Below are 288358 nucleotides of genomic sequence, written 5' to 3'. Positions count from 1 at the left end.
ATTTTAAGCCTCTCTATTTTTAACAAGCTTTGGTAAATGCATTAGATTTTGCCTATGTGATTACTAATAGGTTTTTTTGGACGTACATTTTAGCTTGGTGAGCAGCTGTGCCATATAAATTACTGAAACTTCATAAAAGTTATGACTTGTTGATTGAGAAAGGTAGTATGATCGGTAACAGCCTTTTCCACACAATTATGGACTTGCCACATTTATCATATAATCCATGGTCAGATGCATAGTCTGCAGATAAAAAAATACGGTTTATAGCTCAAACGGTTCAAAAGTTCCTGAAAATTCAGTGACGTGGGCATTGGAAATACAGTTAAAACAAAACCGGTGGCGAGTAGACTTCAGTGCAGACGGCTTAGTACTATGATGTATATGAATGGTGAAATGAGTACAATTAAATGTGATGTAATAAAACTGGTTATGTATGTTGCATCGATATGACAGAACTGCGGTTTGTAATGTTAATAGAATTTATGGTGTGCATTGCTGCCTTGGACATGGCCTCCCAGTGCGGAAAAGCTTGACAATAATCCATATCTGTACACAAGCTCAAGCTTGGTATGAAGCGCAATGGAAAACCAGATCATTCTTTTTAGGCCGAGAACACATTTGTTCATGGGAGGTAGACTATGCCACACTTTCAGTAGTGCCATAAATAAAATATTTAAATGCAGAGCACTTATCACCTCTAAGCTTCCTGGCCAAGGGACCAAAGGATCAAAGTATCATAGGATCAGCCAGTAAGTAGAAGAGCTGAGGAGGCTGAGTGTGGAGGGTGTAGTGTCCCTCTGTGTAGAGCAAAGCCCAGCCTCTCCCACGGAGATGGCCCAGCTAGGACTGGGTGCGGTTTATGGGATGCCCAGGTGAGCTCCGCTCAGTCTCAGTTCACCCATTATGCTCACGTGTTGGCCCACTTGTTCTCCACTGTTTTTCTGTTCACCTTCTCACCTGGTCAGTCTCTGTTTCTTTTCCTTGTATTTTTTTTTTGTGCTGTCGCATCAGTTGTTGACCTTTACAGAGACATTTACGGAGCCCCGAGGAGCTCTACAAGGGCATGCCAGCAGCCACTAAACTCCACCTTCGGATCATAACATCGTAGCTACTTGCCACCCCCTCAGCAGTGCCTTGCATTCCCCGCAGTACCACAGCATTTTCCACACACTTGGATTTACTGCTGAACCTGGTGCCACTGCAAAAAAGTCACTGGAGTCATTGGAGGGTGCTGAGGGCTGGTTGGAGCCATGGCATTTTTGTTTTCAAGCCACAAAAGAATATAATTAGCTGGTAATTCCCTCAAAGTGCTTACGCTCAGGGCGATCAATTGCCTCTTTAGGATCACCCGCTGGATCGCCAGGGTCCAGACTAGGGCCAGGTAGTCGCACCTCTGACCACTCTAGTCCTCTCAAGTTACTAAAAACCATCAAGCAAAGGAAACCCCGGGGTCACTTGTTACATCTGAAATCCCATCCCGCAGTGATGTCGATGTTCTCGAAGGGCGCAAAGGGCACAGTGGTACAGGATAAGGTCCCGGGACTGGGATTGGTCTCCAAGGTAGTTTGTGTGGACGAGGTGGGTTTCTGCCCCGGTCTTTCTGAGATGACTGCTACACATTTCCCCAAGTTTTTTAATCAAAATATTGGGGGCGTAACCCCAATACCTTAGTTAATACAGGCCACTGATGAGTGCTCTCTATTATTTGTGGCGGAATATACAGAGATGGGAATGGGCATGCCCGTGGAGAATGTTGAGATTCAGTTGGAAATAAATTCTGTTGAAAAGTCAATGGTTTTCACGGTTGATAAATTTAGTCCTCTGAGCTACGCTGTGCAATCTCCTGGTCATTTTTCCCTTAAAATGTCCCCCCACATGCCACAAACTCTAGACTGCAGCCTTGGACTTGGAGGATTATACAATGCCGGACATTGCCATACTGATGGGAAAAAAAAGTATTGGAGGCCAACTTGATAATGCCAGTCGCTAGGGAGCTGGTACAGACTGTCATCGGATACTCACGCTAGTTGCTCCCATATGCAAACTCTGTACAGTAGCACCTCCTCCAGTGTATCCCATGTGCATTCATCAGATTTGACAAATCTGGAGGCATCATAGGCATCGCCAGATAAAGGTGTACATGAATTTCTTCAGATATTAAACGTAGTAGATAATTGATTGGGGGAGGGGAGTTCTTGCAATATTTTATGTTTTAGAGAGGATTCTCTATTTTATTCTTGTTGGAGGAATCCACCACTAATTCTGATCCTATACTGGATGTTCTTTCACCAATTTTAATGGGGCTTCTGAAGCTTGATTCTGTCAATCCTAGTATAAGGAAGAAAAAGGCATGGAAATTAAATTCTAGGCATGCCAGACACGTATGGGGTGACTGGGCTTCAAATCCAGATTGAGGTTCCAGAAGATACGGGGGTTTCCTCTACCTCACCATTTACAAGTAGTTCCACGGTAAGCTCTGCATCTAAAAAACAATGGACTGGGGATATTTCGTACATTAGTCCCGAAAGCAACACAAATGTAACCGTACCTACGAATCCATTACAGGAGTACCTTATTTTTAAAACAGGGAACCCTAACTTGTCCTGTCCGACCGAATTATTAACCGACCCCCTCCATGTTAAATGCCCCATGGATAGTTTAGATGCGGTTCCCCTTGGGGAGGGTGCCGCTCCGAAAGTAAGTAATGGATTAAAAGGTTGGTGGGAGAAGAAGAACAGGATCCGGGGCATTCCAAGGCATAAGCTCTAATAATTGAGGTTTCCTATGGTAATTGAGGAGTCAGATATTTAAAATCTGCCTCAAAGTAGCAATGATTCTAGACCTCCAGTCTCTTATGACAGCCAAAATTGGAGGTGTTCGGAGATAAATCCCCCCATCCGCACTACCATGGCAGTTGATCCTCCATGGAGGGGCTTAGGGGAGTTGGAAGGGCAGGAAGATAGAGGGATACCCAAATCAAATAAGGGGAATGGGAAATACATGGGAGAGTTTTACAAAACAAATCAACCCGGATGTAGTGCCCCGAGGAATCAGGAAAGACCAAGATTTAGTGAGCTTAACAGCACAAACTTATGCCACTGTGCAAGATTTTGGACAGGATGTGGATAATGTCCCCTCCATCCTTTCTGGCCAGGGTACTCTCCCAGTACGGATTGATCCCGGCCAAGGGAGGTTCTTGGAAGGGGGTCCCGACCTTACTTCCCGTACAAGGCAGATGTCAGTGTTGGAGTCTGATCTAAGGTTAAGCAATAATATATGTGCAGGAAATAATTCTGGGCAAGCAACTAAAATTCTGATCTTTGCGTCCCTGATTGATACAGAATCAGCTCTTATCAACAGAAGCTCTCTGCTGCAGTTGCTATCAGTTATAGAGGACTTAAAATTAGTAATAAGTAAAAATATTGAGCTTATTTTAGTAGTAGTCCCCCAAATACTGGTGTCACATTTAGTTCAGGGATAGTTGCAATGCTAGTGCTGGCTAATGTTGATTATTTTAGGAAAAGAGGGATAGATGTGTTTCCATATGTGGACTCTTTCATGGCCCCTCTCGAATCCCACTGGAAAGGTTACCAGCTTCTAAAACGCCTTTCTACAGAGGGGCAACACGAAAGGGCTGAGGTTTGCAAACCCAGGCTGTTTCTGCACAGCCACAATCTATGAGCAGTTAAACAATTGCAAGCGTTACACAATGCATATTTTTAAAGGGGCAGCAAAAGTGAATGTGTACACATTGTTTCATTTGTACTTAAATTACCACAGCTCCGTTGTGAGCTTGCGCAGACTGAAAGTTTTACATGTCTCTCAAATCTCTTCATAAACTGAGTGTTTGGAGTTACTATTCTGCATTTTTTAAGCTGTTCACATCTTCAGTGGTGTGCACTAGAAATGGGAATATGGAACGAAAATCAATGTACATGGCTGGGAACTGGAACCCATAAGGGGAAAGCAATGAGAAATGCGAGAAAGGAGAACATGGGAGGTCTGGAGCATGAGAAGTGAGGAGTGAGGTGGGAGAGAACATGGGAAATCAACAGCGCTAGACAAGAGGCGAAAGGAAATGCAAAGATCAGAGGAAGGAAAGGAATGGAAGGGCTAAGGTGGAATATATGAGAAGAGAGAAAATTAACGTAGCTCATATATCTCTTTCACCAGTCTGCACACTATTAGAATGAACAGTAATGCTGAATAGCACTACACAGTGTATCATTAGGGTTCCATTAGAATTCCACATTACATAGACGCCAATTAATTTTCTGTACCTACCAAGTCTGACTATGTTGTTTACACAAAAGAAATACACACAGGACCAAAAATGGTTTTCATAAGGATGGCTGTAAAAAGTGCAGATAACAAATGCACAAAGACATTTGGACATGCACAACGTATGTGCACATTTCCTAACTACAGCCACAAAGTTAAAAATACAAATGTACTCTGACAAAAATCGATAAAACAAAGGTTTATGTTGGAGGATGTGGTTAGGCCTGCAGGAGGTTAGAAGGCTGGTATGAAAACACAATTTGGTGTGGTATGATATGAGTATTTATATAACGGTTATTACCCTAACGAGGGGCTGACAGGTAGAATGCTACTCAAAATGGTCAAACATTAGAAATGTTGTCATGCGTGCATATTTAAAGATTGCCAGGAATAGGGATTACAGGTTGTCATTCTGTTTGTGACAATCTATCATGCAGTTTTTCTTGTGTCACTTCTTAAAATATATAGATGTTAGATTTATATCAAACTGATCTAAAGGTATGTTCAAAACATTAGTAACTCTGCCACACACACCGAAGATTTTCAATTGCCATGCTTATGTCACACAGTTGTCATGCCATTTCTGAAAATGTTTAATTAGAGATGTAGGTCTCAAATTAAAATGCCCCCAGGTAATTCATATAGGAGTGGTATTTTCTCGTAAATACAGCACCCCTGCAATTTCCCCATATGCATTTTGGGAGGTCAAATGTCCTATACATACTGGGGCACAAATGGCCAGTAAGTACAGAGCTGTGTGAATGTTTTGGTAATTAAGACTTGCTCTGTCATTATTCAGCATTTTTTTTAAATTGCCAGTCAACCGGGGAAGGGTTTTTCCTCTATTATCTGTGACACACTATTAACGTCACTGCTACACATTACACTGTAACCAGGGCCACTGGAATTGTGTGGCATAAGGGCATCAAATTACGTGTCAGGTTAACTTAATTATGTAGCAAGAAAAGGCATATTATGTGGCATAATGCTGCACGTTTTATGATGGTATTACTTGATTATTTTGTCATTTTTTACCATGTTAGCACTGCCTTAGCAGAGGTTTCACCTCATTACTACCACTTTAATCCCAAATACAGTAAACCCTACTGAAAGATGACCAGTCAACCTCTGCAAATGCCTTCCATTGCGCAGCAACACATCTCTGCTTATTTATCAGTTTGAACTAGAAATATTTTTTTTGTTAAAATCTATCTGTAAATTATGCAGCAAATGATGGAATATGTGGCAAATACAGAAAATCCACAATTATGTGGAAACCGCTGCAGCTGCAGAATCACAGAATTCCGGAGGCGTAAAGTGCAGCACTAATCGTTTGTACTGGATACTTATTAGAGTATGAAGCACAAGTGATTAATGCAGTATATGAGCCTGTTCCAAAACCAGCACCAAGCATTTTACTGCACGGGGCAGCTGGGTTCTACTTCCCCCATCATCTTTAGCACCAGGAGGCGCCCGCACCATCCCCTATGCGGCAGAGGCACATAAAGGCATACTCGGGTTCCCGCGGTGCGGGACACGCGCAGGTGTGCCTGGGCCAAGGGCTGCCCCATCCGTGCCTATCAGTGCCAGGAGGAGGCAGGGCTGGGCCCTACTCTTTCACCTATCAACAACCATGTGACTAAGTGACTGAGGTGACCTGAGGTGAGTGCCCTTTCATACCATCACAAACATAGAATGGACTTTAAGTATCAATCATGGGGAAATGCACAGGGACACGTCTCTGCTGCCTTATATCACTAGCATCAATAGTATGTTAGAAAGGGGTGTTAGTATCGTCTCTAGTGAAATCGAACTAACTAAGCGACGCTTGTCCTTGGGAAGTGAGGCACTACTGAAGAGTTCAACAGTAGAAGGGGCCCCAGCTGATTCTGTTACTCGACCCACAGTCAGTCACATGCCCACAAACTTTCTGGGATTTAGTTTTAACATTATAGCTCTTCCCAGTGGGAGTTCCAAGGGAGTTGACACGACCTAGCCGCAGCTAAATACTCACATACCAGCGCCAGTTGTAGTCCCAGTGGCTAAGCATAAAAGGAAGCCTGAGAAGCCCACCAGTTCTAAAAGGAAACAACCTATCTGTTCTAGTTCATCAGGTACTGTTTTGAGCTCGTGGATCCAGTCTCCATTTAATGTTCATGTCCCAGCGATGGCACCAATTTGTTCAATTAGTACACAGACTGAGGTTGTATCCTTCACACCAGAAAATAGTGGTTCCGGGGATTTGTTTTTTAACACTGTTGTTGATACGGTCTAGTAGTATCAGCACAGCACAGCCTTTCCACCTCTATCAAGAGTGGTCTTAATCGTCTCTGAGACTTCCAGCAGGGCCATATCCGTGCTGACGTTTGCTCTAAATTCTGACTGGCTTGGGTGAAGCACCTGACTTTCCTCAATAAAATCAGTAATGGGGACATTCACATATTTCTCTAATGCCTCAGAGAAATAAGGTAGGAGCGATATAGGTCTATAATTACTGACTATCAGGGATCCGCTGAGGATTTTTTTTAAGCGGGAGAATTTTTCTGTCCTTCCAATTATCCGGCATCACTCCCTCGGACAGGGATAGATTCAATATCCGGTTGACAGCTTGATTCATAACCTCGGCAATAGATTCCAGAGTTTTTGCTGGGCAAGGGTCAGAGGGAGATCCGGATTTCAGGGCCTTCATAAGTATAAGTGAAGTGGCCATAGGCATAGGTGGAAACTCTAAAAGGGTATCCTCAGCAATAGGGCACACGGGTAAAGGCGTATCAATGTCGCTCTCCCTGTCCAGGGGTAGACCACTGAACGAATCCTGAATAGTTTTGATTTTCTTATAAGAGTATTGTGCAATTTGATTTGTCCATTCATAGGTAGGGGCAAAAAGGCTTTTTGTTGTATTCGGGGCAGAGAAGTCCTTGACAATCTTGAACAATTCTTTAGAGCAGTTCTCTGCTATTTCAATTTTTACAGCCAAAAAATGTTTTTTTTCCTCTCGAACTTTGGCGTAGTGGGCCTTCAGTGCTGCCTTATAGGTGAGTTTTTTCATGGGATCAAAGTTTCTCCTCCATAAACGTTCTAGGCCTTTGCACACACTTTTGCTTTTCCTTAAAGACTCAGTAAACCAAGGTCCTGAGGTTCTGCCATGTTTGGCAGCTCGAGTTTTTAACGGGGCCAGCTGCATAGTCCACTCCTGAAGCCAGCCTTCCAGTGAAAGAACGTCATGCTCCAAGTTACCATTGGCTGGTATGGGATGCTGGCTAAGTATGGCAGCTAAAGCCTCCAGTGTTATTTGATCAAAAGGTCGAAAGCGCCTTGTTTGTTGTTTACAGTAGGAGTGAGACTTAGCCGGAAACTTGTCTAACCTAAAGGTTAGCAAAAAGGGGTCAGACCAGATGATTGGCAGGGGAACAACTGGTTCTAACCTAGTTGTTGAAAAGATTTGTTCTAGGATATGACCCTTATCATGCATTGGAAGCGACACATAGGGAGTGAGATTGAGGATACCCAGGGGTTCACATAGTTTGATAGACTCTGGATTGGTCGTTTGGTCAAAATGTATGTTGAAATCCCCAAGAATCAGGCAATGACTATACTTGGATGCAAATGGCGAGATATCATGGCCAAGGGATTCCAAGAACCATCCTGCTTGCCCTGGTGGACAGTATATTACTGCACCCGCAATGGACTGGTGAGCAGAAATCATCAAATGGAAACCGAGTCCCTCTGCCCCATCTAACTCTGTCATAGGTAGTAATAGGCAGGAGAGTGGGGTTTATATATAATCGCCACACCCCAGCCCCTACCGCCGGGTCTGTCCTTCCTAAGTATCTTATACTCTGATGGGAGGGCGTTGGATATGGTCGGGTTTGAGCCCTCGTTGAGCCATGTCTCCGTGGCAAACATAACATCAGGCTGTGTCTCTGTAAGGCGGTCAAAAAGCTGGAGCTCATGCTTTTTAATGGATCTAGTGTTTAGAAGGACGGCTTTTAGCTTATCCCCCATCCCCCGCAGCCCCAGGAAGTGGAATGTCTGTTGCAAGTTCATTCTTACTTAAGTTACCACCTACATCAATTTGTGGATGGGTGCTCCAGTTACACTCCTTACAGATGAGTGGCTTTAAGTCTACTGATAGTGTACATTGGGAGCAGCTACTCACGCCACTACCAAGCATCAATAGTTTTTCTCTGCTATATTTTGGTATGGGGTTATGAGTACCGGTGCTATCTGGAAATAAATCAGCAGCATATCCGTCGCCGGTGGCCTCAGGGTCACGGACGGGCACAGACGGGCTTGCCATATGCGTCCCTATTTTTGTGCTCCAGTACGAAACACTAGACTGCACCCGATCAAAGATGGCGGCTGGGAGTGTCGAGTTAGAGGAAAGAAACTGGGTACAAAAAACCACCTGCCCCCACAGGTTCCCAGAAATTAAAATTCCCAACACTACAGTTATAAACTATTTTTTTTAATTGCCAGAGAAAATTTACGCCACTATCGTATTTAAAAGTCAATGATGTGCAAAAAAAGTGTGACGGCAGGCCTCGGGTACTTCTAGGTTAAGGTGGTTGAGTCGATGCTTGCACGGATCGCAATCAGCTATGCTTCATTGTTGCTCGCTATTCCAGCTCAATGACCCTCTCTGCGGCACAACTCCCTCCAGGCATATAGTGTCTGCAAACAGGGGCCCACGGGGCAACAGCCCTTCAAAGTCAGATCGCTGCACAGGGTGATGGCCTCTTCTGTCACAGTGATGCACCAAGGTGATGGCCCTTAATCATCACTACAGCCGCACCTGGCATATGGGGATCACGAACAGCAGAACATAGGCAGACAGCCCCTCCAGGTGCAAGGGGTGATAAACTAGAGTGGCACAGGAGGAAGGTAGAGTGTGATTCTCAGACCTAGGTGCTACATTCTAAGATGATTCTGAGCTATTTGGTAACATGTTACTGAGAACACTTTGGGGCAGAATTACAAGCCCCTTGCGCCTCTTTTACGCCGATGTTGCATCACTTTTGTGATGCAACGGCGGTGCAAAGCCAGCGCCATGCTGCGGGGTATTTACAACGTGACCCATCTGGGAGATGCGTCACGTTGTAAAGCCCTGCGCCAGAAGTAGGCGTTCCTGCACAGGGGGAGATGTGGGGGGATCGTTCCGGCGCAGGAACGCCTCCTAAAAGTGGCTGAGTGAAATCTACAAGATTTCACTCAGTCACTTTTGAGCCCATGCTGCGTCAAAACCCTTTGTCTGCTTGAAGCAGGCGTAAGGATTGACGCAGCATTTTAAAGATAGGGCACCCCAGAGCCTTGCTGGAGCTGCGTTGCGCTTGTGACGCAACGCATCTGTCCGGTTTTGCCCCATGGTGCGCCGTATTGTAAATGTCGTGCATCCATGGTGGCGGAGCCATGATGCACAATAACTGGTGCATCCCTGCTGATATGCAGGGATGCGCCAGTTATTGTAAATCTGCCCCTTTGTTGTTTCTACATGCAAAAAAAGCCTTTCAGGGGGTTGCAAAAGGCCTGATTCTACAATCACACCTTTTGTGACCAAAAAAGGGCTATAATTGTGGGATTCAGCAGGACAGCCTAATTTCTAGTTAGGGGTTTATTTCACCAAGTGTCGCCTCCTATGAGACTTCTAAACTGAGAGACATGTTGATTACTTATAAAGTTACTAATTTCAAGTGCTTTTTTTAATTGTTTGGATTCCTAGGCTCTTAGCCTTAAATTTGCAATCGAAAAAGTGAAACTTTAAACTGCAGAATATAAAAAATAAATGCAGAATCTTAAAGAGTATAGTTTCTAAGGGCTAATTGTCCTAATTAAAAAGCAGTAGTTTGCTAAAAACCTGCGCCCAGTCATGAAAAAATCACAGGCACCTCAAAAGCTATGTGTGTTTTTCAGAAATATCCTCTTTCCAGTGCAGGTGTTGACACTGTATTATTTAAAAACATATTTGCAGATTTTAAATGAAACCTTTTGCATTTTACTATGGATGTGCTCGTGAATATTTGGGATTAATGTCGGTTTCAAAATGTATTTTCGAGTGAGCATGTTGGTATGTGGAAAGGCCCCTTCTCACAGTCTCTCGTCGCGACAAACCTGTGAGCTCGTCAGCATATTTTCTCCTTTCAAAGAGGAGAGTAAACTTCATCCGCGCCCATCCTCGGTGGCGCCCATCCCCCCTCCTGCAGGTATGCACGACGAGGGCTTCCTTTGTCATGCCTGAGGCCGAGGAGCAGGTGTGAATGGGCGACAGGACAGCCCAGGCTGCCGCGCATGAGAAAGGGCCGAGACCTTGACACTCCCTGCTCCAGGCGAGCCGGTCCCTTTCCTAACATCGCCTAAGAGAGTGTAAGGAAACTGAAGTCACTTTTCAACAAACTGGAGTCATGTCGAAAAAAGAACAGCACACAAGCATAACATCAGGGATTGTTCTACAATGAAAAATAAACATTTTCAGAGCTGTATCCCTTTACACTCCTTATGTAAAATGTAAAACTTGTTTTGCTAGCAGCTGTCCTACAAAAGAATCACATCGCAATAGAAAGAGGAGAGATTTTTTTCCTGAAGCATCTGGCAGTGACTATCAGTGTTCGTGTTTTCAGAGCGGGACCTTTCCAATTAAATGCTTTTATTTTTCATTAAAGATCCCCGTACATCAGCGCTCCACGAACTTTCAGTAAAACACTTTCAGTGCACTGGGCTTTCCAGTTCTTATGCTGTTCTGCCATGAAGTCACTACCTGAGCAATCAGAGCAACTGCAATAATGCCATTTTGTGGCCGCGGCGTTTTTAATATATTTACGGATTTGCCGTATTTGATCTTCAGAAGTTGACCCCCCCCCCCCCCAAAATGGTTTCTATCTCAAACAAATTAAAACTTACTGAAAACTGTGGTGCATGTTGCTACGCAGTGGAAGGCCCTTCACAAAGGTTGAGTGGGCACCTTTATGTTGTTAAATGATGTGTTTGTCTTAAACTGGTGCTAATGAAACTAAACCACTGCCCAGTCAGTATTAACGTGTAAAATTGAGAAAATAATGAATACTTTTACAAAAATGGCGTACAATGCCACATGATTTACCTTTTTCTTGCCACATCAATTAGTCAACCCTGCACCACAATTTGGTCTCCAAGTGTGCATTATTCATGTGGCCTTGTCTATAATTCACTCTAGAGGCTCCCTATAGGAAACCTGTAACGAGACGACTACATGCAGTTACATTTGAGGGCACCTGGTTGCATATGTAACTTGGGATCGTGTTTAGAAATACAAATATTTTAACTTGGAGGAAACTTTATTGCAAGATTTTCAGTAGGATTTCTAATCAAGTGTTGGAATTCTAAAAGGCATAAAAAGAACACAAATGAAATATATCAAACAGGGCATATCTTTTAAATGGTGTTATATTTCTGAAACCGTTACAGTTTTCTGCACTTAAATGACTTAAGTGTTGTGTTCACCATATAGTCATATTGTATGCAACACAATTCCGGGTACAATGTAAAATTATGGCCCTGCCATCTGACTATTGTTCTCAGATATCCATGATTTATATGACTTCTATGGTACGGCATTGGCAACCTTTAAATTCATGTGAAAAACAAGAGTAAAAACCCGTCCCAGCTGACCATAAATCAGGCACATACACTAACCTCCCCGACCAGCCCATCAGGCACTGCTTGATTGCACTATAGGCCAGTCCGACCCAGGTGAGAGATTACTATAGACCTACACATATACATGCCATCATGAGCCAGGGCTGTGTGGTGAATGCTTTCTTATTAAGCTGTATATATATAAATAACCACACTAATAAGGCTGGTTGTTCAAAAGTACCTGCAAAAATGGGTAGTGAGAACATATCCCTGTGTTCTGCTGATGATTTGCTAGAGTAGTCTGCAAAGGGGCCCGAACTTCTGGGCATATCTTCAAGGTGGCGCTATGAAATTATCGCCGCATTTGCGTCTGTTTTCGGGCGAAAAGCAGCGATAATATCATCACCTAATCAGCAAAGACACGCTATCGCATGTTTTGCAGATTTAGCGCCAGTTACAACAACGCCCAGCTTTGTATCTCTAATGAGATGCAAAGTGGGCGTTCCTCTCCGAAATAACTGGAGAAATGTCGCTAACCGACATTTCTCAAATTATCAAGATGCACGCTAACAGGCAGAGCGATAGGAAAAGTAGCGCTAACCAGGGTTATCGCTACTTTTCTTATGCCTGCTTGTAATCTGACTTAGAAAAGGGGGTGGTGATGAACAGAGTGTCTGAATTAAGCAGACCACTCTTACCCAGTCCAAAGATCATGGCTTGATCCATCACCGTTATTTATCTCACTGCACCATCCCAGCTCAGAACCTGGCAATATGCAAATCAGTCTGTCCCTGGCCCAGTGCATCATGGGAACAGGGCAGACTAAACTACCAAGCCAATTCTTCACCAGAAAGGAGACAAGCTACCGGGGACCGGTTTCTGGCATTTCAGCCTTCTTCGGCCCGGTTTGCTTGAATCCTGATGGTGCAGTGAGAAAGGGACTCATGTCTGAGTATACCCTGCCACACCTATAGTGGCCAAAAACGATTCAGAAAAGGGGGTGGTGATGAACAGAGTGTCTGAATTAAGCAGACCACTCTTACCCAGTCCAAAGATCAGGGCTTGATCCATCACCGTTATTTATCTCACTGCACCATCCCAGCTCAGAACCTGGCTATATGCAAATCAGTCTGTCCCTGGCCCAGTGCATCATGGGAACAGGGCAGACTAAACTACCAAGCCAATTCTTCACCAGAAAGGAGACAAGCTACCGGGGACCGGTTTCTGGCATTTCAGCCTTCTTCGGCCCGGTTTGCTTGAATCCTGATGGTGCAGTGAGAAAGGGACTCATGTCTGAGTATACCCTGCCACACCTATAGTGGCCAAAAACGATCCCCGGTAGCTTGTTTCCTTCCCAGTATAAGAATTGGCTTGGTAGTTTGGTCTGCCCTGTTCCCATGATGCACTGGGCCAGGGTCAGACTAATTTGCATATAGCCAAGTTCTGAGCTGGGATGGTGCAGTGAGCTAAAAAACGGTGATGGATCAAGCCCTGATCTTTGGACTGGGTAAGAGTGGTCTGCTTAATTCAGACACTCTGTTCATCACCACCCCCTTTTCTGAATCATTTTTGTCCACCATAAGCGTGGAAGGGTATACTCAGATGTGAGTCCCTAGCTCATTGCACCATCAGGATTCAAGCAAGCCGGGCCGAAGACGGCTGAAATGCCAGAAACCGGTCCCCGGTAGCTTGTTTCCTTTCCAGTATAAGAATTGGCTTGGTAGTTTGGTCTGCCCTGTTCCCATGATGCACTGGGCCAGGGTCAGACTAATTTGCATTTAGCCAAGTTCTGAGCTGGGATGGTGCAGTGAGCTAAAAAACGGTGATGGATCAAGCCCTGATCTTTGGACTGGGTAAGAGTGGTCTGCTTTATTCAGACACTCTGTTCATCACCACCCCTTTTTCTGAATCATTTTTGGCCACCATACGCGTGGAAGGGTATACTCAGATGTGAGTCCCTAGCTCATTGCACCATCAGGATTCAAGCAAGCCGGGCCGAAGACGGCTGAAATGCCAGAAACCGGTCCCCGGTAGCTTGTTTCCTTCCCAGTATAAGAATTGGCTTGGTAGTTTGGTCTGCCCTGTTCCCATGATGCACTGGGCCAGGGTCAGACTAATTTGCATATAGCCAAGTTCTGAGCTGGGATGGTGCAGTGAGCTAAAAAACGGTGATGGATCAAGCCCTGATCTTTGGACTGGGTAAGAGTGGTCTACTTAATTCAGACACTCTGTTCATCACCACCCCCTTTTCTGAATCATTTTTGTCCACCTTAAGCGTGGAAGGGTATACTCAGATGTGAGTCCCCAGCTCATTGCACAATCAGGATTCAAGCAAGCCGGGCCGAAGACGGCTGAAATGCCAGAAACCGGTCCCCGGTAGCTTGTTTCCTTCCCAGTATAAGAATTGGCTTGGTAGTTTGGTCTGCCCTGTTCCTATGATGCACTGGGCCAGGGTCAGACTAATTTGCATATAGCCAAGTTCTGAGCTGGGATGGTGCAGTGAGCTAAAAAACGGTGATGGATCAAGCCCTGATCTTTGGACTGGGTAAGAGTGGTCTGCTTAATTCAGACACTCTGTTCATCACCACCCCCTTTTCTGAATCATGTAATCGGATTTAGCCAGGTAATCCAATGGAAGGTGGATTACATGGCTAAGAACACCCTGCCCTATCAGAAGGGTATCGCTGATCGCAGTGTGATTATCGCTGGATTTCCAGCAATAATCACACTGTTTTCCAGCTAACGCTTGGATTCCTATCGCACTGAAGATATGCTTTGCTGATATCGCTCTATCTCCGCGATACAAACCATTTATAGCCGGCGATAATTATCCTAGGGCTAAATGCACTTAGCGATAATTATCGTCTGGCCTTGCTGATATGCCCCTTGCTGAGATAAATTACATTAAGTACAGCTTTGATAAAAAAAAGACCTTGAACTTTGTCCATAGTTCTACTAAAGTAAGTTGGGGGCATATCAGCAAGGCCAGGCGATAATTATCGCTAAGCGCACTTAGCGCCAGGATAAATATCGCCGGCTAACGATTGTTCCTATCTCGGAGATAGCGTGCTATGAGCAACACATATCTCCAATGCGATAGGAATCCAGTGATGAAATTATTGCTGCTTTTCACCCGAAAACGGATGCAAAAGCGGCGATAATTTCATAGCGCCGCCTTGAAGATATGCCCCTTGGTTTTTAGGCTCCAACACATTCAGAACCGGCCGTAAAGCTATTTGGGGATAATGTTTGAGCAAAATTCCATTTAGGGCCTAATGTTTAATTGAAAAGGTGTTTATTTAATGTCCTATCATGGGAGTTTCCCTTCAATTATGACTTGGGAAGTATTCAATATTGGCCTTAAGGAACGCATATTTGGCCATGGTTATGCCTACCATTATTTACGAGCCTAAGAATTGGATTCTATATCTGGATTCTCTTAAAGCTACACTTTGATGTAGCGCATTTTGCATATATATCTGTGGCCTTTGAGGCATTCAGTTTTGAAATGTGCCATTGGTTGGCCACAGTAGTGTTTTACACTGCTACATTGCTTGCCCTGATAAGGATGGAACAGTTTGAAAAAAGTTCCAGGATGGATGTTGAAAACTTGCATGAATTCAACTTTATTTAGCCACTTCTTGTATTAGATGAGTTTTCTTTCTTGTCAAACCTTTACCAAATGTCAGGTTAAAGTTTTTGTTATGGTATTGCATTCAACTGTTTGCTATGGAACTTTTTGATGCATCTGCAGTGAAGATGCACCTTAGAGATGTATGTCTCTATCCCTTTAAAGTAGCACAGGCTGAGCCACATCTTATTACAGATATGCGCTCTGAGGTTTGGCTTACATATTGGTTGTTTTACCTAGGTATCTTAACCGTGCTGAAGATCATGTGCCACCCACAGGCTAGCCCCTGGGATAGTCGTTCAAAGCAACTCAAAGCACTGTTTGTGTTACTTTCCAGCACAATAACGTTTTGCACTGGAAAGCAAGTATTTTATCGACTCTTTGTGCAATTTTGGAGCAGCACAAAGTGTTACTAAATCTTCCCTACAGAGTCACAACACCATTGAAGAAATGGGTTCACTTAGTATCTCTCAACAATGACTTATAAAGGTGGCCTTAGTCTGGAACTAGTGCTCTCCCTAAACTTGCAGCTCCATCACCTTGATAACCAGTACTTCCTAGGGTTCAACGCTATTACATTACATACTGCAATTCAATTAAATAGCTAATGTAAAAACTCTATTGTCAAGGCCAACTCTTTCCAATACCGGCGATACCGGCGAGGGCAGGACTACACAGCCCACAATCCCAAGGAGACCGGCATCAGCCCCTCCCCCTTGACACCGGGGGCTATTTCTACGGCTTGCACCTCCCGCTTCGCGGGAGATGCTTCGGAATACCGGCGAGGGCAGGACTACATAGCCCACAATCCCTAAGAGACCGGCAGCAGCAGCAGCCCCTCCCCCTTGAGCAGCCCCTCCTCCACACCTTGCGCCTCCCGCTTCGCAAGAGACGCTTCGGAATATCGGCGAGGGCAGGACTACACAGCTCACAATCCCAAGGAGACCGGCAGCAGCCCCTCTGCCTTAACACCGGAGGCTATTTCCACACCTTGCGCCTCCCGCATTGCGAGAGACGCTTCGGAATACCGGCGATACCGGCGAGGGCAGGACTACACAGCCCACAAGCCCAAGGAGACCGTCGGCAGCAGCAGCCCCTCCCCCTTGACACCGGGGGGATAATACCAGCTGACGCTCCCGTCCCGTGGGACGAGCGCGGGAGTGCGCCAGGTCAAGCCCAGGACAAGGGCGGGACCGTCTGTGGCCGGGCTGGGCCACCCCCTTTACATCTGGCTTACGAACTCATAAGGTACTGTACTTATATGTCCACTGGTAGAGGGGCAGCGTAATAGACCATCGTCCGCACCTGAGTAGTGTGGATGCTCTCTCCCTATTTGCAGGAGTAACTATTCTGTTTGCTTCCATTTTTTCTCATTATATTGCATTTGTGTTGCTCCATTTTTTGGCTACGATGGGGAAAAGGAAAACTTGGGAAGGCGGTGGAATTTTGGCTTCTAAGAAAGGAAAAAAAGCCAAAAAAGTGCCCCACTCAGCAATGAACTGCGTGCTAACAAGAATCGAGGAAATAGTAAATGACTGCGAAGCAGTCTTACGCAATGATAGCCCCACAGCTGACAACAGTCCACAGCTGGAAGTCATTGAGACTCCTCCACTGGCTCAAGGGAAATCCACCCCCTCTATGTTCGCTAATCAAATATCCCGCAAGCGCGAAGTGACCATGGGGAAGCCAACCAGCATCACAATGGAAGAAGGCCCTGATTTATTCCCCGCTATTAATAAGACTCTAGTCGAGGAATCTATTGGGGGGCTGGAAGGGGGTCATGCTTTGCCACCCATGGTACCGTGTTCAAATAGGTTTGCACCCCTGAATGTGGAACCTGATGAGGCTGTTACATCTGCATCGGGGTGCCCTGTTGTGCCTAATAGACATCTAGTGGAGACTCAGGTTATCTGTAATTCGTGCAGGCTCTCCATGCCTGCTTTATTGGTAAGAATTACAGAGTTGGAAAAGTTAGTAGAATCCCTGGGTAATAAGGTGGAGGGCCTACTGAGAGGAGGGACCACTACTTCTCCTACTAATATCGAATCCCTCAATCGAGGGACAATTAATACAGCTCTCCCCAGGCGGACAAGCAACATAGCTAAAAAGACCAGCCCTATTCCTCCGAGGGGCACTTTCCCTAACCCCCCTCCCACTCTAGACCATTCCTTACGGGGCCCCGTAGTGATAAAGACTACACTCCCCTCTGGTACATTATATTCTGACTCCGCAAGACGTCCCCAGGAACAGGCCCCAACATTGGCTAGGAACTTCCCTCTGGTACCCCCTAACAGAGTCCAGAGTGTGTCACTTCTAGTCCTCGATTCTCAAGGTGGCTCATCCCATCATTACAATAGCAGGGCTACCATATATATGCCTAAGGTTCCCAGACTGAACACAGTGGGGGGCTACGAAAGCAGCGAGTCTGTCCATAATAAGGCAATACACTGGCTGAGGTGTAGTGTAGTTCCTATATTCCCAATAGGCTCTGCGCATTGGAATAACAAACGATAGTATAGACGTAGGACTGAGGTCAACTAGGTCTCTATTGAATATGTTAGACTTAATTATGAATGCCAGCTAGCTCAGAGATCACTAGAAACTTTCTCGAATGTACAAGAAGGGGTTAACCTTCCTGAATAGACAAGTAGGGATTAGTTTCTGACAACCGCATAAACATGACAACTTTGCTTCTCCTAGAATGTGGAGGTAATGTCCAGAGTCGCGGAAACAATAGATAGCTATTTTACTCAGTCACTCGTGCATGCTTAGTTTCACCAGAAGTGCAGAGAAACAGGGAGACGGGCATTTTCGATCAAATATGTTATTTATTGAACAGTCTTCTTTCTCATGCAAGAGAAGTTAATTGCTACGATTGCAATACTTGTCATAAAATAGAGTGCGTACAGTAAAAAGAGTTTTATGAAATAATACTGTAAAAGCATGGTATGGTTTCTAAGCCATACGTTACTTAAAACGGATAAAATACATACAATAATAAATAATGACTAAAAGTACTCAACTGGTGCTTCTAAGATATGCCTACCCCAATGTACCTAACCTAAGCCTAGTACGTGGGAAGAAGTATGGGAGGAGCAGCTTTAAGTTAAAATAGTTTCTGCCAAGAATCTAAACCAAGAGTTCTCAAAGGGTCTAATCAGCTCTGTACCTTGTTTAGAATGTGGGAGGTCTTGTATCTCTCCCTCAGGACTCGATCTCCCAGGAACCCGCGAGGGTAGCCGGGAAACACTGGAGCTGGATTTCTGGGCATTAGAAAAGACAGCGTCTCTCTCAGTGCGTCAACAGGGTACGTGTTTGAGGCGATGCCACATCACACCTCAAACAATCGAACATTTTCACTACTCACATGAAGAATGGACCAGCAATCAAATCTCTGGAATTATCCAATTTAATTCAAAGGCAGCATTCCGGAGGACATAAGTTTATACAGATTTTTAAAGAGAGGGAGCCTAGAAAGAGCCCCAATAGCAGGTGTAAGGAATACTTTGAGAGAAAGAAGAGCTTTGTGAGGAGAGGACCATTTCATTCTTGAATTATAATGACAAACATTATAAAGATGTGACAGTTCTTAAATCAATTCATCTATTGTAATCATCCTAAAGTATCAGAACAAATCAGTATGGGGAGTTTATTGCAATCAGAAATACAGTTTTATCTTCTTAACGGAGACTAGAGTAGATAAGATGGGTGCTAGAAAAGAAAATGAGAACTCTGATACTTGGATTTTTAAGGAAGTGTAAACCTTCCTGGATGAATACAGTTTAAATCAGTTAATGCTGCATTTGAAGTGGGATTCTTAGATATGGGACAATTACAGTCTATCTGTAGTGGTGGCTTGAGTCCCACTGTTATCACATCATATTATCTCATGAGCATATATAAAGTGCACATTCACACCTGAGAGTACTTGGTGCTGAATACCATATGTTTTAGTAATCCAAGTAAATAATACTTATTGTATAGACCTTGGAAGGAATAAAGGCTGAGTGGTCGCACCAGGACTCAGACATATGAGAGAGTGGTCAAACATATTTTCCTCAAGTGGATTACTTAATTTAATAAGCCATCAGACTAATACAATCTGTATGGGTTCTTCAACATACCTATCATTGCAAACATCACGATGGGGACTTGAATATGATTGTAATCACACATTATCACTGTGGGTACTTAAACATCACTATAATCGCATAATACCTCTGTGAGGACTTGTACATGACTATAATCACTCACTATAACTGTGTGCTATCTCTATGCATCCAATTATTCACACGCTATCTCTGTGGGGACCTGGGCATGTCTGTAATCACACACATTCTCTTTGGCAACTGTAGTAATACTATAGTCACACACCATCTCTGTGTCGACCTCAACATCTCTATAAACACACACTATCTCTGTGGGGACCTGGGAATGTCTATAATAACACACTATGTCCATGGAGACCTGGGCATGTCTATAATAACACACTATCTCTGTGGGGAACTCGCCATCTCTATAATCACACACTATCTCTGTGGGGACCTGGGAATGTCTATAATAACACACTATGTCCGTGGAGACCTGGGCATGTCTATAATAACACACTATCTCTGTGGGGACCTCGCCATCTCTATAATCACACACTATCTCTGTGGGGACTTGGGCATTTCTATAATTACACACTATCTCTGTGGGGACCTCAACATCTCTATAATCACACACTATCTCTGTGGGGACCTGGGAATGTCTATAATAACACACTATGTCCGTGGAGACCTGGGCATTTCTATAATTACACACTATCTCTGTGGGGACCTCAACATCTCTATAATCACACACTATTTTTGTGGGGACCTGGGGATGTCTATAATCACACACTATCTCTGTGGGGACCTGAGCATGTCTATAATCACACACTATGCCTGTGGGGACCTGGGCATGTCTATGATCACACATTCTCTTTAACAACCATGGTAATACTATAGTCGCAAACAATCTCTGTGGGGACTTGAGCGTTCCTGTATTTACACACAAGCTCTGTTTTGGCTTGATCATCATCAGCTTCGCATTCCCTGTATGGGGCTTTGTGAATACTAATAAGTAGTAAAGTTAGACTTTTGGTCTAAGTTTACATTGTTAAAACTGAAAAGTAGAAAAGTTATATTTTTTGTCTAAGTTTACCATTGTGAATTGGGCCCTATTTTAATGAGGACTTAAACACAATCATCTTCATGAACTATATCTGTGGGGACTTAAACATCGGTATAATAACACACTATCTTTGTGACAGCTTGAAAAAAACTATAATAAAACACTATCTTTGTGTGAACTTGAACATCACTATAAAAACATATCATCTCTGTGGGGACGTGAGCATTCCTGTAACTAAACACAAGCTCTGTTTTGACTTGAAGCACTAGGGGGGCCAGGAGGCACAGGGTTAAGACTGATTTGCATATAGCTGGGTATGAACTGGGGTGACAAAGTGAGCTAAAGAACGATGATGGATTCAACCCAGATCTGTGACTGGGGGTGAGTGACTGAAACATTTCAGCACTCCGTCCATAATCTCCTTGTGTTTGATTTGTTTGTCCTAAGTTGGCAGGGTAGGCCCAGATGTGGGTCCCTTGCTCACTTTGCCACTGGATTCAAGCTAGCCTGGTTGATGAGGGGTGTTACCCTGAAACTGGTCGCAGGATGCTTGTTTCCAGTCTCGGGAAGACCTGGCTTGGCAGTTTGGGTTGGACTGTTCCCAATGAGGCACAGGGTCAACACTGATTTGCATATAGCTGGGTCAGAACTGGGGTGGTGAAGTGAGCTAAAGAACAAGGATGGATTCAACCAAGATCCGTGACTTGGAGTGAGTGACTAAAAAGTTTCAGCACTCCGTCCATCATCTCCTTGTGTTTGCTTCGACTTGATCAGCTTAACATTCTCTGTATGGGGCTTTGTGAATATTGAAAAGTAGTAAAGTTAGACTCTTGGTCTGAATTTACCTTTGTGAATCGGGCCCTATTTTAATGAGGATTTAAACACAATTACCTTCATGCACTATCTCTGTGGGGACTTAAACAACACTAATTACACACTATCTCTGTGGGGACTTAAACATCATAATAATAACACACCATCTCAATGGGGACTTGAACATACCTATGATAACACACCATCTTTGTGGGGACTTGAACAACACTGTAATAACACACTATCTCTGTGGGGACTTGAACAACACTGTAATAAAACACTATCTCTGTGGGGACTTGAACATCACTATAATAACACACCATCTCTATGGGGACTTGAACATCACTATAATAACACACCATCTTTGTGGGGACTTGAACATCTCTATTATAACACACCATCGTTGTGGGGACTTGAACAACACTATAATAACACACTATCACTGCGGGGTCTTGAGCATTCCTATAATTACACACAACCTCTGTGTGGACTTGAACATCATTAGCTTCACACTATTTATAATGGAATTTAAGCTTTGAATGTACACACTATTTCTATGGAGACTTAAACACAATGATCTTCACCTACTATCTCTGTGGGGACTCGAACATCTATTTTGGCAAAAATGTAAGCAGTTAATTAAGCCCTGGGTTCCACTTGACCATATTCCTTAATTCCATATGTTAATTTTTTTGTGTTAGTTCCCTTATCTCCTAAGATTATATGCACTAATAAATATGGTAAATATAGCATTAAGACTCTTTCTTTAAGTATGATATGATATTTTTTGGCACATTAACATACTCGGTCTTAAATGTATACACCTAGTATATATGCAGCAATTCATATATGAATAGAATATAATGTTGCTTGTGTATATTGTTCATAAAATAAACATTTAGCCATCTGCCTTTGACTGTATTCAATCGCAACTAGTGTTACGGACTAGGTCCCCACAAGGATGGTAGCACATGTTCAAGTCCCCACAAGGATGGTGCTGTGCGCACGATTAAAGAACAATATATTTGCAAATTTGAAGCAGGATCCTGTATCCTGAATTTTTTCTTAACATTTTTCTGTTATTAGTGTATTGTAAAAACATTGGGAAAGGTTAGTCCCCACAAGGCTGGTATTCACACATAGTCCCCACAAGGAGAGGTGTGTGTGTCTGTGTGTCTGTGTGTCTGTGTGTGTGTGTGTGTGTGTGTGTGTGTGTGTGTGTGTGTGTGTGTGTGTGTGTGTGTGTGTGTGTGTGTGTGTGTGTGTGTGTGTGTGTGTGTGTGTGTGTGTGTGTGTGTGTGTGTGTGTGTGTGTGTGTGTGTGTGTGTGTGTGTGTGTGTGTGTGTGTGTGTGTGTGTGTGTGTGTGTGTGTGTGTGTGTGTGTGTGTGTGTGTGTGTGTGTGTGTGTGTGTGTGTGTGTGTGTGTGTGTGTGTGTGTGTGTGTGTGTGTGTGTGTGTGTGTGTGTGTGTGTGTGTGTGTGTGTGTGTGTGTGTGTGTGTGTGTGTGTGTGTGTGTGTGTGTGTGTGTGTGTGTGTGTGTGTGTGTGTGTGTGTGTGTGTGTGTGTGTGTGTGTGTGTGTGTGTGTGTGTGTGTGTGTGTGTGTGTGTGTGTGTGTGTGTGTGTGTGTGTGTGTGTGTGTGTGTGTGTGTGTGTGTGTGTGTGTGTGTGTGTGTGTGTGTGTGTGTGTGTGTGTGTGTGTGTGTGTTTGTGTGTTTGTGTTACTATCCTTGTGGGGACTTGGGCATGATAACACACTCACGCTGTGGGGACTTGATTGCACTGTGGGGACCTGAACCCAGGTCCCCACAAGGTAATGTCTTCTAAATGATTAAAAATGACTCCAGGAACATCTGTGTCAATTTTTACAACTTTTGAAAAAATTGCCTTGTGGGGACCTGTGTTTCATAAAGTGTGTTTATATTTTTGCTCGCTCTGTCCCCGTAGGCAGGAGGTGGTACTGCAGTCCTAAACACACTTTGCATTTTAAACACACATTGCTCACAGAAACAAATACTAGCAGCAGAAAGGATGCACATTTTGAAGCGAAAGCTCCATATCCCTTCATTTATCCAAATATTTTGAATGTAAATTAACTTTTTCTCTACATAAAAACTTATTTACATGATGCTGCTATTGAATTTAGTCTTTTTGTGTCTGAAAAGTGTGGTTTTATGAGCATTTTCAAAATCTATTTGAGTTGGAACACTTCACTATTGCCATGTGATCTTTATCTTCAATTAAAGAATGATGGTGCACTGCACTATGATATAAAGTAAATGATTCTGATCATGTTTTGTAAATAACTTAGAGGACTATTCAGGCCCAGTGTTCAGAGCCCTTGTCTTTTGACGCTATTGCAAAGTCAATTCACTCCTAAACTCTGAACATCCTTTGGTGGACTAGCCAGCCAGAGTCCACTTCAGTGCTGGTGGTGCTTGGTGCAACAGTATTTTTTGGTGCACCCCATGACCTCCTTCTGCATTGTTGACCCCACTACAACCCTTCAAATGTGCCCCTTATCTATCATAGCCCCTCTCTCACATGCATTTTTTTTATTGCGCTACTCACACCAGTGTAGGTTGTCAGAGCAGTATACATCATACACATTATACAGAGACAATGAATCATACAACGCTAAATTAGTCTGTAGGTAATGCTACAAAAGACACTAAGGATTACGAGGTGTAGTAATCGCATGTCATCCATTGAATGTTTTTTCTGGAGACGCACAAACTCAGGATTTAAAACATACCACAGTGGTTGGGATACGATTTTCTAATCCAAATGTACTACTATCCAAACAAACAGTTTTTAACAATATTAGGATAATGAAAATCTGGGGGAAAAACATAACATTCTAACCTGTTACTTCTAAACACAGCCCACCCCTGAGCTCAACGCGCCAGGTGCGGCTTCACCAGCTGCACCGCTCTAAAGCCGTCCTGTAGATAGCATTCCACCCTTAGGCTCTTCATCCCAGCATGGGGCTTCTTTCATGTTCAAGTGGTATTATCCAGTCTCCGCAATAGCCTAGGGTTCACTAGACTGTAAGTACATGGCCAACTGTGCTGTGTCTCAAACACATCCTCTGACTTACATCACTTCAGACCATTCTTTTTCTGCATTTTGAAGCCACTCTTGAAATTTCAGGAGCGCTCAAAGCACACCGATCTGTATTTTCTAGCCAGGTTTCTCACTGCATCCATTAGTGTTGAAGGCATCAACAATGGAAAATCACCTAAGAGTACTGTTCCTATTGCCTGCTTTGACTGGAGAAACACAGTAATCCCTGGGTATTTAAGGGTGTTACTGGTGCCCTTCTGTGGAGCACACACCTCTGACATCTCTTCAGAGAACACCACTTCTACACATGATGGGATGCAACATCCACAAACCTCCTGATTCAGGGTAACTGATCCAGGATCATCACCCTTGTTTAAAGCTCAATTGCTCTAGGGTTGCACTCTGCATTGCCACATGGATACTTGGTGGTGCATGGTAAGACACAGCAGACACCATGGAGCTGCGGTGCTGGATGTCAGGCTGGAAAGCTGTTGCATACTTTGTGGCTTCTTGTCCCCTCATCCTTGCATATTACTTACATACACCCTTCACCCTTTGGACAATCAGAAAGACACTAATTTTAAAATCATATCAAGTTAACCTATGGTTTAACCTATTGCCAGGGCTTTAAGTGAGATGAAAAAATGGGGGTTCTCTCAAAAGGGCGTGGTCAATGTAATTAAGGGCGTGGCTTAAAACACGTAAACTAACAATCTGTGTGTGCCGCTCGACTTGTATTTTGCTTTTTCTGTTATTGCATCCAGATATACGATACAACAAGTAACATCATACCTACAACAAGTCAGGACTATTGGCTTTGTCAATGGTTGTTAGTTGCATAAGATAAATAAGCAGCAACTATAGCTTGTATATAATATTCATAAAGTTTCCACTTAAAGCCCTGGGGACACCACAACAATGCTGCTCCTGAGTTTCAAAAAGAGAAGAGAAATCCAGAGAGAAAATGACTCTTTAAAGGATTTCCCTTCCCCTATAACGCATACCTGGCATGACATTATGCCGTAACTTATTCACTAGTGAGAAGTGAGCAGTGTGAGCACACGCACACCGATGTGCCTGCTGTCACTGTGGTTGGAAAAAACGAACCGCCTGTGCCAGGGCACAAGACAGAGCCCGAGAGAGACCCATTTCGAGGCCTCCTTTAAAAAACTGAGCACCGCTGAGAACCGGCCCCCTTAAAGTCCTGCCTATTGCTCTTATTTTAATGTGAATGCAAAACTGAGAGAAAATACTTTTGATTTGTTTCGTTTGCACAGTGCACGAACATGCCACTTTGATAAGAGGCATGCTGCATACTTGTTTCAAAATTGAGAGTATATGTTGTAGACAAAAATATGTTTTTTTATCAGAACTCATAGGCTGGTTTTTGGAGAAAAATGTTTTTAAATCTGATATTCCAGTGATAAATCATGTGGCATTGGGTAGATTTTCTACAAATGTTATCACCTTGGTACCAGAGTTGTTAGTGCTATAACTAATATGTATAAGCCAAATAGAGGCAAACATTCAAGCAAAGCCTTTTATATTACACTTGGCAACCATGCATGATGACCTGAAGTGATTACGGCTGGTCTTTATTTTGCATATGGCTGCTCTTAATGTAATTTTGTCAGATGTGGTCACTTTTACAACACAAATAATAATAAAACCTCTCGATGAGTTTGATTGAACATAAGTAGCTCCTATTAGAATGAGGGTTGGAGGTCCCTGCTCCAGTGCCATTATGCCACTCTTCCAAGACCCTCTATATGCCTCCGCTCTTCTTGTTTCCCCTCCACCCACTTGTATCTTTCACTTTATAAAGAGAGAACAATTATTTTCACCCTACAAATGCCACAACTGTTGGTTTTTTTAAATGTGTTTTTAGTTTACAATAAGCATACGTAACCAATATACATATGGGCTTATTTACAAGCCCTTTGCGCCGCCGGTGCGTCACTTTTAATATGGGGAAAAATGACGCACTGGTGGCGCAAGGGGCTTGTAAATAAGCCCTATGAAGTTTTAATGATGTAGGCACTTCCTTAGTGCTAAAACTTCACGGGAGCAACCATGCACATTCTCTCCTGCTTTTCTACACACTTAGGGGCAGATTTACAATTACTGGCGCATCCCTGCAAATTAGCAGGGATGCGCCAGTAATTGTGCGCCGCTGCTCCTCCACCCATGATGCCCTGCATTTACAATGCGGCGCACCAAGGGGCAAAAACGGCACAGATGCGTCACACATCTGTGCCGTAAAAGCGGCGCATTGCTGGAGTGGTGTCGCAAGCGCGACGCAGCTCAAGCAATGCTTTGGGGAGCCCTATCTGGACAATACTGCGTCAAGCCTTACGCGTGCTTCAAGCAGGCGCAGAGTTTTGACGTAGCATTGGCCTAAAAGTGACTGAGTGAAATCTTGTAGATTTCACTCAGCCACTTTTAGGAGGCGCAGGAACGCCCCCCCCCGCGCGCCGTAACGCCTCCTTATGGCGCAGGGCTTTACAACGTGACGCATCTCCCAGATGAGTCACGTTGTTGATACCCTGCACCATGGTGCATCTTTTGCGCTGCCGCTGCATCACAAAAGTGACGCAACGGCGGCGCAAAAGAGGCGCAAGGGGCTTGTATATCTGCCCCTTATTTTGTAATGGCGGATAGGTGGAAAGTGGCATAGTTTGTGTGCGCACCAACTGTTGGAGTGGGTACATAATAGAGATGTGAGTAGTAACAAATGCACGTGCATGTGTCCATTACTTTAAACTACACAAATATAAACATGTAGGCAAAAAAAACTCAGAACCCCGGAGAAAAGCAATTGCCGAATGTTAGAATGTCGGCTTGTAAATTTATTGTTGCGGTTTAGTACAAAACTTCATGTCAAGGATGTTTGCAGAATAAAGGGCTTGGGACACAAACCGAGCATGTTATTTGCTTAAGATCATGTCAGTTGAATCGGGGAAAACATAAAGACAAAGCATGCCTTTTGCTACCACACGCAGCAGTAAACTAAACCACTCATCCAAAATGTCCTTGTATCGTATGTTAGATTTAATTCTCACTGTTTAAAATGAAGAGCCAGCGCAAGTTGAAGTGTTAAGAAAACAATGCTGCTGAAAGAAATCCCAATGTCCTACTCCCAGCTCCTTCTCCCCTAAAAAGAAAGGAAACACAAACCCGGGCTTCAGCACAGCCATTCAAAGATGTGCAAACGCCGATTCATGCATTACAAAGGGCTCATTAACAAGTCAAGAGGCCTGCAAGTTGGAAACACCTGAGCATGGAGCTTCGCCCAGACTGGGGGATGGGCTGTGCTTCCACGGACACACCTTTGAACGGGTGGCAGGCAGGGCAGTAGTATTGGTAAATACTTTATGCTGCTGAGCTTGAATTCCACAACTGGTAATGTTAAAACAATTTTCTCATATTAAAATACGCCGTTATTTGAATTACTGAGGATAGCTCCAGCCAGAATGTCACTGAGGCCCGTAAACGGAAACTTTCCCTGATTATGCGCCACTTCCAGAAGAGAGCGATTTTATGTAAAAAAAAACTGTCTCATTTCCAGGTGCTTCCAACAACATTTCATAAATCGTGCAGCATAGGGAAAACATTAGGGTGTGTTTTGTTTTCTAATTTAAACAAAAGAGAAAAAAACGATATTTTGACGGAGCTACACTCAGTAATTCAAATAACTGCTTACTGTAACACGAGAAACTTGTTTTAACATTAAAAGTTGTAAAATTCAATCTCAGTGGCATAAAGTATTTGCCAAAACATATCATGAAAACATACAATACATGTGAATGCTATAGAGCGATCACCCTAGGTCTACCGTTTGGAGCCATGAAGTGAAGGATGTAACGGAAAAAAAGGATGCAATTTTAACCAGTTTTGTGAGAATTAGACTAGAAGATATTTTCTTTTATCTTACTTTTATGCTTTCAAAATTAAAAAAAAGATCAGAATGTCCTTCAAAATTCATTCTAGTGCATTGGGCAGGGTAGAGGCGAAATGAGGGAAAGTGTTTCACCGTATCGCAGCTGTAAAGTGAACGATGTACAAGACTATACCGATCCACCTGTTTAAAACCATTGGAATACTGTATTATAATCAGGGTCATTGCAATTATGTGGCAAGGAAGAGGAAATTATGCGGGGTGCTTGACTAAACTATCCTGCGTGATAAGGCACATTTTGTAACAGTTGTCCTTCATTATTTTTGTTTTTTACTCATATAAGCACTGTATGGGTCAAGCTTTCATGTCATTTGTACCAGTTTAACACCCAAATACATATTCCATTTTAGTAACGTTTGATCCTTTTGATCTAGAAACAAAACTGTATGTTATTAAAATCTTTGGATTGTGCAGATGATGAATTATGTAGCATTAGCAGCAAATACCTATTTATGAGAACTACTACAGCTACATAAATACGAACACAAGCTATCTGTGGGACTTCATTAATCCACAACATTCAAAGAGGCCTCGGCAGACACCACTGTCGAAATGCAGGGCTGTCTCATTCAAATGTGGCTTGCTGGGCGCTAGTCGGTACTTTGTGTTCAAGGGTGGGGAGGGTTACTTGGTGTCAGTAGCTTTCCAGCCTTAGGTGTGTCTCCCTACCATGGAAGGCGGAAACAAAGAGATCGATTTGGATTTATTAACATACTGATTGCTCAAGCGTCTGCTTAGAAAGCACTTACATTTGCTATCCCCTCTTCTCTGTCAATTCTAAAAGCATGCTACTATATACTTGTTTTGTCAACAGCTCCTTTGACATTCAGGGGCCCACAAAGTCAAAAGGCTTTTGATGTACTGGGGCGAACATGGCCTACAAGAGTATCTCATTGTTCCTCTGGTGTAGCAGGATTTGGTAAACTAAAAACAGGTTAAAGGCAGAATGAGACAGCTGTACTTGTATTTTATTGTTTTTCTCGACAGGTGCATGAAATGCACTCAGAGCTTGTATATTTAGTGAATTTAATGCCTCAGATGTCCCTCGTTTGTAAGGCCTTCTGACTTTTAGAGCTACATTTGGCAGTTTTTGAGCGTTTTTTACTTTAATTTTTCTTTTTCCAAATGCAGTCTGTTAAATGTTGTTGTCATATTTCGTCAGTTTTCCAGGGAGGGAGAGTTAGTGGTCCTGTGTCAGGTGGAATGTTTATATAGCCATGAGTCCTACTTCCTTATTTAAGAAACCACTTTTATTGTTATTTTCATATTTAAATGTACTAATCAACCTTGTACGCATTACAACCTATGTTCTGCTGAGTACAACTGTTTCCCTAGCTAACCCTCTCTCCCAGATATGTTATTGTGACTGGAGTCTGCTGGAAAAAGTACACCTATGCAGCAGCCTCCTAGGGCTTTGCAGTTATGAAATTGAAGTAGAATCTTAATTTTCATGGCTTAATGCATCTTTTCTGTTTGAACTTGGGCATTTCCAGTGCTTTCTCTGCTGTTCTGGGCTTCGGCACAGCTGGAGCATCATAGGATCATAGGACATTTTGGGTCAGTCACTCTTTGGCACAACTGTGCTTTTTCAGGAAAGTGACACCCAATGTATTCAAGAAGAACATTCATAAAGTGAAATGTTAATATATAACATAATTGGTAAATTATCTTTAGAAACCTGCTCTCTATGGGATCAGGAAAACATTAAACAAGGAATAGGCCAGTAATGTTATGACCACTGATTTTCCAAAACAACCTATATACAATCTGGCTTAACTCATTAATGTCAACAAGGTAAGTCACCAATTGCAACTCACTCCGATTGGGGTCAGCAGACCGCCATGTTTCTAATTGCTTTTCAATAAAGTTAATTTACTATATATAGTTTTTTACATGCAGTCCGTTTTCCCAAAAAGAGATTGTGATGCATTAAAAAAAAACGTTTTTTATTTGTTGTTTGAGAGTTGGCAGTGGCTCTGTGAATTACTACCTGCTCCCAAACAAATGTTTTAATTCATGAAGGGAAGGTATTCTAAAGAGAAGCTTTTCATTTTTGCTAATGGGTTACCTCCCCAACTTGGGGGTGTAAAAACTTCAAAGTTTTGCAGTGAGATTTAGGTCACTAAACACTGCTTCTGATTTGGTCCCCTACAGCATGCTGCCACTCACCAAAACCATAGCCATTCAGAATCCCAAAATGGGATTAGTATATAGCAAACAAAATCTAAATTATCGTAAAATGAGGAATCTGAGCATTTTAGCCTATTAAAATGCTTCCTACATCCATTCCAATGAATACCAATGGAAGCAGCTGCACATCTTCTGTGTGAACAGATCATATCTAGATTTTCTTCTCCTATATAACTGACTGATTAATTTCTGAATATTGTATAGTCAATCAAAGGTTTAAGGAGATAGTTGATGTGGCACTCAATCTCGAATGGGGCACTATGACGAATGACATAAAAATATCAGAGTGCATGCCTTACTTTTTGGATATATGAACCAATTCATCTGGCCAAAAGGAGAATACCATAATATCAATAATGGGAATATCTCAAAACAGGGATGCTCAACACAGGAATAAATGTGCCAGTCACCGCCGCTGAGTATATTATTTGATTCGCTCTGGGCTGTTTCATTATTATTGTCTTGACTGCTGTGATTAGTGTTGTGTCTCTCTTCTGCTTGCTTATTGTTGCCTCTTTACTGCTGAGCTTTCTCCCCGCTTAGTTTCTCCCGCCACTGTGCACCTACGGCCCACCCCCCTCCTTTGCCCATCCCGCCTCCCAGCTGATCGTCCCACCCCCCTCCCCTTAATGGCGGATGCTGCGCAGAGGACGGGAGCAGCAGGTGCGCCTCTGGGGTGCCGAAGGCGCGCCTAAGGCACGCCCGGCTGCGCCCTTCCGTGACCCTACCACGGCCTGTGCCAGGAACCATGGATCTCAGGGACCCCACCGTTACAACTCTGCCGCACTCTACGCACTCCACCCTGGAAGACACACCGACTGCAAAAGATCCTCTCCCCATACCACCCATGGGCAGTTCTCGTGCAGACTCTGCCGCAGATCCTTCACCACCGACCAAACCATCACAACCGCCGACGGCCTGCATGATGCACACACCGCCGAAACTCTGACATGCATTCTCCTCAACGTTTGCTCCCTGCACTGACACGCCATAGAGATCTGGGACCGGATACACACTCTCTCGCCCGACGTCCCCTTCTTCACGGAAACCTGGACCAACGCCACCTCCAGCCCTGACATCGCCACGGCCATACCCGACGGCTACAAGATCCAGAGAAATGACGCCCAGTAGGAGGACTCTCCATCGCACACAAGACTGCCCTCCAACTTTCCACATCCAGCACGAGCGACCCCCACTCCAACACAGAACACCTCCACTTCCAGATCCAGACAAGCCCCAGGACCACACTACGTGGCACCCTCATCTACAGACTGCCGGGACCTCCCACCCACTCCACAACTACCATCGTCTAGCTCGCCACACCCCACACCATCACCTCCATGAGCTACATCCTACTCGGGGACCTGAATTTCCAACTCGACAACAGTGACAACCCCGACTCTACCACTCTCCTCGACAACTTCCCCAACCTCAATCTGAAGCAGCTGGTCAACACGCCCACTCACAAAGCCAGAAACACCCTCGACCCAATATTCGTGGGAGGGACAAACATCCGCTTCAGCCACATCACCTAGCCTCCTTGGACGGACCACCACTGCATCCACTTCACCTTCAGCACCACCAATGCAACCAAGCCCAGCCCGCACCCACCACAAAGGAACTGGAGCAAAGTCACAGAGGAACTCCTCAACACCACCCTCCTCCAAGACCCCCCCAACACCACTACCGACACCAACTCCGCAGCCTTAGAATTTCACCACTGGATCTCCCACTGTGCTGACAAGCTTGCACCCCTCCCCGCCAAACAATGTCCTCTGAAGGCCACCTGATTCACCACAGAACTACAGGAAGCAAGACGCTCCTACAGACACCTAGAGAAAACTTGGCAAAATGATAATACCACGGAAGCACAGAACAACCACAGTTGCGCCCTGAAGGAATACCACCAGCGCATAAGAGACACCAAACGGACCTTCATAGGAGACAAGATCCAGACCAACATGACCAACTCCAAGGAACTGTTAAACGTCATACAGCTGTTCACATAACCCCCCAGCGAAGCCACGGACATCACACCTTCCCAGGAACTCTGCGACGAGCTCAGTGTCTACATCCACCTGAGGATCAAGGTCCTTTACGACTACTTCAGTGAACAAATGCCGGACACCACCCCCCCCCAACTCTGCCGATAAGCTGTCCATCGGGACCTCGAACCCTGCCACCGTCCAACACATCACCACAACCATGAAGAAAACCCACTCAGGAGACCCTACTGACCCCTGTCCACTGCAAATATACCAAAGAGCCGCCGCCGCCGCCATCTGACATGAACTAGGATGGACTGTAAACACCTCCTTCTTGTCCGGCATCTTCCATAGATGACTGGAAGCGGGGGGGGGGGGGGGGGGGGGGGGGAGTTAAACTCCTCCTTAAGAAACCGATGGCAGACCCAACAGACCTGAAAAACTACCGGCCCATCTCTCGCCTCCCCTTCTCGGCCAAAGTCACAGAGAGACACGTAAATGCCCAACTGACCGCCTTCATCAAAGAGAACTCCATCCTGCATGCCTCCCAGTCTGGATACTGCCACAACCACAGTACCGAGACTGCCCTCCTCGCCACCACTGATGACAGCTGCACGCTACTCGACCAGGGACACACTGCGGCCCTCATCCTTCTTGACCTCTCCGCAGCCTTTGAAACCATTTCAGACTGCACGCTCGCAGCCAGACTTCACGACGCAGGGATACAAGGAGCCGCCCTCAAATGGATCCAATCCTTTTTCCTCGGCTGAAACCAGTGGATCTGACTCCCTCCATTCCTCTACGGAACCAATTATATCAACTGCGGAGTACCCCAAGAATCATTGCTCATCCCCACGATCTTCAACATCAATATGACCCCCCCTTGCCACCATCGTAGGACAGCATGGGCTCAGCATTATATCCTACGCCAATGGTAGTCTTGAGGTAGTGGTGACGCAATCAGACCTGACACCATGAGTGGGCAACAATGTATTGATGTTTGGATGCCAAACAAACTATTTTCTTAAGTTATGGTTGATAATGAAATGTAGAAAACACTTTCTATCAGTTTGCATATGAATAGTATGTAGCGCATTGGATGATAAAAAAGACCATTGGATCAGTGCTTCGTTTTCTAGTTATATATGTACAGATATTAGTTCATTCATACATAGAAAAGATTGTAGGAAGTGACTGATGGCTCTGACAAGTGAGCATGCTCAGCTATTAATGAGGACCTAAATATATATTTTGAACACAGGGTGCCACAAAATATGGCTAAAAGTATGTAATCTATGTCGGAATATAAATGATGACGTAGAACATATCATGAATGATGCAATAACACCACTCCCCTCTACAGTATTCCACTCTACGCTACCCCACTCAACACCCCTCCACTGTACGCCACTGCACACTTTGGTATTCCTCTCTACCCCACTCAACTCTACAGTATTCCACTCCCCTCTGTGTCACTGTACTCTGTCACCTCACTTTACAAGCCTCAGCTCTATGCCACTCCACTCCACTCTAAGCTATTCCATTGTATGCCACTTACTCAATGCTATTCAACTCTGTACCACTCAACTCTACAGCACTCTAAGACATTCTACTGTACGCCACTCCACTCTCACAATTCCACTGTATGATATTCCACTCAACACCACTCGGCTGTAAGCCATTACACTCTGTCATGCCACTGTATGTCCCTCCACTGTACACCACACTTTTCCGCTCGATACCCCTCCACTTTACTCTACAATATTCCTCTGTATGAGACTCCACTCTACGCTATTCCACGCCACTCCACTTCACTCTACTCTATTTCAGTCTGCACCACTTGATGCTATGCAATGCCACTTTACGCTTCTGTACAGTACATCATTCCATTCTATGCCTTCCACTCTACAGCACTCTACTCTACGCTATTCCACTCAACGATATTTGTATCTATGCAACTCTATGCCACTCCGCTCTACAGTATTCCACTCTAAACCACTCCACTCTATGCAATTCCACTCTATGCCACTCTACTCTACGTTATTCCAATGTACACCACTTAACTGTATGCCACTCCACTCTAAGCCACCCAACACTGCACCACTCCACTCCATTCTATGACAATCCACTGTATGACAATCCACTGTATGCCACTCAACGCCAATGTAGTCTTTGACAGTCCACTTGACAACATTCCATTCTATGATTTGAAACATGTTTTATTAAACAATATAAACCCCTGAAATTCAATGACATTGAAATTAATAACTTACGCACCACTTTCAAATTATTATAACTTCTGCGCCTCTGTACAAACTGCTGAGAACTCGCTAGCCACAGTACATTAAATAACACTTTCTGTATCCACTGCTTATACCCTTTCATATTGTATCACTTATAGCATGTTAAATCATAGCGTTCTTAACAAGGCTCATAAGATGTCTAATTTAATCAATTCTAAAACACTGTGCTTGATACAGTGGCAAATTATAGTTAATATACTGTGGCTAGCGAGTTGCCAACTGTGTGTACAGCGGAGAAATTTGAAGGTGGTGCATAATTTATATGTTTGTGGTATAAATATAACTTTCGATTTTTTATGTTTGGGAAGTTAAAGTTTGGTTTAACCATTGTTTTATATATATATATGTGTGTGTATGTATATATATACCAACGGTTAAATCAACCTTAACTTCACAAACATAAAAAAAGTTAATGCTGGTGCAAACAAGCACTAAGGATCATGAGGCCTGTGGCCCTAAAACCCTCTTTTGGATCTAAGTTGGGTTTTATTATCAATGATGGGAGTGTTTATCGCAAAATAAAAATCTATAGACAACCTAATTTGCAGAGTTAATGGAATAGGGTCATGGGGAAGTTCTGTAGGTCTTTTTTTTAAACAGGTGATCATGTTCTGTTTGTGGCTAGATTTCAAATCAGAAGGTGGTAAGGTGGTGTAACACTTGGTATTTCTTATTATGATAAGCAATGTAAAATCCTGTGCTTTAGAAGTGTGTGGTCAATGCAAACATTACTTGACTTTGAAGTGAAATACAAAGACAGGATGAACTTCCACCCACTATCTAAAGAACACATTGCAATACTGTGCCAAAGAACCAAATGACTAATTCCTGACTCAGAAGTTCCTTAATGTAGCCTTTCTGGATTTTAAATGTACTGGTTTTCATTAACGCTATTTTGACTTTATTACTCTCCTAGTGGCTAGTTAGTTATGTGTAAAATTCAGACTGATCTCTTTAACTCTGTGGTTTTTGTTCCAAACGGTAAAACATATACCGCCTGTCCAGCTCTATGCTGTCATGTAATTTGCCAGATGAAAGAATGACTCATCTTCTATTCTTTTGTGCAGCATATAAAAAATCCCCGGAGGAAGGGAATAATATGGATTTGCCATTCCATGGGGGTAACACAACAAGCAGAGGCATTAAGGCTATTGAGAAAACAGACTAGGGAAGCCACTTGTATGCAGTCTGTCAAATTATCTCCAAATGGTTTGGTGCAGGCAAGAACCCCTCTGATCCGACTCCTGAGGATCAAGGCTGCTCACACTATTTTTAAAATTACTTTTAAATCCTTAAAACTGTGTGGTGTACAACCCTTAACTGTCTTGCTGCTAAATTGCGACTTTTGCACATCGTTGATTACGAACTGTGGTGTACAGCCCCTAACTGTCTTGCTGCTAAATTGCGACTTTTGCACATCGTTGATTACGAACGTTTTAAAACTGCTGCACTCTGTCACAATTGTTTGCTGCTTACCTGAGCTGTGGTGCCCCCTGTTCCGTCGCGGCTTGTGCCGTTTGCGCGAAGGGGTCTACACCATCTTGGGAGTGCCGCTTTCCCTGGACTCAGCAGGGTCAGCGTTTCAAGCCTCAGCCCCACGCTTGCGGTCCCGCCCACTGGCCCTACATAGCCCAGTGCGCTGAGCGGACGCGCGCAGCGGCGCGCCAGCAGCACGCCAAAGGCAAGCCCGTCTGTGCCCCCGTCCACTCCCGGCCGACTCCAGACGCCAGAAACCCTGCCCGTCTCCCCCCATTTTTGGCCAGCTGCCCATCGCGCACATCATCACGACATGGGCATCATCAGGTACACAAATTCAGAACTACATAGCCTTAACCCACTAAAGCCACCACTCTCTACAGCCCAGCTCTTTAGCACTTAACCAAAACCAACATCTACCAAATTATGAAAATCTCGCTACACCAACCGTGCCTCTAAGCCCCAGCCCAACCTAGTCTGTCTTTACTGCAATGCAAGATCAATGGCTAAGCACTCACTACAAATCTGGGCGCTCCTGGACTCTGTCAAACCAGACGCGCTGTTTGTAACAGAAACCTGGCTACAGGAGTCGTCCGCGCCAGACATCGCAGTAGCTCTACCCCCAGCGTACACAATACATAGACTTGACCTCCCTGGCAATAAAAAAGGGGGTGGAACGGCTATAATCCATAAGTCATCTATAAAAGTCTATATAAATGACTCCTACCTCGAATGTTGGGGTGAGATGCTCATTGCCACTATGACTGTGGACAATAAAGAATCATGGAAGATAGCCCTCATTTATAGACCCCCTGGATCCAAGGCTCACTTCCCTGAGAAATTAGTGGAAGCGATAGCACCCTATGCCCTTGCCACAGAAAACTTTCTTCTACTGTGAGATGTTAAAAACCATATTGAACAAACCATTGATCCTCACACTATAGACCTAATTACCAGCCTGGAGGCTTTACAATTATGCCTACTTCCTACAGGCCCAACCCACGCAGCCGGCCATACTCTTGACCTTGTATGTACCAACTCCCCAAAGGTAACGATCACACAGACCGACCCAGTCTTTTGGACAGACCATTTTATCATAAAATTTGTTATAAATGGTTCTTAGGCCCCGGCAATTCGCTCGGCCAAACTGAAAAAGAGCAGACCATGGAACAAAATCACCATGTCTGCCTTTGCCGCAAATGTTTCCCCTCCCTACCACTTCCCAGTGCACTAACCCTAGCTTAGCCGCCATGGAACTTGAATCAGCTATCACCCGTGCATTAGATGACATAGCGCCCATGCGTGAATCCAAACCTCCAAAAAACAATTCACCCTGGTTCACGCCAGAGTTGAAGCAAACAAAGTACTCTACCAGGATGGCAGAACGGAAATGGCGACACACCAAAAGTGCCCAAGATAGAGAAATATATAAAACTGCACATCAGCAGTATATGAAGGACATTGCTGAGGCAAAAAAAGTCTATCTAGGCAATAGGATTACTCTAGCAGCCAACTCACAAGGGGAACTCTTTAACATTGTTAAGGAATTTACTACTCCATCAGGAACGCAGCAGGCGCCCCCCGATACTAAGGTTTGGGTGGAATCTGTAGCCTCCTACTTTCATGAGAAACTTAATGGCATTCATAAACAGTTCCCTCAGTCAACGACAAAAGATGAAACCACTACCCCTTACGTCAATGGGCAAAACATTCCCGATAATCACTCTGTCACGCTAAAACAGTTCTCACCCTTGTCAGAAAACGAGGTGAAACAAATCGAGCTGAAAATGAAATCTGGAGCACCGGGAGATCCTGCCTCTCCGCAAGTTATATCTAAAATCTCCCCAGTTCTGATCCCCATCCTAACCAATATATTCAATCAATCACTACAACACTGTGATGTCCCTAAACATTGGAAGGAGGCAGTAATCAGGCCTATTTTAAAGAAACCCACGGCCGATCCGGATCAGCCTGTAAACTACCGACCCATTTCCCTTTTACCACTCTTTGTGAAAGTTATGGAGGCTCTAATTTATAAACAGCTCATCGCCCACCTGGAGTCCAATAAACTCCTCGACCCATCCCAATCCGGTTTCAGGGCGTTCCACAGCACTGAAAAGGCCCTGCTAGAGATCGTGGACAATATAAGACTATCTTTGGACTAAAAAAAATCAGCTATACTGATCTTGCTAGACCTATCTGCGGCCTTTGACACCATCTCGCATCGCGTTCTGTTAGAACGTCTTGCAGAGGTTGGTGTCGAAGGCGCCGCACTCCAATGGCTGACTAGCTACCTTGGTAACAGACGGTCCAGGGTCCAATTAGGCTCCCACTCTTCCTTTTTTTACGAAAACGACAAGGGTGTCCCACAGGGATCCATTTTGAGCCCGACCCTTTTTAACATTTATGTTTCCCCCTTGGCGAAGATCATCAGAGAACATGGTTTTGGAACCGTATCCTATGCTGACGATACCCAAATCCTCGTCACTATCAACCAAAACCCTGATGATATAAAAAAGTCGGTTCAAAAACTGCATGATCAGTATACAAGTCTGGATGACCAGAAATTACCTTATGATGAACGCTGGAAAGACTGAGGTCATGCTTTTCGGCAAAGCCGACCAAATTTGGTCATCAGACTGGTGGCCAGTCTCCCTCTGTCCCTGCCCAGTCCCCAAGCCCTTTGTCAGGAATCTTGCAGTAACAATAGACGATAAGTTGACCATGTCTGAACATATCAGGAAAACAGTGGGAAATAGCTATGGCCAGATGCGCAGTCTGAGGAATATCTTTAAATGGATCCCACTCTCAGCACGTATGCCCCTAGTCCAGGGACTCATTGTGAAATGCCCTGTTTTCAGCCATCAACTTAACACTATTGAATCAACTGAAAGTCCTCCAAAACACTGCTGCTAGGCTGGTACTAGATCTACCCCCCCGGACCCTCTCAGCAGCCTGCCTCAAGACTCTGCACTGGCTCCCCATACAAACATGTGTAAAGTTCAAACTTTGCTGCCTAGTCCCTAAAGCTGTAAATGGTCATGGACCTGTCTATCTCGAACACAAGCTCAAGGCCCACGTCCCAAGCAGGACGCTACGTTCTTCCAACAAAGCCCTTCTATCTGTACCCAGAATTCGAACAGTTAGAAACGGAGATAGAGCTTTCAGTAAAACTGCCCCAGAAGCATGGAACTCCCTCCCTATTCAGCTGAGGTTAGAGCACGACCACATGAAATTTCGAAAACAGCTAAAAACCTGGCTCTTCTAGACAGTTGAGTACTCCTACTTCTTGGATCAGTCGGTCATGAGGACCCTTCCTGCCTGCTAGCGCTCTGAGACCTTCGGGTGATTTATGCGCGATACAAATGCAATAAAATGGAAAAATGGAAATGGAAATGAGGAGAAAGATCATTGACAGGTTGGCTGTTCAAGAATCATGTTAAAAACACATTAAAATGGTCCACCAGGTAATGGTAATGGAGACATTTCTGAAATGGGACGATTATCTTAAGTTTATATTTGTTTTATAAGTAGAATGAGAGTTATGAATTTGTAAATTTAAAATTTTCAAGTGAAAAAGAGTGCCTAAATGTTCAAAGCACCAACTGTGGGCATCTCATCGTGGACCACAGTTTGGATACAAGAAGTTGATTGGGCTGCGTCTCCATTTACCTTTGGATTTAGAAGAATTTTTGAAGTTAAAGCTCAGCTGGGCAAGGCAGCCAATGGTGTCCAAAGAGGAGGCGTCGTTTTCGTTGAGCCGTTGGACGAAGTCAGTGTGAAGATTCGTACTTTCAGACTTAGGGTTACATTTACCAAGATTTGACGTAGCGCAAAGCAGCAAGACAACATGCTGCACTACATCAAATGAAGAGGGCAGGAATGGGCCATATTTAGAAGTACTTTGCGCATTACTGCTTTCTCACTGTGCTGGCTACCTGCTTTCCGTTTTTACTGATTTTAACAGATAAATACAAACTGAAAACATTTATTTTCTTGTCTGTATTTATTTTTAAATGTGGATAAAAACAGACATTGTGTTACTTTTTGAGTATTTCTAAATACTGTCTGCCATGACTGCCAGGCGCATAGCTGTGTAGATTGATAGGTAAGGGAGCTATACCCAGTCTATCTAGTCGTAGAACTATTGCGCCAAAATACTCCCCCCTTCTGGTCCTTCAATTGAATGTCAGATCCCTTGTTAAACACCACGCTGAAGTGTACACCCTTCTAACGGATGAAAGCCCAGATATTTTGTTCCTATGCGAAACCTGGCTCCATGACGACCAGACTAGCATCCAGAACCTCACGCTGCCCGAGGGCTTCTCTATGAAAACCATAAATAGAGACTCAAGGGGTGGTGGGATAGCTGTCGTATATCGAACGGTATATAACTGCTCCTTCACGAAGGAAGACATCTGGGGGTGCGAAAACGCACGGTTTAAGATCACTACTAGTCCTCAGTTCGCCCTCTCTGGGCTCTATATCTACCGCTCGCCCGGTCCGACCTCTAGGTTCATTGAAGAACTTTTAGAAGTAGCTCATACTCTTGTAGTGTCCTCTCCCAACTTCACCATATTGGGAGATCTTAACCTCCATTTTGACTCCTTGTCTGACTCCACCATCAAAAACTTGTTGGCGGATCTTACAGCCCTACAGCTAAACTCTCTCATTCATACCCCCACTCATTCTGCCGGGCACTTATTGGATCCCGTCTTTACCAACATCTTAGAGGCCACGGCTGACCTTCCCAAACCCATGGGTTGGACTGGCCATTTCCTTATTAGATTTACCATGATGGTTAGAGAGCCGCTCACTAAAAATACTTCTAGTCCCTGTTATAAGAGGCCATGGCATAAACTTTCACCTGGGGATCTTATCATAAATCTAGGAGATTTCCACTCCAATGCCAAGAACAGAGACATTAACACAGCTTATGCTACTTTCCATGAGTGGATTACCACAGGGCTTGATACCCTAATCCCAGCCAAATGGACCAAAACCCGTAGTTCCCCTTCTAACCCATGGTACAATGAGACTCTTAAAACCATGCGGAAAGAATTTAAAAGAGCTGAACGCTGCTGGAGAAAGGAGTACAAGGACAATGATAAAGCCCTCTACTTGTCAAAGTTAAGGACGTACCATAAGGCGATACGTACTACTCGTGCATCCTTTTATGCTAAGGAAATTAACTTAAGTTCCAACCCCACCAAAACTATTTTTAAATTAGTGCAAAATCTCCAAAACAGCTCTAACCCAGTATCATGTATTACTTCGTCACAACAATGTGAGGACCTCGCTACTTTCTTTATAGAAAAAGTGAGGAAAATTTACAACACTTTTCCACAGGATTTTCCTGAGCTCCTAAACCTTCCTAACCCTTCGGCCGGCAATCCTAGGCTGTCACTTATTCCTAATATAACCCATTACGACCTAGCCAAACTATGCAAACAGGTTAAGTCCGGTTCTCCACCAGATCCTATGAGACCAGCCTAATTTCTAGAATCCCTAGATTTTTTTCTCCCTCCCCTGGCCACCCTGCTTAATCTCTCCTTCTCCTCGGCTGTGGTTCTCACCTGCTGGAAGCAAGCATTGGTCTCCCCTATTATTAAAAAGCCTTCGTTAGACCCCACAAAGCCGTAAAACTTTAGACCTATTTCGCTGCTTCCATGGGCATCTAAATTAGCAGAAGCCCATGTGAATAAAGTATTGTCCCATCACATGGTCCAAAATATTATCCTGGTCCCATCCCAGAATGGCTTCAGGCCAGGATTCAGCACTGAGTCCGCCCTGCTGACTACCATTGAACACCTCCGGAACATACTGGACGCCGGTCAGAGTGCTGCGCTGATTCTACTTGATCTCAGCGCAGCCTTTGATACGGTCTCCCATAATATCCTGCTAAAACGTCTCAAGGCTATAGGGATTTGTGATCTTGCCCTTGAGTGGTTTCGGTCCTTCTTGAAGGATAGGTCCTTCCGGGTTTCAGCCCCCCCCATTTATTTCCCAGCCCCATTCCATCGAACAAGGAGTTCCCCAGGGATCGGCGCTTAGCCCATCCCTTTTTAATCTCTACGTACAGCCTCTCGCAGTAGTGGCAAAAGAGTGGGACCTCACGCTGGTGTCATACGCTGACGACACGCAGCTGGTCATCACTCTGACTGAGGGCCCCTCAATTCCAGCTGCAAAATTTAGCGGCAGTTGCGCAATGGATGGCACGTAACTGCTTACAACTGAACGCTGGGAAAACAGAGGTGCTGCTCCTTGGAAAAAACCCCTGCTACTGGAGCGAACACTGGTGGCCGTCCTTGCTTGGCCCCACCCCATCGCCAAAAACTGTGGTGAAGAATCTGGGTGTCTGGCTGGACTCCTCGCTTAAGTTTCAGACCCACACAAAGAAAGTGGCAGCTACTTGTGTGGGTCTGCTGAGGAGCCTCAGTCCGATACTTGGCTTCTTCGACTCCAAAACGCGCCAACTAATCGGTCAATCCATCATCCTTGCTCGGTTGGATTATGCCAATGTTCTATTCGTAGGCGCCAATAAAGCAGAGATGGCACGGCTGCAACGGGTACAAAACTCAGCAGCAAGGGCAGTGGTGGGTCTTCCCCGTAGGTGCTCGGCTAGAGCTACCATCCGGAAACTACATTGGCTGCCGATTGAGTCTCGAATTCAATACAAGACTCTCACCACTACCTTTAAAATTCCCAGATCAGAATGTCCTGGACTCCTACGCCCACTCCTGGTACCCTACACTCCCCAGCGCGCTCTGCGCTCTTTAGGACAGCACCTTGTGTTTGTCCCTCGAACCAGGCTCAGCAGAATGGGTGGCCGCTCTTTCAAGGTTTTGGGGGCGAAACTTTGGAACTCCCTGCCACTCCACATTCACTCCATGACCAACCTGACGGCCTTTCGCAAGGCAATCATACCTATCTGTTCTCCCTGATCTAAACTTCCTGTAGTTTCACCCTCTCCCCTCAGGTGTCTTTTATGGTTCAGCGCCGGGACGCCCCGTTGTTGGGGCAGCTGTTTTGCGCTATAACAAATTTTTAACATAACATAGCAAAAAAAAGAAAGGAATTTTAGTAAAGAGCCTTTAACAGCAGTAGATATGCACACGGTTGATACTGAAAAGTGCATATTTTCTTAAGTGCATTAATTTCTCTTCTGCAGGTGTTTACAGCACTGAAACCTAGTAGACATTCAAGCATGAGTGCATATTTATAAATATGGATAAATACAGACGGGAAATGTCCAAAAATAAATACCATAAAACCGGGATTATTTTATGTGCTACCTAGCGCCAACGCAAGCGCCTTTGTGCCGTAGTGAAAGGGTGCCTGTGTTGCAGGAAATATTCTTTGCATTGAGGAAGGGACACCTTCCCGCACCAAAGCATTCCTTAGATGCATTTTCCTCTTTCTAAGTGTGCTGTATTCTGAACAAACAAGGAGGAATAAAGATATTTTTCCTTGTTACGCCTCTATCAGGAAGGCATACAATGTTAATGCATCCCCAGGTTTACTTGTTGTGGTACATCTGGGAATGTGCCAGAATATATGGGTGGATGCATGGGAACACCGACACGCCACCCATGAAACACCTTTCTGGCACTGACTAATGCGATCTATATTAATACGATTGGGATGGATTTTTCAACATACCTATCATTACACACATCACTGTGGAGACTTGAATATCACACAATAATCACACATTATCACTGTGGGGACTTAAACGTCACTGTAATATATTTGTCAGGACTTGTACATGACTACAATCATGCACTATCTCTGTGTGCTATCCCTGTGCATCCCATTAATCACACACTATCTCTGTGTGCTATCCCTGTGCATCCCATTAATCACACACTATCTCTGTGGGGACCTGGGCATGCCTGTAATCACACACACTCTCTTTCGAAACTGTGGTAATACTATAGTCACACACTATCTCTGTGGGGACCTGGGCATGTCTATAATCACACACTATCTCTGTGGGGACCTGGGCTTGTCTTTAATCACACACTATCTCTGTGGGGACCTGGGCTTGTCTTTAATCACACACTATCTCTGTGGGGACCTGGGCTTGTCTTTAATCACACACTATCTCTGTGGGGACCTGGGCATGTCTATAATCACACACTATCTCTGTGAGGACCTGGACATGTCTATAATCAAATGCTATCTCTGTGGGGACCTGAGCATGTCTATAATCACACACTATCTCTGTGGGGGCCTGGGTATCTCTATATTCACACACTATCTCTGTGGGGACCTCGGCATGTCTATAACCACACATTATCTCTGTGGGGACCTGGGCATGTCTATAATCACACACATTCTATTTGGTGACCGTGGTAATACTATAGTCACACACCATCTTTGTGGGGGCTTGAACATTCATTTAATTACACACAAGCTCTGTTTTGGCTTGAGCATCACCAGCTTTGCATTCTCTGTATGGGGCTTTTTGAATACTACGTATACGTATATCTCCCTGGAGGATTCATATTGGGCTATTTCTGCCATAAAATCTGGGTCTCCATTCGACCCTTGCCCGCCTATGGTCCTGCGAACCTTGGCTGAGGAGTTAAACCCAACTATTAATAGTATTATCAATTCCTCGTTGGCCACAGCAGCAATCCCAAGTGACTGGAAATGTGCAGCGGTTATGCCACTGCAGAAAAAAGCCCTGCCAGACCCAACTATTCTGTCTAACCTGCGTCCCATTTTCCTACTCCCGGCGGTGTTTAAACTGACGGAGAAATTCGTTAATCATCAACTCACAAGTTTTTTGGAGGAGAATAACATCTTGCACTCCAATCAATCAGGGTTTCGGTCCAAGCATTCAACTGAGTCCGCTCTTTTGTTTTCAGCAGAGACTCTACGAATGGCACTGGACCAAGGGAAGAAGGCAGTCTTGATTTTACTCGACCTATCGGCGGCCTTCGATACGGTCGCACATTGTATCTTGATTGACCGTTTGGAAAACGCAGGCATAGGAGGAATGGTGCTGGCATGGCTCACTAATTTCCTTTCTCAGAGACGTCAGGTAATAGTACTAGGTGACCATAAATCTGAGGAAAAGGTCATCAGCTCAGGGGTCCCACAGGGCGCTAGTTTGAGTCCTGTTCTTTTTATTCTTTATATGGTCCCCTTGATTGAGCTGATTGCGTCCTATCAGATTGAAGTCATTTCGTACGCTGACGATACTCAGCTGATTCTAGTGCTGGATAGGGAGCTGCCTGGGGCTGTAGAAAACTTGATGAATAACAATCACCTCAAATGTAACTCGGAGAAGTCAGAAATATTACCTTTTGGACCCCAAAATCTGTTCTCCCCTAAACAATGGTGGCCCGAGGACGCAGAAGCTCCTCCTAACACTATGGCTTCTGCGCGAAATCTTGGGATTAAATTCGACGACCAACTCTCATTCAAACAGCAGGCGGTAGGCGTAGGCGGCTCATGTTTTCAGATCATCAAATCACTGAGGAAGTTTTTTGATCGCCTTCCTCTGGCAGCCAGAAAGACTGTTGCAGTGGCTCTTATAACATCTAGATTGGACTACTGCAACAGTCTTTATGCAGGCACCAACAAAGCAGTGCTGCACAGGCTGCAGATGGTCCAGCATGCTGCTGCTCTCCTGGTACTTCGCTGGCCGAGAAGGTCATCCGCCTCAGCTGCCCTCAAGATCCTACACTGGCTGCCCATCCACAAGCGCGTTCTATTCAAGGTTCTTGTCATCACCTTTAGAGCCTTTCAGTCTCAAGGTCCTAGATACCTGCTGAATGGCTTTAAACGCTATGTGCCAGCACGCTGCTTGAGATCCGCCATTCAAAATCTTTTGGTGATCCCCTGATTTAGATTGGCCACCAAGAGAGGGAAATCTCTTTTTGTGTTAGGATCAAGAGCTTGGAATAAACTGCCAGCTCAGCTTCAGTGCATAGTCAAGGAGAGTGATTTTAGGAAATCTCTGAAGACATGGATCTTCTCACTCTCAGATGCGGCCTGCAGAGCACTAGTGTAAAGCTTGTATTGCGTGAAACTGCCTTCTGTCCACCTACCTATTTCAGCGGGGTTGGGTGCTGAGCGCCAAGATGCTCCTCGGAGTGATAGTAGCGCTATATAAATGTGTGCTTACATTACATTACATTACATTACATTACATTACAATACTGAAAAGTAGTAAAGTTATACTTTTGGTCTAAGTTTGCATTGTTGAAACTGAAAAGTACAAAAGTTCGATTTTTTTGTTTAAGTTTACCATTGTGAATCGGGCCCTATTTTAATGAGGACTTAAACACAATCATCTTTGTGCACTATCTCTGTGGGGACTTAAACATCACTATAATAACACTCTGTATTTGTATGGGCTTAAAAAAAACTATAATACTTGAACATCACTATAAAAACATACTATCTCTGTGGGGACTTCAAGTAACTAAACACAAGCTCTGTTTCAACTTGAAGCACCAGGGGGTGCCATGAGGCAAAGTTAGACTTTTGGTCAAAATGTAACTTTGTGATTACTGAAAAGTAGTAAAGATAGACTTTTTGTCTACGTTTACCTTTGTGAATCGGGCCCTATTTTAATGAGGACTTAAACACAATCACCTTCATGCACTATCTCTGTGGGGACTAAAACATCGCTATAATAACACACTATCTTTGTGGGGACTTGAACAACACTGTAATACAACACTATCTTTGTGGGGACTTGAACATCACTATAATAACACACCATCTCTGTGGGGACTTGAACATCACTATAATAACACACCATCTCTGTGGGGACTTGAACATCACTATAATAACACACCATCTCTGTGGGGACTTGAACATCTCTATGATAACACACTATCTCTGTGGGGACCTGAGCATTTCTATAATTACACACAACCTCTGTGTGGACTTGAACATCATTAGCTTCACATCCTTTATAATGGGATTCAAGCTTTGAATGTACACACTATTTCAGTATCTCTGTGGGAACTTAAACATCTATTTTGGTAAAAATGTAAGCAGCTACTCAAGCTCTGGATTCCACTTGACCATATTCCTTTGTTCCATATGTTAATTTCTTTATGTGCTAGTTCCCTTATCTCCTAACATTTTAAGCACTGATAAATAGGTTAAATGCAGCTTTAAGTGTCTTTCGTTAAGCATGATATGGTATTTTCTGCACATTAAGATCATCTGCCTTTATTGTATACCCCTATTATATATGCAGCAATTCATATATGAATATATTATAATGTTGTTTGTGTATATTGTTGCTAAAATAAACATTTAGCCATGTGCCTTTGACTGTATTCAATCACAAATAGTGTTATGGACAAGGTCCCCACAAGGATGGTAGCACGTGTTCAAGTCCCCACAAGGATGGTGCTGTGCGCACGATTAAATAACAATATATTTGCAAATATGAAGCAGGATCCTGTATCATGAATTTTTTCTGAACATTTTTCTGTTAGTTGTGTGTTTTAAAAACATTGGGAAAGGTAAGTCCCCACAAGGCAGGTATTCACATATAGTCCCCACAAGGAGGAGGGGGGGGGGGGGGGGGGGGGGGGGTGTGTGTGTGTGTGTGTGTGTGTGTGTGTGTGTGTGTGTGTGTGTGTGTGTGTGTGTGTGTGTGTGTGTGTGTGTGTGTGTGTGTGTGTGTGTGTGTGTGTGTGTGTGTGTGTGTGTGTGTGTGTGTGTGTGTGTGTGTGTGTGTGTGTGTGTGTGTGTGTGTGTGTGTGTGTGTGTGTGTGTGTGTGTGTGTGTGTGTGTGTGTGTGTGTGTGTGTGTGTGTGTGTGTGTGTGTGTGTGTGTGTGTGTGTGTGTGTGTGTGTGTGTGTGTGTGTGTGTGTGTGTGTGTGTGTGTGTGTGTGTGTGTGTGTGTGTGTGTGTGTGTGTGTGTGTGTGTGTGTGTGTGTGTGTGTGTGTGTGTGTGTGTGTGTGTGTGTGTGTGTGTGTGTGTGTGTGTGTGTGTGTGTGTGTGTGTGTGTGTGTGTGTGTGTGTGTGTGTGTGTGTGTGTGTGTGTGTGTGTGTGTGTGTGTGTGTGTGTGTGTGTGTGTGTGTGTGTGTGTGTGTGTGTGTGTGTGTGTGTGTGTGTGTGTGTGTGTGTGTGTGTGTGTGTGTGTGTGTGTGTGTGTGTGTGTGTGTGTGTGTGTGTGTGTGTGTGTGTGTGTGTGTGTGTGTGTGTGTGTGTGTGTGTGTGTGTGTGTGTGTGTGTGTGTGTGTGTGTGTGTGTGTGTGTGTGTGTGTGTGTGTGTGTGTGTGTGTGTGTGTGTGTGTGTGTGTGTGTGTGTGTGTGTGTGTGTGTGTGTGTGTGTGTGTGTGTGTGTGTGTGTGTGTGTGTGTGTGTGTGTGTGTGTGTGTGTGTGTGTGTGTGTGTGTGTGTGTGTGTGTGTGTGTGTGTGTGTGTGTGTGTGTGTGTGTGTGTGTGTGTGTGTGTGTGTGTGTGTGTGTGTGTGTGTGTGTGTGTGTGTGTGTGTGTGTGTGTGTGTGTGTGTGTGTGTGTGTGTGTGTGTGTGTGTGTGTGTGTGTGTGTGTGTGTGTGCTCCTATACAACTTATTTCAGATTGTTCTTTTCTGAAATTCCTGGCAAGCCTGTCCTATGTGCTAACATTTGGGCATGTTTAAGAACATAAGAAATGCACACACTGCTTGTTCTCCAGTTCTAAGTGTTGTGCATCCATTTAGCTTGTTTCTGTGGGACTGTGAAAGAGGCCTATGCAGACGTTTTGTGACATTTTTTTATTTGTTATCATTACTATGGTTTGTACCAGTTCTCACTTACAACGGTTCCAGTGGCTGTTTAATCGCGGTCCGAGTCCGTCAAATATTGGTGATGAGCCTCTCAAAATGTCTAATTTGTTTTATTTCTCATGACGTTGGTAGGTTGTTGATAGATTATTTACAATTCTGCTCAGTTATTTCATAGATGGGTGAAAGGTAAGAGTAATTGTGTTCTCTGTGTATTGTAGCAAGTTCGCTGAGGATATTCTCGACGCACACTTACATTTCATATCAATTTATCTTTCAAAGTGTAATTTCATCAGTGTGCAGTTGTCGGCCTTTTTAGCCCGGTCCTGTAGGTTGTGGCTACTATCAAACCATTTCATAGTTTGATATTTACTGCATATTCTCACTACTATCGGTCAAGGACTCTGGATGCTAGCACTGCAGTGGGTCCATATGAATCTGTGAAACAAGCATGAGTGAAGGAATTTATCAAGGAATGTTCGATAACATTAGAAGAATTGCGTTGGAAACACAATGTACTAGGTTAAGAAATTATTTATGCAGTGCTATGATTTTCTCCAGTGCCATTAACTTCATGATTTGTATTGTGGTTACATATCGCTTCATATCACATCAGAGATACTAATGACTTCGAAATGGATACTGAATAGATTGAGTGTAGGTGATTCAAAATGCTGATTTTAAAAGGGGTTTGGTGATTTAATTCTATAAATGATATTATGATTCATATTTTGAATGACGTGAACTGCATATTTTATAAATGTTTTTTAAACGTTATACAAATACTCCGGCTTCCTTAAATTTTGAGTGATAGATGTAGTTGAGCATGCAAGGCAGAGCCCACGAGTGATGCAACATAACACAATTGAACAAGCATTCGCAATGCAATAGGTCTTGCATTTGTGAAAGTTAGAGCGATTTGTGCTGTAATTAACTTATTTTTAGGTCGAGGACTCCGTCGCACTGCGAAAGCAGTGTGGGTGGAGCCCGAAGATTTAATGTTTCTTAGAGGGGGTTTGGAACCCGCCCCTCTTCTCCATTGGCTGGCTTCCTAAACGGAGTCCCGCCATTGGAGGAGAGGGGTGTCACTTCGTTCAAGCCCCGTGTTTTTCGGATTGAGGGGTGTGTTTTTTCGTTTCTTTCTATTTACTTTCTCTCCTCTTCCTATTGGCTGGAATTTTACCTTCCAGCCAATGGGAAGAGGAGAGAACGAAAACACGGCCCTCAATCCGAAAAATGAACGTGCTTTCTCTGAGGCATTCCTGCTAATGCCTCGGAGAAACATGGTTGGTGTCTGCCCTAGTTGCTGCCACCATTTTGCTTGTTTCTTTTGCCCGCAGGAGAAAGTCAGACGTTCGCTCACAGCATATTTCTACAGGGCGATGCTACAGGGCCCATACCATAATCCAATAGTAAACCAGGAATGGCAACTGTGACTGGTTACATAAACAACCACGGCTTCTGCCAACACCGTAACCCGCAAAAAAATATAATTGCTGAAAAAGTACCGGAAAACAGTTGAGGCAAACAAGTGGAGGAACTAGCAAAAAGAAATACGGGTAGATGCGGGTAGGTAGACACTTCAATATAAACTCACATGCGAGAATAAAAAGAGGAGAAATAAGGAATATGCAAACATGGAAATGCACGTGCAAGTACATGAGATGGAAGCACTCAGGAAACTAAGGCGTACCCTCCACCAAACTCCAGAAGTGGGCCAGCTGTCAAGAGAAGGCAGAGTGTGAGAAAAATTCAGACTGAGTGCATCTAATAAATGATGCCTGGATTCCCCACTCCTCTTGATGACAACCAGCTCTCGGCCCTGCGCCAACAGAGATAGCCTCTCACGGAGAGCGCCGTGTATGAATTGCATCGCCAGCTACGCCGCCTGCCTCCGCGCCATCGCTCTCTGCAGCGTCACATAGCACCTAGCGCAGCGGATGTATAAAATATTTCTATAGTACAATTAATGACGTATTAAAAAATGACCAAACACAAATTAATTGCTGTTCTCTGTCAATCTGTTGTGTGGGAGGGAGGTGGTATAACTAACTTTTTTTGTATCCTGGATAAAATCCAAATGGATGATTTTCACATTGTTAAAATGGGAGAAAATCTGGACCATGTTGGAAAAGTATAGTAACTACGGAATACTGGAGGTTGGAACCTGTCAATCCTGGAGGGGGTACTATGTGGTTACAGTGGGTAAGGAGTGGGAAAGCTCAGCACAGTTATAATGTGTACTGCAATAGAAGTTACCAAGACCAAATCCAGCTCTGAGATTTCTTGATCCAATCATTGGGTTTGGTGAGCTTCAAGTTCCATCTGAGACGTGCACCTGTTTTCTCTAGGTGCTGCGGTTTCAGAAGACGGTCCAGGCGCAATAGACTTGTCTCAGACTGCTGCAACACAGTGCCAGTTTGGTCAGTAGTTTGGTTCCAAGAGAGTGGCTGTCTGACTGAGCCATGTCTGCTGAGGTGGTGAATTCTGGAGCTCGCGGGTGGCTTGCCAGGATCACAAGACTGATGGCCGAGTGTGGGCCGGAGGTGGGACTTCATAATATTTCACGGTAGGGGAGCAAGGTGGCTGTTACGAACGGAGGGGTTGCACTAAGAAAGCACCCCAAGTGCCACCTGAGAAGTGTAAGGGTTAACACGCAGTCTTCTGATGTTGTGGAAGGATGATGTGTAGTTGCTAGGTGCTGCCGTCTTTTGCCCCATCTTGAGGCACATCCACCACCACCACCACATCCCCCACCACCACATCCACCACCACCACATCCACCACCACCATCTCCACCACCACAACCACCACAACCACCACCACCACCACATCTACCACCACATCCACCACCACATCCAACACCACATCCAACACCACCACATCAACCACATCATCCACCACCACATCCAGCGCCACCCCATCCACCACCACCAGCACCACATCCACCACCGTTCAAGCCCCGTCTTTTTGGGATTGAGGGGTGTGTTTTTTCGTTTCTTTCTGTTTACTTTCTCTCCTCTTCCCATTGGCTGGAATTTAACATTCCAGCCAATGGGAAGAGGAGAGAACGAAAACACGCCCCTCAATCCCAAAAATGATGCTGGTTTCCCTGAGGCATTCCTGCTTCGCCTCGGAGAAAGATGGTGGTGAGCATGGCGTCCCCCGAGTCGGTAAGTTTTCTTCCCTAGCTACGCTCGTCTTTTTCTTGCCTTTTTCCCTAGTATGTCTGTATGTGTGGCTCTGTCTGTGTGTGTGGCTCAGTGTGTGTGTGTGTGTGTGTGTGTGTGTGTGTGTGTGTGTGTGTGTGTGTGTGTGTGTGTGTGTGTGTGTGTGTGTGTGTGTGTGTGTGTGTGTGTGTGTGTGTGTGTGTGTGTGTGTGTGTGTGTGTGTGTGTGTGTGTGTGTGTGTGTGTGTGTGTGTGTGTGTGTGTGTGTGTGTGTGTGTGTGTGTGTGTGTGTGTGTGTGTGTGTGTGTGTGTGTGTGTGTGTGTGTGTGTGTGTGTGTGTGTGTGTGTGTGTGTGTGTGTGTGTGTGTGTGTGTGTGTGTGTGTGTGTGTGTGTGTGTGTGTGTGTGTGTGTGTGTGTGTGTGTGTGTGTGTGTGTGTGTGTGTGTGTGTGTGTGTGTGTGTGTGTGTGTGTGTGTGTGTGTGTGTGTGTGTGTGTGTGTGTGTGTGTGTGTGTGTGTGTGTGTGTGTGTGTGTGTGTGTGTGTGTGTGTGTGTGTGTGTGTGTGTGTGTGTGTGTGTGTGTGTGTGTGTGTGTGTGTGTGTGTGTGTGTGTGGCTCTGTGTGTGTGTGTGGCTCCGTGTATGTGTGTGGCTGTGTGTGTGTCTGGCTCTGTGTGTGTGGCTCTGTGTGTGTGGCTCTGTGTGGATAGCTTTTTTTGTAGGTGGCTCTATGTGTGGGTGGCTGTCTATGTGAGGGTGGCTCTGTGTAGGTGGCTCTGTGTGTGGCTCTATGTGAATGACTGTGTGGGTGGCTCTGTATGTATGTGTGTGTGTGTGTGTGTGTGTGTGTGGCTCTGTGTGGGTGTAAATGCAATAGGTCATGCATATGCGAGAGATTAAGCTATTGGCATTGTAAATGACAATGCCATTTATTTAACGATTAAGCTATTGGCAATGTAAATGACAATGCTATTTATTTATGATTTAAAAAAATAGAAAAAATGTCATGAGCAATTCCAATAGCTCTAGCTTTAATAATGCCGAGACCATTGCATTGTAAATACTTGTTTTATTTTATTTTTGCAGTGGAGTTATTATTTAAAGAAAAAAAGTAAATGTTGCCCTGTGGAGTTTATGCAGTGGGACTGTACACTAAATATGGAATGACTGTTTGCTATAGTCTCACCAAAAAAACTATTTATTTACCTTAATTGTTAGCCAATCTGCATCACTCATATTGATTAGGCTGCTAAAACACGTGGTGCCGGAAAAATGTATTACCTCATGTTTTTTTTTAGGAAACATAAATTGAGGGTGGTGGGCGCTGCAGTGAGCGTGGCATCGTTGCACAAATGTCAATAAAACATATATTTGCCTTACCTGATAAAATGGGCAGAGTTTAAAATCCTTAACTGAGAGCTTGCGGCTAAAGTCTTGCAGGAGCAGATACGCCTTGAACTGCTGCTTGCTGCTGCCTTTGGGATTCATTGTGATAGGGACAAGCTACGGAGCGCTTTAGAGAAAGAAAGAGCGACCACCTTGGACGTCCGTCAGATGTAGGCAACTCAAGTAGGAAACGTGAGCACCGGAGCAGGAAGCGGATACGCAAGCCAAAGCCTCAAACAGTGACGCTAATGACCCCAGCTTGAGTTGGAGGACACGTCCCCAGCTGTAAACACTAACAAGCATTGGCGTAGCCAATAGGTCTCGCCTTTGGGACCTTATAAGTATTTAGTTATGCAGCACAATATCCTTGGTGCAACAACATCAACTGTTGCATGGGTAAACACTTATAAGGTCCCAAAGGCAAGACCTATTGGCTATGCCAATGCTTGTTAATAGTTGCGAGTTAAATATTTCCATTCACCAAATGAATACCTTAGCAAGCGGCTTTTCTTAAGTGTTAGACACAAGGTGTAGAATTTGTTCTGTTTTGCTCTATAACACTTTTTTTCTCAAGTGCTTTACTGGGCGCTAGGCATAAAGGGGAAGAGGCACAGGCAGGGAGGGAGCCATACAAAGCTAGAGTGAGAGAAATCATGGCAGGCAGGGGAGGGAGGAGCAAACAGGAAGGTGGGTCATGACAGTAGCAGAAAGGCCAGGAGGAGAGGTGTAAGATACGCCCTCAAGAGGATGTGGGGAGGGGAGTCAGAGTGAGGGCTGAGGGGGTGAGCCAGCAGAGAAGAGAAAGGGAAGGGCATGCTCGTGGGAGGCAGAGGGTGAACACTGTCAGGCACAGAAGCGATAGACAGGGACATAGAGAAGTGCGCACAGAGAGTGAGAGGGAGGATGTTGAGAAAGGCATGTAGTCCTACAAGAGTAAAGAGAGATAGGCTTAAAGTTAAAGAGTGGCACACGTTGCTAGCGAGGGGTTTGTAGACAGGCAGAGTGCGAACAGACAAAGAACAGAGGGAATGCAATACAGGTGGATAGAATGGCAGTGAATGGAGCGAGAAAGTCTAAAAAATGTTTACCCAGTGCAGAACACACCCCGTTCAGTCACCCACTGAACCTAACCCAACATATTCACTCTCCCACCCATGAGAAAGGCCACAGTTTAGATCAAATATGGTCTCACAATCTTTCTCTATCCACTCCTTCTATAACTCCTTGTATCTGGTATGTTCACTTTTTATACATTTCACACTTACTATTGACAGAGGCATGAAACAGCCAATCCGGACGGGTGGAAAAATTAGGAAATGGAAAGGTACCAATACGCCAGATTTTCTGGATACCTTGGCCACTACCCTGCCTTCAATGACCAAAGATATCGATGTCATTGAAGAAACTTTTTCACACTGGATCCAACTGGCAGCTGACATCCATGCACCCTGTGTGAATTTCCCCCGCTCACGCCCTAATGACGCACATAAATGGTTTACTTCACACTTGCAGACCTTAAAACTTGAAGTCCGTCAAAAAGAGAGGAAGTGGAGGACCGAGTATCTACCACAAGACAAAGCTAATTATTGTGTGGCCCGAAAAAAATCTATCTTAAAACAGAAAACCAATTATTTCTCAGAAAAAATTCTGAATTCTCAGAATAAAACAAAAGATGTGTTCAATATAGTGAACGATCTTTGCAACAGTGATAGAACTACCCTTTCGGTTACTCCTACACAAGAGCTCTGTGACTCTTTGAATGCATTCTTTATAAATAAAATCATTACTATAAAACAGAGCATACTTAATTTTCCGGCCCCTGCCTCCCTGGATGATATCTATCCTAATCCTGTCACACTAGACACCTTCCCGTCTATCGATATAAAAACCTTGTCTGATCTCCTTGTTCGTGTCAAGTCTGGATCACCTGACGATATCTGTCCCCCATACATTTTCAGAGAGGTGGGGTCGGCTATTCCACAGGGCGTTCTCTCGCTGTTAAATGAATCTCTTCTACAGGGCAAGGTGCCTAGCAGCTTTAAGAATGCCTTGCTTATCCTACTAATTAAAAAGTTAGGAGCAGACCCACACGATCCAATAAACTATAGGCCAATTTCTCTTCTACCCTATGCATCAAAAACCCTGGAAGCCCATGTCTCTACTTCTGTATCCAAGTTCATTGAAAAACAGAATACCTGGAACCCAACCAGGTTGGCTTCCGCCCCCATCATTCGACGGAAGCCGTGATCCTTGCTGTCCAAAATACTCTAAGATTTAATGCTGACAGAGGCATTCACCAGGCCCTTGTGCTTCTTGACTTGTCAGCCGCGTTCGACACGGTTCATTATACCATCCTTATCAACCGTGTCGAACAAGCCGGCCTCAGGGGCCCTGCCTTAAGTTGGACCACTTCTTTTATTACAGGACGCACGCAATCAGTGAGACTAGGTACCTTCACAGCCCCCAGAACTCCCACTATATGTGGGGTCCCTCCAGGATCATCATTATCACCTTTATTATTTAATCTTAATCTTCGTCCCCTATTATACTCCTTAAGGAATGCTAAAGTTACTATCTATAACTATGATCTCTAACTTGTCTTTCCCCTCAATACTGCAGATTCTGTGATAGATTTTCAGAACACCATGACACACATACAGAGGTGGATGACCCTCAACCATCTAAAACTTAACCCAGGCAAGACAGAACTGATCTTGCCTGGGAAAAACGAACTAAGCTGGGGCCCATGTTTTTGGCCACCTACTATGTGGGTCCGACCCACCAAATCTCCCTCGGTTAAAAGTCTGGGAGTCAGACTCAGCGCAGATCTTTCTTTGAAGGGACAAGTTGGTACAGTAGTCTCCGCTAGTTTTTTTCAACTCAAGAAAATAAAGAAAATAGCCCAGTTCCTTACACACTCTGCACTTACCCAGGTTATTATTGCCCTTGTCCTGTCCCGACTGGATTTTTCAAACCGCCTCTATTTGGGACTCCCAGCTGGCCTGTTAAAAAGACTCCAACTTGTTCAGTACCAAGCTGCCAGGCTCATTCTTAAACAACCGAAATGGCAGTCTATTAGACCTGGGCTAGAACAACTACATTGGCTACCCGTGATACAGAGGATTGCGTTTAAAACAGGTTGTATCATCTTTAAAACCCTACAAAATACGGGTCCAAAATTTATAAAAAAAACTTGTCTCTAGATACAACCCCTCAATAAATCTCCGTTCTGCTCATAAAGCTTTTCTAGCTGTCCCTACTTTTAAGAAAAAACGCCTTGGCGGCTGCTGTTTTGACCATCTGGCAGCCACCTTTTGGAACTCGTTACCACTGCCTTGAAGACTGACTCCTGATCTTCTCACCTTTAGACACTCTCTTAAGACGTGGCTTTTCAAACAGGCTTACTTTTAGAGTATGGTTTGTGTTATGTTCCCTTCCGACAGCGCCTTGAAGCCCACAGGCGTACGAGCGCTTAACAAATAAACTTTAACATAACATAACACTGTAGGGAGGGGATGGGACACATGCAACTCGTTTTCTGTGGGGGGGGGGGGCGCAACACGGAGAAATGCTGATCAAATAAATATGTGATGGTAATGCACAACCATCACATTAATAAATAAGCGAAAAGGGTACTTCTCTAGTAAAGCTGTACTGCAGGGTTCGGACTGGTGTCCACTCACCAGAGGCAACCCCACGGCTCAGGGGAGTCATTGCGTCCTGTCCGAGTGGCTACGAGAATCACAGCCTGTGAGCACGGGGTCACACAGTGAACAGCAGGCGGAGCACTGTGACTGCACCCCTCTAGTCTTCACTGGAGGGACCAGACTAGTGTCTGCTCATCTGGGTCACAGAGCGAACAGCAGGAAGAGCACTGTGACCGCACCCCTGTAGTAAGGTTGTACTGCAGTGATCAGACTGGTATCTGCTCGGAGTACCACAGCTCAGGAGAGTCATTACCTCATGTCCGACGATGCAAGAGTCACAGCCTGTGAGCCAAGTGTCACACAGTAAGCAGCAGGCGGAGCATTATGACGGTGTCCTCTAGTAAGGCTCGAATGAACAGACCGGAGCACCTCAGCTTGTACAATTCAGATTCTGCACTTTAGCGGGAGGTGTGTGTGGGAGGGGGGGGGGGGGGCACCGCGCCACGTAGATAAAAGATAGGGGCACGGCTAAAACATGATGCGAGGCAGACGTAAAGTGGGCACCATGCTGTAACAAGAAGTGCAAGAGAATCACAAGCAAATAAAGATGATGGCGGAGCGAGTGAGTGGCCGGGACGTGTGGGGGAGGAGAGGCGCGCGCGCTTTGGAGAGGAGTCTTCACTTTTCAAGCACTGCACTCGTGCTTGTGGCGGCATCCACCTTGCGGGAGCAAGCACGGCGCTCCACAAGCACGAGTGCAGTGCTTGAAAAAGTGAAGAGCGACGGCTAAAGGCCCTCCTATGCAGCACATACGTGCTGCGTAGGCGAGACCTAAAAAGGACACTTAGATCAAGTAAGCGAGTTGCGCAGAACAGCGCGGCCACTATTGTTGAAGCTGAAGCGTGGCATGACACGCTGCTGAAATGAAAACATAAGATATAGCTTGGCGTGCCACGCTGCTTTAAGCGGAAACACAAGCTAAAGCCTCAAACAGCAGGGATGCTAACCACCCCAGCTCCAGTTGGAGCACAGGTCCCCAGCTGTAAACACTAAAAAAAAGGACACTAAGATCAAGTTGTGCGAGCCGCGCAGAATAATGGCGTTAACGAAATTGTTGAAGGTTAAGTGTGGTGTGCCAAGCTACCGAAATTTAAACATAAGATTATGCGCAGCTGTAATAAAAAGAATTCATAAAATAAAGCGGCGTGCTGCGCTGCTTAAAAAAAAATATATTGGGAGTCACAAGATTGGGTTCAGCGAGCCGCACATAAGGAAGGTGTAGCCGCTATTATTGAATCTCAAGCAAAAAAACATAAGATAAAGCGTGGCGCGACGCACTGGTTAGAAAAATCAAGCAGTTGCGGGAGAGAGTGTCCTGCCTAAAGGTCATTTAAGAAAATTGTGCTCAAAGACTGTAATTAAAACATACAGAGTAACAACACAAGTAACAGGGGCAGTCCTCATGGGAACATACAATAGGAGAAAAGGAAGGACTACTAAACCTAATCCTGATTCAAAAGCCACCGGGAACAAAGGACAGCAACAGGAGCCAACTGAAAAGATGGGTGGAACTTCGAACACAGCATGTCTCAAAGAGACAGCACAAATACTGCTTAGGCAAGACCTAAAAAGGGTCAATATATTGACCAAAATGTTTATTTTCAGTTAAATATGTCTTTGATGTACACTTCAATAGTTGTAACATTTAAAACTAGGAACTACAATGAAAACCAGAAACCTCAAGTCAAATCTTTACTAAAATATGACTGCAAGCAGATTTTGGCACTAAAGCAGGTGCTGTCGTTCTTACAGAAAGGCATAGAACTAATGGAGATATATGTGGTAATCATAATCCATATAGTTCATGATGATCCATTTAGTCGATTCAGTACGCAGGAAAAGCCTAATGTTATTCTGTGGTCTAGCATTACGGAAATATCTGGAGCAGTTCTCAGTATTACTATACTTTACAGGGAATCTCAAAAGGTGGCACCTTGGTAGTGGCAATCTACAATTTTGATGTTTGTGGGCGCCATGAAGTTCACAGTACAGTTCTTTATGCAGCTCCTCCAATACCCTCATAGCATAACCTTGCATTTATGGATATATGCCACTGTTTGGAAATTAGTCATTTCTAGGCATTACTTTGTTTTTTCTATATCAGTCAAGTTTTGATTGAGCATCCTGTGTCTTGATTCGCTCGCTTTTAGTGTCCACTATGAGGCTATTTCATCCCATAGAGTCGTTTCCTTTGGCCGTGGTCAGGATTTTCTATTGCAGCAAGAGACCTGTGGATTCCGGAAACTGAAAGCAAAATGGCTTGGAGCATCTAGAACTAAAGTTATGATGAACAAGTTACTTACCTTCGGTAACGATATATCTGTAAGAAACATTAGTTAGTATTAGATTCCTTACCTTAGAATATCCCCAGGCGTCAGTCTGGATCCGGAAACTTTTGCGTAGCAGTACCCCTGCGCGTCGGTATGCGTCGTCTGCAGGCGTCCCCTGCGGCTCCACGTCCGTCGGCGGCGTCGTGCGCCATGATGACGTCGCTGGAGTATATAGACGCCGCCTCCGCGCGCTGACGTCAGTTCTTTGCACACAGCTTTTCCACGCCAGAACACGCAGAGCCATGTGAGAACCAACACTGGTGCCATTTTGAAAACTAGGGCCCTGAAAGGGATGTCCTTAACCGTAGGTATCAGTTCGCAGAACGGGGAGGAATCTAATACTAACTAATGTTTCTTACAGATATATCGTTACCGAAGGTAAGTAACTTGTTCATCTGAAAGAAACACGTTAGTATTAGATTCCTTACCTTAGAATAGATACCCCAGCAATACCAACCCCGGTGGTGGGTCTGCGAACCAATACATTCCTACACCAGAAAGTCCTGGAGGACAGAACGGCCAAAGAAGCCATCCCTCCGGACTTGACTGTCCAGGCAGTAGTGCCTCGCAAAGGTGTGCAGCGAGGCCCACGTAGCCGCCTGGCAAATGTCCTGCAAGGGGACTCCCCGGCCCAGGGCAGTAGTAGCCGCTGTGGCCCGAGTGGAATGGACCCTCAGCCCAACAGGAGGCTCCTTCCGAGCCAAAGAGTAGCACGCTTTGATGCACAGAACGACCCACCGAGAGATGGTCCGTTTATGTACCGCCCGTCCCTTCTTCGCACCCACGTAGCCAACAAACAGTTGGTCATCCACCCGGAACTGGCGTGTGCGATCCACATAAAATGAAAGCGCACGTTTTGGGTCCAGACGATGGAGCCGCTCTTCATCCTTTGAAGGATGCGGAGGCGGGAAGAAGGAGGGGAGGGTGATGGACTGCCCGATGTGAAAAGCAGAAACTACTTTGGGCAGGAAAGAAGGTCTAGTCCTGAGAACCACCTTGTCAGGATGAATGGACAGGAAAGGAGGTTGGACAGAAAGAGCCTGGAGCTCACTCACCCTCCTGGCAGAGGTGATGGCAACCAGGAAAGCCGTCTTTAAAGTCAGGAGACGGAGAGGACAAGAATGAAGGGGCTCAAAGGGAGCACACATCAAAAAGGTTAGAACCAGGTTCAAGTCCCACTGAGGCATCACAAACGGAACAGGTGGATACATGTGTGTGATGCCCTTCAAAAATCTCGTTACAATTGGGGACTTGAACAAAGAAGGCTGATCAGGAAGCCTTAGAAAGGCTGAAAGGGCCGAAAGGTAGCCCTTGATAGTGCCCAGAGCAGAGCCCTGCTGGGCAAGAGAGAGAAGAAACAGAAGAACCTTGGAAAGAGGGGCAGAAAGAGGATCCACAGCCTTTGCTGTGCACCATGCCACAAATCTGTTCCACCGACAGGCGTATACCGACTTTGTGGAGGGACGCCTGGCTGCCAGAATTACATCACAGACTTCAGGAGGCAAGTCAAATGGCCTCAACTGCCGCCGCTCAATCTCCAAGCATGGAGGTGGAGATTGGACAGGTTCGGGTGGAGGACCGTCCCCTGCTGCTGCGACAGAAGGTCCTCCTGAAGGGGCAGGCGGATCGGGGGACCGACTGACATGCTGAGTAGCTCGGGATACCAGTACCTTCGAGCCCAGTCCGGAGTCACAAGGATAACTTGGGCCCGGTCGCGCCTGATCTTCTTCAGCACTCTGGGCAGAAGTGGTATAGGCGGAAAGGCGTATAACAGACCGCAACTCCACTCGCGCCGAAAGGCGTCGCCGTGCGAGTGCCGTCTTGGAAACTCCAACGCGCAGAACTGATGACATTGCGCGTTCTCTTCTGTGGCGAATAGATCTAACCAAGGCTCTCCCCATTGCAGAAAGAGGCCTTGTGCCACGTCCGAGTTCAGACGCCATTCGTGATCCATCGAGCACCGACGGCTGAGTTCGTCCGCCCTGGCGTTCAGAGAACCCGCCAGGTGTTGAACCGTCAAAGTCACGCCCTGACGTTCCAGCCACTGCCAGAGGCGCAGAGCCTCCTGGCAAAGGGTCCACGACCCCACCCCGCCCTGTTTGTTGCAGTACCACATGGCGGTGGTGTTGTCTGTGAACACCTGCACTACACTCCCGTTGACAAAGGGGAGGAATGCCTTCAGTGCCAGACGAATCGCCCGCAGCTCCAACAGGTTGATATGGAACCGGGACTCCGCCGGAGACCAGATGCCTCTGATCTCTGCCTCTCCCAAGTGGCCACCCCAGCCCTGGAGGGACGCGTCCGTCACGACAACGTGCTCCGGTTGGGGAAGGGAGAGGGATCTGCCTCTGACCCAATCGCGGTCCGTAAGCCACCACTGCAGTTGTCTCGCAGTGCCCTCGAGATCAAGACGTGGTCGGACAAGTTGCCCTGATGCTGGGCCCACTGAAACTTCAGGTCCCACTGCAGAGCCCGCATCCGCCACCGGGCGTGATGCACCAGAAGGATGCAGGAAGCCATCAGCCCCAGCAGCCGCAGCGTCAACCTGACCGAAACCCGGGATAGCGGCTGAAAGATGGGAATCAAAGCCTGTATATCCCGGACCCGCCGTTCCGGAGGATAAACCCGAAACTGCGCCGAGTCCAGAACCGCTCCGATGAAAAGGAGCTTTTGAGAGGGACACAGGTGTGATTTCGGCACATTGATGGAGAACCCCAGGCCGTGCAAGAGGTCTGCCGTCGTCTGAAGGTGGTGGACGACTGTCTGGGGCGAGCCCGCCTTCAACAACCAGTCGTCTAGGTAGGGGAAGACTGAAACCCCTAACCTGCGCAGATGGGCTGCGACCGCCGCCATCACCTTTGTGAACACCCGTGGGGCGCTGGTAAGGCCGAAGGGGAGCACGATAAACTGAAAGTGCTCCTGGCCTACCGTGAACCGCAGGTAACGCCGGTGGGCCGGCAGGACGGGGATGTGAAAATACGCATCCTGCAAGTCCAACGCTACCATCCAGTCTTGCGGGTCTAGAGCAGCCAAGACCTGAGCTAATGTCAACATCTTGAACTTCTCCTTCCGGAGGAAGCCGTTGACGTTCCGTAGATCCAAGATAGGACGCAGGCCCCCTTTGTCCTTCTTGGGCACCAGAAAGTAGTGGGAATAGCAACCACGCCCTACTTCTGGCCCAGGAACGCGCTCGATGGCCCCCTTGGCCAAGAGGGCCGTAACTTCCTCCTGCAGAAGTGTCAAGTGGTCCCCCGACACACGGTGGTTCTGCGGTGGCATGGCTGGAGGAGTGGTCTCGAAGGGGAGGGAGTAGCCCCTTCAGACGAGTTGCAGCACCCACCTGTCCGATGTGATTGTGCGCCAGCGGGCGTGGTGATGGCGAACCCTGCCACCCACTGGCGTCACATGGGCCTGAAAGCACGGACTAGGAGGATTTGGAGGCAGATGCTGCGGGGGGAGGTGTGGCCTGACCCCGCCATTGACCCCGACCGCCTCCACGGCGGTTTCCACGGCCGCCAGCGCGTTGAAAAGATTGTTGCGGCGCGTGGCTGCCAGCACGTGTGGGGACGCAGCTTCCTTGGCCACGAAAGGAGCGAAACGAACCCGTTTGCTGGCGCTGGGTCGAGAGACCCAAGGACTTGGCCGTGACCCTGGAGTCCTTGAAGCGTTCCAGCGCGTGGTCCGCCTTGTCACCAAACAGGCGACAGCCATCGAACGGCATGTCCATCAAGGCATTCTGGACATCTGCCGAAAAGTTGGCGGATCTCAGCCAGGCGTGGCGACGAATCGCCACCGTCGTGGACATCGCTCTGCCTAGCGAGTCGGTCGTATCAAGACCACACCGTATGGAATATTTTGCTGCATCTCGGCCCTCAGCCACAGCCTTGCCGAGTTTTGCCCGCACCTCCATGGGGCATTCTGGCAGCAGTTCCGCGACCGTATCCCACACAGAGTGGGTGTAGCGGCCCAAGAGGCAAGCGGTGTTGCAAGACCGCAGTCCCAAACTCAGGGACGAGAAGACCTTCTTGCCATACTGGTCATACCTCTTAGATTCCCGGTCGGGCGGGGCCGACGGGAATGCGGTCTGGGAGGTTGAGGCCTGGATCACCAGACTCTCAGGGGTGGGATGGGTGGACAGGAACTTGGGGTCGTCCGGACAAGGACAGTGGCGTCTGGCCACGTTCCGATCAACAGGCGAACCTGAAGAGGGCCTGGACCACGTGCCCAACAGAACGTCTGACAAGGCTTCGTTAAACGGCAGCAGTGGCTCCTGTGGGCATGACTGCGGTTTGAAGACCTCAGTGAGGATGTTAGGCCTCACTGCCGCGACAGGGAGCTCAAGGTGTAAGGCCTTGGCAGCCCTCATCAATACCACTGAATAGGCAGCTCCCTCCTCCGATGCCACGGAAGGAGGAGAGACAAAGCCAGGGTTAGGAGAGTCGTCCAGACCACTGGCATCCCCCAAATCACCTGTCCAGTCCACGTCATACTGGCACTCACGTGACAGAGGGTCCTCAGACCCCTCCCAACCTTCCCCGTACTCTTCATCATCTCCATATTCGGAGTCAACGATGTAGACCGGCTCCTCGGGGTTCACAGGCCCCATCGGCGTCGAGCCCGGCGTCGAGCGACGTCGGTTCGACTCTGCGTCCGGATTCGGGGAGGGTATGGGGACAGCGCCGCCCGGAGCCGGCACAGGAGAACCGGCGCCGCGCGGGGACGGCGTCTGGGGTAACCCCGATGGAATCGGCGCCGGAGCGGCCGGCAGACCACCCGGAGTCGACCCCGAAGGGTCTTGCGGCGCCGGGGTCAGAGCAGTCGGCGGCACCGGGGCCGGAGCACCCGATGGCGTTGAGTCAGGGACACCCGAACCGCCAGGGCCCCCAGACGGTAGCACTGGGCCCGAAGGCGCCGTAGGCCCAGTCGGAGAAGTGAGCGCCCTCATGGCCATGAGGAACGCCTCAATCTCCTCAGGCGTCGCACCTTGCCCAGGGACCGGAGGGTATGGAGCAGGCCGCGCCGGCGACTCTCGCGGAGCCGCGGGGTTGGGGTCACCCGAACCCCCGGCCACGTCATGCGAGCGTCGGGGGGAGTCGGGGGTACGATGACGACGCCCGACTTCTTGTGTTTCTTACCTGAAGAGCCCGACGAATGGTGACGACTTCCGGAGCGTCCGGCGCGGCTCCGCGACCGCTCCCTCGAACGCTCCCTGGACCTCCGGCCGGACCGGGACCGCTCCCGACGCGGGGCCGACACCCGGAGCTCGAGTAGCTTGCGGGACCGCTCCCGTCTAGCCTTATTAGTCAGAGCTCGGCAATCGACGCAGGCGTCCACGTCGTGGTCGGGGCCCAGGCACCGGAGGCAGAGTCGGTGATGGTCCGTGACCGACATCGTGCGGTCACAACCGTCACAATTCTTGAAACCGGGCATCCTACAAGGCACCAAAAAGATAGAGAAAGTTGACAAAACTTGGTCAAAAGACCGGAGTACTGCTCTTCGGATCTGCGCTTACTGGCGCGGAAAAAAGAAGAACTGACGTCAGCGCGCGGAGGCGGCGTCTATATACTCCAGCGACGTCATCACGGCGCACGACGGCTGCGACGGACGCGGAGCCGCAGGGGACACCTGCAGACGACGCCTACCGACGCGCAGGGGTACTGCTACGCAAAAGTTTCCGGATCCAGACTGACGCCTGGGGATATTCTAAGGTAAGGAATCTAATACTAACGTGTTTCTTTCAGATAACATGAATGTCTACAAAGCATCAGCCATTTTTCCATGTGAAACCGTGCAGTTCGGATCATTAGCACTGCTAGCATTGCTTACGCAAAACACTATTGTCGTCAAAATCAGTTCCATCCCTTCGCTCAATAGACTCCAAGGCGAGCTTCGGCCCTCACAATCTCCTCTAACCATGAGCCATGCATGTTCAATGAACACGATTCCCCCAACGGACTGAGCATTACATCTGCACTGCAACTTTAGTTTTTTGCCAGTGGACTCTAAATTACTTGTAATTTTTCACCAACCATTAATGACTAAACGTAATATGCTATACAAACCTGTACTTACCACATCTTTGAATCAAATGTACAACCTATCACATAATTGATCTTATGCACCAATTCCCACTTTGGAACCCTCAATACACGTTTCTGCTAAAACGAACTTGCTAAAAATAAATAAAAGGTGGAAGAAGGTAAAGAACAGTCGACTGAAAAGGTGACATGAGCTACTACTGTTGTACCACAGCTCAACGTAGCTGTCACTCACCTAAATCTGGTCTTGCTAGTAATTTACTGGGCCCTAAACAGAGCTTTGTCACTTCATCTCAATCTGTACTGCAGCAGTAACAATGGAACAGGGCAGGTGGACACACACGGCTCTCCTAGCCCGCATGACCCAGAGTCCCTCTCTATCCCAGTACTGACGCCCATAACAGCACTCCCATGGCACCCTGCAGGAGACCCGCAGTTTTGCCTTGTGACATATTAGCACTCACACAGCACCTCGAATGCCACTTAATGAGCAGTGCCAACTTCATTCTCAAGAAACGAGGTCTCATAAAACTTAAGCAGAAGGCCCTCATCTGTAGCCCGCTGCCAGTCCAGCATTGCGTCAGTCCTGGTATGATGTTGCTGGTCCAAGGGCAATGCATACAGACTCCGTATGCTGCACAGATTCGCTCCGGCTGGCAGAGCTCCTATGGGTCACCTCATGATCAGGCTTTCGACAAATTCCTTTCATTCATCAGTTTACTTTCAGTATGAAATCCCTCTGGTATGCATATTCCTGAACACAAAATACATTTAGAAACATTTCAACCAGCACAAGTGAAAGAAAAAGTTGCAGAGCAAAGTGCATGATTTAAAATAGTTTTTTTTAATTTTTGGCTCAGTGTCTATCAAAGTTATATTTTTATATTCAGTTAAAAAACAACAATTGTAAACACATTGAATACTGTGGCGATTGATTGTTATCTTCTCAGAAGACAAAAGTCTGTTCTCTTCACTGAAAACAAGCCCTGGGTTGAGGGCTACTGCAGAGGACGTTAATCAAACCGTGGTCATGTGGGGGGAGATTACTGTGCACTCATCTCTAGGTAGGATGCCTAAACTCTAGGATGCTCGTTCCACTGCCTTTATAAGCTGACTAATGTGTGAAGAAGGGCCAATGCCCTTCACTGGAAGCCTCATGTGATCCACTAACCTTTAAGGTCAACTCATGGCAGAGAATATTTCATCACTCCTCAGTGGTGTTACTGAACTTCATAATGTACAGCTAGCAGGATGGACTGAACTTCCCTCAGAAGTAAGATTCATGGCTGATGCTCCAACTCTGCATGCTAAGTCCAAACCGGAGGGGTTAACAACAAGTGCACATCAAACACAAGCATGACGGGTTGGAATTGACTTGTATTTGCAAACTTAAACCTGAGTTTTTAGCCCTGAATGCCATGTCCAGACCCAAACTTTATTACTTCAGCCAAAACACAAGACTGGTGGGTTAATATCAACTCACATGTGCAGACCAAAACCTGAGGTTTTAGCACGAGGTGCCATGTCCAGATCCAGACTTAATTGGTTTAGTACCGATAGCCATGTCCAATCACATGCCGGATGGGTTAGCATCGACTGCCAAATCGAAATACAAGCCGTATGGGTCAGAACCAGTCACATGTAAAATACAATGAATAGATGTTTGGGTGGAGATTACTGGGTAACACGTGTCGGCTGCCCTTCCATACAGGGGAAACATTAAATAAAACTTTTGCACGTTAAACTTTCAAAGAACGCCTGATTTCTCGTAGGAATTTCTGTTGACAATTGTGAGGGCACAATCCTCTACCTTTTTTTGGCCCTTTTTTTTGTACATGTCAAATACAAGGCTGATGGATTAGTATCGGCTTTCATGTCCAAACAAAATGAATAGCACTGAATGTAATTTCCAGAGCACAAGCCTGATCAGTTGTCATAAACTGCGGTGTCCAAACAAAACCTGATTGTTTGGCACCAAATGCCATTCCCACTCTTAAGTCTAATGAACAGGGCTCCCTATCTTGTGAAGGGAAAATAGCTTAGTCAAGGAACATAGGTCAGAGCCGAAAAGAATGGTACACTAGCACAGGTTAACGTAGCCAACCCTACCTTCCTTGTCAACCCCCAACTCTCATAGGTAAGCGTTCTCTGCCATGTTCAGATCCAAGGTGGGCCACATGCCCTGCTTGTTTTGCCAGAATTCAAGTCACAAAGGCTAGTACCGTCTGCAATATCCAAATCCAACCTTGGGGGGGTTAACACCGATGGCCAAATCTAAAACTTGATGATAAAGTATCACCTCCCTTGTCCAAACGCAAGAAACAAAGGTTGAGACTACAATGTCCTAACGAATGGTTGGTGCACTAGTACGGCCTGTCATGCCCAAACTCAAGTCTAATGGGCCTGTGGTGCCAGGGCAACAAGACACCCTGGTGCCAAGCTCCCTAAAGCGCCACTCAGTATACATGATTATGGCGGGACCCACAAGGATAGCCGAAATTCTTATAGAATTTATATCTCTCAAACCTTTTTAAGAGCCATACACTAGGATAGGGTGACACTGGAAAGGAATGAAACAAATGTCAGAGGCAGCTGCTTATCCCAGCCACCTAGAATTTGCTAATCTGTCTGTGTCTGTGACAGAATCTGAGACCAATATAAACGTTGTTTGTCATGGAGAAGAACAAAAGAATGTGTGATGGATAAAATACTTGGCTAACTTAATTGTTGGGCAAGGTGTGCGAATGATAGTGACTTTTGACTGCCATACAGCGTGCAAGTAAAGGGTCACTTCCTTTCAAGTGCTTAAAAAATCTGCATGACTTTAGTGTCCGCAAAAAGCGAGTATGCGTACGAGTACTTGTGCATGAAGTTGCTGGTGTGTACCAGAAAGTGTATGTGGAAGCAGGTGTTGGTGAATAAATAAGTGAGAGGGTGAGTGCATGGGCCTCGGTTTCTCAAGGTTACCAGGAGTTACCTAAACCTTTTCTAGAAGATTCTTTATAAGACTTTTCAAATTTGTGTTTTCTTCCTACTGAGCACTGCATCAGAGAAATTTCAGCAAAAACAGTCTGCATTAGATTGTGGATCTTTTAACCCTTTGCGTGCTGGTGACGGAACCACTCCGTCACCAGCCACGGACGCACTGTGCTAAGGACGGAGTGGTTCCGTCACGGCCCAGCTGCTGCACCTGCATGGCATCAACTCTGCGCCTGCGCTACGCGTTCTATTGAGCGGGCCGGGCCGTGACGGAACCACTCCGTCACAAGCACAGCGCGCCAGTGGCTCGTAACGGAGTGGTCCCGTCACGAGCATGGCGGTGCTGCACGTCCCTCCTCCCCCCCCCCCCAGCGCAGCGGCGGAATTACCGCCGAAGCCAAGGGGTTAACAGGAAGGAGTGTTAACCCTAACAAAGTACTCTGGAAAGCACATGAATTTGACCACAAGCATAGACTTGTCTTGGAGTTTGTTCACACAATGAACAGTCCAAGATTCTTCTCTCTCTCGTCTCATCGAGGCAGGGGATGAAACATCTCGAACGTTGTTGGAACCCAATAACACAGTTACTGTGTTCAGTTGGCACTGAGCATCTGGAATCTGCCCTTTATTTTATAGGGGAATAAGAAGGGAAGAAAGGCAAAAAGGGCACATCAGGAAATGGAACAATAAAACAATGAATATCAGGTGAATGAACGCTCAACTGTCGCAATCGTGGTGTTGTGTTTTGCAGGGAATATACGGGAAGGGGCAAGGAAGTAGAAATTTCCCGACACATGATTGTAGTTTAAATTAATCTCTGCTCTGAACCACGCCACCTCCATCAATGCGCTTCTTTGAACTCACCGACGAAATAGTATAGGTTGAAGGAAGCGCCCGCCCAATAGGTGCTCGGTGTCACCATGTAAGGCAAGATGGAACCTTAATGCCGCTGCGACATTCTTGTTTACAGACTGCCCGACTGTACACAAACATACGACACAATTCAATTGTTCGTTCCCTCAAACTTCAGACTCTTCAAATGCAAAATGCTGAAACAAAAATAGACGTTAAGTCAGAATTCTTTTTTTTCTAAATAAAGGTTTCCTCATCTAGGCTCAATCTTAATTCTTCAATGAGAAAGACGATGTTTGCTGTGACCAACATTTCAGTCCCAGCGGCGGTTCTTCCGATAAACCTCCCTCCCAAAATGTCCAGGATGTCAGTACTTTCCTCAACCGACCCGGTCACTCTCTTGCCCCACTCAAAAAGAGATATGCCAGTTTTCATTCTCTTTAATAGTAGTTTTCGGCATGCTGTAATTCCCCACCAAACGTTCTGGGCTGGTGCGATCACTTCTTCAAGGCCTTGCAGGGGGAAGTGGAAACCTAGGCAGGACTCCCCAGGAGACGCCTAGCGTTGAATACGTGTCATCATGGAAGGACCTGAAAAGACAGGGCACAGGATAAGTTGGGACCAGCATTCAGTTTGAACATGCTCAATGGTACCTTTCACCAAATGCAAAAGTGCCCTCCTTACACAAATGAAAGGCTGACTGCTTGAGTTACCAAGCTTGTATTCTGGAGTTCATAAACAGTTCCACACACACTCTTTGTATAACCTGGAACATGTTAAAGTCTACATATAACATGGCTGGCACTGATTCAAAATGCTGTGTCACTTTAAATATTAACAAAGGACAAGGTTCACCATTCACACACATTTGCACAAGGAGACAGCTGCACACAAGCATGAGAAAGACGTATTGCATAGCTAAGGATCTGCCTTGAAGTACATGTCCTTCTCAGGAAGATGCCCCAGTCAGCCACCGGGTCAGTGAAGCTGATTCAATCCTAGTTTTTTAAACCTCTGAACTACAAGGAATGTGTGTGATGCTCTATCAACAGGATGGTGCTGTATGTTACCAAGTGCTTACCTCCCTTCCAGATCAGGCGGGGTAATGACCCCTGTAGCCTACAAATATATGACACACCCTCTGATGGAGGGTTGACCTGCCAGACAATGCCACATTCCTGGCTCTGTGCTACGGGATGGCCACCTGACCCTTGCCATTATGGACGCTGGTTCCAGTCCTGACTTTATGTGACAATCTAATGCATTCGGCTTGTTGTAGTATTGGTTAGATTCCACTGGCCCTTCTGCCTTCAGATCATCCGTGTGTGTACATGACTAAGCACAGCAGTCTGCATCTGGCGGCCACTCTCGCTTCCAGATTGGAAGTGAGAAAGTTATGGGAGCAGTGAACTGCTTGGATCCCCACCTAAACTGCATTTCACAGATAGGGAGGGAACTAGTTTCACACTGAATTGTGCTTTCACTTACAGGGGCGGCTCCTCCGTAGTGGCGGAGGAGCGTCGCCCCACTGCCCAGGGCCAGAAGATGATAAATAAAATTATAAAAACATAATATTATTTTTCGCAATAGGTATAGGGCGGAGTAAGGCATGGCAGGAAAGAGGAGTAGTGTGCACTTATAAGTGAACATGTCTGCTTGGCCGTCCGTTTCAGGCTGGTCAAACAGACATGCGCACTTATGTTTCTCCAACCCAACAGTGTTGCACAGCCAGGTTGGAGAAATGCCACAGGCTCCAAGGCACTGTCTGAGCAGCAAGCAAGGTCGCTCAGACCAATCCCGACGCGGCTCTTGTGCTATGAGAGTGGTCTCTGGATTGGGTGGGGAGCCTCTGCCCTGAAGCCCAAGCCCGGACGAGAGAAGCAGCGAGGTGGGCGGAAGCATTAGTGGGAGCAGAGTGGCAGGTAAGTCTTCCTTTTTTTTATATGATCATCCAACCCCCCACCCGCACCCCACCACCCTAGATAGGCGGCAGCCACCACTGTTCACTTATTGAGTCGGCTGTTTGGCCAAATATATGCATCATGGAAAGAGGAACAAAGAGGAACTTACTTTCTATGTGGCAAGAGGTCCTCCACATCAAGATCCGATGGTTTACAGGCTTGTCTCGCAAAGCATTGGTACGGGCAGCACTGGGCCGTACGGAGGTGAATATTCAATGGTCCAATTGCATTCCTCAGGTTCGTCATCTGACTTGGAATCCAGTCTCTATGAACATAATATGGTCTTGACCCACTCGGGGAAGACTACGGTGGTTCATAAGTGGAAGCTTTCGGAGGTTGAAGTTCTGTCAAACTGTGCGTGTCAGCGTTGGGAACGTAGTAGCCCTTGGTCGTTCCACTAAAGCACTTAGGTGTGAAATTAACTGGATATTCTCATCTTTGGCTTTGAAAATCCATAAGCAAGTATAAAATCATTTTAACTAAAAAATAATTAAAAAATAAAAAGACACAGCATTTACTTCGAGTTGCCAAAGATCAGAGGGCCGGACAAGGAGCTGTGCCGAAATTGGCTGCATTTGGGTTGAAGGTGGCACATTTTTGGGTTGAGGGAGGCTCAAACATTAGGCTTCTGCCATTTGTGTTTAATGCGGTGGGAGTCATGGGGCCATGGTTACAAGAGGCGAAGGGAAGGTTGGGTAAAGGCTTCATGTACCAGGGTGAAAGTTCTAATGTGTAGGCTTTCTGTACAACCTCCATCATCTAAAGTGCGACGTCCTCTACCCACAACAAAAAAACATAACATTAAAAAGATCACGATGCGCGCATATTAAAAAAAAAAAAAAAGCAGCAGGTTTCTTCAGTTCCAGAGAAGAATGAGTGTTAGGCTGAGGCACAGAAGTAGATGAAGTCGTGCGTCTAGCGGTAGCTGCCTCATCGATTCACCGGCTGATCTTGTACCATCTGCAAAATTAAGAACAAACAGAAACTAGAGTCACTTTGGGCAATCTAGAGGCAGGCAGCAGATTGAAGGTCCTTTCCCAACCCTACTCATGAACCCCACTAGGGAGGTAGGTCAGGGTAGAGGAAGCTGGTAAAAGAAAAGTAATTTGGGAGGGGCAATAGTACCTAATACTGGCTATCATAACCAGAAATATGTTCTCAGAATTACCAGCCTGGCATTTGGGATCTGGCCTAACAACGTGGAAGTAAGTCTAAATCTAGAACGTATTATCTTACTCGAGAATTATTTACAAGTAAATCATTTATTTCTGAAATAAAAGACATGCTGCAATTCCATGGGCTTAAAATAACTCTTTTACACACTTGGGATCAAAAGGGATCTGTGAGAGTCAGGGGGTACTGACCCCTAGAGGAACTGCCAAGCACACAAGAGCACAACCGGCTCAGTCGAAATAGAAAGGGAATCCTATGAAGATCTAAAAGGGGGGAGAGAATTTCTCAGGACAAGAACCCTCACCCACCGTTAGGTGACATGCTTCATCATTTGGGATCCCTCCACACACTGAAGTGTGGGCTACGACCCCCCTCTGGGAGGAGCGGAGGTGTTTTATCTCCGAAGATAAGCGTAAAGACGTTGTGAGTGAAAGGCAGAGTGCTACAGGGTGCAAAGGGTGTGAATTAAAAATGTTTGTCTGGCCCAGACAGACATTTGTAATCCACACCCTCTTGCACTCTGCCCTTCACTCACGACCTAACAGTGAGAGAGAGTTCTTGTCCTGAGGGATTCTCTCCCTTCCTTTTAGATCTTCATAGGACGCCCTTTCTCCCATCACTTTCGTCCTTTCAACTGAGCCGATTGTACTCTTGTGTGATTGACACTTAAAATAACTCGACATCAGTTTATAAAATCCTACCCTTAACTTTAGTTCAAACAAGCAACTTTTATTTCTCACACAACAGATAGTTTTAAGAGGCAGGCACTTGGATTAGCTTTGCGCACATCAGACGAGTCACTGCAGCGTGCCACTAAAAGGAATCTACTGATTAGAAATATGTGACAGAGGCTCCCACTTGGTACTGGTAATCAACTTTCTTCTCCAGGTTTTCTTATCCAAGTTTAGGAGCAATGATCTGGGTCCCTATAGCCTTGGTCAGATTAGTTCCTATAGCCTTTGTCAGTTTAGTCCTATAGTCTTGCAGCCCCCCAGGCTCAAACAAATCATTAAAAGGCCTTGCAGGGCATTAAGGGGTGCTCCTTTCTTGAAAAAGTAAATAGTAAATGGTCAGCTCTGGCCAACCGCTTATTATTCCTTTATTCTCAGTTTAAAAAAAGAAAAAAAAATTGTTGGCACCTCGGAGACCGACATCTTTCAATTACGTTGAGGCCGCGGAGGGCGACCAGGTGCCCCCGCCACATCCCTGCAAGCGGCCCCATAGGCCATGCAGTAAACTGCAACCCATTATTATTTTATTTTTTAAAACTGGGGTGCCCCAGTGCCCACCCAAAGCATTTTCTATGTTGGGTGCTGCAGAGAGGGCCTAAAGGCCCCCCCGCAGCCCTTCTTGCTCCTCTACCCTCCCGGGTGTGGCGGAACCAGGCAGTGCTCCCACCCCGCGGGAGCAGTTTTCTCTAGCTCTGCAGAGCAGGGGCAATTCCAAGTTTTCCTGCCTGTAAAATCATTATTGGAGAAAGAAAAACTTACCTTTAAATGTAGTTTTCCAAAATTGATGTTTGTCATGGAATCATATGCAACCCACCCTCCTCCACAGCCATGTTACATGGTTCTTCAACATTTGTACTACGTAGCACAAGTGTTGGAGAACACTATACATGTCTGTTGACCCAGGTAGGGAAGATGAAGAGTGTACCATGCGCTGATTGACTGAACTTTGGATCTTTTTAAAATGAGTGACTATGTAAAAGATTTATCTCTATGTTTACCATTGCATTGCGATCTATGTTTAACGTGGGACTCCCATCTCGACGACCGGAATGTTTCAAGTATGTGAATCTATGAAAGATACCAATACTGTAGAACTACAGTTACATATGTAACTTCTTTCTTTGCAAGAAAACAACCACCTGTATTGAGGAAATTCCTGAAGATTATCAGTTCCCAGTGACCTTTAACAGATCATTAGTAATAAAGGGCTCAGTGCTTGAGAATGGCTCGACGGGAAGTACTGCACACTACTCTGTCAAAACAAGGGACAATTAACGTCATACCTGTACATTTGCAATCCGCTACCTCATCCAACAATACCCAAAACCTAAACTTTTATGCTACTCTAGATAATAACTATTATATTTATGCAAAGCAACTGTGTGCAAAAGCTACAACCATTAGAGAAAAATTGAGAAAGCTAATTAAGGAACTTTTAGCATGTGTCCTTTCAACCATTCGTGTAAAACTGTTTTTTAAAATATGGTAGTAATGTAAAGTTTATCATTATTACTATCTAGCAATCGAAAGTCGCAATTATATATGAACTAGGATGGTCACCGAAATAACTCCGGGATTATATGTAGCAGCGGTGACTGACTGGTTGTATTTTTGATGTGTGGATTTATTGTCAAATTTTGTTTAATGCTTAAACAATTGGTTACTATGATTTGGACTGTGAATGTAATTATTTCATAGTATGTATTATTGTTAGTTTAAAGTGCATATTGCTGTTACTTTGTTTTTCTTTTTTTCTCTCGCTTCTTTGTCTATTTTCTTTTTTTTTATATCGATCACGGATTTGAAATAAATGCAATTACTTTGTGTAAAATAAAGTATATATTACAGTTGTATCTGGAACTAAGTTGCTTAGAGTGTCCCGATGCAACGTTGTTGGCTTTAAATAAAATACCAAAGCATTTCTCACAAGCGATGGATCGCGCTAATTTTCCATTCCTAGAGTACCTCAGTTACATACTTCACAATGGCCTACACGTTACATTGACACCGCACTCCTATATAACTCTCCTGTATGCCTCATTCTGCCCTGTAAGTCTCTGCTGTACCTCACTGACAGATACACCTCACTGCACCATATGTCACTATTATAGATCCCACTCTACCAAATACTGCACTGATACACTTCACTACTGAATAACCCGCTTCCCTGTAAACCACAAATCTGCCACACCATTCCCTATAGGATCCTAGGGCTTTGCCTCACATCAATATAACTTTCTGCCTTACATGGTTGGTTAGTTCTACAATAAGTGTCTTATAATTGAACTATAGCACACTTATCTCTATTCTAGACTTTAATGATATACCTTTTTGTGTATTCTACCTCACTTTGTCCTATACCTCGCTCACATACTGTAATTACACCAACACCTTACTACCATACCTTACTCTGCTTGATCAGGCATTAAAATGTCATTTTTTGTGAGCTCACAAATGTACCTCACTAGAATTCCTAGATAGGCATCACCCCAGCCCACTGCCCTTTCTCAGCCTCAGTCTGGCAGCCCCCACCCTACCTCCATTGCTCACTCGATTCTAAGTTGTAAGCAGCAAACACTTACCCTTGGACCTTCCTCCCTCTCCTCTTCCTCCGCCTCCTCCTCCCCCTCCTCCTCTTCCACGAGGCTGAGATTTGGGTATTTGGTCATCAGGCTTTGCTGTTTAAAGAATAGGAAACAGTCAATTTTCTAGAAGATACAAACAAGTAGGCTTGTTCCTGAGGGCAGTTCAAAGTCAAGTGGGCTTGGAGTATAGTTAAGTAAGTGGAGAAGGGAATGCAATAATTTACTGCTCCTCAAATGGGACCAATCCGAAGAAAATCATAAAAAGGCACATCCACTTGTGAGGCACTCATATTTTGACAGAATATACATTCTTTGCACACTGCCAGCCTCCAGGCCTTTCCAACAGACGTTACTCTTTTCACTGTCACTTAAATCTGGTCAACCCACACAGAAGAGAGGTGCTGAGTGTGGAGGGGATCTAGCAAACAAATATCGACATAACTGACAAAGGGAGTCTTTTCTGAAACCTAAAACGACAGGATTTTACCCCTTAACTACTGCTGAGGCCGCCAGCTCTCCCCCAGCCCCTGCCAATCCCACGCCCAGTGCTAAAAAATCCTATTTGGGCTACTTGAGGTACTTTGCGCTTAGGCCTCCATCATAAGGTATCCATGCCAAATTGGCATCCTTTTTGTCAAACATCCCGGGGACTCTAAAGGTACCCAGAGGGTGCAAAAAAGGATCTATTGTTTCCTAAAAACTGTGTCAACAAAAGGTTTGCTGTGCGAACGTCACCTGCTTCCCAGCTTTCAGGAACATGCAGAGCAGAATCAAAAAAAATATTTCTACCACAGTTTCGGCATTTACCAAAGAGGTAGCCCAATTTTCCTATTTTGTGTACTTTCAATCTACTTATTTATTTATTTTAATTTTAAAAGTTTTATATAGCGCGAACAAGATCTTCGCAGATATCAGAGCGCTTTACATAGAAGGGTACATGAGGGAACATAGTCAGACAAGTAAATCAATAGATCACACAGTACAAACAGTACAAATAAGTGACTGCAAAGCCAATCACGTGAGTAATAAGACAACTCAAACAAATAAGTAAAGGGGTCAAACATGCAGTACAGATCGGTGCAGGGTGTGAATAGGGTTAGAGATAGTAGTTCAAGTGTATTTAGCCATGAGGATAGCTTTTACTTCTTTTTTAAAGAGTGTAGTGGAGGAGATAAGCCTGGTTTCGGGAGGGAGTGAGTTCCAAATCCTAGGCGCCATTCCTGAGAAGGAGCGCTTGTATGTTTTTTCCTTCCGGAATCTTCGAGGTTTCAGCAGAAGATTGTTTGTGCCTCTCGTGATTCTAATTCCCCCAGAGATTGTCAATTTCTGAGCAAGGTAGCCGGGTGAGTTTAGGTGTACCGCCTTGTGTGTCATGCAGGCGATTTTCAGATGTATTCTGGCTTCAAAAGGCAGCCAATTCAGGGATTTCAAGTCAGGGGTAATGTGGGAGTGCTTTTTTGACCCAGTGATGAGTCTCGCTGCAGCATTTAGAGAAGCTTTTAGTGGTGCGGTTGTAGTTAGGGGGAGTCCGCAGAGGGCGGTGCTGCCGTATTCAATTCGTGGGATGACTAGTGCTTGTACTGCAGTTTGGAAGTCTTTGGCTGGGAGGTAGGGTTTAAGTTTCCTCAGAGTATTGATCTGGAAGTTCGCTCCCTTTGTTGCCTTGCTGATATGTTGCTGCATGTTGAGATTGGTGTCGAGTGTTATGCCTAAAGATTTTGCTGAGTCCACGATGGTGGGTTGGACATTGAGTGCGGTTAGGAGTTTAAGCCAATGTTGAGTGGTGGATATCTTCGCTGGAGGTGAGATCAGAAGGAACTCTGTTTTCACGGCATTGAGTTTGAGGTGATTGTCGGCAAGCCAGGATTGGGTGCATCTGATCGTTGAGTTCAGGAGCAGGATGTCATTGGGTGATTGTAATTTGAGGTAAAGTTGGGTGTCATCGGCATACATGTGAAAGTGTACATTGGATGCTTGTAGCAAGGTGGTGAGAGGTTCCATGACTAGGTTGAACAAAGTTGGGGATAGAGAGGATCCTTGGGGGACGCCTAGCGTTACAGGTATTGGCGAGGACATCAGGTTGTTGCTCTTGAATTTCTGCGACCTGTTGTGAAGAAAGGAAGTGAACCACTTGAGGACAGTTCCAGATAAGCCCATTCTTGTGTTTAGTAGTTCTAGTAGATTCTCATGTTAATGTTTAACCAGTTTGTGGTGGAAACCAGGGTGAAACCCATGGGTGATCCAGGAAAGTAAAAGATTTATGAAATGTAGGCAACATTCTGAATTCAGCAAGGGGCCAAGTGTGTGGATCCCTCAAGGTTTCCTAAAGAAACATACTGTTGAAGTAAAGAAAATTTTTTAATTCAGTAGGACGCCAATTTGTGACATTTTTCCTGTAACTTTTCATCATGATGGCTGATTTACAAAAGCAATATACCATTACGTCTGCTATACCCTTCTGGTTGCAGAGACAGAGTTTGTAGGTACTCCAAGAAGCAGAAATACCCAGAGGCAACAACTGAGCTGCACCTTACAATGGTTTCTCGTTGTGTACCAAGTATAGACCAATTCATATTATGAAATATGTAGAGCGAAAAATGGGTATCAAGGAAACCTATGTATTACTGAAATGGGCAGCAAATACGGAGTGTACGATCAGTGGTTATTTGTACCTCTGTGAATGTTTGGGCACCCATACTAGCATGTGATTCACAGGGCATATTTTAAAATCTTTTTTTCTTACACACTGGCTTACATTTAGAAGGCTCAAACACAGCATATTCCAGTTGGCAATAACAAATGTTCTACTATTCGATGTTCCCACAACCTCAGTTGTGTGGGTGTAGGCCTAGTTCCTGCAACAGGAAGTGACCTAATATGCAACAGGGATACATCACAATTTTCCACTGAAAACTGATCCTTATTTACAATGTCGATAGTTGTGGGTTTTAGATCCCAGCTCGGCCAACTCCTAGGGAAACCTAGCAGACATGTATATTTTTTTAAAATTAGACACCTAAAGGAATCTGAGGTGAGGTGACTTGTGTGGCTCGAACAAGGCCATTTTACCCAGAAGCTCTTACAAACCTCAAACTGTGGCTAAAATCACACATTTCCTTACATTTCTGTGAGGGAAACTTACAGAATCAGTAGGAATTCACAAAATTCCTACCAACCAGCGAAACCCACTTGTCCGGATGAAAACGTTGACTCCCGTTTGTGGCTGGACCTAGTGCCTGAGACAAGAACGGGTCATGCGAAGGTCAATGGGAGTCCCCTGTGAGGGCTCTCACTGACAGTAGTTTGATCCGTTCTTGTTGCAGGCACTAGGCCCAGCCACACAAGTGGAGGTAGTGTTATCGGGAGAGATGAGGGAATCGCTGGGTGGTAGAAATGCGCTGGATCCCTGTGGATTCTGAAGTTTCCATCACAGAAAGGTAAGGAAAATGTGAGCTTTTAGGCAAAGTTTGAGGTTTACAGGGCATTGTGGGTAAGAAAATGTTGGGGCATGCATGCAAGACATACCACCCATGACTCCCATTGATGTATAGTTTTGCCTGGTAGGAAAGGATAATGGGGCCCAGGGTAGCGGGGAGTGGAGGTCCATGCACCCCCACCCCCCAAAAATAGAATAGCAAACTAGAAAACACTGGTGTCTAGTGGGCTTTCTGCCCTCTGGGGGGTTGTGGGGCAGATTGAGGTTAACATACCTATCCACCCCGCAGGGAGTGCAGAAAAACTAATGTGGTCCCTGGTGGATGGGAGCACAGGCCCATGCCAGGGGAAGCCGATTACACCCCAAACATGTGCTCTAAAAACATTCCTGGTGTCTAATGGTTCGAACCCTTTTTGGGGATCACTCTCTTGTGGCAATCTCCAAGCAAGGATCCACTGGGTAGAGAAACCACTGGAAAGGGGAGACTCTCCCCTTTCCAGTGACACCTCCCCTACCTCAATCAGTGCTCAGGGGGGCTGAGATGTACTCTGAGCACTGAAAACGAGCTCAGTTTACTTTCACTTTAGGGCACACTGATCTTCATTGCCAAAACAAATCCCTCCGGCGCAAAGCACTAGAGGGTCCTTTATACCCTTCCCAGTGTCCCACTGGCTGATGCCTCGTACTCAAGGAGTTACAGACTTCAGGCTGTGACAATCAGAGAAGATTATTTTCACTGAGGGTAATATTAAATTTTTTACTTCTGAAAATATGGAGAATTTGTCTTGATACAAGGCTCTTGCAAAGTGGAACAGCTTATTGCATCAGATGCAGAAGAAAAAGAGGATAAGCAAGCTTTACAATGTGGTACCAACACAGATGTAGGGAGACCTCTGATTTTATGCAACCTGTGTGAAAATCTTGTACTGTGCAATGTACTTGTGTCCCGAATCCTACCCATTCCCAAGCTTTGGATATGCCTGTCACCTACTGTCAGGATAGAAAAGCATTTCCACAGCTGTTTTAATAAAGAGATGTATGTGTCGGTACCGTGTATGGCTGTGGCGCACCCCAGTCCCTGTTCGTATGGTCACCCCTGCCATTTCCTACCATTTAAAATATGCACTAGCAAACCCGGTCGCACTGACCATAAGAAATTTTGGCAGCATCAGAAGAGCAGGTCTAAAAGATTTGTGGGCATGTATTTGGCTTTTTGTGGTCCTGTTTCTTGGCCTGGTTTTTACTGTTGTTTTCCATGATATTACCACAAACATTGCCTGCAGCAAGTACAAAAGAATGCTATCTCCTGTACCTTACAAAATACCTATGTTGCGTGTCTCTAAAAGTTTAAAACTGCCCCAATTTGCAAATGCAGGTTACTATTTTAGCATCTGCAGACCTATTTTATTTTGGTGCCTGGACCTATTTTCTATCCCAGTACTGCCCTGCTGGCAAAGTCAGTGGATCTTGCCTTTGGAATCTATTGGCTTGGACAATGCGTTTTAGCCATGCTGTACAGCATTTCAGGTGTTGTACAGCATGACAAAGGTTTTTTTTTAAAGAAGGCGCACCAACGCTCCTGTGCGGTTGCGTCAATGTATTAGGCGTCCGCATGAACTATTATGCATGCATCCTTACAAAATGACTTGGGGGCCATTTTTTAATTTATTGATCTGAGACCAATCAGTAAATAAAATGGAAATGGAAGAATAAGTAGCTCAAAAGCAGTTTTAAGGTGGATAGGCCGGCAACAATTTGCTGCCTGGTCCTCGGTTGAAAAAAATATTTACATTTGAAAAAGAAAAAAAAGAGCAGGAGGAGGGGATGGGGCAGCAACAGGAAGCAGGAGGGGGCAGCATTATGGAACGTGGCAACAACAGAGGATGGGAGGGTGAAGCAATAAGGGGTAGAAGCATACACGGGCGAGAACAGTAACAAGCACTGGCGTTGCCAATAGGTCTCGCAGTAGGAAAGTTGGAGCTATTACAATTGCAAATAACAATGCCTTTTATTTTTGTTGTTTTCATTTTAAAAACATAAAGTGCTTTGTCATTTACAAAACCAATAGCTCCAACTTTCCTACTGCGAGACCTATTGGCAACGCCAGTGCTTGTCTTCTTTCCTTCCCTGTGGATTACGGATTGTTATTGCGTTATACCAGAAACGTGCTGGGCAGGCCCCCTTTCCCCTCCGTGGCTCTTTGTTTTGATGGTGGTGCAGCCCTGCCATGGGAACCCTAAGCTGTCTGCAGCGGCAGAGCTTGTTTACTACTTTCTACTCCGAATAACATGTCAATCACTTGGTTCCTCCCCTCGCACCTTCCTGTTGGCTGGTTGTGGAATTCCACCTTTATGTCTGTCTGGACCACGGGATTGGTTGTGCTGGCCTGTCTGTCAGCAGGAGCATCCCACAAAGATGCAGTAGTATGTATAGTAGTACCAGCAGCTGCAGATGTGCTGCATGCACAACAGACTTTTTTTTCAGGACCTTAAAAGAGTGTTATTGCTACCGCTTTTAAGTCCTCCCTGTGATAAAGTAAAGCTACTCGTGATTATTTCAGTCAAGAACGGAGAAGGCGACCCAGCCGTGAGCCCCAGGCTCCGCCCCTTTGGAGACCACGCCACACCGCATGCAGACATGGCATGTTTAATTACACATGTCTGCAGTAAAGCTGGAGACTTCTTGCTACGCACACACGTGGCGTGGTTGCGCTACTGTTGTGTGTTTGGGATGATGCGTTATTTTGTATAAGGGGCCGAACAGTTTTGCTCATTTTTGCGTATTTTGTAATTGTTTATTGCATTACAGATGACTCTGCAACATATTGAACCCCTCCTTCTTCAGAATTAATGTAGGAAAAGAGAACACTGAAACACAAAAACACCGCCCGCCGCCATTGTTGGATTGCACCGCCGATGGCGCACTGCATCTTATGCGTTGCACCCCACCTTCCCTCCGGCACAGCCCCGCACCGTAGCCATCCTGTTTTCGCACTGCATTACCAACCCTCTCACATAATCATTTCTCCACCCTAGTCTACGTTTGCAAAGGTCAGTGGCGGTGCAGGGCGCTTTTGAACACTCCTTTAACCAGACTGTTCATTTATGTTGTCGTGTTCGTGGCTGCAGTGAGTTCGTAACAGTTTCTGAGATATACGCAAACACGGATGGAAAATGCTCAGCATTTTAAAGTCCTATCTATCCGCCGTTAAATAACACGCTGTAGTGTTGGACGGCCTCTAGCTCCAAAAAAATCACAAGGGGTTAAATCCATACAGTGAGCTACAATTTCGTCACGCAAACGTGAAGGTGGGCGTGTTAAGTCAGACCCTTAGCATGATCGCCAGGTAGGAGCGCATTCTATATGTGGTTTTATAAGGCGCTTCTCTTTTTGTGATCAATGAGCGCCTTGGCATATCGTTGATGGGTTTGCGTGGATGTTTTGGCCTCGTTCCTGCACTGTGCGGTGTGTGTATGAAATTTGAATCGGGTGTCTCGTTTCCAGCCCCACAACGTGCCTACAAATCCGTGTGATACGCTTGTAGTAGCCATGAATTATTTGATGGCTGATAACAATAGCCGGCCTGGAGTCAGCGCCGCCTCCGGATTGGATGCAAAACGTTTTAGTTTCTGGGTCTTTTTGGGAAGCCGGCGTGTGTGCAAAGGAAGGGAATTTCTTCGGCAGCCGCCGTAAATACCAAAGCGCAGCTATTATATGGCGCGCGATATTGGTCCGTTTCTGAAAACTCCCTAATTTGGCTAGAAGTAACCGAGACACAGGTAACCACTTCGCTCATGCGGTCATTTATGGAGTTTGTTTTCAGGCTCCGTAGGCGACAGCCTTCAAAAGTTTAGATGGCATTGTGAAAAACACATTATACGCATTTTAGAACGTCAGTCTGGAAATTAATGAGAAATATAACCAGTCCTTCGAAATTAGGTACGATATGACCAGGGCCTCAAGAATTATGCGAGAAGAAAAATATACAACAAACAGATGTACTAGTAGGAAGGACGGGAGCACGGGGTAACTGAGTGTGGGCTGGGGTGGGGTTACAAATAAACCAGCCCTTTTATTCGTGGGTGTATGCAAACAAAGATCCCATGTTTGAAATGTGGTTTTAACGGAAAAACATTCCACTGGTCTGCCGGCATCTGAAGTATGCATTTTTCCCTCTCCCCCGAGCTCTGCTATACCGTTGAGTACTGAATGGATAACTTCCCAAGGAAAAACAAGCGCAGGAGGGCGATGTGGGTAAAACCCGGACTAACAAGGCACGAGTAGTTTTGCAGAACAGTATAGAGTGCAGACATGGTGAAAGGAGATGCGTGGAACAGTATAGAGTGCAGGCATGGTGAAAGGAGATGCGTGGAGGGAAGCCGGATGGGGGTAGGAGAGCCTGGTGGGGGGCGGGAATGCCAGCGAGGGGAGGAGAAGTGTGGCAGGCAGATGCGCGGAGGGAAGCCGGATGGGGGCGGGCGTGGGAAATTGAAAGTACGGCCGGCCTGCGGCCGGCCATGAATAATTAGGGGAGGAGAAGCCCTTTGATGTGCTGTGCTGGGCGTGAATGCCCGTGCTTGTTTGCTCACGTGATTCACGTGAACTGCAAGAAAACCGCGGCTGAAAGCCCTTGGTTTGACGAGGATTTTGCCGACTTCAATTCTCGCTCCCTCAATGAGTTTGCGCGCATTGTAGGTCACGAGACCTAAAAAGCAGGGTGAAGGAGAGGTACATTGGTGAGAGAGCAACATGGGTTATGGGACAGGGAGCGAAAAACACGAGGGAGACAGCTGGAAAACAGATGCACTCTCATAGTGTACTTAACCAAGAAGAAACAAGTAGTGCTTGAAAAATAAACAGTGGAATGAGACAAGTATTGAGGATATGCCCCAGGGGAGGGACAAACACAAAAAGAAGGAAAGCTCACAAAAGTTAACAAATAAAAGGGAAGCAAATGACAGGGACCATAAAGCCAACCAAGTGTAAGGAATGGGCGGTTCTAAGCCCCTTGTAAGCTGAAATTAGGTGTTTTTACAAATGAGACAACTTGCACAAAGTCATAAAATGACGCGGATTGCTGGGCGTTTCTATGCAGTGGCAGAGAGGTAGGCGTATATAATGATAAAGGCCCTACGGACTAAAAAGAACTGAGTCTGGGGGCTCCATCACCTCAGCAGCAGAGGGCTCTGCTTGGAACTGGGAGGGACAAAGAGTTAGAGACAGAAAGGCTGCGTCAGTGTGCAAGGCTTGCCTGGAGGCCGGGGCACAGAAGACTCAGAGAATTGGACTGTGGGGTCTAAAAAGGCTGATGGCAGCAAAGAGTGGTAACGTATGCAATGCACACCCTCAGATAAACTTGTATGCAAAAGCTAAATATTTGATGGGCCAGATCATGTTTTCTGGCTCTAACACATCACCCTGTGCCCCTTGCAGCTGGACCCACTGCACTCACATAAGTTACAGTCAAGTTATAAAAGCGCTGGCAGCTATTAGAGTAAGGGGTGACGTGACTTCATCTTAACACTCAAAAAGAAGCTGAAGCAGTTCTCATTCTAGTTAAGATAAAACACTGATGATGACTTGGCACGTGCTGCACTATAAACAAACAATACAACAAATAGCTTCTGTCTAACCTGTCTAATATGTGCTTTTTATAAGGAGCACATTATCCTATTATTTTGCCTCTGTATGCTTTTTAGTGTCTATCCATTCTGCAATTTTCGTTTTCCCCTGGGAGTGTGGGTTGGGGAGTGTTCCATGGGTAGTGTCTGTAGACAATCCTTTCCCAGAAGACTGAGCTTGGTTTGGAATAGGTGTTGGGGTTTCCACAGCTGGTGGGGTCATCTTGTAGTCTGCCTCCACGCCCATGTAGGTTTGGGATGTTTGGGATGTTTCTGGGATCACTCGCAGTGGCGTTGGGATATTCCGACCTTCTGTCTAATCTGGAGGTGCAGTCCATCGCGTTGGATCTTGTTGACTCTCTACTTCACAGTCCGGAGAGCTCCCTTTCCTATGCGTTGGGTGATTGATCGTGAAGGTGTTCAAGTTGGTTTGTAAGTAGTTGGTTGTCCTTGTTGATGTGTTCTTCAGCTGTACATGTCCATAGATGCTGTTGTGTCCATAAACAACAAAATCCAAAGTGGCTTGGATGGCTCACAGGTGGATGAGGCGCTTCGAGCTGGAAGGAGGATAACTTGGTCAGAGACTTTTGAATTTTGAATTTAAATTTGAATTTGAATTTAAAAACATTTGTACAGCGCTCGCATACCCAGCGGTTTCATGGCGCTAGTGGTGATCAGTGGGTGGCAGCAACAGGGAGATTAAGGGTAGGCTTGTGTAGCAGACCTCTGCTATATTTATATATGTACCAATGGTGATCCAGGAACAAGTTACAATCTCAGAAAATTACTTGCTTGAGAAAAATCCTTTCTCTTGTCAGGAATTAAATCTGCCCCAATAGTAGCTCAGTGAGCGAACAAAGTCATAGGGTTCATCAGTAACATGGAGAGCGGATTGTGGTGGAAAAGACTCAATAAATTCTTTCACACCACTACCAAGCAAGTTCTGCTACAAAAAGAAATGTTCACCATCAGTAATACTGCCAGCATTTTAATCTCCTTGCTCATTTGTAAGGAGCAAAGGTACACACTAGTGCCTTTTTTTAAATGCAGGGATAGAACACTCCCCACCCATCCATGATATGAAAAAGCTCGGGTGATTGTAAAAAATGCCTTCTTTTTCACAGCTCACTTTTGGGAACTTGCCCTTCAGATGTATAGCATGCAATAAGGCAGACACGTGAAGATTTTTTAGGAACAAAAAAATGATGTATCTACTTCAGGGTGAGACAAGCAGACAAGCAGAGAGGATTTTTTCTGCTAACATGCTGTTTTTGAAAGTGTAACTCCCATTAAAAGCATAAAACCCAAAGACCGCATTAGCATTGTTGGTTTTCCCTACTTTTTCCAGACTTCCACAAGAGATCAGATCGACCACCCAGATCTAGAGTTTGGGAGGGGGGCTGGGGCAGGTTTATGACGCAATTGTTGATGAAGCTCACAAATGCATGAGCAGTCTTACTTATTTTTAATGAAAACATGCAGGAAAACATTTTGCTTTGCACGACCCCTTTGCAGAAAAATATTCAAGCCTGGTTTAAGGCCTCGAGGTCGGGAGTTCTACTTCCTTTTTCTGCCCGGACACCCAGAGCTGCTCCCTGGGCCACCCCTTCTCCCATGAGCTTTTTGTGGAGTCACTGCTGGCGTTCACTGCACAACAGTTTTTCCCTCTTAAAGGTGGATCTCAGGGCGGAGATCAGATGGTTGGGCCGCCGCCTAAGCCTGTGGCAGGGTACACTCATGGCTGGCACCAAGGCAGGTAGACATCTTGGGGAAACCGCCTTTACAACGCGACCGCTACCACACATTACCATTACAACCAGCTGTTACAACGCAGGTACCGTTACCACGAATAACCATTACCACGCAGGATTTTACAACGTATATGCCTTTACCATTTATGCCTTTACAACAAATTTCATTGTAGAGGCATGAATGAAGGCACATGCGTTTTAAATGCAAATATATAAACACACAAACATTAGGGGAAGTTTTTTTGTTTTTTAAAGGGTTTAATGTGGGCATTTTTAAGGTTTATGGTGGGTATGTGTTCATGGGGGGCAAGGGGTGAGAGAGAGAGAGAGAGAGAGAGAGAGAGAGAGAGAGAGAGAGAGAGAGAGAGAGAGAGAGAGAGAGAGAGAGATTATACTTACCTGTAAAATACTTATATTTACTAATGAAACCTTTACCATGCACATGCCTTCCCCATTCATGCTTTTACAACAAAAATCATTGTAAAGGCATACGCATGGTAAAGGGTATTGTGTTGTAACGGCCGCGCTGTAGCGCATGCATTATAACAGAATGCGTAGTTCTGTCATACATGTGACACCTTGGCATTCGATGTTTCAAAAGTAGGTCAAATTTTGGAGATAGGTCCTGTTTCACTTGGAGAGTGAGTGGTGAACCTCCAGAGATAAAGGGGTCTGGGTTAGGACACTTCATTGACTATCCATAGCTCTTCACAGGCACTCTATAGTATGCCTTGTGAAAGGGGGGGGGGAGGGGGACTCTTGAACTAGGGGACCAAGTTATGACTCGGTCGCCTAGGTACATCTCCCGTATTGGTGCCGGTTCCCTTATTAGGGTTACCACTGCCTTTTCCTTCTCCTTTCTAGCTTTCCTTCCTTTTCAACTTTTCTCTCGCTCGCGTCAATGTCTTAGAAGTGTGAAAATAAGCCCCGGTTCCCAAAAATGCATGTTGGTGCACAACACCTGTAACAAACTGCACAAATGATGCGCTACTTGCACTCTACTCACAAAAAAGGAAGTGACACCAGTTATTTACGGTTTTAGAAATGACAGAGTGGAATATGAAACACCACAGTTATCATTAAATATATACGTTCTGACTGATCTTTGAGAAAGGAGTGTCCATCTGTTTACAAGCTGTTTGCTCATGCACAAACCGTCCTTCTTTAGTCCCTTTGCAGAAAAAAACCCACGAGAATGAGGTTGTAGGTATCTTAGACTGCCAATTCGTAAATAATAATCACAAAACTATTGATTCCACCTAAGTATCCAAACACCTTAACTTACTTCTTAGTCACTACTTTTTCCTACTGCATGTGGCCAGATTCGGTGATTCGGATCCTCTCAGCGATTCTGAAGTTCCCTCTTCAACGTCCTAAAACTTGCTTTTACGATCCATATCTGTTTTTTTCAAGCACGTCAGTAGTCTTCAGTTCCCCACTTTGAGATCTTATAATCTCACTTCATATGCTTAAAACTGTTTCAACCACACACTGGCATCTCAATCCTGAGTCAGGGCATTTTGAGCTGATGTTCTGGATCACATGTGCTCGTTTCATCTTTCCAGTGTTCATATCACCCTTTTTGGCTGTTATCTTTATTGCTTCCTAGACTTATGTCTCTGGTTGCAGTTGTGAGGCCACCAACAGGGATTACAGCTAATTTAGGGCCAGTGGTGACATAGTTTATTGGAAGTTACTCCAGGACATTCTGGTTTCCTCAAACTTCTTTGGTGACATCAGATAGGACCTCATCTTAACCCACAGCCCCATAATTCTCAAATGCAAGGTTCCTAACCGCTTAAAACTGCCCGGGAATGGCGAGATCTACTGAGTGGAAACTTACTCCACCAACTTTAACTTTGTTTTTGATGTAGATTTAGACCTCCTTCCTGAACCTGAAATCACTTTCTGCTCAAGGGCAGCCATGTGCAGCTAAAGGACACATCTGCAGCTGGAGTCCTGTGGCACAGCAAGCTCCCCGCCAGTTCTGTGTATACTCAACTCACCACAGTACCTATGTCAGTCTTAAATGTAGGTCCTCCCTCAACCGCAAGACAAGTTCCACATGCCCTTCCTGTACTACGACTTGTAAATCTATGGAAAGACTCCATCTGAAGTCCTCATGGTCGAAGAGATTACTTTGCAGGAGGCATCCACTTTTACACTATATTTCACAGCAAAACTCACTGCATTGAAAACATTACGATTACTCGTTGGAGCCGCCTTCCACCAACATGGATGTTTACCAACTTGGACTAAACATGCTCCATGCTCTTGGAATAGGAAAACAGTTATGTGGCACTTACTTGTAGAACTGCAGCAGACAGACACACGGAGCTTCAGGCAATCCCCATAACTGTCTTTGTCTGGTACAGCTAGAAAGAGATTAAAAAGAAAAGGAGTACATTAAAAATTTATCCACAAGATTTTTATTTTATAAATCAGGCAAGGAAAAGAAGGCTTTTCAATCACCTACAACTCTCAGCGTCCTCTGGAAGAAAGCTTTGCCCAAAGCAATGACAGTGCATACTGCCCAATCCCACCAAATACCGGCAACAGGGGAAACAAGTTACTTACCTGTCAAAATATTTTGCCAGTGTTCCCTTTTCTTAGATTCATACACTAACAAAAACTGCCGAAATAAAGGATTGTTCTCAAATTGAGAATACAAGATCAGTGACTTTCACGACTAATTTCAGCATGCCGGTCAGTGTGGTTGGTCTCTTCCATTAGGTCAAAAAACTATTGGAACAATGGTTGCGGAGAAGTCTGTTTTTATATACCGGGGATGTCCCAAAAAGTGGGAAAGGGTATGAGGGAGCCGGAACTCCTACTGAGGTGATATCTGCGAGCCACCGCTGCCTGAGAATTACGACTCAGATGAGAGTAACTAAATGGTTTTCTTTTAAATGTTATGTCCACCACGCAAGAGAAGAAGAGGGGGCTCTGGACTAAAACAGCCTGGAGGTGGACCTATGCAATTGAAGGAGTGAATGTATATATGCAAAACAATGTGATCTGAATTTATGTCATGCCAATATTGCTGTATGAAAATTGCTTAATTTCTTTAATAAAAACATTTATCACAAAAAAAACTATTGGAAATGTCCTCGGGATGTAAAGGAAAGGATAGAAACCTCACATTGCCCTAAAATGACATCCCCAAAAAATAAAAATAAAAAAAACTCACCCGCCCACAATGACCTATTAATCGAGCTGTGGCCCGCGCAGGTAAGAGCAGCGGGGCCCGGGTGGGTTTCGAAAGACCACGAAGGAAAATTAATTATTTATTTATTCATCCCTCGTTGTCGTCTGTCCAAATGGCTGAGTGTCTTCCAATTTTGTGTTGTACACTGTTGGGGATATTTTAACACATTTTCCACAGTGGCGGTTACTTCTCTGTAGTTACACGGTTGTTCATAGGTTTAGTAGGAAGAGAGTTTTTTCTTTTTCTAATAACGGTCAGGCTGTTTGACGAATATTAAAAAAAGTTTACAAAAAAACAAAATTCCTGGCATTTCAGGCTGATCTGTGAAGCGGGGAAAGAAAGAAATGACTGTCCCAAAACACGTTTTTCTCTAGAAATTTCCCATAGGATTTTTGGGAAGCAATACTGAAAAACAAGTTGAACAGAAGTACACCAAATTTGGCAGAAAGCTAGATCGTTACTCAGACAGCATGCTTCTGGTGGTTTCATTTAATTATGGCTAGACAGACTTAAAGGTGACCGAGAACCCAGGGCCAAAATATCATTGGATGCCGAAAAGAAGCAGCTGATTTCAGAGAATGGCGATACCTACTTGGGACCCTAAAACTGTTTTGTCTTCGGCCCCAAGTCCTGCACGTGTGTGGCCCTTTCATACAACACTCCCACAGCAGTGGGGAAGATCGACAGGGAGATTTCAAAGACATTTGCTTTGGTGGGGGCACGAGACAGGGGTGTCCACTATCACCCCTTCTATTTCCATTGTGCCTAGAGTCGCTGGGATGTGGGGTGCAGTATAGAGCCAACATAGCGGGTTTCCTCAAGGTGACAAAAGACCCAGAAAAAATAACACTGTGTGCAGATGATTCTCTTGTGTACCTTCCAGACCCAGAGATATTGCTATAAGCAGTGCTGTCAGTATTGTGCAGCTTCGAAGCGGACTCGGGCTACCGTATCAACTAGGAGAAATCAGTTGTATGCCAGACGGGCAACTGGGTGGGCCTCGACAGATCGAAGGGTGCCGCCTTACGAGTGACACAGGTGGGCTTCAGGTAATTAGGAATCAAAATTACAATAAAGAAGAAACAGTTCTGGAATTTAACCTAGACCGGGTCATAGGGGAATTCTGAGAAGTCACAGAGATGTGGTGCAAACTCCCACTAATGTTTATAGACAGAGCTGCTCTTCTTAAAATGCTCACCCTATCAAAACTGTTCTATGTGCTGCAAAACAACCCCTTCCCTATACCGGACAAGTGCTTTGATACAACAGACAAACCACTCTGAACACTGCTCTGGGATGGGGGCGCCTCAAGAATAGCCTCACGTACACATCGGTCAATAAGGGGGCCTGGTGCCCCAGATATGAGAGCACATTACAGGGCTACTCTACTCCAGGTCATCAGTGAGTGGGAATATACCCCACATAATGAGCCAGTGACTAGAATTGAAAGAGCCGATATGATGGCGGCAACACACATACACTGTATACATGGGAAAAGAGACAGGTAGCGTTTGCCCACACCGACCCAGACGCTTTGAAAGCATGGTATGCCCAAACTAAAGCCATGGGCTGGCAAGGGGAAAAACACCCTTATGGAATGGGTTGATACTGAAAGAATTTTTAAAAAGTCACCCGGCTTCATTAATGGAAGCAGATCGGGATATGTAATAGAAGAAGGGGTCAAAAATGGTTGAGGCATCAAAGCAGGTATATACCTTGGTGCCTACCGAGTAGTTTAAATATCTCAATTTGTTGCATGCCCTTGGAGCAGAGGGGCTTCTCAGGCCGGATATCCCAGAACGACCCTGTTAGAAATGGGGTTACCAATTCTCCGGGGTTAGCATGGTACAGAGCGGGCAGGCCAAACTCCTGAGGACATGTGTGAAGCATCCACGCAGTACCCACAGACGACACACCAGGCACAGCACAAAAAGTGACAACACCAGTTGGGAGGAAAAAGAATAACTCTTGTATTGTCTCCAAGCTGCAAAGGCAAACACAGTAATCACAATGCGGCGCCAACTGGCGCCAGGACTATAGATACAAGGGGATTATTTACAGGGGTAAAGGGAAAAAAGAAGAAAAAGGTAAGTCCATTAGTTTCCAGGCTGTAGGGAAAAAAAGGCATACAGCAACCTCGTATGGCATAGAACATCAGTAGGCATATAACGGCAGGCATTCCGCATAAAAATAAACATTAGGCGTAACACACAGTATGGCCTGCATCTGCGTCTCCTGCAAAAAGGAACATTAGGCCCCCAGCATTGACATCAGGCATAGGCCTAAATCACGGGTGTACGGCAGATGAACATGGAGGCATATTCCATTAGCATAACAATAGCCCTCAGGATCTGCATCAGGGGGAAACCATTGCAAGGGGCGCAAAAGCCCATTATGCATGAAAAGGTAACATGGAAACCCTAGGCAGAAAAACATCCGGTTAGGCAGTAATCCGGAGTACAACGCCCGAGCAACAAACACCTCCCCCTGTAATCATGGGCATCCAAAACTCTAGTGAAACACCCTCGGTATTATCAAGGCCACCGGTCCCTTGGGGTGCAACAACAGTTCTTAACTGGGCAGACTCAGGCCCAGTTAAGGAGACCTGTAATAACGTTGCCCTCACACTCTAGGCCTTTGTAGGTTAATCAGGGCCAACCTGGGTCTAAACTACATGAGGTCAAACATGGCCCTTCACTCGGCAGAATTCTTGAGGCACCTCAAGTCTCAACACTGTGGCCCCAATGGTTGTCACTGCCCGCAGTCCAGCGGGGCAGTGGTATCCAGCCCAATTAGTTCGGGGCCTAGGGGGAGCCCCCACAACAAAACCCTGCTCTGTCTCAGCACATGGTGGCGCATCCCCCTTATTTATATGCCCCTCACCTCACCTACCAGGCAGTGCCAGAGCCTTCTAGAATTCTCAGGGGAACTAGTTCTAACTGGCTGAGGGGGAGGAGTAGAAGCACCCTGGGTGCCAGGCTTCCCCTCCAAATGCTGGGGTGGCTGGGTACCGAACAACCAGACCGCTAACCTACTGCAGTCAGGTGGCTCAACACATAGCCATGGCATCGATTTTAAATACAGCATGGTACCAGGGTACATTTACACAATGGGGGGTTAATAAGTGCACACACCATTGGGTGACATTTTCACATTAAACCGGGCATCTCAAACCACACATGGCCTATACAACTTTCTTTACCATGGGGGAGACATCCTAAAATAGGGGGGTGAAAGGCGAAATAATTTGGGGAAAAATGGGCCAAGTCCAACAGAACCCTGCTTGAAAGCCAGGGGCTCGATCACGCAAAAGTCGGTATGCCTGCTCTATTGAACTAGAATTAACAATCCAGACAATCTCAGGAGTCCCCGAGACAGATGGGAAGACTGATCTGGGTCACCTGAAGATATTGACTGGGAGCAGCCCTGATGCACCCCAGAGAGGTCGCAATTAAAGCCAGACTGAGACCGATTCAATTCACATCCTGCACAGGACATACTATATATACACCAGGTCCAGGCTGTTTAAAATAGGAAGAGCGGAGGACCCCTACCATCTCTGATGTGGCACTGAAAAGGGTACGTTACTGCATATATTCTGGAGCCGTCCAAGGGTGAGCGCGTACTGGGGGGGGCCGCATTAGTGAAAGGCAAGCCTTATTGGAAATAAATGTTCCTAAAACACCCCATCTGGTTATACTGGGCATCCCCAATGGCATAGACATCCAGAGGAAACAACTGTTGTGCTGCATGCTGGGCTTTTTCCTGGTAAAAATAGATGTGGCCAGAACGCAGGGGTACAACAAATGCTATGGGGCAGGAGGGTTTGAACAGGTGCGGCTGAGAGGCAGGGATGGCGCAATAGATTCGGTAAAGTAATGGGGGAAATATAGTTCCTACTACGGACTAACCGAAAACAAAACATAGGTGTAGTATATGACAAGTGGGAGCGATGGAACTCCGACAAGTGGGAGCGATGGAACACTAATCAAGGAGGGACTCAGGATTCAAACCAGGTCGCAGTTAGAGTGAGCCGAGGGTGGTGGTTGAGTAGCCTCACTATGGATTCACTTTTATCCTCATGTGATTGTCATGTGTGTGCTGTTTTGTGCCAAAAACAAAAACTAGTAGAAAATGTTAACTCCATCAGTGCGGCGCATTTTCCCGCTGTGCGCTGAAGATTTGAAAATCCCTCAGAGCTCAGCTCGTCATGAACGTACGAGAGGTGTACTTCATGACGAGCTGAGCTCATCATCCGCGTCGAAGGGGTTAAAAAAAAAAAAGACTTCAAACATGATGTTGTACCTACATGGTGTGATCGGTCAAGCTAAAATGGCAGCTTTCAGTACAAATGAAAGGAAGATTTATGCCTCAAGTACCTCCCTCAAGTACCTCCCTCAAGTACCTCCCTGTGTAAGGACTTAATTCCAAGAAACTCTATTAATGTCTTGTCAAATTCACCTACTCTAGACCTCAATGCAAGCAAAGATGCAGAATCATCCTTCGCCTTTTTTTGGGGGGGTTATAATTCATATTAGGAGTATGAGACAGCATAGTAAAGCCTAGCCAATCAATAGAAACTTTAATATCATGCTGAAGCAGTCGAGCAACTCCAAAAGCCCCATCTAGCCTTCCGAGTACTCTACTCAACTCCTCCCAAATCTACAAGGCCACTTCCCAGCTTCAGCTCTAATGATTCTCTTGAACCCTGCATTGGTTCGACTTTTAGGTTGAGATGAGGCTACTGTTACCCACAAAGATACACAGACAGACTGACAGATACCTGAACCAACAAGCACTGGTGTCTCTTTCCCTTATGACAATACCAAGTGTCCCGTAAGGTAAGTGGCAGCCTCCTATAGTCATTGTTCAAAGGCACGCAGCTAAACTAGGGCTGAGCTTGTGGCATGTTACTAGACAGGTTTGCCCCACGACCAAAAGATCCAGTCCTCTCACATTCTCCACTCTGGGAACACATCCTTTGTTTCTTTTCTCAAAAACTAAAGGCAGAGGCTCAGGCAGTCACTGGATTAAAAAACCCAGTACCAAATCAGACATGTGACCAAAACATAGTCAAACCATGCTCCCACTTTGCTGACCACCGACAGACCTTGAACAATCACGGCTTGTCCATGAACATTGAAACGGTGAGTACTGGCAAGGTATTAGGGAGAACAGAAAACAGCTTTTTAATACGAAGGCATGTCAACCAGACAGGCTCTTTAAATCCACACCTTTCTAATAGCAGCAGAATTAAAAGAACGCATTGTTCCAATGCTGGCACGTTTAACAGGATCACAGGCAGGGGGAACAAAGCACTCAGTGCTGACAAAGTTGATCAGCCAAAAATAACCGAGTTTCAATTCTCTCATGAACGCGAAATGCCAAGGCAAATAAATGAAGGCACGGTCCAGCTTAATTTAACGAGCAAGACAAAGTGGCAACTGTGTCAGAGTATCACATCTTATGCCTGGTATATTTTCTAATCTGTGATCATGTTATGTGAAGCTTAGGTTCGTGTTCCTTTGAAGCTATTCTCAAGGTGCACTGAACACATCCACTGTGTTTTATGAATAATATGTCATGCCTGGTGGTGGTAATTAAACAATCTTAAGAATTGAAGGCAGAATTGAAAACACATTTACTTTTTCTAATTTTTATGTATTCTGCTTCATACAAATAAAGTTAAAACTTGAAAGGTCGTAATTTTGTCCTACTATTCCCCTTCACCCTTTTTAGGTCTCGCCTGTTCAGAGACATATTTTTGTTAGCTTATATTAGGCTAAGAGCCCGCCCATTACTTAACATCCGTTGGCTGCACTGTTGCTTTCAATTGCTTGTTTCAGATTCGTTAGAGCACATGGCTTCAATTTCCCTTCTTGGGTTTGTCCCTCCCCTGGAGCAGGAACCCGTTACTTGCGTCCTTCCGTTGCTCTGTTATTCAGGCTTAACTTGTTGTTTCTTTTTAACCCTTTCGCTGCTGATGACGAGCTCAGCTCGTCATCACCCACGGGTGTCGTGTGCTGATGACGAGCTGAGCTCGTCATAGTGCCAGCAAAATTGCAATTTGCAGCACAGCGCAAAAATCACCGCAGCAGCGATGCGGTTAAGCACTGATGTTTTCCTGCGCTTTCCGTTGTGTACGCCTACCTCTCTGCCATACTCGCTTCCCATATGCTTCCCTTCTGCCCTCGTATGCTTATCACACCCCCCTTGTAGTTTTTCCACTCATGTGCTGCCCCGCCCTTGTGTGCTTATCCCACCACTGCAGTGCTTTTCCCCCCTGTTGCTTCCCAATTTTCTAGGTGCTGCCCCGTACACCTTTGTTGCTTCATGCACCCCTGCTGTTTCTCCCCGCCCCACAGTGTTGTCCTCCTGTTTCTCCCCCTTTGTTTTGCTTCCTCACTCCACAGTGTTGTCCTGCTGTTGCTTCTCCCTCTTCCTTGTCGCTTCTCACACCTGCGCTACTTTTTTTCTTTAACCAAACTCTGATAGGTAAACAGAAAAAATAATTTCTATCATTTTGGAGCAGTGTCCATGCCTGCTACGTGTACGTACAAAATGACACGGCCAGCTACATGAGGCTTGGTGTTTTTAAAATCATTCTGCGCAGCATAGGGGATGCTGTACAGCATGGCTAGAACCATTGGAAAAGCAAACAGGTTTTAAAGGTAAGACCTAGAGGCTTTGCCAATGCTTGTTATTCTTAATGACGAGTCAGAGTTGGGGGAAGTGCGTTGCTGTACCTGCAACATCAGCAAAGCCGAAAAAGTGATTAACAAAAGAATGCTTTGAAACAAAATAAAACGTACAGAGCAATGTATATATAAAAGGGGCTGTCCTCATGAGAAGTAACAGAAGAGAGGGAGATACTAAACAGGAAAACGGAGGGACTACAAACAAAATAAACCATTGAAATAGGAATTCCGAAAGACACTGCAAGGAGCCAATAAAATGTATAGGCGGAACATAGGCGGAGCTTAATGCCCATATCATGAATACAGCAGGTCTGGAAGAGACAGAGCAAGTGCTGCCTAGGCAAGACCTAAAACAAGCATTTACAATGCAATGGTTTTGCCTTTGGAAAAATTAGAGCTATTGGCATTGTAAATGACAATTTGTATTTGTGTTGGTTTTGAGAACAGATAAAGAAATGGCATTGTCATTTACATTGCCATTAGCTTAATCTCTGCAGTCACTCTCTACTCTGCGCACTCTCTACTATGCGCACTCACAACTTCACACTCTGGGCACTCACAACTTCACAATCTGCGCACTCACAACTTCACAATCTGCACATTCTGCACTCTGCGCACTCACTACTCTGCGTACTCTCAACTTCACAATCTGCACATTCTGCTCTTCGCACTCACAACTTCACAATCTGCACTCGGCGCATTCTGCGCTCTGCGCACTCATTACTCTGAGCACTCACAACTTCACAATCTGCACACTCACTACTCTGCACACTCACAACTTCACAATCTGCACTCAGCGCATTCTGCACTCTGCGCACTCACTACTCTGCACACTCACAACCTGCACTCGGCGCATTCTGCACTCTGCATCACAGGGAGCCTGTGGTAACAGAGAGCCCCAGATTTAAGCATGTGTCTCTAGTGAGGTGCATGGAGATTGCCCTTTCCCTTGCCATCCTCAGCTGTTTGTGGGATGTACATGGCCCAACTGAAGTAAAAAATAGCCAGTACAGTGTATTGTTCTCTCTGATCTTACACGCTGTGAAAGTTGCGGGAGCGCCGCTATGACCTCACAAACGAAGTAATGCAACGTTTTGTCTGGGTAATACCCAACTGCTGGTACAATACACCACGCACCTCCTCTGACATCTCCAACAGCAATGGAGGGCATTGTTCTAAGCATATGACATCACAAACAGGCGTGGGTATTAAGCGGTCTAAGCTCGTGACATCACAAGCACCAGTTGGAATGGAGCATGTTAAGATCGTGACATCACAAACAAGCATTACAATGAAGCGTTCAAATCTAATGACATCACAAACAGCCGGTGACATGCACCGTTCTAAGCTCATGACATCACAAACAGCTGTTGGAGTGACGCGGTCTAACCTCATGACATCACAAACAATCATTACATTTAAGCGTTCTAACCTGATGACATCACAAGCCGCCAATGGAATGATTAATTCTAAACTCATCAAATCACAAACAGTTGGAAGGGAGCGCTCTAAGCCTAGAACATCACAGCCAGTCGGCGGTACACTGTTAGTCTGACCTCACATAGCCAGTGTAATGCAGGGTTGTAAGCTATGACATCACAAGTCATTGGAATGTAGCATTCTAAGCCTATGACATCAGTCATTAGAATGTAGCGTGCTCAGCCCATTGCATTACAAACGGCCACTGTAACAAGGTATTCTTCGTTTATGACATAACAGCCAGGCTACTAAATGGAACCTGCAGAGCCCGAGGAGTGTAAAAGCCGCCACGTAGTGTATGACTGAGAAAGACAAAAGGGGAGGGTCGTCCTTGAAACGCCTGCGTCTTCCCTAATGACCTCATGCTCACTGGCCATGCCCCTTCTGTAATTTCCGAAGGTAAACCTCTAGCAGGTGATGTTTACACGGAGAGTTGGAGCAGACCGGAGCAGGACGGGTGGAGCGACGCCACTTGCTGTGCAGGGGTGATGCCCAGCAGGTTAACAACCGACGGGGTCCGGACCGGACTGCAGATGATTGTGACGTCGGCAAGGTGAGGTAAGTGAGAAGGTGGCTCGTGGAGGGAAGAGAAACATGGTCCCAGACCTGCAGTGCTGGGGTCTTTGAGAGAGTCACTGGTGTCTATGCCACCAACCCCTCGTGGCTAAGGCGTGAAAAGGGCAGCATGTTTACCCCACAGCCCAGGCTTGTGCAACCCTCCATGTAATCCAGCCAGCGAGGCAGCTCAGTATCACAGTGCACCTGTGGCAGAGATCTTTGATTAATCTGCCAATTAGGTTTACTGCAACCACCTCTGTTCTTCACCCTCATTAGCCGACATTAGAATAAGACTCAATACCTGGTTTTTCGAATGAGCCCTGCAACCCCATGTCTGGATGACTAACGCTATACAAATAATGATCGACTGGGGCGGGAGACTCCCCGTTTAAGCCAAAATACCATCCTCTTGGCTGTTTCCCGCCTGAAATGATCTCCGTTTCAATAGAAGTCAATGTTGGAAATACATTCTCCCGATTATACATATATTTTAATCTCCCACTTTCGTGAGACTGGATGTCTGGGCCACCACGGGGAGAGGCGACCCTGACAAGAGGGAAGGTGTGAGGACACGAGATGAGGAATTCTGCCCTTTTCTAGACCGCACTCATGGTTGCCTCATGTTCAGGAGGATCGTTACCCTGCACGAGTCCCGGCTCATATCCACTAGTGGTTAGGATTGCTAGTTTACAACTATGCCCTTTATACCCCACTCTTCTCTCCAAGGTCAGAACGCTAAACTACAGATGCAAGACCCTCGCGTTTCTTACCCCCTCAAACAAATTTGGGAGTCTCTTCTCGGTGTACTACTAACAGTTGTGAACCTACCATGAATTTAACAATCCCACCGGCCTATCCTACTAACTTCTAGTCCGCTGTAAAACATGAAATCCCCTAGCCCAGTGAGCTCCTAACTATGACCCCCCCCCTTCCCCCCGAAACGTGGGGGCGCTCAGACACATTCATCATCTGCTATCGCCCCCCCCTGACCGCGGAGCGTGCAAACCGGCCGTGTTTTCGGGGGGGGGGGGGAGGGGGGGCGAGAACTGTAGCTGATACATCATTAACACGCACCCACTTTTGCAAGACTTCGATATTGAACGACTGCTCCTCACTACGATTCTTTTTCTTTTCATTAGCAGACGGCGTGCTCCCTCATGCCACTAGGGCTTGCTTCCGCTCCTCACTCCACTCGGGAGCAACAAGGACATGTACGTCTCATTTTCTCCCCCCCCCCCCCATCCCCAATAAAGAAGCCTCGTCACCAGTCTTTCCCTGGTACCACAATCGCCCGCCAACATAAAACTGAGATTCATGATACTTCGTTAATCGAAACACCCCACCCAAGTCGAAAAGAAAACAGTTTTATCCTTGAACTACCAACACCTTCATAGCCTCTGGAAAGCAAATGTAGATGTATACCTGCTGAGCACAATTTGAATCACACTTTAGGAGTTATGCCCCGCACTCAAGAGGTACACCAGGAAATAACCATTCGCCCAAGGTGAAACGTATGCGGGCCTTGACAACCGCCCAGTGGAAAAAGAACATTCCAAATAAAATAACACCCGAGCCCCCTAGATCGGATGTTTATTTTATTTAAAAAAGGATCTTGGTTTCGCAGCGCAACTGTTCTACAGCTAGAATTGTATTTTTCTCACCTGATTTGTTGCGGCGGGGCTCTGAGAGCTAAGTCCGGAGCCGGGAGGCCTGCCGAGTAGCGGAGGCAGCGGGAGGCCAGAGCCGCCGACCGGGACACAGCGCTCAACAGCCACTGGCCCAGAAACGAGGTAAGGACGGGAAGGGCATCGGCAAAGGTCCGGGGGGCACCCACGGAAGCAGAGGGCGCCAGAGGAGGGAAGGCCTGCTGTGCGAGCCGGCGCTCAGCCAGAGAGAGAGGTGAGGGTGCTCGGAGGCCCCGGGGACTGGCCCTGGAAGACGCAACACAGCGTGGTCCGTCCTGCACCGGAGGGACCCACAACGCCTGGTAGTGTCTGGCCCACGTCGGTAGTGCAGAGGGTCGGGGCCTTTGAGAGCGGCCCCGGAGGCACAGAACGAAGGGAGACGCCTGAAGTGACGGGGCTTGACATTGAGACACACACACACAGGAGAAACGGCACTGCGGGAACAGGGCGGCCCAGGCAGCGGTAGGGGGGCGGGAACGGGAGCCGAGGCAGCGGTAGGGGGCGGGAACGGGGCCGGGGAGATACGGAGAGCGGGAGAGGGGGTGGGAACCGGCAAACAAGCATTTAAAAAAGCAAGCACTCACCTGGACTTCTTCCGGGTGCCTTCAATGGCGGACCAGATTCGGGGGCGTTCCCGGCTTTCGCCTGACGTCGCGTGACGTCGGCAAAAGCCAAAGAATCTCGGGAACGCCCCCGTGTCTGGTCCGGCATTGACGGACAGGCCCCTCGTCCAATGGCTAGGCTCCATTTATGGAGCCAGCCAATGAATGACGAGGGCCGACCCAAACCCACACACAATACTCATTAGGTTTTCGCCTGCGCGAAAAAGCTGCGCAGAGCGCAGCTTTCGCTAGGCAAAACCTAAAAAGGGCTTTATTTAGGTGGAGAGAAAAAGGTGTTGATTCCTTCTGAGCATCACGTACATCGATGAGAGCGAATATTGGACGGGACAAACATTCCCAAACAGTTTAAGTTTGTAAGATGGTTAAGGGAGTTAAAAACTTTCATTGTGTATTGTACTTTTATCATTTGCTTTGTCAAATCGAATAAAGTTATTTTGACTTAGTTAAATACCCACTGATGTCATCTGCGGTCATGTAGAGATCACAAGTTTTAAACGTGGCAGGACCAGATCAGGTTCCTGTTCTTCCAGGGCCAATATATTGGGTAACAGGGACACCTCTTTTTTTACTGCACACACAATGAAATGCAAACCTGCGGTAATTAGCACTAGAGAAACAAATACTGTTATAGCTACTAAAACCATAGAAGGGCCCATTGGAGGTACAAAGTGTATGCGGGACACATTGAGCTTCAAAACTAAATATTTGCACTGTTACTCCGATGTGATCCATTCGTTTTATCAAATATTTTTAGGGAAACGTTAGAGATTACGGTGATTAAACAAAACAATCCTAGAGTGTTGTGTGCAATCCTGTTATCAGTAATTGAAACATTTTAAAAAGTCCATAGATTACTCTAACCTATAACCATACATGCTGGTGATTCGCTTGTGTTTGGCCTGAAATTACAAGCAGTGCAAGTGTTCAAAAGTGACTCTGTACAGAGCCCAGGGTAAGGTGCGCCAAGGGATGTCTCAGAAGAGAGGATGCTTTGGCAAATAGAGAACAAGAGGTGTCATTCCGTGTATCCAACTACCCGTGATTGCATCTTTGATAATTTTACTTGTTATAGGACCGTGATCCACACGAAGTATCCCTTTTCCATCTCTGATTAAGTCTCCTATACCAGGTAATCCAGTGCTATGTGCCCATATTGGTCATTACTCTACAGATATGGTTTTTTACTACTCTGACCCGGTGTACGACATCACTGGGCTGTTCTGATTATTTTATCTGTGACAAATGACTCCAGCAAGCTCCACTTTTCCAAATTTCTAAGCAACCTTGTTTGTGGTGAGGTTCTACTAAGCCTGATGTTGCAAGCTTTAGCAACAGTCGACCTCAGAAGACATGGGGCACAACTTACAATATTTTGTCTAATGTATTCCTCCCTGTGATCTCATAAAATGATTGTGTGTTCACAATTTCCCTTCTCGGTCTTTTATTATTTTAGGATTAATAGGGATCATTCGTGACCTTTAATAACATTAATTTATTAATTTTCTATACAGATTCATTGCCCCCTTCTGTGCCCTTTGTCCTGATGAAGACCCTCCAGCAAGGTTTCACCCCGCGCCTGCATCTGTTTTGGTCGAAACGTCGACACTTACTCCTATGTTCAGCCTCTTTCCTGATTTATCATTTGTGATTCTGTTTTGTTTTGAGGCATGAGTTTCTAACTAATTAATTAATTGTACTTTTCAGTGAGTTAATCAATTATTATTTCTGGTTTATTGAGGTCATAGTGACCACTGTTATATTACCCAGTCAGTACCTTCACTATCCCAACACTACCCTTCCCTGTCCATTTCTCTGGGGGCATCTAATGTGATCAATTACGAATGTATTTTATGAAAGATTTTTTATGGTACACGTTGTGAATAAAAACAATGTTGTTATAAATTTCTTGTATTCACTCAATCTACTTAGCCATGTTCTATACGTTCAAGTATCTGGGACCACCTTGTTTGTATCAATTATTCACCCAGGTCCCAGCGACTTTTTGGGTTAACCCGTGTTTTTACAGCATAGATAACAGAGTGGACTTGGCTATCTAAAAAGAGTACCATACCAGGATCTTTACACTATCCAGCTATGGATTGGACGACAACAAATGTTAGAAGATGTTAACCGTGAATGCATTATATGTATCGGCAAATACAATACCACTAGCTCTTGAAAGGCAGATGTCACCTTTTTGGCTTCACCAGTGTTACTTACTGATCCATAAGAAAATTGGCAAAAAATTATGGATAATGGTTGTTGCAGATGCTGAAGAGCATCGACACCCCCCAGGCCCCGCCACTCCCAAAAAAAAACCATATTCGGCCCTATATAATAACGTGTACTTAAGCATGCATACAAATGTGTCACGATACTGCAGAAGCCAATTTTTTTTACTTTGAATTTGCCATTTCCAGATGGCACCAGCCCATCTTGGAGTAGTAATGTATGACAATGTAAAAGTACATAATAAAGGGGTGTCTTTAGCCAATTAGAGTTACAGAGACCTGTGAAAAAGAAATAAAACAGACATTAAAAAGTGATGAGGAAGCAGGGTCGGTGAAGCAACAGATGAGCAGGGTCAGCAACACAAAGCACAGTAGATGAAGAATCTAAAAAGAATATCAATGCACTGGGAGAAAGACACAAAAATCACACATATGCACTCCTTTGGAGTGCTGAAAGAGAAGGAGTGCTGAAAGAGAAAGAAAAAAAAGTATCTCCCTGCTTGTAAGCAGTGGAGAGGTATATCCCACTTAATTAAAAACACTGTAAAACAGCTATTCTCCAAAGGAGGGGCAAACAGAAGACAAGGAAGGAAAGCCATTGAATAAGAAGCAATTAAATAGAATAGACAAGAATGCCACCCAATCGCGATCAAAGGGCTGACCCAAAGCCTACTCTGTATATTGGTATTGTACATAAAAGTATTTTGTCAAGAACACCCAATCTATAGACTGAGTAAAAAAAAAAACACTGCAAATCTAGCCCAATTGCCAACTACAAACTCTTATACATCCTCCCTCACATTTCTAAGATCGCTTGTTTAGGTTAAAGACTTTTACTGCAGAGAGATCAAAGGATGCCAGCAGCTCGGTCATTGGACCTAGGAGCCTCTATGTCACTGTCTATATTAAAGACTTTTGCCGGCAAAAATACAAGCCCGGGTAAATCCACCATGGTCTATGCTCCCGAGGGGATAACATCCATTTTCCCATGATATTTGACCTGTACAGTACAACTCACTTTTTCCTCCTATGCCCCCCTGGCCACACCTAGAGTTCGCCACACTCTTCCACTATGCACCTCATTCTAGAGTATAACCAGCGTTGCTTGTAATATGTTTCTAGAAATTTGATAACGCAAATTCTCTTATAAGTAAATACATCTGGACTGGATCCCAAATTGGATATTGAGAAGTCCCCCGCTTCAGTAATGCTAATGCAGCATAAGCATATTTGCCAAGGCCCATTTTTTCAATTCATAGTCATAGGTTTCAGAGGGGATGGTTCCATATGCATGTATTCATAATTAACTAAATTGGGTCCAATTAGATGAAGGATGCTGGCAGTCCTGTCTCTCTCCCTCTCATGGTTTCACAATTCTGTCACACATGACTAGACTGCCAGGATTTCCACGACAGGCCTTCATGCCTTCAGACAAAGAAATGTAATTGATTTGTTTCCTTCCAGAAATCTGAAACTGGTGGTTTCCCTGTCAATGGCCTGCTGTGTATTCCTTTAGTTAAACAATACTTGAGCCAGAAGTAATATTTGCATTCACAGAGCTTGACTGCAAAGATCACCAGGTACTAAAATGATTTGTTACAGTGTAATGACAGTATGAGTGGTGCCAATATTGGTGTAATGATGTAATGAAATATTGGCACCAATCGCACTATCATAATAAGAAACGACCTCTGGGCGAGCATGTTTAATACGCAGAAACATCAGTCCAAGAGCGGTCTCCACACATCCCACTATAAGCATCAGTGAAAAGAGTGAGGGAACTTTTTCTATGGTTAGACTCCTTCTAAATCACCCGGGTTTAGGAAGAGGAGTGTGCTCAGTCTGTGGCCATCCTGGTTCTTTACAGCTTCAATTAGACGGATAAGGAAGTCAGTCTATGGTTAGCCTGCTTTTGAGTATGCTGAAAGGCCCATTCTACAGACATTTTGCCTGTCAGATGAGTAAATGCGCATTTGGGATAGTTTGTTTCCGCACATTGGGCCATATGTATCAACATTCCGTTTTGCGATTCCTAAATAGCGATTTTTAAGGATTCGCTATTTAGAAATCGCAAAATGGTGTGTATGTAGAAAATCGCTTCTTTTTAGCGATTCCTTAAAATTCCATAACTGCGATTAGCAAATTGCTAATTGCAATTAAGGAATAATTTCCCATTCATTTCTACGGGCTAGGAGGCCCATAGGAATGAAGGGGAAATTGCGAATCGCAATTTGCTAATCGCAAATAATGAATATTTTCAAGGGTGCAGGGGTGTCTCAAGAACACCCTGCTGCACCCCTGAAAATGACATGTGTGCGCATATGGGGCACATACATGCCCTAAGGGCATGTATGTATGTCACATGGCACCTTTTGATTTTAAAAAAAAATGCTTTTTTAAAAGAATTTGCAACTTACCACCAACTAGAAGTTGGTGGTAATTTGCGATTCCTTAATGGCATTTTGGAATGTTTTTTTCCTTGATACATTGCATTTAAGGAATCGCAAAATTTGCAATTCCTTAAATGCAATTGCAAAATAAGGAATGGCAAATTTAGCAATTCCTTATTTTGCATCAAATATGTTTCATACATACCCTTTAGCGAAAATGGGTTCGCAAACGCCGGAATTCTGCAAATTTCGGCGTTTGCGAAGCCATTTTGCCTTGATACATATAAGATATTCCAGTGACAGAATAGACACTCGAGTAAAACATTTAATCTTGCAAACTATACTATTTTGGGATTTGGGTACGGGGTGTTAATCGGTATTTCACTCTCAACTTAAAAATACTAAACAATGCTCTCCTGGCTCAAGAACAGAAGTTTTCAACCATCTCTTTTCGCAGGTACTCTGAAAAAGTCAAAAATTCTTGGTAGTGGTTGTTTTAAGCATCTCATCCCCACCCTGCCTGCCAGCCCTGCCGCATAACACACCACAGGCAGCGGCCCTCGACTACTCCGCTCCCGCACATCCCCAAATCACCTTCTAGCCATGCAGTATCTATGGAGGTCTGATCTTCTCAACCATGTTCACAGCCACCTTGGATGTAATTATTACCGAAGAAAGCTGCAGTGGGAAGCCCGCCCCGCCCCCACAATCATCCTGAAACCTGCCTCAGTCCACCTATGCATGGGGTTTGCACCCACTTTCGTGCCCCCTCCCTGAATAAATGGGCTCCTTTAGGGATAGAACGCAAAGTAGGAAATTATAAGAGAATACTGGTGACGTACGGCGGCCCTCCACTTTCTCAGATAGGCCGCCCCGCCTACATTTAATTTTAAAACCAATGCTTTAAATGTGCTTCTTCTGTAAGGAACAGAGTAGCTGGAATTTCTTCAATTTGAAAGGGAGTAGTACAGCAGTATTCCTAACCAGGAGCCAAATACTTTTAGTTGGAAAATACCAGCTCTTCAGAGATCAGCAGATAGCATTACCCCTTTGGCTTCCGAGAGTGACAATTTTAGTCCCCGGAAGTATGAAAAACATGCAAGCTTCATCATTTGTGACAGGCAACCGAATGGACAAGGGACCAAAAACAGAGGATGCTTGAATAGGAACGCGCTATCACTAGAGAACGGATAGGGACACACGCCTCATTCAAACATGGGGTGCCAAGAGCCAGGTTCAGTAAAGGAACCACTGATTCTAGGACAGGGACCCAATCAAACGAGGACATGGCCTCACGCTGGGGCAGGGCCCTGCCTTGACGCCCCTCGCTTGGATATCTAGAACACTGTGGAGCCGTAATCTCTTCGGATTACTCTCGAACTGCAAATTATTTTATGCACCGGAGCCGGTATTTTTTTGTTATGAGGACAGGGCATAGACACTGACAAATGAGCTAAGGTACCCAAGTCAAATATTCAGCAAACAATCTGAGAAATAACAAAGCGAGCATTCATGTCGGACTCATCTGGGAACTTTGCTGCTAGAGCTCTCCAGGTCTGTCTCTACAAACGCAGGGTCCACGAATTAACCAAGCTGCACGCCATTCGGCCTGGGAGATTTCATTTCGTGGGAACCATCAAATATTCCGACAGGGAGCAAGTACATAGACGGAAACAGGAATGACCCCACGGTGTATGTAAATGCTGGCGTTCCTTCTCTGCACATTCTGAAAAACAATGTGTGCATCACTTAACTAAAGCTAAAAAAAAATCTCAGATTAGAAGCTTGCGTCCTGCAAGACGCTGAAATGCTGTAACAAGAAATCGCACTTGTCACACACATTCCGTCTAACCTCACACCCCCCGAAGCGGGGATTTTGTTTCCTGCTTGTTTAGAGAAGTGTCTGCGAGAGTTAGTCCAAAAAAGAGGGAAGAGAACTGTTTAGTTGTATTCGGTCTTTTACTTGTTGGAATCAACTATTTCCCGGGTTCGGAAACTGTGACTTTTTATAAGACCCCAACCTAATCAAGTATTAAAAAAACGAGTTTTGAAAGACTCACGTACTCTGGCATGGCAGACAGCTTCACACAGCAGAGTAGTCCAAATGCCAGTTCAGGCAGCAGGTACTGAGACAATTTAATAACATAATGGGCACTTTATTAGACTTATAATCGAGCACTGAGAGGCTGTCTTTGAACTCCTCCAGGCGCAGTCTGATGGCGGGTTCCATTTTTGCAGTCATGTAGTATAGAACTAAACCAGAATAGGTTGAACTGGAGGAAGCTGCGAGGTGCTAGCTGGTCACTTCTGGGCAAATACAACATTAACACAAGTGCATGTATTTTGGCTGACCAAGTAACATTTTGTGCCCGCTCCACCACACCCTGAGCTCGGTTTTAGACTTATAAAAACAATACAGTGGCAGCAGTAGGACAGTTACCTTGTCAGGCACCACAGACTACCAAGAGAAGTTGAAAAGCACTTTATGCGTGCTGACAATATAGTAATCCACGAATTCCCAGCACTGCCAAAATCAAACACTTTTTACTCCATGTAAACTATAAAGTCATTATCACTAATCTAAGTAGATCTTATAATCTTCCAAAGTAAGGGTCACGAACATGTCACCGCTTTGAGGATCCTTGTAAAATAAATCAGCTCACCAGCTACAGACCAGAAATTCAGAGGAATCTTGTCCTCAGCAAGGAAGAGCTTTCGATACAAGGACTGCAGTGTGTGCTATGAATGTCAGAACAGGCCCACATTCGAACATTTATAAAAGCAAGTAAGCAGCCAGAAGTGATAAACAATACATATTGGAGAGTTTTGTTGATAGCTTTCTTCTCTACATGCAAACATGCCAATTCCTTTGTGCATTCTCATCAACCCATCTTGTTACTTTCGTATAAAGTGACCTCATTCCCTTTTTCATTCGTCCGCATTTGACTTTATCAGCCAGATTCATGAAGGTAAAATCGGCTAAGGGACAGATTCTGCGAATCCGGCCCTTTGCGAGCGCTTTTATTGCATGTGGGATTCATCATCCCAAAGGCAATATTCGCAAAATCTGAAATCGCTAAATTGCGTTTAAGGAATCTCTATTTGAGATTCCTTAAATGCAATTCATGAACCATTTTAGAATTGCGAATTCGCAATTTTTGGCCGCTATTTACAGCGAAGTCTGACTTCGTGGTAAATAGCGAAAACTTAGAAAAATGCACTTAAGTGCATTTTTCTAAGTTGGATGTTACACACATGTCCTTTGGACATGTGTGTGCGCAACACCAGTGTAAATCACCATTTCAGGGGTGCTACAGGGTGTCCTTTGGACACCCTGGCACCCTTGAAATCGCTTCCTTATTTGCGATTCGCTAATTGCAAATCGCAAATAAGGAATGACTCCCCATTCATCTCTATGGGCCTTTGGCCCATAGGAATGAATGGGGAGTCATTCCTTATTTGCGATTAGCAATTAGCGAATCGCAAATAAGGCAGATGTAGAAATCGCTATTAATTTTGCGATTTCTACATGCATCCCGTTTTGCGAGACTTTAATAGCGATTCCTTAATAATCGCTATTAAGGACTCTCAAAAGAGGAGCATGATGAATCTGGGGTTAAGTTCAGTGTAAAAAAGACATTTACAAAAACTTGCTTTTAGTATTAAAAGTTTTTGGGTTCCTCCTAGACGTATGGAGAGAAATCCATCATTTTTTTTGGGAGACTAACTTTGAATCCAAAGAGTCCTGCCAGGGGCCCGGCTACCAGGAGTGCTGCGGGTGAAATGGTACAGGGTTAGGTGCATGTGTGTGAGTGCGTGTGTGGGGGTGGGGCGGGCTTCAGCACAACAGTGGGCAAATTGGCCCCTTTTTTCTGCAAATGGTAGGGCCCATTGGTACCCTTGCTGCACATGTAATGACTCACCAGCTACTCTCAATCTGCCTAGAGTGAATACATGGACACTTCCCCTTTGGAATCAAATTTTAGAATTTGGGATCCCTCCAGGAACATAGCTGCAGACCGGGATATCACTCCAGGAAGCAGATGTCAAATTACGGCATCCCACTTGAAATTTAAGGCCTGGTCTAGAGTTTAGCGGACGGAGTACAGTCTGTCGGGTTGGAGGAGGAGGACCATCCATCCGCCACCCTGACAGACTACCATCTGCCAAATTCAGAGTTCATCGCCAGCCCACAGTGATCTGTGTACATTATAGGAGCTGCTGTCGTGGCAGTTCCTGCCAAGGTAGAAAATGTTAAGTGAATAGCCACCATCAAGTTTTTGTTTTTTGAAAACAAGCTCCATAAAGTCATAGTTTGTTATTGAAAAACAAATAACGAATGACCCAACGCCCAGGCTGGACCCTAGGACATCGCAGACCGGGTCGCCAACGTTTGCAGCCACAGCACAATAAAATTGTAGCTAAAAAATGTAGAAAAATATTGTGACCCCTTCAGAAAATCTGTACCGCACTGGAAAGAGGGATGTCTGATACTAGAGAGTGCAATTTCAATTTAAAATTTGACTTCTCTCTGGCACCGCCCTGACATGTCTCTTCCGAGCGTGAAATGCATTCTGCTGGATGGAGCTGTTGATGTGGCTTTCTCCACTCTCTTCCCATTTTAGTGGTAATTGATAGGAGAGTGGCGAGGGATTCTTGAGGGCTCCCTTGGCAGGCGGTGGCTAGAAGAGGTGACAGAGGACAGTCAGGAAGAGTAAACTGCACAGGGAGGTGATGCTGGATAAGAAGATGACAGGGAAGTGGTTGGAAAGAGTTAAAAATGCAAAGGAGGGTGGAACGGGAAAATACTACAATGGGAAGGGTGGGCAGAAAGGAGACTGCCAGGGGAAAGGGTGAGGTGTGTAGGGCAAAACAAGTGATAGCGGGAGGAGGAGAAGAGTGGGGGCCAAGAGAAGGTACCGCCAAAAGAGACCAGGCGCTCACCTACCCACTGTGTCCCAGTCTTCAGCACTCTTTCTCCTAGTTGTACTGACCTGGGGGATTGATTTGAGCTTCTTTGAGGCCGGCACTGCCTCCAGGACACAGGAAGTAGTATCACAGGCCACGAAGAGCAGGAGAGAGAATGAAAACACCTTTCTCCAGTCCATCCTCCTTTCACTGAGCCAGCATAGTAGCACAGTGTAAAGAAGGTTTACGAGAGTCATTTTTCAAAAAGATTTTTAAGTCGCTTTTGTAAAAATCACTATTTTTATCTCACAAAAATCCCTATTGCACGATTTTTTCTTTGAAAATCTTGAAATTATAAAATCTTGGAGGGTCTGCCCTACAGTTTTTTCCCCGTGGGTAGGGGGCATTATTTGCTTTTTTCTTTCTGGCCGTCACCGACAGGTTTTGCATGGTCAGGGGAAAACAAGGATATTTAATGGTCCCCCTAAATAGGGCAGGCGCTGTAATGTCCTTCCTCCAAGAGCCACTATGCCATCAGAAAAAGCCTTCCATCAACAGCGCCAGCTGGTGATCGGTTGAAGAAAGCTAGTGGTCCTCTCGACTCTAAATAGGGTTTTCGGTCTGTCGGTTTGGCAGATAGCGTACTTCGTCACTTTTTTTTTTTTTTTTTTTAAGTTTTTTTTTTATTAAACAAGCCGTAGGATAAACATTGGTACATTAAATACTTCATAATTAGACAAAAATTTCCAGACAATATACAAGAGACAAAACTACACAAACTGCAATAACGTACGACTAAACGTTTTTCCTTTCATAAAGTGCTAAAACAAAGACGTAGACAGATTGAAAATATAAAAACTATTGGTATGGAACAAACATCAAGATTGCAATACGGTTGATAAAGTGCTAGTGCAATGTGGTATGAAAGCCGCTAATTTAAAACAGCAAGAATATTATTGTACATTTTTTAAGTGCTAGTGCAGTAACATGTAAAGTTGGCATATATAAAGAGACTAGAGCGTTAAAGTGGGTGGACCGACAATATATATCAGGAGGAGTATTATCATATTTCTTTAAAGTACAAATGCAAAATCGCACAACGTTAACAACTAAATATATATATGATGGGATACACAAACAACTGATATAATATAGCAGATTAAATATATAGTTGAAATTCTTAAAAATGTAGAAGCAATACAATCTAAAAATTTAACTTAAATAAGACTATTAACTTCCTTTTATCGATTCAAGCATCTCAAAATATTTCCAGTTCCTTTCAAACCTAGCAATCGCTCCCACTCTACCTGCATAGGCTCTCTCAAAGTTACATGTTCTTCTCATTTTATTAATCCATTTTAATTGGCATGGGGCTATCATAGATTTCCAATTTTTTAAGATTAAAGATCGTGCTACCGCCGTAGAGATAAAAATAAACACTTCTTCTGATTTGTTAAACCTGTTCCTATCTTTACAGATACCGAAAAGGGCTATCTCTGCCTCTGGTAGTAGAATTTTCCCAATTGCCATCTCCAAGTCTGTAAAAATCCCCTTCCAAAAGGATTCTAACTTAGGACAGGAGAAGAAGATATGATGCCAGCCACCCTGACCCCTAGTTTTACATCTGAAACATTTGTTCTCGTATTCAGGGAATATTCTCTGCAAAGCCTCAGGGGTATAATATAACAACCAACGAGAAAAAAAGGACATACGTTTATAATTAGCTGCTCGGAGTGCTTTGTTTCCTAAATGACATATAACTTCCCAGTCTTTATCTGTAAAAACACACTGAGTCATAAGGCTTATTTTTTCTAAGTGACAAGCAGTTATAGGAGATGGTCCAGAGGGGAAGAGCTTTTTATACCAGAATCCAATACCCGTATGTTTCTCCCCATATAGAGCTGTTAACAAAACATTGGGTGTTGTATCTAGCCCTCCTATTTCTTTTTTTATAAAATTGACCAGTTGTATATATTCGAAGAACCTAATACGTCTAGGATGTGCTCTATCTATTACCGTTTGCCAGCCAATTACAGAATTTTGGATGAGTAGGTGCCTTATTTCCCCAAATCCAGCGGATTCCCATTCTAGCAGGTGATTCAAAGATATCTGAAGACCCATCTTAGCACATTCTATCAGTTTCAAATGAATAGATCCATCTGAACCATATTTTTTAAATAAGAGCCGTAATCTTGATGCATATCCTATCAGTGTCTTATATCTGGTTTTCTTAGGAAGCTTTGCAGTTTTTAAAAAGAAAAAAATTTGAGAGCCTGATTCCTCAAGCATTTTATCCAAAAAAAATTGTCTCTTGTCTGTCTATTCCTTAATAATCCCGCCACTATGTCAAAAAAAGCAGCTTCATAATATGTTTTAAAATGGGGCAGAGCGAGTCCACCTAGGTTTACTGAAAGTTGTACCACCGAGAGCTTGGCTCTTGAGGCCTTTTTATTCCAAATAAATCTTCTCATCATGGATTCAAGTTCATTAAAAAAGGCCATATTAACTTTAATTGGGATATTGCTAAACAAGAATAAAAGCAAAGGCAGTACGTTCATCTTTACCAAAGCCACTCTGCCAATCAAAGACAAAGGCAACAGGTCCCATTGTTCAAGTAAGCTCTTGATTTTGTTCTTCGTTTTTAAATAATTTAAAGGAAAAAGTTCTTGATACTCCCTGGTTACATAGATCCCTAGGTATCTTATTGGATCCCGTTTTTCTGCTTGGGGCTGAAGTTCTAGCGGAAGAAAATCTGAATTTGAGCATAAAACAAGAACTTCTGTTTTTTTCTCATTGATCTTATAACCCCCAATCTTTTCGTATTCCTTAAGATCTTTCATAAGATGAAGAATATTTTCTTTATCGGGAGCCATATATAAGATAATATCGTCTGCGAATAATTTTAGTTTTGACATTCCAACGATTGGGGGAGATATTGCTACATTATTCCTTAATTTTATTACTAGAGGTTCAATAAAAAAAGTAAAAAGCAAGGGGGATAAGGGGCACCCCTGTCTAGTGCCTCGATTTATTTTTATCTTCCCTGCTCGTCACTTTTGTGATGAAGTGTCCTGTCTCCCAAAACGCTTGAGACATCCCTATGAAAGTATCCGAACCACCCCCCCATTCTACCCCCCTAAGAAGAACTTCAACACACATCACGACTGTACCCACTAATATTCCCATCACAGCCTCCCCACTTTCGATAGCGCCAAGATGCTCCTCGGAGTGAACGCCGCGCTCTATAAATGCTTCATTCATTCATTCACTCCAATAAACTATATTAACAGCGAGCAGCGTGATAAATGGGCTTGCATAGAGTAGCTGTATTTCTTTAATTTGAAAGTTATAGTACAGGTGACATTAGTCAGGTCGCCATTCTTTTAATATGGGAGTACAGGCCCTTGTCAGTAGGAGGTCAGTACGTCACGTAAGATTTTTTCATCTCTGCAGAAAACCAACGTCAACCTGCAGTCGCTCCAAGAATTTGATGGCCCACTGTGACATTTCTCCATAAACAAGATGGCAGACGTTGACATCACACGTGGAAAGGAATACCACATTGTGAATTCGCTCAAAAACCAGATGTTGGAACTTTGTCCTTATTCAATGGACACCCCATCAGGGTGTGACTTTACTGCAGGAGTAAAACATATTATTGCAGACTCTGGATAGCGTAGGTTAAAGTGTGACGTCACTAGAGGAACCACATATTCGACTGAATGCACTCCAGAAACTGGCCTCAATCCTTCCCCAGAAATGTAGAACCTGTTCTCAGCGAATCCTCCCCCAGTGAGCCTGAACGTGTTCAGTGCAAGTCTTTGGCTGATAGACCCTGTCCTGTTCAAAACTCGTGATTTATAAAAACAAAATAAAAAGAATAATTGAGCACTGCAGAAAATAAAACTGCAGTAGAGAAAAAAAGGAACGAGCAGAATGTAAAGGAAAGAAATGAGTCTGGACTATCCCAAATTGGATATTTACGTGGTGCTGTGATGAATTTGCGCCCAGATACAGCGCCTCCGAAGGGCTGCTCGCTTTGCCTTTCAGGCGTCCTCTGCCCCGCAGACCGGTGCAGACAGGTAGCTCGGCTCAGGCGTGCCCAGCGTGAGTCAGGCCGCAGGAATGGAGCGCCTCCGCTGATTATAGGATTTACGGGATTCAGTCAGAAAAATAAAAATGCAAATACACCCCTTGGAATGGAAATCGCTCGTTCCTGAACGAAGGCCGCGTCTTTCACCTATCTCCGAGGCGCTAGGCCGCCCCCTGCCTTGTCCAGAGCCGTCTTGGAAAGCTCTGCACGGCCACTTTTCTTGTCCTAGGGCCAGTGGGAGTGTGAACCTGCTGTGGAACGGGCATAATAAATACTTTAATTATGCGGCACACCGGCGCTTATATTGGACAGGGGATGAGAGAAAACAAAAACTGGCTTTGCCATACCTTTGGGTATTATTGAACAAAGTCAACCAAAACTTGGAATAGCCTCTGAAGTTTGGAAAATATTATGCAATGATTTCTACTTTAAAACAAGTTTGTGAAGCCCTGTAAAGAGCAGTTGTTTTATAGGGGTTCATTGGTAGAACAAAGGGCTGTGGCTCAAAACTGCTGGAAATTCCTCCAACTACATGACCAGTCTCCAAAACATATTTGATCTAAAAGTGTGCATCAAACTATTGGAAATGAGCAGGCCGCTTAAGAATCAAACTGGAAAAAGATATACCTATATTGGCGCGTGTTATTGTTCATTAACGCTTCAAGAGCACGCAATCACCAGAAGTTTGGCATGGCCGCGCCTCGCGATAGCCCTGGGTATGACACGCGTTGCCATCGCAGACCAGGGGCTTGGGTGGTCAGACTTTCAATTGCACAGTTAGCGTATACCACATGACGCCCTTGAAAGCTATGGTGGTTAGCCTGTCCACTGATGGGTATGAAGTATGCAGGTTGTAACTTCTTCTTCCATGGTGAGTATTCATGGAGATAGAGATGGAAAGGTTGCAAATGGGCGCTTCACGGTCTAGCAGGGCTGTTAATTATTATAGGAGAAGAGGCATTATCATAATAGTCTTTGGTGAAACTTATGCTGAAAGTGGCCGGCCAACCAGAGACTCCAGCGCAATATTCGTATCAAGAGATGTTTCATCTGATTAGACCAGGGGTATTCAAACTGTGGGGCGCGACCCGCAGGGGGGGCGTGGAGTGATAGGGAGGGGTTCACGCATTCCCTTCACACTTCTGCCCAGGCCCATAGCTTGGGCCCCCCTCCTCACCCGTTGTGTGTCTCAGCCCGGGCTGATGCAGCTGGAGCTGCTGGGGGCTCGGTAGGGCAGTGTCTGGAGTCTTATCTCCGGCACACCCAAGTTCTTCACAGGTCATTAAAAGTATATGTACATACCTTTTGTAAACTGGTTACAGAGGCTTCATGTTGTTTCTAGTTCCAGTACCCCCTGGGCCACCACTCTGCCTATTCCATACATTTGCATTTTACATTTACTGGGGTAGTGCGAGAATGCATTTCATGAAAAGGAATATAAAGTAGAGTTGCCCAAAGAAAATGCCAGCCCTGTGTTGTTTAAAGAGCCCGCAAAGACGTCCTCTTGACACTAAATAGAGTTATAAATAAAAAAATATGTATTAATTTGTTAAGTGACTTTTCTGTCTTTGTTCCCTTTAATTATCAGTCATTGAGGCAGCTCTAGAACACAATTAAAAGTGCTTTCGATTTATATTTGCTGTTCTAAGTATGCACAGATAAGTGCTGAAAATACAGCTTTAGGTGACTGCTTATTTTCGTACCATCTGGGACTTCAAAATAATGAGCTGGCAACCCTAATCATAGGACTGGGTGCGGGACAGCAGTGATGGGGGGAGAAAGGGAGTACTGAGGTGGGTGCTGAGCAGTGATCAATTTGTAATAAAACATGTGTCAGGGCCCTCACCAGTAGCCACTGCAACTTTAACCACCCACCCATTGCCTTGCTTGCCTGGCCAATGACAATACCTATAAGTATGGCATGGGTGTCAGGAGTTTATAATTTCTAATGTATATTGAATTAATAAACAGCTGTTCTGCTCATCTCTAAATTACACAGATTAGGCAGAGCCACCATGTGGCAGACTCTCATAGTGCCAGTGTGCACAATTTGGTGCCAGTGCCAAGCACGGGAAACCACCTGCTCAAATTAGGCACTGGTGCTGAGGTAACAGGGGAGAGGGATGGTTCAAGAAGGTGTGGAAGAACAAAGGTGTGGAAGATGAATGGGGGGACTGAAAAGGTGTAAGATACAAATAGACAAAAATTTGAATAGAGACTTGAGGTGAATACGAAGTGCTGAGGGGCACAGGAGGTGACGGGCCGAGAGGCCATGAGATCAATGCGAGAGACTGTTAGAGATGAGGACAGTAACAAGACAGAATGGCAGAAGGTGGTTAAAGGTGAAGTGAGAGTTTGAATGGGGAGAGATCAGACATTGTAAAAAGGGGTGATAGAAGTGGACTGCAAATTGAGAGAGGGATCCGGGATTAGGAGAGGAGAGGGGGTGAGAGGAAAGCGGCATAGGTAAATTGCTTAACTCTGCACAAGACTGTCAGGGTTTTAAGGGAAACCTGCTGGTCCCGGCCAGGCGAGCTTCTAATGTGGCAGTGCATATTCCTGTGGAGTGGAAGGCCCATCACAATGGTTAAATAGACATCTTTCTGATGTTAATTGCTGTATTTTGGTTATAAACTGGTACTGGCAGGGTGAAAACAGTCAGTCAGTCAGGATTCTTTATTCGATGATTGAAAATCACCATAAAAAGTACAGACATACAATATACACTCCTTTCATTTAAAAAACAATTAAATTGACGTGAATCCCAATGTTGGTACAACATAGTCACAGTATGTTATAAAAACATTATAAGCCTTTAAAAACAATCACAGAAATCTCACAGTTCCCCCCCCCCTCTAGTTGCCCTCAATCGAACCGCTACTTTAATAAAATTAATAATACAGCACAATGTAAGGGGATCAGTCGCCTGTTGTAAAAAGATCAAAGCCTCTTGAGCACATTTTATATTAGATATTTTTAAGATGTCTACCAAAAATCTGCGCCTAGGTTCAGAGAGTAAAATGAACATAACAATACAAAATGAAGGGAATCCTGCGGAGACCTATTGTCGCAGCCGAAGGTTCCCTTCTGCCCAATTTTAGGTGAATACCCTAGTGGTCAACCCAATAAATATGGTAAAAGATTGAGCCTAAAACGGTTCATTAAAAATCTGTCCTGTGCATTATATATCAAATATAGATAAGGTTCCATTCTTTCTGTGGTCTTTACGAGGTTGTGGGCACACACCGTGGTTTTAGCCCTTTCTAGCTCTGTTCTCTGTGTAGCTTTGTGTGCCAAGAACGCTTTTTTAACAATCTTCTTATGCTGAGGAATAATCGCTGCCGGATCGACAAAGATTCCCGAGGCCCAGAGTTTCCAAAACGGATGGCCTAACCTTCACCAAATCTTCAAGGTAGGGTATCCCTAACTCCCTGTGTGCAATTGCTGCAGCTAGACTATGTGGGGCTTTCAGGACGGAGCGTAAATATTTGTTCCCCTCCCGCTGCAGTTGGCAAGTATTCACGAAGCCCCACACCTCTCCCCTATAGGTGACTTTAGAGCAACACATGGAGTTATACAAGTTCAACACCTGTTCAGGGCACCACCCCCCCAACCTTCGGCCATAACCTGCAATTGCTCCGTTAGTGACATTCATCTTGCGGCAGCGTTCCTCCACCATACAGTTAAATTTATAGGGTGAAATCGTTTCTCAGAGTTACTGTGTGCAAAAATAATGTAGCAATGCTAACTCAAAATATGCGGCATCACATAACATTATTTACGTTTCCTTCCCACACAATTTGGTCCAGCCTGTAGTGTAATTTGATCCTCACCTGCCTCATAATTCCAGTAGCCCTGCCTACAGGTTTAGAAATTATTGTCAGGAAGGGGTCCTTATGCCTGAAAATATTGAATGGGGGGTCTCTGCATCCTAAAGTTTGAAGACCGCTGGATTAGACTGTTTTTGCCCCTTGAACCCACCAATCCTGCACCTCACCTTCTGCTTCCTCCCCTCTCCTCCTCCTCCTAACCTTCTCGGCTCCCTGCTGATGCATGCTGATCAGGATGGGCCAAAATAGCTTTCCTCCAGGATTCAATTCTACTCTCCCCTCAGACCTCTGCCACTATGCCAAAGTTCCAAGGGTCAAGCAAACAAAAACTGGAAGCAGATCCTTCTCCCTCCTCCTGGGCCCCAAGCCTGGAACAGCCTGCCTGCTGAGAGACGCCAAGTGGACAATGACTGATCTTTTAGAAAGCAACTTAAGACCTGGCTTTTCACTCTTTAACAGGTCTCCTCATACCCTCCGACTCTTACCTTACATTTACACTCCTAGGAGTAGCCTTGCATTTTGGAAAATCCGACATTCAACCTCATGTTGGCTGGAGTTGCTTGTCTGGCGTGTGAGCAGTGTACCCCAGTTTTGCCTGATAAAGCACTCACAATTTCTAGAACTTCCTCATTTCCACTGCTTCCTGTAAGCTATAGTGAGACGTATGAAAGGCACTTGTCCCTGAGGTTAGTTCCCATTTACACCGCTTCCCCCGTAGCCAGAAAGAGGTTTGTGAAAGCCGTCTATCCTTGGTGCGGTTCTCCATTCCCAGTGGAGGTGTGGCGCCGCAGCCAGGGCAACTGACTCCGGAATCTGGGGATCACAGTTCGAGCCCCGGCACCGGCGACAGATTAGCCCAGCACCATGTGACTCTGGGCAATAGCTTGCTTAATCTTCGACGGCCCCCAGCGCCTAGAGACCCTTACGGGTGATTGTGCGCTTCACAAATTTGGATTATTATTATTACCTGTTCATTGTTTTATCGGTTAAGAGAAGCAAGATCTGCGCATGACCTGTGGATTTATTCTCCATTTCTGCCTGGGCCTTAAGAACCAACATAACCTGGGACATCCTGGTCTTAGGAGACTGAATCCGGCTCTCTGGCAAAACACCAGCCGTTTCTAAGTGCCGATTAAATTAGTGCTTCAATTAATGTGTTCAACTGCTACCAGAGCAGACTGGACGTTTGAAGGTTCACAATGGTTCCTAGATCCTCGAGACAAGGACGCACCATCTCTATACCGGCCTCCACTTCAAGAAAGAATAACCCGAAATGAACCAGTCGTCCAAATAAGGACACAACTGCACCACCTTCAACTGTAAAAAACGAAACAACTGGAGCCAGAACCTTTGTGAGAACTCCCGGGAATGACAAATGTTCGAATAGGACTGCTCTGAACTGGAAGCGATGGTCTTGAATCTAGAACCGGAGGTATTGTTCGTACTCCGCCCTTATTGGAACATAAAAAGGAGTGTCATGCAAATCTGGGGTTGCCAAGAAGTCCTGTTTCACCAGTACTGGAATTACCATCTGTAAAATAAGCACCCTGAAGAGGGTGTATTACACAAACTTGTTTAACAACTACATGTACAAACCAGACTGTATTTGACCCCTGGTTGTGGCTTCAAGAAGATTATAGAATACACACAACACACTCTCTGTGAACCCGGACGTAGCACTAGGAGTCCCTTCTGGATCATCGCTTAGACTCCGTCTGACATTGCTTGCCTCTTGCCTGGGTCGTTTAGAACTGGGGTGGTTTGGAACCTGCGACCTGAAGCCTGGTCTGCGGACTATGTGGAATGCCCATCTCTTGCTGCCTCCAGAACCCATCTGTCTGTTACTATACAAAGCCACTGAGGATAAAAATCCTTTAGTGGGACTCCCACTACCAAGCCCATGTAGTCAGGATTTACTTAGCTACTGATTGTCTGACTGTGGCCGGGATCTAGAAAACAGCACACGCCCGACCTCAGGTCCTGTCTTGAAGGGAATCGTTTTTATCTCTTGCCACGTGACCTGGTTTCTTTTGAAAGAAAGACGTCCTTAATAGAAGAGCCCAAAAAGGAAACAGCATTTTCCTTTTCCACCAATTTCTTTTCGAGTTCATCCATTTGCAAATGACTTTGTCACCAAAAACAGAAGGTGAGGGATCAATGATCTTTGTGCTTGGTCAATTTCCCACAGTTTTGGCCACATCAATCTTCTACCCGCTACTGTCGGCAGGGACGCTGTTGGTGCAGCAAACAAAGAACCAAACACAATATCTGGTAAATACTGTGCCAAACGTTTCATCTTACCTAATATCTTTGTAGGATCTTCGTCCTCATTCAAACCATCAGAGAGTAATTGAAGTCCTTTAATATCACTTGAAAAGCATAAGCAGCAGATGTTTTAGTCTTAAGGCAAAGTGTGAGGCCAAATAACTCCTCTGAAAGGCCCTCTCGCCTTTGTGCTCCGCAGCATCCAGAACAGACGACTCCTCAGAAGCCAAGAATTAAGTGGAAGTCATACTTGCCAAAACCCTATTAGCCATTGGTACTTGAGGAAAATTAATTTCAAGCTGCTCTAAAGGATATCTTCTTGTTAGAAATCTTGGAAAGAAAGACTTCTCCAAGTCCTTCCACTCCTTCAGCACCATGGACTTTCCAATATTATGAAACAGAAGAGCGTCCACCTATGGAGAAGCATATTGAACAAAGAAATACTCTTCATCCGGCTGAAGATTCTCTTGGAGTAGTAGGAGGTCCTTATATGGACTTTCGCCTCCACCAACCGACTCCCTTGAATCCATCCTCCTCAGAGTCCTCCCCAGAGTTGCTTTTCTTGTGGCTCTGCTAATGGGAATTCTTTGCTTGCTTAATGAGAGACTCCAATTCTCCTTTAGCCGCAGAAAACAACTCCACATTCTCTGTTCCACCAGGAGGATCTGGACGATTCTTTTCCTGGGCATTCTTCTTGCACTGGTTTAGATGCGCTCGGAACGCCCCCGGGCAGAATCTGGACGACTCCTTATCAAAGGCCAGATATTAAACAAGCATTTGCAATGCAATAGGTCTCGCAATAGGAAAGTTTGAGCTATTGGTCTTGTAAATGACAAATCTTTTAATTATGTGTTGGTTTTGAAAATAGTGAAATTAATAGCTTTGTCATTTACAATGCGAATACTTTTAACTTTTGCAAATGTGACACCTATAGCATTTGTAACATAACATCTTTTGTATTTATGTGACTTAGATGTATTAATATTACAAATAACAAAGGCTTTTATTTTTTAAAAATAATTAATACTTGAATAAAAGTTATTGTAATTTATAATGGCAATAGCTTAAACTTTAGTAAATAACTTTTGTGAAGATTAAGTTCAGTGTATATTATTGTGGGGGAAAATCGAAGAACAGAAGTGAAATATTAACATATTTTTGTGACATTTGTAATAAAGCTTGAAACATAGGGGTGGGGCGGGGGGAGCGCGTCCTCCAGGAACCAGCATGATGTGGCAGATCTCTCCGGTCTTTGCAGGCATGTCCGGCTAGCACTGAATGGTTATTAAGTGGGATGGTACAGCCTGCATCTGTCTCCTCCCTTTGGCAGCAAGGTTCCACAGGGCCTTTCATACATTAAATGCTTGACTTTTTGGATAGCGAGAGACAGTAGTGAGTTGTTATACATCATATGGTGACAGAGATGCATTCCTTATTGGCACATCCAGGCAATTTGATTTCTTTAAACAGCTATTTTGTAAAATACAAATCAGCCCTCTATTCTAGACAAGCCACACATGGTGGGTGCAGGCAATTGGCAACATTTTCCCGGCAGCGTTGGTGCTGGATAGAGGTGAATGAATCCACGGAAATGGCTGGAGAGTGCAGATTGTCGTGAGGCGATCACTGAGGCAGAGAGCAAGAGAGCAGGTGCGACAGGTATACCATAATGGCAGGTTCAAACTCACAGTCCGGCTCCCACTATCTACACAGAAACTACCTCATGCTGGACAAGTAGACACGAATATACCCAGATAGGTCGGTGACTTGCGCAGATGCGGGCTCCTCTGCCGGTTCCCTACACACGGCATGGTCCATGAAATACTGGCAGCTAGTACTGGCAATACTGACGTACCTGGCGGAGGGATCTTTAAAGCTGTGCTGGATGGGGGTGGTGCCTCGCAGGGAAAGCCTCGAGGTGAGAATGTTTACACTTTGAGTGGTATTGGCAAGGAGACGGGGTGCAACAACCGGGAAGGTGGTCAGGCCCCCCTCTGGCAGTGTGAGGGGCAGCCCTGATGGAGTAGGCACTTACGGGTGAACCGCATATTAAGCAGACCCGAAGGGATGATAAAGTGGGGGAAGATCTGGCGACCGGGGTGAAATTATCGGAAGGGTTCTGGACCCATTACTTGGCGGAATATAATGGCGGAGATTACAGACTGAGCCACCAGATGGACTAGCCCTACCTGTTTGAGGGGAGGAAGGGAAAGAATGATGGGGAGTTCTGGATATAATGCATGTCACTTATATTGCTTGAATAAAAAATGACTAACGTTGTGATGCTGTACTTGTCACTGTTAAAAACCTTAGTAAAAACTTGTTTTTAAAAAGGAATCTCGACCTCTCAGTCTGACCTGATGTCTAGAACTCTCAAGTCCAGTTTCGTGCGCGAGTAGATCATCGCTAGATGAAGAGCGCCCATGAACTTGAGTGATGTTGATGTCTAACATAAGTAGTCACCGGTTCACTGATCTCTAACCAAGATAAGCCCAGTCACAGCTGTAATATCTTCGACTGCTGCCCAACTAACAGCTCAACGGATAGCATGAAACTAAACAAGCCGTCCCACTGAAAAGTAACAGTGGACGCGATCTCGTGCTTAGTCAAACCAGGCTCCCAAATAATATCCTTTTCCCGCGGTTTCTTACATTATATTAGTCTCTCGAGCCTGGTGTGTTACATCTTGCTTACGCAGACTTGCTTTGGCTGGAGCGTCTGGTCACTGCGCATGCGCGTTTGACGAGTATATGCACTTCCGGGTGAAGAGAAGCGAAGTACTTCGTGGTATGGTATGTGGTGATGACCTGAACTGAAGAGGCTCGTGTGAAGGGAACTGGTTGCTCGAAGTGCTGGACAGAGCCTTCTAAATCGGAAGCCCCGCGTGACGGATCCTTTAGCCCGGTGAGTGGGGCGGGTGGGGCTTAGTTGTAGGTGGGGGGTGCGCGTGGGTGTGTATGCAGTGTGTGTGTGTGCGTACGTGCGTGTGTCTGTGTGTGTGCCTGTGTGTGTGTGTGTGTGTGTGTGTGTGTGTGTGTTTTTGCGCACTTCAGGGAATGTGAGGCAGGAGATGTGCACGGTGCCGGCCTGGACGTGCGCGCCCACAGACCCCAATCGCCGCACTTGCCAGACCCCTGTCTCAGATTCCCAGAAAGTGGGCAACAATAGATACTTCGCTGGATGCAATGCTTCGCATTGCTTTTATCAGCTGGACCTAAAAACGAGCTTGTCAATTAACAATTGAACTCTATAAAGATGTCACCATAGGCCCTCCTCTTCCTTTTATTGTTCTTTTAAACAGGCAGAGCACATCCTCTGATGGTGTACCTAAAATTACAGTCAAGTTTAACACCTAAAGGTAAACTGTATCTTAATTTAACTCAGAAAAGTCTTTATCTTGAGAGTTTGGGATGTCGTTTAAAATGACAATTCCCTCTTAATGTACTCATTACTTCCAGCTGTAAAGCAGCAGACCCTATACGAACATATGACCATGAAAACACCAAGAATCGAACACACTAAACTTCACAATGAGAGACTAAGACCTTAACCATTAGGCCACGCATGACTTTTTACCTACCAAGATACCCTTACCCAAAGCGGAGCATGCTCGAAACCACATGCGTGTTAACCGAGTGTGCGCTCCTCTGTGGAGTGCATCTCGTAACCACTCCTCAACCCAAAGAAGTATGAGCAAGTAGCACGACAGGCTCCATAAAGAGAGATTAGCGCAACCATAAAAATAAAATAAGTGGAGCATAAAATAAATACATTACACCTTCCAAACCTCAGTCTCTTTAATAAACGCCATAGGGAAACCTGGCCAACAAGCAGTTGTGCCCCGGGGTAGGGGGGAGGATAAGGTAGTCCTAGAAATGAGGAACTACATGTTTAGGATTCTCTTGTGAGGGTGCTGGCAGAGAGGCATTGCCTCAAGTATTTCCACCTGATGAGGGAGAATGCTAGGCCTAGGTATTAAATACCTCTTCGTCTTAGTACTTGCTATCCTCTCCTAGTCCAGATGCGCAGCTGACCCAAGCCAGAATTCTCCATGGCAGGTACCAAGGAAGTGGGATGGGCATGCCCTTCCCATATAAGCCCTCCCATAAAAAGATCCCATATGGAGGCAAGAAAGTATAAGTGGCACTTTTTTTTATGTTTATAACCATTTGGGGCAACAGAGGGACTGCCTGGGGTGGTGACATCACCTCAAGGAGGAAGTAATGGGACGAGGAAGGAAGAATCGGCATATTGAAGGTTAACGGAAAGTACTTTGCACAAAAATTCGTTTGTTTGCTGTTGTGCTTTATTAAAAAAAAGTCACTCATGTTATGCCCCATTTCTTTTTATAATGGGTCTTTGGAAATAAATGATAAAGCTATACTGTTTTAAGAAGTAAAACCTAAAAAAATAGTAAAGGAGCAACTAAATTATTGCCATCTCAAACGCCATAAAGTGGTCTTTGGCATTCCCCAGCCCCTGCGCCAGCCCGGGTTATTATATTTTACTTTACAAGGAATTTTGAAGGATCATAGATTTTTCTAAGCATTCATTTCTTCAAGATATTTTCAACAAAAACATAGAGCATTACTAGTACATAATCAAAACTTGGGAAGCGAAGACATCACATGGCTGGAACAAAAAACCTCTAAATTCCAGGCTGCAAAGCTTTGCTGGTTATTGTGCGATACCGCATTGTCCCGTGTAACAGGATGCGTCAGCAGTGTATCACAAGTCGACAAAGTTTGACACCGGTCTTCCAGGGCCACACTTTTCAGATTTTCTTTTTTAAAATAACCAATGGCCGCAGGGCTTTAAGTGGGAGGAAAAGTAGGAGGTCACTCAAATGGGCGTGGCCAATGCAATTAAGGGCGTGGCTTAAAACATTTTCGCAAAAAATCTGTTCTTAGCATAGCGTGCCGCCCGACTTGTATTTTGCTGTTTCGGTCATTGCATCCATATGACACAACAAGTAGCATCATACCTTCAACAAGTCAGGACCATTGCCTTTGTTAATGGTTGTTAGTTACCTACCGCCAGTGCCAGGGCACAAAACAGAGCCCGAAAGAGACCTCTTTCGAGGCCTCCTTAAAAAAACTGCCGGTGCTCAGACCCGGTGAGACCCGGCCCACTTAAAGCCCTTGAATGGCCCTAAACATTATCATTTACATTAACTTCTAGTAAAATGCTCATGCATGTTCACTTGGATAGTCCAAACAGCTGAGTTGCTTGTGACGATAAGGGGAAAGGTGGCTTGGATGGGGAGAGGAGAACAGAGCAGAATCCTGGACATCAGGAGGAAGTTGTGGGAGACCACCAAGAGGGCGTGAAGCCCTACAACGCTTTGAGAGCGGTCATTTAAAATGAGTTATGGCCTGCTTTCACAGGGCCCGCTGGAAGCTTCCTCAAGACACCCAGACTGGGATTAGGACAACGTGCTGGAGAGATCAGAGGCTGCGAGCATCAGCCGGCAGGAAGCACCTGTGCTCTCCAGTGGGCCACTTGGCCACTAGCCAGCCTATGAAAAGAGCCCATGCACCCCAACTCCCACCACAGCTGGGGGACACATCAGCACAGGCACTTCATTACAAGGGCTAGATAGGGGGGTGTAAGGAAGAGCGGCTAGGCCAGCCAGGGTGGGAAGATCTGTGAAAAGTTGTTGTAAAGCCAGCACTGCTTATGCAAGATGATCTATTTTTTTGTATTAAGGTTGGATCTAGACTTCCTGGAAACTCTTCCTCCAGGTTTCGAGCAAGAATCTGTTCAACGTAAAGGCAGATCATTGGTTTTGTGTGGTTTCTCAATTTTGCAAAGCACAAGTTCATTTTAAGTGAAGAAAAAGTAAATGCACTACAGGGATGGACTACATCAAACCCATCTTCACATTCTTTGGTCGAGTTAGAGTTATAACTTGGATCTCCTAGTTGTCAACAAATGCATCAACTGAATCACATACCCTCAGTCACTAACAAGAGGTGGAAATGTGACTTCTCACGTGTCCTTTTCATGATCTCGAAGAACAACCATGAAAGACAGATGAGAATAAAATTCTTGTCAACCTTTCTCTAATTTATGCTGCAGTTGCCATTATTTCAAAAATAAACAATTTTCAGTGTACTGTAACATATGAAATGATTTGTTTCCGTTTCTTCATTAGGAACTTCAAGTGGTTCTCCAGAAGAAGGCGTGCAATACGCCGAAATGCAGGTAGAGACTAACATTATAACCACCGTGTTATATTATAGACCAATATTTTAACTCTTGAGTTGTAGAAATTTTATAGCTGAAACCGAATTTCAATACCATATATGTAATGTTTTTATTGTTTCATGTTTTCTATTGTTTGACACATATTGCCATTATTTTTATGATTGCTTATTGTAGTGTGTATATATTTTACATGTATAATTTTTTTATAATAAACGTAACATTTTTGTCCAATCAATTTGTTATCATCTGTTCAGTACACTGTTGCTCATTCTTTCATCTATTGAGTTGCTTGACCTGCCAATCGGCGGGCTCACTTGTTGCCTAGGAATTGTTTATTTTTGAAATATTGTTGCCCTGTCCTAGGAAATTCATCCATTTTCAGGGGGTCCCTTCTTTTTACAGTGCAGTTGCCATTATTCACAGGATGGTTCCAGAACTCCAGCAACATGTATTACTATGAATCGCCATATTTATGGTGTGTTTTATTGTCCCCACAGATATTGTCTAATGACTGAATATTGTGATATGAAGCGGCAGCCCTGAGACTAGTTCTCTACATACAACTGATTGTATCTATTGATAGATATTTGGAATCTATGGAATTGCTTTGAAAAGTTACAGAAGAGATTATATGTAACTGTTTGCGCCCTGACGAAGGATTGGTGAATATCGGTCCTGTTCCGAAACGCGCGTCGGCGCTTTTTCTTTTTCGTCTTGTTTCATTTGTGTATGTTTCTCCTAATGGTGTACATTTTTGTAAAGGGTTTGTACTTTCTGTGTATATTGCTGATTGGTATGACTGATGATGGTTTGTATGGGTGTGATTGGTGGTTACTTTGAAGGTGTGAGAGGGTATGTGCCGCATACATTTTGATATGTAAATAGAATTGTATATACATTTGTGCCTTTATTATTGTATGATTTATAAATGAAAACTTCAGAAAATAATAATAAATAGATATATGTTTTTCAAATAAATACTCTCAGTGTGGGACTACTATTATGTCTGTTTTTGATTACAGTAATTTCCCTGCCTCCTCCCCCTAATACTGATTTTCAGGGACCCTCGTGTGTTTTTGACTGGTTCTAGAACTCCCACTTCCTGGGACAGATCATGTTTTTCGCAAAAGCGAAGCCTTTGCACCTCCGATTCATGAAGAATATTTTCTAGATGTCAGGAGACTGCCCTTGCACCCCTGGAGAAGGTTGCTCGGTTCTGAAGAATGTTTCATAAGTTTGGAAGTTGCCCTTTAATAGTTGCAGACTAATCATAGCCCAGGAAGCTGGAATGTTGGAAGCCTGCCCTTTTTCAATGGATGATTTTTCATGAATCTCCAGAAAATTTCGATTTTAGTTCAGTTTAGAAGGGTGTCCTCGTGTTCCTGGAGCCTGGACACTTTATTGCAATTATTAGGCAGTGTTAATGAGAGATTGGAAAAAATAATAATTGTGAGCAAATCCGTAAACTACACAAAGACAAGCAAGCACAACTCGTGCTCTCCACACTTGTTTCAGTATAAGGAATATTTTTTAATCATAAGCTAGTAAAGAAAGAACATTTAACATCTTGTTTTTCAGCAGCTGATGGGGAAATGAAGTCACAGGGGAGTCATCAACATGTCTCCCTACACCCCACTTACAAGGACCCTCATAGGCACCCTCCAGGACAGCCAAATACATGGCGAGTAACAACATTTATTTATGTGATTTGATTAGTCAAAATATGCCCATTCACAAACACAGTAGCCGAGTAGCGAACAATTGGTGCCACTGTATTGCATTTATTCCTACTACCCTGTGATATCCCTGGTTTGGGAATTTGCACACATGCACGCTTATACTCAACAGCGCGAGACAAAAGTATGAAGACTGGATTGCAGAAGGGGCTGGTGCAGGATCTTGGCTGGGTATGTTTCTGGGTCTGGAATGAGCGGTCAGCAGCTTTGCAGTAAAGTAGGAGTTCCCACGCTAAAACTTTGGAGCTGCTCACACAGGTTTCAATGGTCTAAATTCTTTTCACTTATAAAAAAAAAGCTGCGCATGGAAAGATATTGCTTATATAGGCCTAGACATCTCATAAAGTACATGGAACGTTGCTTTAGAGAACATGGCTGCCAATCTGCCTCATGTTGCGTAGGTTTGCTTTATCCAGGCCTGGTCTTTTAGGGAAGAGAACTAAGGAATCCTGACCTTTAGTTTCATGTTCCCACTGTAAGCTAGGTCTACCGGTCCCAGAATACAGAGCATCATTGGCAAAAAAAAATTACATGCTGAAGGAGACCCTTATTGGCAGACATGCCAGATTTAGAAGAAAAGGGTAGTAAATCCAAGCACCCTCTAAAGACCAAGAAAGTTAAGTGGTGCGTTCTTTGATGTCACATCATTGTGTTAGCCACCCTGGAATCACTCTACGCTCCATTTCCTCAAGTGTGGTGGTCTCAGCCCTTTGGCCATTCCCAGGATGCATCCTACTCTGCTTTCCGTGGGGGCCTTTCCAAAGAGTAGGATTACTCCTGTCCCCACTGCTTGGTCAAGATACGAGCATGCCACTTTTCACTTGCTGGACACTTGGGTCACGTCTGAGCACAAACTCCGCAGTATCCTTAAAACACCCACCCTTCTTGCGTAATGGGTAACAGTACACTTTGCAACTCGTCCAGTTTGGAGTTTCCATGTTTTGATGGAATGCATGCCCATGTTCCTGTCACTGTGGGTCTCCTCCCACAACTCCACTTTCTTGCTGTGTCCCAGCTGAGTTAAGCACCGTTTCTCAGGCCACATTTTATTTATCTACAACAAGGACAGAGTCTCTGAATTAAGCAGAAAGCTCTCACCCAGTCAAGAGATCAGGGCTAGATCCAACACCGTTTTTTAGCTCACTGCACCATCCCAGTTTCAGAACCTGGCTGTATGCAAATTAGTCTGTTCCTGTCCCAGTGCATGATGGGAACAGGGCAAACCAAACTACAAAAGCCAATTCTTACACTGGGAAGGAAACAAGCTCCCGGGGACCGGTTTCTGGCATTACAGCCGTCTTCGGCCCGGTTTGTTTGAATCCTGATGGTGCAATGAGCAAGGGTCTCACATCTGAGAATACCCTTCCACGCTTAGGGTGGACAAAAATATTTACAACAAGGGGTGGTGAGGGACAGAGTCTCTGAATTAAGCAGAAAGCTCTCACCCAGTCAAGAGATCAGGGCTAGATCCAACACCGTTTTTTAGCTCACTGCACCATCCCAGTTTCAGAACCTGGCTGTATGCAAATTAGTCTGTTCCTGTCCCAGTGCATGATGGGAACAGGGCAAACCAAACTACAAAAGCCAATTCTTACACTGGGAAGGAAACAAGCTCCCGGGGACCAGTTTCTGGCATTACAGCCGTCTTCGGCCCGGTTTGCTTGAATCCTGATGGTGAAGAATTGGCTTGGTAGTTTAGTCTGCCCTGTTCCCATGATGCACTGGGCCAGGGACAGACTGATTTGCATATAGCCAGGTTCTGAGCTGGGATGGGGCAGTGAGATAAATAACGGTGATGGATCAAGCCCTGATCTTTGGACTGGGTAAGAGTGGTCTGTTTAACTCAGACTCTCTGTTCATCACCACCCCCTTTTCTAAAACATTTTATTTATCAGCAGCAAGACCAGGCAGTTCCATTAGGTTGCCATATCACGGTCAGTCAGCGAGACGGTTTTGCCATCCCATCTTAGTTTGTTCAAGATTATAGATTCTGATCAAATATCCTAAAATTGTAGTCTTTATTGTCTGTGTTCCGTAGTGTTCTAAGTACACACATTTTACTCTCTAGCATTGTACGTGCAACTTCGGAGTCCCGACGAGGTGTATTTGCCAGATTTACAAATTTACTGCAAGAACAAGCATTATAAGATGTCTGAAATGCTTGAAACTTCTGTGAAGCAGGCCTACAAATATCTCGGTCACCTTTTCCTCTCCTCTTCTGAGCGTTTACTGGTGGATTCCACCAAAGATTTAAGGTGGTCCATGTTGAGGAAAAACCAAAGGTGATGATGGACGGAGCGTTGACAATACAAACACTCACCCCCAGTCAACTGATCTGGGTTTAATCCATCACCGTTCTTTAGCCCACTCAACCACCCTAGTTCAGACATGGCCATATGCAAATTAGTCTGACCCTGTGCCTCATGGGAACAGTCCAACCCGCACTGCCAAGCCATGTCTTCCCTGGACTGGAATCAAGCTTCCCAGGAGCGGTTTCTGGCATTACAGCCTTCTTCAGCCGGGCTTGCTTGACTCCAGTGGCAAAGTGAGCAAGTTTGCTTGATTCCAGTGGCAAAGTGAGCAAGGGACTCACGTCTGAGCATACCCTGCCAACTTACGGCGAACAAAGAAAAACCAAAGGTGATGATGGACGGAGCGTTGACAATACAAACACTCACTCCCAGTCAACTGATCTGGGTTTAATCCATCACCGTTCTTTAGCCCACTCAACCACCCCAGTTCAGACATGGCCATATGCAAATCAGTCCCTGTGCCTCATGGGAACAGTCCAGCCCGAACTGCCAAGCCATGTCTTCCCTGGACTGGAATCAAGCTTCCCAGGACCAGTTTCTGGCATTACAGCCGTCTTCAGCCCGGCTTGCTTGACTCCAGTGGCAAAGTGTGCAAGGGACTCACGTCTGAGCATACCCTGCTAACTTAGGGCGAACAAAGAAAAACCAAAGGTGATGATGGACGGAGCGTTGACAATACAAACACTCACCCCCAGTCAACTGATCTGGGTTTAATCCATCACCGTTCTTTAGCTCACTCCGCCACCCCAGTTCAGACATGGCCATATGCAAATCAGCCTGATCTGGTCCATGCTGAGGTACAGAAAGCAATGCTGGCTTGGGACACCAGTATAAATACCCCAGCCGGTGCTATCCAAGGCCGGGGCGCCGAATACCAAGACAGCGAGGGCTGGATTCCACCTCATGCCTCTAACCACCACCAGACACCCCCTGCCTCTTTTAGTTCAAGATTGCATTTTCCTTTTCATCCCTGCTTTCTCTCTCGTTGCTTTTTCAGTCTCTCTTCCTCCTCGTTTCTACTGTTTCTGTTTTTCTCCCTCTTGCTCTGAAACGAAGTCAAAGGAAAAATATATGTTGGTGGGGCCCATCGGCAAACACCGGCTCAAACTAAGCACTGGCGGAATCCCTTCACATGTTAATTAATGCCTTTGCTTTGGGATTTGTAAGGTAGGATGAGAGGATGCTGTGGGGTCTGAACACTGACAGTATGCTGTTTGGAGCACAGTATTGGTACAGAGTCGAGTCTGTACGGTAATGTAGAAGGAGAACTCAGAAACCAGAACAAGAAGCAATTAGCCGAGTTTTTCAGGCCTAGTGGCCAGAGCCACTGAGCCCCCCTCCCGCCGCCCCGTGCACACCACGTGACCGCCTTCTGACAGCGCCTCAGATCACACCTCGTTAAAGGCTCTGCTGTTTTCACTGTACATTCCGAAATGAAGGCCGCCTTTGCCGCTCCCTCCCAGGTGACCCCTGCAGACGCCGCCTCACGGTGAGGTGTGGAAAGGGCAGGCAGAGGAGGGTTATGAACACAGCCCCTGGGCTCCCGGGGGTAGACACGAGGCAACGGGGCAAGCTTCCATCGGCCTCGCTCAAACAGACGAAGTCCAGACGACATAAACCGCGCTTTCAGTCACAGCCAAGGCAGAGGAGCAGAGAAACACAAGCCCTGTCAGCAGAGCAGCGCCAGGCGCATCCCCTGCCACTGCGCACCCCCTTCAGCTCAGCAGGCCTTATTTGGGCTCCAGGTTCACTGCCGGCTTTCCACAGCTCGGTGTCTCGTCACTGTGCTCAGTCTCAGTGACTTTTTAACAGTTCTCTTACCCGACATGTCCTCCTGCCCATCCTGGTCGACTCTCCCTGCCGCCACCCAAAGGAAATTGCCTCACATTTCACCAAAACAATGCCCCAAAGAGATGGACCGCACGGGGTTGAGTACAGTCCACCCCTGCCGGCCCATCAGCGCCCCACCTGAGCATTCCAGTTTCATAGTGGACGCTAAAGTATTAACAACTCTTAACAAAAAACACTCTTTATTCATGCAAGGGATGGGAGAAAGACAGATAATTCAGGTGGTTTCTGTCCTCTGTAGACCTACATAGGAAGTGGTTTGAAAGTTTTCAGTAATCGTCATACACCCAAAATGGCAAATGCCAGAGCTGACTTCTGCGCTGGTGGCACCCGGTGCGACAATGTTTTTTTGGTGCCCCACCCCCTTCCCCCCCAATGACCTCCACCTCGGATTTCCACGCTGCCACCCTGCAAGAGTACCCCTCATTTCTCCATACATGTAATTTGTTTTAAAGTCCACGTAAAGACTGTCTTTACTAATCCACTCCGCTATCAATACAACAAGCAGATCAGTTCTTTGCAACAGGAACATATACCTCCTGTGCTACTTTATGGCGAGTGAAACAACTCTGATCTCTCTCTCTAGCAGGAACATTAATCACAAGAGTTGTCTTGACATTTTTATTGCTGCCTGAAAGCTGAACGCACAAGGAACTCTGCAGCAGGTGTTTTTAAACCTTAAGTTATTGCTAGCACGGCTCCACCCCCCTGGGTTCAGTGCCTTTTAGGTCAGCGCCCAGTGCGGCCGCACCGATCACGCTGCCCTAAAGACGGCCCTGGGATATGCTGAGAAACATACAAGATACAGGTAATGTAACCTTAGCGCACGCTATCTCTCACTCGCATTTCTGCAGCACACTGGTAAGCACTTCAATCCAAGACACGATAAGAACGCCCTGGTCACGCGCACTCAACACCGCATGCGTCCCATATAGGCTCACAGCAAGTTCAACTCCCTTCCACCCAGGAACTCCTCCCACGTATCTGATTATGCGCTTCAGATCCTCACCATGGGGGTTACGGGGTATGAAGTGCTAAACAAGTGCAGTTATAGTGCGACATTCAACCTGATGGAAATTGTGCACTTTTTGCTACCCCTTTCACGCTTAGATTTTAATTGGACGGTGAATCTGAGGTCCTTTGTCAGTGTAAACCCTGATGCAACTACTCTGACAGCTGCTTTTTTTGCAGGGATCTTCGTGTGTACTTAGATTCCGGAGTGTGTTACCAATCGAGTTTTACAGAGTCCTCCAGATGTGAGCTCCAGACTAGACAAACTCCATATGTTACGTCCAGATATAAACCTAATCCTCCAGGAAGGACCATGGGATGCAGCCTTCAGATCTGTATGGAGTCAGGAAACAGACACAGTAATACAACTGCAACCTGTACAGTGGAACACAGTCCTAAGGACTGAACACCACACTCCAGTTGTGACCTCTGGCACTGGATACGCTGCCCTAGGTAAGACCTCAAGTGCAGGGCCACACTCCTGATTTGAATCCCAGAAGTGCACATCAAAATCCAGGTGTAACTTACGAACTGAACACAGTTCAGTGGCCTGGATTCTAGAGAGGCTGCGAGGTACTGACCAGGTTGGCGGCCCGGTGACTGTGGAGACCGAGTGTCCCAAGTCGTATTTAGTGGCATCTGGGATATTGACTAACGTGAGCTGGATGCGAATTAAAGAGTATACTGACAAGCTGTACAGAAGAAGTGGTTGGCGTCCTGTGAGCTACCTGTGGCTTCCCGCTCTTGAATGGAGTTCTGGGAGTTATTTGTCGCCCTCTCCTGAAGAGGCCAGACTTGTTGGAAGGCCGGAACGCGAACGCAACAACACTTTCCATATGGAGGAGCCCTTATATTTGAAATCATTTTGGAAATTAATGCCATGAGACACACTTTGAAATTTAGGTTCTGTGAGTTTTTGCGTTGAACCAGTTGTGTCCGACTACCTCCTTGTGCACCCCCTATATTGAATAGGAGGGCACTCAGCCTTTGCTGTAATATTGTTTTGTAGGGTGAAGAAGAAAAAAAGTGTTTTTTTGTTACTTTTTTGATTTTTGTAAAAAGTGTATATGTTGTTCATTGTCTGTATTTATTGTACATAGGTGTGTACATAGGTGTGTATAGTGCATAAATTTGCCTTTAAAATCTTTTGTTTGTTTGAAAAAAAGAAAAAAGAAATGAGATGAAAATACTTTGGTTTGATTGCAATAAATAAAATGTGTAATCATGTCCCCTTGTGTCAGTGATGACGTCCATAATGTTTGATTAATTTAGCAGTGGACTTACGCCAGAAAAATAGGAGAATTTATAGTCCCCTATTAGAAAAATAGTATAGATCTGTTCCTCCTTTTTCCACTCCCTTCTGGTTTTTGTAACTGGATTCAAGAGAGGACACATTATTTCCCGACTCATCTACAAGGACTGAACTCTTAGTACTTCATATTGGATCTTCAGAAATGGACACACTGCACAAGACACCCAGATCATGGCAGCATTGATCAGCAGTTCCCCCACTCCACAATTAGATCAAATAGTCCACATGAGACCACGTACCTGGACACGCTTCTCATGATGAGTCCTCAAGAGTAGCAAATCACACTGCAAATGTTTCCAGAATTAGACAGTACTCCATATGTGACTGTTAGAACAGTCAGCCTTAGGGTGGTCTTCCCCACCAACTTTTTGACTTCCTTTTCCATTTTCCTGACCTTCTTTTTGCTGGCCTTAGGACTCGGATTACTTTACCACTAACCAGTGCTAAAGTGTATGTGCTCACTCCTCTAAACACAGTAATCTTGGCTTATACCCAATTGGCATATTTTATTTACTTGCAAGTGCCTACTAAAGTGGTACTATATGTACCCGAAGCCTGTAAATTAAATGCGAATAGTGGGCCTGCGGCATGGATTGTGCCACCCACTTAACTTGCAGTTTAAACATGCCTCAGGTCTGCCACTGCAGAACGGGTGTGTGCAGTTTTAAATGCCATTTTGACTTGGCACCATAAGCCTTTTTGATAGGCCAAACCCTTCCTTTTTAATACATACAAGTCACCCCTAGGTAGGCCCAGGACAGCCCAGAGGGCAGGGTGCAATATTATATTTAAAAAGTTGGCTAAGTTTCACATGTCCAGGTAGTGAAAATCAAACTAATTTTTCACTCCTGCAAGGCCTATATCTCAAGTAGGATAACATTAGAGTTGCCTTATTACATTTTAAAAGTGTCCTTTGCAAATAGGAAGCAATAACTAGTTCGTGTTTGGGGTCGCTGGAATCCCAATTTAAAATCATAACTTAGGGTTAATTTGGATATTAAATTACAATTATGAAAATGTCACTTTTAGAAAGCTGCAAAAACAACAGGTGATGGACAGAATGCAGAACAATGTCATACATTCACCCCAGTACAGAGATCTGGGCTTAAAGCCATCGTTTTTTTGCTCACCATGCCATTCCAGTTTGAACCCAGCCATACACAAATCAGTCTTGACCCTGTGCCCCATGGGAACAGTCCAGCCCGAACTGCCAAGCCAGGTCCTCCCTGGACTGAAAACAAGCATCCTAGGACCGGTTTCGGGCTTTCAGCCCTAATCAGCCAGGATAGCTTGATTCCAGTGGCATGGAGAGCACGGGACTCACGTCTGAGCATACCTGTCCCACTCGGGGTGACAAATGCAAAACAAGCATTGGAAATGCAATAGGTCTCGCAGCATTAGAGTTAGTGCTTTTAGAATTGTTTATGGGTTTTTTTGTAAATCTTTAGCATTTTTGTTTCCTGTAGCCAATGCTAAAGAATTAAAAAAAAAAGCCATAAACATTTCTAAAAGCTCTAACTCAAATGCTCCGAGACCTATTGCACTGTGTGAGGGTGAGGGTGGGTGAGGGTGGGTGAGGGTGGGTGAGGGTGAGTGAGGGGTTGAGGGTGAGTGAGGGTGAGGGGTTGAGGGTGAGTGAGAGTGAGGGTGAGTGAGAGTGAGGGTGAGTGAGAGTGAGAGTGAGGGTGAGTGAGAGTGAGGGTGAGTGAGAGTGAGGGTGAGTGAGAGTGAGAGTGAGGGTGAGTGAGGGTGAGGGTGAGTGAGAGTGAGGGTGAGTGAGGGTGAGTGAGGGTGAGGGGTTGAGGGAGGGTGAGTGTGGGTGAGGGTGAGTGAGGGTGGGTGAGGAGTTGAGGGTGAGTGAGGGTGAGGGTGAGTGAGGGTGAGGGTGGGTGAGGGTGAGGGTGGGTGAGGGTGAGGCTGAGGTGTTGAGGGTGAGTTAGGGTGAGTGAGAGGTTGAGGGTGAAGGGTTGAGGGTGTGAGGGTGAGGGGTTGAGGGTGAGTGAGGGTGGAGGGTGAGGGGGTGAGGGTGAGGGGGTGAGGGGTGAGAGTGAGGGGGTGAGGGTTAGGGGGTGACTGCATAGTCACATCATCTCAAAAAAGCAAATCCCCTTAAGAAATGCAGAATGAAATAGAACGTGAAGCATCCATGTGCCTCAGTTTCTTTCGTTTCAAATGGACTGGTGAGTAGGGAGACAGAAGCAGCGTGTTCGTGTTCCTATTGTGAGCCAACACATAGTGGCAGCTCAACATTTCGAACATGTGCAGCACTGGGACTGCAGGGCCCGGGCCTGTGCATTCAAACCCTTTTCAAATAAGCTGGCGCTCATGTGGCAGTCGTGATCGGGAAAGCCCGTGCTGCTAAAATGGCGGCACCCCGCAGATTGCTCTCCTGAAGCTGGCTGCCTGATGGAGTGGAGAGCGGGCGGGCACGGAACGTGAATCATATAAACTTCAAAGAAAAAGACTCATCAATTACCTAAATAAATGTCAACCGTGTTATTTCGGGAGACTCAAGCCATTTCAGACAGCTACCACGTATCTACAAAGAGAACGCGGTATTGAATGTAAAGTCCCCAAGTGCTCTTCTCACATTGCCAATAAATAAAAAGAGAAAGAAAAGAAGAAACCTCGGGACATGGTGTTCATTATATGTCCATAAGGCCACTATACGTGGTATTAGTTATGCGTCCCCATGTGTACAACTTGCAGTGCAGATTAGAAGAGATTAGTAGCTCGAGAGTGAAACTCAGGGACGCGTTGACACATACACGTTCCCTTTATACGGCTGATAATGCCGACTTAGACCTAGTATCCCGGGACACTGTCTAAATTTACGCGTTCCCGATTCTGTTGATCGCCATATGATAAACAGCGAGACAGCGGGAGACCAAACCGGTGCTTACCCAATTCGTAGTGCGGACGACAGAGGATTTCCCCTTCCTTTCACAGGACTCGCAACTCGCCCAGCAGTCCTAACTTTATTTAGGCGCTCTCGCGTTAGCTCATCCCGAGCAGACACAAATGTAGGACCAACACTGGTCTCATGATAAAAATAAAAGCAGGACTAACATTGATTTTGCAACCAAACATTACGCACTACAGACCGAGAATGGTTATAGCAGAATTCAAAACGTATTAACTGCCTACACCCATTCAGGCTATCTTTTCACGGAAATAATTCTAAACAATTATAAGTAAAATTACGGAGTGGTTTCAAGTCCTATTTAAAGAGCCCACCTCTTTATTTCCATACAACTAGCGATTGGTTAGGTTTCACAGTAGGGGCGAGCGGGCGGGCAGAGAGAGTGAGGGGGCGGAGCGGGGGTGTGGGAGGAGTGCGGGAACAGACGGGAGGGGAGGAGAGTAGGAGGAGGAGTAGATGCTCGTCAATGTTCTAGAAAGCACTTAAGATTATAAATGTAAGGGAGACAAAGGCTTTTCTACAAGATGAGATCAGGATCAGGTTCACATTATTTCATAAAAGAACAGCTTAAAGGATCAGCAGCAAACCTTTTCATATTTATTACAGACTATTCTCGTCATTCTGCTCCCAGAAGCGCCTGCCCGACATGTCGGCGTCTTTTATGGACGAATGAGAGCTTCGCCCAAGGAGGACCAGGCGGTTCTAGTTTCCAGACAGACTTCGCTTCTCGGCGCGGGCTTGGAGCAAAAATAGCCGCTCGTTGGGAAGACGAAAATAGCCCCTCTCCAACTGATTTCAACAGCAAATGAAGCCTTCACTGCTGTGGAGGGGGAGGCAGAGAGGAGGGGGCTTTCCCGGCACGATAGCCCACCGTGGGAGAAACAACAGGACCGGGGCTCTATGCTGCTTTGGGCGTGATCTTCCCTACGGAAGACACAAAAAACGAAATTAATTTTCTAATGCAATAAAAAGCTATCGATTTCAAAAGATGCAGCTGATACTCCCAGTCGAGTGGCTGATGAGCTGTTCAGTGAAAATACTAGACCCGGAGGAAAACAAAAGGGTGTCCGCGTGCGGTGTTCTTTGCTTTTATGAGAATGATTCTCCTGGGCTCCCCATGGCTTCTGTTGTGTCTGTGAGACATGGATCAGCTGTCTGTGAGAGTGATCCCATCGGCTTCACTGTGTGAGAAGGAGACGGATTGTGGGTGCGTGTCCGTGCTGTTTGTGGCAATGATACTCCCGCGGGCTCTCTGTGTACATATCTGTGAGAATGATACACCCGAGCGTCAGAATCAGAACGATGCACTCTCCGGCCCCTTGTATACATCTAACATGATTAGGAGAGCGCGGCTTTAACCCCGCGTTCGTCTTCCCGGTGTGTGAGAACGCGAGACTCGTGTTCCCGGTGTGCCACGATGCGAATGCGACGCTCGGGTGTCCCGCGCGTCTTTAGATTGAGAGAATGAGTTCCCGGGGTTCCCTGCATGCGTCTGGTCTGCAGAGCCCGAGCTCGATCAAGCGCCTGACTTGCCTGCGAGGAGAGAATGAGACGCCCGGTCCTGCGCGAGCCCACCTCTTTATTTCCATACAACTAGCGATTGGTTAGGTTTCACAGTAGGGGCGAGCGGGCGGGCAGAGAGAGTGAGGGGGCGGAGCGGGGGTGTGGGAGGAGTGCGGGAACAGACGGGAGGGGAGGAGAGTAGGAGGAGGAGTAGGGGAGGCACGGCCTAGCGGCCGTGCAATCAAGAAGTGAGGGGGCGGGAGAGTAGGCAAGGCAGGCGGCTGGGGCCATGTGCACGCGCTTTTAAGCTCAATGCGCATGCGCATTGAGCTTAAAAGTCACGGGCACTGCAAGGAATCGCCACGATTCCTTGCAAGTTGGATAAAGAGTCGATGAGCCCCCATAGTCTCGCTTGCTCGATGCGCATGCGCATCGACAGGCGAGACCTAAACAACAGTTGAGGGACAGAATGCATAACACGGTCATACATTCACCCCCATACAGAGATCTGGGCCTAAATCCATCCCCTTTGGTATCACTTTTAGAAAGCTGCCATTTTCTTGCCTTAGCCATTTTGTGCCTGCAGCCTGTCTCAGGTCACATCTCCGGGTGTAGTTGGCAGTTGGGTTTTGTGTTTTCCTCCTAGACAGCCACACACAATGGGAATTTCGGTTTGATTGGATGGCCCATCACTGGCAAGATGGGAGGGGAAGCTGGGCCCAGCCTCACTTGCACCTAAATAGGTTGTTTTCCTGTCTGCACACACAGGGCTTAACGATTCTGTATGGTCACTTAGGCCAACTTGGAGCGAAGGCAGGGGAGGTAGAGAAATCCATGCACTTCAAAGACTATCTAGAAGCCTCTCCCACCTTTAAGAACCAGGGTATAAAACGGAGACCTCGACACCAACCCTCCAGTACACTTCTGGACCTGTGGATACTCTGCCAGGAAAAGGGGCTGCCGTGCTGCTGCAAAGACTGTCACTCTGAAGTAACTGCTGCCCTGCTGGGCTGCCCTACTGCCCTCTTGCCTAGGGAAGAAGAACTGAACATGCAGCCTATCTTGAACCCTGGACCCCAGAGTGACTCAAATGGCTACTCTGCTGGCCGCCTAATATATGAGCCTGAAGGAGATAAAAGGCACCCCAACAGTTCCTAGACCATTCTTCAGCTAGTTCCTGACCCCCCAAGTGGTGGCCCTCAGGTCCTGGACTCACTGGCGTAACGAAAAGTGAGGGGGCCTCCCTGCACGGTACTTAGGGGGGCCCCCTCCGGGCTCAATCAGGAGCTCTTCCGGCCAGAGTTCAGTGCCGAGGGGGCCCCTTGAAGCTAGGGGCCCCCCCACACCGCATGGGCTGCGGGGGCCTGTGTTACGCCCCTGCCTGGACTGATGGTGTGGTAAAGCGGGCTCTTAATTCAAGCTTTTGGGCTCTTCATGAGCGCCAATTAGCACTATACGTCGCGGAACCGCACCGCTTGCACCGAAAATAAGCGCAAGCCGCCCGCCAGCCAGTCTTTTCGCATAGCAGCATTGACAGCCCACAGGGGACAGCCAACGCAAAGCTGTAGCCCGTCCATCGGCGATGCCTGGCTTGCTCTTCTCACCATGCCGACTGCCGCCCGCGACACTCTTTGCAGCGAACAGGACTTTTGGCACAAAACTTGAAAAGGTAAAACTTCAGCGGTTCTAATATAGAACTTTATCCGACCTGCTCTGCATTGCGGTCGGCCTGAACTTTTGACTTTGACCCAGTTTAGCTGGAACAGAAAAACGCGCTTTATGCTTTTTAGGGGCTATACAGCAGTTTATTCTCTAAAAATTCATAATTGCAGTTCTACTGTGGTTTTACTAATTGGATCTTTGTTGTTTTAGTCTTGTTTTATTTATTAACTTTTGCTCTATTTTGCTAACTTGGTGTGGGATTTTTTTGTGTGTGGTGTATTTCACTGTTTAAAGTGTTGCACACATACTTTACACATTGCCTCTGAGTTAAGCCTGACTGCTCTGTGTCAAACTACCAGAGGGTGAGCACAGGTTAATTTGGTGTTTGCTTGTGCCCTACCCTGACTAGGGTTGTGGTTGCTGCTTGACCAGTGCTCACACCCCAGTCAACCAGTAACCCAATTTCAACCAGTGACCCTCAGAACTGGACACAACACTTAAACAAGCTTAACAGCCAGAACTGGACACAACACCACTTCACTTGTCCGAGTTCCAGAAATAGACTACACTCCATATGTAACCTCCTGGACTGGACACAGTACTTGTAGCCCGAATCTCCCACAACAGGTAACAATAGTTAAGATGCAAACTTCAGGACTGGACGTTACCCAGATGTGACCCCGACAACGGAACACATTATTGCAGATGTAGCCCCCACAACTCAACACTCTGCTAAACGAGGCCCATGGAAGTTGTAAAGGCTCCAGATGTGACCTGCAGATTATAAAATGACGTCGCTGCGGCCAGCAACGCAGGCGAAGCCTTTCTACAGAGTTTTCCGTGAGCCATGTTGACAAGTACCACCGTCTCATCTCCCACATCACTCAGTTATGCCTCTTCAGAGCCTCTGGTGCGTTAATCAGCCAAGGCGCCTGCTGCCCAGTGCATTTATACTTTGTATTTAGAAGTGGGTTTTCACAGGGCTCGAGTCGGGGTACCACTCAGGTGGACGGCGTCCCCCACTTATTTTACCGGGGGGGGACGCCATCCCCTCTGCCAAACAGCTGGACTTCACTCTTTGGCCTCTCTGGGACAAGGAGCTCGGCACCTTTCGTGACGTCAGTTCTGGTCGTGACGTCACTTCCGGTGGCAGCGTCCCCCCTACTTCTTTTTTACGACTTGTGCCCTGGGTTTTCAGCAATTAGGTAACGTCACTCTAGAGCTATCGAGCACGGAGGCAGTCTTTCCGATATCTATGGAGGGCATTACGCGCAAACAACCCGGCGATTGGCGCCCAGTCAGTGCATGCAGGGCCGGTCCTAGGCATGGGCGGTATGGGCAGCTGCCGAGGGCCTCGCGCTCAGGGGGCCCACTGCCGGCCAAAATGCGGGAAAAACGCACTCGCGCAGGCAGTAAGGCACTTAGAGGGGCCTCACATCTTCCCTTTCGCCCGGGGCCTCAGAAGGCTTCAGAAGGCCTAGGACCGGCTCTGAGTGCATGAGGTTTTATTTGTAAAAATAAAAGAATACCCAAAACGAAAAAACGCACTGCATCCCTCCTCAGCTCTTCTTTGTCCAACAGAACACCCCGGTGAGTAGATCTCCCGTCCATGCTCGGCCGCTGCAGCCTTCCTGTCTTGCCACCAGAGGGCGCGGTGAGCCCTCCGCCTGCAGGCGTGGGGCTGTTTCTTTGATTTGATACAAAGGCACCATGCAGATATCTGCGCGTGGCTGATGACGGAGCGTGCCAAGCCTCCGCGGCTCACAGTGGCCCGAGTGACCAAAGGTGTCACTGACGCAGGGTCCACTTCCTAAATAGTTCCTGAAAAGTTGGCGCTCCGTGGATCGCGGATTCACGTCCCTGACGTTCTCCCGCATTAACGCTTCTCGTAAATACTTTGTGAATTCTGCAGTTCCAACCTCCGAAGAAAGCTGCACACCTCCAGCAGAGGCGCAACCGACGCACGATGTGATCTGCCAACTTCCCTCATTCGGTCTAGTACGGAAGCATGTGATCGCCACCTTATCACCGCTGCCCTTTCTTCCTCCCAGAGTGAAACAGATGTTGTAAAACATATGCAATGTTTAACAGAGCAGAAACTACGTGTATGCGCTTTTTGGAATAAAAAGGGCGCCTCGTTTAAGCGGCGCACCCTTCTGATGCAACCCTGTCTTCAGTTTACGGTTTGAGTCTCTGCGGAAGCACCTCGCGCCATTAAAAACACAACTCTTAAGAAGAGTAGTATGCAGTTCACATCTGTCACGTGAGTGTCTCACAGAAAGGTACTTTGACCCCTGTTTGGGATTTAAGTCTGAATGTCCTTGGGGCGGCGGATTGCTGCTGGGAGAACAGCAGATGTGGCGAGAACATGAATTTGTTGGAATAGTGAAACAAAATGTCACAGCAAAGAAAAATTATTTCTTAAATGCCGCTTAAGAACTGACTGATTTTTTAAAGAAAAAAGTGGTACTCAAATCAGGCTGTGACAGTGTACATTTGTAGGTCAGAGATCACGTGAGGAGGCTTGGCTGCCTGCCAAGCACAGGCCGAGTTGTGAGGAAGTTCGGATTTAGGACACAGGTAAGGGTGTGAGGATGTTTGGTTACAGGGCACAGGTCAAGTTATGAGGTCAGCTGTACAATTCAGTCAGGCTTTAAGTGGAAGGGGTCCTGTCGGTGCTCAGCACTTGCGCAGAGCTTTGGGTGTAGGGCACAGATCTGGTTTGGTTGTAGTGTGCGCACCTGGCTGTACTCGACCTGGAGTTGTACAGTATTGGGTTTCTGATGCCGCTTGGGGTGGTCTACAGTCGGTGTCTTTGATGCGCTAGCACACAGGCTTCGGTTTCCATGTGCTAAGATTTAAGAATGAATCACTGGGCAGGAAGCTACTGCCCCTCCACACAGTACAGCTGAGCGTCTTTTGTAGTACCATAGACAGCAGGTGCTGCCGTCACTTAAAGTAATGGTTCTCTTGGCAATTTGAGTTATCCGGTTTATTCTGCAGGTGAGGGGGTGGTTCCAGAACTAATGTGGATTGTATTCAGAGTCAAAAGGCAAGGCCAGCTCGATCCAGCCATCACTTCAGGCACAGCATCACGCATCCAGGCCCAGATCACACAAGCCCAGCCACTGGTTAATTTGTAAAATAAAATAAGTGCCAAGACTCGTCAAGAGGCCTCTGCAGCTTGCACCACACACACTTTGCCCCTACCATGCTGCCAATGACAGCAACAACACAAGTACTAACCATCATACTCCTGCAAGTGTGATAATTCAGACTATTCCAGGTCCCCAAACCTATAAGAATGGCTTGGGTGGCAGATGAAAGTCATTTTTACTCTATATTGAATTAATAATTAACTGTTGTTGTGGTCATCTCCAAATTAGCCAGACAGACCACCTTGTAGCAGATTGTCACAAGCGCTGGTGGTGAGCAACGGAAACCACTGGCTCAAATTAAGCACTGCCCGGGACCCTACTCTTCTATTCACTGGTAGAGTAGGCGTGCGAGTGGGAGGCACTATCTCTGTGAGGGAAGCCCCATAGGCATCCGCTCCATTCTGAAAGAGAAGCCCCATAGGCATCCGCTCCATTCTGAAAGAGAAGCAAGTGTGTGTGGTGAGAGCAAGAAACCTCACAATGAGAAAGGAGCCACTGAGCCACAAACTAAAGAGTAAATCAGTGCTTAGTTTGCAAAAGTAGAAGTGTCAGCACCAGAAGTTTGCTCTAGAGCCCGTGGCCCTATCAAACGCCAGGATTCGAATACCAAGACAGCGCGCTCTTGATTCCACCTCATACCCATTTAACCATTTGCAAGACACCCTGCCTCTTTATGTTACGCTTGAGGTTCTTCTTCAGCCCTGCTTTCTCCCATTATCAGTTTTTCCTCTTTCTGTCCCCTCCTCTATCCCCCAATTATGTGTTTAATTTCTCTCTAGCTCTGGACAAAAATCTGTTGAGCAAAATTTAGAGCCAGTTCCTAAAAGTAGTGCTGATTGTTCCCACTTGCAAACACCGGCTCAAAGTAAGCACTGACTAATGCACTTAAGCCAAAAGGAAGACAGATGCACCGGATTTAGGAATTTCACCTCGGTCTGTGGACACTTCGAGTCCATTTCTCATTACCTCTCCACTGCCGCAACTTAAACTGAGAGCTTAAGCTCTCTTCAGCCAGACTCAGTAAATAACTTTTATACTGATGACACTAGAAAGGTGAAGCAAGGCCTGCTCTGGGCCCTAAACCATCTTTCATAGCTTTGAACACCAACCAACACCTCACACAGCCGGAGAACCACGCCTGGCTGTGCAGTGAACTGTGCAAGGAGGGCGTTCAGGTAACCCGGGGGCAGGAGGGCCTGGGAGGCTTCCGGTGCCACAGACAGCCCGCTGTGAGGTGTTGTGGATGTGCTGGTTCTAGTGTCAGGGAGGGACAGGTACGATGTGTTCTCCATTAAGGTAGAGTTAGTGGTACGGAGAGAAAGGTGGGATGTATCTAGATGTGGTGCTCCTATTTCACGGAACGAAAGGCGCGATGTGTTGTGTATGTGCAGTTCTAGCACCATGGAGAGCTGTGGATGATGTGCTTGGTTGTGGCGGTTCTGGTGCAACAGAGGGGCCGCCATGATGTGTTCTGTATGTGCAGTTCTAGCACCATGAAGAACTGTGGGTGATGTGCTTGGTTGTGGCGGTTCTGGTGCAACAGAGGTGCCGGTGTGAACTGTGGGTGATGTGCTTGGTTGTGGCGGTTCTGGTGCAACAGAGGGGCCGGTGTGAATTGTGGGTGATGTGCTTGGTTGTGGCGGTTCTGGTGCAGCAGAGGGGCCGTCATGATGTGTTCTGTAAGTGGCTGTTCTAGCACCATGAAGAACTGTGGGTGATGTGCTTGGTTGTTGTGGCTCTAGTGCCACAGAGGGAGGTCACATGTGCTGGTTCTAGTGTGAAGGAGTCATTTGGGATTCATTCTGGGTGTGGCCATTCTCGTGGAGGGTCATGTGGTGATACTAGTGCCACAGAAGGGCGGTTGTGATGTGTTCTGGATGTGGCAGTTCTAGTACCAGGGAGTGCCAGGTGTGAGGAGTGTTGGCCACCACGGCCCTGACATTTTAGAAGCCTGGGGTGTCTACGGGCCACTAGTTATATATTACTTTTTGCGTCTCTTTAGTTATTTTGTCGTATTTCAGAATTTAAACGCATACTTTTGACCACTGAAGGTCACAGCATCTTGCTATAACAGGAAGCTTGTCTTTTCCTGATACTATGGGGTGTAGGGGGTGGGAGAGGTTCGCAGTGATGGGAGTTTGTGATGTGTACTGTCCTTATCTATGGCAGGTGCATGCGTGCGTGCACACTCAGTAGGTGTGTGTGAAGCACACGTGCGTGCAGGGAGTGGCACGCGCGTGCAGGGAGCGGAGCAGAATCATCAATGGTTTAGAAACGCAGCTCGGCGTGAGTAAGACGAAAGATGCGGAGACATGACCTGCGCTGAAGGAGGCCGGGCTCGAGGTGCAGTATTGATGGCCGCCTCGAGCGTATTTCTCTGTGTCTACCTTGATGTGTATAACCCCAGCCTCCCTTCCCTCTGCGTGCCCCATACCCGAGCCCAGCTTACTCAAGCAGCGGGAGGGGCCAGGCTGGTTCAGGTCCTCACCCGAGGGCCGCCGGACCCCACCTTTATTCCCCACTGGCACCTGCTGGCTCGTTGGTCAGTCTGGGGACGCCCCCTACCGGTTCCCTCCCTGGCGAAGCATCTTTTTACAGCCCTGGTCTCCCCCGCCGTACAAGGAATGTGAGGCGCTCGCACAAGCGAGGGTCCCGGGTGCCCACCCCCTCCGTGGGATCCGGATTCTCGCCCCCAGGCTCACCCCAGGAAGAGGGGGTGAAGCCAATCTCCGGCCCTGATGAGGGGGTTGTATGCCGTGGTCGGAAAGAGACGCAGGGTGCGCCCAGCGCGTGGAGGCCAAAGGCTTCCAGGGCCACCACAGCGCCCTGCTGAAGACGCAAGCAATGCCACAGCTGGGCAGTGGTTTCGGATCTTTATCATACATCTATATAGGGAGGTTCGAGGGTCGGCTTCCAGTCCTAGTGGTTAGGTTACGTTTGAAGGAGATACTCCTTCGGGAGTCGATTCAAGCGCGGTATAAACCTGTAAATAAATAAATAAAAGGAGGGTGACGGATACACGTCCCGACCAGGGCACGAGTCCTAAAAAAAGAAGCGTGAGGACTAACAAAGTTAGGCTGTACGCAAGTGACATCATGGCACGTGACATCACAGTACATGAAATCACGGCCCATGACACCATGTTGCTTGACAGCGCATGCGGCATCACAGGAAGTGGCATTACAAGCCATGATCTCACAGGAAGTGACATCAGATCCTAAGACCTCACACATGTTTAGCAGGTCTATCATGAGTATATTTCTGAGCATTACAATATTTTACACATGAGATTTTGCATTGGGGTTGTGCCAAAAAAAATGAGGCAACCTGACACAAAATCTGGGCCTCAACTTATACATTTACTTTTTAAAAACCTGCCACAAACAAATTGCCAACGGCGAAAGAAACATGGCTGTAAATCTGTCCTGCCAAACTGGTTGCAAAGTCTACATCTTAAAATATATTATGGGGTTAAGGCACCTGCTGCAGAGATCTGTGCGTACCAGCTAAATCTCAGGGAATAGTAATAATAATAATAATGGTAAGATAACTCTCTGGAAGGTAACGTATTTGCTGAAGAGATTTGTGTTTTGTCTAGACCTAGTTTTGAATCAAAGTAGCATAAAGGGACAATCAATCAGGTGGCTTTGAAAGCGCATATTCACCCTTAAGGGTCTCAAGGCACTGGGGGGCTGCTGGTCCGCCGAAGGCGCTATGGTTTAGCCGAAGAGCCAGGTCTTGAGGTCTTTCCTGCATTGAGACAGTGACCAGGATTGCCTGAGGTGGAGAGGCGGGGTGTTCCTGGTCTTTGCTGTGAAGTAGGAGAAGGATCTTTTTCTGGCTGTGGTCTTGTGGATACGTGGGATGGTAGACATGGACTGGTGGACAGAGCGGAGGTCTCTGATGGGTGCGCGCGAGGCGGTGGTTGAGGTACGCAGGTCCTGCATCGTGTAGGACTTTGTAGGGGTGTGTGAGGAGCTTGAAGGCAATTCTTTTGTTGACTGGGAGCCCGTGGAAGACTCTCAGATAGCCGGTGATGTGACTGCATCAGGGATGTTGAGGATGAGTCCGGCGGAGGCGTTCTGAATGTGCTGCAGTTTCCTGTAAAGTTTCTAGGTGATACCGACAGAGTGCCACACCGTAGTCGATTCTGCTGCTGATGAGTGCGCGGGTGACCGTCTTTCTGGACCTGAAGCGGGTCCACTTGAAGATCTTTGAGCAGGCATAAAGTGCGGAAGCAGGATGTTGAGACAGTGTTTATCTGGCGGTTCATGGTGAGACAGGAGTCCAGGATGATGCATAGGTTTTGAGCTTGGTTGTGGTGGGTGGGGGGGATTCCAAGTGCTGCAGGCCACCAGGAGTCGTCCCAGGTGGAGGGGGTGCATGAGGAGGTCTTCGGTCTTCTCAGAGTTGAACTTGAAGCAGCTGTTCCTCATCCAGGTGGCAACAGCCTTCATCCCATCATCGAAGTTGTTCTAGGCGACTGTGCGTTCATTGGTGAGGAAGAGAATCAGCTGGGTGTCGTCGGCGTAGGAACGATGTTTAGTCCGTGGTTCCAGACGATGGCTGTGAGCGGGCCATGTAGAAGTTGAGGAGAGTGGGGCCGAGGGAGGATCCATGAGGCAGTCTGCTGCTGATCTCTTTGGGTTCAGGGTGGAATGGTGGTAGTTTGACACTCTGTATTCGGGTGGTGAGTAACTTGAGATCGCCGTGGAGGATGTAGTCCGTGAAGGTGAGAGCGTGGGGTGCAAGGAAGTCGATGATGGAATCGCTGAAGAGTTGTGTTGGGGTTGGTCGTGACTGGAAGTGGAGGTATTGCAGGTTGGTCGAATGGCTCTGTGCGTATGTGGCGAGGCGGAGGGTGCTTTTGTGTACAAAGTGAAAAAAAGTGGAAAAAGTACAAAAAAAATGAAGGAGGGAAAAACATCAGAAGGCAGAGAGACAGAGGGCAGAGCAGCACAGAGCAGAGCAGAGAAGCTCCCCACTGGACCACCAGGGATGAGGCACAGGCAGATGCCTGTGGGTGGATGAGGGCCTCGAACTCGGACAAGCAAGGGCCAAGGGCAGCACCTAAGTAGGCAGAGCAGTGAGGGAAGGGAAGGGAAGCACTCCACTGACTAAGTGAGTGGGATTTCTCCCTTCACCGTGCAGCGGCCGCCATAAGTAGTGTAAAGGGGAGGACTGGACAGCTGGGAGGCGGGAAAGCAGGAAGTGGCACTGCAGGGGGCAGGCCATGAGGGACTAACAGCGACAGGGACAGGGAGGGAAAAGGCGCAAAAAGAGGAACTGTGCTGTAAGGGAATCAGTTTACTGACAAGGTTAATATGTCTCCTACAAAGCAAATTATGTAACTCGCAGATGACAGATTTTTATTTTATGTAAAGTGGGTTACAGCTTTTAACGGGGATCCATCAATTACTTGCAGGTCATACATTTTCATTGTCTTATGTAGCACACCCTGCACATTGATTTACACAATTGTCAATGTATAATGTGTGTGCGTGATGTAAAGCGTTCCGAAACCCTGCATCGGGACGAGTAGTGCTATAGAAGAAATAAAACAAAACAGTTGCATTTAAATTATTATTCGTGTAAAATCCTGGGCCGACCAACACATCTGACATTCCGACAGTCCTTGCACATCTCTTTAATGAAGGGACTGAACAAAGTCAACTGCATGTCTCTGTTAAGTACCTGTGAAGTGATCAGCCGTGCGCCTTTGTTTCCCCTCCACTGTGTTTAGGTGTGAGGCTCCAGATAACTCCCAGCCAAGAAAAGCTAACAAAAGGAGGCCTTTTGGCCCCTTAACTCCTGCCTTTGTTACAAGCCCGGCTGGAATTTGATAAGCCCCCTCCCCGCCTGCAGGGAAAGAAAGCAGGCACCGTGCAGGGGCTGCTGAATGTGTCCTGGTGTCTGAAAAGGAGGAGTTGAGTATAGTTATGTGGGGTCCAAGCACTTGGCAGGGTAGACGGCGTCCAACCTGTGAAGAGAGTAGGTAGAACCCGTCTACCCTCGCGTACCCCCTGACTCGTGCTGTGCTCCCTGCCACTCTCAGATCCTGTCAATGGGCGGAGCTTTGGTTCAATCATCCAGTAGTACCGAAAGCTGCCAGATGTTGTGGCACTTTACAGCTGGCGTTCGCGCCTTTTGATCTTGCCTCCTGCCAGGTGTTATGCATCCTTTACCTTTCAGGCTGAGCCAGGTGTTGTGCAACACTATCCCAGCGCCACGATGCCCAAGAGTGCCAGGTATTGTGCCCCTCTGCATTAGGATTCCTCACACTCCAGGCCCTGTGCACCTCTCTCACTGCACTCAGTTTCACTTTGCCAGGTATTGAGAAAGTCTAATCCTCACGCCACCAAGTGCAAGTATTGTGCACGTCTAACCATGGATTCCGATTCCTCACACTCCCACTGCAGGTACCGTGCACCCCATTGCTTGGTTCAGATTCCAGTGTCATATACTGACAGGTGTAGTGTGACTCTCTGACCCTGGATTTAGATTCCTCGCACATTGTACAGTGTTTGAGCCAAAAATTGATTTATGTGTCTACCGCAAATTGCATCTGACAGGTAAGAGTGGCCACAGATCGCAGGAGCGCACGTGCGTAGTTAATGAGCACTGGAATGGGGAATAACGAGCCGGCTGTTTTGAAGTCCACACTCCGACTCGGGCGCGAACTGTGCGCTCTCTAATTACCGAATCTCACCTTCGCACTAATGAACAGACGCGCCCTCGCTCCCGCGTCCAGATGCTCGCCTGAGGTGGGATGTCTGCCTCTCATACCACTCCAGCTCAAGTGCTGAGACAAGAGAGGCTGGTTTACTGACGCGATGTGAAGAAGGCCGAGGAGAAAGCACGGAGGTGGAAACACGACTCAAAAGTACCACCCACGCTGTCCTTGGCCAGGGATCCGAGTTCGCGGGCCCCAGTCACCCGCGAACCCCGCAGGGCCCTGTCTGTCTTCCTGGCACGGCCTCCCCTGTCTGAATTAATTTCGCTTGTAACTTATCTCGGGAACAATCGAGGTTCCGCGCGGCGGGACGGATCCGGAGGAGGTATTTCTTGTTTTGATTTTACGACCCGAGTGGAAACGCGATCTGCGGTTTGGCTGCGGCTGGTTGTGCCAGCGGGGGCCTCGGTCCATCGCGGACCCGGGGGGCGCCCGAGCAGAGCTCGGACGGCGGTGAGGATCAGAGACACAAGCGCACCCCCCCCCCCACCCCCCCCCCCCCCCGAGGAGGGAGCATCTTCAGAGGTGCGGAGATGGACATCGCCGCGACCCCCCCGGCCTCGTGTGGCTCTCTCGCCCCCGATGCCGGGCCCTGGGATGGCTGACATGAAGCAAGCCGGCAGGTCTCGCCGCTGCCAGAGGCGCGCCACTTTTAAAGCAGTTCTCTTAAAGCCAACTAGGGAAACTATCTCGAGCCTTGCCAGGCCTGGCTCCGAAATGTTTATGGGCTGTTTTTAGAATAATAAAGAAAAAAACTGTTGGACTGGTAATGAGAAAGGCAAAGTTCCGACACTGCGATCCAAGTTTTTTTCTATGTTAAAGTTGATGGGAGGGCACAGCATTCCTAAACTGAAAACTGAAAGAGTGGAAATACCAGAGCGCACTGGGACCCCCGTGGAACCAACACTCCACAGACAAAAATAACCAAAACGTTTAACCCCTAGCGCCCAGCACTTTAGAGGCAAAGCGCCTACTTGCAAGCCGAGCTCCTCTGAAGGTTGGCAAGGACTGTGAGACGGACACAAAGGAAAGTGTCTTAAAGGCGTTCATGTTTGGAATGGAAATGGAGAACAAACATGGAAATAATTTAAATTGAGAACATTTTTTTGCAAATATTAAGCAAAAGGCACAATGAACCGTACCGCACCAGAGTCACACTAGGAAGCAACATCTAAAGAATGAAATTAATCAATGTGGAAAAAACTAAACCATAACTGAAAACCAATCACTCTATCACCATTCTCATTGTATTACAAAAAAAGTTAACTTTTAAATCTGAAAGTGTGTGCCCCCTTCACAGTACAGTACTTGACTAGGAATGATGCCTCTAGGCGGTTTATCTCGCTGCGCACCGCAGTTTATTCAGCTTACACCGCAGCACACTCTCACATTAATGGTACCCAAGGTTTCAAGTCCTGAGGGCCTGTCGTGTTCCAAAGTCTGACGTCTTAAACAATCCCTCTTGGCCACAAACGTCTCCGAACCCGGTCCTGCTGAACCCCACTGACGCCTTCAGCCCAGCCCAATCCAACATCTCACCAGCACTCCCAACTCCATCATCCAATGAGGCTTTTTCCAGACACTCCTCCAACCGGACTTTAGAAATATCCACTGCCTGGGTCCACAGGCTGCACCACAAAATAAAATGATGGACGGAGTGTTAAGACTTTTCAAACACCCACCCCAGTCACAGATCAGGGTTTCATCCTTCGTTCTTTTGCTCGCCACGTCACCAGTTTCACAGGCAGCCAGCTCCGGAACTTGTCTAACTCTGGAAATAAAACTGCTATACTGTGGGCGGGGCTGCCATCATTCTAGGTCTAATGATCCTTTATTTGGTCGCTTTGCAGAGATGCTATTAAAGCACCATTTCCCCAAATAAAACTCCACCCTACCCACCTTGGATGCAGCCCCCTCTTGAGAATCAAGCTCCAGAAGAAATCCCCAGTGTTAACAAATCTTGGCATCATTTACCAAACTGTTGATTTTGCAGTTTCCTTCTCAACCCTATAAACAATAGTGAGGACCATGTCTCTTTCCACAGGTTCCACTGGACTGGTGGTTCCCTTGTACCTCCACTACCATCATCCCTGTGACGTGCACCTTGTGTACTTCACCATAATCGGAGCTCGTATCTGGCCCTCACACGGCACATACATGTAAAGGCCACATCTGCATTCTCACACCGAGGATTGCTGGTCTCGAAACAAACTCCCAGCTGTGACAGCCTTCTTCTTAAGAACTTCGCATCCATCATACAATGATCCTACTTCATTCAGCTGCGTCCAATCAGCTGTGCCACAGTCCATTTTGTTTCTACACATGTAGCTACTGCATGCATTTTTCACACGGATGAGTTGACTGTCTGTTCTGTAAATAATAGTGAAAGGAGAGAACTGCGCATCACAGTCCAGTTACTGCGGATCTGTCATACATGTTTTGTCAATGAATATGTCCCAGAACAATTCGACCTTGCTGCAAAACAAATGTAACCTCTGCTAGACTGCCTTACATCAACCATTAATATTGGTGGAGTCTCCGGACATGGCCCTCCTAAGCCACAGAAGTCGTACCCGTCTTTCACACACAGGTTATTCCAGATTTATTGTAAAAATTTGATTCCAGCATTGATCCTAGAGTACCTTCACTACTTTCGTATCCCACTCAAAATCTTGCTTAGTAAGTTTTATCATCGAGGTCATGAATGTTAAAAGTATTTAGTGTCCATTTGCAGATTTAATCCCCAATTCCAAGTTGACACAATTTAAAAATTATGTTTTTGTATGATACCATATCAAATGTCTTTGGAGAAGTCCGATCTTACAGCACCACCCTATTTAGTGATCAACATTTTCCTTGACCTCTTGAAGAAAAAACAAGCATCTGCAATGTAAATGTAAATGTAGTAGTACTTGTATAGCGCACGAATCACCCATGAGGCATCTCGGCGCTTGTACGCATACCGCTGTGGAACCCTTCCTGGCTTTTCCCTGTGAAGTGCCCACTCCAGGACACCCCCCAAGGTGAAGCCAGGCATCCTAGCGTTGTTGGGGCCGTTGTGGAGATTAAGCAAGCTATTGCCCAGAGTTGCAGAGTGGGAACCATGAATTAGAATAGGCACCGAGGCGAGAATTATCAGGTCCGAGGAAATTTAGCCCAAGACCCACCGAGGCGGGAATTGAACCCTGGTCGCAGAATAGGCCTCTGCATCAGGGTCTGCCGCTCTAACCATTGAGCCACACTTCTCAACAGGTGTCGCATTTACGAGTTTGAGCTATTGGCATTGTAAATGATAATGCCTTTTATTTATGTGTTGTTTTTAAAACAGATAAATAAAAGGCATTGTCATTTACAATACCAAAAGCTTAAACTCTCACAAATGCGAGACATATTGCATTGCAAATGCGTTCAGCCCCGTGCTATAAAGATTTTGTTTTAAACGTTAGGAGAGCGTGTCTTGAGAAAATAGTCCTAGGAGGCTGTATATAAAGCCTACAGAGTAACAAAACACATAACAGAGGGTGCCGTCATGGGAGGTTACAAAATGAGACAAGGTGGTACTAAGGAGGGACTACTAAGCCTATTGACCAATGAAAAGCCTCAGTTTACAGTGGACAATGACAAAAGCCAATAAAAATATGGGCGGAGAGTGGGCAGAGCTTCCAAGTTCATACCTGAAAACAGCATGCCTCACAGAGCAGGGCATGCGCTGCCCAGGCTCGACCCAAAAACCTCAGTATGCTTGTTTGATAAGAGGTACTACTAGTTCAGCATTCAGGAAGGGTTTGCAAATAACTATTGGCGTTTTTAGATGTTACAGATCTATACCAAATGACTGACTCCCTCACGTTCAGTAAAAAGAGAGAGTAATGATTTTAAGGTGTCAAGCTCTGACTTCACCCTTTCAAGTTATCAGTTAAGTTTCTAACCAAGTTTAATTTCTTATTTTGAAGTTACATGTGGTATGTGCTCTTTTCAGTTATAGGGCACAGTAAGCTGGGCTGAAGACGACTGGAATGCCAGAAACCGGTCCTCGGAAGCTTGTTTCCGGTTCAGGGAAGACATGGCTTGGCAGTTCGGGCTGGACTGTTCCCATGAGGCACAGGGTCAGACTGATTTGCATATAGCCATGTCTGAACTGGGGTGGCAGAGTGGGCTAAAGAACGGTGATGGATTAAACCCAGATCTTTTGACTGGGTGTGAGTGTTTGATTGATTCAGATGCTCCGTCCATCACCACCCCTTTCTGTACCGCTTTTCAGTTATAGGGCACTGTAAGGAGCTGCTGAAAGCATAGTGAAAACCGTGGCACTCAGTGCCACAGAATATGTGCATTTTCGAAGGCAAAAGTTTGGCACTGTCCAGGGGGTAAACCTTTTATTGATCTGTACAGTATCACATTTTTATTGCAAAATAACTACCTCGCCTTCTTTCTTAGATTGCACAGAAGGACGAAATGGGATGTGCTTTTTCCAAAGAAGGTCCTTATCCTACATGACGGAGTAGGTTGCTGCCTACACTGCAGCACCAAAAAGCCTACAATAGGATCACAAATAACTGCTGACTTGGGTTTGGTACAAATTATTGTTAGGGAGGGGCAGGTTCTCTAAATTGTCTGCTACAGCACCAGCCAAATCCAGGCCCAAAAAAACAAGCATTTGCAAAGTCAGTAGGTCTTACCTCTCATACCAGGCGCTAACCTTTTGGCTGAGCCAGGCGGTACCCGAGCATGCACAGGCAAGCACCGGGGTCATCTTGTTGTGGTTTTTCTTATGTTTCCCGAAAAGAATGACAAAATAGCTCCTGCGTATGTGCGCCCGTATTTGGCGGCCATCTTTAAATGTTTTTTCACAAAGCAAAAGGAAAACTTTACAGGACGGGTGCAATACACTCATGCATGCGCGGGGGACAGGGGGGCAGTTTTAAAACCATTCAAAAATAGTTGTCTACCACTATATAACAGTGGGCGGCAGATGGAGCACTCAGGAGTCAGGTCTGCAAGACGACAGTGGGGTGTGATATTTAAATAGAGACCAGGAGCAGGAAGGGTGGGGACAGGCAGCACAAGGAGAGAGGGATGGGGAGAAATGTTCTTACGTGCAGCACTGCAAGGACCGGACATCAGCAATGGAAGGATACAACTCTTCCTATCATAACACTATGCCACCAAAATGTTCCTTGGGCGGAACACACAGAATTGGGAGGAAAGCAATTCAGTCATGAGCAGGGAACAGAAATAGTAAACATTTTTTTCTTTTTAAATCAGATCACGAGGAAGAGGCGGACACAAAATGCACTTCAAGTCCGCATTGGATGCAAAAGTCTCTTGCCAACAGGCGAGACCTGAATACAGGCCATCAACAAGTCAATTTCCTTGGAGATCACCACCCATACCCTACTCCAATTTACAAAAGAACTTAAGACAAACTCCTTTATTTAACACCACATCACAATGAAGTAATATTCCATTGCTGCAATTACAACCCAGCTTTCCCTAGAATCACTCACTGACTGTATCTTTGCCTTTGACCCTGTACTGTGCTGCTCTACCGTTTGATTAGGTTTGTGCTGTACAAATACCACACACATACATACAGGTACCGTAAGAACTCTGTGGCCAGAGAGAAACTGAACACAGAAATAATAACATTACTAAGAGAAGAGTGAAACTAAACAAGGGCAATGTAACATGCCTATCAGCACAGATCAGCTACACTGATAGGCAGAGCAGCCTCTGAAAATTAGAGTACTCTCAGACACTAACACCATCGTGGAGCAAATTGAAGGAAATTGCAAAGGCTGTCAAACCTGAGAGCAGAGTGAAGAAACCCATAAACATCATAACATCTGTGAAGAGTAGGCTGAAGCTACTCACATTAAGTTACAATCTCAGACTGCAGCATGGGGATGCTCACAGGCACAATTTGTATCTGTGAAGGGCAGACTGAATATACTCCAAGTAACTTACATCCTTGGATAGCAGTTTTGGGGGTACTTGCAATGTAGCACCAACTGAGAGTGAAGCTACTCATGGGCACAGTACCATCTACGGAGAGTAAACTACGCAGAAGAAATAGCATCGCTACACAGTGTCGTGAAAATGTAGACAGAAGGACATCCCTCACATACGGAGCGATATTGGCAGACACTGCATCATCATACTTGGATAGAACAATGAAAGTAACCGTGAGAGTCCAATATAAGACAGAACAGAGGAGTTGGCCTAACGCCTACGGCGCTCGACCTCGGAAAACCGGGTTCGAGTCTCGGTAATGTCGCTAAACCTCCTGTGATTCTGGGCAAATCACTTAATCTCCCCGTGCCTAACAAAAATGAATGTTTGTAACGTAACTGGTGCTATGTAAAGCGCTCTGATACCCGGTTCGGGTCTAATTCGCTCTATATAAAACTCTGCAAAAAAAAAAAACAATGCTACTTACATATGTAGTAATAGTCTTCTCCTGGCCTGAATTCAAACCCCAGCGAGAAGGGCGTGAACCGCTGGATCTTCTCTGAAAACTTGATTGGCCCAAAAGGAGCGTAGGGCCTATTGCACTCCCAGCGTTTGTAGGCATCGTGCGTCTCGTAGCAGCCGTTGTAGCCATCAATGTCCACCATGAAAAGCGTGAAGGACTCCGTGAGCTTCGGTGGGACGTGCCCCTCATAGTGCGGACAGTAGATGTCAAGGTAGTCGTTGATGTCCACCTGCACCGCGTAATCATCCTTCAGGAACCTGAGGGAAGAAGGAATGGAACAAATCAGGCTTGATGGATGCAAGGGCCAGTATCAGAAGAATTAAAAAAAAAAGCTAAATGTGCTAGACAACAATGGTGCATATAATGGTCGTTTCAGACGCTGCAGCTGAAGATACAACACAGAACGCCACAACAGCTCAGAGTGCATTTCAACACCTGAAGTGGGGCTGCACATACATGCAAACCCATTGAACAGCTCAGACAGTGCTCTATTTATTGAGGTGAAAAAAACCTAAGTGAAGGGCCCAAAATGTGTTTTCAGAAGCACACTGCCTGTTCTGATGACAGTACGATTACCCTATTCCAAGGTCGCTCAGTCTATATTCCTACTCAATGCCTGTCTTCTATCACCTGACATTTCATCCACTCTTGTGGGTTACTTTTAATCTCTGATCTCTTCTTGCTGCTGTTCATTTGTCCTTTTTCCCTTTTCTGTTTCTTTGTCAGAGTCAAAGTCTTAAGATGAAAACCCCTTGTTCCAATGTCATTGTTTGGCCTATATGGGGTGCTGTCCCTGGACCAGCTTCAACCTGGAAATCACCACTAAAACGTATCCAATGCCCCTGTAGAATTCCTGCCTGCTGCTCATATCAATCTTGGACACATTAGAAAACATATGCTTGCTTCCATGGACTACAGATTTCAGAATGCACTGGCAATTATCCAGACACCCGGAATCCACTGTGCAACACTTTCTATGGGACTTGTCCTGCTGTTCCTTAGCAATGGATTCTCTCTTCCAGGAACTGAGAGATAGGAATTGCACACACACCTTTAACCACTCCAGTGGAGCCTAGTCATGCGACTCCACCCAGGGCTTGCTGTGGCCTGGAACTGCTTATAATCCGCCATTGCCCTAAACCCCCTTGCTTGTGCATTGGTGCTTGAACTCCTGTGTACCGGAACACTTGTTGCCTGGTTTCCAGACCTGTTCTTGCCTAGATTCTGCGACAACGTGTGTCCTGTTCTAGTGCAGCTTGATGCAGATTTCTCCCAGCCCTGCATTGCTTTTTCCTTTACTTTCGTGTCTATGTTTTGTCTGCAGTCATGGGCTGCTCCCTTTATTTGTTCCTATTTTGTTCCGTCTGTTTCTGATATCATTTTCCTGTGCTTATTCCTTTTGTATCCGTCTCTTATATCTGCTTCCCAGCCTACTTTTGTTTGCTTCTTGTTGTAGGTGCCCTTTGTCAGTTTCTCGTGTTGTGTTCTTCAGTGTTATTGCAGTTCGTCTCTTGCTTGCTGGAGTTCCTAGAATCCTTGTACATGCCCTGCCTAGTTTGTTCTCCAGTTCTTCCTCGATTCCTTGCTCTAGTGTCACACTTTTGTCTTGTTAGTCTTATGCATGCATTCCAGTGATCTCTCCCTGTGCGTGCTTGTTTACGTAGACACCTTTTCCCTCGCCTAGTCGTCTTCTACTTCTCTTGGGATCTTTGTGCCCGGTAAGTGCACCATTTTGTCCCCACCCTTTACATAAGTGTTCACCATTTCGACAGGGGTTGGCTTCTGGTTTCCAGTCCTGCCCTATCCTTTGTCACGTGTTACATGTCGTCTTAAGGTCCTTAACTGTGACAATGTGATATTTGTTTTTTCGTACACATCTCTAATGTGTCTCCATCTGGAAGAATAGGGATAAGTCTTGTATAAGTAAAATCCTTGTTTGTGCTCCAGGGAGGCATATGGGCGAGTCTCGTGTATGCAAGTATAACCCTTGTTTGTGCCCAGGGTCCAGATAATCACTTCTGCTGCCTCTTTTCAATGGTTTTGCAGGGTGATTATCTGCAGGACTAATCTGCACAGAGACTTTCCCTATTGCTGTGGGAAGTTCAGTCTCATCTGTGTACAACACTAGTCCTGTTCCTGTCCCTTACCCTGTTCCTGTCTGTTCTTTCCTAGTGTATGCCTTTGCCTGTTCCTCTGTATCGGTATACCAATTTTCAACGTTACGTCCTATGTCCTCAGGGCTTGCTCCCTGCGAGCCTCATATCAGCCCTGATCCCCAGAAGAGTGCCGGTACCCACCACCTTCCCAATTTAATCACTGAGCTCAGAGTACACATTAACAACACCACCGGAGCTGCATAGAGACGTGCATACCTGTCCTGATATAAATTAGCAGCAGTACCCTGGGTAGCACAAAGACCTACAGAATGGGTTCTAGTATGCAGTATCAGCTGCAGCACGATTTACCTGCAAAGCTGAGAAACAGCTCATAGTGTATGCAGACCAGTGCTTAATTTGAGCCGGTGGTTTCTTGTGCTGGGCACCGGCATTTAATTTTCCGAATTGGCACTTATGACAGTCTGCCACATGGTGGTGCTGCCTGGCTACTTCTGGCTAATTTAGAGGAGTACAACAAGTTGTTTAATAATCTTATATACATTAAAAATTACTTCTACCTGCCACCCAAGCCTATCTTATAGCTTTGGGGCCTAGAATAGTATAACAGTGTGTTGGTTAATAGTTATGTAGGTATGTCATTGGCAGCACCGGCAGGAGCAATGGGTGGTGCAAGCTGCAGTGATCTCCTGGCGAGGACCCTGGCAAATTAAGCGCTGACACTAACAGGAGCTTGGACAGCACTCATCTGTACATCCCGTGCAAAATGTAACAAGCAACTCTCCAGGATTTACAGACCTGTAATAGAGTATATATTACCTGCAGCAGATTGGCCAGCCCAAAGACCAAGGTACAGACATCTCCATGAAGTGTTAAAAGTAGCTTAGACTGCACACAGCACTTACTAGGTGTATATGCAAATATCTAAGCATGGAGAATAAATGTGTGAAATAACAGCTGCAGCTTAGTGCACACAGACCTGTGAGCAGCATTATAGTGCAATTATGTATAAACATGATCGAGTATGCGGCAGTAGCCTGGACTGCAGCTTCTTAGGGTTCACAGAGAATCAACAGCTCGTAGTTTACACCTGAACATCTCCTAGTGTGCAGCAGCAGCTCGGGCTGCAGGCAGTGGCAACATTGATTAACAGTTTTAAATATAGATGCATTCAGCAGGAGTAGGTCAGAAATATATTGGGTTTAAAAGACGCAACTCCTATTAGTGAAGTGCAAACATCTGCTACGCCAGATGGCACAGGATTTGGAGCACTCGCATATTAGATACTTCGTTCAGGAACAAGGTTTTTAGGCACTTTGATAGATAATAGTTAGGGAATGCGATGGGAGAAAAGGGAAGGTGTAAAGAGAAAACAATACTGTGATAAAATGCGCTTGCAGAAAGTACCTGGGCGTAAAATGACATTCAGGAAAGAGACCAGGGAAACATGCATATAATGAAAAGGACATGCAAGGAAAACGAACATGTGAGGGCAAAAAATGCAAAGGATTTGAGTTACTGTAACAAAACTTTAGGGGTAAGTGATAAAATTAATGATATGGTCATGGAAAGTCTTTAGAATTAGAGGTGGGTTATTTAATAGGCATGGATTAGGGGTAGGGTAAGGGTTTTGAAAAGAGTCAACTAGTAAATTGGGTAAGGTTGGTAATGTGGTTATGATAGGTTTGGGATAAGGTAAGGAAAACCCTTTGAAGTAGGATTATGGTAAAGGATTATTTGAAGTTTAGGATTAGTGTTAGGGGTACAGGTAGCATTTCGGTTAGGCAGTTGCAAATGTAATATTTAGGTGTTTATTAAAATTAGATTAGTTACTGTTGGAGTTAGGTTTTATGATTTTAATCGCTGCAGTAGAATGTTTTATTGCATAAAACATTTTTCACAGAAAATTCTCGTGTTTTATTTTCCATTCGAAGTATAGATTGCATCACAAAAAAAATTCTCTCAGTTTTCTCACTTTCAATCAAAATTCGTAACAAGACGTGCTAAAAGGCACAGAGGTAAAGTGATAAATGGAGTGAGCAAAGACAAGTAATACAATGTTTGAAACAAAAACACAGTGCAGCACAATCCAATTAGAGGCACCATAACAGTACAAATCCTGCAAGTGAATCAGGAACAAAATGCCATTTAAAAAATAAAATGCCATCTGTAAAAAAAAAGAAAAAAAAAAACCCCAAAGAAAATAGTACGCTATTGAAATTTGAAATAGCGTTTCCCGGGAAGAACCCTACGTTTAACGCTAGCAGTTTACAACTGAGGAGAGATGGTGATATGGGACAGGCCGATCTGCAGTTCGATTTATCCTTATTGGGACAGTGATGTTCGAAATTAGACTGCACCTATCAGGGACACGGAGAGCACAAGTCAGGCAGCCCCCTGCCAGGGAGAGATGGCTTAGGAGTTAAACTGACCCCAAATGAAAGCCAGCATTTTAGACTTCAACTAGAGAAGATAGCTCAGGAGTTAGAATGCATAGATTTATGATGGAGACTACTTCACTCTAACAGAAAGTCCGGGTTTGTGTAAAATGCAGTTTACAGTTTTATATAGCACGAACTTGACCCGACTTGGGTTTCAGAGGGCTTTAATAGCACCAGTTGCATTTCACGAGGACACATTCATTTTTTGTTAGGCATGGGGAGATTCAATAATTTGTCCAGAATCACAGGGTGCTCAACGTCATTGCCGAGACTCGAACCCAGTTCCCCCGATTAGAGGTCGACCGCCCTAGCCGTTAGGCCAACTCCTCTCCTGTTAGTCTTTTCTTATGTAGGAAAAAGAGCCCCAGCGTTGGGCTACTTTTATCTGGGACAGAAGAGGAGAGGATGGGCGAAACACAGGGGGAGAAAGGAGGCACTCGGCTGCAGGCAGGCCGCTACCAGCGAAGAGTAGGAGAGAGAAGCGCGGAGCACGTGTACCTGTGCGTGCCACGGGCCCCTGTGCCCTTTAATAAGCTCCCACCCCCTCCTGCTTCCCGTCCCACCTGGATAGTTCTGCAAATGGTAACATGGTGTCTGCCCTCCAAGCTATAAATCAAACCCATTTAAAACTAACAATTTCTCCCTCGCTGGGGGACATGCGCATCTTTTTAATGATCGCGCCTCGCTGGCTAGCTGCGCTGCCTCATTACTGGGTCGACAGAGCCTCGAGGCGGAGTGAGGGGCCATCTTACTCCCGTCCCTCCCTTGAAAGCGAGATCCGCTATTTCCCAACATTTGGGTTTAATAATCGCAACGATATGGTGTCCAAAAGACAAGGGTAAAGACACCTTTCACTGTAATGCCTAACACCTTTATAAAATGGTTTGGGTAACTCGCATGTTTTAGTTATTGGGTAAAAGGAAATTCAATCTGTGCTATGAAAAGTGTAAATTAGGTTAGCATTTTATACATATACAGATCGTGTCCCTAGGCCGCGTGGGAGTGCACCTCTGGGCTAGGACAACACCCAAGATTGTAAAATCATCTTCAATAATTCTGGGTGCATATTCGTCACCCACTATTCCCATACACAACCCTCTGGTACATAAGAATGTCCTGAAACTTCGCAGTAGGTTATCTGGTTTTCAGAGGCCACCTAGTCTATTGGCAAACACAATGAGTGTCTGAAACGCCTCTTCCTCCAGAATGTCGAGTTGGGCTGTTGGAAGTTGTATGTCCGATGAACCAGTTCCAAAGGTAGTTAGTTAGACGTCAAATGTTTGGGTGGGTTTCAAGGTGTAGAAGTGTGCCACTCAGCACTTAACAATTTTATCGCGAATTCCAGAGTTTCCCCTCAGCAGTGACTAGTAGCCCAGCTCCATGAGAGGCAGGCTACTCATCACGCCAAGAAATGCCTCTCAGCACCCTCGTGAACCCCTCAACCACTTCTGTGTGATGTCAGGGACCTCAAGACTGCCCACATAGTGCTTGCGATGTTCTCTCAGTTTCCCCTGGCGGCTTACTCTCCCTTCCTCCACCAAGACTTCTGATAATTTCAACGAATGCACATGTACCCTTTGTTCCCAATAATACAACGTGCAAGTTATTAATAATGCTTTTAGCAAATCTGAATACGATTTGCTTCTTTCTTTTTTGGCTGGTTAGATATGTGAAACGGATTCCCTCCTCCATGCTCCTGGGGTTAGGATTCTGCAGAGATTCTGTGGAGCTGCTGCATGCCACACAAGTCCCGCTGCCCTGAGACAGGGCAAACCAGACTTAGGTTACACTGCTATTTTGTCCGATTGAAGCCTTTACTAAAGAAGCCTTCTCTACAATACAAAGATCTGAGCAACTACTGCTCATTGCTCTTGAGCCTGACCTGGGTTCAGGCAACTACAATCTTCCTTGGACAAAAACATCATGGGGGGGGGCGTTTTCAGGCTAGCTTCAGAGCAGGCATTGGCATGGAATGAGTCATACTGATGAAATTAGCAATCCCAGCAAACTGGTTGATAAAGACGGTATTGGTCCCTCATTTTATTAGCTCCATCCGCAGCCTTTAACACCACGGAGCATCTCATCTGGATCCTCCTCTTGACCGTCGCAAGTTTTGGCCAGGCTAAACTCCTACAGGAGAGCTTTCAGATGCACATTTATATTTACCATTGCTTTTTAGCTCTAGACATCTAGCAAAGGTGTCCCTTAAGGCTCAATACCCCTTGTTCTTCAGTTTTAGATGTACACTTTTACACCTGCAGAGCGGAATATTGAGGCTATGGTTCACATGTATGTAGAAGACAGTGGATATCAGGCGATTCAAAGCAAACCAGTAGAGCTGTCGGGGGTCATGATCCTGTCATTTTTGCCAACGGCCTAAGCGTCATCCAATGATGGATTATGAAAACTTTTGGAAATAAATCCCACCAAGATGGAGCTTGTTCTGACTAACTGAAAAATAGCCATCTAAGAAAAAAAAATGAGTGCCACAGATTATCCCCCCTCCACTGCCCCCAGCTCCAGCAAGCTCTTTACGTACCTGGGCATGTATCTAGACATAGTGATTCCTAGAGACTCAGATGCCCAAAGTTACCAGCTCCTGTTACATCCAAAAGAAGGCCTCACCCTTCATGGCACCGCACAGGTACGTATTGCAGTTGTCAATGCTTCAGTTCAATCACATCTTGACTGCAGCGCTGCCATATACCTCGCTGGCCCTGTTGAACTGTTACATCTTCTTCAGTTGGTACTGAACAAAGATAGCAACTTTAATTATGTTCTTTCACAAACATGTTGCTCAGGCATTGCACTATGGAGCCCAGGACAAACTCTAAAGCTAGGACCATCGGCCAAATTAAGCAAAGGGTGTCCCAGCACTTAAGCATGTAAATTATAAATGAGTGAAGCTTACTTATTATCCACAAACACAATAAAACAGAAAAGCAAAATATCTCAAGATCTTTCCAATTAAAAGACACTGATAGATTTTGATTTTAGGCGAGTACATTCTTTATTCTTTTTCCATTGACAAATTCCTAGAATTCAAGATCGCCGACATGTTTCGTCCTCATACGGACTTCTTCAGGGCTTTGCTGTAGTCATAAAGCTTTTCTTGACATGAAATGTCTCAAGTGCGATCAGACCAAATAGCAAACCAAGTCAATATGAAACTAATCACACAAATATGTATGTAGGACCATCGGCCATAAGGCAGTCTGTAATAAAACTCCAGAGTTCAGGCAAGCGAATTCAACTCGCATACACAGGCCCAGAGTCTGCCTTCCGCACACTAGGCCTAATTCAAATTACAGAAACGACAGTGACCTGTTGAGATGGTTTTTTTGGGTGACAGCAGCAGAGGTGTGGAACGTTCTCCTTCTTGGTACTTCAGGCAGAGCCGGCCAGGAAAAAATTAAGAAATCTCAAAACTTTCCTTTTAATAAGTGCGCCCTAGGTTTCCTTCAGGGTCAGCATTTTATTATTAATTACACACAGCTACTATTTGGATTTCAGGAATATGTTCACCTCTTATATTTACAGAAGGGTTCTCTTTCATTTAGTATATTATTCCTTAGTGGTTGTGGTTTAAATAGCGACAAGAAGCCTCGTAAAGGTTGCAATGCATGAATACATTTAACATAAAAGAACGTTGCTCATGTGTATAGCGACCTAAGCCACCACAGGTTCACCTTCAAGTGCTGGGTGGTATAGGAGTGCTGAAAAGAAAGAGCCAAGAGTAATAATGTTGAAAAGAAAACTGCAACGCTCTTTGTAAATGGAGTGATGTTCTGCAAAACAACAGTTAGTGGTTCACTGGTGAAACGCGGGATTTAGCTGGTATGTGTGCACTAGTTACCCGCCCAAGAGGAAATAAAAGCATTATCATCGGAGGAATATGATGTGACACTTAGTCCCAGACCTACTGGCCTTGTGACCAGTCAGAAAACATCTCCTCTGTTGGCGTGGAGAGATGCAGCACAATGGATCCATGGTGTGGCCACAGGACTTGCCTTCTGCCTGGTAGAGTCCAGTCCCATAAAACTCGATGTGGCTAAAAGAGCGTGGGGTCAGGATGGACACCACCCCCAACCTTATTGTGGGGTGGTGGTCTTGCTTTGTCTAGCTAAACAAGGCTGTGGGTTTCTCAACCCCCCACCAATGAAAAGAGCCAGCCCTTCGACTATCTGGACAGGTGGCCTTTTGGGGCAAGCAGGCCCCATCAGCAGGAGACTGGGCCGCCGGCTTTGGACCCTAACAGATGGCATTTATGTTTTAACATAAATTAATTTACCATTCCGTGCTTTGCAGAAAGGCTTATTTATAACTGAATTCCTGAGGTTTACGAGCGGACCTCGTGATTTCTAGTTATTCTGGTAGAGGTAAAGTGCGAGTTCCTCACCGGCCGATCTTATCAGCTCCATTCCGGGATTAATCCCACAACAGCCGCTCTGAGGCGCGGCCTCGGCGCACAATGGGGGTCACACACTGCGCCGAGGCCAGGCCCGATGCTATCGCGCTCCGAGGGCAGGCCTGCAGCCCGGCCTCGACGCACATACAGGCCCTTTTGTTCCGCGCGCCGCTAATGGCCAAAGCAGGCCCTCGGCGGTGGTCTGTGGACGTCCCCCCGGAGAGGAGGCCCGAGGCCGGCCTGGAAGTCCTCCTGCGAGGCGGGTCAGCTCCCACTGACAGGCCCGGCCCTAGAGGCACGTCACGTCAGTCAGCGTCGGGCCCGCACGCACGAACGTCAGCGTGAGAACGCGTGCGCACGGCCACGTGTTTTACGCAGAGCACGCGGCCTGCTGCGGAGGCACGCAGGTGGGCACTTGCACATATAGCACGGATCTCAGCTAAAGGGCGAAGGAACCTATGCAAGGGCGACATGTCTGAGGATAAGTGTGCCCAATGGCCAGGACTTTTAGTGGGCAGGTTCCTGCCGGTGCGCCATACCGGCAGTTCTAAAAAGCAGGTGCTGAAACGGGTCACTATAGGGCTCACCATTTTTGCTCTCACCCTCGGTGAAAAACCCCCAGCAGTGCCACCCTGTACGAAGTCTAATGTAACTTCAAAGAGACTCGGTATAGGTTTTTCACAATCTCATCATTTTAGAACTGAAGCATTTTCAATATTATATACAATGAAGCCATAGTTGTTGCTTTTTTTGTATCGTCTGCAACTAACAGCCATTAACAAAGCCAATAGTCTTAGCTTGTTGTGGTTATAACGTGACTTGTATTATATATCTGGATGCAATGACAGAAACAGCAAAACACCAGATTTTTAGCTTGCGGTTAGAGCCACACCCTAATTACATCGGCCATACTTATTTGACAGACACCTTCCCCTTCCCACCCCCACAGTTTTTTCATCCCACTTATAGCCCTGCCAATGGCTAAGTGTGATGTCTGTTTTGGAGAAACCTCCTTCACCCATCCTGAATACCAAATAATTCATCTTCCTAGTTTTATTAATCCTATCCCTTTATTTTTCCCCCATTTTTTTCTCCACTTTTTTTTTTTTGTGTTACATTTCTTAAACGGTCTTGAGGAAAGGGGGTTTTCTTCATTTCGGGAACCACCAAAACAGAGTTTAGGGGACCTGCAGTAGTCTTGACTGGTGTTTTCCATTTTGAATTATCTCTGAAATGAGGTATGACCCTCTGCACAGCAGAAACTACTCAGTTGGTGGGCACCTGTGCTAGGATTAAGGAAAGGTGCTGTTGAAATAGCAAATAGGATGTACTTTAGGTCACATGTGTTAAACAAAAATCTAGAGAACAGCATGTGCAATGCACAGTAATACATTTACAAGAGGTGCAAGGTTCAAGGGAATGGTGCTGGTGAACGTTAGTGCGTTCATTAGGGCACGTAAATGAAACAGATTGCAGTACACTAGTCTGTTCATTGTTAGTTAGCGTGAGGGTATACAACAGGTGCAAGGATACACAATAAACATGCTGCAATTGCAGTACACTAACCTGAAAGTATCAGAGTGCATTTCGGGCCAGATTTATCGCACTGGAACAGAACCAAAACGTATTTGCATAAGGATGACCTCTGTAGAGAGTGGCATCGTGAGCAAACAACAATATACTGGAATGCTTCTAAGTGTGATTATCAGTGGCAGCGGGTGCGCCACTGTTGACCAAAGGCAAGGAGTCTGTGTTAATTTGCACCTTGGTCTGGCCTTGGAGCAGAATGCAACATATCCTAACAAACAGGGTCACTGGAGTTATGCAGCGGCAGGGCTGAGTAAATTATGCAGCATGAAAAGCCAAATTAGGCGGTGTAATGTGGCACATTTTGTAATAGTAATACTTCATTATTTCGTCATTTTAAAAACTTGGTAGCACTGTCTGGGCATTGCTTGACCCCCATTAATACCAATTTATTATGCAAATATAGCAATAAGCAACAGAAACCCGATCAGTTAGGGCCTCTACCGCCCTGGAACACATGTGGATGCATGTTTAGTAACTTTTGAGCCGTCTGAGCTAGAAACAACATTTTTGTTGTAGTTAAAATCTAAACATTATGCAGCAGGTGTGGTGGATTATGTGGCAAATCTATAATTATACAAAAATCACCACGGCCGCAGAGACCTCCACTCCCTATGATACACACTTCAGTGCATCACTCTGCCAGAATAAACCTCCTCTCTCCACCTTTCATTACCTACCACAAGTTAGAGATCCAATTCTTAACTGGAACCCGACTCAAAAAACACTCCGTCCCCAAAATAGCCATTGTAGTACCATCAGTTTACAAAAAACATCATCTAGAATCGTCCACCCCCTCCCCCCATAGTGTGGGGCCATCTCTATGAACCCCTTTTTGATCTGTAGTACATCAAATATCTTCCAGTTATTATAAATCTATCCACTTACTGCTGCAGGTAAATCCTCCTCCTCCTCCTCCTCCTCTACCACCATACTCAGGGTGTTATATTTGCACAACCTAAACTAGCTCACTTTAAAGCCACCCTCCCTTTCCCCTGGGCAGACCACAGACCCGGCTTTTTCCACATTATATTCCCTCTTTCTAAAATAAAATGTCACAGGTCTAATGTTAGCCTTGAGAAGTTGCCTTTCTTATTAACCTCCTCAGTCCTCTTTTTCAACTCTGTTGCCATTTTTTTTATACCAAGGATCCTTTAATAATTGGATTAAACCGTTCTTCACAATTCCTAAGTAACTTTCCAATTCCCACAGCAGTTTTCCTCTGCTCCTAGGTTCGTCTCGAATATCATTGGGGCCAAAAGACCCAGTAATACATATGAGCAATCCTTGCGTACCACCTATTCAACCAAAGGCAAGTCGCTTTGCAAACCGGAGCTTCTTTGCAAGCATTTAAAGCTTTTTGGACGGGCACAAAGCAGTCACTATCATGCACGTATTGAATAGGCCCCTAACCGCACCAGAAAAGATTTCTCCATAGTCAACAGTCTCGTCAATCCGGGAATCACCAAACCCACTATATTACATTCACATCTTCTTGATGATAATCAACATTCAAGTAAAAAATGTATACTGGCAAAGTGGTTCCTGTGCACACGACAATCTCACGAAGTTATCAGGTGAGAACCAAATTTACGTAATCCTTCTAGAAATGATTCTGCAATCCAACCGTGTTGAATGATAGAAAATGTTTACAATGGTTCTGAATCAGTAATCAGTACAAACAAGAGCAAAAGCCGACACGTGTTTCGTCACACCGTGTGCGGGTAATGACTCATCAGGGCTGTGGCTAAAGGCGGCCTTGTGTGAAAGGGCGCAACAAACGTGGAATCGTGATAAAATGGAGGCGATGTGGACAATCCTCGGTGCGGGTAAAAGAAAGGGTGAATGAAGGCACAAATACGTCAAAGGACGGGTGTGTCCTGGTTGGTGTGCTGGAAATCAAGCGTAAACACGGATATGTGCTGTCTGCTAACTCGGCATCCGGGTAGTGGATGAGACTGTCCTCCAGTCCGTCCATCCCTTCGTCCTTGGTCCCTTCTGGCCGGCACTCGTCATCTCAATCTTCTCTTTCCAATCTCAATTACTCCCTTTCTAGTTTTACCTCTATAACCCCCACTCGGATTCTTTTAATCTTCAGCGACCTATTCTCGAGACCTCCGCTAAAGCCATGCCCATAAACTTTTGTCAAATCCATTCCCTGCTACAATTACCCCGCTTTCTTTCTAGAGCTCCTCTGGAAACAAGTCAGGCTCCCCTGGCTAAAAAGAAAAAGCCCATATTTTTTTTTCTTACAAAAAGAACGCCTCTGCTGACCCTAAATTACTCACTACTGTCCAGTCTCCCAACTCCCATTTAACACCAAATCACTGAATGAGTGGTCAATGAAAAACGCACTCTGCTCGCAGAATCCAAAAATGTATACTCCCACCACCAATAAGGTTTGTGTTCTTGCTTGAATACTGAAACAATTTGTATCTCAGATAAGCATACATATTCCTAAGCTTTTAGACGTCATTAATGATGCTGCATTTATTTTATTTGACTTCTCTGCGGCATTCGATACACAGTCTCACTCCATCTTACTAGATGTCTTGCCGGTCTAGGCCCTTAAGAGTCTGTCCTTCTGTGGCTTTCCTTGTTCCTAATTGCTGTTCCCGCGCAATCACACTACCCCCTTTTCAATCATCTCTTAAATCCATTACTGCTCCTCTAGCAGTCTTGGTTCAATCCTTCCATCTCAGCTTTACGCATGTGCATATGACATTCAACTCATGATTGATTACTTTTTATTTGATTTGGTTTAAATCATAAAAAGAGCGGATTAACCGCTAAAAACATGTTAACGCTTGTGACTTAAAATTCGTGAGTAAAATAGACATTAATTAATGACTTCGCATTAAAACCTTTTTAATCAGTGAAATAAAGGAAGCAAAGAAAAACAGCAGTGCAATTAGTCCTTTTAGTCTTATGATAATAGTTCTAGTTTGTGATGACTGTTTCTTATTCTTAAATTGGCTCGAGATGGTTAGCAATCGTTTTTAAGATCAAGTTCAGTCTCTTTCTTTTCTAGTGCTTTTGCCGCCAGGCTTAGGAACTTTAATGATTTGCATGCCAATTGCACTGTTGATCCTCCTAAACATTTTATTACTGCGGATCTGCAGGTCCTTATCTGCTCTTTTTTCATTAACGGCCGCAGCATGACATTCAACTCATCCTACACTACGAGCATCTTCAACGCCATCTTGAAACTCAGTTTAAAGAGTGTATGCAAGCACTTCCCTCCTGGATGCACCACAACATACTCCATCTTAATTCAGAAAAATCAAAGAGAGCATGTTTGGCAGCAGCTCAGTCTGGTCTCAGGCCAGGTGGCCGAAACAACTTGGCTAAGCAACTACTCCAGCTAACTCAGCCAGTAAGCTGGATTTTGTCTTTGACACCCATCCTTCTTTCACCTCGAACAGTTACTAACACCCAAGAACTTGCTTCTTTCTTCCCAAGACCATTCACAAGCTTTTTTATTTTCTTTCCCAGCCAGTCGTCTAGAAGTTGATTATTTTCTGGCCTAATGTAACACCCCTTTCTCAGTCATCTTCCAGTCTGTTCCTTAGCCAAACTTCAACACATTCAGAATGCCGCAGCTCACTTGATCCTTAGCCTAAACTATGGTCTCATGACCCCTCACTTAAAAATCTCTACCAGCTGCCTATTAAAAAGAGATGTATGGTCAAGTTTATGTGCCTCTGCTGCAAAGCTTCACAGCTGCTGTGAACAAGTTAGATTTCTTCCCACTTCACCAAGTACATTCCATCCAAACATTGTGCTCAAGCTCCACCGACCTTCCCCCTCCCCCAGCTCTCCAGATATTGAAAATTTAGCTTTCATCCCTAACTTCAAAGTCCCGGTCTGCCAACGTCCATTCTATCGCCTCTCTGACTACCTTCTGAAAACCTTTTAAACCCAGGTTTTCTCAGAGTATCCTTGTGTATTCCCTCTTAGAATGCAACACTAGAAAACCCTATTCCTGGTTCACCATGCACTTTATAAATATCAGCTCAATCAAATGCGATGGGTATGCCAGACATGGGTCTCATGCTCACTGTGCCATCAGTCTCAAGCTTTACCTTACTAATGAGTAAGGTATAGTAAAATCGCAAACATCAACAGCAACTTCGCACACCATCCCAACCCCAGAGAACTCCTTGCTAACCTACCAACCAAGACGGCCACCTGAACGAATAGACAACCCTCACCAGAAACAACATAGATCCAATTATGCAGGCCATCCATTCAGGGACCCACACGGACCCAGGACCCCACCACTTCTACAAACTAGGAGCATCACCAATTAACACCACCCTGACTCGCATAATCGACACCTCCGTCATGTCTGCCACTTTCCCGGATGAATGGAAACTGGCAGAAATCAACGACCTCCTCAAGAAGGCCACAGCCGACCTGGAGCAACTGAGCAAATTCCAACCCATCTCTCTGCTTTCCTATCCATTCAAAGTGATAGAGAACGCCATAAACAAGCAACTCACAACCCACCTTGAACTTCATCATCTTCCAAACACTCAATCAGGATTCACAGCACCGAAACAGCACTCATCGTGGCCATCAATGACATTTGAATCATCCTGGCCTCAGGAGAAAACAGAGGCCCTCATCCTGTTCAACCCTTGGGCAGTCATCGACACCATCGCCCATAACACCCTCATCAGAAGACTCCAAGGGTTTGGCATACTAGGATCCGCTCTCAAATGGATCTGTTCCTTCCTCATCGGAAGAACCCAAAGGGCCAGGATGCTACCCTTCACATCAGAGACCAAGAAATTGATTTGTGGGGTCCCACATGGATCGGCCCTCTGCTTCACGCTTTTCAACATATACAATACATGGCTCGCCAACATCATCCGATCACAAGATTTCAGGCATCTCCTATGCCGATGACACCAAACTCATCCGTTTTCACTGGCAGACAAAACATTCACCGCCAGAACCAACTTCATGACCGTGGTAGCAGACTGGATGCGAACCAACTGCCCGCAGCTCAGCTCCAGCAAGATGGAAGTACAGTTCTTCTTCAATAAGACCGCCCCAAAGGACTCCACCTGGTGGCCATTGAATCTTGGACTAACGGCAACACCCACACCCACACCCACAGAACATGCAAGAAATCTAGGGCTTATTCAAGAGGACAAGCTCAACATGATGGCTCAAGTCAACTCGGAGTGCACCTGCTGCTTCCACATCCTATGCATGCTGCGAAAAATGTTTAAATTGTTGCCTCAGAACACCAGACAGACTGTCACACAAGCAATTATTACCAGCAGGCTGGACTATGGCAAAACGCTCTATGTCGGAATCTCCAAACCAAACAACTGCTACACAAACTCCAGGCCATCCGGAACACCGCTGTAAGACACATACTCTATCTCCCACACCACACCTCCGGGAGTTTCACAGGCTCCTCAAACACAAGTGCAGCCAACTGAAACCTTTAATGCACACATACAAAGTGCTACAAAACACAGGACCAGCATACTGAACAGCTGCATACACTTTCACCAACCTACCAGACACCTGAGCGCTCTGCCTCACTCTCACTCGTCGTAAACATTCCCAGCACCCGCAAAAGCAAAACTGGAGGTTGTCATTCTCTTACATCACACCAAAGAAATGGATTGACCACCTCAACACATCAGGGGCCATATTACAGAAGTGCCCAGGGGGCGCAACAGACATTTCTGCTCGCTTTTCGCACCCTGGGGCACTTTGGTATTCCCGAAGGGCTTGCAGCACCTTCTGTAATACAGATAGTGCTGGCACACATATAGCACCATCATTATCACCAGAGGGTGTTCCCTCCTTTGCATGGGAGTCCATGCAAATGAGAGAATCCCTTTGTCTTGGTTCCCTCACTGTATTATAGAAGGGGCGCAGAGGTAAATAAGCTGTCAGGAGGCGCACGGAGTGCACCTCCGAAAAGGTGGCACATTGTCAGTGCATCCCCTGATGGCAGCCCTCTAGAGGGGGGTCCTATGGACCCCTCCAGACATCCTCTTGCAGGCAGGTGCAGTCAGTCACTGCACCTGCCTGCAAGGGAATCTCTCCTGCTCTTAAAATTGCAGGCGGGTTGCCGTCTGCACCGTGAAACATGAAGCGGCTACTTCAAAACCGCTCCATATTTCACTTGAATGCACTGCTCCAGGGCAACGCGAGTTTGAGGCTGCCCTGGGAACAGCACATTCAATCTAATAGGCTGCACTTTCCCTGCTTGAGCATGGCGCACCTGTTTTGAGGTGGGCCGTAAAAGTGTTCCCAATCCATAATTCGGCAAGAGAGCCTAGGCCTCACTTCTTGAGTTCTGCAAGAAGCTTAAGACCTGGCGCTTCGTATTTACACCTTTGGGACAACAAACCTACACACCTGCCCAAGCGCCTGAATACCCTCTCGGGTGATTAGTGCGCTATATAAATCAATAGGACACAACTAGGTTTAAGCAGACTGAAACTAGTATGGGTCCCATCCTCACTATGGCTTAGGACTTAAGCTGTTCTGCACTGATGGGACCGTAAGAGGTTGTTTAGGCTTACATCTGGGGGGCACCTGATCTTGCCACTGACTGGACTGTTCTTCTTGGAGCACCACCAAGGCTGACTTACATATGGCTGCTCTCCATTTAGCCTGACATATTGTGAGAGAAACAATAGACTGGAATGCGGCCCTGAGTGATCTCCAGTGGTTGATTGAGCTGTCGTTTGAGGCAGTACAAGAGAGCAAGGCAGAGAAAGCGTGCCTAAGACTTCAATTATCACTAAATGTGGTAGAATGCCATACTTTTTGCAAATCACTGGAGTCCATTCACAAACTGCATTTTGTAGTATGTAAATTAGTACGGTAGTTTTTGTCACATACCACAAATTGCTTTTTTACAAACCTACGGACTGCAGAGCTGCGCCTCAGACTTTCCTTCTTTTTCTGTGTGCGAATCTATGTCAGATTTTCTCACACATGGCTATACATTTCTGTAGTAAATGGGGAGGGACAAGGGCTTTTTTATTAAAAAAATAATTCAAATTAATTAGGCACGTTAACAACATTTACAGCATACTAAACATGTTTGTGAGAATAGGATTTAATTGTTTAGAAAATTATTTGTACATTTTAATATATTTTAATTCATTACTATTAATTCAACTTGAGTTATTATGCTATGTGATTTTACTTTTAGTGCTAGGTTAAAAATAAATGTAAACTTCAGTTACTGTTTTATTTTTAATTAAAATATTTTTTATAATTTTGTTAAATAAATTATAAACTTTAATCATTTTCCCTAAACTTTACCATGGTGGCAGAGAGCTCCATCAATGTATGCAAAGTTGCTAGTAGTAATTTAACACTTGTAAATTCCCTATTGCAGGAGGCCTCATCCTCTGATTTGCAGAGGGTGGTGGTGACATGCAAGTTTATACCAGGGCCACTGGAAATATACGATTGGTCGGGGGAGGGGATTTTCACATATTTATAGATTTGCTACACAATCCATCATCTGCTGCCTAATCTGCTGATTTGAACATGTGTTGCTGCGCAGTGGAAGGCTCTTTGCAAAGCTGGTCTGGTCACCTTTCTGTTGCTTATTGCTATCTTTGGGTGCTAAACTGGTGCAAGCGAGGTGCAACCAATGCCCATACAGTGTTACCAAGTTTGAAAATGTTGAAATAATGAAAATATACTATTACAAAATGACAGCTGCAAAAGAAACAGGCCCTCTTCCAAGGGTGTCTGCTGCCTGAAAGAAATGTAAATGTGCAATATTTGGTTAATGTGCTAATGTAAAGGCTGCTTGGAAGTTGGTATTTGCTTTAATTGATGGGGTCACTTGAAGAGTATTCATTTTGGGAGGTATTATAAGGTGACCTAATGAGCTGTTGAGTGTGTCCTTTCAATACACAGTTATAAGAAAGGTTTGCACTAGGTACAGTTATTTAGATGTATATTATGGAAGCACTTTAACCTCAATCTTTTTGTGCACTTTGTGGCAGCATATCTTGTACTGTGTGTAATGCAAGTTTAAAACAATGACGTACATATTCAAGGTGCTTTCTGTCACAGACTGGTACCTCGTAAAACTAAAAACATACCATACATGCTACAGATTATGGCGAGCCGGTCTGATCGACTCCCCTATATGTTTACGATGCCGGAGCAGTGAAGGCACATTTTTACATACAGTTTGGACATGTATAGCCTTAGATAGGTTCTGGTCCAGAGTACTTGCATGCCTAACAGATATCCTAGGATGGGAACTCCCCAAGTCCGCTAGACTCGCACTGCTCCATATCACTGATGAGATTGGAGGCAAGAGGTATAAAAGTCAACTCCTATGGCTCGGTCTAACCCTCGTTAAACGAGACATTGCTAGGCTATGGAACACCGACAACTCCCCTACTGTCAGGGCATGGAAAAACGGGATAGACTTTTGCATGGGGTTAGAAATACTGGTTTTCCAGGTGCGCGGATGCCCACAGAAACACCCTAAAATCTTACAGAGATGGGCGGATTACCGTGGTCTTGTCTTGCCACAGCAGACCATGATATCAGATGCTATAGACCAGGGATCTCCAAACCGGTCCTGGATCCCCATTGAGATACATGTAGTTATTTTAAAAATCTGGCATGGATCCGGCCCTCCAGGACCGGTTTGGAGACCCCTGCTATAGACTCTGAAATCCAGACATTTGATCCAAGATTATGATACACACTGTGAAACATCTTCACTAGACTATGGACTGTATTTGGATATGTCACATTTTACTGGAATGGATCGAATGCATTGGGGTTGAACTGTTGTAGTTGCATTATTATACTCCGATACAACACTGTTCATGTATACCCCTCAGTAAAGATGTAGTCCGTAGGACAACAAGATAGCAGAAATAAAAGAAAATTTGTTTTGATTTTTTTCTGTTGCTATTTCAAGCCCACTCCCGCTGACTGGCTTCTGGGAAAGGAGGGAATGCAGCCTTCATGGTGTTGTAGGTGCTTTCTTTTCAGTTATTTTGCATCTCTAGTGCCTGCAGTGAGCGCTGGATACAAACTGGTGATAGAAGCAGGGGTGGGTGAAACTTGCGGAGTTACCTAAAAACTCCATGAGATTCCGCGGAGTTCCGCCAACGGATGGAATATATGCATGTCATGCTGCAAATTAGCGCAGGTAGCGCGAGCAGCGCTGAAAAATCAGCACGTACGGCACCAGGCTGTGCACAAGTGGACGTAGCCATTTGTGTTGATTTTGCTGCCGCTCGGGTAGAAAATCTACTTGAGTGGCAGCAAATCTACTCGAGAAGCATCCCTCTGATTGAGACGATCGCGGCCACCCGTGTTAGAAAATCACGCTAGGGGGAAGCCAATCCTCGCTCACCAGCTCGCATTTCCAGTGCTTCGTGGGAAGAAAATTCCAACCGACCGTGCTTGGCGGAATATGTCCAGAATCCCATGTTACAAGAGGAACGCAGAGTCACTAAATTCTGACAATTCCACAGGTGGAATGAAACATTTCGCCCACCCCCGATGATTACATCAACAAGCACTGTGCTTGGCAGCCACAGGTTGCTCTCTGGACAAAACTCGTGTTTGAGCTGACATTTTTACTGGAATAGCCAACACTAAATAGTGGCGTTGCCACTCCCAGCTCTGAAACCCTGTTGCCATAATTCTAGCTTCATCAATTGCCAATGAGTCAACTTGCAGACACCGCCACCATGTTATGCCCCTTTTCTGCCCGGTCGATGAGTCGACCGGCAAAAAGGCGGCAGACAGTAGTTCCGTTCGAGCGGACCCCCCAGCCATACTAATATGGCGGGGGTCTTTTTCTGGTATGGATGGCGGGAGGATCGCCCCCGCCGGGCCAGCGGTGGCTACCGCCGGCCTGGCGGGGGCGGTCCGTCCGCCATCCTAATGGGCCCCTAAGTGTTTCCATCAGTATCAACAGTTCCATGGTGTGCCCTCCTCGGTTGGCATCTATCCCTTGAATCCCAAGAAGCCTCTTGGTTACATCGCTCAGCTCCTTGGTAGATGATGGAATACTCCCAGGACGTTCTCAATCAGCTGCAGGGTGAAGAGAACATGGGGTCCGGGTCCTTCATAAAGGGGAGTAGGCTTGGATCGGCAGTCTCAGTCCTACTTTGTGCTACATCTATGATCGTCAATAGTCCCGGGCTCGCTCAGAACCAGGTTCATCAGAAGTCAAGAGTTGGCCATAGACAGATGGCCTGGTCACCCTAGCTCCACCACAGCAGGGCCCAGTGCACAAGTAAAAGCATCTAGGAGTAGACTCAGCCTTGGGTCTGGTTACCCGAGGATCACGCCCTAGCAACCACTGCAGGGATATCCCTCCCCTCCCCACCATGAACAATATGAAACCTCTGCAAGCACACCGCAAGCCTGGGATCTTGTAGGTAAACCATCACAAAGCCAAACCCTAGGTTCTTTGTAACAAAAAGACTAACAGGATAAACCGATTTGTATTTGCCCTTGATGGTACCCAAGCCATAGACGACACAAGTGCGTATCTGAGGCTCCGATAAACTTATTGGAGGCTGAAGGTGTCTCTCTTACTTTACTAGTAGACATATTGCACCCTTCACACCCTATATTAACTCCACCGCTTCCTCATGTCCTTTGATGCAGTTAGAGAGGGCGAGGTTGGAGGGAGGAATCACAGGATAATGGAGCCTCTGTGGCACGCCCCACAACTACGGATGCGCTGTAACGCCACGTCATCGGTCCACCGAGTTTCCAGTCGTGGGCTTTTCTTTTACACATCCTTGTCATCAGGTGTATCAGCACCATGAAAGGCAACCCAACCTGCATCTTCCAGAACACATTATTCCATCAGAGAAAGACCAAGAATGCAGACCGCATCCTGACGGCGTGAAGAGAGATGGCAGACACGAGTGGAAACATCATGGATAGTTGTGATCATAAGAACTTGTGAAATAAAGATTAAGGTTTGATTTAAAGTACATATATAGCTGTCATTTGAATACACTTACTGAGACACTTTTACCTAAGTTTAGGTAGCATCCTAAATTGAAGTCTATTCTGTTATATTTAATGGAGAATAGCAAAATCGAAATGGACCCGGGGCCTAAACTTGTTCCCCTTCAGCCACCTTCACACAACTCATTGGCTTAATGCCCTAGATTATTTTTTTTGCACTTTTTTTTATATTGCGTGAACTCGACCCAAAGGTATTGGAGCACTTTACACCAGCCCCAGTTACGTTACACACAAGGACACACTCATTTCTTGGTAGGCACAGGGTGATTAAGTGATTTGCCCAGAATCACAGGATGATGAGCCGACGTTGAGACTCGTACCTGGTTCCCCAGTTCGAAAGTCGGCAGCTTTGACCGTTACGCCACATCCTCTCCTCTCTGTATAATTAGATCTGTAGAGCCCACTAAGAGACAAGTTAAATATTTAGTCTGTGGAATTCTGAAATGTGCAGTCTACATTAGACAAATGTGGGATGTGGCATTTTTACAAGGACAAGGTGTTCTACCACAATAAAGAGTTTTAAACATCGTCGTGCCTAAATATTGTAACTGGAATATCGACTACCACAATAACTTGAAGGTAATTATATATAGGTAAGTAGTGTAGATTAAAATTCTTAACTACATATCTATGTACCTTGATATTTATATCGTCTAGGTGTGTGGCGATAAGAACACTACATCTTTACTTACCTTAAGTTAAGTTTGTCAAGGAGTGGACAGTCCCTGAAATGAATGTTAACATGTGTTTTACATCTTTTAACTATGTATATTGTTTTAATTTGTGAATTATTAGAATGGTGTAATTACTGTATACAATCAATAATTGTATACAGCATTTAATATTCTGGATCCAGTGTTATTGCAAGACCATATATTGGCAGTCATTGTGGCATACATCGGTGGTATAATACGTGCCGAATGGGAGTGAAGAAGGGATCAATTATTTATTTCAGAAGGATTGCAGATCACCACATCAGGTTAAACTGGATGTATGACGGTACGACGCGTACCGTCACAACGCGTGCTTTAACAACGCGTTCCTTACAACGCAAGTCGTTACCACGACTTGCGTTGGGGGCGCGGATTGAGAATAGTATAATTTACTATTCTAACACCAGTCCCCGTGGACACTAGGGAAGGTGTTGGAATAGTAAATATACTATTCTTAATCCTCTAGCGCTCTCCAGCGCAAGTCGTGGTTACGACTTGCGTTGTAATGGACGCGTTGTTAAAGCCTTGCGGAGTAAAATCCGCGTGGTAAAGGATGTTTCCCGGTTCAACTCGGCACAAGGCTCTTCAGTGTGCAACCGGATCGGAGGTACAGGTCCCTGAAGGATACTCCTCAATTGTTGGCCACATCGGAGCAGGTCTTCAGTAGAATTCTAGACTTGCGATTTCAGGCTTCGCAAATTGAGGTGAATTAGGTTCCACCATCAGGTTCACAGTGTTAGGGACGATGAGGCTATTGATGCCCAATTAGATGCTTCCACTTTTTTTATCCCGCAGGACCCTGGTTACAGCAACCACAATGTGATGGATGCATGATTACTGGCAAATAAGCTACCGGAGAAGGATGCTGGTACAAACGAATCTGTGGGACACGATTAACGGCTCATAACAGTATGAAGAAGGCATCATCATTACTGACAAAATAATTGCTTATTAAATTTGTTCCTCGCAGCGCACTATTCAAGTGGGCTTAATTACAGGCACCGTACAGTAACTGTCAGATGAGGGTGTGAAGGTGGCAGCAAATGGCCAGGACTACTATACTTGTTATCTGTGTTGTGAGCAATTACCTCTGTAAAGTGCTCTGACTAAGATGCTCTGTGTAGACTTGTTATCTTTGATGTGAACATTTACTGTTATAAAGTGCTCCGATACCTTCTGGTCTAGCTAGCACTAAATAAAACTCTCCAATAAATAAATAAATGATAGGGTCAGTTGGATGTCTCAGTGCTTGCAGAGTGAATATCCGAGGGAGCTGATCGCTGGATCAGGAACTGGTCAATGTGGACATCACCGCTGGCACAACACCAGCCTGATGAAAGCTTGACTACATGCTGGTGTCTGAGAGGGTCGGAGTCAAAGCTCACACTTTATATTGTTAGTAATGGACAGTGCCACTGTAATTATGTGGGTCTGTGCGTGCTTGCTCACTACGCCACTAGAGTCAAGCTATCCTGGCTGAAGACGGCTGATAGCCAGAAACCGGTCCTAGGATGCTTGTTTCCGGTCCAGGAAAGACATGGCTTGGCAGTTCGGGCTGGGCTGTTCCCATGAGGCACAGGGTCAAGGCTGATTTGCATATGGCCATGTCTGAACTGGGGTGGCTTGGTGAGCAAAATAACGATGGATTAAACCCAGATCTGTGACTGGGGGTGAATGTTTTACCATTGTGCAACATTCCGTCCATCTTCTTGTGTGTTTTGCTATTTGTCAACAAAGGCACTTATGACATTACGGCATATGACGGCAATGTTGGTCCAATTTTGAGATGAGCACAACAACAGTTGTTTAAGAATTCAATATACATTAATAATAATCAATACCTGCTGTCCAAGCCATTTTTATAACGTTGGGTGGCCAGGTATGGTCTGGATTGTCACACATGGAGTGCGATCGGTAATAGTTGATTTGGGACCTGGCTCTTATTTCCTTACAAATTAAGCACTGGTTTTGTGGTGTGTGGCACCAGCGTTTTCCTCATAATTATAGATTTGCCATAATTAAGAAACAATCCACCATCTTCTGCATAATTTACACATTTAAATCAAAAGAAAAGCTCATATCGCCAACTGATCGAATATGACTTTATAAAAAATGTACAGATACATGGTTCTACACGGTAGCATACCCCTATGCAAAGGTCAACTTATGACCTTTCAGTTGATTGCTGTAATCAAGTGTTCAGCTGGTACTGCTGAGGTGTGCCTTTGCACAGACAGGCGTTGAAATGACAATATAATGAAATAATACTATTGTCGCGCAATATGCCACACAGTGTGTCTTGTCGTGTCACATAGGTTTTGTCAACCCTGCTGCACAATTAGGCCCTGCATTGCTGCATAAATCCAGAGCCCTGGCAATAACTTGGTTTTACCGCTGTGCCGTCAACACACACACAGAATGAGGATGTTGCCAGATTGATATGTGTTTTCTAAAGTTGATGCCACGTTGAGATTGTGGCTCAAGCCAGATGGAGCCATTTGCGCACCCCCCCTCCCCCCCCCAGATCAATCAGTTCCTAGTGTAACATTAGTCTGATAGGCATTAGGGGCGCCTGTATCCCATCCAAGCCTCTTTTCGTATTGAGAAGAAACTTCGATTTGTTTTCCTAGTTACGTTCTTGAGAACAACAAAAGAGCCTGTAAATGCACCACGGGAAAAAATCCGTTGTTTTGAGGGAAACCGAAAGTTACATAGATCTGATGGTGCAGTTCAGTACTGCAGCAACGACCCGCGCTTCCCAAAACACATCAACACACACTGGTCTACCAGTGTACCCCAAATATGGAACTCCTGCACCCCTACTGCTTAATTACAGGGACACACCCAAAACTGAGTGGACCTCAGTCCTGAAGTGCCCTACTCTCATCTCATACTACAATCCACACAACTCTGCTAAAGTACCAACTTTAATTTGCGGTAATCTGCTACCTCAACTTTACCCTGCGGTAATCTGCTACCTAAACTTTAACCTTTGGTAATCTGCTACCTCAACTTTACCCTGCGGTAATCTGCTACCTAAACTTTACCCTGCGGTAATCTGCTACCTAAACTTTAACCTTTGGTAATCTGCTACCTAAACTTTAACCTTTGGTAATCTGCTACCTAAACTTTAACCTGTGGTAATCTGCTGCCTCAACTTTACCCTGCGGTAATCTGCTACCTAAACTTTACCCTGCGGTAATCTGCTACCTAAACTTTAACCTTTGGTAATCTGTTACCTAAACTTTAACCTTTGGTAATCTGCTACCTAAACTTTACCCTGCGGTAATCTGCTGCCTAAACTTTACCCTGCGGTAATCTGCTACCTAAACTTTAACCTTTGGTAATCTGCTACCTAAACTTTAACCTTTGGTAATCTGCTACCTAAACTTTACCCTGCGGTAATCTGCTACCTAAACTTTACCCTGCGGTTATCTGCTACCTAAACTTTACCCTGCGGTAATCTGCTACCTAAACTTTAACCTTTGGTAATCTGCTACCTAAACTTTAACCTTTGGTAATCTGCTACCTAAACTTTACCCTGCGGTAATCTGCTACCTAAATTTTACCCTGCGGTAATCTGCTACCTAAACTTTAACCTTTGGTAATCTGCTACCTAAACTTTAACCTTTGGTAATCTGCTACCTAAACTTTACCCTGCGGTAATCTGCTGCCTAAACTTTAACCTGCGGTAATCTGCTACCTAAACTTTAACCTGTGGTAATCTGCTACCTAAACTTTACCCTGCGGTAATCTGCTACCTAAACTTTAACCTGTGGTAATCTGCTACCTAAACTTTACCCTGCGGTAATCTGCTACCTAAACTATACCCTGCGGTAATCTGCTACCTAAACTTTAACCTTTGGTAATCTGCTGCCTAAACTTTAACCTGTGGTAATCTGCTGCCTAAACTTTAACCTGTGGTAATCTGCTGCCTAAACTTTAACCCTGGGTAATCTGCTACCTAAACTTTAACCTGTGGGAATCTGCTGCCTAAACTTGAACCTTGGGTAATCTGCTACCTCAACTTTAACCTGTGGTGATCTGGTACCTCAACTTTACCCTGCGGTAAACGGCTACCTAAACTTTAACCTGCTTTAATCTGCTAACTAAACTTTACCCTGCGGTAATCGCTACCTCAACTTTACCCTTGGGTAATCTGCTACCTCAACTTTACCCTGCGGTGATCTGGTACCTCAATTTTACCCTGCGGTAAACTGCTACCTAAACTTTAACCTGCTGTAATCTGCTACCTAAACTTTAACCTGTGGGAATCTGCTGCCTAAACTTTAACCTTGGGTAATCTGCTACCTCAACTTTAACCTGTGGTGATCTGGTACCTCAACTTTACCCTGCGGTAAACGGCTACCTAAACTTTAACCTGCTTTAATCTGCTAACTAAACTTTACCCTGCGGTAATCTGCTACCTGAACTTTACCCTTGGCTAATCTGTTACCTCAACTTTACCCTGCGGTGATCTGGTACCTCAATTTTACCCTGCGGTAATCTACTACCTAAACTTTAACCTGCGATTAACTGATACCTCAACTTTACCCTGCGGTAATCTGGTACCTCAATTTAAACCTTGGGTAATCTGCTACCTCAACTTTAACCTGCAGTGATCTGGTACCTCAACCTTTACCCTGCGGTAATCTGGTATCTCGACTTTAACCTGGGGTACTCTGCTACCTAAACTTTACCCTGAGGTAATCTACTTCCGAAACTTTAACCTGCGAATAACTGATACCTCAACTTTACCCTGCGGTAATCTGCTACCTCAATTTTAACCATGGGTAATCTGCTCCCTCAACTTTAACCTGCAGTGATCTGGTACCTAAACTTTAATCTGCAGTGATCTGGTACCTCAACTTTATGTTGCGGTAATCTGGTACCTCGAATTTAACCTGGGGTAATCTGCTGCCTAAATTTTTACCTGGGGTAATCTGCTGCCTCAATTTTAACCTGGGGTTAATCTGCTGCCTCAACTTCAACCTGGGGTAATCTGCTGCCTCAACATCAACCTGGGGTAATCTGCTGCTTGAATTTGTGGTAATCTGCTGTATTCTGGCATATGAATCCACACACAGGTGCATCTCGGCCTTGAACTGCAACCAGGAGCGTAGCTTTGTCAGTAAGATTTGGGGGGGTGAGCTTCCGATTTCCTAACAATAACGCTGGAACATACAGATCTATTTACCAAATTCTCGCACAGTGCAGCAGCCAAAAATGCTGTGCTGTGTGAGGAGAGAGCAGGGGAGCCCCATATTTACAGAGATATTGCACTTTCCTCACCTCTCCCTAGCACCGGGACACAATCAGGCAGCCGTGTGCCACGCACACACCTTTGCACCATAGTAGGAGAAGGAGTGTGTGTGTGCATTTTTAGTCCGTTTGTGTAAAACTTCCTGGTGAAATTCTATTCCAGCGCCGCAGGCTCACACCTGCCTCAATGCGCATCACTGTGCTTTGCACCACTCACCCGCTGCTATTACAGTACTGGAACCATGTGCACGCAACCCTCCCGACATGATGTACGCGCAGGGCGAGGGCTACACTCGGCTCAGCCAGGGCACCTCAGTCCAGCCACAGTGCCCCACACGTCTTCTCTTATCCTAGCACTGGTCTGTCGGAGGTCTGTGCCCCTTCTCTAATACCACGCACCAGCATTATTCACACGGCAGGATTAGATACACGCACCTCACCGGGCGGACTGGCCTCGCTGCCCCGTCCCCGATGGGCTGCAGGCTCGAGGGCTGCTAGGCGCGGGATGGGCTGCCTTAACCCAAGTATGTCCCCAAAGACCCATTGCTCTGGTAGCCTCCTCGGGGGTCCGCATTTTACTACTAACCCACAAAACCCATTGTTGCAAAACTGGGAGGCGGAGACGGCGCTGTCCGCGTCTGAGACCACTCTTCCCGGATGTCTGCAGCGTGTGCAGGCGCTACACAGCGAGGCCTGGGAGATCCACGTACCTCCATCTCCCAGGCTCGCGAGTGCCTCAATCTCCCCCGCTCGGGAGTGCTTCAATCTACCCGAATTGCATGCCTCAATCTCCCCACCTCAGGAGTGCTTCAATCTACCCGTCTTGCGTAAATCAGTCTCCCCGCTTCAGGAGTGCCTCAATCTCTGAGTACAAAAAGAACAATTGATGGACAGAATGCAGAACAATGTCATACATTCACCCCAGTACAGAGATCTGTGCCTAAATCCATAGTTTTTTTGCTCACCATGCCATTCCAGTTTGTACCCAGCCATTTGCAAATCAGTCTTGACCCTACACCAATTGGAACAGTCCAGCCCGAACTGCCAGGGCAGGTCTTCCCTGGACTGGAAACAAGCATGATATGCAAATCAGTCTTGAATCAAATCCGTCCATCAATTGTGTGTCTTTTGCTTTCTCGCCCTGAGTGCGCCAGGTATGCCCAGACATGGGTCATGGGCTCACTGTAAATGTAAATGTAGATGTAAATGTAAATGTGTGTGTGTAAAGCGCACTGCTACCCGGAGGCATCCTGGCGCTATAGACCGCTGGGGAACCCGTCCTGGCTATCCCTGTGAGATGTTCCCTTCTGGGTATCTCCAAGGTGAAACCAGGCCTCCCCGGCGTTTGTGGGGGGCCGTTGTGGAGATGAGGCAAGCTAATGCCCTGAGTTGTCGAGTGTGATCCTTGGTGAGAGTAGGCACCGAGGTGAGAATTATCGAGTCCGCTGACCCTGGTTCACGACCCTGCCGCGTCGGGAATGGAACCCTGGTCCCGGGCCGTCCTCTGCTTTCGGGTCTGCCGCCTCTAACCAGTGAGCCACACCACTCCACTGTGCCACTGGAATCAGGCTATCCTGGCTGAAGAGGGGTGAAACCCTGAAACCGGTCCTAGGAAGCTTGTTTCCGGTCCAGGGAGGACCTGGCTTGGCAGTTCGGGCTGGACTGTTCCCATGAGGCACAGGGTCAAGACTGCTTTGCATATGGCCAGGTCTGAACTGGGGTGGCATGGTGAGCAAAAGAATGATAGATTTAACCCAGATCTCTTGACTGGGGCTGAATGTTCTGATTTGTTCTGCATTCCGTCCATCAATTGTGTGTCTTTTCCTTTCTCAATCTCCGAGTGTGTCAATCTCCCCGCGAGTTCCCCTCGCCCTGGCTTGTCAATCCTAGCCTCTTCTGTGATGCCAAAAAAAAAGAAACCAGGCGGTTTGCAGACCATGGGAGGTGGGGTTCGGATTGGGCTGTGTATCCCATGTAGTCCTGCAAGCTTAGATGTTAACCTTTAAATAAAAACAAAACACAAAAAATCAAGTGGCAATTTTCATCCTTGGCCCACGTAGTTACAAGCCAGCTCCCCGTGGACAGGATTCCACTCGGAGGGCAGCGCCCCCTGCCTCACCTCTGCCCTCAGTGGCGCCCCCGGGGGACCACATCAGGAAGGGCAGCTTTTCCAATCAGAGCCTGCAGGGTCAGAGGTCAGACAAGGGGAGGAGAGAGAGAAGGCGACCCAGCTCGCCAGGAATCTGTTCAGGGGCATGTACAATCCCATGGACATCTGGAGACGGGGTTGTTGCAGAAAAAGGGGAGGAGAGGGGGTGATTGCCTCGACACGAAGCAGCCAAGACTTCAGATTAGCAGAGGTGCCTTGGTAATGTTACCCACTCCACTTCCTGCGCTAATATAAACAAGGAAGATGAACACGGGCTGATAACCAGTCCTATCAGAAGGGCCCCTGGAATTATGGGGTGCTGAGGCCACGGCATTTACAGCATTATCATTAGAATACCACATTGCCACATCATGCAACATCTGTTACATAATTCGCAGATTTCAACAAAAATAAAATGTTTCTAGCCGAAGATCAAAAGTTAGTTAAAGTGCCACATGGGCAGACCCTTTGTGACGATTACCTGGTCACCTTTCAGTTACTGGTCACTGAATTCCATTGGTAGCTGGTAATCAGGTGACACTTTTGCTCAAACTGTTTCGATGAATGTTAAAATTATATGGTGAAATGATGAGGCATAATGTGCTTGTCACTTGGTTTGTTTTTTCTTGCGCATCATTTAGTCGACGTTGTCCGACTTGGTCCACCGCTGAGGCGTCCTTCCGGGGGCCCTCCCACTATGGTGAGGTTGTGTACTGCCAGTGGCACGTGCGTGGTCGGGTGTGCATGAACCGTTTCTACCCATGCACCTGTGCACAGGTACACTCCCGCATGCTCTGGTGGAAGCGCAGTGCGTCTACATCCATACCGAGGCCTAAAATAAAATAACAATGCATACACGTGCATGGATGACTCCGCTAGAGAAGTGTGAGTCGGTGTGTGTAACCACTGAGGTCAAGCCTGGCTAATCACTGTGTGTCACACAAAGCCTTGAACAACCTCCCTCCGCACCTGTTCTTCACTCAGCCTCTTCAGAAAGAGACTCAAGACCTGGCTCTTCGACTGAGGCCGGCAGCACAGCGCCTGCATACCAACCGGAGTGATAAGCCGCGCTATAGAAATATATATATATATATATATATATATATATCTCTCACCACAAAGGAAGTGCTTCACACACCCACATATATATATATATATATATATATATATATATATATATATATATATATATATATATATATATATATATATATATATATACACACACACACACACACACACGTATACATACACTCAGTGCTTAAAATGGAAAAATAGAAGTGCAGGTACTCTGTACCAGGGTACCGGCTTGTTTCTCAGAAGTGCAGGTGCTCTCCAATTAAAAGTATTACCTCTCTCTTGAGAAGTGCCGGTACTCTCCCTCTCAAAATAGGCAATTCCACATGGTGAAAAATTAGACGAGCTGGAAACCCCTGCGCAGAGACAGTTTCCAGCCCATGGGAGGCTCTGCAGAGTTGATGCCCACAAGGCTTTTTGCAACCTCCCAAGATGAGGGGGGGGGGGGGGGGTCTGCTGTAGAAGTTCTGTTGTGGGTATTGGGCAGGAGGGTCTTCTCAGGTAAGTGTCTGCCTCTAAGCTCAGTGTCCTTCAAGGCTTTTTGCAACCTCCCAAGATGGTGGGGGGGGGGGGGGGGGTAGGGGGGGGGGGTGGTCTGCTGTAGTTCTGTTTTGGGTATTGGGCAGGAGGATCTTCTCAGGTAAGTGGCTGGCTCTAAGCTCAGTGTCCTCCTTCTCGGGGCGCGCTACCTCTAAGGTATCTCCAAGGTACCTTCAAGGTAACGCAACGGCGCAAGACAATGGCTGGTTCAAAGCCGCGCTGCCTCTTCTTGCCCCCACCCTCTCCAAGGCCCCCTCCCCCTCTAGTAAGGTAGACGCATTTTAAAAGTTGCGACGAATGAAATGCAAGTTCAAACCCAGTCCCTCTTGGATGGCCCCACAACCAAACCTCCTTTCTTGATTAAACTTGCTGAAAAACTGCCCACCTACAGCTTTAACCCTACTCTGAACCATGTAAGATGTTTGAGTGTTAGGGTCGCCAGGGCAGGTCCTTCGGCAGAATTGGCTCTGATATTCCGCGCATTAGTCTCAGGGGTCATGAACTCGCACACAGGAACCTAAAGTAAACATGGCTGGGTGCGCCCTGTGTACTTTCTAGAGTTTGAACACCTTGCCCTTCCCTAGCACCGCAGCAGGAATAAAGCAGGTGTTGAGAGACAAGGGTGAGGCGAGGAATCTGCCCTATGATACTAATGGGAATGCGTGATGTCACTTCAGGTACCGCGGCCATTTTGGAGGGTTCAAATCAATATTAACCAATCAGGTTTCGGGACGGGAAGAGAAGCAGAATCTACAGTTGTTGAAGTCAGGGATGTCAGGAGCTATTGTTGTAGGTTCGTAAAGCTCTTCACCGACCAATTAAAACTCTTAAGCAGCTTTTACATTGCGCTCTCCACAGTTTCCTAAGAACCAACTACTGTGGTTTGTTCTACTTACGCCTTCCACACACGTGGCGGGAGGAACTTAAAGCCTCTAAGAACCCCTAGAAAGACATCATTTAGAGCGTTTTGACCCTGAGCACCGATCCGCAGCTCTGTTAAACCTCCCCTGGCAGGCTGCCGAGCAAAGCTTCAATGCGAGGCATTTATCATAGTTCAACCCGATGGTTCCTGGCCCCTCTGTTCCTGTATCCTGACCCCAGAAAAACACCTCTGCTTGAAACCAGCTCCCCATCTGATCCCAACAAAACCAGCATCCCAGGGACCTGGTAATGGATTGCTTAGTGCTAGAGGCACCGAACTGTGGAATGCTATCACGTCACAAATGAAGTCACTTCCTTCTCTGGAATCATTTAGGGTACATTAAAAAATGATTGATTGTTCAGTCAAAGAGCTGTAGTGGTATGTTCTGTTCTTCTGCCCCCCCCCCCCCCACACTTCCGGGGCCACTCTTGCACTTTCCTGACACTGGCCCCTTGCAGCGGTTCTATGCATGCACCTCTGTACACGTTTATTAAACTAATGAATTAATACATTAGTAAATAAAGCAACAGCTACGACTTGTACAACACAGCATATACATGTGTGTCTGACTACATCATAGAGGTGAACATAACGGCATATACATGTGTGTCGGACTATATCATAGTGGTGAGCATAACACAGCATATACATGTGTGTCTGACTACATCACAGAGGTGAACATAACGGCATATACATGTGTGTCGGACTATATCATAGTGGTGAGCATAACACAGCATATACATGTGTGTCTGACTACACCAGAGGTGAACACAACAGCTTATACATGAGTTTGACATCACAGAGGTGAACATAACACAGCACATACATATGTGTCGGACTATATCACAGAGGTGAACATTACACAGCATATACAGGTGTGTCTGACTACACCACAGAGGTGAACATAACAGTATATTTATATGTGTGTCTGTCTTCATCACAGAGGTGAACATAACACAGCCCATACATATGTCTGACTGCACCACTGAGGTGAACATAACACAGCACATGCATGTGTGTCGGACTATATCACAGAGGAGAACATAACATAGCACATACATATGTGTCTGACTACATTACAGAGGGGAATACCTGTATGTAGATAAACTCGAGAAAACGAGTGTCCAACGCATTAAAGTATATACATACATATGTACATGAGAGGCCGCTTCAAATGGGTTTTCGGCCTCTTCCAATTGCTGACGCCATGTGGCCTACTCGCTCTGGGGCCAGGCCCCGGCCCACACGTTCACATGGATGGCAAAGCCATCAGGCCTGGCCACGTCAGCCGGCTGGCCCCGCCCCGAGGCCGGCCACTCACACGTTGCATCTTTCAGCACGCGTCATCGATTCCAGCCGCCACCGCCGTGACCCCAGGTCAGGGGGCGGGGCTTCAGGAACATCCTCCACTGCCAAGGGTTCCGCCTGTGGTATTTGTTTGCCCGGGGTCGGGTCAGCACTCGCCGGGACTGGGATATTATTTAGGATTCCCACTGCGTTACCGATGACGGATGGTGAAGGGATGAGGCCACAGCACGTGCGCTGGTGAGAAGGGACCGTGGAACCCCTCAGGGGGGGTATTCAGTGCAGAGGAAGGACTTGAGCAATAATGCCCTTGAGGCAAATAAGAAAAACAAGCATTGGCAATGCAGACAGGTCTTGCTTTAAGTCATGGGTACTCACAAACTTTCTCTCGGGGGCCAAATTTACATTGTGGTTTGTGTCCGAGGGCCGCACCGGTGGGGGCGGGGTCAGTGGGGAAGGGGGCGGGGCTAGAGCAAAGAAAACCTATGACCATGAGGTTGATCACAGGTCCCTGCAGTGGACGCCTTCGTCCACTGAACCACCAGACCCGGCATACACACATCTCTTTCTCTCTTGCTCTCTCTCTGTCTCTCTCTCTCTCCCTCCCTCTCTCTCTCTCCCTCCCTCTCTTTCTCCCTCTCCCTCCCTCTCCCTCTCTCTCCCTCCCTCTGTCTCACTCACTCTGACTCTCTCACTTCCTCTCTCCATCTCTCCCTCTGTCTCATTCACTCTGACTGTCTCACTCCCTCTCTTCCTCTGTCTCACTCACCCTGACTGTCTCACTCCCTCTCTTCCTCTGTCTCACTCACCCTGACTGTCTCACTCTCTCTCTCTGTCTCCCTCTGTCTCCCTCTCTCTCCGTTTCCCTCTCCCTCCCTCTATTTCCCTCTCCCTCACTCTATTTCCCTCTCTCTCCTTCCCTCTGTCTCCCTCTCTCTCCTTCCCTCTCTCTCCTTCCCTCTGTCTCCCTCTCTCTCCTTCCCTCTCTCTCCTTCCCTCTGTCTCCCTCTCTCTCCTTCCCTCTCTCTCCTTCCCTCTGTCTCCCTCTCTCTCCTTCCCTCTCTCTCCTTCCCTCTGTCTCCCTCTCTCTCCTTCCCTCTCCCTCATTCCCTCTGTCTCCCTCTCTCTCTGTTTCCTTCTCCCTCACTCTATTTCCCTCTCCCTCCTTCCCTCTCCCTCCCTCTCTCTCGCTCGCTCGCTGTCCCTCCCTTCCTCGTTCTCCCTCCCTCGCTCTCCCTCCCTCGCGCTCCCTCTCCCTCCCTTGCTACCTCTCGCTCTCCCTCGCTCCCTCACTTGCTCTCCCTCCCTCGCTCTCACTCTCCCTCCCTCGCTCTCCCTCGCTCCTTCACTTGCTCTCCCTCCCTCGCTCTCCCTCCCTCCCTCGCTCTCCCTCGCTTGCTGTCCCTCCCTCCCTCGCTCTCCCTCCCTTGCGCTTCCTCTCCCTCCCTTGATCCCTCTCGCTCTCCCTCGCTCCCTCACTTGCTCTCCCTCCCTCGCTCTCGCTCTCCCTCCCTCCCTCGCTCTCCCTCGCTCCTCGCTCTCCCTCCCTTGCGCTCCCTCTCCCTCCCTTGCTCCCTCACTTGCTCTCCCTCCCTCGCTCTCGCTCTCCCTCCCTCCCTCGCTCCTCGCTCTCCCTCCCTCGCGGTCCCTCTCCCTCCTTTGCTCCCTCTCGCTCTCCCTCGCTCCCTCACTTGCTCTCCCTCCCTCGCTCTCCCTCCCTCCCTCTCCCTCGCTCCTCGCTCTCCCTCCCGTGCGCTCCCTCTCCCTCCCTTGCTCCCTCACTTGCTCTCCCTCCCTCGCTCTCGCTCTCCCTCCCTCCCTCGCTCCTCGCTCTCCCTCCCTCGCGGTCCCTCTCCCTCCCTTGCTCCCTCTCGCTCTCCCTCGCTCCCTCACTTGCTCTCCCTCCCTCCCTCGCTCTCCCTCCCTCGCGGTCTAGCATCCCAAACCCCAGGCCCTGCCCGACCCTATGTCGCTACCCCAGACCCCTGGTGCGGACATCAGGATGCTCGGAGAGCCTCGGCTCTCTCCCTGGAGCCCTTACAGGCAGACAGGGCTAGTCAACCTGTCTCCACTACCCGGACACCTGAGCTGACTGACTCTCTGAGAGCAACGTCTCTATCTCTGGCGCTGCCAAACACCGGGCGCTGGGTCCCTAAAGCTAGTGAAACTCACGCAGGGAGCAGGGCGCTGAAAGAGCCTCGGCTCTGTCCCTGGAGCACGCAGAGGCGGGCAGCACAGGACACTCCGCAACGCCCCTGGTGTTCCCAGACATTGTTGGACCCCGTTACCGCTGCCACTGAACACCGGTGCTGAATGGCTGGACCGCTAAAGAGCGTCTGCTCTGTCCCTGGTGCTCCCAGAACAGGGTAGAGCCGATAAGGCTCTAGGCAGCGCCCCTGGTGGTCACAGAGTGCGAAGCAACAGGAGTCTCTGTTCCTGTGCTGTCAGCATCGGCCTGTGCCACGGACCGCCGCCCCCTGTGCCCCTCGCGGCGGGAACCTCTGTGAACCATCACCATTTGCTGCCATGACTGGCGGGCACCACTGCCACCCGTTCGCTCAGTGACCCCAGAGATAGTGAAAAACCCAAGCAGGTGCATCAAATCAAGAAGCAAGTCGCTGAGGCGTTCCGGCGCTTGCAAAATAAACACCAACTATCCAAGCGGACGCAAATGAAAAAGCCTCGCTTTGTTAGTCCTAAAAACAGTCTTGGAAAAGGCATGTCTCCTATGCTGTTCAGCTTCAAAGTGCTGCTGCCCGCCTGCGGAGAAGCGCAATGATTTGAGAACATTTCTTTACTGGGCACTGGGCACGCACACACAATCTCCACACACAGCCGCACCCAAGCACTTCACAGGTTCTTAAACGACCATTGGCATGTTAATGAGGTTTAGTTCACCTCTCAGCACCCCTGCAGCTCCACTCTGACTATAGTGAGAATCGCCCGGCCCCCACAGAGCAGCAGAGTTTGAGTCGCGCTCTGTTTGCAGACACTCTTAAAAAAAAAAAAAAAAAAAAAACTCGGGTCCGATGTCTGGAAGGTCCGCGGGCCGCCAGGGAAGGCTTGCCGGGCCGCCACTGGCCCGCGGGCCGTACTATGAGTACCCCTGCTTTAAGTGAACGTTATATGGTGCTGTGAAGCTTGGAACCAGATGTGCATTAGAGTGGAAGCAAAGAGCTGCAGAATAATACTGGTGTAGGTTAAAAGGTCAGGTGACAGTTGTACTAGCAAACCAGACCTAAAGATCCACACAGATCAATGACTGCCCTCCTCCCATCTGGGCTGCGCGGAAAATAAAACAAAAATTATCTAGTTATCCAAGACACATTAATAGCATTACAATGTCCTGTGTGTGCCCTTGAAAGTTCAAGCTCAGGTAGCTGGATAAATAAACAAAATGATTGTGGCTGTGTGGAGGACACTCACTTGGTTTGTTGAAGCACACAACTTCTGCACAATCAAATATTGCACTCCTGGCTCTAAATATGTGGGCGGAGCCAAAGCCCCTCACTAGTGATGCTCACATAATCGTCTGGCGACAGCTGTGCTGCCATGCCAGACCGTAAAAATTGTAAGGCACTCCTGACCACCAACAGGAACGTGCTGCAGGGCGCCTGGAGTGGACTCAAGTGGGTTTGTACTACTGTGTGGTCTAACCAGACAACGGTTAACCCCTTCGCTGCGGCGGCTATTCTGCCGCAGCGCTAAGGGGGCAGGGTGGCCGCGCGGCGCGCCATGCTGGTGACGAAACCGCTCCGTCAGCAGCCGCGGTCGCGCTGTGCTCATGACGGAGCGGTTCCGTCACCAGCAGGGGAGGGGTTAAACTGGTGCTTGGGGTTGGAGATGCACTGCCTATTGTTTTAGATTAATTCTCTAAAAATATATGTGGCTGTATTTATTACAAGGGTGCCTACCCACTGCCAGAAACGACCACTCAGGCGTGAACAATGGGATAGAAACAGGAAGGGGCCCTGCTTGTGGGTAGCACTGTTCCTATGGCAAATCCTATACCAAATGTGTTTTGTATTCAACTAAACTATATAATACAATTGAAACGTTGACTGCTGTTCAATAATGTCTGTATTATTCACATACCATTAAGAATTCTGCTCAAACATAGAATTAACACTATATACAAACATAATCTTCTAGTGGATTGCTGCTCCACTCATTGTTAAGAAAAACAGTTCCAATATTCAACATCTATTGGTAATGAAAAAACGTAACATTGTCCTTTACAATTTTTGCAGACATATAAAGAAATAGCCCAATATATTTCGGGACATTAGAAGTCCCTACGTCAGGGCTGTGTCTGAAAATAAAGAAATAAATGAACATTTATTACATACATGTATGCGGAAGAACCTAAATCAACAACCAGTAATTGCTATAAGTGTCATCTTATCCTTGTAAAAACTTTACCCATTTGGGTATATGCTGGACAACAGATAAAGAAATAAACTAGGCTGTTTTGTGATTTTGAGTAATTTAAGTGGTGCATAGGGACGAGTGTGTATGAATGGTTGTGAATAGGGTCTTCTCTACCTGGAATATGATTTATTAACATGTTGTATTTTGTAGAATTGTGTTTAATAACGTAGCCTGAGATGAAAACAAATGATTCATCAAATGAGAAAATAATATGTCTGTATATGTTGTAATAAGAAAAAAGAAATCAAATGAAAGTAAAATAATTTAAATAAAAAACAAATGCAAAAAGGAGTAGGAATATTGTGACGTGTTGTTGTCCTGCAAATCAGAGGCTATACCCGGAGATAATATTTTAAAGGTCACGAGGGAGTTCTGTTGATTATTGGGGAGGAACCTAGATCAACAACCAGTAATTGCTCTAAGTGTCATCTTATCCTGGATGCAAGGTCATGCTGAGTTTGCTCATCAAAAAATAAAGATGAAGCCAACCATGTGCCACCTTAAATCAATGCCCTACATGAGAGTATGCTGTGTTGAGAAATGTGCCCTTTTGAAATATGGAACGATGTGCCGATCAGTGAACTGCCTTATGTTAAGTCAGGTGCTCGTGCAAACGTCATGCCGATGATAGTGCCGGTGAGGTTCAAGGACGAGACTCACCTACTAAAATATGGAGCAGAAATACTCCTCCAGTCAAAGTTACTTTATGGTAAAGTTTGGAAGTAAAAAAGTGCACTAGTGAATTTCAATGCAAGGTGGTGAACAACGATGTGAAGAACGCGTGGAACAGCCGTCCATGCGCATGCAAATTAAAACGGGTTCTTACCGGGGGAACTGTCCCCTAATCCAATGGGCCACTAAAATGTGCACTCTACCAAGTAGATATCAAGTAGATAGTGGTTCGGAGCAAGTTAGGATAAAGAGACTCTGACCCCATCTGGGCAGTCAAGTGGAAACTTGTATGTTCCCTCATAACATCTTATATATACATTTCTTTATTCAGCTTTTCACAGAGGAAAACCATAAAAGGAACATTTAAAAGGAAAAAGTACAATTTAAATATTTACACAAAGTTACAGATTACGATAGTTTGTTCCAAAGAAATTCATACAGAAACAATTATAGAACTTTTTTTTTTTAAAAAGGAATGTCGTAACATTTCAGTTAAGCAGTCTGAAACTAATGGTGAGGTATTTTTTACAGGTTTCTCCTGTGTTTCCTGATACATTTCAGAAAATTAAGAACAATGTAACAAACAGATTCGGATTCTAACATTTGGAGGCGTAGCTTTGCCGGACGGCATTGTCTGTATCCCCAGCGCCTCAGTGTTGGTATTATCCATGTTCTCCTATGTGGGTGATAGAATTTACAAAACAAGATAACATGTATGTTAGACTGTTTAGATTCCCCATCACAGGGGCATGGGGGAAGATTTGGATCCCAACTGTTACTCACGGGGAATGCCACCAGTCTAAAAAAATTATCCAGTCTGAATCTTGTCATTAACATTCTCTCATTTGTAGTGATCTGAAGTGTTAGGTACGGCTGAATGCAATATGTTGTCTGAACCAAGTTCGCATGCAGAACCGAAGGTTTTGACGACTCAGAAGTCAGTCTCAATGTCTCTAAATGACTGAGAGCTTGTTTCTTAGGTGCTTTCTTTGGGAGGTCAGCCATGGACTCTGGTTGAAGGTAGTAATTCTCAAGACCAAGGTCTTTGAAAAAATTTCTAATGTAGCAAAGCCACTTTACTTTTGAGGACTGATCAAGCGCCATTGTGTCAGCTACAATAGACTGTCAGCGTGTTTTTGTCCGAGGTCCAGACACGTCACCACAGCATCAAGGGCTGGATCTTGAGCAAATCCTCTAGGTAAGGAATTCCTAATTCTAAGTGTGAAGCATAAAGCGACGTGCCTCTCGGAGTGGCTAAAAGAAATCTTTAAAAAGTATTTTCTACTATCTGTAGTGCACTAGTGTCCATGTGTCCCCAAACTCCCGAACCATATAAGGCAATTGCCTGACATTTGGCACTGTAAATTTTCAATAGCTCCACTAGTGCCCTCCTCCCCAGTCTCTGGGAGAAGCTCATCAGGGCCGCTATGGATCTTCTGAACAAATAGCATCTTGCCTCTACTGCTGGCCTCCATGAGAGACTTTCGTCTATCATGATCCCAAGGTATGGGTACTGGGCAGTGACCTTGAGTTTTTGATTGTCGAGATAGATGTCTTTTACTCGTTTTTTCCTGTTACCAGTTATCATGACAAACGTTTTTTTAACATTTACTTGTAGATCGAGAGCGCCCATAAAAGCGGTGTATCTATTCAGAGAGTTCTGTAATTCTCGCGGTGTGCGCGCGAGAATGACGGCGTCATCCGCATAGAGCAGAGCGGGAATCAGGCGCTGTTTTACACGTGAGAGGTCCTTGGCCCCCTTCAACATCTCTGGCTCCAAGCCGTTGGTATACAATGAGAAGAGGAAGGGGGCCAGGACACAGCCCTGCCTGACTCCACGCTCTACTCCAAAGGATGCAGTCAATTCTCCGTTCAGGCCAAAGCGCACTCTTGCCGAAGCTCTAGAGTAAAGCTCCCTCAAGAAATCTAAGAGAGAGGAATCTACTCCCATATGCCTTAAGACCGTCCACAGTTTTGCATGTGAGACGCAATCAAACGCAGCGGACAGGTCTACGTAGACCAAATACACCATGTTCTTCTTTGCCTGTGTATATTTCCCCAGAATCAAACTGAGATTAAGGGCCTGCTCTACCGTTCCGAATCCCTCTCGAAACCCGAACTGGAAATCGGAGATGGTGCCATTCGCATTCGCCCATTGCTGAAGTCGCTCGAGAATTACTCTCCCGACGACCTTGCCAAGTGAGTCCAGCAATGAGATGGGGCGTTAGCACTTCACATCCTGGCGGTCCCCTTTTTTAAAGATGGGGACCATGATGGACTTGGTCCAGGAGTTTACCAATCCCACGTTTGTTGCCGCTAAGCACACTCTAGTAAGGATAGGGGCCCAGAGATCCAAGTTGTATTTAAATAGGTCCACTGGGACCCCATCTGGGCCTGGGGCTTTCCCGTTCTTACTTGTTTCTAAAGCCACTAATAGATCGGGAATGTCAAAGTGCAGCGGGATTGGATATTCTACTGGTGGGAGTGTGTTGAGGGACCCAGCTATAACAGAATTATTTTTAAAAATGTTAGTGAAGTGGGCCACCCATGTTTCTTCGTCGATGGCTACTTCAATCTTTGGGCTATTATTATCAGTGAGATAAGGGGATCGAACAGTTCGCCAAAAGGCCTCACTATTTTTGGAGACAGCACTCATGTGGAGATCTTCCCAGAGTTTCTGTTTCAGTTCCTGGATTCTTAGTTTACGTTCCCTTCCATATTGGGACCTGAGGAGTTTGATCTGCTCCGCGTCTCTAGGTTTGTTTTGTAGGGCAAGTTTTAGTTTAGTAAGAGCTGTAGTACAACTATGGTTGAACCACCCTTTCTTAATGGGGGTCTTGGACGTCGGTTTTACCGTGAGTAGACCCTTAATCTTCTCTAATATTAGTCCAAAATTATTTAGGACTTCTTCGTGGTTTACCGATAAATCCAGACATTTAATTATATTGGGATATGCCACGTCAACCAATTTTTTTGTGATTTCATTTGGATTAATTTTCCCCCATTTTAATGTGTAGCCATTGCGTTTGCCTAAATCTAACTTATTCTGAGCAAGAGTTTTTACTATTGCTGTGTTTTGGGGCTTGTACTCAGTTAAGTTGATGTCCATCGTCAAAGCGGAATGGTCGCTCAGTGAATTGTGAATGACCTGAAAAGTGCTAGCTGTATGTTGCAATCCAGAAGACAAAAAGATGTAGTCAACTGTCGTTTGATGTCCCCTGCCTACATAGGTCGGTTGGAGGGAGTTTTGGGCCGAATTTGGACTATTGACTATTGCAAGGTCCAAGTCAGAAAGTAGGTTGTTCATGGCAATCCCTGCCTTAGTATGAGCAAAGTGGACTAATGGGGCATCAAGTTCATCCACAATCCCGCAGCAAGGTGAATTAGCCTGTGGGCATGGATGAAGGTTGAAGTCCCCTCCCCATATAAAATGAGTTTCCCCCTGTCCATCCTTCAGCCGGTAAAGTTGTGTTAATCTCTCCTGAGCGTTACGTAGAAGGATCAAAAATAAATCGTCCTCTAAGTTGTTATAAGAGTTCACCAAAAGAATAGTCTCCTTATTCGTGAAGGACAGAGAGAGAATTTGAAGATTTGGGTCAGAGTAGATGTTAAGTACTTTTAAATGACTCAAAGTATTTGCGATAAACGTTGTTAGTCCTCCTTTGGGTCTACCAGTTGAGCAGCGAACAGCTGGGACAAAATATGTTTTATAGCCCATAAGATGAAGCTCTGTTGTGGACCATGTCTCTTGTAAGCAAATTATTTTACATGACTTCAAAAAAAGCGAGGCTGTACCGTCCTCTATCTTTGGACGTAAACCTGCCACATTCCAAAATGGGATAGGTATGGTCAGTGTCAGATTTTATTCCTGCAACTTCAATAGTTCCCGGAGGTGTTCTTATTTTAGGGTAAAAGTGGGGTAAATTAGAGTTAACAGATTCAGTTTCCATTGGTGGTCAATCGACCATTTCAAGGCCGCTGAATCTATTGGTCAACGGGATATTACACCAATGGTCCCAGCGGGGCGGTTCTCTATGGGTCGTAACATCTTGTGCAAATCACCTCCGACCCTATCCAGTAGCTTAAAATTAGGACATGCTGAGGACATAGGCATATTTGGTCCCAGTATATATATATTGTTGTTTTTGAAAAGTATAGGACTATAAGAGCAATTCAAACCAAAATCAAAGATTAGGGAGTGTAGAGGTATTGCTCCTAAGAGTACTGTGGTGGATGCATCCTCCAAACAAAGTTTAATGAAACAAAAGGAAACCACCTCAGAGAGGGATTATTGTATGTCAAGAGTTGTCAGACATACACAATGTTTGTTAAAATACCCCTCACACACAAAAGAGCCCTTGGTGTCATGCTTCATCATCGGGGTCTTCCCGCCCGCTGCGGGACGGGCGTGCTGCGACTTGGCGACTGCGCTGGAGCACTGATATTTGTAAGTGCTATGTGAGGTGTACGTGTTGTGAGTGAAAAAGGGTCAAAGTTGGATGAAAAAGTGATGTTAAAAAATACCTGGCCTTATGGGCTCAAAAAACTTTATTTGGTCATAGGCTGGTATTGTTAAAATGTGTGGTCGGAGAGATCACGCTAGTAATGTGCATACTCTCCTTTGGGTGTCAACATGTTTCGAAGCCAGGGATGCTTCTTTGTCAGGACAAAGTACGATCCCTCAGTCACTCACTATGTTGCTATCAAAATGCGGAACTTCGGGTTGGCGAGAGAGCAAACAGTGACTTCACGACAATATATGAGACTTACACCTCTCGACCCAGAGGTTCATGGGGCAATTACTCCCCAGTTTCCTAGCTTGTACTCAGAAATACTGATTGAGCTCTAGAAAAGTCATACCTGTACCAATTGGGTATTGTATTTTTAACATCACTTGTATATAATCTATTCACATATTGATAGCAACATAGTGAGTGACTGAGGGATCGTACTTTGTCCTGACTAAGAAGCATCCCGGGCTTCGAAACATGTTAACACCCAAAGGAGAATACGCACATTACTAGCGTGACCTCTCCGACCACACATTTTAACAATACCAGCCTATGACCAAATAAAGTTTTTTGAGCCCATAAGGCCAGGTATTTTTTAACATCACTTTTTCATCCACCTTTGACCCTTTTTCACTCACAACACATACACCTCACATAGCACTTACAAATAACAGTGCTCCAGCGTAGTCGCCAAGTCGCAGCACGCCCCGTCCAGCAGCGGGGCGCGAAGACCCCGATGATGAAGCATGACACCAAGGGCCCTTTTGGTGTGTGAGGGGTATTTTAACAATCATTGTGTATGCCTTACATATTTAGGCAGACAATAATCCCCTTTAAGGTGGTTCCTTTTGTTTTATAAAAGCAATTTGACAGATTTGTTTGTACAAAAAATAACATGTGAGCGAAACATAACTGTTTAGTGAGTCTTGTCAAAGATGGTGTAAAACATTGGGTCTAATCATTTTTTGGGTTTGTCTAAATGTTATATTCATGTATATGCTTTACATATAAGTGTTTTTGTATATAAATGTTTTCATGTGTGAAGAAGATAAAAGGAGACGTGTGAAAAGATTTGATGCAGGAAATGCCAAACACCACTAAAAAAACTTTAGAAATAAATAACAATAGTAATGTATAGTCAATAAAAGGACATTTGGAACGAAAAAGGAATATTGTGATCTCTGGTACTTGGAGGTATTCATGTTTATATATTTATTAGTACAGGATTCCAGCCTCTAACTCCCTAAATTGAATTTCCCCCCTTGTGATATATCCATATTGTGGCAATGGGCCACTTCATGGCACTAATGAATACACTCAGCATTGTCAACCCCTCCAGAGAGAAGCTAGAGGCCTGCATAGGCAAAAGACCCTGTATAAAGTTTTTAGCTTCGGGCTTCTGCAAAGGATAAACTTTACATTTAGGGGCGCTCCTTCTTTCAGAAGGCGTGGGGTGATCACAGTAGTATCTTGCTAAGAAGAGACTGTCCCTTTGTAGAGTAACTTGTCACTGTTCTGTTGTTGTTCCAATGTGTAGTGACTTTTTTAGTGATTTATAAGAGAAGGAATGTTATTTGTGTACCACAGTTCCTGGATGTGGTTGCTACCCAACAAGAAGGAACCATTACTTTGTTCATGAATTTGAATAGAAATGAAACACATTAAAAAAAATTGTTATAAGATTATTGTTAATATAGGTTATTTAACGTTTAATCAGAGACTGTTCAAATAACGTTGTGTTAATATAATATCAATTGTGCACATTAGAAACAGCTCAACCATAACCGTAGAAGTTGTGGCGCGAACCAGGCCTCGTGGATGCAGAGTTATGTACAGTAGGAAAGAGGTTTATGAACATCCTTTTCAGGTTTGTTGGGCGAAGATAAAGGGGGCATTTTAAGTTGAGACAACGCCCAATATACAGTTAGTTTAATATTATATAATCTACATGTAAGATTTCCTCTTTTTATTGCAGTTAAAGACACCTGGCAAAGAAAATATGCTCAGGGTGGAAAAGAAATGTGCTAATGATTAAACGATGATCCAATAGGATATAATGGTCTTTTTAACAGTAGTCTTTGCTTAACAATGTTTACATTCCCAGTAAAGGGTGGTTTCTTCATTTTCTTTTGCCTTGTCCTGATTTACAGATGCGCGGCGGCCTACAATGGTGCACATTAAACCTCCAGTCCAGAAACAACCTCCTCCCAGATTTATAAAGGGGTGACATACACCCTTATAACCATAGCACGGTACTCCCAAGGTAGGCAGCTCTTACGGCAACACCTTTCACCAGGGGTCCTCAGGTACACAAAGCCACCACAAGTGATACAGGGTGGCTTGAGGGCGGGGCAGAGAATACCTCTCCACTACCCAAACTTTAGAGTCTGGTTGTTACGGGATCCTTCTTCTGCCAGCAATATTGCTGAGGTGGTCAATTTTTGTTATTGTTGACTGCCTGAGGCAGAACAGACCTACCACAACCTCTTCCACAGCCGCTCATGGCAGGAAGAGGAACGGGAACTTCCACAGGGAGCTAAAGCGAGGTCCGTTCTGGAGCATCTCCTGGAGCTTAGCGGGTGCCCTTCGCGGACAGAGGACTGTGAAGCGTTCCTAGCCCAGGTGGAGCCTTCTCAGTCGTGGTCGCGAGACTGTGGCACTCCCTGCCAAGTCACTTGACCAGTATAGGATATCATCCACCCTATAGGAAGGCATTAAAGACCTGGCTTTTCATGCTATAGGTTAACTTTTGTGATAGACAGCTAGATTCATCAAGCTAAATTGCACTCGCAAAGGGCCAGATTCTGAGAATCTGGCCCTTTGCGAGTGCAATTTTTGCATTGCAAATGCAAAATTTGCTAATTAAGAATTTGCACATTTGCGAGGAATTGCATTTAAGGAATCTCTATTTGAGATTCCTTAAATGCAATTCATGATCCATTTTAAAATTGCGAAATCGAAATCGTTGGCCGCTATTTACCGCGAGGTCAAACCTCGTGGTAAATAGCGAAAACTTAGAAAAATGCTTTTAAAAGCATTTTTCTAAGTTGCATGTTACACACACACATGTCCTTTGGACATGTGTGTGCGCAACACCAATGTAGATTGCATTACAGGGATGCTACAGGGTTTCCTTTAGACACCCCTGGCACCCTTGGAATCGCTTCCTTATTTGCGATTAGTTAATTGCTAATCGCAAATAAGGAATGACTCCCCATTCATTCCTATGGGGCCCATAGGAATGAATGGGGAGTTATTCCTTATTTGCGATTAGCAATTAGCTAATCGCAAATAAGGAATCAGTAGGAATCGCAAATTCAATTGCGATTCCTACATGAATCCCGATTTGCGAGTCCTTAATAGTGATTCCTTTATAATCGCTATTAAGGACTCGCAAATCGGGACCATGATGAATCTGGCCGATAGTGTGTTACCCTTATCACTGTGACTATAGCATCTTGACGCCTTTGGGCATTTGTTGCGCTCTATAAATCATCCTCAAATAAAAATCTAGCAGCCCACGTACTTGGGAGGCTGTAGGAGACCAGATCGAGGTCTGTGTATAACCTGGCACTTACAACACTTACAAGCTGACTTAACGTCAGCTCCTCATTAGGGAAAACAAATTACTCATCTCAAACTGCTAGACGCCATTCTTATTTACCCTCTCTGTTGTACCAACCGGAGGCACAGAGAAGGGTATACGGTGTATTACAAACAACCATAAACAAACAGAGTTAGTCGCGACTTCTGCAGCGTTTCCTTGGTGTGCTGCTTGTTTCCAGGGTTTCCCTGCGGAGAGAGACGAGTTGCGGCTTGTTATGTTCTATGCTTTCCTGTCTCGTCTCCTTACCTTAAGATGACTGATGTGTGCTGAATGTTGCCGGTGTCAGTTATCGACAGTCAGTCAGTACCGGTAAGGAGGAGGTCTAAGTAGGAATGCTGTTTCTCTCTTGGTGGGGGGTCTTTTACCCAGTGGTGTCAAATAAGTGCCTTGGGGCCGAACGCAAGCAAGGAAAAGCCCCCCACCAGCCAATAATAAATATACATATATACATACACACACAAATGTTTATAAATACACAATATATATATATATATATCTACACACACACACGCTGTGCAGTGGCAATTCACCTGCTGCATTAAGGATAGGTAAGGCACTGCCTTTACCTTACATGTAACCAAGACTTAATTAACACGTCCATGTGTTTTCATACTTGGCTTACAGCATATCATTAAGCCCCAGCTCATTATCTTGCCCATGAGGACGGGATTTCGACCCACCTATGCAAACAAAGTGACATTGTTCTCACACTTCAGTCGTAAAGTGCCTGGATATGAATTGAATTGGTTGAACTTTTCTTTATCAATAGGATTCACCACCGTCAAAAGGCATAAGCCACTGAAGTATCCAAATGGCAGACTGTCTACTTTAAAAAGGTAGGTAAGCCGCGGGGGTCTGTGCAGGTAAGCGTGGTGAGGCAGGGGCAGGAGAGGGGGGGGGGGGGGGGGGGAGTCGATAGACGACGGAATAGAACAAAATAAAATATATAAATCCTATTCAGTCGTCTGTCGACTTCACCATGCGCCGCGCTTACCTGCACGGACCGCAGCTGCAGGCAAGGTGCAGAGTCAATCACACGTCAGGTACTGCATGGTGTACAACTGACTAAGTGGGGTGGATCTAATCCCGTCCCTACAGGTTCTCTCCTGTTTCTGAATTACTCAACGCCCCAGCAGGATGGCGTTCCATTCCTTTTCCTCCATTGATCCATTCACCTCATACTGCGTTCACATGTACAGCTCCAGTGTGGCATCATGCCCACTTGGATTTTCCAGAACACTTTGGTTTTCTGCAGGATAATTTCTGGGGGAACTTTAAATTAGCTGTCCAGTGATCCCCTGACCTTCCTCTTCACCTGTGAGGTATCTTGGTGCTGAATAACAGATGTTTATTGTTACCCAACTCAATGGTACTCATTTTATCGACCTCAGATGGATGAAAGGCTGAGTGGATTTGAACCTGTAACCACGAGGTCGAACACAGGCTCCTGCAGTGGACGCATTAGTCCACTGAGCCACCAGACCCTTACAATAAGCAGTATATAAAACAAAACAAGAGTTTCATTACTTGACGTAAAAAGACAAGATGTCAAACACCAAACCATCACGTGGGTGTTTTATTTGTAAGGGTAACAGTGTACCCCATTTTCAGTGTACCCCCTAGCCTAGATTTTGCTTTGCTCTGATGAAACGAGTCTGGATTCCTTAAAGGCGGCCACGGTTATCAGCATATCCCCCATTCCAGGGCCCCCGCCACTCCCTTCGGGAAGAAATGTGTCTTCACTACAGCAGATGTTCCTCTTCTAGCCCCCCACCCCTCCCACCTCCAACACAGGCGCAGACTGCTCCAGCACAAAATGGCCGCCAAAGAACCATGGCAGAGACGCTGCAGACTGGACGGTGGATGCAACAGCACCTCCAACAGTTGTCCACTTGGCACTCGGCCAGCTCGAGACCATGGCTCCTCAGTCAAGAGTGGGTGTACCACCCTTCAGTCTCCCCTAGCGCCTCGCGAAACTGAGGGCGGTGTTTAGCTGCTAGACAAAACTCCTGTCAGTCAGACGTCCCTCCTCCCGGGCCAGGTGTCCATCAACGTCTGGAACAATCTGGAACCGAATGCCCTGATCAAAGTGTGGGGACGAGGAAGCGCAGATGGCGGCTCTCTGGAGGGGCCCCTGCGTGAAGCCTTTCCAAGGAGGGCCCCACCGCATCACCCCGCCGTTCCACGTTTCTCCCGTCCCCCCGGGGTCGGGGCAGACGGTGCGCCACTCAAGTTTAGCTGGTGTTTAGACAGCTACTGGGCACGAGAACTCTTTAAACAAACAGGCTTCGGGTCGCATTAATCTCCAGCGCCTGGAATGAATGCGGCGGGGTGGGAGCTTTGTCCAAGACCAACAGAGACAAAGCCGTGCCGAAGGGGGCCGGAGGGTGGGTGCGGAGAGAGGGAGGGAATCTGCAGTCTCATCAAAACCATGAACACGCGCTCCCCGCGGTGGTACCCTGCATGGCTCTGCAGGCCTTCCAGCACAGGCGAATGAGGAGGGGAAAGTCAGGCCAAATCCTGGTGCAGAAGATGGCCGAAGAGGCCTGCACCTGGCCAGAAGAGCCAGGCAATGCAGGGACAGGCACATACCTGATGACGCATTAGATGGGCAGCAAGGCCTACACCTGGCGTGAAGGGTCAGGCAGTGCAGACGTAACCCTGGTCAGAAGGGCCAGGCAGTGCAAGGACAGGCCGACACCTGGTGCAGAGGGATGAGTGAGGAGAGAAGCAACAGACAGATATCGGACCAGAGGCGCCATGCAGGACATCGCAAAGCCCGATACAGGGTGCAGAAGGGTCAGTTAGGTCAGCTTCGAGAGAGGTGCATCCCCAGTTAAAGCACAGTCTGAAACTCAACTTAGCCATGCTCTTCCATGGCTGACTGGGTGTAAGTCATGATACGTGTATATAGAAACAGGCAGGGGCGGCTCCTCTGCTATGGCGGAGGTGCGTCGCCCCACTGCTTTTAAGCAGTGTGAAGAAGAGTGGCATAAAAGGATAATAACTTTAAGTTATTATAATGTTATTGTAGGAAGGGGGAGTCTCTAGTTGGCGCAGTGCAACACTAGCGACAAGCAGGGACTCTCCTCTTCCTCGTCAGGGCTGAGGGTTACCTTCCAGACAACCTCTGCTTACCCTCTAGGTAGTGTGGCTTAAGCAGTCGCAGGCTAATCTTTGGGGCATATAGGTTAAACACTTGCAATAGTACACCTTTACAACCAACCCACCACACAACGAGACCAGACCGTATTCTGTAAAAATATATATCTTTATATAGATTTTAAGCAGGCTTGTGAATACAGTCAACGTACTTTATGATAACGGTTGCAAGTTACTCAGTTCAGGTTACCACAGTTCTTATAGCAGTTCTCTTTGGGCCCGTAGGCCGGTGTTAACCAAAGTTCTTGTGGAGCCGGCGGCTTCCAGGGGATCTGTCCCACGTCGCGTTGCCTTCCCGGGGTCGCTGATCGTTGCGGCTCTTCAGCCGAGCAGGTCACTGGTCATCCGGGGCAGCGGTGCTCTGTGGCTGCAGGGTCCTCTCCTCGTCGTCCGCTCCGACCCTGGCGGCGGCGGCTGTGCGGTGGTGGCAAGTGGCAGTACGGTCCCCAAGTGCAGGACGTACCCAGCCAAGTGCCGGTGCAGCTGTGCGCTCACAGCTGGGCTGTCGGGCAGTTTACCGACTTTGCGGATTCTCACAGGGCAACTGTCCGTCTTTGCAGGTGAGTGGCTGCTCGTTATGCAGTCACCTCGAGAGCTCGGACCGGACGGGTCCTCCTTCGCTTTGCTCTCGGGCTCCCGGTGCAGTTGCGGTCACGGTGTTCGGGCCAGCGGCGGCTGGTCCTCACTTTGCTTCCGCTGTTGCTTTGGGCCCCGGTCACGGTGGTCAGGCAGGGGTCGTCGCCTTGGAGGAGATTCCTCCGTCAGTACTGCAGCGATGGTCAGCACCCGCAGTCGCTTTCTTTCAGGGGGTAGCGTCCACTGGTCCTGGGACGCTGGTCAGGGGGCAAGTTCACAGCAAGCCCTTGGAGATCTCTTCAGCAGAGTTTGGCACAAAGTAAAGCAAAAGTCTTCTCGTAGTCTTTTCTTCTTCCTCTCCTTCAGCAGCAAGGCACCAGACACAGGCAAGAGTCAGCACCCTTCCTTGTCTCTCACGGTCCTTCTCGTAGGGCAGAGTCCTTCTGTGGCCCAAACAGGATCTAACTTTCAAGGAGCCGGGCTCCTTCTTTTATAGGCCAATTCTTTTGTTCTCGCAGGCCAGGGGGGCCTTTGCATAGCCACTCTCAGTCCTTGAGTACCCCGGCGGGCGTACTCCGGCTTCTGCTTTCAGTGTGAGGGGCAGGCGCATCAGACGCCCCACAGGGGGTGGAGCCAGCATTGTGCGGACAGGGGCAGCCAGAGTACCTTGTTGATGGGGGCTTCGCCCTTCCTGGGCCAGGTGCCGGCAGAGTCATCCGCCGCTCCCCAGGAGGGTGGAGCCAGCATTGTGGTGGCCGAGCACAGCTACAGTTCGAGTCAAGAGGCACTCCTACCTCCCACTAAGGTGTAATCTGCGCATTCACCACCTGTCATCCCTCCAGCCCTGTCACTCACACATCTCAGACAGTCGGATACACATACCAGCAGAGGCGGGCTGAAATGGTTAGGCAAGCAAATGCTAACTTTCTAAAAGTAGCATTTGCAAACCCAGGATACTAAAATAAACTTGACTACAAGAAATATTTTATCATCCTGAGTTCAGGCATACTAAACATGACTCGCTACCATGCTCCTTGAGCCTGCGGGAATTATAGGGTGTAATAATTCTCGCAGCTCAGTCTGGCCTAATGGGGCAGGTAGCCTTCAATAGTGAAATACGGTCTTGGTTGTAAGTCACTACTAGGACATGCCACGCACATCAGGGCTTGTCCTACCTTACACCTACAACGCACCCTGCCCGCAGGCCTACCATAGGGGTGACTAATATGTAGTCAAGGGAAGGGTCGAGGCTGGCAAGTGGGTGCACTTGCCCAGCTAGCGTGACAGTACGAGACCGCACGCGGGTTCTGCGGTCGCAGTTCCCAGACACAACTTTACGGCTGCTTCGGTGGGTGGCGCAACCAGCGCTGCAGGCCCACCAGCAGTATTGGCATCTACAAGCCCCGGCACTCTCTAGTGCGCTTTACTAGGGACTGACAGTAAATCCAATGCACCAATCATGGATACCAATCGTATGTACAGTTTTACAGTAGGGAGCACTTGCACTGCGGCACGGATCAGCCGTGGCGCAGTGCCCTGAGTATCGGAAAACCAGCAAAACATCGGAGGCACATCAGCAAAAAGTGGAAGGGAGACTCACGCCAAGGTGCCAGGTCTAACATGTGTCCCCTCCAGCTGAAATGTGGGGGGAACTACCCTTCCCCAGGGAGTTCCACATCACTAAGGCGGAAAAATCTGGACAGACCGTCAGCGTTGGCGTGATCGGTGCCAGGGCGGTGTTCCACCGTAAAGTCCATACTCTGTAGAGAAATGGACCACCTCAACCGTTTCGGGTTCTCACCCCTCATTTGCATCAACCATCTGAGGGGCCTGTGGTCCGTCTGAACTCGGAAGTGAGACCCAAACAAGTAGGGTCTTAGCTTCTTCAGCGCCCAGACCACAGCAAATGCTTCACGCTCTATTGCACTCCACCTACTTTCCCGTGGAAGTAACCTCCTACTTATGAAGGCTACGGGTTGGTCAAAGCCCTCCTCAGTCATCTGTGAAAGAACAGCCCCTACACCATGCTCTGAAGCGTCTGTTTGCACAATGAACTCCTTGGAGAAATCAGGGGCCAGGAGCACGGGCGCCGTGCACATGGCAGTCTTCAGGGTGTCAAAAGCCTTCTGACAGGTGTCAGTCCAAATCACATTCCTGGGCTGCTTCTTCGACGTCAGCTCTGTCAAGGGGGTCACGATTGTGCCATAGCCCTTGACAAACCTCCTGTTATATCCAGTGAGCCCCAGGAAGGCTCTCACTGCAGTCTGGGTCTTGGGGGATTCCCAAGCCAGGATGGTCTCGATTTTGGGCTGCAAGGGTGCTACCTTGCCACTCCCAACTTGGTGTCCCAAGTACACCACTGAACCCTGCCCAATCTGGCACTTGCTTGCCTTGATTGTGAGGCCTGCTCTGCGCAGGGCCATCAACACTTCCCAGAGGTGTCGCAGGTGTTCGGGCCAGGTACCGCTGAACACTGCGATGTCATCCAGGTAGGCGGCACTGAACTCGTCCAGTCCAGCCAACACCTGGTTGACCAATCTCTGAAAGGTGGCAGGGGCATTCTTCATTCCAAATGGCATAACCCGGAACTGGAAATGCCCATCTGGTGTAGAGAATGCCGACCTCTCCTTTGCCCCATCGGTCAAGGCGATCTGCCAGTACCCAGACGTTAAATCAAACGTGCTGAGGAACCGGGCAGCCCCTAGCCGATCAATGAGCTCGTCAGCTCTGGGGATGGGGTGCGCGTCAGTCTTCGTGACTGAATTGAGTCCTCTGTAGTCCACACAGAACCGGAGTTCGGGTGTGGCTCCCGGCGCAGCAGCCTTCGGAACCAAGACCACGGGGCTGGACCAAGGACTGCTGGAAGACTCAACCACCCCGAGGGCAAGCATCTTGGAGACCTCCTCCTTGATGCAGGCCCGGACCCTGTCAGTCACCCTGTAAGCCTTATGCTTCACAGGTAAGCTGTCTCCAGTGTCCACATCATGGACGCACCAATCTGTGACACTCGGAACCAGGGAGAACAGGTCTGGAAACTGCCCCAGCAACTGGCGGCAGTCCTCCTGTTGTTCGGCGGTCAGGGTGGGTGAGAGGTTAACTCCATCCACTGACCCATCTTTCTCACAGGCCACCAAGAGGTCAGGAAGAGGCTCCGACTCCTCCTCCATTCCGTCATCGGTTGCCAACAACATGCCCACTTCGGACCTTCGCAAGTGGGGCTTGAGGCGGTTGACATGTAGGACCCGCAAAGGGTTCCTGGGCGTCTTCATGTCCACCAAGTATGTCACGGGGCTCTTGCGCTCCACAACCTCAAATGGTCCTGTCCACTTATCCTGAAGGGCACAGGGCTCCACTGGGGCCAGGACATACACCTCTTGTCCAGGCTGAAGCTCGACCAGAGTGGCATTCTGATCATACCACCGCTTCATTTCCTCCTGGCTCGCTTCCAGATTTGCCTCGGCAAGTTGTCTGAAGCGTCTGGTCTGGTTTCTGAAGGCCAGCATGTAGCTATATACATTCTGGGGAGGTTTCCTGGGAGATTGCTCCCAGCCTTCCTTTACCAAACTCAGCGGTCCTCTCACGGGGTGACCGTACAGTAGTTCAAAGGGGCTGAACCCTAGGGACTTCTGTGGCACCTCGCGGTATGCAAAGAGCAGGCATGGTAAGAGGACGTCCCACTTACGCCTCATCGGACCTTCCAGGCCAATGATCATGCCTTTTAGGGTTCGGTTGAATCTTTCAACCAACCCGTTACCTTGGGGATGGTAGGGCGTGGTGAACTTATACGTCACGCCACACTCCTGCCAAAGGGACTTCATATTCTTCGATATGAAATTGGTCCCCCTGTCGCTCACCACCTCTAGAGGGAATCCTACTCGTGAGAAAATTCCCATCAGGGCACGCCCCACCACGGGAGCCGTCACTGTCCTCAGAGGGATGGCTTCAGGGTACCGGGTGGCATGGTCCACCAAGACCAGGATGAACCTGTTGCCCATGGCTGTCTTGGGGTCCAGAGGCCCAACGATGTCAATACCCACTCGCTGGAATGGCGTACCGACCACAGGGAAGGGTTGGAGGGGAGCCTTGTTCTTCCCTCCCGTCTTCCCACTTGCCTGGCAAGTCGGACAGGTTCTGCAATAAGCATCTGAATTCTTATGCATTTGGGGCCAGTAAAAGTGGGTGACAAGCCTGTCATAGGTCTTGTCCATCCCCAAATGTCCTGCTAAAGGCACATCATGAGCCAGACCCAGTAGGAAGGCTCTGAACTTCTGGGGTACCACCAGCACACGGGCTGACCCAGGTTCAGCAGCCTTAGGCTCCGAATACAGGAGGTCGTTCTCCCAGTACACGTAATGTGTTTTGGCCTGAACACCATTGGCCTGGTCTGCAGCCTGCTGCCGCATACCCACGAGAGAAGGGCATTCTTTCTGCTCCCTGCAGAATTCCTCCCTGGAGGGTCCTCCTTCTTGCTGCCAATGGGTCAGCTCAGGCAGGTCCCCCAGTTCGGCGATCTGTTCCCCTGTAGGCTCCAGGGCATCCCCCTCAAGGTCTGCTTCCTCCTGGACCGTGGGAACTTCAGGAGCCGGTTTCCCGCGCCCCCTGCGCCTCCTCCCTAAGGCCGGTTCCTGGGCCTCTCCTTCAGGCCCCAGGACCTCTCGATCACCCCTACTGGCTGCCATTGACCGGGTGGTCACGCACGCCCAGTCAGGCAGACCCACCATCCGCAGGTGAGTCGTCTTCTCCACCTTTTCCCAAGGGGAGTGCTCCAAGTCGTTCCCTAGCAAACAGTCAACAGGCATGGTTTTTCTCACACAGACCTGCAGAGTACCAGAGACCCCCCCCCACTCGAAGGGAACTTGAGCCATCGGACACTGACTCTCTGAATTATCAGCGTTGATAACCCTACAGTAGGCATGGGGTACAACCTGCTCTTGAGACACCAGGTGCTGCCTCACTGCAGTCACACTGGCTCCTGTGTCTCTAAGAGCCTCAGCTTCCTTACCATTGATGATCACCACCTGCCCATATTTCTTAGTGTTAGAGGGCAGGTAGTTCGTAGGGATCATCTCGCTGTCTCCTAGCGAGACCAGGGTCATGTGAACGGGATCTCCACCCCCGGGACCATCATTTCTTCTCCCAGGTGAACGCTAGTCACTTGTCGGGGCGGAGCACCAGTGGGTGCGGGTTTTCCAAACAGGCGACACTTGGGGTCACTGGATATGTGCCCAGGCTCGCCACATTTGAAACAATTGAAGGGCCCCTTTGGAACAGGTTTACCTGTCGGGGCCCCATTCTGCTTCGGAGGTGGGGGAGGCTGAGAACCCTGCTGCGGGCTCCCTTGGGAACTACTTTGGGGGCCTTTTTGGAACCCTTTCTGTTTTCCCCCATTGTCCCCCCCACTCTTCTGCTGGGGACCCTGCCCACTCTTGGCGGAGTCTCCCACGGGACCCTTGTGGACCCTGGTGCTGAGCCAGCGGTCCGCCTCCTCAGCAAGCTTCCTCGGGTTGGACAGCTTGCTATCGATCAGGTGTTGGCGTAACTCAGGAAAACAGTGATCAGACAAGTGCTCCCATGCAATTAAATCAAAGAGACCTTGAAAATCATTAACTTTGTTACCTTTCACCCAACCATCCAGTGCTCTGCAAAAGTAAGTCACATACTCCACATACGTATTCCCAGGCCGCTTAGTACATCCCCTAAACTTCTGTCTATACATTTCAGGGGTAAGCCCGTACCTGTTCATTAAAGCTTCTTTCATGTGGGCATAGGATCTCTGATTTTCAACGGGCAAATCTAGCAAGGTATCTCTCCCTTCGCTAAGGAACCTTCCCCACAACCCCGCTCCCCAATCCTTGTCAGGGACCCGGTGGGAGGACATGGCTACCTCGTATGCCCTAAACCACTGTCCTATGTCATCCCCCTTAAAGAACTCCTTAACTACGTCCTTCGGGATGTGCACTCTTGACTCTACCTGCACTGGCGATGTGCTGCCACCAGAGGGAGGACGATCCAAGTCTCTCTCCTTGAGACTTATCTCCCTCATTTTTACTTCATAATCCATTTGGTGCTTTCGCTCTTCCAGCGCCATTCTTTTCGTTTCAAGCTCCAGTTGGATTTTCAATTCTGCCAGCTTTCTTTCGTGATTCCTTGTTTCCTTCCTGTCCGCCAGCTCCTCTGGCGACAGGCCTTTACCAAAGCTGTGCACGCTGTCTTGTCGTTCGAGATCCACCAGATCCCCAAGTGCATTCTGCTCCTCCGTTGCATCTTGCTCCGCAAGGGCGTCTTGATCTTCCGAGGCCTTTCTGGACTCTATCCAGGCTTTCAGGGCCTTGTAGAGCTCTGGCTTATTCTTGCAACCAGTGTGCGGAACCTTGAGTTTCTTACAGAAAAACTTCAGCTCGTTCTTTGAGTATTTATCCAGCTTCGCGGCGTCCCACTCGACCTCAAACACCTCGGAGGTCGTGGACTCCGCTCCATCCAGGCTCTTTGTGCCCGGCATGGTTTTCGCACTCGGAATCTTCTTTCGGCAAAATTCAAAAAGCAAAGTCTGTGGCTAAGTAACTGGACCGTAATCCTTGCGTAGTGGTCAGAAGCTCAGGTATAGATATCGCAAGTGTAAATTCGAAAATCCTCACCACTGCGTCCAATGTAGGAAGGGGGAGTCTCTAGTTGGCGCAGTGCAACACTAGCGACAAGCAGGGACTCTCCTCTTCCTCGTCAGGGCTGAGGGTTACCTTCCAGACAACCTCTGCTTACCCTCTAGGTAGTGTGGCTTAAGCAGTCGCAGGCTAATCTTTGGGGCATATAGGTTAAACACTTGCAATAGTACACCTTTACAACCAACCCACCACACAACGAGACCAGACCGTATTCTGTAAAAATATATATCTTTATATAGATTTTAAGCAGGCTTGTGAATACAGTCAACGTACTTTATGATAACGGTTGCAAGTTACTCAGTTCAGGTTACCACAGTTCTTATAGCAGTTCTCTTTGGGCCCGTAGGCCGGTGTTAACCAAAGTTCTTGTGGAGCCGACGGCTTCCAGGGGATCTGTCCCACGTCGCGTTGCCTTCCCGGGGTCGCTGATCGTTGCGGCTCTTCAGCCGAGCAGGTCACTGGTCATCCGGGGCAGCGGTGCTCTGTGGCTGCAGGGTCCTCTCCTCGTCGTCCGCTCCGACCCTGGCGGCGGCGGCTGTGCGGTGGTGGCAAGTGGCAGTACGGTCCCCAAGTGCAGGACGTACCCAGCCAAGTGCCGGTGCAGCTGTGCGCTCACAGCTGGGCTGTCGGGCAGTTTACCGACTTTGCGGATTCTCACAGGGCAACTGTCCGTCTTTGCAGGTGAGTGGCTGCTCGTTATGCAGTCACCTCGAGAGCTCGGACCGGACGGGTCCTCCTTCGCTTTGCTCTCGGGCTCCCGGTGCAGTTGCGGTCACGGTGTTCGGGCCAGCGGCGGCTGGTCCTCACTTTGCTTCCGCTGTTGCTTTGGGCCCCGGTCACGGTGGTCAGGCAGGGGTCGTCGCCTTGGAGGAGATTCCTCCGTCAGTACTGCAGCGATGGTCAGCACCCGCAGTCGCTTTCTTTCAGGGGGTAGCGTCCACTGGTCCTGGGACGCTGGTCAGGGGGCAAGTTCACAGCAAGCCCTTGGAGATCTCTTCAGCAGAGTTTGGCACAAAGTAAAGCAAAAGTCTTCTCGTAGTCTTTTCTTCTTCCTCTCCTTCAGCAGCAAGGCACCAGACACAGGCAAGAGTCAGCACCCTTCCTTGTCTCTCACGGTCCTTCTCGTAGGGCAGAGTCCTTCTGTGGCCCAAACAGGATCTAACTTTCAAGGAGCCGGGCTCCTTCTTTTATAGGCCAATTCTTTTGTTCTCGCAGGCCAGGGGGGCCTTTGCATAGCCACTCTCAGTCCTTGAGTACCCCGGCGGGCGTACTCCGGCTTCTGCTTTCAGTGTGAGGGGCAGGCGCATCAGACGCCCCACAGGGGGTGGAGCCAGCATTGTGCGGACAGGGGCGGCCAGAGTACCTTGTTGATGGGGGCTTCGCCCTTCCTGGGCCAGGTGCCGGCAGAGTCATCCGCCGCTCCCCAGGAGGGTGGAGCCAGCATTGTGGTGGCCGAGCACAGCTACAGTTCGAGTCAAGAGGCACTCCTACCTCCCACTAAGGTGTAATCTGCGCATTCACCACCTGTCATCCCTTCAGCCCTGTCACTCACACATCTCAGACAGTCGGATACACATACCAGCAGAGGCGGGCTGAAATGGTTAGGCAAGCAAATGCTAACTTTCTAAAAGTAGCATTTGCAAACCCAGGATACTAAAATAAACTTGACTACAAGAAATATTTTATCATCCTGAGTTCAGGCATACTAAACATGACTCGCTACCATGCTCCTTGAGCCTGCGGGAATTATAGGGTGTAATAATTCTCGCAGCTCAGTCTGGCCTAACGGGGCAGGTAGCCTTCAATAGTGAAATACGGTCTTGGTTGTAAGTCACTACTAGGACATGCCACGCACATCAGGGCTTGTCCTACCTTACACCTACAACGCACCCTGCCCGCAGGCCTACCATAGGGGTGACTAATATGTAGTCAAGGGAAGGGTCGAGGCTGGCAAGTGGGTGCACTTGCCCAGCTAGCGTGACAGTACGAGACCGCACGCGGGTTCTGCGGTCGCATTTCCCAGACACAACTTTACGGCTGCTTCGGTGGGTGGCGCAACCAGCGCTGCAGGCCCACCAGCAGTATTGGCATCTACAAGCCCCGGCACTCTCTAGTGCGCTTTACTAGGGACTGACAGTAAATCCAATGCACCAATCATGGATACCAATCGTATGTACAGTTTTACAGTAGGGAGCACTTGCACTGCGGCACGGATCAGCCGTGGCGCAGTGCCCTGAGTATCGGAAAACCAGCAAAACATCGGAGGCACATCAGCAAAAAGTGGAAGGGAGACTCACGCCAAGGTGCCAGGTCTAACAGTTATGCTTCGTGACGTGTCCTGCTGCTCTGCGGCGGGTGGGCGGGTCTGCTCTGCTCACAGAGCAGGGCAGGGGAGGAGTGGTTTGCCCACTCCTAAGTGCGCAATGACTATTTGGACCGGCCTCCCGGGCCACCCAAACCAGTCATGCGCACTTCCCTGTTCTCCATGCAGGCTGCATTACATGCTGCATGGAGAACATGCCCACCCCTCCAGCCCCTGGCTGAGCGCTGTGTCACCGGCGCTCAGGTCAATCACAACACTGCATTGCAGCGTTGTGATTGGTTTAGGGGAGGAGCCTGGCTGCCTGCTTCCTGTAGACTGAGACAGGGGAACAGGAGCAGCGACATGGAAATGGCCTCAATGTAATTTTAAAAAATTTTATTTTGCGCATCTGCCCGCCTACCCGAGAGCCGTGCCGGCTGCGACTGGAAACAGGTAGGGTTACACTGGCATACTAGCGTGAGTCAGAGTAGCGACAGATTAAGATCAGGTCTACTTAGGACAGGCTGGAGAGTGACAGGCTAATATGTGGTTAGAAGGGCCAAACTGAACTGTGATTGGCTTATACCTGGCATCTAAAGGTCGATGAGAGCAGTGGTTGGCTCATACCTGGGAGTGAAAGTGCATTCAGGGGTTGGGCAGTGATGGACGATAACAATATGCAATGGCCAGGCTGAGCAGTGACTGCTGGGTAAGAAACCTCCTTTAAAATGTAGGACAGTGACCAGTCAACTTAATACAGAAGGGACAGACAGGGCAGTGACTGACAAATAATTGGTGGAAAAGGCAGGAGGAGGGGGGCAGAATAAAACAGGCATTGGCAAAACTCTTGCATTCTTTTCAACCTAAAGAAATGTTTTTTTGATTATGCTGTGCAGGCTTGGCCAAAAAAATGTGGAAAAAAATAGTGCAGTGACTTTTCATGAGGCAACTGTAGTCCAGCATGATAACATAAATGTACCCACACATGAGAACAAATACAAAATTAAAAATGCCTTTTTCACCCGTTCCTGGATGGCACTCTCCACTTGAAACATTAAATGAAAAATACATAAATTATTATTATTAGGTTGTTATTTAGCGCGCATATCACCCAGAAGGTCTTAAGGTGCTCTAGCGGGTTTGATGGAGTGAAATAATTCACGGCGTAAAAAAAAACGGTTAAAACAGCCAGGTTTTAAGCTTCTTTCTGAACAGTCTGTGTGTGGTCTGTAATAGTTCAAAGTTGCATTGGTAGTTTGTTCCAAAAAAGAGGAGCTAAGTGGGAAAAGGATCTGCCCCCATTTTTGGAGGTTCAGACCTTAACAGGGGCAAGTAAATGTTTTGTTCCCGCCCTGAGATTCTTTTTGGTACATACCAATTAAGTTTTTTAGAAATATACCTGGGCCAATTTCCATACTTATCCTTATGTGTTAGGCAGATGAGCTTGAAACAAACGCGTTTCCCGATAGGGAGCCAATGTAGGGAATTTAAACTAGGAGCGGATAGGGACTGAGATGGAAGATTCAATACCAGTCTGGCAGCGGTGTTCTGCAATGGTTGCAACAAGGGGGGTACTGGACTGTTCCTGAGCGTGTCTAGTGTGGAGGTTAGTTGGCGTGACCAAAGGTGTGAATTTAACACCCAAGGGCATCCATTTTGTTGGATGGATTGGCCTCACACACCCCGAAGGATGTCATGCTTCATCATCGGCGGTTGCTCCTCGTCGGGGAGGCGGTGCAATCCCCGACGGGCTCACCTCAAAGAGGGGCTCTTTGGCGGAGATCTTTTTCCAACTGCCTTATGGTGAGGTGCGGGTGTGTGGGCAGGGTGGTGTGTGGTAGTGAAAAGGGGATATTAAAATGTAGCTAAGGGTACCTAGAACGAACTTTATTCAGGGGGTCCCTCGCTGCAGTTAAAAACAGGGGGCTAGCTCACTAGGAGTCAACGAGTAAATTCAGGTGAACCTAGATGGGGCTAGTAGTGTACAACGGTCGACATGTTTCTCGCGGTGGGCTGTAGTAACCCGCGATTCATCAGGACCTAAAAAAGGTGATTAAAACACATGCTAGTGTCATGTGTGGGTTTGTGTTTGTATTACCTCTGTGTTGGTAGTCCTATGCCTAAGTATAGAAGGGAAATAAAACAACAATAGTTAAAACAATATGCGTCATTTATACAATATGGTCACGCCAATGGGAAAGAAAAAGTGAGCAAACGTGGCATGCTAAAGGTGTATTTGTGTTCAAAGTCACAATCGATACATGCCTTAGTGGTTAAGTATGCCACCTATCTATAGTTTGGCCTTCTCTACAACCACAAAGTGAGTGAAGTGAGTATATTCTGTGAAGTATAAGGAAGTGGATTATGAGGAAATGGATTTAAAACCAGGGATTTGTAATGAGTCACATGCAGTAGCTAACCAGGATCTTTAGTGTATCTGGGTTCTTACCCATGATGATTATACCCTTAGTAAATGCGCTGCCCCTGCTACTTTAATGGATTCAAAGTTCAACAGACATCCCTTTGATCTACTCACCTAATAGTTAAGAACTAACTGCCACATGAGGGGTCGGCGGGGTGAGGCATCAGGGATGAGTCAAATAGTCAAGACTGGGTTTTGGATAAAAACAACAAAATAGAACAAAACAGCCAGGAGCGTGTTAGTTAACTAGCTAGCTAGCAGTGAACACTACTGTCAGTGGTTCCCAACCTCAGCGAAGCCTTTCGTCACCTATGAGCACTCACCTCCAGTCTCCTGCGCCCCAGCTGCTTGACCTACCCTTCACCGCCGAGCTCGAGTAGATGTGGGAGCTCGGCGGGAAGGGTTATTTACATTACTAGCAGCGAATCGCTACGGAGCGAGTGTCCCCGCCTATAAACGGGTCACGTGATAAATGCCGTTAGGGGGGCGGCCATTTTAAGCTAGTCGATCCAAAGGCTTAATGGGGACTGAAATGTGTGTCCGCGCTTCTTGTAAGTGTGCGTATTGAACACCAAAGGCCCCTTATTACTGGTCTTTGGAGCGTGTGTGGTATTGAACGCGTGTAGGTGAAACAGAGTAGTTATTGTGGCAATGTGTAGCGGAGGAATCGCGCCACTAGGGATGTTAAACGGGTCACGTGATAAATGCCGTTCGGGGGGCGGCCATTTTAAGCTAGTCAATCCAAAGGCTTAATGGGGACTGAAATGTGTGTCCGCGCTTCTTGTAAGTGTTCGTCTTGACCACCAAAGGCCCCTTATTACTGGACTTTGGAGCGTGTGTGGTATTGAACGCGAGCAGGTGAAACAGAGTGGTTATTTTGGCAATATGTAGCGGAGGAATCGCGCTACTAGGGATGTTAAGGCGGCCATGATGGGTAGTGTCACAGCACACGAGCCCCTAGAGGAATCACCTGTTTAAAGTGGTTTAGCGAGGCGGACATCTTAGACTGGTGAAGCTAACCTAATAGCTGGATTTCATGAGCAGGCGTCATTAATAAAGTGTGTCAGCCAGGTATCGGGCACCTATGATACTGTGGCATATATTATGTTCATAATGTGGATGGTGTAGTTGGCGATGGGAGCCCTTATTAGAGTGCTGTTATTGCAGTTGCACTGTGCCATATGTGCCCATTGGTTCTTACAGATAGCATCCCAAAGCTGGATGTAGGGCTGCCTGGGGTTGTTTGCAACAGTATGTCTGATTCAGGTTGCAATGGCTCATAGCGATTGCCATGGAATATCTTCATTGAGTCCCAGTCTGTCAGAGGATAGGCGGTGGACCCATCTCTGTTCCTTCCTGAAGAGGACATTCTTTGGGCAATTAGGGCTAGATTCAATTACTACCCACTTCACGGAGTCCTCATCATGGCCTTGGTCTACATAATGTTTACACATCTTCGTGTGTGTCTTTTTACAGCGGAAGTTACTCCGATGTTCAATAATCCTTGTTTTGATGGGGCGGGTTGTCATTCCGACATATTGCAAACCGCAAGGACACGTAAGAAGGTAAACGCAGTGTGAAGTGTTGCAATTTGTGTGGTGCCTCAGCTCCCATGTAAAGGTCTCAGAGAGCTGTATAGTTTTAGCTGCCCGAGTGTACCGACAGACACCACACATACCGCAGGGATAGTGGCCCGTAACAGGGGGAAGCTGCCACAGTGTCTGTTGGGTTTCTTTGATTGCCTTCTTTGGTCGGGTACTGATGAGAATATCTTTTATGTTTTGTGACCTCTTGAAGGCAAACCTAGGGTCTTCCATGGTCAACTCACCCGTGCTCAATATACCCCAGTGATGTTTAATAGTCTTCCTGACTTGGTTAGACCTAGGGGTGAATGTTGTCACACATGTGATGGGTTGATTCTCTGTGAGGGCCTTTTCCCGGTGTTCTAGCAGTGCCTCGCGATTATTGTTCCGTGCCCGTTTCTTGGCTCTCTGGACATCGCTTTTAGGGTAGCCCCTGTCAAGAAGGTTCCTGGACAAGATTGCAGATTCCTTTTTATAATCACGCACATTGCTGCAATTGCGCCTTATCCGCAAGAATTGCCCGAATGGCAAATTAGAGCGCAAGGCCTTTGGATGGTGACTTTTATAGTGCAAGAGGCTGTTACGGTCAGTTGGCTTTCGATACATGGTAGTGCTTATTGACCCCTCGTCTAGTCTGATTGTGAGATCCAGGAAAGCGATCTCCTTAGGTGATGAGGTCATGGTGAATTTCAAATGCGGATTCAAAGCATTGATCCACTCAAAAAATGCTTCCTGGGAAGATGCCGGCCCTTTCCACAGGATCAGGATATCGTCAATAAAACGTTTCCACATTTTAATGTTACTGTGGAAAGGATTGGATTCATGGTCTATGTATGTTTGCCCATAGAGGTGCCTTGGGTCTGATGGTAGAATTTGCCCTTGAATTCTACCATCAGACCCAAGGCACCTCTATGGGCAGTACCTTTGCTCCATCGGTGGCCTGTCTCTACATGGCCAAGTTTGAAAAAACATACATAGACCATGAATCCAATCCTTTCCACAGTAACATTAAAATGTGGAAACGTTTTATTGACGATATCCTGATCCTGTGGAAAGGGCCGGCATCTTCCCAGGAAGCATTTTTTGAGTGGATCAATGCTTTGAATCCGCATTTGAAATTCACCATGACCTCATCACCTAAGGAGATCGCTTTCCTGGATCTCACAATCAGACTAGACGAGGGGTCAATAAGCACTACCATGTATCGAAAGCCAACTGACCGTAACAGCCTCTTGCACTATAAAAGTCACCATCCAAAGGCCTTGCGCTCTAATTTGCCATTCGGGCAATTCTTGCGGATAAGGCGCAATTGCAGCAATGTGCGTGATTATAAAAAGGAATCTGCAATCTTGTCCAGGAACCTTCTTGACAGGGGCTACCCTAAAAGCGATGTCCAGAGAGCCAAGAAACGGGCACGGAACAATAATCGCGAGGCACTGCTAGAACACCGGGAAAAGGCCCTCACAGAGAATCAACCCATCACATGTGTGACAACATTCACCCCTAGGTCTAACCAAGTCAGGAAGACTATTAAACATCACTGGGGTATATTGAGCACGGGTGAGTTGACCATGGAAGACCCTAGGTTTGCCTTCAAGAGGTCACAAAACATAAAAGATATTCTCATCAGTACCCGACCAAAGAAGGCAATCAAAGAAACCCAACAGACACTGTGGCAGCTTCCCCCTGTTACGGGCCACTATCCCTGCGGTATGTGTGGTGTCTGTCGGTACACTCGGGCAGCTAAAACTATACAGCTCTCTGAGACCTTTACATGGGAGCTGAGGCACCACACAAATTGCAACACTTCACACTGCGTTTACCTTCTTACGTGTCCTTGCGGTTTGCAATATGTCGGAATGACAACCCGCCCCATCAAAACAAGGATTATTGAACATCGGAGTAACTTCCGCTGTAAAAAGACACACACGAAGATGTGTAAACATTATGTAGACCAAGGCCATGATGAGGACTCCGTGAAGTGGGTAGTAATTGAATCTAGCCCTAATTGCCCAAAGAATGTCCTCTTCAGGAAGGAACAGAGATGGGTCCACCGCCTATCCTCTGACAGACTGGGACTCAATGAAGATATTCCATGGCAATCGCTATGAGCCATTGCAACCTGAATCAGACATACTGTTGCAAACAACCCCAGGCAGCCCTACATCCAGCTTTGGGATGCTATCTGTAAGAACCAATGGGCACATATGGCACAGTGCAACTGCAATAACAGCACTCTAATAAGGGCTCCCATCGCCAACTACACCATCCACATTATGAACATAATATATGCCACAGTATCATAGGTGCCCGATACCTGGCTGACACACTTTATTAATGACGCCTGCTCATGAAATCCAGCTATTAGGTTAGCTTCACCAGTCTAAGATGTCCGCCTCGCTAAACCACTTTAAACAGGTGATTCCTCTAGGGGCTCGTGTGCTGTGACACTACCCATCATGGCCGCCTTAACATCCCTAGTAGCGCGATTCCTCCGCTACATATTGCCAAAATAACCACTCTGTTTCACCTGCTCGCGTTCAATACCACACACGCTCCAAAGTCCAGTAATAAGGGGCCTTTGGTGGTCAAGACGAACACTTACAAGAAGCGCGGACACACATTTCAGTCCCCATTAAGCCTTTGGATTGACTAGCTTAAAATGGCCGCCCCCCGAACGGCATTTATCACGTGACCCGTTTAACATCCCTAGTGGCGCGATTCCTCCGCTACACATTGCCACAATAACTACTCTGTTTCACCTACACGCGTTCAATACCACACACGCTCCAAAGACCAGTAATAAGGGGCCTTTGGTGTTCAATACGCACACTTACAAGAAGCGCGGACACACATTTCAGTCCCCATTAAGCCTTTGGATCGACTAGCTTAAAATGGCCGCCCCCCTAACGGCATTTATCACGTGACCCGTTTATAGGCGGGGACACTCGCTCCGTAGCGATTCGCTGCTAGTAATGTAAATAACCCTTCCCGCCGAGCTCCCACATCTACTCGAGCTCGGCGGTGAAGGGTAGGTCAAGCAGCTGGGGCGCAGGAGACTGGAGGTGAGTGCTCATAGGTGACGAAAGGCTTCGCTGAGGTTGGGAACCACTGACAGTAGTGTTCACTGCTAGCTAGCTAGTTAACTAACACGCTCCTGGCTGTTTTGTTCTATTTTGTTGTTTTTATCCAAAACCCAGTCTTGACTATTTGACTCATCCCTGATGCCTCACCCCGCCGACCCCTCATGTGGCAGTTAGTTCTTAACTATTAGGTGAGTAGATCAAAGGGATGTCTGTTGAACTTTGAATCCATTAAAGTAGCAGGGGCAGCGCATTTACTAAGGGTATAATCATCATGGGTAAGAACCCAGATACACTAAAGATCCTGGTTAGCTACTGCATGTGACTCATTACAAATCCCTGGTTTTAAATCCATTTCCTCATAATCCACTTCCTTATACTTCACAGAATATACTCACTTCACTCACTTTGTGGTTGTAGAGAAGGCCAAACTATAGATAGGTGGCATACTTAACCACTAAGGCATGTATCGATTGTGACTTTGAACACAAATACACCTTTAGCATGCCACGTTTGCTCACTTTTTCTTTCCCATTGGCGTGACCATATTGTATAAATGACGCATATTGTTTTAACTATTGTTGTTTTATTTCCCTTCTATACTTAGGCATAGGACTACCAACACAGAGGTAATACAAACACAAACCCACACATGACACTAGCATGTGTTTTAATCACCTTTTTTAGGTCCTGATGAATCGCGGGTTACTACAGCCCACCGCGAGAAACATGTCGACCGTTGTACACTACTAGCCCCATCTAGGTTCACCTGAATTTACTCGTTGACTCCTAGTGAGCTAGCCCCCTGTTTTTAACTGCAGCGAGGGACCCCCTGAATAAAGTTCGTTCTAGGTACCCTTAGCTACATTTTAATATCCCCTTTTCACTACCACACACCACCCTGCCCACACACCCGCACCTCACCATAAGGCAGTTGGAAAAAGATCTCCGCCAAAGAGCCCCTCTTTGAGGTGAGCCCGTCGGGGATTGCACCGCCTCCCCGACGAGGAGCAACCGCCGATGATGAAGCATGACATCCTTCGGGGTGTGTGAGGCCAATCCATCCAACAAAATGGATGCCCTTGGGTGTTAAATTCACACCTTTGGTCACGCCAACTAACCTCCACACTAGACACGCTCAGGAACAGTCCAGTACCCCCCTTGTTGCCAGGGCCGGTCCTAGGCATGGGCGGTATGGGCAGCTGCCCAGGGCCTCGCGCTCAGGGGGCCCCCTGCCGGCCCCGCAGAGTAGGGAAAAGCGCACTCGCGCCGGCAGTAAGGCACTTAGAGGGGCCTCACATCTTCCCTTTCGCCCGGGGCCTCAGAAGGCCTCAGAAGGCCTAGGACCGGCTCTGCTTGTTGCAACCATTGCCACGGGCACACACTGAGACTGGACCTTCCACTCACTTGAGTGGTAATCGGTGCCCTGTTGATCTAGCGATCTAACTTCTCCCCTCTATTGCAAACACAGCGGTGTTCTGCAACACCTGGAGTCTAATATATAGCTCTTCATTGATGGAGGCCATCGACGTGTTTCCATAGTCTAGACGACTGATTATTAAAGCCTGAACGAGTGATTTTCTGTGTTCCAAGGGAATCCATCGGAAGATTTTACGTAGGATTCGCATAATGCCATAGCAGGTGCACAGGATATAATTTACCAGGTCCTTCATGGACAATTTGTCGAATTTGTGAATTAAAAAAAGAAACATGTGTGAAAGCGTTTCGTAAAAATGGAGCGGCCTGATACCAAATCGCAAGTGCAGGGGAAAACTATAAAATAAAAAGAGAAATATATATATATATTTTTTTTTTTTAATAAAAAAAAGAGTAGGACAGAGTAGTGGGGGAGCAATCAACGAGCGGGCGGGGGAGGAGTGGATTCAGTAGTGGGTTGGGGACAAACTGAGTTAGCCAGGGAGCAAAAGAGGCAAAGGAAATAAATAGTGGAGTTGGGAAAGGAATGGATAAGCCATGGTTGGGGAAGGAGCAGAGCCGTCTTTACAGCATTGTAGGCCCCGTGGCAAAGCAGTGCACTGGGCCCTGCCTACACAACCACTCACAGAATAAAAATGTTTAACGGAAAATGTGTGTTAAATTCTGGTCTGCATGGGGCCCCTACGCTTGTGGGGCCCCCGGGCAACTGCCCAGCGTGCCCATGCATTAAGACTGCACTAGGGAGGAAGCAGCAATAGAACACATGCGGGGAATTTGCAAGGGAAGGAAGCACATTAGGGAATATCACAACAATAGATGTACTCTCTTGGAGTGCTGAAAGCAAGTGAAAAAAAGTGTGCCCAAAATGTGATCTTTGGAAGAATACAAGTCACCAGGCAAAAGAATGGTAAACACGGTATGCTCCAAGGGAGTGACAAACACAAGAAGAAGAAGCGAAGCCATTAACAAGGAAGATGCAGGGAAAAAGAGTCAAGAACGCCAACCAATGGGCGGCCCGGAGCCCACTGTAAGTGTTGGTACATCACACAAGATGCCTTTCAACAGGCCACTAAAAGCTGTCTGTAGACGAGGACTAAACACCTTTCAACTTTTAATACAATTGCTCACATTTTCTCCTGTTGCATCCCCACTCAGCTCAACACACCCACGCCTGAAGAAAGCACCGTAAGAGAAACTCCAAGGCTTTGTGAGCGGGTGTGTACACACACACACGCCCCCACACACACATACAAACACCGCTCCACACACACGCCCCCACCCCTCCACCCAAGCTCCGTGAGTGAAAGTTCACCACAGCATCAGATACCATATCTGCCAGGTTATATGTTAACCGGGCAGGGCATGGTCCCGCTCCCAGAATCCTCCGCTCAGGGAGAGCGGTCAGGTGAGGGTGACGTCACGAGATTCGCCGCAGGCCCCAGCTAGAGCGCAGGGAGAGGCACGCGCACAACAATGGCTATTTACAGAAGCCTTCCCACAAGCAAGGCCCCCACCTCTGAGCCGCAAACACCCATCGAGTGACTCAGAGCGGCCGGGAACCTGATCTGCCCAAGATCACACCGTGTGCCAATTTAGATAACAAGGAACCGAGGAGGAGCGCCAGGCCCGAGTATCCTCCCCCAGGGCATGGGTGGTCACCGGCTCCACAATCCGTTCTGCCCCCGGCTCATCCATCGGAGTGTGTAGGATTTAAACCACAGGTTTTTGTCAGTGTTCACTGCTGACAATGTGGGTAGCTCCATGCATTTGAGCTCTCGTGTCCCTTGGCTTCAATATCTCACCACAGATTAGTTGATGACGTTTAAGAGTTTATTTGCTTAACATTTCGCACTCCGACGCAGGAAAGAATAGCCGAGAAGTTAAAACTAAAATGTACTCAATGAAAACGAATAAAAGAACCTTTCATGACAAAAGGAAACAGTGACAGCAAACTACAAGCGAAAGCTTCAAAGTAGCGTAAACGTTCTATGGATCAGCAGGTTTCTCTTCTTGGAGAGTTTCTGTGTAATGTTCCTTGTTTATTTTATCATGTGAAGCTCCTCAATCTGAGGCACACTCAGCGGGAGGGAAAATTATTTCAAAATAATGCAGAGAAACAAAAAGTGAATGGAAAAGATATGTTTTGTATGTAACACTGTTTGATGCGACTTTGGGGTACTTCAAGTTTGCTATTGTGCTGCAAAATGATTCCGAAGGGAGCTGAATCAGGAAGCCCACAGAACCGATTCCGCATATAAAACCTACCATTTTTTATACTTTTAGAGCAGTTTGTAACTTTAATGATCAGTCCAGAGTCCAGACACATTGATAAGCACCTTAAACTGGCTTTTCAACTACCCCCTGCTGGGACTCTTAAGAATGAAGACCACGTGTCAGGTTTGTTTTATGGAGTAACCGTCTAGTCTCTCAGTTTGGTCTGAAATTAAGAAGTCACAAGAGTCGCAAAAGCATTGGCAAAGGCAATCGTTTTCGCATTTGGGACCTATTGGTTTTGCCAATGATTTTTAGCCGTGCTGTATAGCATCCCTGATAATATGCAGCATGGCTAAAAAAAAACGAACACATATGCGCTAAAAGAAGTAAAACCACAAAAATACCTAGAATGCAGAATGCAGCATTCGTGTGATTTTGTAGGTTTGTAAACGTTAGGTCAAGATGCTTATATAGCGCGACAGCTACCCCTCGGGGGTTCCTAACACTTTTACCAACCGGTAAGGTTCTGCCAGGACAAACTAGCTCAGAATAACCGAGTCTTCAGCTGTCTGCGGAAGGTGGTCAGCGAAGTACAGAATCTCAGGTGCTCTGGTAAAGCGTTTGTGAGCCTGGGGACGATGACGCAAAGGAACGGCCTCCTTTGCGAGTCCTTTCGATCCTAGGAACAAGTGCACAGGGAGAGGTGGCTGGAGCGTAAAGAGCGAGCAGGCTGATAAGGTTTAATCGGGCCAGTCATATAGAGTGGGGCAACCCCTGCCCTAGCTTTGTAGACGTACCCCAAGGCTTTAACCCGTTTACTGCTTTGAACGTTCAGCTCCAGTGCTGAACGTTCAAAGAAACGGGTGCGGCCGCGTCGGCCGTTGGACGTGCGCAGCACCAGGAGGTAGGAGGTAGCACGCGGGTGCTGCAGAACAAGGCCACCAGGCTGATTCACTGACTGCCGAAACATGTCGGTTGTATCTGTCCTCCATGAGCTTCATAGGTTCAAGGTGGAGAAACGCATCCAATTTAACCTATCGCTGCTGCCGTCGGCCGTTGCGCGAGCTACCTCCAGGGCGGATTTGGTAGTGTCCTGCTCCGAGCCCTAACTGGGAGTCATGTAGAACATTTTGAGACTCCACAAACGCAAAAAGTTGTTTGCAAACATGTTTTTCCATAATTTTGGACAAACGTGCGCAAGCCCAAAAAACTTACACAAGCAATTTTTTTATCTATTAACTTGGATAAGTAAATAAAAAGTAGAGCTAAATCATTTTTGTTATGAGGGTGTGGGACACGAGAAGGCCGGAGTGGCAGGAATCAACACAGAGGGAGAGTTAGGGGGAGGAGAAGCAACAGGCAAGAGAGAAGGAGGGTATGGATGGTTTGCAGCTATACAGAGGGCAGGGACGAGGAGTAGCAGGAACGGACACATGAAGAAGGTACGGGTCTGGGAAGCAATACAGAGGGTTGAGTGGAGGTAAGAAGCAACAAGTAAGGGGGCACGTGGGGGACGAAACACAGAGGATGGGGAGGAGAAGCACGCGTGTGAGAAAGCAATCTGGGCACACAAGGGTAAATGCAACATGGAGGGGGTGAGGAGAAGATAATGTGCAACAGACCGCAACACGGACTGCAGTGGGAGAGAAGTACATGAGGGAGACTGCTGGAAAACACATTCACTCCCATGGACTGCCTAACCCGAAACAAAAAGTTGTGTTGAAAAGCAAGCAGTGGACCCATAGAAGCTATCGGTGCATGATAACGGAGCTAGCATAGCAGCCAACTTCCAGGAAGGTATGAAGGCAATAAGCTCCTGGATGTCATCAAACTGCCTCAAGCTTAACACCGATAAAACGGAGGTGATGACATTCGGGAGCTTGAGACCAGCATGGTCCCCACAATGGTGGCCTCCGGAGCTGGGATCCCCCCCCAAACCGGTGATGAAGGTGCGCAATTTGGGAGTTATCTTCGATAACAAACTGACCTTTCACCACCACGCCAATGCCGTGACATCATCTGCATTCTTTGTACTCAAAAAAATCAAGAAACTTCTTCCATATCTACCTCAGTCAGCTGGCAAAACCCTCATTAGTACCCTTGTATTCTCAAAAACGGACTATTGTAACTCTCTGCTTCTTAATGCGCAGGAAGGAGTCCTTAACAAATTCCAGACCGTTCAAAACGCGGCTGCAAGAATTTTACTTTCAATCCCCAAGTTTACATCGGTATCCCACCGCATCAAAGAGCTCCACTGGCTCCCAATTCAGGAACCGAATAAAATTCAAGGCTCTTTGTATAGCTTACAAGACCCTTAATTATCCAGGGCCTAAGTTCCTAAAAATAGCTCTTCATCCTCCGGAGCATAGTAGAACACTTCGATCTTCTACTACTTGCATGCTGTCTGTCCCTCGGACAAAAAAGGCCACTTGGGGAGACAGGTGCTTTACTACAGCTACGGCCAAACTATGGAATACCCTCCCTCTGCATATCAAAACTGCCCCCACCCTCATCAAATTCCGAAAGAGCCTCAAGACATGGCTTTTCTCCTCTGCCTAACTACCCTCAAAGAGTAAGGAGTTTCTGATCTTTAGCGCCGAGACACCCGTATGGGTATTTGCGCGCTTTAAAAATAGCAATAAATAAATAAATAAACTTAGGCGAGACCGAAAGAGACTTCAAATATAGTATAAAATATCAGTTTTAACCAAGAGTCAGATTTTGACACCAGGCACAGCATCTTGAAATCCAAGCCACTTCTGTCCCTGATGCTCAGGAGTCTGTTACGGTGATCAGATACAGCACATCTTAACAAGTGTCTGGATACTCACTCTCCAACTGGTGTCAGATTTGTTTTGTTGTTTGTCAAGGTCACTGGAGTCGATCTGGACAGACATAACATGATAACAAAAAAGGACAATGCAGTGGACAATCATGCCACAGGCATGCGTTAACCGGTCCTCTGGTTTAATATAGTATTGTCAATATCATAATGCTATGCTATATCATTTCATTATGCTATTTCTACATTCTTTGTGCTCACCTCCAGCCAATATTGGCTGAGTATATTTACGCTGTTAGTTTAAATTGCACATCACTTGAACACACCATTGGAACATTTTCTTTTTGTGTTTGGACGCATGCATCTGATATGTAATTCATGTACTTTGAAGTCCTTATGTAATGTAACTGGTTCTGTTGTAAAGCGCTCTGACACCTTCGGGTAAAGTAGGCGCTACACAAAAACATACACATAAATAAATACATAAACACCACTACTAGCACTGCGGCACCCAGAGTTGAGATTTACAGCAAGACCGAGAGATTACGACCCTCAAGATGGCGAATCTACGATTAATTCCACCCAAGAGCTGTTTCGGTTTGTTTTTGGCAGATGCCAACTGGACAGCCAAGAGGGGGAGGTCTTTCCAGATACCAACTTGGGGCTTTAGCAACGTGTTGGACCAGGGAGGTTTCCCCTCGTTGAAATCACCCCCCAAAAAGCAATGTTGGAGGGATTATTTTAGGTCGTCTGCGTTTCAGGGCTGTTTTACCGCTCCGGTTAAACGTCATCTGTGGTAGACGTGCTCTGTTGACCAGAGGGGATGGAAAACCTGTTTGGTTACGATGCAAGCGCCAGTTGTAAAGCCCAATTGCTTCAGACCTCAGGGAAGGGTAGATTAACAGGCTCACAGTCCAAGTTAAATAACAAAAGACAATAAAAATCTATGTTTGTCACACAGTGAAGCTGTTGTACAGTGACCTGCCAGAGAAAAGGGAAGGGCAGATCAGATTGAGGCAGTCAACAACGACACTGATAACCGTGCGCCACCACTCAGTGGACTCAACCACATAACACCAGCAGAGAGGGTGAAAAATAACATGATGGTATATTCAAGAAAACCAAAGCATTGGTGTTGCGGGTTGTGCCCCAGGATCCTGCTTTCCCAGTCCACATTTTTTGGGTGGCTTTCATTACTCCTTACGGAACAGGCCCTTTTACATGACCTAAGCCCGAGGAGGCTTTTGACAAACTTCTCTAGGTCTTCTAGAAGTGAGGAATTATTTTAATTTTTGCCCTACCCATAGACAACACCTGGACATGACAGCCGGTCTCTACTTTGGGAGCCCACAGTATTCTGGAAACCTCCCCAAAATGTAGGTAATTTAACAAGCAGTACCTCTTCGGAATTCGGGGTTGTTTGGAAAGGTTTGGCGGTGGTTGAGGAGGCCCGCTTCCAGGCACCCTCACCGACTTCACAAAGTAGGGCAATCTGAAACTTAGGTGATTTCCCACTATTTCTTGGTGTGGTACAAGTGGTATTTCAAACAGCAAGGTCCTAGCTCCAAAGACCAGCACAGAGCCCTTCACATAAAGCCTATGTGTATTTCAGCAGGAACATCTCGCTCATAAGTTGGAGTAGTTGCAACAGTTGCATATGTGGCATCAGATTAAAAACCAGGAAGTTATTGGGAGTGGATGTTAAGATGAGGCCAGAGTTTGGATAGTGCAATCCAGTGTTCGCTTAATAAAACGAGGAATAACGATGAAGTAAGATTTGTATAACGCGACCCTCTAAGTCATGTTTCGGCACTGGACAAGAACTAGATTAGCTCAGTAGATTACAAAGATAGTGCATGTAAACAGCACTGTTAGTTGTGTGCGAAAGAGGGGTTTGATTGAATATGATGAATGAAGGGAAGCTTCTTCCAAATTTTGGAGTTGACGTATGTGTCTTTAAATTTAGGGAAGCTTTACGAGATGGACAGAGTAGAAGCACAAGTTGGGCCGATCCCTCAAGAAGTGCAGCTGTACAAAACAGAAGCCTGCAACAAGTGAGGCTTGGTGGCAAATGAAGACACTTTAGAAGATGATTTTTTTTGTGTGTATGGACTAATAAATTATTGCTTTATGACAGTTTCATGGTGAGACAGGTCGCAGCCCCTTCCAAATTTGTCAGAGTTGAGTGACTACATCTTTGGAAAGATACAAATACAGAGTGCTGCAGCAGTCAAGTTGTGAAGAGCTATCTCCACGAGAACTGATCTGCAGGAGAAGTAGAGGCGAGATTTTCCACAGAACCTTTAAGACCAGGAACCAGGTAAAAGTAACTATATTGTCACTCAAGAGATAATGCACTGATGAAGCCAAGGTTTTGAAATGTAGGCTGGAATGGTAGCAGGACATATAGAGACAAGACCAGCAGATAGCAAACCAAATGGAGGTGAAACCACCAAAAATGAGTATGTATCATTCATTTCCAATTCAATTAAAAAAGTTAACACCTATCAAATTTGCAAGTTTAAATCACGTTTGGGTGTTTATCTCTTAATTATCAAGCCTAATGACGAATTGAGGGTTGTCAGCATTGCATTAAAATAGAAATAAAAAAAATGAATGAAAGCTGCAAGCAGGGCCATGAAGAGGTTGAAACGTGTCGGGCTCAAAGATGAGAGATGTGGCACCCCACAGATTTGCTTTTCAGAAGAAGGGCGGAAGGGCTTGGGTAAGGGCCTGGAAGGGGTCACTAAGAAACAAGACAGTTTACATCACTGCCTCTCACCTGCATGCCTGAAATCGGTGAACATGGTTTGGTGAGAGACAGTGCCACATGCTGCTAAGAGGTCAAGAAAGAGAAGGGCTGCACAATTATCCTGATCCAGAACCCTTCTTAGAGTATCAATGACAGACACGAGCCGCAATCTGGATCATGGGAGCGGAAGGAACCCAACTTGGGTAGAACTAAGACATTGGTTAGTCTCCAAAATAGGAGCTCTGTACTGATTGCAACCTTGATAACTTTGGAAGAGAATGCCAGAAGTGATCCACAACTGATACTTCATCGGTCAAATATAGTAATCTTCTGGGCTTCACAGAATCCATAAAGGAAGTTGTGCAGCCTGTGTATTCCTGAAATCTAACCCAGCTTGATTGTCCTCTCTTAGAAGAAGTGACCTCAGCCATCGAATCGTGCTAGTCAGGATCACCTCTGGTTGTGCTGCTGATTAAGAATGGTCATAAAGACATTCTGGGAGTTACTGACTCCAGTCACTAAAAAATTATTCATCTCTGAAGCCTGGTACTGTTCCTAAACTAGTTTAAGTTGGAAGTTGTTAAACCTTTCTTGGTCAAATAAAGTCCAACCTGAGTCCTGTCAACAATCTGCCGATCACTATTGCCTGCCGTTGCCAAGATACTGGAAAATATAGCAACTAAAAGAGCTATGTTAGTACCTTGAAACATACACTGTTGGCCGACGCCCAAGGGTGTTTGATACCGTGCCGCAGCACAGAATCACCATTAAAAGGTGCTCTGGACGATCTTTTACTGACTGCGGACACGGTGGACCACAGTATCTTGAACCTCCATCTTTTGACAGCAGAATGAGAGGACTGTGATTAAATTGGTTTAAGTCTTTACTCACGGAAGCATCCCAGACAGTCACCCGTGGGAAATAGACCACGGCGCTCCCCAGGGATCAAATTTATCCCCTCATCTTTTTAATATCTTTGTAATGACTCTTGTATTCATAATTTGGAATCAGGCTGTAGGTTATATTCATATTCTGACACCAAGCTCTTCTTTGGTATAATCAAAAGGGAGCATCCCCTGTTTTCTCTTTTGAAATGTCTCAACTAGTGTTGGATGAGCTCCAAGTGGTTACAAATTACTGTAGTTAAAACGGAGATTCTTGTGATCAAAAAGGATCTCTCCCCGTAACTGTACGTCCCACGGCCATCGGGCTTACGCCTACGGCCATAACAAGCCTTTTGTAAAAAGTCTAGGTGTCAAAATCAACGATAACCTAAATCTGATCTGTTGTCTCTTGTGGATCTATGATCCGGCACAGGGTTAAACCCATTCTTCCTTTGCGATCGATGGATACTCGAAAATCCATTGGGTCAGCAGCTCTGTATCCTTGTAACTCTCTGTATTCTGTCATTTCTAAGAAACAACTGAGCAGACTGAAATCTATCTAGAATCAAGCTGCGCAAGCAATCGTTGAAATCTCTAAACAAAAAAAACCTCGGCAAAACGGATTCTCCACTCAATCCACTGGTTACCTTTTCACAAGAGGATTCTCTTCAAGTCTGTGTGATTCACAAGCGTGTATCCAAGATGAAAATGTGTGTATTTGCAGAACTCATGCTGATGTTTGGACAAAAATGGTTGCATTTAGCAAAATATATTTAAAACTGATATTTGAGCTAGGAATTTTGAGGCAGTGGTAGGCTCTTTGCTCATATTATTACCTTGGTACCAGGGGCATTTCAGCTGCGGTTGCTAGGCGTTACCCAAGTAGAGGCATTTCAAATTGAGAAAGTTTTTTTGACATTAGAACTGGTAACCCTCTCTGGTGCACTGAGGTGATCGCTGCTGGTAATCTTGCGTGGGGTGGCCACTCATGTAATCTTGACTGATGCAATCACTATTAAAATGCTAATAATAGTAGCTCGGGCGATTTTCATTTAGCATGAGTAGCTCTTTTTACAGAAAAGGTTGGAGACCCTCTGAACAGACGTGAATAACTGGAGAGATCTGCCACACACCAACGGCCAACGGAGGAGTCTAATTTAGTCCCCGCTGCAGGTCCAGACGAGCTACATACTATGGCCACTTCTTGGCATCTCACAACGACAGATTTGGGGTGATATTAAAGTCAATCCTAGAAGATCTCTTCGCCACTTCCCCCTCTAACATATGCCTGCTCAGGACCATAACATTTTAACAAAGTATCTCAGAATCGACAACCCAATGCACTAACCAACAAAGTGGACTACAAACAGAATACCAAAAAAAGACCTTCAGAGCTGCTCAAAGCTGCCACGTTCCAAAAAAAACATAAACTGCACTGCACGTTTATCTCACACTTCATCCATTCCACTGCTAAGCTCTGCGTCCCATTAATGCACTGCAGCGGTCCGCCCGAGCAACATGGAAACGCTTCCCACATAGGATCAAAACAAAGAACCACACATCCTGCGTGGTGTAGCATGCTACCCATGTAGGCAAGCCCTTCAGCGCCCCACACAGGGGTAAAGGGCGCATTAAAAGGTATTATTAATTTTCCTCCTCTTTGGACGTCTCCATATATCCATAATATAGGGAGCATCCCTCTCTTACAAGTACAACACCTATAGATTTATAGCATTCCTCTTTTACGGGACACATCTGGGGTTTTCTCATGATTATATATATCAAAACAAATCCCTTTCAGGCATAGAGTGACGCATAAAGTATGCAAAAAAGAAGCAGGGAACTCTGGGTTGTTCAAAAGTTTAGGTCGAGAGCATCCCCTGATTAAAGCACCCTACAACACCAAATACACTCTGAATTTGCTCACCTCAAATGTCTGCTTTTCTATCAAAGATATTAAGCATAGGATTAGCACTGTGCCATACACTCCAAGACAGAAAGGGACAAAGTCTTCTGCCATTTCCACAGTAAAGTCTTCGAGCGTAGGATTAGCACAGTGCTGTCCATGCCGAGCTATAAAATGACAAAAGCCTTTTACCACTTCAGGCACAGTATTACAGCTTCCCATTTGTAAAATACCTACCAAGCCAACCTAAAATGAATAAAAGCAACCCCTGACATGTGTTTCGCTATCATTATAGCTCTTCAGAAAGGTTTAGCTTTGTTCAGACACAAGCGAGCACACAATATAAACTTTGTGAAGATTCATTTAACGGCACCAAAGATATAGGTAAATCAAAACACCCTTTTCCTATGGTAACTAGGTCTTAACTATAACTACTTACTGTCGACTGCCAATAGTAGAGTTTAATTATATATATATATATATATATATATATATATTAAAAAGCACTCAAGGGGTGGATGTAATCATTGTTTATTCATAACGTGTGCAAACACGTAACAGATGTGTTTCGGCTGACGCCTTCGTCGTATATTTATGTACACACATATATACACGCACACATAGATACACACACATTCCTTTTTTATAAGAACAGCTCTATATATTTACAAGGATTTATAGGAATGTCTGCCTAAATATCTAAAATACCCTTTCCTTTATACCAGCTTCCGGCGATTACTTCGTAAAAGAACTCAGTTTTCCAGAGCCCTGTAACTAGAGGATTACCGTTCCCTTCTGCGGAGTCTGCCAGAGCAGTTCTCTCCGCCACTGACACCATTAATACACATGTACGATTATCTTGTCTTATTCAACGTGATCTATTTCTCGATTGTATTCTCCTTAAGCCTGAGCATAAGCCGTGCGATACATAAATCGCTAGCAGGCTGTGGAAGCACTGCGCAGACATTCGCTGGCGAGCAATGGAGGGTCGCGGGAAAGTGATGTCATACTTGGATACAGGCCCAAAAAGTTAATCTCCGCCAGTGCGGTGGAGGCACACAAAGGAGCTCCAGGAACAAGGGATAAATCCGTGCCCAGGCAGGCTGGCACACGGCATTCGGTCCTGTAAGCCGCGTGCCAGCCGCGAGAGCACGGCTTTGTTATAGAAGGGTTGAGGCAGAACACCCGCAACATGGTGGATGCTGTGGGACACAGGAGACCACACTGGTGAAGAGACACAATATCTCCATATTATTATTATTTTGAGTTTTATATAGTGCTAGCTAGACCCAAAGGTATCAGAGCGCTTTACATGTTATGTGATAACGTTTACAAGAGGTACGCGAGGGAACTCATAAGAGTCATAGTTGAACAATACAGCATTAAGTGGTTATAAAGTCACACAAGTTTAACACAAGGACGCATTGAGGAATAGCATCGGGGACCGTTTATATAGCGCTCGCTAGACCCGAAGATATGAGAGCGCTTTACACGTTAAGTGAGAACGTTTCCAAGAGGTACATGAGGAGATTCAGAAGAGTCATAGTTGAACAATAGTAGGGTGACCAGACGTCCTGGATTTGTCCGGGCAGTCCCGGGTTTTCACCGGCTGTCCCGGCAGATTTCGGTCATTTTGTCCCGGTTTTATGGGGGGGAAGCGGATGAAAGCATTGAGAGGCACTTTTTTGGGTGTTATAAAGCTGTGCTAGTGAGCAGCTGTTAGAAGTAAGCAGTTTAATGAATATGTGTGATGTTGGTTGTAGAAATTACATTTTATTTATTTTCTTAAGGCCTTTTCTGTGACCTTATGTTGATGAGAACTGCCATTCTGCACCATTCAGTTGATGAGAAATGGTAGTCCTTCTATTTTCCTAAAATGTCCCGGTTTTTGGTTCTCAAAATCTGGTCACCCTAACAATAGAGCATTAAGTGGTTATAAAGTCACACAAGTGTAACACAAGGACGCATTGAGGAATGGCATGGGGGACAGAAAGAGTCAATTGTCCGTCTTGAAGGAACTAGTCAAATATAGCGCTTGCTAGACCCGAAGGTATCAGAGCGCTTTACATCTTATGTGAAATGCTTATAAAGACATAGGCCCACATTTATGTTTGCGTTATATGCTGGACATAAGAAACGTGCCCACTACCAGCACAATACATTATACAGATCACTTGGTATACAACCAAAACAGTGACTGTGGAGGTTAACAACAACAAAACTTGTTTCTAGTACAAGCAGGTCACAAGTTACTAAAAACCTAATGAGGTGAAATATTTGCCCAGACAGTATTACCACATGTAAAAAAATTACAAAATAATTAAACATTACCCATATATTAAAAATAAAGTGCCACAGTATGCCACATAATTTGGATTTTCTTGTCACATAATTCAGTCAACCCTGCCACCCGCGGGGGCTCCTCCGCTATGGTGGAGGAGTGTTGATCCACCCCCCCATAACCCCCACCCGCCAGGAGCCTTGAACATGAAAAATAAAACCATATGAAACTAGGTTTATTATTGTTTTATTTTTTTTCTCTACCACAGGGTTTTGGGGGCGGGCCGAGTGAGGGGCAGGCAATGGAGGAGTTGTTTAGCACGGATATTCGGTGCACATGACGATCTGGCCGCAAATCATCGGCGCTCAAGCCAATCCTGACGCTGCTTTCTTGCTGCTACCACCAGCATGAGAGCAACGTCAGGACTGGCCAGTGGCTCTGGAAGAGCGCAATGCGGCGATCTGGTGATGCAAGGGATTTTGTTTAATTGCTGATTGATCAGCAATATTAGGACTTGTTAAACAATCAAGGATCCTAAAACTGTAGTGAATCTGTTGCTGTAATTACTTGTTGATTTGGGATAAACAGTCATATGAGATCAGTATCTACAATGTTACCACACTAACATAGTAAATAACTTCAAAAACCAGGATTTTGTTTTGTCTGAAAATTATTATTTGTTTTCAAACACAAAAAGTATATACAAATGTAAATGTAAATGTATTTGAGCTTATATAGCGCACAGCTACCCACAAAGGGTTTCCCGGCGCTTGCTTAGGGAACCCGTCCTGGTATTCCCCTGTGAGATAACCCCGGCAGGGTATCCACAAGGTGAAAGCCAGGCATCCCGCCGCAAGGGATGCCTGCCTGTTTTTGTAAAGAAGGGTACATACACAGATTATGGTTTAGATATTCAAGGTACAGATTATTTTAACCTTAGGTCTATCTAAACAGAAAAAACCAAACTGCTCATATGAAATAACAATGATTTCAACTGAAAAAGAAGAAAATCAAAATATGGTACATTGAATCATGTGCAGAATTGGGATAGATTGTCGACGTTTCGGTCTTTATAGATTTTTCACAAGACCATCATCAGGACGATGAATTTTAAAATACAATGGATGATCCTCTGTGGAGAAAATAGCAAAGTGTTACACTTTATTTAAACCTGGTTAAAACCTATGTATAAAAAACGTTCATTAATCATTAGCTCATTTGATACTACTGAAGTCGGTGTGGCGACTGCAAGAGTTTATTTTTAATTATCAGAAAAGAGGCAATTTGCCGTGGGTACTAGCAATTCTTAAAAAAAGGGGGAGTTACTGCCACTAAATTTAGCTTGCGGTTATGAGAGCTGCTTTAGTTAGGCCCTGACAGAGGACTCTATGGTTCTATGCACGGAACATCAATGGTTCCAATAATTTTGGTATTGGATGACAGGAAGGGTAAGTCGTTTTATACCCTGTGTGCTGCAAAGAAGAGGGGAATCAATGAATCTTTTGCTCTATAAACATAGGCGACTTTCATTAGGAAAACCTCGTTTTGTGTAAAAAGTCTAAATTTCTTGACGCACAATATAAGTATTTTGTTTATTTGCATCCCAAACAAAATATATATAGAATTGTATTCGATCATATATCGAGTTCGAGTATATCAAGAAAGGCACACTATTGTAGTAGTAACTGTGGTGCCGCACCAAAATACTTGTAAAACAAAGTTTGAATTAGCCTTAAATCTGAGATAAAACGACCTAGGCACAATGGCTATTAGTCTTAAATCGCCATGGCACAGATACTCCCTACATGTCAGTCTATGACATATATGTCATCTCATGGAGAAAATTAAAAAAACGGGCTGATACTTTATTAATGTACAACTAGATTCAAAATCATTTAAAAAAATATTTTTAAGATGTGTCCTGTATCGATAAATACTAGTCGAAATCTCATTGCACTTTCCATTATTTTCTATTGGACCAGATTTGAAAGGTGGTCTTTCCAGCGATCCACGAATACGGGATCTCTAGCCACTTCTTGGATTACTAAACAACTCAAGAACACAAGGTAACTAAAAACCAGGGCTTAAACTTTTTGGATAATGGCCTCACAATGTCAAATCACAATGAGAATTTCAGATTCATTGATTCCCCTCTTCTTTGCAGCACACAGGGTATAAAACGACTTACCCTTCCTGTCATCCAATACCAAAATTATTGGAACCATTGATGTTCCGTGAAACAGAGGGAAGACCTTTATACTCATATTAAAAGTGAGTTCAATGTATTATAACTAAAGCAGCTCTCATAACCGCAAGCTAAATTTAGTGGCAGTAACTCCCCCTTTTTTTAAGATTTGCTAGTACCCACGGCAAATTGCCTCTTTTCTGATAATTAAAAATAAACTCTTGCAGTCGCCACACCGACTTCAGTAGTATGAAATGAGCTAATGATTAATGAACGTTTTTTATACATAGGTTTTAACCAGGTTTAAATAAAGTGTAACACTTTGCTATTTTCTCCACAGAGGGTCATCCATTGTATGTTAAAATTCATCGTCCTGATGATGGTCTTGTGAAAAATCTATAAAGACCGAAACGTCGACAATCTATCCCAATTCTGCACACGATTCAATGTACCATATTTTGATTTTCTTCTTTTTCAGTTGAAATCATTATGTTATTTCATATGAGCAGTTTGGTTTTTTCTGTTTAGATAGACCTATGGTTAAAATAATCTGTACCTTGAATATCTAAACCATAATCTGTGTATGTACCCTTCTTTACAAAAACACTTGTTTTGTATATACTTTTTGTGTTTGAAAACAAATAATAATTTTCAGACAAAACAAAATCCTGGTTTTTGAAGTTATTTACTATGTTAGTGTGGTAACAATGTAGATACTGATCTCATATGACTGTTTATCCCAAATCAACAAGTAATTACAGCAACAGATTCACTACAGTTTTAGGATCCTTGATTGTTTAACAAGTCCTAATATTGCTGATCAATTAGCAATTAAACAAAATCCCTTGCTGGCCTTTTTTCTAAAACAAGTATTGCCCGAGCCCGCAAGGGTATATTGGGTTGCTCACCTCTCTATTTTTTAGATCTGGTGATGCGGCATGTAAGTTGTCTTTTTTGATTGTTTGTGTCATCCGTGCACAGTTCCTCTATGTCACGCTTAAGTAGGACATTATGATTTTTTCATTTTTTCTTTTTTTACACTCTGTTACTTATCTTGTTTGCCCTGGTTATAAATGCGGGACTACTTGTACCAGAAAGAAAATTTAAACCAGAAGTGTATGAGCTACTTACGCTTTTGAGCTCTGTGGCTGGGGGGATTTTCTCATCACCAGGCCCATGGGGCTTTCTCATTTTATCATGCCTCTGCATAGGCATATTCAGTGAGTTTCAAAGATTATGCACGGATATGCACATATGCAAGGACCAGAGATCAGCTTTCAGGGTTTGTAATTCCCCAAGTAGGGACTGTAAACAAAAAACGGTTTAAAGAGAGCTTTTATGCATGAACGTCAGCCCGTCAATCGACACGTTCTGGCAGACACCAGTGCCAAAGCAAGTCATCATCGTGCCAAACATGGCGCTAATTCTTTAAGCATTTTGAGCACTTAAACTAAGCTTATGCGAGCCAATGTGCTGCTGTATTATTAAGAAAAACGGGGGTGACCCTGTGTCCCTCAGAACCTGGGTAATTAATGGTTAAATAAAGAATGGTTCTGTCGGGTAACAACACAAATGATTTGCGAATGCTTTTAAATGCAATTTACAAAAAGGAAAGGAAGAAACCACCCTCTGATAGGAGCAAAAACAAATCAGGTTCTTACAATAAATGAAAAGAGGACCTGTACTTGACTTGTTGTATTTTTTATATAATTACCTGAATTAAATTCATTCAAATTGATACAGTGACCGTCAATAGAATAATTGAAGTGCAAACAAGTGACAATAGTGAATAGTGATCACGTGATAAAAACAGTATGTACAATAAGGATGTATTGCAATACAATCAATATATACAAATATATACAAGTTTTTATGTCCTGAAGGCCATCCGCTAATGCGATTTTCCAGAATCCTATTTATTTCTTTCAGTTCGCTAGAATTCTAGAATTGTTAGGCCTGTGAAGAAATGTTGACGTTTCGACCTTTTGGTGCCAGTGTTTACGGTTGCGGCGCGTCTTTCTCAAGACAAATGTACAAGGCACGACAGTCCTAAGATCCAAGTGAGTGTGATTCGCCTGGATCTGCAAACAGTCAAAAGAGGGGTAGATTTCCATGATATCATATCGTACCAATCTTAAAAACAGAATAAAACACAATCGGGGGCCTAACAAATTATAATTTCACTAAGCAATACACATTTAAAAACAGTATTTAAGAAAATGCAAAAAATGACTCCATTTAGTGTCACAATACATAATGTGAGCATACCTAAGAACCTTTACACAATCAGTTCTAACACAGTGCAAAATCCGCAAATTGCTTCATCCCAAGAAATATTCTAACAACTTCATTTATGCAATTCATGTACCCTAGGTTTCAGTATATAATGTGCAACTCTAATCGTTGTATGCTGTTTAGGGCTATAACGTCCTACATTCTGATTACCTTAACAATGAAAAAAATACTACCAAGCATTAGCAAAGCGAGCGCAGGTTTTAATATGCTAATGAATGCAGTTTTAGTTCACTTGAGGGAGTCTGGCGGGAATGAGCCAGCAGAGGGGGTTACAGATGTGAAGTAGTCCCTCATAGAGTGCCATGCAAACACTTGTGAGGAGGCGGGGGATACGCGTGAACAGCCAATAGCACAAGGTTCTATGGACTTGAGCCTAGAGGTGACCAATGGCTAAAGCAGGCTGGTTGAAGGAAGTCAATGGCTAAAAGAGGTGGTTTCGATGCTGCTTTGAGTAGATAGGTGCGGGTCGGTTTGACATCTGGACTGCCAAAATCCAGATGTAGAAATGACCCGCTCAAGGGCTTACGTCAGAGGGCAGCTAGGATTTGAATTTACGAAGTGCCTTTCCAGGACCTAGGGTCTGAAACACGCCTCTAGCCTGCTTCTGCTTAGAAGCGGGTAGCAGATTGGTTGTATTGGAGGAGGAGGGGGGGGGGGGGGGGCGGGCGAGGCCCCCGTGTGTACACTGTACACGGAAAGCAGTAAAGCGCCGGCAGGATGTCCCCTCGTGCGATGCGCCCGCCGCAGGCCCTGCAGACGGAGACCCAAAAGCCTTTAAAGTCTGGGTAATAAAAAAGGTCAACACTTAAAGGAAAACCATAAAAGCACGCATGTCAGAGCATAAAAATAGACATTTGGGAAACGAGAGCAGGTCATGGGATGAACAGGAGCGAAATGCAGCTGGAGGAGAGACTTCAAGGGAAGGAGGGACGAAAGGAGGAGGAGAGGGTGAAAGGAGGAGAGGGTGAAAGGAGGAGGGGAAGAGGGTGAAAGGAAGAAGGAAGGTGGGACGAAAGGAAGAGGGGAGGAGATGAAAGGAAGAGGGGAAGGGAGGGACGAAAGGAGGAGAGGGCAAAAGGAGGAGGGAAAGAGGGCAAAAGGAGGAGGGAAAGAGGGTGAAAGGAGGAGGAGAGGGCGCAAGAAAGAGGGTGAAAGGAGGAGGGAAAGAGGGCGAAAGGAAAAGTGGCGGGAGGGACGAAAGGAGGAGGAGAGGGCAAAAGGAAGAGAGTGAAAGGAGGAGGAGAGGGCGAAAGGAAGAGAGTGAAAGGAGGAGGAGAGGAGAGGGCGAAAGGAGGAGGGGAGGAGAAGGAGAAAGGAAGAGGGAAGGAGAGGAAAATAGAAGAGGGCGAAAGGAGGGGGGGGGGGTGAGAGGGGGGTGAGAGGAAGCGAGAGGAGAGGAGAAGAAGGGACACAGCGTCCAGCGGCGGGGTGCGTTTAGTCCGAGCAGAGAAGACCCTGGATTGTCCCGAAGCTTACTCTCCGCTGGCACAACCAGCCTGAGGAGTTTGCTGGGTACAGTTGGCGGTTTGAGGTGGCACCGTCAGGGAGAAGCTGGCACTGGCGGGCAGTATGGAAAGAGTGGGCCTGGCAGGCAGAGGCACTCTGAGGAAGGAGAGCCGCCGAGGGCAGAGAGAGAAGCACGCAGCGCTTTGTTTGTGAAATAACAAGTGCTGGGGCCTAAAGCGCTGCTCAGACACCTGTGTTTGGCGCTATAAAATGTCAGCATGTCCGAATACCAAGGGTGCGCAGCCTTAAATCCACCGCTGCCCTCTTTAATTCGCTGCCAGTCACTCCCTGCCCCCTTATCTCAGTTTTACAGGTTCCTGCGTTCTCCCTTTATGGCGGGGTTTCCGTCTTTCTCTCCCCCCGTCTTTCTGTTTTCTGATTGTTTCCTTCTCTTGCTCTTGGGAAAAGTCTAATGAGGAGAATTAATTGTTGGTGCCCCCACAGGCTCAAATTAAGCACTAGAAGCATGTACCAGTGATCAGTGCTTTAAGTGGCACCAGCAGACAGTGTAAGAAGCATCTACTAGTGAACAAGCGCTAAAGCTGCACTAGTGACCTGTGCAAGAAAATGGCATTCGTGAGCAGTGTGAAATGTAAACCGTGTTAGGAATTGGCACTAGCTGATAAATTGTATTGTATTTTAATTGCATTTATTTAGCGCCTACTACCCTTGATGAGGCAACAAAGTGCTTTTTTGGCGAGAGGCACGCTACTCCAGAACCCATAAAGGATTAGCGGTGAATTAGTATGGTGAAATATGAATGTAATTTGAGGGGTGGATATGTTAGTTATTTGGATTGAGAATGATAGCGGAGGCACTGTAGAGGGAAAAAGGTTTGCATTTATATAGCTCTAGCTACCCGTGATGGGGTGTTGAAACGCTTTTTCGGCGAGTAGCACGCTACTCCAGAAACCCAGAAAGGATTAGTGGTGAATTAGTATGGTGAAATATGAAAGTAATTTGAGTGGTGGATATGTTAGTCGGTTATTTGGATTGAGAAGGATAGTGGAGGGATAGAGAAGTGAAACAGGTTTGAATTTATATAGCGTTTGCTACCCCTAATGGGGTGTGAAGCACTTTTTCGGCGAGTAGCGAATTAGTTGGTATTGGTGGGCAGGCTCGAAGCGTGCATGTCCAGGGTTCCAAAAAAGGCGCTCGTAGGCATATTGGGTACACCCCTAATTCTCCATAGCGCCTGGCGGCGGTTCAGTGACTGTGGGCGCTACAGAAGGACAAGAGATTATTCACAGGGTTCCGACCAGGCCTCAGCCGCCCCTCGAGAAGCCATAGATCACGGCCGAGCGCCAGGGGTTGAGGCTGTCAGAAGAGTTTAGACAGCTCGGGAACGAATCGAGCGCTTCTCAGCTTCTGTTTATAGAACACGAAGGACGGCGGGCGAGCCATGGGCGGGCCGGAGATGAGTTACGGCTGCGGCCCCTGCATGCCCCGGACCCCCAGCCCCGCTCCGCAGGCAGACACAAGAGCTGCCAACACCTTGCAGGGACGGCTTCTCCAGATTAGTCACCCCTGGGGTGGGATACGAGGGCGCCCCCCTCCTTCCCGTGCCCCCGCGGAGAACCCACGATCGGAAAAATCATCCTCTGTCAGTGTGAAGAATTCTTTAAGCTGGACTACATTTTTTGGTCACATCCTCCATTTTCTATTCCATTCCAGGAGGAAATTAGGAGAACGGGCACAGGATGTGGCGTAAAGGCCAGCGCTGCCGACTTTGGAGCTGGGGAACCAGGTTCGAGTCTCGGCTCAACTTCCTGTGATTCTGGGCAAATTACTTAATCTCCATGTGCTTAAAAAAATGTGTCCTTGTGTAATGTAACTGGTGCCCATGTAAAGCGCTCTGATACCTTCGGGTCGAGTTCGCGCTATATTAAAGTGAAAAAAAATGTCTTTTGGCCATTTGAAGGACATTTTGGATGGTGATGCGGGAAGTTCGTGATGCTGGTCTTCTGGGGACCGAAGCATTTCCTGCCAGTGGGCCCCATTTCTTTAGGTTGTATGGTAGGCCCCAAAGCGATTAGGTTGACATTAACGCAAACCCAGCCCATCCCACACCCAAACAAACACATGCACAACAACAGCACAGCCACGGGTGTAAATCCTGCAGAGTGCACGGCGCACAGGGGTGAAGAGCCGGCACTCCGAGGCCTGCGGGCGACCCCCGCCCCGCCCACCCCCCAATCAGGGACGGGAGCGCCCTTCCCGAACACAGCCCGAGGTCAGATATGAACACAAAGCGGGGGCGCTGCCCCGTTCCCTCACAGAGCGCGCACAGGGCACTGGTGGGACAGCAGGAGGCTGAGCCCACATTTCAGGTCAGGATTCGGGGTGAAGTTTGCATAAAATGATCAATAATTTTCAGTGAAATGTAGCATTTGAGAGAAGCGAACCCATCAAAGAGGCCTACAGTAGTCCCCTCCGGCCAGCCACAGAGAAGGTCCTGACCAGATGAAAAGGTTGCAGAGACCCAAAATTGAGAAGAAAGTTTTGCCGTCTGAAAATACCAGAGAAGGCGCTATGAATCAGTCATATTTCCCCGTAAATGTAGGTCATCAGCCGGGACATTAGCAGGGTGTGCGGGCTCAGTGGACTAACGCGCCCACTAAAGGGGCCTGTGTTTCACCTCATGGTCACAGGTTCAGATCCTGGCGGGTCCACTCAGTATTTATCCTTCTGAGGTCGATAAAATTAGTACCATGGAGCAATAAACACCTGTTATTCTGCGCCAAGAAACCCTTCTGGGCGAGCGTGCGCTTTACAAATACACGTTATGTTAACTCAGCATCACCCACCTCAACCGCATGCCAGGGGCTCAGTGATTGCCGCAAGAACTTAATCTAGCGCTTAGCTGCCTCATGCCAGGGCCTCAAGGATGTCGACAATTCATACAAGTCTTTTTCTCGCGCTTGATCACACTCTGCCCAGACATTAACGAACTGCCACAGCACAACAGGCTTCCAGTCTGTCCCGGGCATCAACTATCGACACACTAAACGTTAATAAGGCTTTATTTACATTTGTCTACCAAAAGCTTCAGCATAGTTCGCATGGGTCTCAACACTGCCGTGTAGAACCATGGAGTCCTCTGCCTGGGGCTCAACATTGCCCTGCCGCTTAGAACCATAGAGTCCTCTGCCGGGGCCTCAACACTGCTGTGTAGAACCATAGAGTCCTCTGCCAGGGCCTCAACACTGCCGCGTAGAACCATAGAGTCCTCTGCCAGGGCCTCAACACTGCCGCGTAGAACCATAGAGTCCTCTGCCAGGGCTTCAACACTGCTGTGTAGAACCATAGAGTCCTCTGCCGGGGCCTCAACACTGCCGTGTAGAACCATGGAGTCCTCTGCCTGGGGCTCAACATTGCCCTGCCACTCAGAACCATAGAGTCCTCTGCCGGGGCCTCAACACTGCCGTGTAGAACCATGGAGTCCTCTGCCTGGGGCTCAACATTGCCCTGCCACTCAGAACCATAGAGTCCTCTGCCAGGGCCTCAACACTGCCGTGTAGAACCATGGAGTCCTCTGCCTGGGGCTCAACATTGCCCTGCCGCTTAGAACCATAGAGTCCTCTTCCGGGGCCTCAACACTGCTGTGTAGAACCATAGAGTCCTCTGCCAGGGCCTCAACACTGCCGCGTAGAACCATAGAGTCCTCTGCCAGGGCCTCAACACTGCCGCGTAGAACCATAGAGTCCTCTGCCAGGGCTTCAACACTGCCGTGTAGAACCATAGAGTCCTCTGCCGGGGCCTCAACACTGCCGTGTAAAACCATGGAGTCCTCTGCCTGGGGCTCAACATTGCCCTGCCGCTTAGAACCATAGAGTCCTCTGCCCGGGCCTCAACACTGCTGTGTAGAACCATAGAGTCCTCTGCCAGGGCCTCAACACTGTCGCGTAGAACCATAGAGTCCTCTGCCAGGGCCTCAACACTGCCGCTTAGAACCATAGAGTCCTCTGCCGGGGCCTCAACACTGCTGTGTAGAACCATAGAGTCCTCTGCCAGGGCCTCAACACTGCCGCGTAGAACCATAGAGTCCTCTGCCAGGGCCTCAACACTGCTGCGTAGAACCATAGAGTCCTCTGCCAGGGCTTCAACACTGCCGTGTAAAACCATAGAGTCCTCTGCCAGGGCTTCAACACTGCTGTGTAGAACCATAGAGTCCTCTGCCGGGGCCTCAACACTGCCGTGTAGAACCATGGAGTCCTCTGCCTGGGGCTCAACATTGCCCTGCCGCTTAGAACCATAGAGTCCTCTGCCCGGGCCTCAACACTGCTGTGTAGAACCATAGAGTCCTCTGCCAGGGCCTCAACACTGCCGCGTAGAACCATAGAGTCCTCTGCCAGGGCCTCAACACTGCTGCGTAGAACCATAGAGTCCTCTGCCAGGGCCTCAACACTGAGTCCTCTGCCAGGGCCTCAACACTGCCGTGTAGAACCATAGAGTCCTCTGCCAGGCCCTCAACACTGCCACGTAGAACCATGGAGTCCTCTGCCTGGGCCTCAACACTGCCATGTAGAACCATAGAGTCCTCTGCCAGGGCCTCAACATTGCCCTGCCGCTTAGAACCATAGAGCCCTCTGCCAGGTCCTCAACACTGCCGCATAGAACCATAGAGTCCTCTGTCAGGCACTCAACACTACAGCTTAGAACCATAGAGTCCTCTGCCAGGGCCTCAACACTGCTGCGTAGAACCAGAGCCCTCTGCCAGGGCCTCAACACTGCCGCATAGAACCATAGAGTCCTCTGCCAGGGTCTCAGCACTGCCGCGTAGAACCAGAGTCCTCTGCCAGGGCCTCAACATTGCCCTGCCACTTAGAACCATAGAGTCCTCTGTCAGGCCCTCAACACTGCCGCTTGGGACCATAGAGTCCTCTGCCAGGACCTCATCACTGCCACGTAGAACCATAGAGTCCTCTGCCAGGGCCTCAACATTGCCCTGCCGCTTAGAGCCATAGAGTCCTCTGCCAGGACCTCAACACTGCCGCTTAGAACCATAGAGTCCTCTGCCAGGACCTCAGCACTGCCCTGCCGCCTAGAACCATAGAGTCCTCTGACAGGCCCTCAACACTGCTGCGTAGAACCATAGAGTCCTCTGACAGAGCTTCAACACTGCAGCGTGGAACCAGAGAGTCCTCTGCCAGGGCTTGTCTCAGCTTTATCTTTGTACGATGAAACAAACACCCACTGCAGTGACGGTGCCCGATGGTGCAGCTACAACTGTTGATAGCGGACTTGGAATTAACCCTTTCAAACTGGGACTGGTTACTTCTATCATCGTTAAGGATATTAACAACCTCCGACTTCTGGAGGGCATTAACAACTTCCACCAGGGCATTTTCAACTCCTTCTGGTAAGTAATTCCAATCTTCCGCCAGGACATTAATAACGTCTGTTTGAGCAAGGGCTTAGGAAACTCCTGCCAAAGCAACGTCATTAAAAACAAAACCTTCCAAAGTTCGAACACTTGACAGGCCATTAAGAAACAGCTCCCGCCAAAAAATGGCTCTGGCCGGCCAGGGCCTCTACAAATTCTTCCGGGGCACTAACGAGCAGAGAACGCCCTCTCCACTGAAGATTCCAAAGGGAGCCTCTCTTTCCAGGGCCTGGACCTTGCACAGGACGTGAAACCTGCACAGCTGCTCCCACATCTGGAATGACCTCCACACTCATGGTGGGAACGAGCTTGGGGATGGTGGTAATAATGGCGTGACCAGGCGGATGAGGGGAAAAAGGGATTCTTAAGTGGGATCTGGGGAATAAAGCGCTATTATTCCACCGCCTGCAAAGATTAATGCGCATTTCCAAAGCGGCGCAGTATGGGGCGCCCCACCGGCCCACACACTGCCTCGCAACCCCAGATCTGGCCGAACAGTTGCAATACGTGAAAAAAAAGTAGGGCAAACGCAGATAAACATGGTGGCCAAAATAGGTGCTAGCGCGTCGACAACAGCGTAGAAGGAACTTGGCAGACCCAAGAAAGACATCACCTTTTTTAGTTGATTGGGCACTTCACCCAGTGGTGTGGGAGACAACATAGGACATAGTGATTGGTTTCCTCATGAATTATTATGTGTTTCCACAGAATCGATATACCCCGACGAAGGGCCGCGGCCCAAAATGCATCCGGATGAGAAAATGCAATTGAATTGCCTTGGATGAAATGTATCATTTTGAAGATAATTATGATTTATTAAAATCCATTGTAGGACCAGGCGGATGAAAATTGAGTAATGCCTTGATACAATAAACATATTGCTTTTGAACCAAATTCAAGTAGAAGAACTTTTTGAACAACGCCGTGACTGAGGAGAATTTGCAGTGCTAATGGGGACGAACCCTAACAGGGGATGCGGCTTCCGAAGACTCAAGAAAGAGACACTGGTTAACCCCAACCATTGCAAGACGCAGCTTGGTTCTGCGAATAACTACCGGGAACCCCTTTAAAAAAAAAAAAAAAAAAAAGAAAGACACAAAATCCTTGGGACGGTAAAATCCTAATATGAACAATAAGCATTGGACCAATCGTAGGCCAATTTACAGAAACTTCTTTTCTGGCCAATAGGTGTTAGTCATTGGCCATCTCAACCACAGAGTCCTAGGAGGACCAGCGCGGCTCTAGCTTGGACCGAGATACGACCCTGGACCCGCCTACCTCAACCAGCAACTGAACTTCCACCAACCCTCTAGACACCTCCTCACGCACCCTCTCAGCCCACCCGCAGCGGTGGCCGCTACTTCATCGCTGCCATGACCTGGAAGGACCTCCCCCTCCAGCTCCGTACAGCCCCTCGCTGGCAGACTTCAGAAAGAGACTCAAGCCCTGGCTCTTCGATGCAGACACAGCGCCTAGATACCCCTATGGGTGACAGTGTTGCGCTCTACAAATGCTGTTTGGTTGATTGGCAGCCTTACCTTGGTATGGACTGCCTTAAGGGGTATCAGGGAAGGAAAGAGGACCACTTCCGAAAGGCACACTCCTTAGACTGGAGGTCAAACCTAGCTTAGAATAGCATCCAGTCAAATTTTATGTATTGCTCACAAGAGCACATACAGCAAGGCCATTCATTCACCACGTCAGGGCAATTAATAGGAAAAGTAAAATGTGACAACAATGGATGGCGGGACCTTGAGATCTGCAATGTACTCCCAATCTGCACGTATGCACCAAGGGACGGCTTGCAAGTGTGTATGGAAATTCTGGGTCCCCTGTCCAAACCCTTGTTTGTGCAGGATTTGGAATTCTAAAGTGTGCAAAGTTTATCGCACCAACCGACTACCAGATGTGCCAAAGTCCACATTCCTTGACAAAATTCGGCAGGTCAAACCCGCCAGAATTTAAGGTGGGGGGGATGGGGAGTGGCAGGATTTACTGGGACTTGCTGACTTTGATGCAGAAAGCACCAACATCTGCATGTTACTCCCCATTTACATGGAATGGTCGGAATCCATCACACAGATAGATTCTGGATCGGGGGGGGGCGGTCAGGTTTTATAGGATGCAATAAATGACGGCTACCCCTCCAGGGCACCTATAATCAGATCCTAAGGCTGGTTGTGCCAAAGCATCCGGTTATCACCTGTACTACTGGCTACACCGCAGCTTCATTTAGTACAATGGCGACAAGGATTAAATCAGCTAGTTCGGTTTGGCGTGTATCTGCAGACAGCTTGCCGCTCTAACCAACATTCATCATGTATATTGGCGGCAAACGCTCTGAGCTCCTTGATGTTCAGAAGGCGTGGATACACAGATGAAGAAACACTAACTCCTGCTGCAGGGCCCAAACAGGAGCTCAATTGGACAGAGGAGGGAAGGCTCCCCGACAGTGCTTTCAGTGACTCGCAGAAGGTGGTGGTCTTCCAATGGTGTCGACCTAAGAAGCTAAGGAGACTTCAGAAGAGGCATTGACTCGGTTACTTTGGGTGCGGCCAATGTAATGACGAGCGTGGCCTAATAATTGCAGTCTAGAAACATGTGATTGACAAATTTCTATTCAGAACCTTTTATTAAGATGGAATGGAAGACCCGCAAACTGATACGGTTGCACCATACTGTACAGACAAGCTTCACACAGTCACCTGGTTAAGAGCCGCTACCACAGTGAGCACAAGGAGTGTAGGAAATCACTACTGTGGTGGGTCTGAAGCCCATGTGTGTAAGGTCTGCACACAGTAAATCCACTATAAATCTTTAAATGTCCATGAACACGAAAAGGACCTCCTGAAGCCTTTTATTTGTGCTTTTGGGTAGAGGGGGAGGGGCTGCCCAAGCACCACCCACTGGTGAGTAAGGAGGTGGTGCCTCGGAGGGTTTTTCAAGTTGGCTGCTCTTAAAAAAGCAGGAAAAAATAGGATTTATCTAAAATGTATGTCTCGGCAATGCCGTCTACCCAAAACGGTAACATCAGAACGTCAATTCTTTCTTTTGCTTAATGCAACATAACTTTTGTAATTGAGTAGAATCCGTCATTTGAGGTGCACTCAAGTTAATGGATTTAGTAGTGCTGGATGGATACGAGTAAAAATGCACAGTACGCACCAAAGCGGAGTGCGCTGGCAGCCAGACCATTTACCCAAAAGCTATATTATTGGGAGGCTTTGCATTTTTCTTCATGGCCAAAAGAGCAACGGCAAAAAATCTGATTGGAAGTAATAAATAAGGTGAGGGGTACCTTTGGATCAAAGGAACCCCGTTTCATGTGTTTCCCCTTCCCATGTTAACTAGGGATAAAAGCGATCAACGGAACAGTGTTTAAGTACAGTGCATCGCTTGAACAATGACAAATGCAGAAGGCGCTGTGGCCAATACACTGAAAGGGCATTTATGGTCTTATAACATTGCAGGTTCACCCGTCACACTGAATACCAGGTTCCAGCATACCTATTCTTTCATACTGCGTAAAACCATCAACCAGCGAAGGGAAGAGACAGCGGAATCGAAACACTGTAATCAATACATTGACTGATCAAACACTCCGTTGCTTCACACGCCAAGAACATTGGTGCAGGAATGGTCGGTTTCTTAGCTCAGCTCTGCTGGCTGCAGGGCCCTGCCTGCTGTGTGAACTAGGTCAAGGCCCCCCTGCCGGGCACTGAGCATTCACCGTTCAGGTCACGACCCGCCTGTCTGCCCTGAAGCGCTTTCCTGTACTGGGAGGCACAATCTTATTTTATTTTTATTTTAATTCTTTATTAATTTAGCAATAATAATCAAGCAACGATCAGTAAAGAAATATCTGCTCAAAAAATACAAAGTGTCAGAGAAACAATTTGAAACATAAGCAGAAGACAAAGAAATGGAAAACAGCACAAGTACAAATATTACAAGTACCGCAGTAACGTACAAAGATGATAAGGTGAAACATCAAACTTTAAATGTATTAATACAAAAAAACAAAAAAGTGGCATATAAATGATACATAACGGGATTAATAAAACCCATCAATACTGAATTACAATGAAGAATCAAAATCATCGTAAACCTAAGACGGGGCCCCATTTAGTATCAAGCTGATGTAAATTGTCGTTGAGTTTATAAATCATTTTCTCAAAGTGCGCCACGTCAAACATATCTGCAAGCCGGGAATAAAGAGCTGGTATAACACTGGTTCTCCAATAACGTAAAAATATTAACTGTAGCTAGGCAAAACAGTGGGAAGCCATTTAAAGGTATGATTGGACATATGTAGTATATCAGAAGTATTGCGGGAGGCCACAATCTTGCCTCTGAAACACTTTTTAGGTCCGACTGAATATCACAACATCATAGACCTATTGTTACCAATACTTTGAAATACAGATAAGGTGGGGTTCGGCTCCATCTAGAGGATTATACCCAGTTCACTTCATGCCAATGTGGATTGGATTAATTGTATACATGCAGCTTTGGCAGGGTATTGCAAGTTAGTCCATGGAATTTTGCATTTTTTGTCCAGTGCACCAACATCATCCTCTACACCGCCCCTACCAGCTTACACCTGGTCTGCTTGCTCCAGATCCAGTGTGCTAATACCCAAAATGAACTGTTTCATTGACAGAGCTGCACACCTTTTTTCACCTCGTCCGCCTTGTCTGTGCTCGCGCTCCCCCCCCACCGGCATATTGCTTCTCCACGGATTCAATAACCAGTCTGACCCATTCAGAATTGAACACAATAAGGCTGACATGAAACCAAAAAACTAAATTCAAACAATATTCCAGAGAGAGATTCTAAAGAAGGGAAGAATACTGCAGGTAAAGTGTTGAGATCTAAACGCAGGGCCTGATTCACAATGGGCCTCCGCACTCTCAGTGGAGGCCCCGAGGGAGTCTCCCCACTCACGGCAGAATCTGCGCAGTGAGAATTCTCATCACGGAGATTCCGCCCAGAGTGCGGAGACTCCCCCACAACTGCGGGGCCTCCGCCATGCGTCTCATTGCAGAGATTCCGCCCGGAGTGCGGAGACTCCCCCACAACTGCGGAGACTCCCCCACGAGTCTCATTGGGGAGATTCCGCTCGAGTGCGGAGACTCCCCCATGACTGCGGGGCCTCCGCCACGAGTCTCACTGGGGAGATCCTGCCCGAGTGCGGAAACTCCCCCATGACTGCAGGACCTCTGCCACGAGTCTCACTGCGGAGATTCCACCCAGAGTGTGGATACTCCCCCATGACTGTAGGCCTCCACTACGAGTCTCATCGCGGAGATTCCGCCTGAGTGCGAAGACTCCCCCCTGCGACAGCGGGGCCTCAGACAGGAGAGCGGAGCTCCTTTCTGAATCAGGCCCGCAGTATTCCAGATCAACCCATCAGAAATGTTCCCATCAATCCAGAAGAGGACTTACTGCCGATGTGTAGACTTTAAGGTTGCTGCAGAATTTTTCTCGAAACAGTGAGCAAACGTAAAACCAAGATGGCACAACCTTCGATGCGGTCTCCCGACAGCCACACACTTCCCCACACACTTCCAGTCAGTAAATCGAAAATCAATCAACTGATCAGAGAGCCATTCTCTTACATTAATTCATTTTACTTGTTAAGCGTAGTTCGGGGTGACGTAGCCACCATGTGTTTCGTATAATAATTGGATTTTCTCAAGGCTCAGCACTTCACACTTATTAATCTATAGCTGACTTTGCAGTATTCTATATAGCTTCTGTAATTTACCTACAAACTCAGTACCCTCCTGGCCCAGCACCTACCTAGGACGATGCATGCAAAGTGACCTGCAGACTAACGAGGAGGAAACGCTGAGCCCTGGTTTATATTTTTGCTGGGGGGACTAGAGGGAGCAAATGTGCATGCTTGCTTGCATTGCTACTGCCTATGGTGTACCTATTCTGTCTGAGCTTGGAAAGGTGACACTGCTCCTGTTCGTGCTGCAGTTGTTCTGTTTCTGAAAGAAAAGCTTGCATTCTTACAGCTGTTGTCAGTAGTTTCTGTTAGTAAACCTTGCACTACTACTGCAAGTTGTACCTTTTGTGTGCATTACAGAACCTCTTCTCACCACCGGAATGGTGAAACAATTGGCTTTGTCAATGCTTGATTTTTCAGAAATAGAAACTGGTTGTTCCTAGGTGAGAAATATAAGATTGCCTCGCAACCTGTCGCGAGAGACCGTTTGAGCTTTTTTGGCGCTGCCGGCAGAACCTGTGTTGGCAGAAGCCCAACATCTCTGCCATAGATAAAGAAGTAACAGAGGTTGGGTCTGTCGGAATATCTGGTCCAAATCTCAGCATGGGGCTTGGCGTCCATTTTAAGACTGTGTCACCAGCTCCAGGGTCTGAGATTAGAAGGAGGAGCCTGCAACAGCACCTTGTAATCAGAAATAGCCGCTGAAGGCCGAGTGTCCATCACAAACCCTGCTGATGGTCCCTCCATGGCCCATGCGACTAAGTAAAAAGTAACGACACCCCCTGCACTCTGCACATTGACCGGTCCAGGGGAACAGGAGCTTTTCTTTTATGGAATGAGATTCATGTTAGTCATTGCATTAGTGCAAAAACTCACAACTTAGAGAAGCAACCAAAGTTCTGGATGTACAATCAATTATTGGTCCATAATACACATAGTTACCAGTTATTTACTTTTTGACACTCTCTCAAAATGAACAATGCTGAAAATACTCGCACATGGGGACCTAATGGTTGAAGCTTCATGGTGCTGATAAAGACAACTGGCAAATGTCTGTATTTATTTGTAGCTCAACGTTGTGTCCCAGTCATAACCTCCGCTGACAGAAGTTACTCACCCCACAACATTTCTCCTTGACAAGTCTGCACTGAATTTGCAACAAAGAAATAGATTAGGAGCATAGTTAGCATTAATGCAGCAGGTGCAGTGGCACCAGGGGCAGGGCTGTGCCAGGCTCTTGCAGTGAGGACACCACATCAACAGATGCTCATAGGGCCAAGTCGCTGGCAAATTTGGCGCACTTTTGTCAAATGGTTTAAAAATGATTAGTGGAAAAAAAAAAATGAAATTATGTCTCAAGCAGAACCACAGAGGATCTAATATTCATGTATAGAATATATGTATACTTTTTAAATGAATGATCACACTCCAGATATTTAATCGCAACACCGGTCTTTCCATCAAGGAAGATAAACTCCTGGGTATAAATGAAGTCTTGTACCAACCTATGCATTCAGTTCTTGCAGAATGGCACAGGCATTGGCAAAGATAAAAGCTTTCAGCTCTAAAACAGCAAGCTAATGCAGCAAGCTAATGCAGCAAGCTAATGCTTTGCCTGTAGTTATTGCCAATGGTCTGCATGCATTGTGATGCCTGGTGGCCATTTTTAATTTACGGTTGCAACATGGATAACAAACGTGCTTGAATAGTAATTTAAAATGTAAGTAAATAACAGCTTGTGCACAGGACAAAAAAAAATGAAGAAAATCCGCCCAGCAGGCACTCTAGAAAAAAAAATAACCCTACCAAAGGATTAGCGAGTGGGCAAAGAGTGAAAAGACAATAGTGGGGTAAATAGGAAGGCGAGGAAGCACACGCACTTCCAAGGAGTGGTCATTGCCAAATAAAACCAGCATTGGAACCACCAGTTTATCTCACTTGCCTTTTACATCCTCACTAAAACACAAAACAACCGCTGGGGTGAAGACAAAGAACAAAGAACTATTTTCTGTATACAATGCAACTTTGAATAAAAAAAATTCATGCGTACTTTTGAGATGCTAAAAAGTCCCTTGTGCATTGCGATTCCACACTGCACAGGAGGTGGAAGGATACCCAATAACCAAAAGCAATAGTGTGTTGTTAAATATTCACCCGAGCAGAGCCAAAGCACTAATAACAATAGGTCTTGCAGACAGCTGAGAAGAGTACCCTCCAGTATCCTGCAGAAGGATACAACTCATCCAGTCACAACACAGAGACCGAAACACTCCTGGAGGACAAACATAAGAACAGGAAGGAAAGCCAATGATCAAGATTAGATGACTGAACTACATAACATGGCCATCCAATCGCCAACAATTGGCAGAGTTTAAGCCCACTCAGTATATTTTGTGTATCGGAAACATCCTATCTGCCTGTAGAGCGGACGCGGTCTTTAGCAGACACCACTAAACGCCTCTGCTATAGCTAACACCACAGTCTAACACCAATGCTGTGCAGGCGGCCATTAACAGTTCCGCCGGTCAGGTTGAATCCGCGCCGATTTCCAGCGTTTTGCGGAATCTGACCCAGCTGCAGCCCACAGAAATGACAATCGGAATGCCTGGGCTATAATATGCGATGTTCACTTACCTGCTAGCGAGGGTCTAATGCGGCAAAAACAAGTGTGACGGCCGGGCGCGGGACGGAGCCGGGAGGACGCAAAATGGCAGCGCCCTGATATGCCGAGGAATCGGGACGAACGAGGGGTTACAACGAGACGTGAAAACCTGCCGCGTTACTCGTAAGGTGGCGATTGGAAGATGCCCCGCTCCGCGAGCACGAAATCAGCCTGAAACACTGCGAGAGCCGATACTAGAGCATCGCTACGGCTTCCCTGCTGCCTTCCACCAAAATGGAGGCCAGCTCACCGGAACATCGGTGACCGAGATGGGGGCTGAAACGTTTCACAAGTAAGGTTCCCCGGAGAGCTCGGCACTCCATCTGCGGTCATCTTTCTCTCCCAACGTTAAAAGATTAGATAATAGACTGTGCGTTTATGGAGGTTCTATCATTGGCATGCCTGACCTGAAAATGGCGCCCGAATGTGACTCCTTCTATCGAGGGTCCGAACCGCCCCAGAGCCGATTACTGCCTCTTCAGCCGCGTTGTGGAGCCGCATTTCCTGGCAGCGTGGAGCAAACTGGTGAGGCGAGCGGAGGCTTGTCGGAGAGAAATTATGATGTCTGGTGGCAGCGGGAGGCGCTGCAGAGGGCTTCCCTTGCTGACAGACCCTCTTGCGGCCCGAGAGCACTACTTCGTTTACCCTGGGGAGGATTTGTAATTTAGTGGTGCCTGACTCTAACATGGCGCCCGCGGGGGACGTGATAGCGGCGCCAGCCGCCAGTTTGATTTTGGGGGGCTATTTTATCCTCTAGCAATCTCCTGACTGTGATGAAACGCCCCGCCAGTGTCCTTCGGTATTAGGACCCGGACCCCGCTCAGCGGCACCGCTCGGAAAACTCCATAGTGGCGCCTGTGAAGAAACGGACCTGCTTTTTGAATGCCTCGCACAGATCCATGGGAACTTTAACCAAACTACCTACCCCCTACTCCTCCCTGCTCTACTCCTCTTCTCTTCCCTGCTACTAACCTCTGCCCTCATCTGTCCTTGCCGTAGTCCCCAACCTGCTTACCTGTGAATTTCTCGCGGCATCTGAGAGCTAGCCATTTTGTCTGATGCCCGATGGAGCTTCCTGGTTTAGCTATAGGGGAGACAGGTCGGGGATTCCCTCCTTGGACGTCACCTTCCCAGTTGGTCTTTAGCCAGACTTCATATTGTCTCTCCCGTCATCTCTTCCCGCTCCCTCCCTCCATTTATATCTCTACTTCTCTCCTCTCTCAATGTATTGAGACTGAACTATTCTGTCTGATGCCCGATGGAGCTACCTGGTTTAGCTATAGGGGAGATGGGCCGTGGATTCCCTCCTTGGTCGTCACCTACCCAGTCGGCCTTTACACAGATTTAATTTGGTCTCTCTTGTTTGTCTCTTCCCCTATCCTTCCTTTCTCACTTTCCCTGTCACCTCCCCTCTACACTCCATTTATTTTGCCCTCCATGTTATTTAATTGTTTCCCATTTAGACCTAGCTATTTGACCAAAGCCTGGTGGAGCTACTTGATAGCTATAGAGAAGATGGGCTTTGGGACTTCCCCATCGACCGTCACCTACCCAGCCAGTCTTTGGGCAGACTTTCCTTCGTTTTTCTGCCATTTCTCCCTCCCATCCGGTTTCTGCGAACCTCTTCCCTTGACACCCGAGACCGAACAACTTTGTCTGATGCCCGATGGAGCTACAATAAGACATCCCCTCCCTGCCTAGATATGCTGGTTCCACCCGGTTTCTCCCTCATCTCCAAAGACAGGATCAAACAACAACGAGGAGGTGGGGTCGCTATCATCCACAAGGATAGCTGGAGCATCACAGAAACCTCCTCCTTCGAGTACAACTCGTTTGAATGCCTATCCACCGTCATCAAGACAAAAGACAACGACTCTCTACTGTGCCACCTACTCTATCACCCCCCGGGCAGAAATAATGAGTTTGGAGAACAACTATCAAACCTGATTGCTCAAGACGCACTTGGCGATTCCAAAATCTTAATTCTTGGTGATCTGAACCTCCGATGGAATGAGACCCATAACCATCTAATCAGATCGCTATCTAGCCTCCTTGATGATAACAACCTCACCCAACACTGTACCGAGGAGACTCATTACAAAGGAGCCACACTGGATGCCATCATTGCCCAAAAGAATTCTATCACGGTCAACCACATACTACCCGTTGACTGGTCAGATCACCACATGATCCTATTTCATATCAATCACCCCATCATCTCGCTTAAACCTCCGCAAGACCCCCCCAAATGGTCAAGAAACCTCTCCCAAGTACCCCAAGATATCCTGGAAGGTCAGCTAAGTTCACTTCTTCCAAATAACACACTGCACCTCTCGACCAATGATCTCGTCGACCACTACAACGCGGGGTTAGTCTCCATACTTGACAATCTAGCTCCTCTAAAGCTCAAAAGAAGCAGAGCCACTCCATCTAGAACCTGGTTCACTTCAGACCTCAACGCAGAAAGAAGAAACTTGAGAGCCAAAGAAAGAAAGTGGAGAAACAACCCTACCGCCATTCTCCGCCTCCAACTAAAATCTGCCCGCAGGAAGTACAACAACCATATCAAAAACAAAAAATACAGCTTCTTCCGTGAGGCACTGGTCAAATCCAAAAACAGACCCAAAGAGCTCTACAATATAATCAGACAACAAACATCCAAACCCCGGCCCTCATCCCTGCAGGCATCCAAAGAACTCTGTGATAACTTCGCCAACTTCTTCAACGATAAGGTCTTAAAAATCGAACTGTCTCTAGACATCAACAACCCGCACCTCCAGAAGAGCAACCCGACCTTCCGATTGGCCATCCCAACCAACTCCCTTCCTTCCCCCTGGCTAAGCTTTCGCCCCGTCCAGGAAACTGAGATAATCTCGCTGATCTCGACCTCCAAACCATCAGCACACGTCTCAGACCCTTTTCCCCCCTCTTTAATCAAAAAAATGAAGCTTACCTTAGCGCCCATCTGGGGAAGAATCATAAACAGCTCCTTACAAAGCAGAGTGGTCCCCGATTGTCTAAAAATGGGGCAAGTCACTCCTCTGCTGAAAAAACCCGGTCTTGACTCAAGTGACTTGAACAATTTTAGACCGCTATCCAACCTCCCTTTGCTTTCAAAAACACTTGAACGCTGCGTACTCCTGCAACTGACGCAACATCTGGACCACATCAACCTCCTGGACACCCTCCAATCCGGCTTCAGACAAGGCCGTAGCACAGAAACCGCGATGCTGAACATCATAGACGACATTCATGGTTCTCTCGACGCTGACAAGTGCTGCCTCCTCATACTCCTTGATCTCTCCGCAGCGTTCGACACGGTGGACCACAAGCTCCTCATCATGACCCTTCAAGAAAGAGCCGGCCTCGGCGAGGTAGTTCTCAAGTGGTTCTCCTCCTTCCTACATAACCGTACGCAAATAATAAAAATCAAGAACTTCACCTCCGAAACCCAGCAGGTCAACAAGGGTGTCCCGCAAGGATCAGTGCTCTCTCCTCAGCTCTTTAACATCTACATGGAACCGCTCGCCAAGTTACTCAGGAACGCCAACATCCACTTCCACCTCTACGCGGATGACACGCAGATTTACCTGGAAACCTCTTCTCTTAAAGACATCCACAGAATTAACAATGTCCTAAATGAAGTTCAAGACTGGCTGACAAAGAATCACCTGAAACTCAACCCCGACAAGACAAACACTCCTCATCTCAAACAAAGAAGACAACCCTCAAATCACCGAGTGGCTAAAATCGATCGATGCTCTCAAAGGTAACCTCACGCTAGCCGACTCCGTCAAATCCCTGGGCTTCACCCTAGACCCCAAACTAACCCTGACAAACCACATTAAGAACTCGGCGAAAAGCGCATTTCTCAACCTCAGACTTCTGAACAAAATCAAACCTTACATTCCCAACAAGGACCTCAAACTAGCCACGCAATCTCTAGTTCTATCAAGACTGGACTATGGGAACTCAATCCTAACAGGCATCCCCAAATCGCACCTGGCCCCTCTAAAAACAACACTTCATGCGGCAGCGAGAATGATCACAGGCTGCAAAAAATCTGACCACATCTCCCCGGGACTCAAAGAACTCGAATGGCTCCCTGCGGAAATGCGGAGCACCTTCAGAACGGCCTGCCTCACCCACAAGGCCCTCCACACCGGCAAACCGGAATACTTGGCAAACAAGCTAAAAAAAGCAGGCCAAACCAGAAGCTTGAGAAGCTCCAACTCCCTGCTGCTCATCCCACCAAAAACCAGAAAGAAGAGAACTGCGGACTGCTCGTTCTCAGGAAATGCTCCCAAAATATGGAACGCCATCCCCCCGCACATCAGAACTATACCGTCCTATTCAGAATTCAAGAGCCAACTCAAATCCTTGTGCCTGATCCGTTCCCTTGGTTGCGGGTAACCTGGATCAGCAAGCGTCCCCTGAACCCATGCAGTAACATTGAATCCTGCTACCAAGAAGTCCTGCTGTCCGAACTTTTCCGCATTCCAAATTGTCGCTCGCTGATCGCTTTATTGGATTTGTGTCATGTTGTTCTCTTTTCATTCCCTCTATTGTAAAGCGCTCTGCTACCTTCGGGTCTTGTTAGCGCTATAGAAAACTTCTAAATAAATAAATAAAATAATAAATAAACTTCCTCTCGTCTCCACGGTGGTCTCTTCTCTTATCCTCACGTTCTCACCTCACCTACCCGCCCCCCACTTATTTTCTCTCTCCTTTCTCTCCTCTCCTAATGTATTGCTGATTGTTTGATGTAACGAGTAATTGTAGATCTTTTTCTGGTATATTGTTAAACCACATTGTTGCACTTCCTTTCGTCCCTCCTGTCGTCTCCTAACGCGTCCTCCCCCTATTTAGGTCTCTCCTTCTCCCCTCTCTCATTGTATTGAGCCTGAACTTTTCTGTCTAATACACGATGGAGCTACCAAGTTTATTTATAGGTGAGCAGGGCCATGGATTCCCTCCTTGGTCTTCACCTACCCAGTCGGTCTTTAGACAGACTTCTCTTTGTCCCTCTGTACTGTCTCTTCCCTTATCCTCCCTTTCTCACCTCCCCTGCCCCCTCCACTACTTTTCTCTCTCCTTTCTCTCCTCTCCGAAGTGTATTGCCTATTTTTGGGGGATTTATTGTGTAATTGTTTAACTTTTTCTGTTACATTGTTGATTCTCATGTGAAGCGCTCTTATACCTCCAGGTCTAGTCAGCGCTATATAAAACTCTTTAACCGCATCGCTGCTGCGGTGATTTTTGCGCTGTGCGGCTGTTTTCCCTTTTCCACGTTACATGACGAGCTCAGCTCGTCATCAGCACACGCCACCCGTGGCTGATGACGAGCTGAGCTCGCCATCAGAATCGAAGGGGTTAAATAAATAAATAAATTAATGGTGCAGTATTGGAGAAATAATTATATTGTATGCAAAAAGAATGTATTTGAGATCAGAATCTCACTCACTGTCCCACTATTCATGAATTCTTTACTGTACGTCATATAACTGCTTATTATTGAAAAAACATTACAAAGAAACCTTTGGATTGTTCTGGTCAAAGAGAGACCTGGGTTCTTACACCTTAGAAAGCTAACAATCGGACTGGCTCATTAAGTAAATCAAATATTTTATTAGTCTCTCTTGGGGAGGTGTAAATAGAAATCCCAAAAACATGTTCTATAATATCAGATTTTTAAAGAAAATTGTATTTTATACACATTAAAATTCTTATCAACTGACTAATTTGTGTTTTCATACATACAAACTTCTAAAACATTTCTTAATCCACATCTATAATTCATCAGTGAAATTAGTCATCAAATGCCCTGTTTAACATACAAAGTTGGTTTCTGATCAGATGTGTCGTTAGATTTTATCGCATACGAAAATCACACTCTTACTCGTTATTTTTATAGGAATAATAAAAGAACCCATATACTAGATCTGCGCACATACGTATTTACTGTGCACACAATGGCTTTTTTTCCTGAACACAGACAATGAGTGTTTTGCATACACGATGCTTCCTCGGGCTAATATGGAGATTCAACTGGTGTTTATTTTGACAGACTCGTTTCCAGTGTAACAACTTTCTTTGCATCACATGTTCTTTTAATGTATACCAACGACTTTTCCTCATACATAACACCTCATTTCAAGTCCAGTTCTCCTTTGTTCAGTCCCATATCTTTTATAATGATCTTCATAATTCTCCCAAAAGAAGCCTTGAGTTACGTGTCCAACTCTCCCAAATCGTATTTGTGGTTTTCATATATGTGATAAAATCTAAAGACATATGGTATCAGAAATCAACTTTGTATGTTGAACAGGCGATTTGATACACTAACAGCACTGACGAATGATAGACTGTAGATTACACTTAGGGGCCCATTAAGATGGTGGGTGCGATCCGCCCACCATCCCCCAGCTATATTAGGATGGCTGGGGGGTCCGCAGCAGACGGAAAGACCGTCCGCCGCTTTTTCGCTGGTCGACTCGCCGAAAACATGGTTAATATGGTAGACACCGCCATCCATATTACAATTACAGCAGAGATCAGGCTATCCATCGGGACGTTGCCGCCATGGAAAGGCATGCAGTCTTTGCCTTTGGGGGCCCGTAGCGGGCTCCCAGGAAGTTGGGGTTGGAGGGTGCACATGGGGGTACCTATGGTACCCCCTGCATTGGCATGGACAAAGTGGCAGGCACCCCGCGGTGCCTGTCACCTTGTGCATGCCAATGCACAACGTGCATTCCCAGTATTGTGGCGGGCAGTGCTGTGGCACCACCCACCACAATGCTGGAAATAGGGGATGCCACTGCCACGGTGGCGGTAGCATCCTAATTGCAGGTGTGGGACCGCAGCACCCCTTGCGGACGGTCCCGCATTCCGTTACGGTGGCGGGCGGGCTTTGTCTGCCCGCCATCGTAACGGAGCTCTAGGGTTAATGTTTGTATGTATATAGAGTGCACAAATGTTAGCTGCTGATATGAGATGTTTTGCAGATAGAAGATTTTTTAAACTTATATATATATGATGCATTTGGTCATGCAAGAGTGAGGCTTCTACTGTTGGGGTAAATGGCGGAACCGGTATGGAGCTTCACTAGGACGATTAATAACTGGGGTCTTCAGATAGCACTCGCTGACACGGATCTGTTTTTTCCTATTTTAGGAAAGGTTCCACTGGATTACCCAAAGGAACTCATAAATAGACCCCGGAAGACTAAAAGGCTGACGCGAGCATGCCTGGATTTGAACTTGCAACATGCAGATCATACAGAAGGTACTTAACAATCTAAGCCATGTTAATTTGCAACTGCTGCAAACGGTTGTTCAAAAACACGCCAGGTTTTAATCAAGGAAGAGATAAGATCGCCACTATAAAAATTAGTTTTTAAAATGTATTATTATTATTACATCCCTTTTATTGGTATTTTCTCAAAACAAAAAAAGAGGAACAGGATAAGAATCAAAGAAGCATTTTTTGCACAAGACAGATCACTTGTATCCTGTAATAATATTTAATACATTGGGCAGCGTCCATTTAAATTAGGATCTGGCCTTTGCCCATGCAAGCGTACGGAGGAATTGTATTATTTGGATCTAGAGTGTTCCCCAGCTCCGCAGCAAAATGGTGCAGGACTTCTATTTTGCATTAAATCCCTTGTGACGTGTATACCAGAACACCGAAGGATCCTTCCTCGTGTGCGGTCTCGAAAGGAAAGGTGAGCTGGGATAATCAAGTTTAAATAATGTTTTCGTAAGCCGGACCGGCTTAGTCGGTCTTTATTGAGGATTTACTTCCTGTCTTCCTTTGCATAACTTACACTTGCAAAGAGAAACAGAACCTCTAAGTGGGCCTATATTTCTTTCAACAATGGATATATCCTAATAATTAGTGAAGAGATGCCAAAGAAAGATCCTTAAGATATTATTCAAACATGAGAAATTTTTATTTAGACTATTTTGTCATTTTCTTAAAAATTGATTTTAGAGATTCATATATATAAATACATTGTCACTGTGCAAATTAACATTTATACATGTATTTGGTGAAAATATTATTATTTCAAAAATGCCCTCTAGTAACAATTGATCCTATAGATCAAAAACGACAGATTCACACAAGCATCATACAACATACAATATCAACAAAGAATACAGTGCATACCTAACAATATATACAACTCGGCAAAATTATACAAGACATAGACTAATACAAGTGGTAGCTCTAAGGTGTACTTGAGAGGGAACGATTAGGAACCTAGATGGAATGGTTCTAGTGGTTATGATGTGATTGACCAAATCGTATCCAGGGCAAAGATGTTGAGCCGACGTACGTTTCGGTGAGAATCACCTTCCTCAGGGCCAAGGACAGAAAAACTAACAAACAAGTGATACAAATATCTTAAAAATGTGAGGGCAACACACAAAATTCTATGATGTAGAAAATCTACTAATGTAGATGTTGGGAGTTCTGGCGGGATTCTTTGAAGTAGATACTCAAAGGGGTTTCTTTATTGTTAGAGCCACCCAGGGAACTTCTCTGAGTAAAGGAGTAGTTTCTGTTAGCATATACACGGTGTATTGATGGTAAAACTTGAGTAGTTTGGGTTAGGGCGCCATGGTCTTTTAAATATCGTTAGTTTCCCTCCTAAGGCGCAGTTAAGGGTACATCGCTTCGTCTGGGTAATTCTGGAGAAAGACCGTGTCTTACTCTCGAGATGCTAGGAACACGACCGGGGGTTCTGTCGGGAAAATACCGTCATACCTGGATTAGCCCCAATATTTTTAAAATGGAAACAAAATAGGAATACTCATATACAATTAGAACAAATATAAAGACGTTGGAGCTGATTTAGATTTCGGCGGATGGGTTCCTACTTAGCGGCCAAGACCTGGAATTCTCTCCCCACCCACCTCTGCCTTACACAGAACCACCTCTCCTTCAGAAAACAACTAAAAACTTGGATATTCGATAAGTAACGTATCCCCCTCCCTCAAGCGCCTTGAGACCCTCTGGGTGAGTAGTGCGCTATACAAATTCTAACTGGACTTGACTAAGTCACAACGAAATATAAACCTCATAATATCCTATGGGAATTATATTTCGGCAGACAGTAGATTTGTCACTGTTGTGATGGAGTAACCCGTCTGCCGAAATCTAAACCAGGCCCTTTGTCGTCTTTGCAGTTATACTAATAAGAAGTTAGATGTTTCTTGGCCGATTCTCATAAGTATGCAAAAGAGTACCCCTAAAACCAACTTTCCTGGTCTCATAAAGGCTTCCACATCTCTAGCCCCCATACATCTAAACCCTCACCTCGCTTCTTGACCCAAAGAATGATCTTTTTGGGTCAACAGACCCAGCACAAATGCCTCATTTGGTTTCAATGAGGGCCTGCTGCTTTAAATTCCTCCTCGCCAAAAATAACACAACTATCGAATTCCAGCCAAGTCTGCCCTTGAAAGAAGTTATTCCAGATGCCAAGGTGCGTTTAGGGTGAAAGACAAGACAGCCACAGACCCCGCCAATTAGCAGCAAATTATTGAAAACAGTGATTTCAAAAGAAAACATTAAACTCATTTTATTTTTAAAAGGACACCATTAGGGGACGGATTTTTGAAGAAGAAAACATCAGAAGTGTTGCCAATTTGTGATTTTAATGAGGTCAGCTCAGGGGGCGCCTGGTAGTTATTTGGTGTTTTTGCACTTGCAAAATTTTTTAAGATGGTTTCAGATGTACCCTGTGGCACATCATTAAATTCTTTTTTTGCTGAGAGCATACATTAATTTGTTCAGTCAGCACTCTCAAAATAGGACCTTTTTGTTAGCCAATATTAAACTTGTTTTTATGACAATAGGTGAGGTGAACATTATTTTGTTTGTTACGTGAAGTTCCTGGTTTTTAAAACAATTCAGAACCATCAGGGGTTGGTTGTCGGGAACACATATTTCCAATCATTTGAATGTAAAGTAACAGTACCATTAATAATAATAGCAATTATGGTAATGATAAAAATACTAATTATATTAGGAGAATATTAATGTTCATTTTAAAACGACTATTCATGATAATGCATTGTTACGTGGATAATTTATAAACAGAGGTCCCAGTTTTCCATTTTTACTGATAAATACAGACAGAAAACTATTTATTTTCCTGTCTGTATTTATGTTTAACTACAGAAAAATACCAAAAATAGGCCTGCTTTGGGTGTTTTTTTCTACTGTCAATCATGAGTGCCAGGTCAGTAGGTGTACAGATTGAGAGGTAGGGGAGATGAAAAAAACCACAACAGATTTACTAATTAAGCTGAATTAAGTGCAGATCTACAGTTATTGATGATATTCTGCAATGCAAGTGTTTTCAGATAATGCTATTGCACTGTATACTGCTGAAGCCTTTTCGACATTCAAATGAGAGTTAACGTTTATACATTAAATAAATGTGGAAAAATACCCATCGCAGCTTCATCTGCACAGCAAACAAAATAAAAACGGATAAATACAGAAAAAATGAGCAAAAAAGAAATATGGATAAAAACAGTCCGAAAAGTCTGACTAATAAATACCATAAAAGTGGGAGCCATATTTATAAAGCATACACCCCAAACTTGTAAAGCGCTCGGATACCTTCGGGTCTAGCTAGCGCTATATAAAACTCAAAATAATAAATCGATTGACATGCCCATGTGAGAAGTAGGCGGAGCGGAGCTGGTCAGTGCATCTGGTAGCCATTTTTGGCAGTAACTGGGCAGACTGCATGCACATGGGGGTCTTTTAAGGCAGGCATGGGCAGTATAGAGGTCCTTGGAAGTCCTAATCTGCTGGTAACAGGCAGAATTGATTGTGCTGCAGAGGATTAGGGAGTTTCCTACAGAAAGCACAGAAATGGCATTGAGTGTTATTTTCCCGGCGTCTTCTATACGGTCAAGCTCGGTTGTCTTTAACAATAAATGAAACTCCGTGCAGCTGTCTGCAATACTGTGAGCAAGATATTCCAAGAACAAAAAAATGCCACCCGTATGGGTTTTTTGGGGCGAGTCTGCTTCTGCCCAAGAAGGGACCGGTCACAGGTTACGCAGAGAAATAGGGTCCCTAAGCTCAAATATTTTTACCCTGGTCCGGTACACATGGCGCAAGCAACAGCGAGCCAGAGACAGTGGAAAATAATGTTAACAATATAGATGTATATGGACTTATTACAAAGGCATTTGGAGTATGAAAAGTAGAACTCTTTTGGTACTATTTACATACTCTGACAAGCCTTGTGAATTTCAACCAAAAACATCAAAAATGAGACTATTCAAGGAATATGCATATATAATGAGGGCACCAATCCCATCTGTATTTATCCATATTTACTTTCTGAGAATAGTTATTTTGGGTTCTGTGAATAAAATAAAACTATTATATCTCCGCAAATTATTTTGCTGATAAATGTACACTTGTGCTTTAATACGTGCTAGATTTCAATAGTATGTATACGTGTAAATGATAAATCGGTGCATGTTTTCATAGGAGTGAACTGTTTAGTATTGGGCTTGTCCGCGTCTACACCAGTCTTAGCATCATTAGCAAACACTCTCTTCTTTAATTCCCTTGTCTCAATTCTTTATTAAATTTTTCTCAAAATGTGTATAAACAATGATCAATAATCAAATATTAGCATATAAACAAATACCAGAGGTACATTATGAGAGATAAAGATGAAAAATAAAAAGGAAAATAATAAGAAGAGTACAAGTACCTTAGAACCATACATAGACAGTTAATGAATATAGCAAAATATAAAAATAGATTTCAATAAAGTATTGTATGTAAACAAATTATAGAGAACAGGTGTAAACCCAATAGTAGCAAATATGCAATATTTAACAGTGTGACCTGGTGGTCGTGACCGTCAGCATTTAGAATCACTCAAAAGCACCCAATTTCAGTTTTTATGCTTATTTAAAAATATATGCATACAAAAAATAGGTGCATTTAGGAGGGTCAAAGTTCTCCTACACATTATTTCCGGTAACAAAGACTTTTGTAAATTGAGAGAGAGCGAGAGAACGAACGATGACTGAGAGCTCCACACTTTATCTTAAAAATTAAAAGAAAGGGCTAATTTCACGGGCCTCGGCAGAGTGGGACCTGCTTCGCCCCTGTCGGGACTGAAGGTCTGCAGTGCGCAGGCGTCAACCTTCGGAGGTATGCGTCTCGCGGTGCGGGGCCCTCATCGCGTGCAGCGCGGTGACGTCACTCCAGACGTCTTATCTCAGTCTCTACACCTTCATCTCCCTCGGTGCCCCTCCTGCCAGCATGGAGCAGCGCCTCCAGCCATAACAGCACAGGGCAGGGCGGGTAGCTAACACCTATGGGGCAGGACACACACCTGTTTCCTGATAATGGGACAGGGGTTATCATTTACCCGCCCCCTGAAGCCATAGGGGAGTCTGCGTTTTCTTTACAGTGCTTGAATTCCTCTCAGAGACGTCTCCCCTCACAGTGAGCACTGTGCAGAGACATAGATGTAATTTAGGGGAAGACAGGGTCACAGCTGTAAACCATGGCTTTCCCCTTGCGACCCCTGGCACTACCTTTGCGACCCTTGGCCTCAGAGGTGGAAAAATCAGCGCCAGGAACACAGTGGTAGCTCATCCTTATGGACGTTGGTTGGGGCTCCACTCACTTTGTTTTCAGTTATTATTTATTACACTAATAGTGAATAACATCACATTAGTCACTATTAGTGTAATAAAACACACAATTAGGTGGAACATGACCTTCCCTGGGAGCTGATGTGAGTAACAAAATGCTTTTATATGTCTATTGCACGTGTGCTCGCGGGGGAGAGAATGTGTTTACGTAAAAAAAGAGTGTATGTAAGTCTGAGTGAAAGTGAAGGTCAAAGGGTGTATGATTTCACTTCCGCTACCCCTGGCATTTTGGTGAATTGACGTCCATGTGCAGGGAGCCGGGTAAGGGTAGCAGCTGCTATCCCTGTCTTGCCATTTGGTACCCAGTGCTCTGCCCTTGCTCAGTGGCAGCTCCTCCGCTATGGCGGAGAGACTTCACCCCACTGCTTTCAAGCAGTGCGAGAAGCAAAAACATATATTGATAACTTTCAGTTATTATCATTTTATGTTTGGGCTGCTTGGCGGGCGCGTCTGCCCTGCTTTCGGAGCAGGGCAGGAGAGGAGTGGTTTGCCCACTCCTAAGTGAGCAATGACTGTTTGGTCGGCCCTCTCGGGATGCCCAAACCAGTCATGCACACTTTCCACATTCTTCATGCAGGCTGCATTACAACCTGCATGGAGAACATGCCCAGGCCTCCATTCCCTGGTTGAACATCAAACCAGGACGCTCAAACTAATCACAGCGCTGCATTGCAGCATTGTGATTGGTCAAGGGAGCCTGGGTGCCTACCAATCACAATGCTGCATTGCAGTGTTGTGATTGGTCAGTGGGGACTGGCTGTGCTTCCTGTTCCTTGGGGAGAGCAGGAGCAGAGGCGTGGGACCCGGCCTCAATGCAAGTTATTTTTTAATTTTATTATGCCCTCTCCCCCCCTTCCACCGTGTGACCCACCCTGCGAACGACCCCCTTCACCCCGCAAGTGACCCCCCAGCACATGCTGGTAGCCAGGAGGAATATTGGGGACTACAAAGAATGATCATTGTATTTCTCGGGTGCTTCCACTGCTCTTCCTGTGTGGAATGAGAGTTGCGTGTGGCGGGAAGGAAGCGCTACAAAGTACTGTTTTGGACAGCAGGCTTCCGGCGGGAAGGAAGCGTTTCCAAGTACGGTTTGGGAAAGCAGGCTTCCGGCGGGAAGGAATCGTTTCCAAGTTCTGTTTGGGACAGCAGGCTTCCGGCGGGAAGGAAGCACTTCCAAGTACGGTTTGGGACAGCAGGCTTCGGGCGGGAAGGAAGCACTTCCAAGTACGGTTTGGGACAGGAGGCTTCCGGCGGAAGGAAGCGCTCCCAAGTTTGGTTTGGGCTAGCAGGCTTCCGGCGGGAAGGAAGTGCATGCAAGTACGGTTTGGGACAGCAGGCTTCCCGTGGGAAGGAAGCGCTTCCAAGTACGGTTTGGGACTTCAGGCGGGAAGGGAGAGTTTCCAAGTACCGTTTGGGACAGCAGGCTTCCGGCAAGTAGGAAGCACTTCCAAGTATGGTTTGGGACAGCAGGCTTCCAGCAGGAAGGAAGAGTTTCCAAGTGTGGTTTGCAACAGCAGGCTTCCGGCGGGCGCAGCTTCCTTCAGGGCTCAAAAAGGAATGAATTTGTGAACACATGTATTTACAGCCATGCTAAGCGAACAACTTGCTAATGAAGGGCCCGATTTAGATTTTGGCGGACGGTTAATCCATCACAACAGTGACAGATATCCCATCCGCCAAAATATAAATCCCATAGGATATAATAGGATATATAAATCGGCGGACAGGATATCCATCACCGTTGTGACAGAGTAACCCATCGTTGTGATGGAGTAACCCGTCCGCCACAATGTAAATCAGGCTTCAAGTCTTTAAGAGTGAACCTCTGCCACAGCTGCAGATCCATAGCTGTTGAATTCCAAAATCCATGTAGTTACGAAATTATGATAGAATTAACAGGACTACGAGTACCAGAGTGCAAAGGGGGGAAAAAGGGCCCGGATGATGTACTCCTGCACAGTTGAAACTTGAAGCCCTGCCAAGTAACATCATGCCACTTGTAAGCCCAGCCACAAGTCATTACTCTTCAGTCAAAGAGACACAGCGATGCCGAACATGCATTTCTGGGATTCTGGAATCCCGAGTGAGGGCTGGTGTGCAGTGACATCTTCAGAGACATTGGAGCAGTCTAGATGCCGGACTCTGCCCTGGGCAAATATCAGGTTTTATTATTCAGCCAAGAACAGAAGAGTTGGTCAAGGAAATCGGATAGAGCCGAATCGTTCGCTTTTCGAATTACAAGCCAAATCGAAAAACTCAGAAAATGTGTTTCTCCTTTCTTGAATTTCTCCTAATTTCACCAGAACAACTTAATTGAAGCCAGAAAATATCGAGTTACCTGCTGGGAACGTTCTGATTTCAGTTTGTAAAACTGAAGTGATTTATGCTTCTTTTTTTTTCTCTAAATCAGCATTCCAAGACGACCAGCGTTAACAATTCGGCTTCAGTGGGGTGAATATAAAAGAATTTGAGCAAAGGAACTGCTGGAATGTTGGCTGAACATCTCCTAAGAAGCTGAGCTTCGGAGCAGTAAGTCTCCTAGGAAAAACCTGTGTTTTTTCAATTAAGAACTGAAAGTACACAGCTTCTGTACATGCCTCGATTCTGCAGCGAAATCCTTGGATATAGGGCTGGCGTGGGCCACATCACGTTAGATGATCAAGGTGTTGTTTTTTTCATACTGGCTATTGCAGTTAGTGACTTCTTCACTGTTGTTTATTCACCTTCCATAACTAACAGTTTTTTAGCAATTGTAGAACATGTGAAATTTAGGAGGATTCAATTGCCTTACATCAAGGCCCCTATCAAGACTGTTCGGAAGGCGCAGCTGTATTCCACAGACCAGCACGTATGCGGGAAGCCTCTCTGACAGAGGAACACGTTTTGCTTTTCTGGCCTGTATATTGTGGCCCCCGCAGGGGGGTGGATTCGCCCAGTTTTCTTGCATTTGAAGATGAAATCTTATAAAACTGCATTTAGAATCTTTAAAACGGATACTTGCAAAGTAATCCTTTTTTCTGTCAGCATGTATTTAGCCAATGCTTGGTCAAAATATTCTGAAGTTGTAGTTTAGCAGAGAAGAAAGGTACAGTACTTCCCCCCTCAAGGTATTACATGTGAATTGGGTAAAATGTGAGAACCAAAAATAGATCGAATTTTATTAACTGTGGCCTTAGTTTTCTTTTTTTTTTACAGATTACGGCATTTCTTCTGTTATTGTACTGACTGTTGACCACAAAGTTGATTTTAGGAAAATGTCAATGCTAACTTTGAATTTGTATTTTGATTTCTGTAAATAATTTTACATTTATACAGCCCAAAGTATATCCATATGCGAGTTGCCTTGTGTATGTTTCTGGCAGGGGGTGTAGGAAGCTCACCAGGTTATCAGACTCTCCCTGTGCCTCAGACCGGAGGTAAAATCTCTAAAGTGCTGGACTGGGTACCAAAGTAGGTTGAGATTATGAAGTAGTTACTTGTTTATTCACTTGCCATAACTAACATTGGCAAAGCCAATTAGTCTCAACTTTGCGATCCATTAGCTTTGCCAGTGTTTTTTAGCCATGCTGCACAGCATTCCCTATACTGTGCAGCATTGCAACAAAAAAAAAGGCGGGAATAAAACAACTATCAAGCAACCTGCATGTCATTTTTTTACGCATGCAACAAGCATGCTCACACTTACAAAACGATGAGAGCACCTTTTTTTGTTTTGTTTACCGATCTCAGTTGGATTGGTAAACAAAAAGAAAAAAGCTCTGCTAGCGGGTGGGGAAAGCAATATGGGTAGGGAAAACCACATGGAAGGCGAGGGGCAAGCAACACTGGAGGTGGTAAAAAGGGGAAGCAACGCAGCGGTGTTCTGAGGGAAGCAACACGGAGGAGGGTCCTGGTAGGAAAAAGCAAGGAGATAAAGCACCGTAGAGCAGGGGAAGGATAAGAGGGCATTAAGAACTGGGGGGAGAAGCACAAAGGTGAGAAAACAGTGCAGGGTAGGGTGGAGAAGCACACGCGTCACGAAAAAGCAGCACAAGTATGGTGGAGGGGGAGAAGTACATGTGGGAGACAGCTGGAACACACCTGCAGTCTTCTAGAATGCTTCAATTAAAAGAAAAAAGTAGGGGCTGAAAAATAAGTGCTGGAAGGACAAGTAACTGGGCCAGGCTCCAGGGGCGGGACAAACTCAATAAAGAGGAAGTAAAGCCCACACAGGCTAACACATAGGAATTAAGCAATGAGAGTAACAATTAAGCCAACCAGTGGCAAGCAAAGTGTGATTTCTAAGCAAACAATACTTCTCACAACAGCCAGTGCATGCGCTATCTCGTAGGTGAGACCTAAAAAAGTGACTTTTAATTCATGTCATTGTCCTTTAGGTGAGCCTCTCAAAGCGAAAGCACATGGGACCCCATGAAAGCGTTATACCAAAATCTCAATGTAGGGAATTTTCAGGCAGGGGGTGTGTGTTTGTGTGCCAGAAACCAGAAATTCAGAGTCCCAGCCAAGGAGTTGTCTCAACGCTCCACACAGACCTCGTGAACTTCGAAGTCCATCTGCAAAATGGAGAAAAGAGCTTGGAAATACAAAATATGAAAGCAAGCTTGTGTGTATGTTGCATAATAATGCAAAACTAACAGCAACAGGGGTTTTACAGAGGGGAGTGCAGAGGGGAGAGAGCATCAGGGGGTGACTGTTCAGTGAAGGCACAGGGGTCACTGGGGGTAAAGAGCAGCAAGCTCAGTAGAGTAAGTGCAGGTGGATGAGATATGAATAGAAAAGTCTGGGACTGGAAATTGTTTAGAGTTGGTCCAGCACACAGGTGGCATCCCTGTCACGAAATGTCACATGTAATGACTGGCCAACTGCTCCTTGCAGAAGTGGCGTAGTCTGGTGGGTCCGGACTTTGTGGCATCCACATTCTAGGAGCATAGCAGTGATACGCTTGGCATCTTGTCCAGGGGCGGCTCATCTTTAATGGCAGAGGAGCGTCGCCCCACTCATCAGAGTCACTTACAGAAAAATAAAATAATAAAACAATATCCTTTTATTTTTCTGTGACTGGATCTGGGTGAGGGCGGGCCGGGCCATGAAAGGGAGGAGGTGTGGGTACTTAGAAGTGCGCATGTAAGTTTGTTCGGCCGTCTTAGGCCAACTAAGCATACAGACATGCGCACTTCTATTTCTCCGACCCAGCTGGGTCTGAGCGGCAGACCAGGGCCGCTCAGACCAATCCCGGTGCTGCTTTCATAGCATGAGAGCAGCGTCTGGATTGGGTGGGGAGCCTGTGCCTTCCCAGAGACTGCTGGGATTGAAGGATCGAGGAAGTCGTCGACGGAGGTGGCGAAAGGTAAGTTTTTTTTAATAGTTATGTTCACCTGAATGGGGAATAAAGAAGGTGGGTCTAAAGGCAGAAGAGTATTGTAATACAATACACATCATTTATACCTAAAAATGAATTACATGCTTGCCTCAATATTCAATGTACCAGGCTCCATGGGAAGATACCTCCTAAAATGATAACGCAATTAGGATATGTGTGTAACAGGAGGATTACCCACAGCAGGCACGTTAATCCACTGAGCTGCCTCACCCAAGCACGCTCTTACAGTAACAGTGAGATGCCGCCAACCAGCTTTTACAGTAACTCAACCTCAAAAAAATGAGTTATTCAATGTTTGTGTTGAAATACACGTACATATACAAAAAAAAGTGTCCTTGGCTACAAACTAAAAATTCAGATTCCTTTTTTTAAGTATTTTGAGCAACAAAATTATCTGAACAAAAAATAAGGAAAAATGTAAACTATTTTTATAAGTCCAGTCTCATATTTCACAATGTAAATTTGTTAATACTGAGGTAGTTCTACTTGCAGAGCGTGTTATTCAGACCTCTTGGAGTATTAACACCAAGACCGAACCTTTGTTTAGAACTCGAATATTTACATATTCTGAAATCATTTAGTTGTACTAGATGTGTACATTAGGCCATGTAGGTAAAGCAGTGGTTCTTAACCTGTGGTCCGAGTACCCCTAAGAGGTAACAAAATCAATACATTTAAAATTAATAAAGTATATATAATTAAGAAGCAATTTGAAAAATATGAAAACTTGATATATTTGTTTGTGAATTAAACAAAATATTTCAATATTTGAGCATTTGTTTGGTTTATACTTTTATTTGTATTTTTTGTGTATTGTTTTGTGGTTCAAATCATACAAATTAATTAGGCCCGGGCTCCCCGACTTCCAATAATGACTCAGTGGGAGTCCCCGGTTTCAAGTAATAAATAAGAAGGGGGGCACAGAAGTTAAAAGGTTAAGACCCACTGTGGTAGTGCATTTGTACATTGTACAATGATTGTTTTTTTCATTTTGTCTTCTTTAAAATCAAATAAAATATTTTCAGCGGAAAAAATACCATTTAATATGCAGGTAAATAAATAACGTCACAGAAAAGCAAGTCAATAAAAATCACCTGAAAATAAACACGAGAGATCGGCGTTTGAATCACAAAAAAACTGCCGGCTCCATAATTCCAGAATAAAAGGCCCTGTTGAACTGGGCTGAAAAGTACAAGAAACGGTTGGGTGTTGAAGGGGGTCTGATAGTTACAGCCCTCTGCCAAGGACATTAATAATACTGAACGATAACTTGCATATCCCAATCCTGGGAGGAGAAAAATGTGGCATTCCTTGGTCTAATTTCCCAGGGTCGATAAAACTTTAAATGTTAACGTGGGTGACAATCCCAGCTGCTGTTCAAAGCGCTACTAAACGCCTTGGAGAGGTGTTATATTAAAAACTAAAGTTACTTTAAATAAAACAGTTCGTGTTAGGGGTGCACGGTGTTTTACAAAACGACCCCTGGCCTAGAGTGGAAGTTTCAGCCCCCTCTCGGAGGAGGGCCAGTTCCCGCAGTAAACAATTCACTTTCTATTAACGTTTTCAATGTAAACTGGCAGGATTCAAGGGTGGGGGACTTGGGGAATATTTGTGAAGTTAGCTCAGGAAACACACTTCTGTTTTAAAAACACTTTAAAAACTATGTTACGCTTTAGGAGTTTTCTGTGTTGCTGTAGAGTAGCCCCCCAATCCGCCGCCTTTGCCCCAAAAATGTATTTCCGTGAAAACCCGGGGAATGTGCCGATTCGGAGGGCGCCTAGAGTTCACACGAGGCGCTTGAGCCCCGACGAGCCGCGCCAGTGAGGGGCAGAGCGAGTGGCGTGATACAAAATGATGGGGCCCCTCCCTGCAGAATGTAACGAGGGGCCCTGAATCCCCACTTCTCACAGATATTAATCGGCCTTCTGGAGGCCCATTTAAGTGTTGGGACCCCCGCACCTCAGGGCCCCAACATCTGCCCTAGCCTGGACACAGGGAGCCTGTATTTCCGCTCAGCCGGGCTCGGCCCTTCGGGGGCCGGCTCACTTAAAGCGCGGAGTCGAAGGGGCTGCACGGGGCTGCACGTCCAGGCGAAGGGGCCCGAGAGCAGGAACATGGGGTCTCGAGGGGCAGGGCGCCCGGATTCAGCATAAAGCCCACAACTGCGGGGGCCTAAACTTCTGTGACGGTTGTAAAGCGCCCTCCACCCGCGAAAACAACTGCTGGTGCCCACCAATGGAGAAGATCGTGTGAACAGCTCCTCACACAGGGGCCGTGTGCCGGCGCCCCCTTTCCTTTCCCACACACACAGGTAATGAACGCAGATACTGCTATCAACCCGGACACTCGATTACTTTTTAGGTGGATGCAAGGGAATTGCAGCCATTTATAGTGAAAAGAGCTAATAGCTGATTTGGGCTGACCCACTGCCCCATGACCCTTGAACACCATTCGATGAAGAGAGCGGTCAACAAACCAGTGTGTGTGTGTATATATATATATATATATATTATATATATATATATATATATTTTTTTTTTTTTTTTGTTTTTTTATTTATTTACTATTACTTTTTATCTTTCCCTGCAGAATGGCAGAGCAGTCTATTCACACACATCTGCAATGCAAATTAGCTCAGAGTTTTCCTACAGGCACAGAATGACTTAGTGATGAAGTCAGTCTACCTTTCATGTCTCCAAAAATCCTAAGTACAAAATATGGGCCATGTTCAACCCGAGAGACGCAAAAATAAGCAGACAGTTCTACAATTACCCAAGTATGGAAGCGGCCTTCAAAAGAAGTAGGCAGTCAGCACCCCACCCGGGTATTGGAGTGGCCTTCGAAAGAAGTAGGCAGTCAACACCCCACCCGGGTACGTGAGCGGCCTTCAAAAGAAGTAGGCATTCAGCACCCCACCCGGGTACGGAAGCGGCCTTCAAAAGAAGTAGGAAGTCATCACCCTACTTAGCGTGCCCAGCTGGGTATTGGAGAGGCCTTCAAAAGAAGTAGGCAGTCAGCACCCCACCCGGGTATTGGAGTGGCCTTCAAAAGAAGTAGGAAGTCATCACCCTACTGAGAGTGCCCAGCTGGGTATTGGAGAGGCCTTTGAAAGAAGTAGGCAGTCAGCACCCCACCGGGTACGGAAGTGGCCTTCAAAAGAAGTAGGAAGTCATCACCCTACTTAGCGTGCCCAGCTGGGTATTAGAGAGGCCTTTAAAAGAAGTAGGTAGTCAGCACCCCACCCGGGTACGGAAGCAGCCTTTGAAAGAACTAGGTAGTCGGCACCCTATCCTGGTATGGAAGCGGCCTTCGAAAGAAGTACAGTCCTGGACACTCACACCTATGGAAAAGTCCTTAGAAAGAAGACAGGGCACCCTAGGTGTGGAGGCACCCTTCGAAATAAGCAGACCACTCCGCACAGCCCCATCTATGAAAGTGACTACGAAAGAAGTAGACAGTTCTGCACACCCCAGTTTCCGCATACCCGTATGTCAGGAGCCTGCAAATGACACACGCAAACAGCACACACCCACGAAGGAGATAGGCCAGCACACCCCATGTATAGAAAAAGCCTTTTAAAATGACACATACACCAAGGTTTGGAAATGACTTAGACAGAGGAACGTGGAGAATTACAGCCAGGTATGGACGCGAGTCTTCAGTACAGTCAACAGTTAATGGCAAAAATGTTCAAGAAAGTGCACTCGATGTGGAGTCAATCAGGCCAAATTCATTCCAAAATGACTTCTTTTATTACGTTAGACATAAAAACTAACACACAACCAACGCGTTTCGTTCCCAGTTGCCAGAGGGAACTTAGTCAGGGCTCAGAGATATCCTGCTAAGGAATCAGTATATAGTGCCTAATGAGAAGGTATACAATTCCAAAACGCGATAACTTTCAAATCAGTAGTGGGCAAATATTGTGAGATCTCAGATCAAAAAGGCATACAATTCCTAGTTTCAAATATATACAACAAAACACACGAGTCCGAGGGTGGCTCCTTCTCCAAAGAGCTTCATAATAAATCGTTCATGATGTGTGGCCTTTACGGAGCGAAGAATACAAGATACGGCATGATAACCAGCATAGTCAACTGGTAATCCTTCATACACTCAGGCATGGAAGTAGCCTTAGGCAGAAGTTTTGGGCCTACCCAGGTGTGGAAACAGTCTTAGATACAATAAGACAGCTAATCCATGGCAGGGTATGCTCAGACGTGAGTCCCTTGCTCACTTGGCCACTGGATTCAAGATAGCCTGGCTGATGAGGATTATGAATCCGAAACCGGTCCCAAGATGCTTGTTTCCGGCCCAGGGAAACATGGCTTGGCAGTTCGGGCTGGACTGTTCCCATGAGGCACAGGGTCAGACTGATTTGCATATGGCCATGTCTGAACTGGGGTGGCTGTGTGAGCTAAAGAATGGTGATGGATTAAACCCAGATCAGTTGACTGGGGGTGAGTGTTTGATTTGCTCAAACGCTCCGTCCATCATCCCCTTTTGTATCGCTAATCCACTCATACACGTAAACTGAGATGCAGATCGTAGGACAATCCATTAAAAATCAAAACATGAAGCGTGATACAAAAGTATCTAAACATTACATCACCAGTCTTAGTTCACAAAAGGAGCAGCTACTAGGACAACCTTTAACATCCACATTGTGTGACCAATTTAAGAAGCTGCTACCCACGGGGATATCACGCTTTATGTATTGATTGTTACACCACATTACTTCATCACAAAATCTATGTTTTTGTTTGATTTGTTGCCCTAATATATATAATTTGTTCTTGACTAAAACGTATCCGCACTTAACTGACCCATGATTATATGTGGAGTAAAGTGCATAGCATGAAGTAGCAAATACCTGCTTCAAACCGTTGGTACAGAATCAGGCAGCCCGCCTGGTTTTTGGTTTATCCAGGTCCCATCATTCGACCCCTCTGCTCAGGAGCCTACACTGGCTGACTATAAAACAACGGGCCAGGTTCAAGCTGGGGTGTTTGACTTTTCAAGCAAGAGCGGGCACTGCCCCTGCTTTTATCAACTCGGCAATCTCTTCCTATGTTCCCTCTAGGGACCTTCGCTCCTCCAGCCTGGCCTTGCTAACTACGCCTCGCTTTAAAAAGAAACGGTCAGGGGGGGCAGAAGTTTGCTGTACTTGCACCCTCCCTCTGGAATGACCTCCCTCTATCTTTAAGACTCTCCTCTTCCTATATGGAGTTCCGGAGGTCACTAAAAACGTTCCTATTCCAGCAGGCTTTCGGCTCCTAGCTCTCTTTTTTGCTCTCACTCAGTGACTTCACCAGCGCCATGAAACTGATTCAGTGTACGTGCGCTTTATAAGTCTTTTTAAATTCAAATTCAAACCCATATCAATTGAATGGATGGCCTTTAGTCTGTTAAATTGGTTTAGCAGCATTTGAATGTGACAGCTAGGACACCTTTTCTCTCAGTTTAGATATCTTCAGAGCATCCTTCGTACACCATGCAGAGACATAGGCTGAGATAGGGCTTACAGGACAATTCTTTACCCTCCCAGCCTTAGATATCACTCAACAGTCCTTCATAAACCCAGATACGGAAGCTAGTTTTGGTCCTAAGTAGAGGAAGTGATTTAAACCACGCATGGAAGATGCCTTGAGTAGAGGTAACCAGACAACCGTACATACCTGCAGAAGCTCCCTTGGGCACAGCAAGTCAGACAGACCCACATCCATTCAAGGTCAACAGTGGAGGCGGATGTCGGCTAACACTAAAACTGGCTCCATAGCCTATGGCCGCCTGCCCTGCCAGTCATAGACAAGCGAAGGCCCAGTGTCCCACTACACATGGGGACCCCCAACTCACCACCCACTGCAAGCAGGAGCCCCCCTTTTATATAGACCTTTGCACACATATGATTACAATCCCAATCCTTGAACTTCTGAATAAAACCGACTAAGCCAACTCTTAAAGGGTCTAATAACAGATTGTATCTCACGGAAATGTACTTATTCAGTTGCCCTCTAACAGAAGGAGATGGGAACCTGTGAGCCAGAGGCCTAGTTCTCGCCAGCAGGTACATTGACCCACGGTGCTATCATAACAGCCTGCCAGAAGCCAAGTGGCCCTATTATTACATCAAGAACAAAGGGGGCCCTGATCCCATAGCCAGATCTTCAGTTCTGAGAGTTACGACCTCAAGTCCTGTGGAGAGGCCCCCAGGGGGGTAGTTTAGGGTGGACTCAGCCACTTCAGTGAGCCTGGGACACCCCCCGGCGCCCGCACCTACCCTTCGAGCCCCACCCCGGAATTCCTAGCTCCATCTGATTAGTAACAAGTGGCTCCGCGTGCCTGCAAACCGCTCGAGGCGCTACAAAAAGAACCTCACATAGATTGAGATTTATGGGGCATCAAAACGAGTTGTTCCAGAACAGGTTGTTTATCATGCCCGGAAGCTCAAGACGGGTGCAGGGCACGGAGCGTCGATGAAAGGAAACGGCTCGCGCAAGCTCCGCGCCTCTAAAGAAGTTATGCGAGGGGGAGAAACAAAATCCACAGAAGAAAAATAAAATGAAAGCAAAATAATTAAAAAGTGTGTCTTTTAGTAGCAACCGTTTAAATTCTGACAGAAACGTTTCTCTCTTCAAAAAAATCCTTTAGCAGAAGAAAAAAAAAAGTTCTGTCTGCGCCAGTGCGAAGGTTGACCTGAGAGTGGCCCCGGCATAAGCTACTGTTCAAGTCACAAGTGCACGTACAGTTGGGGATTTGGCTCCTTTTCGGGGGTACCTGTTAGGCCCTCGTGCAAGGCTAACACCGAGGAGTCGCTGTACAATAGGAGGCATTGTGTTGGGGCAGAAAGGCGGCGGTAAAGCAAATATTTCTCTTGGGAAGCCCATAAGCGAATACTGGAGACATGTTATTATAAATGAACAGTGTATTGTCCAGGCTTAAGGGTTCCCATTCTCAGCCCTGTTTTCAAGGGACTGGAGTTTACTTTACAGAGCACACGTGAGAAGGGCTGGGAGTGGGAAACCATTACCCCGCCTTCGGATAAGGTCGTTTTTGTGCGAGAACCATTGTCAGAGCGAGACTAAGTCGACTTCCAATAATAAGAAATCATGTGACTATATAGAAAATATTGTTTAAAAAAGTTGGGAGCGCCTAAAGAGGTTTTAAATGCACCACAGTTCAGTTTACAATTAAAAAATTTTTTTAATTAGAAATAAAAATACTGTCTGTACACTTTGGCCTTATAAGAAAATTGATGCACAGAGCCAATCCGAACTTAATTTGTGGGGGGTTGCAGATGGAACTCATTTTTTGGAGAGGACTCGTTCTTCAGCAAAAGGGAGAAAGACAAGGGAGAAAAGAAGTGAAAGCTAGGAAAACTATGACAAATGGAGAAAGCAGAAACAAAAAGAAACTTAGAGATAAGAGGTGCCAGGTAGTAGAAGAAAGAGGCATGAGGAGGAATCGAGACCAGGCAACCTTGGTACTAAGCAGCACCAGCAATCAACAGCTCCTGGCTCTTAAAAAATACTTTTGGCCCCTATATTTAAAAAAAATCAAATTAAACACAGGAGACAATGCTGATGTGGATCCCATAGGAGGTGTCGTAGCAGAGACGGTAATCCAAACTTAACCGCCAAGAACTGTAAACCTCTATAATGCGGTTGATCAATATCCTAGTAGACCGAGTATGTTAATACGAATCCTGCATTCACTCGCTTACCCTTTACAGTCATCATGCACAATGTGTTCATCTTTCCAAAAGCAATGTGAGAACTGAAGAAGGAAACTGATTGAAACTCTATGCGACAAAGCCTTGGCCTAAAACATTCTTTAAACATACCACTACCGCCTTCTAAAATTTATTAATTGAATTTTAAAAATTGTATTGAACTTTTTATACAAAATAACTAATGTTAAAGGAATTATATTGGAGCATAATTATTTTATTGTATGTAAAAAACGTACAACTTTAGGAGAAGATTCAGTTTTTGATTTTGGGGCATTGGATAACATCAATGGATAACATCAATGGAAATATACAGATTATTTCTAAAACATTAATCTGAAAGTGAATTACCTCCTAGACGTTATTGTGGCTCAACTCGGCTGTACTTTCCCACTTAGGAAATGAAGCATGGGCCATGATCAGATCCCAAACAGATCTTAAAGCTAAGTTCATATTTGGTTATTAGAATTTATTTGTATAACACTTTCTACCATTAGGATTGTAGCAAAGCTGTTTCTTTATCTGGGGGCCCATGCGCTTGAAATTTGTGTGAATTTGTTACGTTTGGTTAGTAGAAGTTTGTTAAATGCCCACTTTACTAAGGGTTATTTTGGTTAATGTGATAGTAAAATGTGACTGATTCTGTTAAGAGTGTTAGATGTGTTGTGCGTAATATAGAACTCTGGTTTGGCACTGTTCTACATGAATAACACACTTGCATTTCAGTGCTCACCAAAACAACATTTAAAAAGAAAAAAAAATTCAAGTTAAAAAAAAAAAGAAAAATGGATCCTTCATCTAGTGGTTTAAACATTTATTTGGGCTGGCGCATGAATTAATTAAAAAAATTGAAACAAGTTGTACAGACATCGATCGGGTGGGGGGAAAAAACTTCCAGCAGCACATATGGTTCAAGTTTGCATTCCCGCTTCGATGTCATTTGACATATTCCATTAATATTTAAAAACAAAAAAAACAGTGAACGAGGAGCAAAATTCGTGCATGTTTGGCAGAACATAAAAACACAAGATATTCAACTATTTTTCACCTTATAGAGTAACCAAAAAGATGCACGTATGCAAAAATTACTTCTGTTACTAACAATAATAGTTCTCACACACTGGGTAAATGAACTCTTTAATAGAAATATTTGTATGGCTTGTCCCAGGGAACAGATTTTAGAAAGAGCCCTTGGTGGGTAATTTTTCCCCTCTTTTCTTCCTTTGTTTTGACAAACGCCATAATATAATCACAGAGAGCTGAGATGTTTAATCCAAGATGACAAAACTGACAGCCAGATAAAATAAACAAGCACAGAACAAGGGAGCACCAAACAGGATCCGCACAATTCTCTTCAACCATAATAAAAGAGGTTAACATTTCCCCTCTTTGCCCTTTCAAGTGTATTTGTTTTTTTCCCCTTCTTTTTAAAAGCGCCAACATAAAATAAACAGCACTTTGGCTAAACCAAGCGCTCTTGGCAGGCCCCCGCCACTCCAAATACAAACCTTCTGAGACGTCTGCACTTTGATTTGAAACATACCTGACCCATAACTTTGGTATTAAGACTTTGATGTTGCTTGTTTGAATGGTGGGAGTATTCTTTTCAATAAGGGTGCCAATCACGGTCAAATTTAAATAAACAAATGCAATCTGTATCAGAAAAGTACTGCCTGAATTTTGATTTTATGATTAGTAAGAAAACAAACAAATCCAATGTTTTTTTTCTTCTCTCTTGTGAAGGGGGTGGGGCAGCGCTCCGGCAACAAATAAGGTGGAACCCAGGACCTATCAGGGACTCGTGGGGGGTTTGACAGCGATCACTTTTTAAATGCCTTAAGGAGACAAGGGTGAAGAAGCCTGACACAGTCACAATGGCGGAAAGGGGCAAAGGTCACCGGACAGAGGAGGGGGAGTGGGGCCTGTTTGTTGATAATGTTGCCCCCGACAACCCTCCCAATATTGTGGAGAGGTCACCGCTATGTGTGGACGTTTTTCATGGGAAAGTGAAAGCAAAGCATGGATTAAAACACACACACACACTCCCTCTCATATATAGCAGTAACACCCAAAGCTGAAAATAGACTATTATTAACCCATTCAGCTACGCACAACTTACTACCCCAGAAGGAACTCACCAGTACACGAGTTCTCGAGGAAATCTTTTTTTAAAAACGAATCTACATGGCCACACAAAACCCGCAATTGACAACCCTTACAATATCCGAGTTGACTCCTCTCTCTCTTGACATTCAAGGATAGATGGTGACCGGGCTGTGTTTACCATCTTCTTTTTTGTTCTCTCCCCCTCCGAGGCAGTGTTTACTTATTTTTCATGCTGTATTTTTTTGTAATCTCTCGTTTGCTTCCTTACTGCCTGCCCACTATGGAATGCAAGTTCCTTCTGTTTTTTTACAGTGTGTATGTAAAGCGCTCCGATACCGACGGGTCAAGCTAGCGCTATATAAAACTTTTAAAATAAATAAATGCGTTCATTGAACGCAAATCCCTCAAAAAGTCACTAGAAGGCAAACGCACAACACACAAAATTCGAGCCATACAGCAACACCCCGTAAAACCGGTACACCCAGCATGCCACAGTCACACAAACACCACTTCACACAACACCTAACCGTCTAGCTGTCACAGGGGGCTCAGAAAAACGTGGAACCTATCTCCCGCCCCACCCCCTGAAAAGAATGCCGTCACGCCCTGCACAGCACCATTAACATGACAAAAAGGCCCTCAATCTGCAACTGAAAGAGCTTCCCCCACCCCACATGGCGACGGGGTCACCGTCTCTTCCTGGTTGTGGCACTGTGACCCCCTTCCTCCCGGCTAGGCCTATTTACCAATAATGGATGACAGTACTTGCACAGCGCCCCTTACCGCGTGTATAGATACTTTTACAATTCGTGTTCTTTCCCTGTGTGGGGCAGAAACCAAGTACTGTACTGTCCACCAGAAGCAAATGTCTTACCCAAGTGACGTTGCAAGGGTCCCAGGCCAAGTAGGGAACACGGGCCTCTCGCTTGCTGCTTGGGCGAGGGAATACAGCAATATTCGGGGTTCATTGGGCCCCTCATGCCTCTGGGCCCTGGTGCTACTGAACCTGTTGGAGTCTACGCCCCTGCCCGCCTCTTGATATTTCAGACGCCTGTCAACTTAAAAAGTACTTCTGCCTGAGAAATTCACAAGCTTATGGGAAAGTGGGAGACGTGTGCTGCTAGAACGGAGGATATATAATGCAGGAAGTAGTTTACTTATTCCTGGATGTGCCCATACTTGTCCCCATGGCCCTCCTTGAACACCCCGGTATGCTGCATGCAAGCACTGCCAGCTCCCCCTGCCTCTCCGGGTCACCCACTCCCGGCTGCCACTGATCCATCCGGGACGCTTGTGACCCTCTGCCCTTTGTTGCTCCCAGCGGCCCCGTTCCCATGGCTCTGCAGCCAGCATCCACGCCTGCTTGCAGTCAGGCTGGCCGGCCTGGAGCTCTGCAGACTGACAAGCCCCCGGCCCCTACGCCCCCCACACATCCGCCATATGACTCTTGTACATGAGCTCGATATGTTGCTGTCCAAGTGCAGATCCATTTCATAGTACACTCCACACAACCACCCACACACCCACCCACTGCACCCACCGCCCCCACCCTATACACCATGCACCCACCCTATACACCCTGCACCCACCCTCTGCCCCCTGCACCCACCGGGCACTCCCTCGCTCACCTCTGGTTGCTGTTGTTCCAGTAGACCGCGTGCCTGGCGCTGCACGCCCTCCTCGCCTCCTCCAGGACCAGGGACACCAGGAGCAGCCCCCTCAGCAGGGGGTCCAGGGGCATGGCGGCGGGGGGGGTCCCTGCTGGGTCGGATCCGCGGCTCCTGCTGCACCGGGCTCCACTCACCCGAGTGAATGAGAGGCCGGGGAAAGGTGCGGGAGGCCCCGCCCCCGGCAGGAGGAGGAAGAAACTTCTGTCCAACCCGGAGGCGGCAAGAGAACAACACAGGCTCGCGCACACAAGGGCCGAGGCGGCCTCGCTCTCGCGCCGGGGTGAGAGCGTGGGGACAGCCAGTGAGCCTCCACACTCAGGGGTGACCAGGGCAGGAGAGGCATCCTTCACACAGAGGGGTGGGGGCAGGGGAGACAGACTCCACACTCAGG

General features: G+C 46.1%; 1 protein-coding gene across 2 annotated transcripts; it reads right to left on the bottom strand.

The window, feature by feature from the left end:
- Positions 1-66672: 66672 nt before the first annotated feature.
- EFNA4 (ephrin A4) lies at positions 66673-288105 on the bottom strand. Of its 2 annotated transcripts, XM_086947380.1 has the most exons (6): positions 287926-288105; positions 157753-158045; positions 89244-89312; positions 76127-76222; positions 71750-72600; positions 66673-70269 (listed from the first exon to the last, which is right to left on the bottom strand). In XM_086947380.1, the coding sequence occupies exons 1-5, from the start codon at positions 288036-288038 to the stop codon at positions 72497-72499; spliced, it is 675 nt and encodes a 224-aa protein (XP_086803506.1). In that variant the 5' UTR covers positions 288039-288105; the 3' UTR covers positions 66673-70269; positions 71750-72496. The 2 variants fall into 2 exon arrangements, with proteins under 2 accessions (XP_086803506.1, XP_086803507.1); XM_086947381.1 differs by lacking the exon at positions 76127-76222.
- Between the last annotated feature and the right edge of the window lie 253 nt (positions 288106-288358).

This window comes from Lissotriton vulgaris, chromosome 12 (assembly GCF_964263255.1).
Source record: "Lissotriton vulgaris chromosome 12, aLisVul1.2, whole genome shotgun sequence".
Classification (NCBI taxonomy): domain Eukaryota; kingdom Metazoa; phylum Chordata; class Amphibia; order Caudata; family Salamandridae; genus Lissotriton; species Lissotriton vulgaris.
The sequence above is the reverse complement of the archived record's forward strand: the minus strand, read 5'-3'. Positions and strand labels throughout refer to the sequence as shown.

Coding starts and splice junctions, on each gene's coding strand:
- EFNA4 (XM_086947380.1), bottom strand. CDS start 288,038: ATGCCCCTGGACCCCCTGCTGAGGGGGCTGCTCCTGGTGTCCCTGGTC. Junction 89,313..157,752: donor AGAAGACTATTACTACATAT/GTAAGTAGCATT, acceptor ATCTCTTTCTAG/CTGTACCAGACAAAGACAGT. Junction 72,601..76,126: donor AGAGGGAGGAAGGTCCAAGG/GTAAGTGTTTGC, acceptor TTAATTTTGCAG/ATGGTACAAGATCAGCCGGT.